This window comes from Anabrus simplex, chromosome 6 (genome assembly GCF_040414725.1).
Source record: "Anabrus simplex isolate iqAnaSimp1 chromosome 6, ASM4041472v1, whole genome shotgun sequence".
In the NCBI taxonomy this organism is placed as follows: domain Eukaryota; kingdom Metazoa; phylum Arthropoda; class Insecta; order Orthoptera; family Tettigoniidae; genus Anabrus; species Anabrus simplex.
The window spans coordinates 283,399,685-283,625,997 of NC_090270.1; the positions used below are offsets into that span (position 1 = coordinate 283,399,685).

Here is a 226,313-nt window from a genome sequence, read left to right on the forward strand (position 1 = left end):
ATCTGAACTGCTGGTAACCCTTCCCCTTGGCAAGAACTCTGTGGTTACGAAAGTAATTTCAAAGAATAATAATCTAATATTTCCCATTTTCACTGGTATGTTAAGGCCTAATTTATGTTATGAATAGTTCATTTTCTCTTTTGTGCTGGTCGACCACGATATATCATTAAACTTTTCCTTGGTATGTTAATTTTAACTTTTTAAATTTTCCTGTGTTGACGTTTTCCCTGGTAATATTTTAAACAATTTTATTTACTAAATAAAACCTATTTATTTCCTTTTCAAAGAAAATGTTGTTGTTTTAAATAGTTGGCAATTTGATACCAGGTACGTTTATGTTTTTCCACTGGTTTTAGTGAGACACCTTTCCATTACTTCAGGTAAGTTTCCTTCTAGTTTTATTTTGCTGATGCTGTTTGAGGGTGTCTGTTTACGCTTCCCGTTTTGCCTTTTGAAACTAGCTCATTTGTGTACCAGCTAGTTTGTTTCATTAATTTTACTGCCGTTATCGTAGTGGCTGTGTGTTGTCTATGTAACGGGACACAAGGAAGGAAAAAACACACGATTCAAAGATGAGGACAAATTATGCTGATTCCCCGGTGCAGATGCTATATTTTTCGGTTACCATACTGTGCGCATTTTTTACATGCCTTTTACTTGCACGGAAAGTGCCCAACACCCTTAAAACATCGTGGCTTATCGTAACTTTCCTATGACTAACTATCCTGTGACGAGGGGAGGAAGTGTCTTGCTTTCGTGTGCACTGCACCACAGTAAAATGACCTCCACCCTTGTACGATTTCCTGGTTGGCACTTCTCTCCTTTAAAACCAAAAGTCTGTTTGGGGTCGGCATTAAAAAAGAACACTCCAGTTTCATAGGCATTCAGAATATTGTTTGTGCGTATGAACTGATGAGTGATGCTTCTTTGTCAACTGTTGGTTTCGCCAATGTTTGCGGATTCTGGTTCTCCGCACAGTGCCTGTTACGTGATACTGTGGTATTCCTTAAAATGGTGAATGCAAAAGAATTACGATTTCACTCTAATTTAGCAAATATGAAGCACACTGTACACACCGAAGTGAGGAAAAGTGTGGATGTCCCGGAAAACGCGTTCTATCATGACGCGGATAAATTTTGTATTCAAATTATTCTGTAAAATACTAGTTTTTTAAAATAAAAAGGTAGTTTAAAGTTTAAAGTCTAAATTTCGGTAATGGGGCCAATGTTTTCCGAATTATCCGTATTTCAGATTAAACAGTTTAAATAAATGGCATGATTCTGGGAACGAGAGCTTCTTCGAATTAGGCAAGATTTTTAATTAACCGATTTTGAATTATTAAGGTTCTACCGTACATAGCATCGCAACATCTGAATTGTGAGCTGAAGGCCGAGGATCTCTACTGTCAAATAGGGCCCTCGTACTGTCCAACAAATTTTTGGCTTGCCCAATCCTGGATAAGTTTTCATTCTTGGGTCGCAATGCTCATTCAGTATACTCTGCTAACTCATCATTATTTGCAGACTCATCACATCTTCTTGCCATTTCACAAGCATGCTAAAGACAATTCATAAAGTATACACCTAGTTCAAGCATTACAGAATAACAAAGCATAGTGACAAGCTGTAGGCAATAATGGAACTTGTGTCCCTTCCTTGTCCTAAAATAAACAGTTTTGACTCCCATCAGCGATACCAATATACTGTAAATGTTCCGTTATAGGACATCATACATTTTCCAGGGAACTCATTCCTGGTTGCCAGCGTTTCGCCCCAGTGTGCAAAGCTGGGCTCATCAGTGGGTAAACAGCACACCTACCAAGATGCATGGTTAGTGCATACCGTGGAGGCCACTGCGAAGGCTAATTGGAGCCACTGGCAGTGCCAATGCACTATGAGAGAGACTGTCTCATTACCAAAAATTGATGCCAGCCTGGCCATCAGATGATATGGACGTTGATTCCCATAGGGAACCAGAAATATTTGTCCCGAATGAGTAAATTTATAATACCACTACAAATGGTCCATTATTTTCCAGCTAACTCATTCCTGATTGCCAGCATTTCTATATCAACTGATGGCCAGGCAAGTATCAATTTTTGGTAATGAGACGAAGTCTCTCATAGTGCATTGGCACTGCTGGTGGCTCCGATTAGCCTACACAGTGGCCTCCACGGTATGCACTAGCTAGGCGTCTTGGTGGGTGTGCTATTTAAAAACTGATGAGCCCAACTTAGCACACTGGGGCGAAACGCTGGCAACCAAGAATGAGTTAGCTGGAAAATCTATAATGCCCAATAACGGACCATTTATATTCGTATTATAAATTTACTCATTCGGAACAAATATTTCAGGTTCCATGGTTAGTGTGCTGGCCTTTGGTCACAGGGGTCCCAGGTTCGATTCCTGGCAGGGTCGGGAATTTTAACCGTCATTGGTTAATTTCTCTAGCAGGGGGCTGGGTGTATGTGTCGTCTTCATCATAACTTCATCACGACGCACAGGTCGCCTACGGGAGTCAAATCAAAAGACCTGCACTTGGCGAGCTGAACATGTCCTTGGACATTCCCAACACTAAAAGCCATATGCCATTTCATGTTCCCTATGGGAATCAACATCTATATTATTTGATGGCCAGGCAGGTATCAATTTTTAGTAATGAGACAAAGTCTCTCATAGTGCATTGGCACGGCCGGTGGCTCCAATTAGCCTACGCAGTGGCCTCCACGGTATGCACTAGGCATGCGTCTTGGTGGGTGTGCTATTTACCAACCGATGAGCCCAACTTTGCACACTGAGGCAAAACGCTGGCAACCAGGAATGAGTTAGCTGGAAAATTTATAATGTTTAATAACGGACCATTTATATTGGTATTATAAATTTACTCATTCGGGACAAATATTTCAGGTTCTCTATGGGAATCAACATCTATATCATTTGATGGCCAGGCAGATATGAGAAAGTGTCTCATAGTGCATTGGCACTGCCGGTGGTTCCAATTAGCCTACGCAGTGGCCTCCACGGTATGCACTGGGCATGCGTCTTGGTGGGTGTGCTATTTACCAACTGATGAGCCCAACTTTGCACACTGAGGCAAAACGCTGGCAACCAGGCATGAGTTAGCTGGAAAATTTATAATGTTCAATAACGGACCATTTATATTGGTATTATAAATTTACTCATTCGGGACAAATATTTCAGGTTCCCTATGGGAATCAACACCTATATCATCCCATCAATGAAACAATACATTGTATTATGCATTGCAACAAGAGTGCAATTGAGTTCCCGGCAACTTTAGCGTGGTCACATTCCTTGATATTGTAAGAGCTCAAAACGCTCAGTAGTGCATTTTGTGTCAAACTGACAAAATTAATTCAGCCTTTTTGACCATCCAGTATATTTCTGATTTGCTGTTAAATGGATGTATTAACAGAACATCAAAATTGGTATACAGTCTGCCTTAACGGCACCATTTCAGAAGGTTTACAACTTGGTAGCTCAGCTCGCACACTGCTGCTACTACTACTACTACAACAAATAGATTGCATGTCAGTGGAAATAAAATGTTTCCTTTTGTATACAAGCAAGGTCAACCCTTCTTTCAATCCTCCTGCAAACACTACATGGCCAGTATAATATATATTCAACAATTTCAGTTATTTTTCTGATGTTGCCTGCAATTCTCCAAATAAATCTTTGTTCATTCAGCTGTTCATATGAATACATAAGTATGTATCTGCAAGACAGAATGCACTACACATAAAGGCCAAAGAGAGATACTTCCTTTCTTGCTAGCAAATCGTGAGCCAGCCAGTTCTTTTCACGATTAAAAAAATGTCCATGAAAATTATTAGTAATGAAGAAACAGCAATATTCTAATACGTCTACTTCCTGGAATGACTAGGAAGGTGGTTATCAACTTCCAATCAATGAAAAGATTTAAAGAACAGAAACAAATAATTAGGAATGTTAGGAAAAGGGTTTATATAAAACATTTAATTCAAACTAAGTTCAACATTTAATTTATTTTTAAATAAGTACAACAAATTTTAAAACATTTTACCATGTACAAAACAATCATAAAAGAAATATGGTCACTGATCAAGATGTGCATATACTCGACGTAACTTTTCTCTCTTGTTTCTCTTGTTATGGTGGTCCTTCCATGGCTTACTAGAGCCTATACTTTGCATGGATCCGTTCACAGACGTACTTGCACTGAATAAAGAGATGCATGAATTAGAACGGGCACTTGGTTATGGCAGAGATTCTTTACAAGACAAAACAACTTTCAACCTACCTGCCAACAGACTGCACCTGAATATTTGCTGACACACCTTTGCTGTGGACACCCGGGGAAGATTTTTTGAAAAATGCTTGATCCAAATCTTCTCCTGTTATCCTATGGGACTAAAGAAAGAAGTATCCCATTAGTATAAGATTTAGAAAAAAGGGAATTGTGGAGAGTTTTTTTTCAAAACTCAACATTTGCAGCAAACATTTTTCAGGAAATGTGTTTTTTTAATTTTCACTTAGAAGCATATGCATGAAACATTTCAAGTTTTCGTCGATATTAGTTCGAATAGAGACAAACACGGTACCTGAATAGAGCTTGTAGAAACATAAGGTGGATGAGGTAAGATTAGAAGATAATTTTCTCAAATTTTTTCAAAAGTCGATATATGCAAATATTCTGGTAAAATGGGATTTTACATTAATACTCTAAATGAATGATATACTTTTGTTTATGGAATTATTTACTTATTTTTATTTTTGTTATTTTGTGAATAATATTTTTTGAATATTTATTGATTTTTGAGCTCCACTGACATACATTTTATTGGTATTGTAAGATTACAGAATATTATTAGATTCTAATACACTTAGCATCAAGCAATGTAACATAAAACAAAATAAGGTAATAACCTATATTATCAATCCTATTGTAATGAACACATCACACAGGTTAAATTAAAGTTAAGTCTTACAAAATAATACTTAATATTTAAAAAATAATTAAAATACATAGCCATCAGAAGGGTGTTACTTGTCTTCTAACACGACCCTGTAGAAATCCACAGCATCATCTGGTATTTCAAAAAACTTCAAGAGCTTGAACATCCTTCTTTTCTTTGCTCACCATATTTTTCTTTGGTAAAACAGAGGATTTTAGCAATGCTTCATGGCTGGATTTCATTTTCAGAACTTCAACTTCCACTGGGTATGCGAAGCAGGTATCCTGTACTGATACGGAGACTCTCTTATGTCTCTTATTACATGTGGTAACACGTTGACTATTCATTTCAAAGCAACTTAGTTCGTAGTACCTTCTGTGCACTCTCTTTTAGATCTTTGATTTCCCAGTCCCTGCTCAGAATTTTAAGGGCGCCATGCTTCTCTAAGATATCATAGTATTGTTTGGGAGACTGTATGTTCTCCTGTCTTCTGTAAGATTTCTCAATTCTACCGAACACTCTGCCTGGAGCCACGTAGCTGTGTCCCCTAATAGGGAAGAAATGTAGAATAATATTGAATAACGTGCTTTTTTCCAAGAAAGCAGTAAGTGTGGCCAAGATGACACTTTTTGTTTTGACTGCTACAAGAGTCTGAGAATAAATGTATCGTGGTAGGGCCATCTTTGTGTAGTTTCTTTTCTAGGTTAAAAATAAAGTCCAATAAAGCCGAAGCAATTTGGTTGCAACCGCTTCAGGATTCTGTTTCTAGCCAAGTATAGAAAATATGTCTTCCTTTGTCTGCTCCTTTGAGTGAATCAAGATGCAGAGATTGTATAACCACACTTGTCTAGCATAGAAAACCTCACTCACTGATAACTTTAGAATTGGTTGATTCTCTTCTCTTCAAAAAAGGAAGCCGGAAGAAATGTGGCAATTATAGAGGGATCACTTTATTGTCTCATGGTTTGAAAATATTTGAGAAAATACTTGAAAAAAGGCTGAGGAAAATAATAGAACCACAACTACAGGAAGAACAATATGGATTCAGGAAACACAGATCAACTACCGATCTCATATTTGCACTTAGAATTCTGTTAGAAAAGCATTGGGAGAAGGGCAAAGGCTTAACACTAGTGTTTTTGGATCTCGAAAAAGCATTTGATAGCGTTCCAAGGAAGACTATTTGGGAATGTTTAAGAAAGAAAAATGTACCCAAAGGGCTTATCCAGAAAGTTAAAATGCTTTGCAAAGACTGCTGCAGTTGCGTACAGATAGGAAACGGTAATTCTGATTGGTTCCAAACCACTAAAGGAGTGCAACAAGGCAGTACCCTTTCACCGTTACTTTTTATCACTGTCATGGATGAAGTCATGAGAGAAATTAAGCAGAAGAACAATATGGACATCAATGCATTTGCATATGATGTAGTAATTTGGGGAAATACAGAGAAGGAAGTCCAAGAGAGGCTGAACACCTGGAATGAACATTTGAAAGCACACGGATTAACAATAAATAAATCAAAAACTGTTACTATGTCTGTCAACAGGCAGAAGAAAGGAAAAATAATGCTGGAAGGTACACAGCTGGAAACAGTAGACCAATATAAATATCTTGGGTGCATCATTTCAAGTGATAACAGAATACAGCACGAGATTAACAACCGCATTCAAAAATCAGCTCAGTTTTACCATCAAGTTCGGAACCTCCTCTGGAACGAACAAGTTCCCTTAAGATCAAAGCAGACTCTATTCCAATCATACTTCACCCCCATAACATCATATGGCCTAGAAACCTACTCAACACCACAACAACCCAACAAGTGGATAGCAAACTACAAGCCACAGAAATGAAGTTCCTATGAACTATGGTACAGAAGACAAAAAGGGACAGGGTAAGGAATGAAAGAATAAGGGAGGAAGCTGGTGTGTACCCATCCCTGAAAGAAAAAGTGACAAGGGCCCGTTTGAAATAGTTTGGCCATGTCAAACGAACGGACAGTAGAAGGACAGCAAAACAATGGCTACATACAGTCGTGGACGGAAAACGACCGATAGGAAGACCTAGGAAGAGATGGCTGGACCAAGTGAAAGAGGACATAGGAACAAGAGGAGTCAGCTGGGATGTCGTCTTTAGGGAAGAGTGGTACATGGACAGACAGAAGTGGAGAGTGCTCGTAAACCACACCCGGGCAACTGGAGTGGAAAACTGATGGTGATGATTATGATGATGTTGCATGTCAAAACATATCTTGATGACACCTGGGTTTTCTTCTTTCATAATTTGATAAAACTGCTTTGCACGAAGTTTATGCAATCTATAACTTGTCCTCAGTTCATTCTTCTTCTCTAGGCAAGTTTCTGTCTATTTTCATCAGACTAATTTTATAAGTGGAGCATGTATCAGTGCGAGGAGTTCTGAATGACAGATTGAAACACTTATAGAATATATACTTGTATTTTGACAGCGAGCACAGTTTCAATCCAGAACTTACCCTTTCTTCACAGAATGTCTTCCACATCTTATTGACAGAGAAATGATGGCAAGAGACTTTCCTCTGCCATGATGGCTCTCTTTGCATTTATACCTTTTGCTGTGATTCTTAATGGCAACCGTTATGCACTAGTGTTCCTTGCCTGTTCTGTCACCACCTCGATTTTCCTTAAGTAACTTCCCAGTATGATGAAACCTACTAGCCAGATAAGATAATCTGTCCTTTGACATACCAGAAATTCCTTGAAAAGTTGCAGCACAGACAGGAAGTATTTCACCAGTTTTCTTCCTAATGCTGTACTTCACAGAAACAGTTATCTTCTTCCTTGCATTTTTAATGTTCACTACCCTGCGCTGAGGTGTGGAAATGTGGATATACTTCAATAGAAACTTGCCTTGATCGATCTTGTTTAAAGAAGTCACATGATGATGGAATTCTGTGATATCTTCATAGCAGAGTTTAGCATCTTTGAATTGTTTCATCCTTTTAGTTTCTGTACCTCCTCTGTGAACCATGTGACCTTGCCGCGGTGGGGAGGCTTGCGTGTCCCAATGATGCAGATAGCCGAGCCGCAGGTGCAACCATATCGGATGGGTATCTGTTGAGAGACCAGACTAACGAATGGTTCATCGAAAGGGGGGTAGCAGCCTTTCGGTAGTTGCAAGGGCGGCAGTCTAGACGATTGACTGATACGGCCTTGTAATAATACTCAACATGGCTTAGCTGTGTTGATACTGCTACACTGCTGAAAGCAACGGGAAACTACAGCCGTAACTACCTCCCGAGGACATACAGCTCTCTCTGTATGAATGATGTACTGATGATGGCTTCCTCCCGGGTAAAATATTCTGGAGGTAAACTAGTCCTCCATTCGGATCTCCGGGTGGGGACTACACGAGAGGGGGCGATCATCAGGAAGATGGATACTGACATTCTGCGAGTCGGAGCGTGGAATGTTAGAAGTATGAATCATTGTGGTAGGTTAGAGAATCTGAAAAGGGAGATGGATAGGCTAAAGTTAGATGTAGTTGGTATAAGTGAAGTACGTTGGCAGGAAGAACAAGATTTTTGGTCAGGCGACTACCGAATTATCAACACAAAATCAAACAGGGGAAATGCAGGAGTTGGTTTAATAATGAATAAGAAAACAGGGCAGCGGGTAAGCTACTACGACCAGCATAGTGAAAGAATTGTTGTCGTCAAGATAGACACCAAACCAATGCCCACCACAATAGTGCAGGTCTATATGCCTATTAGATCAGCGGATGATGAAAAAATCGAAAGACTATATGAGGAGATAGAGGATTTAATACAATATGTAAAAGGTGACGAGGATCTAATTGTGATGGGAGACTGGAATGCAGTGGTAGGACAAGGAAGAGAAGGTAGTACAGTAGGAGAATTTGGATTGAGACAAAGGAACGAAAGAGGAAGTCGGCTGATTGAATTCTGCACTGATCATAATTTAGTCCTTGCCAATACTTGGTTCAAACACCACAAACGGCGGCTGTATACGTGGACGAGACCTGGAGACACTGGAAGGTATCAAATAGACTTCATTATGATTAGGCAGAGATTCAGAAACCAGGTGTTGGATTGCAAAACTTTCCCAGGAGCAGACGTGGACTCTGACCACAACTTGTTGGTCATGAAATGCCATCTGAAGTTGAAGAAATTGAAGAAAGGAAAGAATGCAAAAAGATGGGATTTAGACAAGTTGAAAGAAAAGAGAGTGAGGGATTGTTTCAAGGAACATGTTGCACAAGGACTAAATGAAAAGGCTGAAGGAAACACTATAGAGGAGGAGTGGAGAGTCATGAAAAATGAAGTCAGTAGGGCTGCTGAAGAAATGTTAGGAAGGAAGAAAAGATCAACTAAGAATCAGTGGATAACTCAGGAGATACTAGACCTGATTGAAGAACGACGAAAATACAAGAATGCTAGAAATGAAGAGGGCAGAAAAGAATACAGGCGATTAAAGAATGAAGTGGATAGAAAGTGCAAGGTAGCTATGGAAGAATGGCTGAAGGAGAAGTGCAAGGATGTCGAAGGCTGTATGGTCCTGGGAAAGGTAGATGCTGCATACAGGAAAATCAAGGAAACCTTTGGAGAAGGGAAATCTAGGTGTATGAATATTAAGAGCTCAGATGGAAAGCCACTTCTAGGGAAAGAAGACAAAGCAGAAAGATGGCAGGAGCACATCCAACAGTTGTATCGAGGTTAAGATGTAGATAATTTGGTTCTGGAACATGAAGAGGTTGTTGAAGCTGATGAAATGGGAGACCCAATTTTGAGGTCAGAGTTTGACAGAGCTGTGAGTGACCTAAATAGGAACAAGGCACCTGGAATTGATGACATTCCCTCTGAATTACTGACTGCCTTAGGAGAAACCAGCATGGCAAGATTATTCCATTTAGAGTGTAAGATGTATGAAACAGGAGAAGTCCCATCCGATTTTCGGCAGAATGTTGTTATACCTATTCCCAAAAAAGCCGGTGCTGACAGGTGTGAAAACTACCGCACCATTAGTTTAGTATCTCATGCCTGCAAAATTTTAACACGTATTATTTACAGAAGAATGGAAAAACAAGTTGAAGCTGAGTTGGGTGAAGATCAATTTGGCTTCAGAAGAAACGTAGGAACACGTGAAGCAATCCTGACTTTACGTCTGATCTTAGAGGATCTAATCAAGAAGGACAAGCCCACGTATATGGCATTCGTAGATCTACAAAAGGCATTCGATAATATTGATTGGACCAAGCCATTTATGATTCTGAAGATGATAGGGATCAGATACCGAGAACAAAGAATTATCTACAGTCTGTATAAAAATCAGTGTGCAGTGATAAGAACCGAGGGCTTTGGAAAAGAAGCACCAATCCAGAAAGGCATGAGGCAAGTCTGCAGTTTGTCTCCTCTCGTTTTCAATGTTTACATAGAACAGGCAGTAAAGGAAATCAAAGAGAAATTTGGAAAGGGATTCACAGTCCAAGGAGAGGAAATCAAAACCTCGAGATTTGCCAATGATATTGTTATTTTATCTGAGACTGCAGAAGATCTCGAGAAGTTGCTGAATGGTATGGATGAAGTCTTGGGTAAGGAGTACAAGATGAAAATAAATAAGCCCAAAACAAAAGTAATGGAATGCAGTCAAACGAAGGCAGGTGATGTAGGAAATATTAGATTAGGAAGTCTTAAAGGAAGTAGATGAATATTGTTACTTGGGTAGTAAAATAACTAACGATGGCAGAAGTAAGGAGGACATAAAATGCAGACTAGCACAAGCAAGGAAGAGCTTTCTTAAGAAAAGAAATTTGCTCACTTCAAACATTGATATCGGAATCAGAAAGATGTTTTTGAAGACTTTCGTGTGGAGCGTGGCATTGTATGGAAGTGAAACATGGACGATAACTAGCTCAGAAAGAAAGAGAATAGAAGCTTTTGAAATGTGGTGTTGCAGAAGAATGCTGAAGGTGAGATGGATAGATCGAATCACGAATGAAGAGATACTGAATCGAATTGGTGAGAGGAGATCGATTTGGCTAAATTTGACGAGAAGAAGAGATAGAATGATAGGACACATCTTAAGACACCCAGGACTTGTTCAGTTGGTTTTAGAAGGAAGTGTAGGTGTCAAGAACGGTGGGGGTAGACCAAGGTATGAATATGACAAGCAGATTAGAGCAGATGTAGGATGCAATAGTTACGTAGAAATGAAAAGGTTAGCACAGGATAGGGTGGCATGGAGGGCTGCATAAAACCAGTCTATGGACTGATGACTCAAACAACAACAACAACAACAACTTGTGGGCAAGTCTGAGTCCATGAATGCACTTAATATTAGGTTCGCTTTTAGTTCTAGCCAGCTTTCGAGGTACTCTTCTTGTATCTAGACTTTCTTCCACCGACACATCCCTGAACCGGCACGCCAGTTTCAGAATCCTCAGATTCATTATTCACACTGTTGTAGAGTGAAATAGTTCCTCACACAGTAACTTGCTTAAAACTTCTCAAGGAGTGAGTTTCATTTTGTCGACGACAATGAGGGCTAATCGTGGGAACATGTGGCACGCAGTTCTAAGAATACATCATTTCAATAAAGGAGTCCAGCGTTCCATTGTTCCACAGAATAACACTTCCGATTATCCATGAGAATGCCACGTGATTAATAGTTAACTGCATTTATCGAGTTTTGCTTTAACTTTCCGAGAGCATATATCGACTTTTGCAAAAACCTAGCGATTTCAACCACTTCTACACACGGCAGATATCGAGTTATGCAAAGGATTATTGCACAGGATGGTGAACAAGGTCAAACTGATAACATTAGCATGCATGACTCAATTTTGAAATTTTTTGCATTTAAAGGAAATCATCCTGGTGGTGGTGCGAACAGCCAAGCTCATGGGGAGGAAGAAAATGATGTTGGTAAAATTATGCTTGAGGAAGTAGAAAGGATGGTAAATAAACTCCATTGTCATAAAGCAGTAGGGATAGATGAAATTAGAGCTGAAATGGTGAAGTATAGTGGGAAGGCAGGGATGAAATGGCTTCATAGAGTAGTAAAATTAGCATGGAGTGTTGGTAAGGTACTTTCAGATTGGACAAAAGCAGTAATTGCACCTATCTATAAGCAAGGGAACAGGAAGGATTGCAACAACTATCGAGGTATCTCATTGATTAGTATACCAGGCAAAATATTCACTGGCATCTTGGAAGGGAGGGTGCGATCAGTCGTTGAGAGGAAGTTGGATGAAACCCAGTGTGGTTTCAGACCACAGAGAGGCTGTCACGATCAGATTTTCAGTATGCGCCAGGTAATTGAAAAATGCTACGAGAGGAATAGGCAGTTGTGTTTGTATTTCGTAGGTCTAGAGAAAGCATATGACAGGGTACCGAGGGAAAAGATGTTCGCCATACTGGGGGACTATGGAATTAAAGGTAAATTATTAAAATCAATCAAAGGTATTTATGTTGACAATTGGGCTTCAGTGAGAATTGATGGTAGAATGAGCTCTTGGTTCAGGGTACTTACAGGGGTTAGACATGGCTGTAATATTTCACCTTTGCTGTTTGTAGTTTACATGGGTCATCTGCTGAAAGGTATAAAATGGCAGGGAGGGATTCAGTTAGGTGGAAATGTAGTGAGCAGTTTGGCCTATGCTGACGACTTGGTGTTAATGGCAGATTGTGCCGAAAGCCTGCAGTCTAATATCTTGGAACTTGAAAATAGGTGCAATGAGTATGGTATGAAAATTAGCCTCTCGAAGACCAAATTGATGTCAGTAGGTAAGAAATTCAACAGAACTAAATGTCAGATTGGTAATACAAAGCTAGAACAGGTCGATAATTTCAAGTATTTAGGTTGTGTGTTCTCCCAGGATGGTAATATAGCAAGTGAGATTGAATCAAGGTGTCGTAAAGCTAAAGAAGCGAGCTCGCAGTTGCGATCAACAGTATTCTGTAAGAAGGAAGTCAGCTCCCAGACGAAACTATCTTTACATTGGTCTGTTTTCAGACCAACTTTGCTTTACGGGAGCGAAAGCTGGGTGGACTCAGGATATCTTATTCATAAGTTAGAAGTAACAGACATGAAAGTAGCAAGAATGATTGCTGGTACAAACATGTGGGAACAATGGCAAGATGGTACTTGGAATGAGGAGATAAAGGCTAATTTAGGAACGAACTTGATGGATGAAGCTGTATGCATAAACCGGCTTCGGTGGTGGGGTCATGTGAGGCGAATGGAGGAGGATAGGTTACCTAGGAAAAATGGACTCTGTTATGGGGGGTAAGAGAAGTAGAGGTAGACCAAGACGACGATGGTTAGACTCCGTTTCTAACGATTTAAAGATAAGAGGTATAGAACTAAATGAGGCCACAACACTAGCTGCCAATTGAGGATTGTGGCGACGTTTAGTAAATTCATAGAGGCTTGCAGACTGAATGCTGAGAGGCACAACAGTCTATAATGATTATGTATGTATGTATGTATGTATGTATGTATGTATGTATGTATGTATGTATGTATGTATCGAGTTTTGGAATAACGCTCCTCAATTTTACAGCCTAGTCCAGGGATGGCAAACCCATGACGCCATGTAACTAGGTGACACGTGAACAATGCTTGTGTGGCACGCCACACAACATACTGACATATTTTAATAAATTTATAACATGTAATAAATAGGTCAAAAATCTAGTAACATAGCATATTTTAACATTATGCTTTAATAAACAAGTCACAATTCTATGGCCATATTTATTACAAATTTTATTAGGTTAAATCCTAAATGTATCTTATTCTTAAGATGCATTTGTTTTTCAAATAATTTTCACTGATGTTTGCAAAATAAAGTCATGAAACAAACCATCGAATGGATTTATATGTAGTGCGATCTTATATCTAAACGAAGTTAAATACGGGGGGGTTCATGATGATTCTGGTGGCACACTAGACAGTAAAAAGTAATAAACAAGACCTTAACTGGTATGCTAGCCAGAAAACGATTTGCCTTCCCTGCCTTGATCCATCTATACCATTCAATTTTTGCTGGTACCTAATACCTAATTTGCTGTTTAACCCACTCGCTGCCCCAGTCATTTTCATCAATTTTATACTTGTTTACAAGGTTAGATTGAAACTTTTAATATCTTACAGCTTGTAAAGAATATCTTTAAGTCTGATCTTGTTTGATTTTACAATACATTGAAAAACACAGACTCCAAAGCAGTCCACAGTAGCACACATACGCATGCACTGGCAACACACTGACAACTCCTGTTCAGACTCCAGTGGGACACTGGGGACTGAAGTACAACACTGACTCACTTTTCATGTGTAGCCTCCTTTTTATATCTTGGTGATAAAGGTACTGGAATATTTGGGATTCAGCTCAGAGACTGAACATTTTCTTTGCACCTTCTAGAAAGTACACAGGGAAACCAGCCCTCCAGGCTCCCCGGTCTGACTCACTAGTCCCTTCCAGGAAGTACCGAAGGGGGGTTACTACAGAGTGGGCATGTAAAATTATATATTAAGAAGTCTTGAATGGAACTGCCTTAATTTATTTACTAATTTTTTATTCCCTGTGTGTCTGAGACAATTTTCATGTATCAAGTTCTCACCATGACTGACTCTTCAATTCCATATTACATGTTGCTTAAATTCACAGCTAAATCTAGCACAGGGTAATCACCAAAAAGATAGATTATTTTGTTAGTGGTTTAATGTAGCATTAACACATGGAAGTTTTTTTTTTGCATTTGCAAAGATGGGCAAAGTATAAGATTGGGAAGGAAGCAGAAATGACTTTAGTTAAGGTACACCGAGTGAGTTGGCCGTGCGGTTAGGGTCATGTAGCTGTGACCTTGGATTTGGGAGATAGTGGGTATGTTTAATACTATAGTTTCTTTGATATTCAAAGATTTACATTTCTTTTTCACAATGTAGACTCATTGGTCTATTTTAAGGTCTGTGAAAGCATGGTTATCATCTATGCTAATCTATACTAATATATAAAGAGACTGTGGGTTTGTATGTATGTATGTATGTATGTATGTATGTATGTATGTATGTATGTAACAGGTAATCTCAGAAACTACAGGACTGATTCTGAAATTTCTTTCACCATTTAAAGGATCTTATTCTGGTGACTATAGGCTAGGTACCATCCCGGAATATTAAGGAGTTCTCGCAGGAACTGTGACTGAAGGATAAAATGGCAGAAATAATAAAATCTGACAGTTTGTATGTTTGCCCATATGAGTTTCTTTACGCAAGACTGATGGACCTGAAATTCGGCACGCTTCGGTTAGCATACAGGCTATTTATTAGTATTCTATCTTTTAAGTGGACCACATAGCAAAAGAAAATGTGAAGCAAGTCTAAGTAAAACATACATCTGGGACTCTTAAAATTGAATACGCCGCCTAAACAGTCACTCCTGTTGAACAGTAGAGCACAATAGGTGTACCTGAAATTGAATTTTCCAGAAAAAAGTTTATATGAATGATCTTTGTATCTCTAATAGTTTAAGAGAAAAACATGTGTTCCTGTGTTTTGGTGCATGTTCCTTAGTATCTTGATCTTGCTTTCTTTCATGTAAGGTCTACCCGACAGACTGTGCTCAAATTTGGGAAGCATATAGCTGGAACATTCGGTTGAGAATTGTTGAGGAATGTGAAAACAGGTTTGTGCCTTTAACCCAATGAGCAGTACTGCCATCTATTTATGGCACTCCTGCGTGTTGCCCACAGGAGTACTCAATGTTTGTGCCTGAACAGTACCGCCGTCTATTCACGTTTCATCTTGAATGTTTGAAACTGTTTCCCGATATCGTACTGGTGGGATTTTACAACAAGGTTGAGGGATGTTTGACATATTCAGATTTTGTATGTTCTGTGATGTTGTTCCGTTCCAGCATCTGTAGTTACATAACCTAACTTCTTACGCAATTGTGTTACAAATCACGACAAAACTCAGGAACTGTTTTTTATGGTTGTTTCCTGTGAGTGCATTGCATGACTATTCCTTGACAATACACATTTTTCTTTTCACTCATCTCTGGTTTCCGTAGAAACACACTCTGATAGTAAACAAATGGACGTGGTAATGTCAGGATCGAGTTGACGATGTGGGCTTGCTCTGGAAGATATAAGTAATATTTTGACTAACGAGGAGTCTGACAATGAAATTGATATTTATATATATATTTATGATGGTGAAAGTGATTGTATTGTGTCCGATGAGAGTGCAATTGGTAATTCCTTGGAAGACAAAATGGAAATTTAGGACGAAGTGCAGTGCTCCGCTGTTGCAAAGAAGGCTAAACTGTCAGCTGTTCAAACCGAAGGAAGAAAGTGGAGTTCTGTAGGCAGGTTTCTTCCTACGATTCCTGCTCATTTTGTTCCATCGAATTCAGGTGATAGAGATAATCTTCATTTGAACGATAATGACAATGATTCAAGACTTCAAGTGTCGATTTTCAAGGAAGTTGATCGTAATATGAATTTTATAGTGTCAGGAATGAAGAAGTACTACTTATTTGTTACGGAAAATATGGACGTAAAGGAAAAGTTGAAGTTACATAAGTGGCAAGGTATAACCATGGAGACTAATAATGTTTTCCTGGCAACTGTTCTGTTGAAGAAAAATAGGATGAAAGCCTAATGATCAACAAATAAATTAATCGAAACTCTGATGTTTGGTCAAGTGACCTCTAATACCAATATAAGTGGTCCGTTATTGGATATTATAAGTTTTCCAGCCAACTCATTCCTGGTTTTCAGCATTTCGCCCCCGTGTGCTAGGTTGGGCTCGTCAGTTGGTACCTAGCACACCTACCAAGACGCATGGCTAGTGCATACCGTGGAGGCCACTGCGTAGGCAGTGAGACAAAGTTTCTCATACTGCATTGGAACTGCCGGTGGCTTCAAGTAGCCTACGCAGTGGCCTCCACGGTATGCACTAGCCATGCGTCTTGGTAGGTGTGCTAGGTACCAATTGACGAGCCCAACCTAGCACACGGGGGCGAAACGCTGGCAACCAGGAATGAGTTAGCTGGAAAATTTATAATATCCAATAAAGGATCATTTATATTGGTATTATAAATTTACTCATTCGGGACAAATATTTCAGATTCCCCATGGGAATCAACATCTATATCAAAGTGACCTCTCTAGACAATTTCTCACCTCATTCTAAGACTACTTTACTTTTCTGTCAACAATCTACAACCCCCAGGTGACAGACTACAAAATTAGGCCCATAATAAACTATTTCAGAGAGAAATTCCGATCTATATTTATCCCTTCCAAAATAACTGTATTGATGAGAGGCTAGCTGCTTAGAAAAGTCGCCTAAAAAAGGAAACAGTACATTCCATCAAAGTGACACAGGTTTGGTATAAAGGTGTTTATAGTTTGCGACTGTGAAACTGGGTTTAGCCTTTATTTTATTGTTTATAATGGAAAGAATATGGAAATTGAACACGATGAAAACCTCGGAGTGTCTGGGTGGGTCCCATACCCTAAAGACATTTTGATAGATGAAACTGTTGTAAAGTAAAGTCAAGTCAGTGTGTTGTAAAGGATACAAACTTGATCACGTATAGAGTTTCTCAATTTTACTATTCCTTTCATTACTTTAGAAAAATATTTTCTATGCCACTGATTTCAATTAAATTGAAGTTATCAGTCAGGTACTGGAAATTATGTAACTTCATTAATAGAGAAAAGTTAGAATTAAAACAACTTAAAATTAAGAATTAAAAATTTTCAAGAAAAATTCACTCCTGGCAGCCTGTAAGCGTTACCAAAACCTCATCAAGAAAACTCGCTCCTGGCAGCCTGTAAGTGTTACCAAAAACTCACTGATCAAAAGATTAAAGGTGGTAGAGAGTGGTAAAGACCCATTACATTATAACACAGAAGTAAAGAGACTAAGGAGGTGCAGGTTGGAAAGAAATAGAGTTAGAAATGGCTGTGGAAGTAAGGAGAAATTGAGGGAACTTACTATGAAATTAAATCTAGCAAAGAAGTCAGCTAAGGATAACATGGCAGCAAGTATAATTGGCAGTTATACAAATTTTAGTGAAAAATGGTAGGGTATGTATAGGTACTTTAAGGCAGAAACAGGTTCCAACAAGGACATTCCAGAAATCATTAATGAACAAGGGGAGTGTGTATGAGAGGATCTTCAACAGGCAGAAGTATTCAGTCAGCAGTATGTAAAGATTGTTGTTAGAGGAATAATGTCCAGTTACAGGAGGTGACTAACAGTAAAGATTAAATTTACCTAAGATAACGACGACCTTTACAATAAGACACTGAAAACTAGAAAAGCGTCTGAAATTGATAAGATTTCTGGGGATATATTAAAGACTGGGTTCAGATATAGTACCTGAAGTACTTATATGATTATTGTTTGCATGAAGGAGCTATACCAAATGAATGGAAAGTTGCTATAGTAGCTCCTATGTATACAGGAAAGGGTGATACACATAAAGCTGAAAATTACAGCCCAGTAATGTAAGCTTTGGGAAAGAATTCTTTCTTGATTATATTAGACATGCTTGCAAAATTAATAACTGGTTCAACAAAAGGCAGTTCAGGTTTAGGAAAGGTTACTTTGCTGAAGCTCAACTTGTAGGATTCCAGCAACATATAGCAGATATCTTGCATTCAGGTCAGATGGACTGTATCGAGATTGACCTGCCTGCGGCATTTGATACGGTGGATCATGGAAGATTATTTGCAAGAATGAGTGCAATTGGACAAGACAAAAGAGTGACTGAATGGGTGGATATATTTCTAGAAAACAGAACTCAGAATTAGAGTACACAAAGCTTTTTCTGACCCTGTAATAATTAAGAGGGGAATTCCTCAAGGCAGTATTATTGGACCTTTATATTTTCTAATAATAATAATAATAATAATAATAATGTTATTGGCTTTACGTCCCACTAACTACTTTTATGATTTTCGGAGATGCTGAGGTGCCAGAATTCAGTCCTGCAGGAGTTCTTTAATGTGCCAGTAAATCTACCGACACGAGGCTGATGTATTTGAGCACCTTCAAATACCATCGGACTGAGCCAGGATTGAACCTGCGAAGTTGGGGTCAGAAGGCGAACGCCTCAACCGTTTGAGCCACTCAGCCTGGCTTTATGTTTTCTTATGTATTTAAATGATATGAGTAAAGAAGTGGAATCGGATATAAGGCTTTTGCGGATGATGATATTCTGTATAGTGTAATAAATACTGTAAGTTACAAGATTGTGAGCAACTGCAAAAATGACAATGTTGTGAGATGGACAGTAGGCAATGGTATGATAAACAGGTTATAAGTCAGGTTGTGAGTTTGATGATGATGATGATGATGCTTGTTTAGAGGGGCCTAACAACCAGGTCATCGGCCCCTATGGTATGAAATGAGACTAAATGCGATTACAATTTAAAAATAAAAAATTCATCCACTGATCAGAATTCAAAATGTGATGAGGAATGAACTGATGAATATGAATTTAAAACAATCAGTGGATAAGACATGCAATGCCTCACATTCCCAGACACAATATTACTGACCAAGGGACTGCTTCCAAAGCCCAATCCTGAATCGAGGATGCTTGTCTAAATGGGCCAATATCTTTGACAATGATCCGCATAATGGCACTTATCGCTAGTAAAGGAGAACCATGGTATTTCTCAACTTGCGGTACTAATAAAAGGTAGCGTAAACTCACGGTGTTCCAAACATTATGGTTCTACTCACAAATATTGTACCTCGTACAGGTAACGCAGACCTATGGTGTTTCTCACACAATGGCGCCACTCTTAGCCAACGCAAACCGATGAGGTTCCTCACCTAGGTGTACTAATCACGGGCGCCGGTATTCCCGTGGTGTTCCTCACATAGTGGGTGCTAATCACAGGCAACGCAGACCCACAGTGCCGCTCATATAGTGGTACAACTCACAGGCTACACCCAGACCCGTGGTGTTGCTCACATGGGTAAGACTCCCGGGTACTGGAAACCCACAGTCCACACGCACTGCTGCTATGAATCACAAACCTATTGTGTACCTAATATAGTGGTACTGCTCGCAAGTAAAGGCGACCCATGGTGTTCCCCGCGTGATGTTACTAATCAAAAGTAGTTTCATGGTTCTAAGATAATCATCCCTTGGTCGCCCCTTTTAGTCGCCTCTCACAACAGGCAGGGGATACCGTGGTTTTATTTTTCGTCTGCGTCCCCCACCCAAAGGTGGTAGAGAGAGAGAAAAAAGAAGAAAGAAGGGATCCATCACTTCGAAAAATGAAGTAATGGATGAAGAAAGGCAAGGGCCACGAAGGGCGTGAAAATGAGACTCCCTAGGCCTCGAATGCTCTAATAATGTCGGGGTCGGAACAGAACAAGAGTTGACCAAGGGAGGTCTGAAGGGATAGACGAAAGTGAGGAGCCTGGCACAAGTAAGTGGAAGTAATGCCAAGACTCAGCTACGGGCCCCGTGGTTGCCAATCTCCCCCCCCCCCCCACACACACACCTATCCGCAACCTGGGACGCGCCACGTGGGGTATCATTCCCTGCTACGCCAGCGTAGTAGGTTCGTGGGGTTGAGAGTTTCACAAGTAGGAATAGTCCTATCGGTTTTAATTACTGCATTGATGGGGTGATAATTCCTTACGGAAATTATTGTAAGTACCTAGGTGTTAATATAAGGAAAGATCTTCATAGGGGTAATCACACAAATGGGATTGTAAACAAAGGGTACACATCTCTTCTCATGGGTATGAGGGTGTTTAGGAGTTTTAGTAAGGATATAAAGGTGAAGGCATATAAGTCGCTGGTAAGATCCCAACTAGAGTATAGTTCCAGTGTATGGGACCCTCACCAGGGTTACTTGATTCGAGAACTGGAAAAAATCCAAAGGAAAGCAGCCTGATTTGTTCTGTGTGATTTGCGATTAAAAGAGTAGTGTTACAACAATGTTGCAAAGTTAGGGCTGGGAAGACTTGACAGAAAGGAGACGAGCTGCTCGACTAAGCGGTATATAATATAGTTGGTCCGTTATTGGACATTATAAATTTTCCAGCTAACTCATTCCTGGTTGCCAGCGTTTCACCCCAGTGTGTTAAGTTGGGCACATCAGTTGGTAAATAGCACACCTACCAAGACGCATGGCTAGTGCATACCGTGGAGGCCACTGCGCAGGCTACTTGGAGCCACTGGCAGTGCCAATGCACTATGAGAGACTTAGTCCCATTTTCAAAAACTGATGCCTGCCTGGCCATCAGATGATAAATATGTTGATTCCCATTATAAATTTACTCATTCGGAACAAATATTTCAGTTTACTCATTCGGAACAAATATTGCAGGTTCCCTATGGGAATCAACATATTTACCATAAGCGGTATGTTCCGAGCTGTCAGTGGAGAGATGGCGTGGAATGACATTAGCAAACGAATAACTGAGTGGTGTCTTTAAAAGTAGGAAAGATCACAATATGAAGATAAAGTTGTAATTCAAGAGGACAAATTGGGGCAAATATTCGTTTGAAAGAAGGGGAGTTAGGGATTCGAATATCTTACCAACGGAGATGTTCAATAAGTTTCCAATTCCTTTGCAATCATTGAAGGAAAGGCTAGGTAAACAACAGATAGGGAATCTGCCACCTGGGCGACTGCCCTAAATGCAGATCAGTAGTGATTGATTTGATCATTTGATTTTGATTACATACAGGCTACTTACCATTAGCCTGTACCGTAAAGGAGCCATGTAGAGAAATAAAATGTGAAGCAAGTCATAGAAAAATGTACAGGTGGAACCATTAAAAGTGAATACCCCGCCTAAATGGTTAGTTCTATTAACCCGTTCGGTGGGCGATGGGGCGAGATCCACGACAAGCCACTTGCTCGGTAGGGAACGTGGATGTATCTGCCGATTCTAATTATCTTTTTTCCTCAGTTGCCTGCCTGCAGAGATTTATTTCTTTTTCAGCAGTGTGTTCTGGACGAGTCTGCAATATAGTGAATTTTTTCGACTATGTTCTTCCAATACCAATTTGCCATCCACGAGTTGCGTCATAAAGAATGCAACTTATGTCCGGGCAAAGAACGACCTAGAGCCTAGTAATCTTTAGCTTATTGCCTCATCGTTTCTTGGATGCAATAATATTGCTGTAGAAAGGATTTCTGAAGACCTCTCTGCTGAGACATTAGAACTGTGACCTAATTTATTATCCTGTCTTGAGTTCCCCTTAACGACAGGAGTGTGTGTTTACTGTGATTTTACACACAGCACTTATTATCACTTCCATGTGTTTTGTAACACAGCCACAATTCGTGATTTCCTTCCAAACTGCAGAGACCAGGGTTCTATTTGATTCTTTTTCTTACATTTTTCCGCTAAAATATCTAAAAGGAATTACCAGCCCCCACCGTTAGATGATTTAGGGGCATGATAAATGAAATGTTGGAATTTAGTGGGGAGTATAGTGATCTTAGTGAAGTAAGTTCTGTCGAAGGGGAATTCGTAAATGACTGGAATTTACCTGGAACAAGTACTACAGGCTCGAATGCATAAGATTTGGGCCCAGCTGATGCGAATGAGCAGCAGTCGTGAAAGAGACAATATGTTTTCAATTCCAGTTCAAGTGGTGATCATGACAGTAACAGTAGAGAAGATAATACTGATAAGATTCCAACCAGTGCAACTTCATCAACTTAGACAGAAAATGGACTAAGAAGATCCTGCTTTGGTCCAAAATTCCACCATGGTGTAAAAGGAGTTTTTAGGAAAAACTAAACTGGGCAAAATATTTTAATTATTTTTTGATGATGAGATATGCCAGAACACACACTGCAAAAAAAAACAAAAAAAAACATGCAACATCCACAAAGACAAAGTCATTTTATTCACAAGCAATGTGACAGGTAGTTCATCACTGCAAGAGTATATAATTACAAATTCAGATCAAATGAAATGAAATGGCGTATGGCTTTTAGTGCCGGGAGATCCCAGGACGAGTTTGGCTCGCCAGGTGCAAGTCTTTTGATTTGACGCTTATAGGTGACCTGCGCGTCGTGATGAGGATGAAATTATGATGAAAACACACACACACACCCAGCTCCCGTGCCAGGGAAATTAACCAAGGATGGTTAAAATTCCCGACCCTGCCGGGAATCGAACCCGGGACCTCTGTGACCAAAGGCCAGCACGCTAACCATTCAGCCACGGAGCTGGACTTCAGACCAAATGAAACGCAAATCACAGCAAAGGTTGCCCGAACTCTCACATTAACAAACAGTGTACACCCCCTCCCCACCTCTGGTGACAATGCAGGTATGTATTTGCGCATGCAAACGATCATAAAGATGCCGAATGGCATCCTGCGATAGATTGTCCCAAGCATCCTGCACCTTTCAATGCAATTCAGCAAGGGTTCTTGACCCCATTACATAACAACGCGGGCAAGCCCCCACTACCTGGCTGTGACACATACCTTCCAGAATACTCACGAGACAGCCGCGGCTTACGTCAGCCAGAAAGGCTAGGATATAAAAGGCCAAGGTCAGGGCCACTCTAGTAGTGTAAATTTCTGCCTGGGAGACTGATTACCTTGGATCGAGTAGGGGTATTTCAGTCGCCTTGACAAAGAATCTGCAATGTACTCGGAACGTCGGCAAACCGTACGTGATGTACAGATAACACGGTTCAACCCGGAAATTAAATTAAATAATTCTTCACACCGTGGAAGCTTCACTTCTAAGAGCTTTATTGCAGTTTTATGTTCGGTATAACTGATTTGGCAGTTCCTATCACTTTCCCTCACACAGCCCATCTTGCAGTTCTTCAATTCCCAGGTTACAATGTATACTCGCAATTAAAAATTAGAGTCTTGTTTCATTAAATTGTTGTTATACAGATTTCTGCGTAGTGCAGTGGTGAGGTCAAACACTTCTTTTAATAATCCCATAACGTTAAACTAAATCATTCACCTAAAGAAAGTTTTTCATCACAATTATAGACTGGAAAGCAATCTAAAAAAGATCAAATTTTGGGAATAATACTTATTAGAACAAAATAGTATGGTGGCCCTATTGAAAAATTTATTTTACTTTGTCTTTCCACTCTGATAATACAAGGATGACCCTAATGTAAGCTTTTGCGGTTCTTGATCATACAGGAATGATGAAATAGGAAATCCTGCAGGAATCAAACATTCACATTTTTCACAAGAACAAGACCAAGATCCCCTAGTAGACAGTCATTGCACCGTCCTACAAAGGAGGCTTGCAGTGGTGTTTCAAGGGGGCACTATCCACCAAAGTCTAGGGAATGTGTAGTAACCCAACTGACAACCTCGCTGCCATACTGAGGCAAAAAGCTTGTAATTTCACTACTGAAAAGGCCTAGAGACTTGAATATTTTAAGTTTCACAATCAATGAAATTACATTGTTGATCCCTTCTGGGAAAACTTTTGAAAATATTAAATATTTTCTGTCAATGAATACTTGTTCGTTATAAAATTCTGAAAATAAAATCTGGGAAATTCTTTTTACTGCTTCTGTTTTAGCTTTGAAGATACTGTACATGGTCCAGTGCATTCTGTTTAAAACATGACATCAGCCAATCTTATAATGGATGCAGAGTAATAGCCAGTCCACATATTGGATTATGTTGTTTGTAACACTGAACTGCATACTTCAACTGGTCCCTGTTTTATCATGTCTGAGTTCTTTCCTGAAGTTGAATAACACCTGAGCTCCATTATTTTTTGTAAAAAGGGGTGGTTTATTCCTTACATGTAAAATCATCATCATGAGTCGTGTAACTCACTGCTGAACATCGTGACCCCATTTGACTTCACACAATATATTGATTAAGCGGCGCGAACTTTGACGATGTTCAGCTTCTCTTAAAACCTGCTGAAGAGTCAGACTGGTGATACGCAGAACTTTATCAATCCACCTGCTCGATGTCCTTCCTCACGGTCTTCTGCCGACAACTTTGCCTTCCATGATACACTTCTCCAGATTTTCACTATCCTGCCTTAAATATGCCTGAAGAATTGGACGATTCTCCTTATGACGCGAGAAAAGAAACGTTTGGAGATATTCAATTCTTGAATAATAGATGCATTAGTTCTTTTTTCTGTACCAGGTACACAGAGCATCCTTCTCCAACACCACATCTGAAAGGTTTCGATACAGTATAGGTCCCGCAAGAAGAACTTGCCGAAACTCAAACGTGCGCAGAGACCAATATCTGTTGGCAAAGTTTAAGCTCATTACGGGGCTCCTGTGTGTCGCCAGAATGCTGATTACCGGGCTCATTGTTACTTCAATCGCTCATTGAGAGGCACAGTATACAGCTCTTTATCAAGCGTGTATTGAAAAGAAGCAAGAAGCATGTGCGTGTATTATTAATATTTTATTTATATTTCGTAGCTGAAAGTGAACTACTTATAGTATGATAGTCAGTGTACGGAGCGATGCCCCCGTTTCATTCTAAATTAGGTAGTGCTAAAACTTTACACAATCAAACTAGAGAAGTTATTTATAATGTGTATAAATTCATGAAAAACGAAACACACCCCACTGGAAACTTATGTGCTATTCAAAAGAAAGTGGCTGAAGCAACAGGTGTGTCGGAAAGGTCCGTGCGGAATGTAATAAGAGACGCAAAGAAGATCGAAAGGGGTGAAGTGGATTCATTTTCAACGCCTGGAAAGACAAGACCGAAGTCTGTCAAGAAGTGTGAATTAGACGATTTTGAGAAATGAGCGCTCAGGCGTACGATTCACAATTTTCACAACACCGAATGCGAGAGACCAACGCTTGAAAAGATCCGTAAGAAAGTGGTTGAGGATATGCAGTTTAAAGGTTGTGTAAGAACACTAAGTAAGATAATTCGAGGCCTAGATTTTCGATGGAGGAAGACAGAAGACATGCATAGAATACTTATGGAGAAGCCTGACATAAGGCTCCTTCGTGTGCAGTACATACAAAGCATAAAGCAATACCGACAAGAGGGTGGGCCTATTGTTTACACTGATGAGACATTTGCATAGTTCGCACACCAAGTCAGGTGCTTGGAATGACAGTACTCTTCATGGACCGAAGTCACCTATCTCGAAAGGGCAACGATTAATAGTGGTACATCATAAGATTTATTCTGAAGCCTCCACCTTATCAATACATTTGTTTACATACTATCATTCACAGCACCGGTTTCGACCCTTCAAGAGTCACCCTCAGCTGACAATTAAAAATATAGTTCTTTAAAAACATCACAATGGGAAACATTATACAGTCGTGACAATTGTCCAGTTCAACGGACCATCTAAAACAAATGATACAATTAAAATAATAAAATAAGTCCTCTTTTCTCGGATTATAAAAGTATTACGTAGTATAAAAAGACATGTCATTTGCAAATGTTTTTGTTATTTTGATCAGCGTAAAAATTGGAACTTGCAATGTTGTGTATGCACTGATAGTAGTATTCTTGAAGTGTCCACTATTGCGTTAAAAACTTTCCAACAATTTCCAACAAATAACTAATGAAAAACTAACAAATATAGCCATCCAAAAACAGAACACATTAAATAGGAAGTTAAACGCATTGAAACAATCACATAGCCAGGATATGCAGAGTAATGCCCTCAATAGACACCATTTGACTAGACCTAACGATAGCAACCAACATACATTTCATCCACCAATGAAAAATCTAACAAATACGACATTCGATGAAACAGAATCCATTATACTGAGTAAGGGACCAAAACATAATTGGGGAAACAATTCAGTTTTCCAAAATATCACTACAATCATTACAGAAACTGAGAATGTCGTAAATAAAATACCTCATGAACAACGCGATGAAATTAGATACGAAATTAGTAAAAGATTACCACAGTATATTAACAAAATCAGTAAGGAGAAGAGCAACAAAGGTACCAAGAACAATATACAGATTAAAAAACTCAAAAACAAAATCAAACAGAACAATTTACTAATAACTAAAGCATATAAAAGCAACACAACTGTCATCATTGACAGAAACGAATACATAGCCAAAACCAAAATCTGTTTTCAAGATGAAACTTTCCAAATCAAAAAGAAAGACCCTACTAACAGCATCCAAAGAAACCTAAAAACATTACTAAAAACACCCATTTTCTTCTTATCGAACAAGAAACTGCAAAACTCATGACAATGAACCCAGGACTACCAACCACTAAAGCATACCCGAAAAGTGACAAAGACAACGTCCCAGTGAGGCCTATAATAAACTACAGACCGAGTCCAACTTACAAACTTGTTGTTGTTGCTATTTGCTTTACGTTGCACCGACACAGATATGTCTGATATAGATGTTGATTCCCATAGGGAATCTGAAATATTTGTTCCGAATGAGTAAATTTATAATGCCAATATAAATGGTCCATTATTGGACATTATAAATTTTCCAGCTAACTCATTCCTGTTTGCCAGCATATCGCCCCTGTGTGCAAGGCTGGGCTCATCAGTTGGTACCTAGCACACCTACCAAGACGCTGGCTAGTGCATACCGTGGAGGCAACTGTGTAGGCTAATTGTAGCCACCGGCAGTGCCAATGCACTATGAGAGACTTTGTCTCCTTATCAAAAATTGATGCTTGCTTGGCCATCAGATGATGTACATGTTGATTCCCATAGGGAATCTGAAATATTTGTTCTGAATGAGTAAATTTATAATACCAATATAAATGGTCCGTTATTGGACATTATAAATTTTCCAGCTAACTCATTATAAATTTACTCATTCGGAACAAATATTTCAGATTCCCTATGGGAATCAACATCTATATCATCTGATGGCCAAGCAAGCATCAATTTTTGATAAGGAGACAAAGTCTCTCATAGTGCATTGGCACTGCCGGTGGCTACAATTAGCCTACGCAGTTGCCTCCACGGTATAGTTCGTTAGGACGAGTTCGACAGCCGTAGTGGAAGGACGTGTTCCTCTCGCTCGCTCTCTCTCTCTCTCTCTCCTCGCCAGGCGCTCTGTACTTTCCCAGTAATAGTCAGGCAGCTGTACTTGTTAGTGCATCTTCAAAAGAGCATTTGTCAGAGCTGAGCACTTTTCAGCGCTCGCTATTTCTCTTTCAGGAGCTTTATTTTCAGGAGGACCAGGATGGAGAAGCCGACCCTACCAGTGAGACTGGTCGACCACGACTACGAGGCAGCCTTCGAGAAACTACAAGACGCGCTCTACACGATGGAAGCCCCCCCACTATGAACGCCCGGGGCTGGTGGTGTTCAACCGGTGGGGGGAGGACAACCACCAGGGGACGCTGAGAGTATTCGACCACCTCAACGCAATCGCGGAGTCCAACGGGGAGCCAATCCTGCAGATCATAGGCCATATGGTCCCTGCCTGGGCGATCATCATTCGCCCTAATGACGCAGCTAGCTTCAAGGTCTACGAGGAGCGCGCGTCCCAGGAGTTCCAGGTTGCACGGCTACCAGGACTCATGGAGCATCTGGACGTCTCAGGCTACCAGGAGGCAGCCATACAGACGGAGCCGAGGACCGAGGACCGAGTACGACGGTGGCGCTCCCGAGCGCCGCGTCCCCAGTTGGAAGGCTGTACTCTACGAAGTACACGCAGACCAACAAGGCCGCCAACCAGGATCGTCGACCACCTACTAAGGCGAAGTGGGCACAGACGCAGGCCTACCAGGAAGGGCCTGTTACCCGGGCGCAAGCCAGGAGCGCGCCCGTGATGGTGGACAGCAGCACAGCAGTGGAGAAGGACGCCCCCTGGCGTTCTGAGACTGCTGCCCAGGCCCAGCCTGCCTGCATGTCTGTCGAGCTACAGACCTCTATATGCGCCCCTCAGGACAGGGAACGCAGTCGAGTGTTAGCACCGACCGACGCCGCCGCCGCCGCCAACCAGGAGATGGAAGATGACGGCGACGCAGCGGAGCCACCAGCTACCCCGGGGTCACCAGGCCAGGAGGAGGGCCACCAGGACGAGGCCTCTTCCCCTGATTCACAATTAAGTATTTAATTTATTTTCCACCTAGTCGATACAATGATTGCTTAAGGCAATTTTTAATGGTCAAAAGTGGTACATGTTTCGTATATTATCAACATCTTCAGCCACATAACACTGTTTAGATGAAAAATATATAAAAATGACAAAGTAATGCTTTAGAGGAAGTGTCCTTAAAATTAACATAAGATTGACAAGATTAAAACAAACAAATAACTCAAGCTCTCGGCGGGCTTGGCCTCATTCTCCGGGATCGGAGACTGGGTACGAGGGACCCCAAGGAGGTGGTGCGGAGCGGCAGGCCCTAGTGGTACTCGACGCATGGCTCCGCAGCCGGCAAGGCCCGCGCTAGTCACGGCAGTGCCCAGACGGACTGATCCCCTGGCAGATGGAACGGCGAGACTATGGTTCATGGCTAGCTGGTGCATGATACCTCTTCTCAACTAACACTACCACTGGACCTTTCCCAGTCCACATCCTTGCATGAGCTATCACAAAATGTCAGGTTTTACATGTAGGCTCTTTCTGCCTATGTGGTTTTCCCTGACCCTTCAATACCACACCTCAACACTACCTTAACAATACAAACTCTTGCCGTGGTAGCGAGTCTAACTCGGAAACCGGCAGATACTCCTTGTATCACTTTCCCACTCTTCCCTGCTATCTCTTTCTTCTTAGAAATTAATAGCATGTCGGAGGCCATGTAGATTGAGTCGATGGTCACGGCGGGGGAGCCCCCCCCCCCCCCCCCGTAAGGAAAAAAAACAAAAACAAAACCTCCACGGTATGCCCTAGCCAGCGTCTTGGTAGGTGTGCTAGGTACCAACTGATGAGCCCAGCCTTGCACACGGGGGCGAAACGCTGGCAAACAGGAATGAGTTAGCTGGAAAATTTATAATGTCCAATAACGGACCATTTATATTGGTATTACAGATATGTCTTACGGCGACGATGGGATAGGAATGGTCTAGGATTTGGAAGTAAGCGGCCGTGACCTTAATTAAGGTAAAGCCCCGGCATTTGCCTGGTGTGAAAATGGGAAACCACGGAAAACCATCTTCAGGGCTGCCGACAGTGGGGCTTGAACCCACTATCTCCCGATTACTGGATACTAGCCGCAATTAAGCGACTGCAGCTATCGAGCTCGGTAACTTACAAACTGTCAATTTATCCAAACATTCCTCAAAAAACCACTACATATTTTTAGCTAAAAAAACAATACAAAATTCAATAGAATTCTGCAACACCACAAAAGAAATAAAAATAGAACAACACCATAGACTAGCATCATATGATATAATAAACATGTACCCTAACATACCCACGCAAAAACCACAAAAATAATAGAATCTAATCTCAAAAACCACATCAAACTCAGTACCCTAGAAATAGAAGAGTTCATTAAATTACTCCATTTTGCTATGAACAACAACTATTTTAAATTTGACACCATATATCACCAGCAAGATTTACCAATGGGAACCCCAACAGGTATATTAGCTGAAATCTATATAGAACACTAAGAAATCCAAAAAATAGACAATATTCTTTTCTGGTGTAGATTTGTGGATGATATATTTGTCATAATAGACAACAGATATACTAATGAAACCAAAATTTTACAACAATTAAATGCAACAGACCCGCATATAAAATTCACCATGGAAACAAAACAATTACACCATAAACTACTGAGACATATCTATAACTAGGCACGATAATCATTTATCATACAAAATATACAGAAAGCCCATACATATATCCAATACAATAAAAATCCACCCACCCCAACGCACACAAGAAAGCAGCATACTGTGATATATAGACCCTTTAATATACCACTAACAAAAGAAGAACTAAATAAAGAACTCAACTTTATCCATGAAATAGCCAGACAAAATTGATATAAAAAAGAAATGATCAAAATCATATACAAAATAAAAATCAATCCAAATCAATCAGAACTGAAAAAACCAAGAAAGATTATGTACTATTCACCTACAACACCCATATATATCCCATAACGAACATCTTCAAGAAACGAGGCCTAAAAATAGCCTATAAAACTACACACAGTAATATCACAATTCCAAATCTATTAACAATAAAAATCAATACAGCCACTCAGGAGTCTATCGCATGAGGTGCAATGACTGTGAAGCCAGTTACATTGGACGTACTGGGAGCAACTTCCAGATACGATACAATGAGCATATCAATGCAATAAAACAGTCATTTTTCAGCCATAGGACAACATATCGAAGATTACAAACATAAATTTAGAAAATATTGAGAATGACATACAAATTCTAAGTACTAACCCCAAGGAGCCCTTTACTCAATATAATGGAAGAATTTTATATAAACCTAGATCAATATGTCAACCCAAATTTTAATCTGAACGAAATCACAGAAAAAACCAAACATTCTTTTTGATGCAGTTGTCCCCCTCTTAAAAAATAATTACCTAAAAAGAGTTAAGAAGCAACACCCGATACACATAAAGGAACCGCCAAGAGATACCCCCACTCCAGTCTCACCCTCCCAGCAGCTGCTCCTTCTACCCCTTCAAACTTCCCCTCCGCAGCCACAAGCAGCAGCTCTAGACAAACACGCAACAGTACTCGACGTGCTGCTGAGTAATGCACAACAGTGTCAACATCTATTGTAAGTACAACGCACACTCTTTTACTTCTAACTTAAAACCTAGTAGACGCAACTTCTCACACACTTCGTTTCTACTTACAGATAAATACGGCCTACAACAAAAGGAAGAAGCCTTCACGCTACCTTTCAAAATTCAAGACTTCAAGTATTGTAAAACAAATTGACACTTGACAAAATTATACATCATCAAATTAAGAAGCACGTCACTAAAAACAAATTTTTATTCCTAAAAACGCATTTTACTATGAACTCAGCAATAGTATATATTATGAATCTTGTACATATATATTGACAATGCCTCGAACTGAACACTAGACAACCACCCAATTCCTCAAAAAGTGTGTCCAAGTCATTCCAAGACGCTCATACTACCAATAGAGGAACATGGTGAAATAAACAATATAGTTATCGCAAGAATAGATATCCAAATGTTTTAATCAATTAGCCATAAGTTTTTAACGCAATAGTGGACACTTCAAGAATACTACTATCAGTGCATACACAACATTGCAAGTTCCAATTTTTACGCTGATCAAAATAACAAAAACATTTGCAAATGACATGTCTTTTTATACTACGTAATACTTTTATAATCCAAGAAAAGAGGACTTATTTTATTATTTTAATTGTATCATTTGTTTTAGATGGTCTGTTGAATTGGACAATTGTCACGACTGTATATTATTTCCCATTGTGATGTTTTTTAAGAACTATATTTGTAATTGTCAGCTGAGGATGACCCTTGAAGGGTCGAAAAAAGTACTGTGAATGATAGTATGTAAACAAATGTATTGATAAGGTGGAGGCTTCAGAATAAATCTTATGTTGTAACTACAATCAATACAGAAATAAACTTATAAATTATGATAATAGTGGTACATGCCGGTTCAGATGCAGGTTTCGTTCCAAATGCTTTGATGCCGGTTCAGATGCAGGTTTCCTTCCAAATGCTTTGTTGGTTTTCAAATCCAACCAACCAACAGGGGATTATCACGAGATGAACTATAGAAACTACGAGAAATATCTGACAGAGAAATTAATTCCTAATTTGCCACCCATCTCTGTAGTCTTGATTGATAATGCCTCGTACCATAATGTCCAATGTGAACGTGCACCCACATCATTCATCCCAAAAAACAGTTATGCAGGATTGATGGACTGATGAACGTATTCCGTTTTCTACAGAGATATGAAATGAAATGGAAATGGCGTATGGCTTTTAGTGCCGGGAGATCCCAGGATGGGTTCGGCTCGCCAGGTGCAGGTCTTTTGATTTGACTCCCGTAGGAGACCTGCACGTCGTGACGAGGACGAAATGATGATGAGGACAACACATACACCCAGCCCCCATGCCAGGGAAATTAAACAATCATGGTTAAAATTCCCAATCCTGCCAGGAATTGAACCCGGGACCCCTGTGACCAAAGGCCACCACGCTAATCATTTAGCCATGGAGCCGGACTTCTACAGAGATGATAAAACCCCAAGTGTACGCTTTGATTAAATTCCATAAACCACGCTATCAGACATATCAAATTGACAGACTACTTGTTACATATGGGCATACGATTTTGCGTCTACCCAATCTGGTCACAGTTCAGCTGGCCAATCCGCCAATGCAGACGGTTCATTAAGAACTCCTGGCAGTAAGGTGATTTAGCAAAGTGAGGGGGACATGCAGTGCCACTGCTGAGCCCACCCGAACACTGCCGAAGTTCTGCGCAGCTTTCTTTGGCAAGCTCTTCTTGCAGGACCTATACTTATCTCTTGCTTTGAGGGTCCAGGTCTCTGAACCATACAATAGTATTTAAGTATAAAGGAAGACAGAGAACACAAGTGAATCAACTAGTGTAATTGTTGCAATGTTTGTTATTGCTCTGCTCTGCCATATTTTTGTGAGTTTGCACGACAACGCGCCCTTAGGTGATACGTCTCCTAATCTCTTTGTCAGAACTTCCGATATCACAGATGGTTGACCCACGGTATATAAAATCATTTACCACCTCCAGTTCCCTTGATCGACCTGTCACCTGGATACAGGTAAAATAGGATGTATATTTTAATTGTATTTTTATACAGATAAACAGACTTTGATTATGTAATTGATTGACCAGCTTGTTTTTGTGTGTTTTCTATTCTTCCCTCTTTCCACACTGACCTGTCATTGTTCTTCCTTTCACAGTCTCTGTCTTTCTATACACGGCTCAAACCAAGATAGTCATTATATCAAAACCTGAAAACAAACTTTTCTGAACTTCAAGGATGTTTAACTCCTCGAAGAATGAGGGAATTAGGTAAAGGTAGGGAATGGCGATATAAGCTGTGAAAATGAGTGGCAAGCAAATTTCCATGCATTGCAATGCTAAAATCAGTGGAGCCAGAACAGAACAAAAGTTAGTCAAGGGAGGCTGGATAGGAAAAGTGAAAGTGGGGAGTAAGAAGTGGAAGCAATGCCTAACACTAATTAGATGCTGTGGCTGCCACTTCAGATCTTGCTAGTTATGAGATCCAGAGAGAAATCACAACATTCATTCACTAGGTACAAGATATACACAGTTAAAAAAAATTAGGGGAACATGTTTTTGAACGTATACCATACTCCATGAAACAATACCTCAAATCCAGGCATATTACCAACTAAACCTGTTACAAGTGAAATATGTAATGCGAGTGGAATGTATTTTTTTTGAAGACGTTGTTTGTAAAATACGATATGTTTTATTTTTATTGACCTAACCTGTACTGTATAATGTTTAGTCAAAGTTCGCGATCGAAAATAAGGTTGTGATTGGCGAGTCTAGGTGGCGATAGGGAACACGTGCACGCTGATTGGCTGCCTCCAAGGCCAGTAATTCCTATATATAGTGAGCGAGGCAGTGTTCGAATTAATTCTGTATCCTGAATTCTGTCGGTCTTGGTTTATCGGTCTGCGAGAAGACTATCTGGTTGACGTCCCCCGGCTTCCGGGATGGCACTCTCCTCGGGTAAGCACTCGAGAATTCCGTTCCTGCTAAAATTTCGGTAATGTTCCGATTTGCTCTTCATACAGGAGTCTGCCCTAACCTCGCCTAGATTCACCAGATTAGTTACTTATGACGCCTTAGTTTTTCAGGTGGACTTACTTGTTCGTTTCCGAGGCATTCCTGTTTTGTTTCACTAAAATATGTATATTGTAGTTTAATATTATTTCCCTTGGGGTTTGCCTCTGGTAGTTCTGTATCACTTGAGGTACGCTAAATTTTGGATAACCTGTAAATTGCATTGTACTACTGCATTGGTAACTAGATGTATAGTTGATTTTAAATTTGAGTTTACACTGCTACGAAATAAGCTATGTATATCACTGAACTTATAGCTCGTAACTTGGAATGTATTTGTAAAATTATCTTGTAAATAATATTTTTAAAAACTAAGGATCACGGTGATTCATTTCAGAATCCGCTATCTAAGCCACGTCCATGCCTTTGGTAGGTTCCCAGCCCTTTCATCTTCCCGGTTTGTTGTTCATTAGTTGGCCCTACTGATATTTTGTACATGTTTTGTTGGAGATCCGAGTAATGCCAGCTACTGTTTTTTCCGAGTGTGTAGTGTTTTCTTATATTGTGTAGTTTGCTCTTACCTTCCCCTTTTAACTCTGTTTGTATCTTGTTTGGTGTTACCACTGTAGTAGAGGTAACATATGGCAGCAGAGGCAAGCGCTAGATTGCGGAAGAAGAAAAGTGAACCGTGATCATACCTAACCTAAAACTCCGTAAAAGTTGTGGTTCGTATACCGCTTCAAATCTTGTTTCTACCTGTCAGGATGGCTCGCGCTGTTCCTAATCCTTTCCATTTAAGAAAGGCAGAACTGGTTTACGAGTTAAAAATTCGCAAAATTAATTCGACAGGGAATGTCAGAGATGACACTAGCCTAATGAAGCAGTCCCTTGACTTACCTATAACCATACCTGAGTTAACTACAGACTAGTTGCGCGAGTCTTTGGCCGTGACTGAAGATAGGTTACCTGAATTTAACGCCATTCTTGTGTCCTTTAGAGCTTGTAAGCCCTCGCATGGCCAATTAGCGCGGGTTAAGGGGCAGTTATTACATTATTTGGACTGGATTAAGGATTTGTTGTCTATTGAACTCCCGGAAGTTGAGCGGCAGAAATGTCGGACCATATTAGAACAGTTTTCCAAAGTTTTCTACAGAATCAGTGGTTTGTTTGAAGGCAATAAGTTAAATAACACCGTTTCTCAAACTCAAGTGTCGATCCCATCTGGAATGAGCAACAGTGTTAATTGTAGCGAGGCATCTGTTGCTGCTCAAGTGTGCGATCTGACACCTGGTGCTGGTGTTAGGCCTATTCAGGAGTCTGAGGTGACTAATGCTGCCCTGGGATCTTCTGTTTCGTTGTCTGGACCTAGGACACCTGTAAGTCATTCTAACGATACATCTCCTTTGCTTGTTGGTAACCGTACAAGTTTTTCTACGATTCCTGCTAATTCCGTTGAAGCTCAGCGTTTACCTTCTATTTCTAATCAACCCAGTTCTGATTCAATGGTGCAAAACCACCCACCTGTCCTAGCGCCACTCGTATCGAGTTGCATAACCTCTACACAACCAGTTAATGCCCAAATGGTCTCTCAGATTAGTGAGAACCTTTCTCAAATTAGGTTGTCTGCACCCGTAACATTGCAGGATAACGTTAATCCTAACCTATCCTGTACTCCGTCCTTTTCACAAGGGCACCCGAATCAAAGGCACGAGGCCTTGCTAAACCCTCTGGACTATTCTAAGCCTTCCCAAGCACCCCCTACACCTGTCTTCCCCCAGATTTTCTCCAATCTGCCTCACCCGTTGACCACTGTGTTTAAAGGTATCTCGAAATTTTCAGGTAACTCCGTTGATGAAGTTATTTCCTTCCTTCGCTTTCTAACCGAGTTCAAGGATCAGACAATAGTGTATAATCTCAGTAACGATAATGTATTTCAAATTCTATACCCACATGTCTCTGGAGCTCTTTCTGAGCACATTGCCAGGGTCATTACTGAAAGATGGTCAGTAGATCAATTTCATGCCCATGTTCTTGAATACCGGTATTTCATTCCTGCTCATGCCTTGTCTGCATTAGTGCAAAAGCACTATTTTAGAGTACAACATTTTAATGAGTCACTATCTGAGTATGTTCAAGACATTAAGCTCCAAGCTAAGATTTTCCGGCTCCACTATTCAGAGGCTCAGATGGTTACCAACATAGTTGAAGGTCTCGCCCCGAACTATAGATCATATCTGGCTCTTTCACCCCGACCTGCAACATTCGCCCAGTTGGAAGCAATTACAGTGTCCGCTGAAGGCATTCGATATGCTGACCAGATACGCCTGGCATTAGCCCCACCTCATATAACCGTACCCCCTACTCAGGATTCTAAAACCACCCCGTCACCTGCTTCTGACGCGCGTAATCCCCGTTCATGTTTCAATTGTGGCTCCACAGCTCATCTCAGGCGGGATTGTCCCAAGGCCGGGACATTAGGCAATAGGAAACCTGCGATGGGTGGAGGCTCTTCTACCAATACTTCTTGCCGTAACTGTGGATCAACTAGGCATTTCTCTAGGCAGTGCCCACGCAACACTTCTGGCTCTGGACCCCAGGCCATAGTAGTGCTAGATGACTAACCGCCTGTTCTGATGACAAATCCCAAAGCATGGCTTCTCGTCTTGTCGATCATGACTGTACCTTGGTTGATTTACCTTATTCTGAGGCTAATGATTGCTCCCAGGCTGACTCTGGTCTTCATTTCTTACAATCTTGTAGGATTTCTGCCATACCTTCTTGTAAACTACCATATTTATGCATAGAGGTCAATAATGAACCTGTCTGTGCGTTGCTAGACTCTGGGAGTAGTGTCACCTTGATGAGTGAGGTTATATTATTGGTCGAGCAGGGCTCGACTTTCGGGGGGGGAGGGAGGAAGATGTTACAAGTGAAATATGTAATGCGAGTGGAATGTATTTTTTTTAAAGACATTGTTTGTAAAATACGATATGATGTTTTATTTTTATTGACCTAACCTGTACTGTATAACGTTGTAACATAGGCATTTGTAAATAGTAGAATTCTGTCTATAGTTCCTGGAAAGATCCAGAAAGTTACATAACTTTTGTACAGGGTGTGTTACTTTGTTGGTATGTGTTCTAGAAAGTGTGTTCTGTCTATTCTGGAAAAATACGACTTTCGTGATCATGCGTATTCTAGAATGTTAGTCAAAGTTCGCGATCGAAAATAAGGTTGTGATTGGCGAGTCTAGGTGGCGATAGGGAACACGCGCACGCTGATTGGCTGCCTCCAAGGCCAGTAATTCCTATATATAGTGAGCGAGGCAGTGATCGAATTAATTCTGTATCCTGAATTCTGTCGGTCTTGGTTTATCGGTCTGCGAGAAGACTATCTGGTTGACGTCCCCTGGCTTCCGGGATGGCTCTCTCCTCGAGTAAGCACTTTTGAATTCCGTTCCTGCTAAAATTTCGGTAATGTTCCGATTTGCTCTTCATACAGGAGTCTGCCCTAACCTCGCCTAGATTCACCAGATTAGTTACTTATGACGCCTTAGTTTTTCAGCTGGACTTACCTCAATCAATTAATCAATCAATACTGATCTGCATTTAGGGCAGTCGCCCAGGTGGCAGATTCCCTATCTGTTGCTTTCCTAGCCTTTTCCGAAATGATTTCAAAGAAAGAAGGCATTCCCGTTTTGTTTCACTAAAATATGTATATTGTAGTTTAATATTATTTCCCTTGGGGTTTGCCTCTGGTAGTTCTGTATCACTTGAGGTACACTAAATTTTGGATAACCTGTAAATTGCATTGTACTACTGCATAGGCAACTAGATGTATAGTTGATTTTAAATTTGAGTTTACACTGCTACGAAATAAGCTATGTATATCACTGAACTTATAGCTCGTAACTTGGAATGTATTTGTAAAATTATCTTGTAAATAATATTTTTTAAAACTAAGGATCACGGTGATTCATTTCAGAATCCGCTATCTAAGCCACGTCCATGCCTTTGGTAGGTTCCCAGCCCTTTCATTTTCCCGGTTTGTTGTTCATTAGTTGGCCCTACTGATATTTCGTACATGTTTTGTTGGAGATCTGAGTAATGCCAGCTACTGTTTTTTCCGAGTGTGTAGTGTTTTCTTATATTGTGTAGTTTGCTCTTACCTTCCCCTTTTAACTCTGTTTGTACCTTGTTTGGTGTTACCACTGTAGTAGAGGTAACAAAACCTTTATTCTTTACCGTTGAGGTATACAAAAGAACATCGATGAATTCGCGTTAATTTTCAGAACACAAAGGGAAATGTCCAAATAGGGGCAAAAAAGTGTTAACAGTCCTCCAGGGTGGATTTTTATCACAGCTGGAGAGCTTCAGTATGGTGTATGTCCTTCACGAGCATTTATCACAGCTTGGCACCTACATGGCATGCTCTGTACAAGTCGACGGAGGTCACGTTGCGGTATCAGGTCCCATTCTTCAATGAGAGCCTTTTCGAGGTCTTGGAGAGTCTGTGGTGGAACAGGACACCCACGAACACTTCTCTCAAGCCTATCCCACACATGCTCGATGGGATTAAGGTCAGGACTCACTACTGGCCATTCCATCTCTTGGATGTCCAGTTCTCGCAAGATAGCTCTGGTGATGCGCGCTACATGAGCCCTGGCATTGTCGTGCACGTCTACGAATTCAGGGCCAACACCGTATGCAGCAATCAACACATGCTGTAGCAGTATCTGCTCGATGTACCCGGCGGCGGTAAGATTAGCACGGACGACAACAAGATCCGTAGGCCATCAATACTGATGCTACCTCTCACCATCACAGAACCTTGTCCGAATTGGTAGCCTTCCGGACAACATTTGGCATGTACTGCTCACCATGACGTCTCCATACATGCTGACGTCCATCACACTGTGTCAGGGGAAATACGGACTCGTCTGTGAACAACACAGGCCTCCATTGGCGAAGGTGCCAGTTCGACATGGGTACGGACAAACAGAAGGCGAGCTGCACGATGTTGCCGCGTTAAATGGGGCACTCGAACAGGACGTCTGGGTCGTAAGAACACTTCTCTTAACCTGTTCCTTACTGTATGGTCAGACACCGTGACTCCAGTGACCCTCCTGAGGTCTTGTTGCAGTTCTCTGGCGTTGCTGAACGATGCCGCAACGCACAGATAAGATATCGGTCATCCTGTGGGGTTGTCGTGTGCACGACCTTGTCCAACCCTCCTTGTGAACTGGCCGTTTCACTGTAGAGATTCCACAAGCGTTGAATAACTGACTGAGAGAGACAGAGCCACAGCAACACGACGAATAGTGCATCCTTTCTGAATCACTTCAACCTCGTTAAGATGTCTCATGGGATGTGCTGGTTTATGTACAACATGATCAAATGGCCGCAGTAGTCTATGTACCTCACAACGGCACATGGAAGCACCGCTATTCACTTTGTTTTGAGGGGTCACCTGACAGTTTAATGAATGGCTACATCTACAGATATATTATAACTTCGATTTGACATACCCTGAGTAGCTAAGGTATCAAGGTATGCTGTAAGACGATTGGAACCCCATCTACCAAATTAACGTTCACATACCAGACGTTGCAAAACATGTTCCACTAATTTTTTAACTGTGTGTTTAAAAAAATGAACCTTACTTTCAATAATCGGCTGCCTCTCTCTGGTAAGTGTTTCTCAACTGGTTTTGAGCGTTCCGGAAATATGTGGAACTCTTCTTGATTATGTCCAGGTGGGGCATGACAGTACAGCAACTTGCCATTCACAAAGTCCTTGAGAACATAACGAGCAGAACGAGGATTATCTGGCTGACCATTCTGAGTCATGAATCCACGATTATCTGCAACCAAAACACCACAAATATGATTAGAATTTGCGTGAAAGTTACCTAAATTGCATTGAAGTAACTACGGTAATATCACATTGGATAGAAAATGAGATGAAATCACGAATGTTGTGACCTGTGTTTGAACATCAAGAAAGGATGGAGAAATTTGTGTTCTAAAATTTACTGTAATATATATTTTTTTAAGTATTTAAATCAGACATCAAGAGAGACATTATTATGAAGAAGTTTTGATCTTGGAAGAATGTAAAATTTTATTGGAAGTGGTGTTTGATGTTTAAACTAATTGTGTATTTTGGTAACATGATAAAACCGTGTGCAGTACCTATCTTTAGTGACAGGGTGTACAGGCACGTGGCATTTCTAGGAGGATTTTTCTTGTCATTTCCTGTCCTTTGCTGGTTTATCAGAAGGCTGTTTGAGCAACAGCCTTCTGATAGGTCAGAATAACGACGTCGCCTCTTGGTGAAATTTATGTCTGAATTGTAGCAAGCTTCCTCGATTGACGTTTTGCGTGTTTCTCAATTTCCAACCTTTCACTCCTTGGTGGGAGCAGGGCTCGTCTGCGTCTTTGGTTTTTCAACGGCCTAGTAGCCGAACTCACTTCGGGTGTCTTCCCGTCAGCGGGCTCCAGCCACCTCAGGGCAAGCATATTTTCTCCTCTCGAACTTTAAATTAACATGTAAATTACTTTTAGATCCGGAGTTTACCTTAGATCTTGGCTTTACCACCATTCTTGTAATGTGTTACCTCTACAGCTAGAGCATATCCTTATGATTTTGGAGGCAATTCCCTTTTTTTTAATTAATATATTTGGTTGTTTACATGTAAAACTAATTTTCCTCCGGGATTGCCTCCCGTAATTCCGTTCCAATTTAATGCACGCCTGTTGGAGCTATGCGTCTTTTACTGAAACGTTTTAAGAAAGACAGCAAATCCAAAGGCTTTCATATTAAATACGCCTTTAAAGAAAAGTAATGTAGAAATGTTTTAGTAAATGATGCGTCATTAGTGTACAATTGTGTTGACTTCTTGCCATTTGTGTGTAGGCTGATGATGACATGAACATGTCGAAACCGGTCCCATAACATATTAAATATGTTGCTACATTAATTCGTGCAACGATATTATTGTATTGAATAGGTGGAACATCTTTCTCTCTTTTTAGCATTGTAGAGTAAATTCCTGTAATGTTAAATTTGAGTTTTCTGAAATGCATGGATACGAACCTCGTTCATTTACGTTATTCTTTGTTACACCTTTATTGCCAATGTTACCTTTATTTTAATTAGCTGTTGTTCTGTTTTCATGTTAAGCCTTCTTTTAATTTGTCAGTAAATGTGGACTGAAGGGTAACCACGTTAACGTTTCCTTCTCTACAATGTCCATCGTCTTAGGTATCCCAGCCCACTTTCCCACATCCTTCACTAGTTGTCATGTTGGTAAACCTGTTTGTTTCATATCTAGCAAAGTGTGTTTCCGAATCTTGCGATGGTTATTGTACCGGGAAGTACACCTCAACGCCGCGCATTCAAATTCAGCGCCTAAACGAACTCCTCTATTGGAAAAACAATGTAAATGAAACTACACCAACTTAGAAATTTACTCAGTAGATGTCACCACAGAAATAAGATGTAATTTTGGTATTGTGAAGTTTCCTGAACTGACTGAATTTCTACTAGTTTTGTTTGCTATTCATCAAGAAGTTTGGACATTTTTCCACAGATGACACTACAAAAACCTATGATCGTGCACCCTGGTGTGAAGTGAAAGAACTTATGATTTGAAGAAGTTTGGTATTCATAAGTTTTTTTTACTGATTGATGTTCATTTATTTTTGGGTTGGCAATATTTTCTTTTCCTTTCCGCCAGTTTTGTATCTAGCCAATCTCTAATTTCTGTAATTAATTTTCTACCAATCACTGGCTTCTTGTTCTATCCTGAAGTGTAACTTTGAATTGGACCAATTAAATTGAGAGGGTGTGGCTGGTTTATTCCTGAATGATCTCGAACCTTCCCTAAGAGTTTATAAACTGCGGTTTTTCATATGCCTTGGCCATTTGATCATCATCTTACTAAGTGCGTATGTAAAAGCAGGAGGCGGGCAGCCTCTTTCATCGGTCAGCCGTACATCTACAAGGTAATGGCCACGTAACATCTTTCTTTCTTGCTAACTCCGCAGTTTAACCCGAGGGAAAGGTCTGAATCATTAACCTCCTTTCTAAAAAGGAAACTTTCTGCCAGCTAATGTAAAAACTTCATAAAATCTTGGATTGTAAATCGGGGATAGAGAGTGATGTACCCTCTCGAGCTCCCCTTCATCTTGGTTTGAGGCGACTACGTTTTGTAACTGTTTTTCTTCCTTTCCGTAATGCATTAATTTACCCTTATACGAGTCACCTCAGTAGTTTGCGAATAGCCCCTGTTTCATCGGCCTAGTGCCCTTTAGGTTTTAAGTGTTCACATCTAGGAGTGCAAGTATTCGCCTCCATTCATTTTGTGTTCGGGCCATTTATTTAACCGTTGTTCTTTTTCCATGAAGGCCCAGTAGGTTGGGTATTAAATACCCCCGTATAATCATTTTCCAATTGTAAGTTGTGCCTTGAGAGGTCAGAAATTGTAAGTTGATGTTGCCATGAGTAGGCTTGGAAAACTGAGAGCCTGTTTGCTCTTTTTCAAAGTTTTGTAAGATGAATGAATGCTTCTTGAAGGCTAGATGTTGTAATTTTGGGAGCAAGTGCTCTTTGAATTAGGGGATTTCTGCCCTTGTGTAAATTTGTATAAATTTGTGTTCTTTTATAAATTTGAGCTTGGAGCTCAGGAAAAGTGAAGCAAGGGCTTGAAGCCCAGGATTTGTTAAAATCACTAATCTTGTCTTTCCTAGACTTGTTTTATGATTGCTACTTGTACCTGTAATATTGTCATGAAAAAACTGTTACGTTTGAAGTTCTAAAAATATAACCTTCAGATTAAGTTTTTAATTCAATTCTTGACATTGTAGTTAGACCCATCCATACCGCACCTTCTTTAACCTCTTTCTGCTTCACGGGTACCCCGTAACAGTTATAACTTGTCTCGTCATTTTATATATTTCCCTTTATCAATATTATTGATCTAAATGTGTTTTAATTAATGTTGCCTGTTTTGGGGTGACAAATGTGGAGGAAAGAATGTTTGAAAATATGTCATCACGAACTAGGTGAAGTCAACAACAATGTACTTCAAATCTTATCAAAGTAAACGGAAAAGTATACCTGCTAGTAAAGGCACCCGATAAAAGCAAGAGAATTAACTGAAGTGTCTGAAAATGATTCAAGTAACATGTTAGCCTAAATACTGGGTTATTTTAATTATTTCCGAGACAATACTGTTCTTTAAATGTAGGTCCATGCCACCTTAATTTCTGCTTGATTATTTCATTCCGTTATCCTTTGTTATTTGGTTAGTGATAAGCTCAATACCCTCTAACTACTGGGTTACTGCTCATTATCTGTTTTAAATAATGTCAAAATATGTGGTGCATTTTCTTGGATTTTCCACTCACTCCATATGAATTTCTATCGTCAAACCTTTAATTTTCTAGTATTATGCACCATAAATATCAGACATCAACATAATTCATTTGTTGATAAACTTACCCATGATAGGTATTTGTATTTGTTCCTGTACTGATTTGTCTAAAGCTAACGAAAACTATTTAAAAAAGTATGTGCTGAAACAGTCTGAATAAATGATTTTCAATTATAAAAGTGTCTTGACAAGGTGGACCAATAGTTTTTAATAACTTTAATGCATTTGTATCATCCTTTTTATTGTTGATTGGGTCATTAATCCATACACTGGTCTGATGCAGCCTTCCATGCCACCCTAGCATATGCTAACCTTTTCATTTCTACGTAACTATATCCTCCTACATCTACTCTAATCTGTTTGTCATATTCATGCCTTGGTCTGCCTTTACCATTCTTTCCACCTACGCTTCCTCAATGAACAAGTCCTGGGTGCCTAAGTTGTGTCCGATCATTCTATCATCTCTTCTGATCAAATTTCACCAAATCGTTCTCTCACCAATTTGATTCAGTATCTCTTCATCTACGATTCGATATACCCATCTCACCTTCAGCATTCTTCTGTAACACCACACTTCGAGAAATATATATATCTATGGTATTTTATTGGATTTAGAGAAGTTGGTTCAATTCTCGTAATGTAACACGGGGCTAAGCGCGAGCGAGCACCAGCTGATTACTATGCCGTTCCGCTGCAGACGAGAGGGAACTGTGTCAGGCGGTGAAGGTCACCGTACGTCACAGGGTTTACGTCACATAGCGAGCTGGAGGCAAAGGGGAGCGAGATTCCAGGAAGATCTGCTCCGAATTTGGAATAACGAATCACGTCGCAGAATAGCTGATGACCAATGAGAATTAGTGAAGCAATTCAATAGTCAGAGAATCATTCTGAAAAGAAGACGAACAGTGTGGTTTTAGAAGAGAAGACTAACAGTGTGGTTTTAGCTGATTACGAGATAGTACTGCACGGCGATTATGGTATTCGAGTATGCTCATTTAATTTTCTGTTTAGACGGATCAGCCTAGTGCGATATATTATTGCCGCACATTTTCCTGGGTGGAAGTTTCCAAACCACAGACAGTCAGTACATGACATTACGTCAACTTGCTGCAGAAATTTATGGAATGTTCTATTTGGAATTCTGAGGGAATATTATGATTGAAATGGAATCTTCGAGAATAAACCTGGCCGAGGAACATCATTTCAACACTAATATAGTAGACTGTTCAAGATTCCGACAACTCAACGATGTGCTGTAAACTGATAAATGAGGTCAAGATTTGAAGCTTTCTGTAGGGTTGAACCATGGTGTACATCACTGCGCCAGTTAAGAACCGTAAGGCAAACTGTTAGTCTACAACGAGTGTGGATACGATTTTAATGATAAATTTTAGTTTCAGCAACATCAACGAAGGCGAGCCGTCATCATGGACCGACCAAGAAGGAAATCCTGGGAACTCTAAAACACCGCTGGAGTGATTCTACACTATTTGACTGCACAGGAATCCTGATGTGTTAAGCCGACGTGTGTGAGCCAGCACGATGAATTTGTTCACCTACAACCCGCCATAATCCGGAGGAGGAACTGACATCCACACCTATATTCAAGACGCCGGAGACTTACATCGGAATAATAAGTACTCGTCACATTTCCTTCTCTTTCAGTAGATTGCTAGTTGGATTGTATTCTTATAAAATGAAACGTAGATTAGTTAGAGATGCAGTATTTTAGTTGTTGTGATTGTAGAGTAGTCATTGATTCATTGATTTCATTTTGTGCATTTCTTGGAATATTGCTGTGTTGATCAAGTGATTGATAACCCCAGTTGTTAGTGAATTTCACAAGGTTACGTGTAATTCAAGGTCTTTGAAATGAATTACGGGGGAATGAAGGCTAATAATAATAATAATAATAATAATAATAATAATAATAATAATAATAATAATAATAATAATAATAATAAGGATGATGTGTGACTTTATAAAAAATCATGATACCGGATTATGTTAAAGCAACAATTAAATTGAAGTTTGATAAAGAAATGATTTGTGAAGTAAGTTGATCTTAGAAGGGAAGGTGATAGCTGTGGAGAGTAGGCAGCTCACCATGATGATGCGTTTAGGAGTAATAATCAGGGATATAATAATGAGTCTGAACAATTTAAACTTGTTTTTGAGAGTTAAATGTGAGCGACGATTGCGATGATAAATGTTTATGATGATATTAGACAACATGATGACCGCTAGGGTACATGTTATAAAATGTATATAGGAAAATATTTAATATTTATTTCCACCTATTCAATACAAGATGTTGGCATTTAAGTTAAAACATTTTTTTAAATGTGAGACATGTTTCGCCTCTTACTGTGAGGCATCTTCAACCACAATCAAAACCTTATTATTTTTGTCAGGCAACAGGTTAAAATTATCCTAAAATGTGTTTGATAACTGTACCGGGCGGTACACCTCTACACCGTTTATTTAAAAGTTGCGCCAGTTGAAACTCCTCTTCTGGAGGAAGGTTGAACTTTATCTACTCTATTAATTCTCTACTTTCTCAGAAGATGTCACCACGTGGAAAATTTTGAGTTTTTGAACTGTGTCACTTTTGATGTGTTTTTGTTTCGCTTGAAGTAAGAAGTGTGAACTTTCTCTTCTAGAGGACACTACTGAAGATCAACAATAGTGCACCCTAGTGCGGAGTCAAAGAACTATTTTGTTGGAGAAATTTTTATTTCAAAAGTTTGTGTTTTGTTAAATTTCTTTCTGTTATTGTTTAAGTTGGCTGTATACCCCTCTTTTTCCCCTTGTTTTAGATTTATCCAATCCCGAATTTCTTTTAGTAATTTCTGACCAATCTGGTGTATCTTCCCCCAACTTGTATCTGTTGCGGGGTCCTATCCAATAAAAACATTGTGGGCGGGTGTTTTCATTCCCCTAACGCCTAGAAACTTCCGCGAGAGTATATAAACTGCTGATTTTAGGGTCTCCGGGCCACTTCTGTTCCATCTTTCAGTGTATTAAGTACATAGCAGGAGGCGGGAAGCGCCTCTTTCTTCGGCAGCGGTCAACAATAAGGTAATGGCCGATTAATAAATTCTTTCTTTTCTTGCTCAGCAGTTTAACTTTCGGGGCGGGTTCTAAGCGTTCAACCATGTAACCTTTTCCTAAAATGTAAAAACAACTGGTATCTATTCTATTTTAAAACGACATATCGGGATAGAGAGTGCTTAACCCTCTCGAGCACCCACTCACATCGTCTTGAGGTGAACTTATTCTCTCAACCAATTCTTCCGTAATGTAATGTAAATTGCTATTAAGTCACCTCTGTAGTATGGGATTAGCCCTTGTAATAACGGCCTAGTGCCAAAGTAGGTTTTAAAATCAAAGTGTATTAGGAGTGCAAGTTCGCCTCCTCTCAAATTGTTTTAGAGGTCATTTAATTAACCTGCTTCTCATTTAATAGACCTCAGTAGATTGGGTATTTTACCCCTGTGTTTATGTCCGTTGAGGACAACTTGAAGGTGGAGTTTGGTGTGGCCTGGGAGAGGCTTAAATTAAAGAGCGTGTGGCTCTTTTGGAAACGGAGTGTTGTATGCCTCGAGGAGGCTTTACTGTGTAATTTGGAGCAAGTGCTCCAGGGTTTGATTGGGGTCTTCTGCCCCTTTGTTAAAATTTGTATATCGGAAAGTTGGGCTAGTTGCTCAAAAATTGTGAACTCAGGGCTCGAAGCCCAAACTCTGTAATCCCTGTAATTGTACATTTCAAATTGTGTTTCGGCTACTAAGTACCTGTTCCTTGTTATTACTTAATATTGAAAAGAAAATATAACCTTGTTAAATTTTACATTAATTTTGATTCCGTAGTTTGAGACCCATTCACGCCCGCACCTTCTTACACCTCTACCTACCACCAAAACACGGTAACAAGTGGTAGCAGAGCGTGGTTGAATGGGTCTCAATTTAGCCCCTTTTGACAGCTAGACATTGTTTTGATCCGAACTCTAACCATTTTCTCAGTTGCTGGAATTTTTGATTTTTTCCAAATTGTTCTGTCATCATGCCCGGCCCTCGCGATGTTCTCCTTCTTAACTATTTGCGCAAGGAGGAGTTGATCTATGAATTGACTATTAGAAATGTACAATCTGGAGGCACGGTTGCAGTAGACACTAACAAGCTTAGAGAGTCCCTTGATTTGCCCATTTCCATCCCCAATTTGGGAGAGAAAGAAATTGACGACTCTCTTTCCACGATCATGGAGAATATTACTGGGCTAGCTTCTGTAGTTAGTTTTTTTGATGAAAATGATCCGTCTCCTAATCAAATTAAGCGTGTGCAAGGCAGGCTATATCATTTTTCGAATAGGGTTAACGATCTGTTGTCTCTAAAACTGAATGACGTTCAGAGGAAGGAAGCTAGTACGCTCCTGGAAAATATTTCCGAGTTATCTAGTAAGGTCACTCAATTGTTAACTGGGGAAGTTCCTCCCAAATCTGATCAACCCACCATAGTGAATCCAGGTAGTGAGGAAGCGCCTCCCAAGGGAGAAGTTAATAGGATAACCGTTGCTGCTCAAATTATCCCTGCCCCATTGGACAACGAATCCGAACGTCGTGCATCATTGAGTAACATCCGTTCTGAATTGACTTCCTTGCCATTGAAACCTTTACCTACTATGTCACCCGGATTTAGTAGCTTGCCTCATCCATTGGCAATGTTGCTCAGAGGTATATCCAAGTTTTCTGTTAATACCACCAGTGACGTAATTTCATTTTTAAGATTTCTAGTGGAATTTCAGGATCATGCCCTTGTTTTTCTCTGTCTCCATGTCAAATCTTGCAAATTATCTATCCGTATGCTATTGGTATTCTCTCCGACAAAATAGTAAGAGCCATAGCTGAACAGTCATCCATCGAAGATTTTCATGCACATCTACTTGCTAATTTTATTCCTGCCCGCGCAAGGTCATCTCTGATTCAGAAATACTATTATCGAGTACAGAGGTTGGATGAAAACTTGGCTGATTTCATACAAGACATTAAGTTTTATACCAGGGTGTTTGCTCTTCACTTCCCTGAGGATCAAATTGTACAAGCTATTGTGGAAGGCATTTCACCATCTTATAGGTCATACTTGTGTTTTGCGGCGTGCCCGCAAACTTTCTCTGAACTTGAAGCGTTGGCCGTCTCAGCGGAAGGAGTTAGATACGCCGATTCTTTGCGTGTAGCGAAAGAACCCCCGCCTTCCTTTAGTAACACTCGGCCTCCACCTCGCCGACCAGTCACGCCCCGTAAATGTTATGCTTGCGGGTCGCCTGACCATCTTCGCAATAAATGTCCATTAGTCAAAAGTAGTAGGGCAAATAATGGAGCTGGTTCAGCACAAGGCTGTTTTAAATGTGGGGCCTTCTCACATATCGCCAAGAATTGCCCAAACTCAAATAGCACCCCCTCCTGCTCAACTTCTGGTGCAAATTCCACCTATGCCAATAATAAAAAGTGACTAGTGGCTTCGGCTGAGTCGACTAATCCATCTTCCCGAGACTCAGCCCCTAGTAAACAGATTGTAAATGCAGAGAACGATCAGCCTTCAAGTTCATCTTTTGAATGCCCTAAAGAATGTCTTAGGATTGCAGCGGATACCCCCGCACCTGTTCCTTTTCTTAAGATTGAGGTAAATAACGAGCCTATAACAGCTCTCTGTTTGTTCGATTATTGCGGCTGAATGGTATTCTAAATTGAAATCGGTTTGTAAACTTCCTGACTATGTCTCTTCTCCTGTTCAATACGTTTCGGCTAATTCATCTCCATTAGAAATTCTAGGTTCCTTACTGGTCAAAATTCGTGTTTTTAAGTTTACATGGAAAGTTAAATTGTTTGTGGCCAAGCAATAGTCTTGCCCCATTATATTGGGAGCTGACTTTATTTCTCTCACTGGTCTTGTGCTCGATCTGCAGTCTAGGTCGTGCACATTCAAATTTGCTTCTAGTTGTAAAATCCCACTATTAAAGTGTAATTCTGTGTCATGTTCTTCTATTTCGCCTACCCAGGATGAGATGTTGTTAGACCTTAGACATCTACCTGAGGAGCAGGCTGATAGTATTCGCAAACTGTGTCAGTCGTTTCCCGAGGTGTTCTCTGATACTCTTGGTGTTACTGACCTTATTGAATACAAAATTGAGGTTACGGATTCGATTCCTGTCCGTTTTCCACCGTATAGGCTATCTCCACCTAAAATGAAGGCTCTGAAGGAAATCATCGATCAGATGTTGAAGGACGGTATTATTAGGCCCTCTAAGTCAGCGTATTCTTCGCCTATTTTTCTAGTACCGAAACCCCAAGGAGGCTTCAGGCCTGTCATTGATTACAGGGCTCTCAATCGGAAGGTGGTGTTACAATCTGTGCCCCTTCCCGACCTTCATTCTTGTTTTTCATGGTTTCGTAAGGCCAAGTTCTTCACCATCTTGGACTTAAATCAGGCCTATAATCAAATTCCCCTTGCCGAAGAGTCTAAACACCTTACAGCGTTTGCCACGGACTGGAATTTATATGAATACAACCGCGTGCCTTTCGGGCTCCCTACGGGAGCAGCTGTGCTCACTAGGCTACTAGATAGGGTCTTCTCCGACATCAAATTCGAGTACTTATATCACTACTTAGATGATGTCGTAGTATTTTCAGAGACTTTTGAAGAACACCTAGATCATCTGCGAGAAGTTCTCGATCGCCTTCGTAAGGCTGGGTTAACTGTTAAGTTGTCCAAGGTTGCCTTCGCTAAGCCCTCTATGTCTTTCCTAGGGCATATTGTGTCACCCGATGGTGTAGCAGTTGATCATTCTAGAACACAGGCCATCCGTGATTTTAAACCTCCCAAGGACATTAAAGGTATCGCCAGGTTCATTGGTATGGTGAATTTCTTCAGAAAGTTCATTCCTAACTTTGCTAATAGAGCGGCGCCCTTAAACCTTCTTCGTAGGAAAGGCATCAAATTCGAGTGGGGACCTTCTCAACAAGCCGCTTTTGAAGACCTTAAATTAGCTCTTTGTAATGCCCCTGTACTTGCTATGCCTGATTTCTCGAAGAAATTCATCGTCCAAACCGACGCGTCGTCGTCAGCAGTAGCTGCAGTCCTTCTTCAAGAGACTGAACTAGGGAGGCGACCCATCGCCTATGCGTCTAGGACATTGTCGGCTCAAGAAGCCAAGTATTCCATCTATGAGCTCGAAGGTTTGGCAGTCTTATTTGCCTTAGAAAAGTTCCGTCTCTATCTGGAACACGTTAAATTCGACCTGGAGACAGATAATCAAGCCTTAAGCTGGGTCTTAGGTAGGCCGCGTCGTACTGGTCGTATAGCCCGCTGGGCTATTCGTATTTCCGCCTTCCAGTTTGATGTTAGACATATCAGAGGTACCGAAAATGTTGTTGCTGATGGACTCAGCCGTATGTTTCATAACAACGTAGAGACCCACGAACCGGTCGACAGTTCATCACCTTCCGAGTCCATACTATCTGGTGTTAATGCCATCTTAACAGATGCTCCCATGCTTTTTAGGGATATTGAGAAATACCAACGTGAAGATCCGACGCTGGCTCCGATAATGGAAACCCTTTCTTCTGGGGAACATGCTGTCCCTTATGTTCTGAGGAATGGTGTTCTATGTTGCCCTTCGAGGCATGATAAGTTGATGAAAGTTGTTGTTCCAGCAGTTCTTGTACCTATGATTTTCAAGTATTATCATGAGACCCCATTGGGGGGGCATCTTGGAATCTTTAAAACTCGTGAAAAGATTCGTGAAATGTTCATATGGAAAGGTATGGACGGTGAAATTCGGGAACTTGTAAAAGCTTGTAAATCTTGTTTGATCAGTAAACCCACCATGTCCACTAAAGTAGGCCTTTTGTCTTCTCATCAAGCGTCGCGCCCCATGGAACGCCTGTATATTGATTATGTAGGACCCTTCCCCCAGTCGAAGGGAAATGCCAACAAATTCATCTTTGTATGTGTAGATGGTTTTACCAGATTTTCTTGGTTATTTCCGACTAAGCTGGCTACCGCTCAGTCTACCATTACCTGCTTAAATTCTATTTTTGCTTCTTTTGGTCCGTGTCAATATATTGTATCTGATAATGCTAAGGCTTTTACATCTAATTTATTTCGTAAATTCTGTTTTGACTTGTCCATCTCTCATGTAACTACTTCTGCTTATTACCCTCAACCATCTCTGGCTGAACGGGTTAACCGTAATCTCAGGTCAGCACTTATTGCCTATCATCATGAAGATCATTCCAGGTGGGACACGTCCCTGCATTGGATAGCTTTTGCTTTGAATTCGGCGGTTCATGAATCTCACAAGTTTACTCCAGCTTCTTTGATGTTCAAGTTTGTTCCCAACTCGCCGCTCTCTAACCTCTGGTCTCTGAATGACATTCTACCCGAGACAATAGATCCGGATAATATTAAAGATCTTTGGAAGAAGGCTAAAGCCAATCTTAAAGTGTCTCATGAAAAGGTTAGGGAAAGGTATGATCGTGGACGGAGACCCACCCCTTTGAAGGTAGGTGACCAGGTTATGGTCAAGAATTTTGTTCCCGCGGGCAAGCTTGCCCCCCAGATTTCATGGGCCATGCATCATTCTCGATTTTCTTACTCCCGTTACATTGTTAGTAAGCAACCCAGCCACCGAGAGGATATTTAGGGTTCACCTGTCCCAGGTGAAACCGGTGTAAATTTAGTTTCAACTTGCTTCATATAATTTGAAAGGATATGAAGGTTATATTTTTTTTGAGTTCAACTCTTAAGGCATTCTGCTCCTTCTATTTTATTTTATATGCAAGCATTTCTTGTAAACCTCCCCCGATTGTTAAACTGCCATCCTGTCCTTGTCACGGCCATTACCACGCTCCCGTCTCCTGCTCCACCACACTCAGTGGCTGGCTTAGATGAAATGCTATGGATATCTGCACGCCGCTGGCCCCTCAATCTCTTTTCATGCCTGTGCCCTTAAAAGAAACATGATGGTCCAACACAATTCTGCCGCCTAGCTTAATGTTTCAGTGCCCCCACAGCCGCGCGGCGCCGTGCAGCAACTGGAGCCAAGGTCGGGCCCCCTCGGCCCCAGCGAGGACGACATGTGCACGGCGAGCCGGAGCTCTCCTCCCGGCCAAGGCTGATGTGCGGCGCACGACCTGCTACTTGCCCGCAGCCTGTATATGTTCACCGCGGGCGCGGCGTGCTTCTACACCTCTGCTCCCCTCATAGTGCGGGCGAGCGGTATCTCAGGGTACTTGAGGGGTCCGAGCGGCCTCCTTTGGACGCAAGCTGTAACGGCCGGTCTGGCCATCCAACTTAGCCTACATCAACTACATAGACATTCCTGTTCAACCTTAATACCGTCACTTGGGAATTCAACAGCAATATTTGGTGGACCGTGCAAAAAATTTTTCTTCACTTCTAAGTATTAAAAGTTTATCTTCAGAAATTCAAATTCTACAAACTTAAAGACTTTCATTCACCTGCAACAACAACATTTTGAAACTGAATTAAGAAATCTTGTAAATGCTTCTGCTATCTATCTTCGTATCAACATCATTACTTGGACTTTGTTTCAAACTGATTTCATGTGTCACCCCTGGAGGAACTTTTGGGGGGGGGAGGTCTGTACCGGGCGGTACACCTCTACACCGTTTATTTAAAAGTTGCGCCAGTTGAAACTCCTCTTCTGGAGGAAGGTTGAACTTTATCTACTCTATTAATTCTCTACTTTCTCAGAAGATGTCACCACGTGGAAAATTTTGAGTTTTTGAACTGTGTCACTTTTGATGTGTTTTTGTTTCGCTTGAAGTAAGAAGTGTGAACTTTCTCTTCTAGAGGACACTACTGAAGATCAACAATAGTGCACCCTAGTGCGGAGTCAAAGAACTATTTTGTTGGAGAAATTTTTATTTCAAAAGTTTGTGTTTTGTTAAATTTCTTTCTGTTATTGTTTAAGTTGGCTGTATACCCCTCTTTTTCCCCTTGTTTTAGATTTATCCAATCCCGAATTTCTTTTAGTAATTTCTGACCAATCTGGTGTATCTTCCCCCAACTTGTATCTGTTGCGGGGTCCTATCCAATAAAAACATTGTGGGCGGGTGTTTTCATTCCCCTAACGCCTAGAAACTTCCGCGAGAGTATATAAACTGCTGATTTTAGGGTCTCCGGGCCACTTCTGTTCCATCTTTCAGTGTATTAAGTACATAGCAGGAGGCGGGAAGCGCCTCTTTCTTCGGCAGCGGTCAACAATAAGGTAATGGCCGATTAATAAATTCTTTCTTTTCTTGCTCAGCAGTTTAACTTTCGGGGCGGGTTCTAAGCGTTCAACCATGTAACCTTTTCCTAAAATGTAAAAACAACTGGTATCTATTCTATTTTAAAACGACATATCGGGATAGAGAGTGCTTAACCCTCTCGAGCACCCACTCACATCGTCTTGAGGTGAACTTATTCTCTCAACCAATTCTTCCGTAATGTAATGTAAATTGCTATTAAGTCACCTCTGTAGTATGGGATTAGCCCTTGTAATAACGGCCTAGTGCCAAAGTAGGTTTTAAAATCAAAGTGTATTAGGAGTGCAAGTTCGCCTCCTCTCAAATTGTTTTAGAGGTCATTTAATTAACCTGCTTCTCATTTAATAGACCTCAGTAGATTGGGTATTTTACCCCTGTGTTTATGTCCGTTGAGGACAACTTGAAGGTGGAGTTTGGTGTGGCCTGGGAGAGGCTTAAATTAAAGAGCGTGTGGCTCTTTTGGAAACGGAGTGTTGTATGCCTCGAGGAGGCTTTACTGTGTAATTTGGAGCAAGTGCTCCAGGGTTTGATTGGGGTCTTCTGCCCCTTTGTTAAAATTTGTATATCGGAAAGTTGGGCTAGTTGCTCAAAAATTGTGAACTCAGGGCTCGAAGCCCAAACTCTGTAATCCCTGTAATTGTACATTTCAAATTGTGTTTCGGCTACTAAGTACCTGTTCCTTGTTATTACTTAATATTGAAAAGAAAATATAACCTTGTTAAATTTTACATTAATTTTGATTCCGTAGTTTGAGACCCATTCACGCCCGCACCTTCTTACACCTCTACCTACCACCAAAACACGGTAACAATAACGATTGTAGGTGAGATAAAAATTTTACAGTTATTGTAAAAATGTTCATGAATAACTAAAAATCTAATATAATGATAAACTCTTGTGTAATTCACTTGATGATTAGGACATCACTTGATGGTACAGTAGCAAGAAGATGACTTGAAGCCTTAGTCTATACCAGATATCCAACACATAGTGGAAAGCATATAAAAAATTACAGTGAAGATATACAATACATTCAAATGATATTTAAACAACTAGTAGATTCTTAGGTAGTACACTTGAAGATGAAGGCGTCATTATTATGAGTGACATTTGTGGCTTAAAGCCGCAGTCAATGTTTGAAGTATAAGAAAAATAGCATGCTAATATATAATGAATAAATATGAAACAAATTACATTGTTGAATATAAAATGTAAAGGAAAAACATTCCAGTTTTGCTGGGCAAATATTATTTAATGTTAGCGTATATTTGCCCGTGAGGTTTAATGGTGAACAGTTCATAGGTTGTATATAGATTTGAAAGTTTGTAGTTAGCTTAAATTTATTTTAAGACATCCAAGTAAGTTTGTAGAGATGATGATGAGCTGTTATTCTTTACGTTGGTATGATTTTGACGCAAAGTTTGAATGGCTGTTGTTTCTTCATCTGATGACAATATATTTTTTTCAAAATATTGATAGTGGAAATTTATATTGGAGATATTGTGGAAGTTTGATGGGGTTGTTGAATTATTGTTGAGATTGGTTGGTTCTGAAATGAAGAAAAAACTGTAGTTAATTTTAATGAGAATGAGAAGAAAAAACTTGGGAATGTTTTGTCAAAGTGTTGCTCGAGAGATGATGTTGGTGCTTACCTATGGCGTTGTTGGCCCGTTTGACTTGTTGTGTGAAGCGTTATCAGGATACTAGTGATCACTAACGTTTTTACTCCTTGTGTTGCATGTATGCCGCCTGGGCGGAGGGGGGTGGGTTGAAGGGGGCGGGGTTGTAGGCTTGTGATTGGCGAACGGGAGGGAGTTGTTTATATTGGGGGAAGCGGGGGGGGGGCATGGAGCATTTAATGGCTTAAGATTGGCACGTGGAGGGGAATTACGTAAGTTGGGAGGGGAAGGGGGTGTGTGATTTATTTGTTGACATGGAAGGAGTATTATTTATTGATACCGTTTTGAAAATATTAAAAAAATGTTTGTCCTGAAAGTTTAATTTATTGAATAATGTTACTATATGATCATATGAAGGGCTTCTATTGTCTATTGGATCATTAAAATTCTTATGAGTATTGAATTTTTGATCCAAAAATATGTATATATTTTCAAATTCGGTCATGAGTCTACCTTTTTTTAAGTCTTTTTAAAATTTGAAGGTCCTGTTCAATTGTGATAAAGTTGTGCCCAGTTTCTTTCATGTGATTGCTCATTGCAGAGTGTTTATTGTGTTTCTGAGCATTGAAATGCTCGGTGTACCTACTTATGAAGCTTCTACCTGTTTGTCCGATGTATGAGCTGAGGCACTCATTACATTTTAATCTATAGATACTGGAGCCTGAGTATTTATTATTTTCAGAATGTATTGTATTGTGGTTGAAGAACATTTTTTGGTTTGAATTTTGAGTTTTGAAAGATATTTTGATCTCTTGATTTTTTAAGGTATTGGTTATTTGATGTATGATTGGGTTGGTGTATGTAAAGGTTACGCACTTTGCTTTTTCATTTTTTATTGGGGAGAGGTTTGTGGATAGTTTCAATTTAACCTTATTAATTAGTTTGTCTACGAAGGAGGGGTTGTATCCATTAAAAGTGGCTATTTCTTTTATTGTATTTATTTCTTTTTTTAAATTGGTGGTTGAAAGGGGAATTTTTAGAGCTCTGTACACCATACTGTAAAATGAGGACTGTTTGTATGATTGTGGATGTAGGGAACTTTGTTTATTTTTTTTTGCTAGGGGCTTTACGTCGCACCGACACAGATAGGTCTTATGGCGACGATGGGATGGGAAAGGCCTAGGAGTTGGAAGGAAGCGGCCGTGGCCTTAATTAAGGTACAGCCCCAGCATTTGCCTGGTGTGAAAATGGGAAACCACGGAAAACCATTTTCAGGGCTGCCGATAGTGGGATTCGAACCTACTATCTCCCGGATGCAAGCTCACAGCCGTGCGCCTCTACGCGCACGGCCAACTCGCCCGGTGGAACTTTGTTTAACAGTTATAGGTGTGAATGAGGGTTTTTTGTAAATGTGAAAATCAAACTTAGTGGAAGTTCTTGTTATTGTGATGTCAAGAAAATTAATTGAGTTTTGGTTCTCGTCCTCTTTAGTGAATTTGATACCACAATTGAGCAGGACCTTCAAATTTTAAAAAACTAAAAAAAGGTAGACTCACGACCGAATTCGAAAATATATACATATTTTTGGATCAAAAATTCAATACTAATAAGAATTTAAATGATCCAGTAGACAATAGAAGTCCTCCATATGATCAAAGAGTAACATTATTCAATAACGTAAATTTTCAAGACAAATATTTTTTAATATTTTCAAAACGGTATGAATAAATACTCCTTCCACGTCAACAAATACATCACACCCCCTTCCCCTCCCAACTTACGTAATTCCCCTCCACGTGCCAATCTTAAGCCATTAAATGCTCCATGCCCCCCCTCCCCCAATAAACACAACTCCCTTCCGTTCGCCAATCACAAGCCTACAACCCCGCCCCCTTCAACCCACCCCCCTCCGCCCAGACGGCATACATACAACACAAGGAGTAAAAACGTTAGTGATCACTAGTATCCTGATAACGCTTCACACAACAATGTCAAATGGGCCAACAACGCCACAGGTAAGCACCAACATCATCTATCCAACAACACTTTGACAAAACATTCCCAAGGTTTTTCTTTTCATTCTCATTAAAATTAACTACAGTTTTTTCTTTATTTCAGAACCAACCAATCACAACAATAATTCAACAGCCCCATCAAACTTCCACAATATCTTCAATAATATAAAATTCCACTATCAATGGTTTGAAAAAAAAAAAAAAAAATTATCAGATGAAGAAAACAACAGCCATTCAACCTTCGCGTCAAAATCATACCAACGTAAAGAATAACAGCTCATCATCTCTACAAACTTACCTGGATGTCTTAAAATAAATTTCAGTTAACTACAAACTTCGTGTCAACACAATCTCGCCGATCAAATCTATATACAACCTATGAACTGATGACCATTAAACCTCACGGGCAAATATACGCTAACATTAAATAATATTTGCCCAGCAAAACTGAAATGTTTTTCCTTTACATTTTATATTCAACAATGTAATTTAATTAATATTTATCCATTATATATTAGCATGTTATTTTACTTATACTTCAAACATTGACTAAGGCTTTAAGCCATCAAATGTCACTCATAATAATGACACCTGCATCTTCAAGTGTACTACCTAAGAATCTACTAGTTGTTTAAATATCATTTGAATGTACTGTATATCTTCACTGTAATTTTTTATATGCTTTCCACTATGTGTTGGATATCTGGTATAGACTAAGGCTTCAAGTCATCTTTTTGGTACTGTACCATCAAATGATGTCCTAATCATCAAGTGAATTACACAAGAGTTTATCATTATACTAGATTTTTAGTTATTCATTAACATTTTTACAATAACTGTAAAATTTTTATCTCACCTACAATCGTTATCAAACACATTTTAGGATAATTTCAACCTGTTGCCTGACAAAAATAATAAGGTTTTGATTGTGGTTGAAGATGCCTCACAGCAAGAGGCGAAACATGTCTCACATTTAAAAAAATGTTTTAACTTAAATGCCAACATCTTGTATTCTATTGAATAGGTGGAAATAAATATTAAATATTTTCCTATATACATTTTTTGACACTTTCAATACGGACGAAAAATGAATTTCATCACTTGTAATAGGGTACATGTTAGTTGTAAGGATATTGTGATTTATGGTGATATGGTTAATTATTCAGGGAATAATAATAAACTTTTGCTCAACAACTTATATTGTGTAAAATAACAACTCAATAATTTGTTTTTTCCCTTTCCTGAGGTTATTAGTGCATTCTTCGATGTATCCCTAACTGATGGTGGTGGTGACTGTTTCTTCTATTTTTTTATTCATCCTATTTTGGTCATTCATCACAGGTCATGGTGATTCATTGCTATTATCTGCAAATAACGGAAGGGTCTTCAACCTAATTCTGAAGGGAGATATAATAATAATAATAATAATAATAATAATAATAATAATAATAATAATAATAATAATAATAATAATAATAATAATATTAATGATGATAACCTTTATACTATGATATAATGTGCTGATAAATAATTGGGGGAGATTGTGTAATTGTGTGACAGCTTATCCATGTGTTTCAACAAGTGTTAATTCTTTTAGTGATTTTTTATGTGGTTTATTGTCAAATGGAGTTTTACTTTACGCTGGCTGCGTGTTTCGCTATGTGATACTCTGCTATTTATCCACAGTGTATTAGTAAGTGAATAATCGTTTAAAATTGTCAATAAAAGAATGCAGTCGAACGTAATCTGTGAAGGAGGGGAAACTTGCCAAGGAATTTCCAAATTAAATGTTAAAAAATTTCTGAATTAAATGTTGAATGAATTTTCCAATGAAATTGTAAAGAATTTTCCATGTAATGTTGAAGGGATTTTCTTACGATAATGTTCAGAGATTTTCCAAGTATTTTGTAAGCGGATTTTCTGAGTGTTGTGAAAGAATTTTAGAAATAAAAATATTGCTGAATTCTCCAAAACAGGGTAAAGGAAATTTCTAGAAAGTTTAAAAAATGATTTTCCAAAAAAGACGTGGTAATTTAGTGAGAATTAATTGTTTTACCCAGAACTTATATGAAGGGGTAGCAAATTGGTAAAAATTCATCCCACAAGGGAATACTGTATAATTTAGTGATTTAATGTAGCACTATTAGTCATAATGACATTGTCGCTAACAATATGATTGGTCCAATTCCATAAATCGAGGATTTGACCTGAAGCATGATTTTGGATGGTGTTTAAATGAAGACAGGTTGAATCAAATGGAACCCATAAGCATGCTGTGTACATATATTCATGTTACAGATCGGAAGCAGTCAATTTGAGTTGTATTTGTGTAAATAGTTTCCTTTCCTTTCCTCATCTGCATTGTCCAGACTGTTGTTTATTTAATAAATGTTATTGTTAGTTTGTTCAAATTTTTTTTTTCATGCTGTGTCACCTATAGCCCTGCAAATAAAAATAATTCAGAAGGTCTGTCCCAAAACAGTAAAGTTGGCCCTCCGAACGTTCCACCCTTTGGGACTCTCGCTCCGCCGACTGAGCGACCCAGGAAAATGGGACAATATATATATATATATATATATACACACAGTAGAAGTCCGATATAGCGAGTACGGCCTATAACGAGAACTCCGTTATAGCGACGACTTTTTCTGTCCCTTCAAAATTCCTATATTAAACTGTGTATCGTCCTTCGGTTACAGCGAGAACCCTATCACTAATACCAATATAAATGGTCCGTTATTGGACATTATAAATTTTCCAGCTAACTCATCCTTGGTTGCCAGCCCTCGTGCGATTAAGCACACACAATTTTTCTGTTACTGTTATTTATGCACCCCAGCGATGATATTGCATGCGATCGATTACCTTCGGCATAGTTTCCTCGCTATGTGCACTAGCGATTTTTCTCGTCGACATTCGAAGGCGATGTCGGAGTTGATTAGTAATACCCGTCGACAGCTGTTCTGTAAAGAAAATTAGAAATAAAAGAGAACATATTTTCGTAATAAATGCGTAAATAACATGTCCGATAATGGTTATTAACTCGTTAAAAATTAAGGCTGACTAAAAGACCGCTTAATTTTGAGGCTAAACACTGCAATTAAGTAAGAATGAGATACACGTCGAGATATGGCAGAGTGCTTAATTGATTTCAGAAGTTAGTTTATAATTTTTCGCGTCTGGATATTATTACGGAAGAGCTGTCATGAAAATTTATAGCAAGTTGGTTATCATTTCTCTACTGGCGCTTGAAGTGTTTTCATCATACGTACAGTACGGTTAAGTTAGGATACGTGACGCTGTTTGAATAAGAAAACTGAAACGTTTGCAACAAAATGTGATCGATCATCTTCGGTACGGTATAGTTTTCTCACTTTGTGCATTTGCGAGCTCTCTCGCAGACATTCAAAGATGATGTTGGAGCTGATTAGTAGTACCTGTTGACTGCTGTTCTCTAAAGAAAATTTCAAATGAAAGAGGATAACACGTTTTCGTAATAAATGTGTAAATAACTTGATCGATAGCAGTTGTTAACTCATTAAAAATAAAGATTGAAGTAAACGATATCTTAATTTTAATGTTATATAGGGAAATTAAGCAAGAATGTGATACACCTCAAGATATGGCTGAGTACATCACTGGTTTCAGAGGATATTTCATATCTTCTCGTGTCTAGTTAAGGCTATGTACATGTAAATTTTTCGCGAGGAGGTTATTTCTCTACATGCGTTTCAAATATGTTTTCTTGATACATATATGGTTAGGTTAGGTGACTATTTGAAGAAGAAAGTTGAGGTGTTTGCCACAGAAATCTCTGGAGTGATACCGAATTTCTCCGAATCCAAGACTTTTTTCTCAGAATCTCATGCAAAAACTCAAGGGTTGTTGCATTCGCAGACTAACAGTAAGGTAATGGATACCACTGGCAACCACCGCGGTATGCAACGCTGCTTCTTTTCACACGCGCACAGAACTCGTTGACAATAAACGACTGCCTCTTTACTATACATCGCTAGCCGCGACAATCGGTTGTACAGTTCCTGCGCGTTTCTCAAATCTGCAGAATGGCATCAAATCATGCGACCCTTCGAATTCTTAGAAAAACCATGGCTACTCAGTGGCAGAGTTATAACGCGTCTATTGTAATTGACGCTTAGTAAAATTAAGTTTTATAGACAGCAGGAATATTTTCGTGATGGATAGTCGTATTGTAAAGATACGTGGAAAAGATATTGCCGGCAAATTTTCAACACAGGAACTTTACAACCGGTTGTCGCGGCTAGCGATGTATAGTAAAGAGGCGGTCGTTTATTGTCAACGAGTTCTGTGTGCGTGTGAAAAGAAGCAGCGTGGTTACCGCGGTAGTTGCCAGTGGTAATACCAATATAAATGGTCCGTTATTGGACATTATAAATTTTCCAGCCAACTCATTCCTGGTTGCCAGCGTTTCGCCCTCGTGTGCTAGGCTGGGCTCATCAGTTGGTACCTAGCACACCTACCAAGACGCATGGCTAGTGCATACCGTGGAGGCCACTGTCTAGGCCAATTGTAGCCACCGCCAGTGCCAATGCACTATGAGACACTGTCTCACTAAGACAGTGGCCTCCACGGTATGCACTAGCCATGCGTCTTGGTAGGTGTGCTAGGTACCAACTGATGAGCCCAGCCTAGCACACGAGGGCGAAACGCTGGCAACCAGGAATGAGTTGGCTGGAAAATTTATAATGTCCAATAACGGACCATTTATATTGGTATTATAAATTTACTCATTCGGAACAAATATTACAGATTCCCCATGGGAATCAACATCTGTATTATCTGATGGCCTAGCAGGCATCAATTTTTAGTAGTGAGACAGAGTGTCCCATAGTGCATTGGCACTGGCGGTGGCTACAATTGGCCTAGACAGTGGCCTCCACGGTATGCACTAGCCATGCGTCTTGGTAGGTGTGCTAGGTACCAACTGATGAGCCCAGCCTAGCACACGAGGGCGAAACGCTGGCAACCAGGAATGAGTTGGCTGGAAAATTTATAATGTCCAATAACGGACCATTTATATTGGTATTATAAATTTACTCATTCGGAACAAATATTACAGATTCCCCATGGGAATCAACATCTGTATTATCTGATGGCCTAGCAGGCATCAATTTTTAGTAGTGAGACAGAGTGTCTCATAGTGCATTGGCACTGGCGGTGGCTACAATTGGCCTAGACAGTGGCCTCTACGGTATGCACTAGCCATGCGTCTTGGTAGGTGTGCTAGGTACCAACTGATGAGCCCAGCCTAGCACACGAGGGCGAAACGCTGGCAACCAGGAATGAGTTGGCTGGAAAATTTATAATGTCCAATAACGGACCATTTATATTGGTATTATAAATTTACTCATTCGGAACAAATATTACAGATTCCCCATGGGAATCAACATCTGTATTAGTTGCCAGTGGTATCCATTAACTTACTGTTAGGCTGCAAATGCAACAACCCTTGAGTTTTCGCATGAGAATCTGATAAAGTCTTGGATTCGGAGAAATATCTAGTCGATATTATGATGCCAATTTTAAGCTAATGGTTATTAAACACTCGGAAATGTAGAATAATTGTACAGCCGCAAGAAAATACGGCATAGGCCTAACTAAAGCCAATATTTGGCATTAGCGTGAAGACAAAGAGCTAAAAAAATTCGTACTGTAAAAAATGTATTCAGTGGTCCACAACAAGGAAGCTCTAAAGAAGTCAGATGAAATTGTGAGGTATGCGCACGAAAAACGCAAGGGCGGAATGGCCATACCGTGGCACAATAAACTCATTCGTTGACTTTCAACGTTCACGATTAGGCCTATACATCGCTAGCCGCTGAATTTGGCCGAACCCGGCAAGCGAGACGTGCGTGTAGCGGTAGCCGGTTACATCTGACGCTGCGTAAAAGTAACAGTTTTATAGACAACAAGAATAATTTCCTGATGGATCGTTGTATTGTAGAGACGCATGGAATAGGTATTGCCGGAAAATTTTCAACGGGTTCTCTTCGGTATTATCATGCCGATGTTAAGCTAATGGTTCTTAAACCCGCGGAAATAAATAATTGTGCAGCCGCAAGAAAAAAAAAAAAAATACGGCATGAAAGTCAATGTTTGGCGTCTAAAAATGCATAGGCCTACTGTACAACAAGGCATTCATATGATTTTACAAAGTTCTTTTTGAGCCTGATTTAAATTTTTGAAGGAAAAAGTGGTGTTCATCTTGGATTTGGAGAAATACGGTGCTATATGTTTTCCAGAAAGAAATTAAACATACACTTTCACGTAGTATCAGATTATGAAAAATAACAAGTAAGCCATAGTGCGGATATCATCTGCGGAAACGCAAGTTTTGAACAAAATGATTGACATTTCATACCGATTTTAATGTGCATGGGAGATTTTCCGACTTTTATACAAAAATCAGATATAACGATAATCAGTTATAAAGAGTAAATGTTTCGCTGTTATGAATTATCGCTATAATGGACTTCTACTGCGCGCACACACACACACACACACACACACACACACACACACACACACACACACACACACACACACACACACACACACGTTTATTCATAAAGAATAAACACTTCCCCGAAAAGGAGTTAGCCCTTGAGGACAAAGTATACTATATACATTTATGACTATTTAAATGATTTCTGAGAATGGATAATGAGCCTTTCAAGGCTTTGAGAACCACAGTTTTTGTTAACGACTGATAGATTGAACCTCGATCAGAATTCTTCGAAGAACTAAGGAATTGTTCCTCTCGCACCCAATCATGTTATCCAGTCTGTATTCACGTCAATACAAGGGGATAGTTTGTTCGTAGATGCTTTTCTTTTCCTCGTGCACTTCACTGGGCTGATTAGCGTGCGATTCAAAGCGAACAGTAGGATCAATAATATATTCATTGGTGTTAATTTTGAAGGCTATCGTATCAATCCTACAGGTACTGCCATTCTCCGATAATCCATGGACATCTTTGTGAACTGTGTAACCAGCGTCTCACAAAGACTGAGCGACGGAGCTTCGTACGGCATGGTGTCTAGTAAGTTGCAGTGTTTCGCCGTATGGATAGTATCCCAGGACATGAGAAATGGTTTCTATCTTGTTGTGGCAACGCTGACAACAGTTATTATCCTGGGACCTGCCTGGCACAGCTCGAACGGCTGCGACGTTAACAGTCATCTTTAAAGCATCACGCCAGTCAGTGCAAGACAGGCCATCATGGTGTATTATCCAACTGTTCGCCAAAAGTTTTACTTTAAATAAGATAAACCTTTACCCTTTTGAGGAAGCTGACACCATTTTTGAAATTCCTGATCTATCATAATTGTCTTATTTTCTCGGAATCCAAAAGACCATTTTTGGAATTTAATAAGCTGACAAGGTTAAATGTGCAGGTTTTGTAGGCATTTGTTACTCTCCTCAGAGAGATTCCTACTTCCCAAAAATATAAGGGTTGCCATTTATTTGTAGGGTAACAAGGGCACTAATCTGTTACAGGACACCTTCCCACTGTGAGCGGAAAAGTCCTAGACCTTTGAACTTCCTGTGTGTTTATATCATACCATTAGGTGTGTCGGCACGAAGCTGGAGGATTTCTTTCAGTGTGCATTTTATGATTTTGTCACTGTCTTTCAGAAATTTCAGCGGAATACAATTTAGCGCAACTGTCTGTAATGGATAAATCAATGGTGGGCATATGAAAAAATTTACGACGAACTTTTGATCAGCCTGAAGGAGAGAAGATTACAGTGACTCCAATTTGAGACGTAGATCCTGTATTGTTCTGTGTGTGTCAAAGGTAATTCTGTTCCGAAAGTTCACTCCAGGATATCTGATGGGACTCATCTTGCGATATCGCTTTTATATCTCCACCGAAGACAGACATCAGGCCGTCAGCAAGCTGACCCTCAGATATGTTGATAGACATGGATTTAGACATATTGATGTTCAAGCCTATCTCTCTGGATCATCTTATTCCTGTTTCAGTTAGATCTAGTGCAGAAGCTTTGTCTTTACAAACAATAACAGTGTCATCGGCGAATCCCAGTACTGTGAGAGGCTTCAAGACCTTCTACAAGTGGAAACCCATATTCTCTACCTATAGATTCCTCTCAAAGTTCAGTCAGAATATGGTCCGTTGAGATGTTATAAAGTGTAGGTGACAATGGTGAACCTTGCAAAATGCACTCCTCAGTTTTATGCTCTTAGTTCTCGAGTAGTTGGCTTCAATTTGGGTTGTATTGCCCTCTTGAAGGGAGAGGATTAGCTCGACAAGTTTAGACGGAGCGGCAGAATTTTCTAGAGCTCTTCTCAGATGGTCATGGCCAATGCCTTTTGGATGTCGAGAAAGACTATGGTTGCATCAGTTTTCTCGATCTTTGCCTTCGCCAGAATCTACTGTAGCAATGAAGTATTAGTTATCGTGCTGGGTGAGCCAGTGAATCCCCTTTGTGGATCAATGGTAGTGTGTTGGTCTCCGGATCCCAAGATAGCGGGTTCAAACCCAGCAGAGGTAGTCGGATTTTTGAAGGGCGGAAAAAAGTCCATTTAACACTCCATGTCGTACGATGTCGGCATGTAAAAGATCTCCGGCGGCACATTTGGTGTTTACCCGACAAAATTCATTAAATCTCAGTCACAGTCGCCCAAGAGAGTTTCCGTTTACTCGGTCTGCCATCTAGTGGGCCTAGAGTAAAAACGGAATGTCGAAATTGACGAGCAGACAGCCAGATGGCGTCAAATTGAAATGTCTGCACACGATAGCTGAGGCCATACGATTATTATTATTATGATTATCATTGAATGACATGAATTCTCTCAACCGATGATCTAGAACTCGCTCAATAACCCTAGGTAAAACTGAACAGATGGAAATGGGCCTCCAATTTGATACAACATTCTCATTCCCTGACTTATAGATCAAGACAGTTCTTGCCTTTTGAAAACATGGAGGGACATGGGACGTTATTAACATTCTTGTTGCTGTTATAGCAATAATATCACACATGTAACATCTTTCACAACCCTCATCAACACATGATCTGGTCCTGGTGATGTATAAACAGCTATACCTTTCACTGCGAAAAAGGCCTCTTCCTTTGAGATGTTGAGTTGATAGGTGTCATCCAAAGCGATTCGTTCTGATGCGGACAATGCTTGAATAATCACTTCATATACAATTGTTACTAGTTGAATAGAGAGAAGAGAAATGTTTTCAATGTCATAAATAGGAATTATGCATTGTTTTCCATTATTTCCTAGTACAATGTGAACTGCTTTTCTTTTCCGATTGTAATATTGAAATTGTGATAACTGATAGACACACTTGTCTTGTTGCCTATCTCTTTTAGATTGTCTTTCAGGATTTGACGATTTTGCTTAATTTCTCTGAATGTGTTAAGTGGTTTATATTTTTCCTCAAGGCATAAAACTTTCTGGCAGGGTGTTTAGGTCCTGGGAGGACATCAATTGCTTTCGCAAGGTAGTCTGAGAAGTCATTTACCAAATTCGAAAACTTGGAATAATTAATATCCTGGAATAGCTGTTTCCAGTTTTCCATATCAGTCTTGAATGTGCCTAAGACCATGTCCTTTGACACGAATTTTATTCTTCGTTTGTTGATCGACAATAACTTGTCTCTGGACATCTGGATGTGCTTTGCTGATGTGTACGCCCAGACCCCTGGCACCTTAAAAATACTGTCCGCAGTGTTTGCATTTTATCTTGATAACTGGGTCGTTTTGTGCAAGATTCTCTAAACCTGCAGGTGTGAGGTTAGTATTTGAATTCTCAACCATAATTATTCCTTTATTAGGAATTGGAGCACTTTGTTCACTCTTGAGTAATGACCTAAAAAGGTCAAGGATGAACTGTCATTATAGGGATGTGTTATTCTGCGAATAGGTTAGTTACATTAACAAAGTCGGCACTGAAAAGTGTGGCTTCGTTCTTAAATCTTCAGACCCAAACAAAGTCAGGTTTGTGATGCCTATGGTCATTTTTCCATCTTTCATGGCTCTTTCCATTCTTTAATATCTTTATTCTTCGAACTGTCAGTCTCCTTCCTTTTTTTTCCCTCTGCTTAGTGTTAATACATGTCAAACATTTAAACAACAATTGACACAAACAGTTTTACAATTACCAACTGCCAGGTTATGGTGCGCAGTTTGTCTTTGCAGTCTTTTACAGAAGAAAGTGTGTTGTGACAAACACAGAATGCTGAATACTTGTGCTGAGTGGTTGATTTAAATTATTCTGAATCAGTATATCAGCCATAGTGGGAATTAATGTTTCTGGTTATCTTAAGTGATGAAAAAATCTACAGAGTTGATAGATCTGTTGGACTGATCCTGCTGTGTACAGTAAGCTTTGTTTACTTAGTTCAGACACTGAAGATATAACATCACTAATTGATAGGCATCAGCACTCAAATATGTTGTGTATTTTGGAACAGACATGAAGGTTCTTATGTAGCATAAAATACCATTTGTATAGCAACAACTTTCCATGCCCTAAAATAAATTTTATACAGAGGTCTTATTATAAATCACAAGTAGAAATATCTATGTCAGTATTTTGAAAGGTCAGACAACAGTTTAACAATGACTACAGGTGAATTTCTACTTCATTATTATTCACATCTTTGAGATTACCTAACAAGTGCTAATTAATACCAAGTAAGATATCTGTACCTACATCCATATGCATTCAGCAGTTCTTCTGACGTGGGTGGTCGTGATGAATCCTCTCCTTCTGCTGGAGTGGGTATCATGATACCATAAGCATCTTCAAGCACGTGTCTTGGAATCAGACTAGCTACTAGAGTGACCGGTGGCACGTGATCCCTCATCTGGTCAATAGGCAAAATTCCATTCACCACCATCTCTGCTTTGGTGAATACAAAGCTAGGCATCACCAAACCAGGGCAATCACACAAAAGCAGGTCTTTATCCAGATATAGCGTCTGTAAGGAATACAAAACTTTTAATACTGACCCATGAGGAAAAAATTAAGTTTTACCAAATACCTAATGAAATTAAAATTTCCAGGAAAAGGAAATTATTTCCTCGAATCTGTATAAGAATATCCTCTACAGCACTAACTTCACATAGAAATTTCAGGTCCACAGTTAAGTCCCAGACAAAGGTTATATTCACACTTTTCTCCTCAACTTGAAAGTAAATAATCTACATTGTGGCGTTACAATTAATAAATAAACTTGAAATCTGTCGGTGTACGTCTTCGCATCTGTATAATATATTTGGACTTTTCGTATGTGTTGTTGGGCCGTTTGCAAGGCCCATTTGACATTCCTAGGTTGGTAACATAGTGCCTTCAATTGCCTGAAGTGTACATTAACGTGACCTATCGGCGCGCTATGGAACCAGTAGTGAGTTTGAACGCTGTTAGACAGATAGCGCCTGACTCGACTTTCACACCTGTGCTCCGTGCGCTGGGCAGTCTGATTACGACCGCCGGCTTGCTTGACGGCATTTTTGAACTGACTGGTGTCAGACGGCTTGTAATGCCTACGTTATATTGCAGGATGCATTTACTTCCCACGGGAGTAGGATAAAACAGTGTGGTGAATCCCTTGCAAGGGATTAGTTGTACATATAAATATTTATTGTATTTTAATTTGATGTAAAGTATGTAGCAGTTAAGGTTGAGTTAATTTAGTCGTGTGACATGGTGTTGCTCGTTGCATGGTTCACTTACAAATTAGTTTGTGTTTGTGTTCGTCATTCATGTAAGTACTACTTCTTTTTATTTGTGGATATGTTTGCTAAATTTTGTGGGCGCCTTGTTGTGTGAACTACTTATTTTTGTGAGGCGTAGTTTAGGTCTGTTCTTTTCGCCATGTGCTCTTGTATATTGGAGCCGTTGTATGTGCACTGTTACGTCCGTTAAACCCAGTGTTTGTTTGGGTCTTTTCCATTTTATTTTTCATATTTATTATTTTATTTCTGCTTAATTTGGTGTGTTTCTTGTGACGTTCCCTTCATTCTTGTGTTTCATTTGAATTATTGCTGCCGTGCTTGTAAATTCTGCCGGTGTGCGACGTTATATTATATTATGACTTCTTGTTCTATATTTTTCTTCATTTGATTTTGGGTTCGTTTCTCCTCAGTAAGGGAACTTTTGAATGGTGCATCGAGCAACCTCCATTGACACTAATTTTCCCAAATAGTATATTATTATTATTATTATTATTACATATTTTGCCAGACAAGTATATTTTGGACAATTTGTGACAACATTTTGTTGTTATTCATTTTACGAGTAATGTTTCTGTAGTATGTAAGGACATTGATAATGGAAGGCTTATTACGTTCATCTTTCTTGCTTTGTTGGGTTCCCTTATCTCTTCTATCCATTGCTGTTGTCATTGTTGGTTACTGGTTCTTATCTCTGTCTGCTCGTTACGTAACCGTTGTATTATTATTATTATTATTATTATTATTATTATTATCTTATCGCATGGGAGTCTGCTTCTGTATTCCGTGGGGTTAGGCCCATTGTTATTGCTCTCCTACGAGTGTGTTTTTGAGTATGTGATTCCTAATTTTGGTATTACCTGACCGGTTCTCTCTTCAAGTGTCCGGCAGATGAACTATGTCTCCTCGTTTCCTTCTGTTGGTGGTTTTATTTTGGTGATGCTAAATTTTACTATGTTATTCAGTTCTTTTTTGGGGATTGCTATGTGACTGGTATTTTTGGCCAGTGATGCCCTTGTAATTTATTCGGGCGACGCGTTTTCCATTTTCTACTATGCGTTCTGTGTTCGAACCTTCCACTAATAATGATCCTTAGAAAATTAATTTATTTTAAATGTAGATATCGGGTAAAATGATATATTTAGGTTTATTTATGGAGCTCCTTTATTAATTAGGTCCCTTAGGTTCGTATTTCATTTTCTAAAATATTATGTTTTTGTTGATTTAGTACAATTTACCTAAATTATTTATTTATTTATTTAGTTATTCATATTAAGAGAGAGTATATTTATTGTTAAAAACCTCACCTTAGTATTTACAAATTATGTTTTTCTTTACCAAGCAAAAATTTACCAAACTTATTTTAATTCTTATTTACCAAGCACTAAATTTACATACATACATTATCATTATAGACTGTTATGCCTTTCAGCGTTCAGTCTGCAAGCCTCTGAGAATTTACTAAACGTCGCCACAATCCCTGATTTGCAACTAGTGTTGTGGCTTCATTTAGTTCTATACCTCTTATCTTTAAATCGTTAGAAACAGAGTCTAACCATCGTCGTCTGGGTCTCCCTCTACTTCTCTTACCCTCCATAACAGAGTCCATTATTCTCCTAAGTAACCTATCCTCCTCCATTCGCCTCACATGACCCCACCACCAAAGCCGGTTTATGCGTACAGCTTCATCCATCGAGTTCATTCCTAAATTTGCCTTTATCTCCTCATTCCGAGTTCCCTCCTGCCATTGTTCCCACCTGTTTGTACCAGCAATCATTCTTGCTACTTTCATGTCTGTTACTTCTAACTTATGAATAAGATATCCTGAGTCCACCCAGCTTTCGCTCCCATAAAGCAAAGTTGGTCTGAAAACAGACCGATGTAAAGATAGTTTTGTCTGGGAGCTGACTTCCTTCTTACAGAATACTGCTGATCGCAACTGTGAGCTCACTGCATCAGCTTTACTACACCTTGATTCAATCTCACTTACTATATTACCATCCTGGGAAAACACACAACCTAAATACTTGAAATTATCGACCTGTTCTAGCTTTGTATCACCAATCTGACATTCAGTTCTGTTGAATTTCTTAACTACTGACATCAATTTAGTCTTCGAGAGGCTAATTTTCATACCATACTCATTGCACCTATTTTCAAGTTCCAAGATATTAGACTGCAGGCTTTCGGCACAGTCTGCCATTAAGACCAAGTCGTCAGCATAGGCCAAACTGCTTACTACATTTCCACCTAACTGAATCCCTCCCTGCCATTTTATACCTTTCAGCAGATGATCCATGTAAACTACAAACAGCAAAGGTGAAAGATTACAGCCTTGTCTAACTCCTGTAAGTACCCTGAACCAAGAACTCATTCTACCATCAATTCTCACTGAAGCCCAATTGTCAACATAAATGCCTTTGATTGATTTTAATAATCTACCTTTAATTCCATAGTCCCGCAGTATAGCAAACATCTTTTCCCTCGGTACCCTGTCATATGCTTTCTCTAGATCTACGAAACATAAACAACTGCCTATTCCTCTCGTAGCATTTTTCAATTACCTGGCGCATACTGAAAATCTGATCCTGACAGCCTCTCTGTGGTCTGAAACCACACTGGTTTTCATCCAACTTCCTCTCAATGACTGATCGCACCCTCCCTTCCAAGATGCCTGTGAATACTTTGCCTGGTATACTAATCAATGAGATACCTCGATAGTTGTTGCAATCCTTCCTGTTCCCTTGCTTATAGATAGGTGCAATTACTGCTTTTGTCCAATCTGAAAGTACCTTACCAACACTCCATGCTAATTTTACTACTCTATGAAGCCATTTCATCCCTGCATTCCCACTATACTTCACCATTTCAGGTCTAATTTCATCTATTCCTGCTGCCTTATGACAATGGAGTTTATTTACTATCCTTTCCACTTCCTCAAGCATAATTTCACCAACATTTTCCTCCTCCCCATGAGCTTGACTGTTTGCAACACTACCATGATGATTTCCTTTTACATTGAGAAGATGTTCAAAATATTCCCTCCACCTCTCCAGTGATTCCCTGGGATCTGTTATGAGTTCACCTGAATTACTCAAAACACTGTTCATTTCCTTTTTCCCTCCCTTCCTAAGATTATTTATTACTGTCCAGAAAGGTTTCCTTGCTGCTTGACCAAGCCTTTCCAGGTTATTACCAAAATCTTCCCATGACTTCTTTTTGGATTCAACAACTATTTGTTTCGCTCTGTTTCTTTCATCTACGTACAAATCCCTGTCTGCCTCGGCCCTTGTTTGGAGCCATTTCTGATAAGCCTTCTTTTTACATTTACAGGCTGCTCTCACTTCATCATTTCACCAAGATGTTCGCCTTTTCCCATCTTTACACACAGTTGTTCCTAGGCATTCCCTTGCTGTTTCTACTACAGCATCACTGTATGCCACCCATTCACTTTATATATCCTGAACCTGCTTACTGTCTACTGTTCGAAACTTCTCACTAATCATATCCATGTACTTCTGTCTAATTCCCTCGTCCTGGAGATTTTCTACCCTTATTCGTTTGCAGACAGATTTCTTTCTCTACCCTAGGCCTAGGGATACTTAGTTCACTACAGATCAGATAATGGTCTGTATCATCGAAAAATCCCCGAAAAACTTGTACATTCCTAAAAGATTTCCTGAATTCAAAGTCTGTTAAGATATAGTCTATTATGGATCTGGTACCCCTAGCCTCCCATGTGTAGCGGTGAATAGCCTTATGCTTGAAGAATGTATTCGTAACAGCTAAACCCATACTAGCACAGAAGTCCAGCAAACGCTTCCCATTCCCATTAGCTTCCATATGTTCCCCACATTTACCAATCACCCTTTCGTATCCTTCAGTTCTATTCCCAACTCTCACATTGAAATCGCCCATTAGCACTATTCTATCCTTGCTGTTGACCCTGACCACGATGTCACTCAATGCTTCATAAAACTTGTCAACTTCATCCTCATCTGCACCCTCACATGGTGAATTCACGGACACAATTCTTGTCCTAATTCCTCCCACTGACAAATCTACCCACATCATTCGCTCACTTACATGCCTAACAGAAACTATGTTGCGTGCAATGGTATTCCTGATAAAGAGCCCTACCCCAGACTCTGCCCTTCCCTTTCTAACACCCGTCAAGTACACTTTATAATCTCCTATCTCTTCCTCATCTCCCCTTACCCGAATATCACTTACTCCTAGCACATCCAGATGCATCCTCTTTGCTGACTCAGCAAGTTCTACCTTCTTTCTTCCATAAGCCCCATTAATATTGATAGCTCCCCATCGAATTCCATTTCGTTCGCCAAATTGTTGCCAAGGAGTCCCTCACCTGTCAAATGGGAGTGGGACTCCATTACTCCCATAGGTCCGAGGCTTGCTTAAAGTGTTCTGAGCTCGGTAAATTCATGAAGCAGGATGCTGACCTACTTGCACATAGTCCAAGTGAGGATCTCTCCTCTAACGGGTTATGGACCACCGGTGAATTGTGTAGTCCTAGCCGCCTGAGCACAAGGAGGGCCACGACTCAGAATATGTCCGAGATGCCCACTCCCATTCCATAGCAACTGGTATCCCGACTCTCAGGAGCACTTACTAGGCCACTCAGCCGTTGCCCATGGTTCACGAACTAGGACGTGACTACAGTAACCCACAAACATGAACCATTAAATTTAACCCAAATTATTTTAAAAGGGTATTGTAGATATGACTTAGCCCTATGAATTTATTTTCATTCACTTGAAACTTAAGTTTTTTTTTGCTAGACAATGAATCCTTTTCATATAGTTATTTGGTACTAATGATGTAATAGTTTGTAGTGATGTTTGAGTTAATTATAGTATTGTTTTTTTTTTAAAGGGTATACGTGTTTTCTTGTAGATGCTTGTTCTGGTTCCCCTTGTTGATTCCACCCCTTTGTTTCCTTGGGAAATGGGTCCCTTTGTGTTATATATTCAGTATTCCACAATTGTTTTAATTTTTATTTTGGGTGTTTTGGTTGCATTTTAATTTTATTGCTTCCTTGTTGTGATACGCTTTCCCCATGGTGTCACTAGCCGGACACCATTTTATTATCACTTGTGGAAGGGGCGTGTCAACATATGTAAAATAACATATCCTGACTGACTGACAGATTCATCATCACCGAGGCAAAACTACTGGACATAAAGAAATGAAATTTTGAGAATATATTTATATTACAATGTAGGTGCTCGCTAAGGAAGGATTTTTGGATATTGCATCGCTAAGGGGGTGAAAAGGGGGGTGAATTTTTAAAATGAGTACCTATATCTCAAAAACTTAACGGCTTAAAGATGTGAAATGCCGGGCTGAGTGACTCAGACGTTGAGGTGCTGGCCTGCTGACCCCAACTTGGCAGGTTCGATCCTGACTCAGTCCGGTGGTATTTGAAAGTGCTCAAATACGCCAGCCTCGTGTTGGTAAATTTACTGGCAAATAAAGAACTCCCGCGGGACTAAATTCCGGCACCTCGGCGTCTCTGAAAGCCGTAAAGTAGTTAGTGGGACGTAAAGCACATATTATTATTATTATTATTATTATTATTATTATTATTATTATTTAAAGATGTGAAAACTGGTATTTAGAATCTCCTTTAAAAGTAGGGAAACACATATATATTTGTTTGCTGAAAACCCTCTTAAGAGTGGTGAAAAAAGGTGAAAAACTGATTAATACCTTTCATCAAGATATTTATACCTCAAAAACTGAATATGTTAGTCATGACAATTAGTATTTGGAATCTCATTCAAAAATAAACACACATTCTTTTGTTTTAAAAAAATCGAATTTTGGAGGGGTGGGATGAGTAAATGGATTGAAAAATGAGTTGAATTGTTTGACAATACTTATATCTCAAAAACAAAGGTGTTACTGGCAAGAAAACTGGTATTTGGAATCTCCTTTATCAAAAATAAAGTCACACACATTTTGTGGCAGGGGAGGGGGGGTAGGTGGATTCAACATAACAGGGTGTAAGAGGAGTTTCTCTTCATGAGGATACAAATAAGAACTGGGCTTAAAACAATATACCCCTAAGGGGGTGTAACTGGCACGTGAGGAATGGTGAGAAGAATATGCATTTATATACAACCATTTTTATTATGAAGTTAAAATTTCAAATGATATCCTAGGTGTTAAATAACAGAAGGTTTGAAACAAATTTAACCGCGGTTAAATGCAGGTTAAGATCTGAAAACAAATATATTAATTCCTTCCTCTGAATTGGTTTCACGTACGAAGACAAAATTCCAAACAGCGGTGTATATTTTAAATCCTAGGTGTGAAATAGGAAATATTTTTTAACATTCCACCCCCTAAAGTGTTAAATGAGGTTAGCTCCGTAAACAAAATTATTCAACCTTTCAAAATCATAAGACGTACAAAGTTGTAATTTTACGAGAAGGGTCTTTATATCCTAGGCATAAAATATCATATACTTCAAAATATTTCTCCCCTAAGGGGATTAGATAATGGTTGAAATCTCAAACAATATCCATTCTTCCGAAACTGTTTCAAACAAATTTTTTGTTTTATGAAGGGTGGTCTTCTACATCCTAGATGTTAATAAATATTTTAAAACATTCACCCCTTAAAAAGAATTCATTCCTCCATTACTGTTCAACGTACAAAATAAAAATTTCACACGTTGGTCGCTTTTATATCCTAGATGTTAAATAAGATAGGGTTTATAACATTCAAATTCTTCCGTATGAGGTTCAAATGAGTGTCAGATCAGAAAATAAATAATCAATACCCCAAAACAATTTGATGTACGGACTGAGGGCGTACTGTACAGGCTCAGCTGACAGTGGATTCTCCAAATCGTAAAAGTTAAAATACGTAATAACCTTCAGTTTAAAACAGTAACAAAGCACGGGTATCTTGAAAGTTTAATATATTTCTGTGTTAATGTCAATGGCTAAGTTCATTAGCCATTGACCTTTTGTTACAAAGATAGTCTTATAACAGCCAAGATCAGTGGCACTGAAGGTGTCTGAACACCACAATTCTAAGTTGTTGGCTTCTGGCACATACAAGGACTTGTGCAGAACAACATTCTGCCACCTCATCATCTATAAATCTGCTGAATTGTTGGGTTGCCCATAAAAAAATAATTTTTTTGTCATTCGATAATGACAAATACACCATAATTTAATATTTCTTTATAACTGAAAATCGTATATTATATTAGATACCTTCTTACATTTCCAGGCCCCCACAAGCACAGAAAGAACCATAAACAATAATTTTTTTTTTTGCTAGTTGCTTTACGTCGCACCGACACAGATAGGTCTTATGGCGACGATGGGATAGGAAAGGGCTAGGAATGGGAAGGAAGCAGCCGTGGCCTTAATTAAGGTACAGCCCCAGCATTTAGCTGGAGTGAAAATGGGAAACCACGGAAAACCATATTCAGGGCTGCCGACAGTGGGGTTCGAACCTACTATCTCCCGAATACTGGATACTGGCCGCACTTAAGCGACTGCAGCTAACGAGCTCGGTAACAATATATATACTTTTGTTTGAGTTTCATTTTTATTTTTCATTAAAGTTAAATGAAACCAGAGTATCTTCAAAATGGCTGTTAACTCATTGCGGACCGTGGACGGCGTAAGACGTTTAAGCTTGCTCCTATGCTGCGGGCCGTGGACGGCGTAAGATGTTTAATGTTCCGCGCAAAGCAATGCTGTTTATAATCGTCATCAATGCATTCTTACACCTTAGTCAGCGTTACTGGTTGTAGCAGGAAGTTGGTTACCTTTTTGAGATAACCCTCGCGTTGAATGGGCTCATGTTTATCTTGGTTGTTTTACCGGGAATATCTCAGCACTTCCTCGAGCGTCAAGACGGTATTTGAGATTACAATGCAGTGCGTCGTTCTTACCGAGTGTAGTATAACGGCTTATAAAAGAAAGTTTCTTACGGGAGATTAATTATTAGATTTGTTAACAATGATTATTCTGGTGATGAACTTATTCCTGAAATAGACTCGGTGAAAGTGAGAGTGACGAGGAAATTCCGATTCCCAAATCAGATAGGCCTATAGAGAAAAGTGAAGTGCCTGATATATATCATCCTAGTTATTGTCCACCCGTTCCGCCATTTACAGAGAATTCAGGTATAAACGTTCAAATAGAAAATAAGCAGGATATTTTGAGTTACGCGAGTATTTTCATGAATGACGAATTTTATCAGTATATGTGTGAGCAGACCAATCTATATGTGAGTCAAGCGATAAGTGCGGTGCCCCGGCCTTTCACAAAAAATTCGATCATGTAATCGTGGAAACCGATTAGTCCAAAATCCTGATATAAATATGTACTGGTCCGAACACCCTGTTTTTCATACTCCGATATTTTCTAATACAATGTTCCGAATACGCTTCATGTTCTTTCATTTCTTCACTTCGGTGACAGTAATTATTATGCCGAAAGTACAGATAGGCTGTATAAAATTAGACGTATTTTGGAACCTGTGACACCAGATATCAAACCATAAATATTTACTAGAGGTAAGCACAAAGTATCATATTTCTAACATTTATAGTTTTGGAGTAATTGTAAATTGTATTAAGTGATGCACGTCAAGAGGGCCGGGCATGAAAATGGCTGGTCCAGGCATTCAAGTGTACCGCTCAGAAGCAGGTACTGAACGTGTTAAGGTCCATGATAAACATTCTAGTATGGTTAACTCCCTGGATGAACGTAATTCCAATCTGTCTAATAAGTTTAATCAATTGTTGTCCACCGAGCTCGATAGCTGCAGTCGCTTAAGTGCGGCCAGTATCCAGTAATCGGGAGATAGTGGGTTCGAGCCTCACTGTCGGCAGCCCTGAAGATGGTTTTCCATGGTTTCCCATTTTCACACCAGGCAAATGCCGAGGCTGTACCTTAATTAAGGCCACGGCCGCTTCCTTCCACTTCCTAGGCCTCTCCTATCCCATCGTCTCCAAAAGACCTATCTGTGCCGGTGCGATGTAAAGCAAAAAAATTAAAAAATAAAAAAATAAAAAAATAGTCGTCCGGATCTGCGAATGGAAGGAGTGACTATCCTCCCCCATAAATATCCATACAGAACAAGACCCCAACAAGTCTTCTGAAAGTGGGGAACAGATTCAACCACAACAAGCTTCTGGCCCATACGAACAAATCGTAAACCCCATTAGTAATCCACAACATCTTTCTCTCTTTTTATCAGTAAACGGACTTTTGAACCTCCTCAAGCTCTGGTGCCCTCTCCGATCACATCACCAGGCTTTAGTAGTTTTTCCCCACCCATTAGCCATGTTGCTTAAGGGCATTTCGAATTCTACTAATGATGAGATAGCATTTCTAAGATTTCTTGTAGAATTTCAGGACCATGCCGTAGTGTTTGCCCTCCCGCATTAACACATGTTACAGATTATTTACCCCTACTCTGTTGGTGGCCTCTCAGATAAAATCGTCAAGGCCATCACAGAAAGAAGTTCAATCGAAACTTTTCATGCTCATCTATTAGCAAATTTTATCCCTGCAAGACCTTTGTCATTGCTAGTTCAAAAATAATACCGAGTCCAAAGGCTAGATGAAAATCTAGCAGATTTCATGTAAGACAAATTCTACACCAGAGTACAGTATTTGCCTTACATTATTCTGAAAGTCAAATAGTACAGACCTTTATTGAAGGGATTTCTCCATCGTACGGATCGTACTTATATTTAGCTTCCCGCCCACAAACATTTTCTGAACTACAGGCTATGTCCGTGACCGCAGGAGTGAGATATGCAGATACTCTGCGAGTCGCTAGGGAACCACTACCGTCTTCTAATAGTTCTCGGCCACCATCTCGCCAAACCTTCTCTCCCCACAAATGTTATGCGTGTCTATAGACTGAGCATCTTGGGAATAAGTATCCTCTTGTAAAAACTAATGGACTTAGGGATGGAGCAGGGTCGTCTCAAGGATGTTTCAAGTGTGGGTCGTTCTCACATATCGCTAATAGTACACGTTGTTCTACGTCTGGTTCTACCCCTGCTAACCAAAACAATAGAAAATGACTAGCGTGCCCAGCTGAGTCATAATGAACCGGTCACGCCACTTTTAGACTCAGGAAGTGTTAGCTCCATTATTTCTGAAGATTGCTATTCCAAAATTAAAAGTTTCTTGTAAATTTCCAGAATACTGTTTTTCTTCTGTTAAATGTGTTTCGGCAAATTCTTCCCCTCTAGAAATTTTAGGATTTATTCATGCTAAAATTCGTACTTCTAAATTTACATGGAAGTTTAAGATGTTTGTTGCCAAACATTTGTCATGTCCCGTGATATTAGGGGCAGATTTCATGTCATATTCTGGTCTTGTGCTAGATCTTCAAAGTAAATCCTGCACATTCAAATTTACGAGTAATTTCAATATACCCCTTTTAAAATGTAACACTGTGTCATCTTCTATGATTTCGCCTATCCAGAGTGAGATGTCGTTAGACCTTAGACATCTACCCGAGGATCAGGTTGATTGCATTCGGAAATTATGTCAGTCATTTCCCTGTGTTTTCGGAAACTCTTAGTGTCACTGATTTAACTGAATGCAAGATCGAGGTGACAAATTCGGTTCCTCCATACAGGTTGTCACCACCTAAAATGAAGGCCCTTAAGGAAATCATAGATCAAATGTTGAAAGATGGTATCACTCGACCTTCAAAGTCAGTGTATTCTTCACCCATTTTTCCGGTGCCGAAACCTCAAGGCGGCTTACAATTAGTACTCCTTCCTGACTTGCATTCATGTTTTTCTTGGTTTCATAAGGCTAAGTTCTTCACCATCCTATATCTTAACCAAGCATATAATCAGATACCTCTGGCAGAACAATCGAAACATCTGACTGCTTTCTCTACAGAATGGAACCTGTATGAATACAACCGCCTGCCTTTCGGGCTCCCCACTTGTGTGGCTGTTCGTAACAGGCTGCTAGATAGGGTCTTCTCCGATATTAAATTTGAATATCTATACCATTATCTAGATGATGATATTTTCTCCAAGACCTTTGACGAACGCTTAGTTCATCTAGAGGAAGCTCTAAATCACCTTCGTAAGACTGGATTGACAGTTAAGTTGTCAAAGGTATCATTTGCTAAACCACCTATGTCCTTCTTAGGACACATTGTGTCGCCTGAAGGAGTTTCAGTCGATCATTCCAGAACACATGCCATTCGTAATTTTAAGCCTCCCAAAGATGTTAAAGGGGTTCCTAGATTCATCGGAATGGTGAATTTCTCTTCTCCCCCAATTTTGCTAATACGGCGGAACCCCTAAACTTCCTCCGTAGGAAAGGTGTCAAGTTTGAATGGGGGCCATCGCAGCAAGCTGCGTTCGAGGATTTGAAGTTAGCTCACTGTAACACCCCAGTCTTGGCAATACCAGATTTCTCAAGGAAATTCATTGTACAGAGAGACGCCTTGTCATCTGTGGACGCTGCGGTTCTTCTTCAGGAATCAAAACTTTGGAGGCAGCCAATTGCTTATGTGTCTAGGACCTTATCTCAAGAAGCCAAATACTCTATATACAAGTTAGGACTGACTGTCGTATTTGTTATGGAAAAATTCAGTCTTTATTCTGAAAATATTAAGTTTGAATTAGAGACCAACAATCAGGCTCTGAGCTGGGTTTTGGCTAGGCCCCGTCGTACAGGGCGAATCGCCCGGTGGGCATTACAGCAATTCAATTTGATGTGCGACACATTCGGGGATCCGAGGATGTGGTCGCATATGGACTAAGCGGTATGTTTTCTGGTGAGGTTGATTCCATTGAGCTGGAGAAAAGTTCTATTTCCATACCTGCCTGTGTTAGTGCCATTTTGACTGATGCCCCTATGTTATTCCACGACAATGAAAAATATCCAGTGCTGGCTCCGATTATGGAAACCTTTTCTTCTGGGAAACATGTTGTCCCTTATATTTTGAGGAATGGGGATCTGTGTTGCCCTTCGAGGCACAACCAAAAGATGAAAGTTTTAGTGCCAGATGTTCTTGTGCCTATGATCTTCAAGTACTACCATGAGACCCCATTAGAAGGACATTTAGGCATCTTCAAAACTAGAGAAAAAATTAGAGAAATGTTCATGTGAAAGAGTATGGACAGCGAGATTAGGGAAATGGTCAAAGCATGTAAATCTTGTTTGATTAGCAAGCCCATGTTATCTACTAAGGTAGGGCTGACGTCATCTCACCCTATGGAGCGACTGTACATATAGTAATTGCCACGTAAGGAAATACCCCAGAAAGTAAATATCGCCGCCCGATGCTCTTCTTTTCTCTTTTTTGTAATGGCTGATCACTGCTGCCAACCTGCCTGGTTACATATTAAAATCACCAGACATAACCATAACAAGCTAACCTCAATGTAAACACCGATAATGAATGTTTCCCTACCCTAGTAAATGATAAAAGATGAAATAAATCAAGATAATTATGAATATCTCCTCAATGAGGAATTAAGGAAATAAACACACTTTCTCACTTAAATTATCTGTCTTTATTTTGATATACAGTAGGCGTACTATAACCACATTCTTGAAAAGAGGGGCGTGTTAAACGATGCAATTTATTTAATAAGTCTTTGCAGTGTGATTTTCGAAAATTCCAGACATCCAATGACTTCCCTTTCTTTTGCGCGAATATTTCCTCCTCTCTTCAATACCGGTAACCAGTAAGGAGAGAGATTATTGGGCATATTTTCAGCCTGCAGGCTGGTTATATCTTCAAGCTTATCAGGAAACATATAGGAATACTAATGTGCCAAGCTCCGTGAACAGAATTTAGGTCAGCTTTCAAGTTCACTGCGGATTTGAAAATAATAATGTTATAAGTTCTTCTGCCAAAATTTCGTCCCGCAAGAGTTATTTCATGTACCGGTAGATCTAGACATGAGACTGACGTATTTGAGCACTTTCATCATTTCACACAAACTATGTTATTAAATGCATTATCCGAACATGCCACAATCCTACTTACCTGGTATTAGCCAAATAGATTTACAATCCCACAGAAAAAGAAAATATGCTTTAAATATTCTCGCAAATGTATCACTAGTGACTTTAACGGCGATGCGGTGGCAACACGCACTTCACGCTAGAGCAGTGATTGAACGTTGCCAACGTGCCAGATTAACGGTAAATGTAAGACGTCGTATCGGCAAGTAGGGTCCCTAAACTGTATGGTTACCGACACTGAAAAAGACCCAACAGCAAGAAAAGTAAAACCATAAATCAATATCTTAATATTACAGGGGAGAAAGGGTAAGGTTGCACCCTTAGGGTACGTCCTTACACGGAGAGGACTATAGATTATGTTGGGCCTTTCGATCAATCTAACGGAAATGGGAATAAATTCATCCTTGCACGTGTAGATGGTTTCACACGCTTCTCATGGCTGTTTCCGACTAGGCTAGCCACCGCTCAGTCCACTATTCTTGTCTCATTTTTTTTGCATCTTTTGGACCTTGTCAGTAAATTGTTTCTGATAACACTAAGGCGTTCACCTCTAATTTACTTCATAAATTCTGTTTTGATCCATCCATCTCGCATATCATGACGTCAGCAATCTACCCACAGCCATCTCTAGCTGAGCGGGTGAATCGCAATCTTTGATCTACCCTGATCGCTTTCCACCATGAAGATCATTCTCGTTGGGACACTTCATTGCGCTGGTTATCATTTGCTTTTAACTCTGCCATTCACGAGTCACACAAGTTTTCGCCCACATCTCTGATGCTTAAGTTTGTTCCCAACACTCCTTTGTCCAATTTGTGGTCGATCAATGAGGTTTTTCCACAGACATCAGGGATCTGTGGAGAAAGGCCAAAAATAATCTTAAAACCTCTCATGAGAAAGTGAAAGAGATATAATCATGGACGGGGACCCACCAATTTAAAATTTGGAAACCAAGTCATGGTTAAAAATTTTGTTCCAGCAGACAAGCTTGCCCTCAGATTTTACGGACCTTGCATTATACTCGATTTTTTAAACTCTGGTCATCCTCTTGGTGAGCAACCCTGAAACAGAATTTTTCGTGTTAATCTGTCCGAAGTAAAACCTGTGTGAATTCAGTTGCTTTTCATTAAAGGCCACCAAGTGATGGCATTGTTGATTTAATTATATTTCTTTCCTTAGAGTCTTATAAGTTTTGGTCAAGCAAGTTTAAATAGGGGGGCCTTCTGCCCCTGTCGATGGTGAAAATTTGTAGGTATGTAAGTTATTTTCAAACTTTGTTGTAATAAATTTTATGAAAACCTTCCCTTCAATAATTTCTTTTCCTATCTGTCATTATCACCCCTGCCTCCAAAACCGAGCCAGATCTTCCGTCCACTCGTCCTACAAGCTGCCAACCTTAACAGCTACAGTCTATAAATAAGTTACCATCACCCAGAAATTCAATTGTTTACAGTGCCCTACTTTCACCAGAGGCCACGTCACAACACATGGCGAGGGATGTCGGCGCAGAGTATGGGCCCACCTCGTTCAGGGCATATCTCCTTAACGGCCAATAAATTTCCAATTTCTTTGCAATCATTTAAGAAAACGCTAGGAAAACAACATATAGGGAATCTGCCACATGGGCGACTGCCCTAAATGCAGATCAGTAGTGATTGAAACAGTTGAAACAGTCATCATTAGGAACAGCTTGGAAGCTGAACCCCAACCGCCCACTCCATCATTGGGCAGAACTATGCTACTTGGCCCTTGGTGGCCATAGCCTCAGCTGCTCCTCTCAAGGTACCGGGAGTAAGGTATCTGAGGGTACTTGGGGGGTACGGGCGACCCCATACTGATATCAGCGGTGGCGGCCGCTCTTGCCGCCAAACTTGGGCATAACCGAGCAAACTTCTACGACTTCACCAACTATATCAATATTTTCCTCAAAAAAACAATTGGAATAGACTCTCCTTCAAGAAATTTTCTAACTTTGATCTATAATTTCAAATATTCTTAGCTGCAAGATTTCAAATCTGTTCAGACTGTGGTAAAACCTTAGCAGGTGGAGGTCTGTACTGGGGGTACACCTTTCCGTCCAGTTGAACTGCGTGCCTTCTAGAAGGCCATCTGTGCTGTGAATACTAAACTATGTATCTGAAGATACTTGGACCTTTAATCTTTACGTCTCTACTATCGGCCTATGTGCACCCTCTGGCAAGAGGACAGACAATTTTTAAGGGAATTTTCAACTTCAAATATTGGTAAAGCTTAAGTGTTTGTAGATTGTTTCTTTTTGTGTGCTAAGGTTACCAGCACTTCTACGGCTTCCTCCTTCCTTTAGTTGTTAACTAATCAGGAATTTTTGTGTATATTTTTCTAGCCAATTAAAATTTGGGGCGTGTACAGGCATTCTGCCTAGCTCAAGAGAGTTCTGGAACTTTCCCCTCTGAGTTGCTATAAAAGCTGGGCGCTTTAGGGTCGTATTGTCATCTTCATTGCTCTGGTCTAGTGTGGGTGTACGGTGTAATGGGGGGCAGGGGCAGCCTTGCCGCCGTCATCGGAAGGTCCAACAACTCAACGTAATGGCAGATATCTCTTGACATATAATAGCTCCAGGCAGTTAACTTGAGGGGAAGTTCAAACTTCTTTCATTAATATAAAATTCTAAAGACTTACTTTAAATAAAATTTTTGGCAAGTCTAAGGTAAAAACTAAGAAAATGTTAGGTTTTGGTCTACCCAATTCATCATGGGTGGACCAAAACCTAACATTGTTTCTTAGTTTTAACTGTATCAATACAGATCTATATGACGAAGTTTGTAAATTGTAAGTCTAAGAACTCTGTTGAAATCCCTGCTGGGAAATACATAAATTTAGAGAATAAAGAGTGTTCACCCTCTATTCTCACTCAACTTGGTATGGTGTGACTAAGATTTTCAAAACCTTTAAATTCTTAACACTGTTTTGGAACTTAATATTTCGCATCTAGTCACCCCTCTGTAGTATAGGCTTAGCCTCTGCAATTTTGAGTCATAAGCCCATGTAGGATTTTAAGCGTCTTTCAAGAGGAGTGCAAGTGTTTTGCCTCCTAGCATTTTGTTCATGGCCGATCATCTTAAACATTTTATTTTGTACTTTAAGGGCATTTACAATGGGCACTCATTGCCCCTGCTTAAACTCTCATTTATAGACAAGTGTGTAACAGACTGCAGAGCAGAAAAGACAGTAAGCACAGTTTTTGAAGTGTAAATTTGGCAAGAAGCGTGTGCCTGAGAGGCTGGACTTTAGTAAAATTTTGGAGCTCAGTTTCCTAGAATGCAAATGTGTGGAGCAAATATGCTCTTGTAAAATAGTGTACCTTTCGAGCTACAATGCTAATTTCTTATTTTTTCCTAGAGGCTTTACACTGCACCGACACAGATAGGTCTTATGGCGACGAACGCTCATTTCTTGTAAACTACTGTGTATGATGACCTCCATTGTACCTGATTTTTGCCTAAGTCATTGTTAGTGTGGTAGCTGACAACCTCTTATTTAACTGTTATTTGTTGTCGTTGGTTCAGATGTTCTAACTACCAAATTAAAAAAAAAAAAAAAGAAAGAAATAAAATTTCAAAATTCAGTGTTTTACCTTATGCTCTGAATTTTTATCTGTCCACCCATTCACACCAGCACCTTCTTACACCTCCGTAAACCATGGTAATCCAGTATCAATAATAATGCAGATGGAGGAAATTATGCTCATCGGGTAGAAGAGTATACTATCTGCAAATGTATCCCAACACCCCTTAACAATAATAGTTGAAAAAACTGATTTGATGCCATAATGACTGCACTTCAAGGTGCAAAAGGAGAAAGTGCATTGTTTGCTATTTGTTAATAGAAAGTACCAGTATAATGAGTAGTTCATGAGAGTTAAGGGACTATGAACGTGGACTAATTATTGGATGCCACATCAGAAATACGTACCTATATTGGGGGCGGACCCTTCTCAAGTAGCCCAAGTCAATGTTTAGTAACGTGATACTGAAGTGGAAATGTGAAGGCACAACCACAACAAAACAATGGTGGAGTAAGGCATTTAATGGTACAGAGAGACAGTCTAGCATTCAAGAGGTTAGCGTATGGAAATTGTCAAATAAGGAGAAACAATCTCCCAGGATTTCAGCAGTGCAATTGTGTGTTTAATCTAGAGAAGCAGGGTTCCACTGTCAAGCATCTGCCCATATTTCGATGAAGATGTTTGTTGTTTAAATGGGCCTAACAGCTAGGTCATCGGCTCTAATGGTACATGGTGCAATGAAATTAAAACTTCAAAAGGTATCCACTGACTAGAAACTAAAAACGAATGATGATGTGCTACTAAACATACGTAACATAGACTCATGGTGTTTCTTGCACGGGCGCTGGTATTCCAATGGTGTTCCTCACTTAGTGGAACTAATCACAGGGCACGTATAGTCATGGTGTTGCTCACATAGTGCTAGTCATCATAGGCAATGTAGGTCCACAGCATGACGAATATAAGAACAAGTGTGAGGACTCCTCGAGTACAAGTGCACCCTGTAGGCAGCGCTAGGTTGCACAAGCTCCATAGTACTGATGAACTGGTCATAGGGAACGTATTACTCCGAGACTGGTAAGTATATACAATGTCTTTTAAAAAACGAGAGATTACAATTAAAAAAACCATGGCAGTGTACAATGGAAAAAAATCACACATGGAAATAAGAGCTACGGCCTTCTTCACGTGTTGCGGAAAGCACAGGTTAATGGAGTGTACATGTACAGATAAATAGCACGTAACTCCCAGCATATTAAAACGAACACCCATGAAATATTTAAAAGTAATACTCCACTTACCAACTCAATTTGTCAGTTACTGGACTTTTGAAAGCTTGTGTGAAGATTTTGCAGAGGTTTGAGGTTGAAAATCTCGCCGGATTTCCTTCGTTCTGAAGAAAAATCGGCACTTCAGATAATGATAAACAAGTCTCGGGATAATATCCATAACATGTTGAAGACAACAGCCAGGTCCTGAAGGGTCAACTTAAATTGTTTTTATGCAATCGATACAATCAAAACATATTTCGCTCCACATCAATTTTGAGTTCAGTTTGCCGTTCATTACTTTCTCGGCCTGGAAAAGAATGTCACAAACTTTTCAAAGGATGTGTTAAAAACACTTCATTGTTGCTTGAATCATAGTCTTATTTCGGTGAGAAATGAAAATTTACTTTGATTATTTTTACGTACAGATTGGGCACAGGTGAACACTTAATAAATTTAGAAAAGTGATTAACAATGTAACCAGCCAAATGGTACATAAAACACTTCTCAATCAAAGAGTTTTGAACTGTGCTATCAAATTCAAGTACAGAGCTTACCCAGTCTTCGAAATTTACTGCATCTTGAACCACAATTTTTTGCTTACGGGAAGTTTCCACCAATTGTTTCACTATCTTGTTATACATTTCCACATGTTAACTCAGTATCCTTCTGTGGGAATAGCTCTGGCCCATTCTTCAAATTGATTTCTATCCTACTGTGGTGAAAAAAGTTGCATATCAGATGCAAGGCTTTTCAGGCGTTTGCTCCTAACCAGCATTTCATCTTAGGTCTTAGGTCTTTTAAGTTTCCTATCTTCCATTCTCAGTTCAATACGGACAAAAATGAAATTCTTAGATTTAAATCTGACACTAGACTCGGAGTGCGATGTGTCAGACCCTACCCACTGACGCTGGGGTGTATGCAAGTGAACTTATCAGAAGCCCTTATAAGAGGCACAGTCTGATAACTGCATACGGGAGATAAATCTGCACAATGGAATTATTGCCCGCCTAGCAATTCCGAATGGAAAATTCTAAATTCCCATTGAGGGAATTATCTCCCATATGCAGTTATCAAATTGTGCCTCTTATAAGGGCTTCCGATAAGTTCACGTGCATACACCCCAGCATCAGTGGGTAGACTCTGATGAGTCTAGTGTCAGACTCAAGACGAAATGCTGGTTAATAGAGCAAACACCTGAAAAGCCTTACATCTGATATGTTTTAGACATGCTCTATTGGTGAAAAATATCTAATTCCCTCCACGGGAATTTAGAATTTTCCAAAAAGTTGCATGTCGTCAACTACTCTACCAAAGCCAAGCACAAAACAGTACGGCATTCTGAACTATTAAATTAACCAAGCCCCATAAGATACATGCTTAAAGTACACAACGCACAATGAACTGAGTTTAGGAACTGAAAGCAAAGAAAATTCAACTTATTCACTGAAATATCTCACACAGTAAAGTCTCCTGCAATTTTCTATACCCGGCTTGCTGGAACTACTACAGCACGTGTTGGATATAATCGCTTGCAGTCAGCATGCTAACCATTTAGTCCTGGAGCCGGACTCTTCTTCATTGACTGTGTGGCATAGCCGTTAAGTTACATATCCAAGATTCCAAAATCAAAGCCTGGAACAGTAAGTCAGCATTCAAGATTGCTGAAATGTGGCCTTGTCAGTGGCATTAATTATCTATACAATATGTGAGAAATTATTATACATTACGTGATACTCAAAATTATGATCGGACTATCCCTATGGCACTCTTTGCTGATTGAGGGAGTGGCTGCATGGTTTGGGTCATACAGCTGTCAGCTCACATTCGGGAGATAGTGGGTTTGAACCCAACTCTCAGCAGCCCTGAAGATGGTTTTACGTCGTTTCCCCATTTCCACACCCAGGCAAATACTGCGGCTATACCTTAACCAAGGCCACAGAGTTTTCCTTTCCACACCTAGCCCTTTCTCATCCCATCACTGCCGTAAGACCTATCTATGTCTGTGTGATATAAAACAAGTTTAACCCGTAGAGTGGGGCTCGCTTCAGGTGACGCGGCTGGAGCGAGCCCGATGGTGGGCGCGCGTCATGTGAAACGCGGAAAGTTTTTATTTTTTATCTCCGTTACGAAACAAGCGGTAGGTTTGAAACTTTCTCCATATGTTCCGAGAGGTGCTGCCATCTGACAGAATTTTTTTCACCTTCGTGTATCAAAGCAGTTTTCGTCTAGGAATCCCCTTATTATCTGCTACATAGCTGCGTAGCGCAAGAACAACCTATGTGGCGCTTGGCGAGAAGCTCAGTCGGTGTGCCGCAAGGAGCGTAGTATTTTGTGTCTCGGTGTGAATGTTTTCAGCTCTCATAAGCTGTTTTGTTGGTATACACATTTATCTTGTGATTTATTGTTTTAATTCTACATGTAGCGTTTCATATTTGTAATCAACATGTCCAAAAGAATTGTAGATCTTCCGAGTGATGATATACGGGATATTCTCAAGCTCAGTGAGGAAGATAGTTGCAGTGATTCTAGTTTAGATAGTAATGGTGAAACTATCCCGCTATTAGATGCTCCAAGCACGAGTGCTTCCGTCGGAGTAGGCCTGTTGCCTAGATGCCGTGGACAGGTGTCGAGTTCGAGCTCCGATGAGAGTAGCGAGTCAGAAAGTGAGAGCGATTTGCCTCCTATTCCGCCTAATGACTGGGATGTAAGGGGATGTAGGAGAGCCCGATTTCCAGCTACATATCAAAGTGGAATTCAGGGCGAACTTTTAAATAAAAAAGAACTGGACGAAATATGTGAGCATTTCATTGACAATGAACTGTGCAAACTTATTGCAGAGCAAACTAATCTGTACGCTCAGCAGTCAATACAAGCTAGTATAGGAACAGCTAAGATGAAAAGGAGAAGTAGGGAGAGGGATTGGGTTCCTACTAACAAGGAAGAAATAAAACTTTTATTTGGGATCTTTCTTCTTCAGGGTATAATTCAAAAGCCGAAGCTATCTCATTATTTTTCACGTAATAGATTGTTTGCTACTCCCATCTTTTACGAGACCATGTCCGAGAAACGTTTTTTCCTTCTACTGAAATTTTTACATTTCTCAGATAATGAGGCTTACGATCGGCAAGTATCCCCAAAACTCTACAAAGTGAAGCCAGTTCTAGACATTCTTGTACCAAAATTTAAAATGTCCTATTTACCAGATGATCGTCTATCAATTGACGAAAGTTTACTCCTTTGGAAAGGTCGCTTGGGGTGGAAAATGTACATTCCGAAGAAGAAAGCTCGTTTCGGGATGGAATCTTTTAAATTGTGTGAGGCTAAAACAGGATATGTGTGGAATATCCTGTGGTACACAGGCAAGGAAACTGAGCTAGTAAATGAGGTTTGTGGGGTAAATATTTCCCAGTATACTAAGCCCTCGAAAGTAGTGTTTGCTCTAACCGAACCTCTTCTAAATAAGGGATATCTCATAGCTCTAGACAATTATTACAGTAGCCCGGAACTCTTCGATCAGTTCAATGAGTTTCAGACAGACGCTGTCGGCACTGTAAAATCTAACAGGAAAAATCTTCCGAAGGACGTCATGGGGAAAAAGCTGAAAAAAGGGGAGGTGGCTTTTGCCTATAAAAACAAACTCATGGCCTTGAAGTGGAAAGACAAGAGAGAAGTCTGCATGCTGAGTAGTATTCATGACGCGGAAATGCGCACTGTTCTAAACAAGAAAGGAGAAACCAAAGAGAAGCCGGTCGTATGTATTGAGTACAATGACTCAATGGGAGGGGTGGACTTATCGGACCAATGTATCGTGCCATACAGTATGGCGAGAAAAAGAATGAAGAAATATTACCACAAGATTTTTAGACACCTACTGGATATAACAGTGTTCAATGCTTTTGTAATATACAAGAAACACGGCGGTAAATTCACTCAGCTGGAGTTTCGTATTCAAATTGTGCAGAAACTATTTCAAAAGTATGCGAACGCTACCCCTAACGCAGCCTTGCCAATTCGATCAGTGAGACCCGCACCCGTTGACTTGTCAACTCGATTCTCGGGAAGACATTTTCCAGATTTCAATCCAGCCTCGAAGTCAAGACTGCACGCAAATAAGAGATGCGTTGTTTGCGTGGCGAAAGGCCAGCGGCGGGACACTCAGTATTGTTGTGCAGTATGCAATGTCGCTTTGTGCCCCTCTCCTTGCTTCAGGCTATACCATACAGTTGAAGTATGAGCATTGCAAATATGCCAGCGAGTCCCAGGTTCCATACTCGGGGAATCTGAGAAGATCGTAGTCTACACTCGGTGACCGCTGTACATTCTGCGTGCCGGCAACTATCAGTGACCATCCTGAAATAGTTCTTTTCAATTTTCTCTCCAGTCATTTGTTATAGCTATTGAGTGTAAATAGTGTTGAACAGTGTAGTGTAATTTTGTGTAATGTGGTGACAAAATTGTGATGAATGAACTCATGGATTACTCGCTGCCCTCTTCAATGGCAAGTTATAGGCCTACGTGGTGAGTACATTTTTCTATTTTATTTCAGGAAAATGTGATATTTGAGTGAATGTGTCTGTATTATTTGGAGTATTTGATACTTTTTTATTTGTGTGTTACGTATTTCAACGTTGAATTAATGTAAGCAACACAAATAATACTCCGAATCGAAGTAAATATGAAATGGCACATGCAATTTTTGCACTGACACTGGATGGATTGAAAAATCGTTTCAATTGTAAATAATAGCGCAATTTACACCGCAACGTATAACTTTATGCTAATTTTAACATAATATAATATTTAAGCGGGTGTAGGTTGGCAAAAACTGTTTCTTTTTTAAAGAAAAAATTTACTGAAAATGATTCCCCACTATGCAGGAAGTCCTCGTTTATGACCTCCCCACTTAACGGGTTAAGAAAACACTCTTTGCAGAAGTGAACATTAAAATGGGTTGATAGGAGTTTTAACTGGGGTGGGGCAACATTTTACTATCTCCAAAAGAATGGCAGCCCAGTTTCCTGAAGAACTGTAACCCAGGCAATTTGTAGGTCTTTTGTTTGGAGCGTAATTAGCATTTTAATTCATCCCAAAGATGTTTTATAGTATTCAGGTCAGGGCTTTGGATTTGCTTGTTCATTTCCAGAACTTTACTAAATGTAAAGTTTTCCCACATGGCCTTGCTTTGCGACAGGGAGCATTATTTTACTGATACAGACAGTAGTAATTCTCAAACTGATCTACTGTGGATAGTACACCTAGTTACTGGTCAAACTGTTCCATGAAAAACTACCAAGATCCACTCTTGGCCGTAAGCATGCTTGGGCAAGTATCATTCTCCAGGCATTTGCCATATGCCTACTCCACTATTGGGTAACTACATGATATAGCTTGATTGATCTCTAAAAATGTCTAATTTCCAGTTGCCCACTGTCCAGCGGTGTTGCTCTTTACACCACTACGTAATACTGAGAGTTACAGGAGAACGGTTGATATACAGGCACCCCCTGTGGGCGGGGGACACAGATGAAGACTAAACCCCTGGTATCCCCTGCCTGTCGTAAGAGGCAACTAAAAGGGGCAATCAAGGGATGATATGAGAACTATGAGACCGCTTGTAATTAGTACCATTATGTGCGGAACATGATGAGTCAACATTACTTGCGACTAGTACCACCTTGCGAGGAAAATCGTGGGTCTACGTCATGTAGAAACAGCACCATTATGTGAGAAATACTACGGGTCTGGGTGTTGCTTGTGATAAGTGTCATCGTGTACATTCCACCAGTCACTTCACTGTGTTCAGAATGGGTCTGCATTACCTATGAGTAGTACCACTTTATGAGAAAAAACCATGGGTGTATGTTGCCTGTGATTAGTACCACTATGTGAGAAACACTACAGGTTTGGCTGGCACCCATTATTAGTACCACAATGTGAGGAAAACCATCAGTCGGCATTGCCTGAGAGTAGTGCAATTATGTGAGGAACACCACAGGTTTGTGTTGCCTGTGGGCGTTACCATAATGTGTGATACACTATGGGCCTGACGAATATAAGACCAAGTGTGAGGACTCTGCCATTATAGCAGGATAGATTGTGGTCCGCCACTGCAAGCGATTATATCAAACACATGCTCTAGTAATTCCAGCAAACCGGGTGTAGAAAAGTGTGGGAGATGTTACTGTAAGAGATTTTTCAGTGATACGTTCCATTCCTGGTTAGATCAAGGATTTTAACTTTCATTAGTTAATTACTTGGGGGACTGGTGCCATCTTCAACATTATAAAGGCCACAGGTAACCTACAGGCATCAGTTCAAAAGATGTAAACCAGGCCTCTTGGAGGCCATACATCATTCTTATTAATGAAGATGGAAAAAGTAAGTACAGTACTAAACTATTAGAAAATGAAACTGGGCGAAGTCCACACAACACAGATCGTTCTGCAGGTGTACCAGGCTATGAGAGAAATTAGGTAAATCCACTAACATAAGAGTTCAATTTCGCAAAAAAACTGTTGATTTTTGATATCTCGAAGTGCTTGCGGAGGCTGAAAACATTGGTTAATAGTTTTCAGCAACGTAAATCCTGAATGCTTATTGGGTATTCAATTTTAATGAGCTAATTTCCTATTTCCCGGAAGGTCTTCATATACTAGACCTAAGGATTATGGACCCATTAGTCTAACGTCTTTTCTCCTTAGGACTTTGGAAAGACTGGTGGATAGACATATCAGACATATTAAGAGACTGTCCCCTGCATCCTCATCAACATGCATACCAACCAGGGAAGTCCGTTGAGACGGCACTACACCAGCTTGTTTCTAGGCTGGAGAGCGCCTTGGTTCAGCAACTACTTGCTATGGTGGTATTCCTAGATATAGAAGTGCCTTTGATGGGAATATAGTTCACAATATGAAAGATATCGCAGATACAATGGGGCAGTATTTTGACAAGCTCCTAAATGGCCCTAAAGAGATCTCTGTTGAGGATGTAGGACAGAAAACAATACAGGAAGATATCCCAATTACATGGACAGAAGTAGAGCAAGCTCTCCATAGGATGAGAAGTGGTAAGTCAGGAGCTGATGAAATTACAGCTGACATGATTAAAGCTGCTGGTCTGCCAGGAATACAGTGGCTGTAAAGAGTTCTCAGAACAATATGGAAGGATAACGAAATACCTGAAGATTGGACAAAAGGGGTGATAGTTCCTATCTTTAAGAAAGGGAGTAGAAGGAAAAGTGAAAATTACAGAGGTATTACCCTCTTATCACACAGCCTTAAAATTATGGAGAAGATCATTGAAGCCAGAGTAAGGGATATACTAGAGCCTATCTTAGAAGACGAACAACATGGCTTGGGGAATGGAAGAAGCACAACAGATCTGATATTTGCTTTGAGGATGTTGGCAGAGAAACACTGGGAAAGAGGAGAAGACCTAATTATTGTGTTTATGGAACTTGAAAAGGCATATGATAATGTTCCTAGATCAACTATTTGGAAAAGTCTTAGAAAATTTGGTGTACCGGAGTACCTTATTAGGAAGATCCAAATGCTATATACTAATTGTAAAAGCTGTGTCAGAATTGGGGATGGTCACTCTGAATGGTTCAATACAACCAAAGGAGTACAATAAAGATCTTCAGGCTCTGGTGTTTGCAGACGATGTGGCAATATGGGATAAAACAGAAGGGAGTGCAAAATAATCAATGCATGGTGTATGAAGTTTGATGATTATGGAATGAAATTGAACCCATCAAAAACAGTAGCATTGAAAATCAGCAGACATAATACAGAATGCAACATAAAAATACAGGACCACCAAGTTGAAGTAGTACACCAATTCAGTTATTTAGAAAGTGTAATGGCTAGTAATAACAGAGCTGAGATAGAAATAACAGAGTAACCAAAGGCTCTAACTTTTACAGTATCGTTAGACACCTACTATGGGATGAGAAGGTCCCACAAAGAACAAAAATGACCCTGTACAAGTCATATTTCATTCCCATCCTTACACATTCTCTGGAAACCTGCACAATAACATCAAAGGATTGTAGTAGGATTCAAGCCTATGAAATGAAATTTCTTACAACTGCCCTCCAAAAGACCCGACTTGATCATGTGAAAAATGATTATATCCGATCTAACCTAGGTCTAAATGAATCGTTGGAGGAAAGATTTAAGGTCATCTAGACTTAAATGGTTTGGGCATGTTAAACGAATGAATAGCACAAGGTTACCATGTGCTTATTTGGAAAAGAGAATAATAGGTAGAAGACCAGCTGGAAGACCAAGAAGATGGATGGACCAACTGAGGGAAGACGTGGAGAAAGGAGGATGGAATTGGGAATCTGTCTTGGACAACGAAATGTTTTTGAATAGGCAACTTTGGAAGATGCTCGTTTTCAAACACCCTACCTCGCTCGCTGGAAGGGCAAACCGATGATGAGAAGGGGCCTCTAACTACACATCTTTGGGCTCCAAAGAACTTAGTCTAGAGAGAAGAGCAGTGAGCAGGATGCTCATAAAGTGGATTATGGCCTCACTGCAGGGCCGTCAAGTTCTGTTTACCCTCAACGCAGTAATGTTGAGAGCTAATACAGACAGGGGGTGTCCACAGGGAGGAGTATTATCACCAACATTATGGTGTCTGGTAGTGGATGAACTACTTACCAGGTTAAATTGGAGGAATTTATGCCCAAGGCTATGCAGATGACATTAGCCTGATGGCAGTAGGAAATTTCCCCAGTACAGTTTCAGAGCTCGTACAGAGTTCCCTACGTAGGGTGGAAAAATGGTGCCATGACACGGACTTGTCAGTTAATCCAGACAAGACAGAGCTCGTGGTATTTACCAGGAGGAGGAGGCTAGACGGACTATCAGAGCCATTCCTATTTTGGGAAAAAATTAGTTAAGACAACCTCAGTTAAGTACCTAGGGGTAATCCTTGAGGCAAGACTGAGTTGGAAGAAACATATAGACCATACGGAGGATAAGGCTTGCAAGATTGTGTGGGCCTGTCGCAGGGCCGTCGGAAATACTTGGGGCCTAGGACCTAGGGTGATCCTGAGCCATGCTAAAATGGCATGTTCATAAAAATTAAGTTTCCCATATTGCTAAGGGCTTGTATCGGCCTCACCTCGATTGAGTTAAGTGTTTCCACGATTGTAAAACAGAGGGAAGCTCCCTCGGTCATGAGCATGGAGATTATTCTTTCGGCGAGACTGTCGTTTTATCTCTTTGGAGCGAATCTTTGCATTGTTGTGTGCAGAATATAAACATGGATCCCATGGAGATTGGAGTGGCGTTTTTATGCCATAAATGGGTTTTTAATAGATTTAAACTTGACCCATACTACCATCATCCTTGTTATTTTGATTGTTGATATTACAGGTATGGTAATCCTTGTATTAATATTATTTCTATGGTTCTGTTTTGCCATTCGCCTCTTTTAATGATAGCTGATTGATACGCATCCTTCTGCTCTATAGCGAGAATGGGCTGTGTGTCTGTTGTTGACGTAATTGTGATATATTCATAGCTGGGTCTCTGATTGATTTTATTTACGTGCACTACATTGTAAAGTATTTTGCCATCGAATGAATGTACGCCCTGCGTGTCGATGCGGAGATCCATTCGTGTTGTATGAAGTGCGTAAGCTGATGGGATTATGCGTGACCAGTGGGACCCTATTATCCTACTGCTAATTGTCTGCGTCGTGCACGGTATCTCTGACATATGCGAGACCTTTGTTTGTGACCATGAGAGTCATACTATATGAGTTGGTGTTCAACTTATTAACTGGAGCGACTGCTCATATTGTTTGCCAATACCGGCAATGTCTGAATGATTGGGTGTGTGTTGGTGAGTGGAAGGAGAGAAAGGATGACGTATCGGTCAGCTCAATTTATATTTTTGACCGTTTTTGAGCCTCATGCTTGTTGCCGGTACGATGATATTTATTTTGCCTTGGTCTCCGTCATGGCCGTTTACTTGCCCACGAGGCCGCCATGTTTGTTTTCTTATATTCAGGCTATGTGCTTGCCTGCATTTCTCTTTGGGTTTGAATATTGTTTCTTTGGTCCAGAGATGTTTCTCTCTGTGCTATGTTGTGATCTTTCACATTTTATTTTACCTTCTCTGGGGTTTTTTCTCCTTGCTGTGTGGGAACCTTGATCTGTGGTAATTCGAAATCAAAATCTCTTTATTTGCAAATGAGGTGTCTACCTCGGTGGCAAATAGTACACTGAAATACATTATTGTCAAGCACTAAATATTAAGTTAACAAGAGAAGAAAATTTTCCTATAATACAATATTATACAATTTACGCTAACAATTTTTTCTTTTAAACACACAGCTCATCCTTAATAAATTTATATTGTTTACAAAATTCTACTTATAATATCTCCTGTACTACTTATATAGTCAACTGATATACAGTATGTGGAATTACTTCAAATGATACTGTACAACTGGTATAAGATTAAAATTTACATTGCATTTATTTACTTTTTTATTTTTCTTTACCCATTCTGGAACCTAAGTGGCATAACGACCTGCTGCGTTTTAACCAGAGCCCCTTTTGCCACCACTTTTCAGAGTTCCTGAAGGGCCTTCACAGCTACCGTAGCGGTCCCAGGGCCCTCGAAGTCCCCACTGTACTTCACCCCTACAGGCAGTCCCCTACTTTGGCTGTCCAACTCCTTAGACCAGGGGATGGAATTAATTTATTCACACACATTTTTTATTTATATTAACCTGCACTGGTCGAATGCCTTCTAACATTTCACTTATTTTCTCTGTTGCTGTTTATTCTCTTCTTGAATATCTGTACAGATTTTGGAAAAGGATCAAACACTACCCCTGGTAAACTGTTCCACTCCTTCACACCCTTCCCAATGAATGAAAATTTACCCCAATCGCTTCTGCTAAAATTCCTTCTAATTTTATATTTGTGGTCAGTCCTGCCGATATAATTATTTTCCAACTGAAGCCTCTCACGTATATATCCCCATGCTGCTTCTCCTGTATAGGCTCTATACAATCCTGTAAGTCTAGTTTTCTCCCTTCTCTTACTTAAAGTTTCCCACCCTAGTTCCTTTAATACTTCTGATACACTACTCTTTCGCCTGAAATCCCCTGTTACAAATCTTGCTGCTTTCCTCTGCACACTATCTATTTCTTTTATTAGGTATTCTTGGTGAGGATCCCAAACACTGTTTGCATATTCCAATAATGGACGAACCATACTTAGGTAACTTTTCTCTTTTAATTCTTTGTTGCATCCTTTAAGTACCCTCATTATGACATGTAACGATCTGTATGCTTTCCCAACAATGTCATCCACATGACCCTTCCAGTGCAAATTACTTTCAAATCTTACATCTAAGTATTTGCACTTGCCATCTTTTGGGATAACTACCACATCCAAAGTATATTCAAATTCAGTTTTAAAACTCCTGTTTGTAAATGTTTTAACAGTTGATTTGCCTCCATTAACTTCATATTATTCTCTTCAACCCATTGTTGGATACTCTCAAGGTCCCTTTGTAATTCTGAACAATCCTCAATGGTATTTATTTCCCTATAAACAATTATGTCATCTGCATACAATCTTATTTTTGATGTTATATTATTCCCTAAATCATTTACATATATTGCGCCGTTCCCGCGTCCAGGCATGGACACAAGAGATCCTGACTAGCTCTAAATTCAATTAATCCGGTGACTGAATTTTACGGGTGTGAGTTCCGTAATAGAAAAACATCCAGGTCGATTAATGGTAGTTTCTAACTAACGCAGAAAGACGTCTCTTACTCGTATCTAGTTAAATACCATACTCTTATTAGCTCTTAGAGAAATTGTCGTCGCTTGAAACTACTACAGTCTTACAACTAATTCTTATTCTAAGAACACAGAGAAAGAGTGTTTAGGTTTCACTATTCCGTATTTATTTTAAATATTAAGTCAAATATTCAAGAAAATTATCTCAAATTTTTACCAATGAAATAGTTCTTGAAATGAGTGACTCACTGTCAACCCTATAGTCTATATCCGTCAACAACATTTCAGAAAAATTACATCTTCCGAATTCATCCTAAATAAATGTCTTCTCGGATCATATTATTTCCTTTCATAAGCCCATTGATCTCCAAAATCATAAATTATTAGAATAAATTCTATGTAACATCTGGGAAACTTTTGAAAAAGCTATGTTTTCCTTCGTATAAAACTCACTTACAAAGTTGGGCGATAATAAAATAAATTAATGTGAATACAGATAATGGTATTTACATGTGCCATACTGGCAAGAAAATAAACATTAAAATCAAGTATACTAAGAATATAGGATGCATCCTCAAAGAAGAAAAATAAAAAATTGTATTAATTACTATTTACAGAATTTCTAGTGATACTCTCTTGAGAAAATAAAGAAACGCTAGTAGAATTGCCGAGTTAATGTTCAGTCAAGAAATGGAGTTCAAGTTGTCTGAATCAATTATTCTTGGGATAAGCATTAGATTCTGTTAGTTACCACCTATTCCTTACTCTATAAACTGTCACATTACTTAATTTTCACTGACTGTTTGTCTAGATGCAGGTTTAAAATTCTCAATAAAGGCTATCACAAAGCTCTTCTTCCCTTTGATTTGACAAGTACTCTTGTATGTTTTACATTTTAAACATTCACTTCCGCCTACTTAGTTGCCTCTTAGACGCTCATATTTCCTTGTGTCACACATCATAAGCTAAGCTACGTCCATTGTAAGTCGTAATCACCCTACAAGTAACGTTATCGCAAGATTTAATTTATGAACTTAAGGTAATATGACCTTAGCTTATTGATTATCAGACTACGTGCGTACATGGTTGCAAAAAAAAAAACGTCACCAAACATATCATATGTAGCTATTATAACACATACTATCAACGGAAAATCTACTTGGTCAGATGACACTATCTCCGACTAAAAAAAAAAAACAATAATTCTCCCTTGAAAATCTATGTCACCAGTGATCAGCCTATTAGGTTGAAATTTGTCCAGAAATAAAGTTATACACCGTGTGAGTTTTCAAGATCATCCTAAGTAAATCAGTGAAGGCTCAAATCTTATCTTGAGTACATATATGATTCTCTAGGTAATCCTAACATGGATAAAAAGAACATTGCACTACTCGTCTCGAGATCATATCCTAAGCTATGTACAATGCGTATGATCCAGAATTATTACATGGAATTGGCGAGAATTCTGTGACACTCTCCGAAACATCATTTGAAATGACTAGATCTCACTTCGCACAACTATGACTATTTCTCTCTCGAAGAAAACAATAAATACCACCATCATAAATCATAAATCATTAACATCCTTATATCATATCTATGACGCGTTAATTAATACTCATATTTCATATATAACAACTCTTTCACTTCATCATATGTAAATCACTACCTTAACTTGCACATCAACGTGCCGTGACATTCATAAAATGCCTACTTTACTTACTACTGTCATAGTGCCAAATTTAACATGAACTTGGAGTAGTCTACTGCCATATTCCTTCATAAAACACATCCTATATACGATCTCGAACTGATTGACATTGCTTAAATTAGGACACACAGGTATTAATGCCAACTTCACTCTTTACTCAACACTGGTAATAATAATAACTCTAGCCATCTCTCCTCACATATCACTGGAAAACATTACGATCGGAAAATCACTTGGTGACCACGCCTACAAGTGGAATTGACATACCATATGGATGAATACCTACTTCCAATCACATCAGCAAGACGTTTATCTACGCACTGTCTTCGCACAAAACAAACATCAACATGCAATAAAAGAAATAATATACTCTTACTTACGAAAACGACTTAGATAATGGACTTAGCTTTGCTCAAGATGGTCTCGATGTTTCCTCATCTCCGGTCATCTGAGATTAGGATCTCGTCATCTGGTTCCTCCACAAGTGGTCGGGTGCATCGTAGCTTCTCAACACTGATCACTGGTCATCCGGGACAGCTAACATCGTATCGCCTTGTCAGGATCCAAGCAGCATTGCCTTGCTTCCTTACAGACCCATGGTGAAGACTCGTACGTATGAAACAGAACAATAATAGAATATATGATTCATTGCTGACATCTTCCAATTAATATATCTCTTGCGTTGCTCAGATTGCATAGATTTCGTTAGGGTACAGTTGATCCAATAAACTAGTTCCAAATCGATTAAAACAGATGTTCTGTATATATTCCAATTTGAAAATAAATTTCTTTCCGCTATCTTTTTGTTGGCGTAAATGCACTCAACAACTGATCAGTAGGTGTCCTTCAACATTAAACAGTATCGGGAAAATTTTATTGAAGCCCTGCGCCACTTCGTGACGTAGTTCTACTGTAGTCTATTTATCTCTTTTTTTTTTTACGTATTTAATCTTCCGCGCAACGACTTAATCTTGATATCAGCTGATTGGCGTGTAGTCGCGAATTATCTTTCGTTTCCAACTTATAATCTTTAGCTCCGCTGGATAATCCCTTTCAATCTAGTCTTGAGTCTTCTTACAGCTTCGAGTTCAGATTATATAATAAGTGATGAGCACATTTTTCTTGAATAATGGTTTTAAATAATGTCCATTTGTCATTTTTTTCAGCGCCTTCTATACGCGGTTATTTCCGTAATCGACCGACGAAAGGACTTACATTTCGGCCCGTACTGACGTTAAATGCATTTTATTCGACATTTTGATCGCAGAGACTCCATCTTTGTTCCTACAGCTCTTATGAAGAACTGTGAAACGGCACAATATTAAGAAAAGTAATGGACCGATTATACTACCCTGTGCAATTCCCTTCCAAACTTTCTCTTCCTGCGATACGTTATTTCCTACTTTGACTTTCTGAACCCTTGAATTTAGAAATGTTTTTACCCAACGTTTAACCCTTATGTCCAATCCTATTCCCTCCAATTTCTTTAATAATATTCCATGTTCCACTCTATCGAAGGCTTTGTTAAGACGATGTGGAAGTTAAAAAGAGGCGTATGTAAAGAATTTTATTAATCTCGCGGAAAGAATGACCAAGTTGATCCATGTGGATTGTATTCACATTACCACATTATGTAGTGAGATTGCAATTGAGACGGTGAGCTCGTCGTATGAATAATTTAAGCTTGGTGTTTGAAAAGCTGTGCTCAGGCATTAATGTTGGGACTCCAATTGGATGAACTCTACACACGTACGTATCCTTCCTTTTAACTGCTCGCTTCATTTCTTGTTTCTTTTTTTTGAATTTTATTAAATCAATAAACCCTCATTTAAATTTAGTTTGAATTTTATTGCTAGTAGCCCTAGTCTCATTCCTGTTCTGCATTGAAATGAGGGTCATTTCCAGTTCAGAGCTGTGTCTTTGGCCTTTCCTAGTCGCGGTCCACGCCTCGAATCTCCCGATGTGTGTGTTTTAGGGTGACGTAGATTGTCGGTAAGGGAGGGTGTGCGGTTCAAAAGATAGCAGATGCGAGGTCGACTAAGATATCTCCTCTGAAAGAGGATCGGACGAGGTAGAACTGGAAATGGTGATTTATGTTGGATATATTAAGAGAGTCCTAATTCTCCCTAGATTCAGTCTTGTGAAGCCATTATGTTCTGACCTTAATCCTGTGTGTTTATAATTTATGTAGTATTCTTGTGACCATTTGCATGTGTGTGTCGTGTTTGTTACGCTGAAACTTTGCCTAGAATATGAAAAGTCAGAAAGCTTTAGACATGAGTAACGAAAGCAAAGGTTTTACCAGAGAAATCTCCAACCTTGAGAAAAGAGGGAAGGTATTGATTAGGTTAATGCATCACTCATGTCTGGTAGCGATAGTAGTAGATGCCCTGACGGTAGGAATGCTATTGCAAGTAGAAATTGTGCCCTCGACGAGAACCGTGTGAAGCCCATTTTCCCCAATTCTAGACCCGCTAGTGATCGTAACGCTAATGTTAACCCTGTTTTTGATGTCGTCAGGAAATGGAAGCTAAATTTTTCTGGAGAAGGGAACAGCTCCAGTGTCACTGAATTTCTTGAGCGGGTGGAAGATATCGCCGAATGTAGCTCACTACCCCTTGACCTTTTCGTTCCTGGCATCCCGGGGATGCTGGAAGGGCCAGCGTTAAAATGGTTCAGGCTGATCAAAGCAACATTCAGTCATGGGACGATTTTACTACTCGTATCAAACAGCGCTTTGGGTTGTCCAACATGGACTACTGTTTAAAACAAGAAATTTTCAGAAGCACCCAGAGAGTAGGGGAAGGAATTGATTACGCTACCGGTATTTTGACCTTGTTCAACCGTTTGTGTATCAAGGTGCCTGAATCTGAAATTTTCGACCAGTTTTATAGAAATCTAGTCCCTGATTATAAAGTATACATAAAAAGATCTCAGGTCGCGAGTTCGAGTCGACAGTCTGTCAGAATAAATTGTACCGTCCGCCTCTTACTCTCGACCGATTGTTCATTTCCCGACATTGCCTGTCGTACTCTCGTCAGATCGGTCTCTTTTGGTGCAACCCCTTCGCCGTCTCGCCCCTTTGGTAGTCCCGATCGCAGGTATAGGGTTGTATCTCCGCCTCGACGCTGTGTAAACCCCATTCAACCTTCTAACTCACCTATAGTAAGAGATACTGCAGCAAGAAAGTGCTGGAATTGAGGGAAACTAGGGCATGTTTCAAAGAACTGTTGGTCTAAGCCTCCTCTGAAATGCTCGAAGTGTGGTCTAGCTGTTGTCACTCAGCACGTGTGTCCTCGGTGCAATTCTCGGCAGGGAAACTAAATGCATGCTGGCGTGATGGCCCATCATTGGTGTTAATAAAAGGATCTGGGACCTTCCCTCGTCTACACCCTGGGCCAAGATTTATGTTGGATCGCGCGTCCTGTATGCCTTCTTAGACACCGGTTCCTGCGTTTCCTTCGTGAACCAATCCCTTGTGTCTTCTACGGATTTAAAATATCTCCAAGCCTGTGATAGCTTGGGAAAGTTCATGTCTGCTGATGGCCGTCAGGTATGTCCCGTCGGTCGAATCAAATGTCATTAAAATTCACAATCTTTCGTGGGATTGGGCATTTAATGTTGTTCCCGATCTATCTGTCCCGGTTATTTTAGGAACCAATTTTATTATGCTGGCTACTGGTCTATCTATTGATTTTATCACTTGTACCTTTGCCTTTCAATTCAAATCAGGCGTAAGTTACCCTTCTGAAGCCCGTAAAACGTGCTACCGTATGCGCCCTTTCGAAATCTCAACTTCCCAATGCCTCATGTGATTTGACTGACAACCAAAACTTGATGTTAAACAGTCTGTTGGAAGAATTTTCTGATGTTTTAACTGCTGATTTGGGTTGTGCTAAAAATTTCTCCTATTCCATCGAACTGAAAGGTGATACCCATGTTAGGTCACCTCCATTCGGTTGCTCGCCCCTATAACTGTCTGCTATGAGAGAATGTGTTTACGACCTCTTGGAAAAGAAGGTAATTAGTCCCTCCAAGTCTCCTTTCAGTAGTTCCGGCTTCCTTGTCCCCATAAAGGACAGTAGATTTAGGTTCATCATAGACTATCGGAAGGTCAATAAGAATATAGTCTTCGATAGTTTCCCCTTGCCCACCATTGAAAGTGCCTTTCAACATTTTCATGGTTCTAAATTCTTCACCGGTTTTGACTTTAATTCTGCATACTACCAAATTCCTTTGGACCCCAAAAGTCGCCCTTGCACTGCCTTCACGACTCCCTTTGGCCTGTTTGAATTTAATAAGGTACCGATGGGCATCTCTATTGGCGGACAAGCGCTCAGTGGCGTGATGGATTAGATCTTTGGAGATCTGAAATTTTCCTATGTCTTCAATTTTCTGGACGATCTCATTTTTTCACCAAGCTTTGATGATTCACTATAAATCTGAAAAAGGTGTCGCTTTGCTCTAAGCGCTTAAATTTCCTTGGTCATGTCTTATCCGATTCCGGAATCGCTGTGAACCCTGACAGGGTTAAATGTAATTTTATTTAAGGTTATAAACTTCATAATTGGTTCCATATTGAGTTGAGATTACACTTAAAGTAAATACAAAAACTTCTTTCCACCTTCTCAATACATATCAATCCTGCAATGTTTACAATAACAGTACAATATTATTAGGTACTAGTTTCGGTTCTGTTAAGAACCATCATCAGCCAAGCCAAGACAAGTGTAAATTATATTGCTGTAGTGAAATGAAATATGAAGTGATGGCCTAAAAATGGGGTGAAAATGATGTACATATAAATGAGAACCAGTATTATGCGACAAAATCATTTAAAAAGTGACAATAAAATCTTTAAAAAACTGTAGTATCAACTATTATCTCAAATAGAATAAACAGATCTAGTTGATGGAGTTACACTTTTAAACTGGTTGAATCACATATAAACAAAGTCCAGAGTTTCCATTAGGTTCTAGAAGATGTGGAAGATGCGCAATGTTGTTAAGTACAGGGCCTCAGATCTAGGCGGACTGCATTTTATTGTGCATTGTTGTAACTAATTTTTGTAATTATGTATATAATATGTATATTCCTAGTTTTTGTTAGATTTTAGGTCCTTTAGTATTTAGCAACGCACGCACTTTAGGTTTAAGGGTTTGAACCTTGCTTTAAAATGTGTCTCCTTGTCTGATCAACAAGAAAGGACACATTTTAAAAAGGGGGCAGTGAGATGATCAGCCATGCTAAAATGGCATGTTCATAAAAATGATGTTTCCCATATTGTAAAGGGCTTGTATCGGCCTCACCTCGATTTTCATGATTGTACCACAGAGGGCAGCTCCCTTTGTCATGAGCACGGAAGATCATTCTTTCAGCGAGACTGCTGTTTTATCTCTTTGGAACGAATCTTTGCATTGTTATGTGTGCGGAATATAAACATGGATCCCACGGAGATTGGAGTGGCGTTTTTATGCCATAAATGGGTTTTTAATAGATTTAAACTTGACCCATACTAACATCCTTCTTGTTATTTTGATTGTTGATATTACAGGTATGGTAATCCTTGTATTAATATTATTTCTACGGTTCTGTTTTGCCATTCGCCTCTTAATGATAGCCGATTGATACGCATCCTTCTGCTCTATAGCGAGAATGGGCTGTGCGTCTGTTGTTGTTGACGTGATTGTGATATGTTCATAGCTGGGTCTCTGATCGATTTTATTTACGTGCACTACATTGTAAAGTATTTTGCCATCGAATGAATGTACGCCCTGCGTGTCGATGCGGAGATCCATTCGTGTTGTACGAAGTGCGTAAGCTGATGGGATTATGCGTGACCAGTGGGTCCTTATTATCCTACTGCTAATTGTCTGCGTCGTGCACGGTATCTCTGACATATGCGAGACCTTTGTTTGTGACCATGAGAGTCATACTATACGAGTTGGTGTTCAACTTATTAACTGGAGCGACTGCTCATATTGTTTGCCAATACCGGCAATGTCTGAATGAGTGTGTGTGTTGGTGAGTGGAAGGAGAGAAAGGATGACGTATCGGTCAGCTCAATTTATATTTTTGACTGTTTTTGAACCTCATGCTTGTTGCCGGTACGATGATATTTATTTTGCCTTGGTCTCCGTCATGGCCGTTTGCTTGCCCACAAGGCCGCCATGTTTGTTTTCCTATATTCAGGCTATGTGCTTGCCTGCATTTCTCTTTGGGTTTGAATATTGTTTCTTTGGTCCAGAGATGTTTCTCTATGTGCTATGTTCTGATCTTTCACATTTTATTTTACCTTCTCTGGGGTTTTTTCTCCTTGCTGTGTGGGAACCTTGATCTGTGGTCATTGTTGAGACAATGTGGAAGTTAAAAAGAGGCGTATGTAAAGAACTTCATTAATCTCGCGGAAAGAATGACCGAGGTGATCCGTGTGGATTGTATTCACATTACCACATTATGTAGCGAGATTGCAATCGAGAAGGTGAGTCCGTCGTATGAATAATTTAAGCTTGGTATTTGAAAAGCTGTGCTCAGGCATTAATGTTGGGACTCCAATTGGATAAACTCTGCACATGTACGTACCCTTTCTTTTAATTGCTCGCTTCATTTCTTGTTTCTTTTTTTGAATTTTATTATATCAATAAACCCTCATTTAAATTTAGTTTGAATTTTGTTGCTAGTAGCCCTAGTCTCGTTCATGTTCTGCATTGAAATGAGGGTCGTTTCCCGTTCAGGGCTGTGTCTTTGGCTTTTCCTAGTCGCAGTCCACGCCTTGAATCTCCCGACGTGTGTTTTAGGGTGACGTAGATTGTCGGTAAGGGAGGGGAGTAAACCTGCAACCACCAAGTTAGTGTCCAAAGACTTGTGTGTCTAGGAATAACAGGGGCACTGGATACTACACCATTATGTGCAATGGAGGCCATCCTATGTCTTCCCGCCTTACATTTATATGTTAAGGAAATAGCGGGAAAGAGTGTTTACCGTCTTTGGTCACTCGGAGGATGGTCCTTCAAGAATCCGAATAGAGGTCATGTTTCTATTCTTACAAGGCTTCACCAGACCTGCCCTACGACAATGATGATCGGGGACCTAATGAAGCCTAGTTTTAATGTGAATTAAAAATTCACAGTGGTGATACCCACAAGGGAGGAGTGGGCCGCGGATGCTGGGGCCCGTCTTAGGTCTGTACATGATACACAGATGGCTCGCGAACAGAAACGGGCACAGACGCCGGGGTCTGGGGGCCTAAGACAAGGCTCTCCCTTCCCGTGGGTAAATATGCCACTGTTTTCCAGGCCGAAGTATATGCAATACTGGCCTGTGCTGTATATAAATGGAACATGCCTGGACATAGAAGATGCATCACCATTTGCAGTGATAGCCAGGCAGCGTTAAAAGCACTATGCGCAGTTAGAACATAAAAAATGGTATAGGAGTGCCAAAGGATATTAGATCAACTGTGTGAACTTAGCATTGTTACCCTATTTTGGGTCCCTGGGCACACAGCAATCAGTGGAAATGAAGAAGCTGACAAACTAGCGAAACAAGGCTCAAAATGTCCTTTCATAGGACCAGAGCTCTTGTTAGGAGTGTCACTCCGAAGTGTGAAACTGGTAATATGCCAGCGGATGAACCAGTCTGACTTAGACATTTGGAACAGGTTAACCATAGCAAGGCAGGAACGTGAAATTATCAAAGGGCCTAGCCGATGTTATAATAAGGTCCTGATAAATTTGAATAGGAACAGAATGCGAATGGTAGTTGGACTGTTGACAGGCCACAATACCTTACAGAGACACCTACACATCATGAAAATCAGTCAGGATCCGATGTGTAGAAAATGCGGTAGGAAGGAAGAGACCTCCGCGCATGTGTTGTGTCAGTGCGAGACTCTTGCAAGCACTAGACATCAATATCTTGGCTCACATTTTGTGAGCGTGGAAGACATCAGTAATGCCAACATCCAGACACTGGTATCCTTTATAGGAGCACTAGGGCTGGACTAGGCAAACCAGTTTAAGGGACACAAAGTGTCTTCACAGACCTATGTGTGGAGCCCTGCGAAGGCAGGGCTCACCCATTTCTTATCTATCTTCCTATTTCCCGACTCGCTCCCATTGTGGATACGCGTTGGCGAGTTGTCTTTCGGATTTGGTTCTCTTGGAGAGCAGACGTGATTTGGGATCACTCCCACTCACATTGGAATTGACAGCATTCCTTGGGTAAGCACTGGCTTCTTTTTGGTATCATGCCATGCCTTACCTTATTATAACTAACTTCATGTGCAGGTATTTACTCTGCTCAAGTCTACTGACCAAAGATTTTAATTAAAATTTTAAAATGGAGTAATTTGTTAATTACAGCCATTATTACTTTGAGCTGATGTAAACCATTTTCTGACAAGTTTTATAATCTCAAAAGTAAGTTTTCCCCCTGGCTTGCCCTTACTAAATGTTTTAATTATTAAATATATTTACTGTGAAGCTGTTTGCCTTCAAACTTTGTTTGCTTTAATGGTATTTAAGATGTAAACGTAATCATGTTGGTCATTTAAAAGCAGATATGGGACTAGCCCACTGATTAACCCAAGAAATGCAGAGCGTTTTTCCCTAAATGTCAGGCCATTTACTTATGCATTGCTAGGGGCATGATTTTTTCGCATTAATTTATGTTCGATTTCGCGAAAAGGAGACTATTTTTCGTGTCATTTTGCAAAATAGGGCTGACCCCATCGCTTTAATTTCGTGTTTATCAATTCCTAAAGTTACTCAAAAAAAAAAAAAAAGGTTAATTCGTGAGATTTGTAAATTATTTATGTGAATTATTTATGTGAAATATAGGTAAATAAAGAGAAACAATTTGATAATCATTCATTACTAATTTAATCTCGATTACAATAACATAGCCCTAATCAAGATTACATAACTAATTACCCTTTCACCCTATATGTCCATATCATTAAGGGATTTTATAGAATATTAATACGAAGCGATACTTCTGTCGAAATGAGAAATCCTTATTCTGTCTTGTTTCCCATCACACACATGATATTGGAATACAATTTCAAGATCGTTATTTTCCATGAATTTCGCTGCAGTTTTGCATTTATCGCAAAATAAATAAATTTCGCTTTATACTGACCTTGTCGTTTTAATTCGCAAAAACAAAATCACTAATTTCTTAACCAGAATCATATCATTCGTTAAGATATCTCAATATCGCTTCAAAATATTTTTTGTTGCGTTTATCGTTAATGCAAAAATCATGCCTCTATGCACTGCATATTTATTTTTTAAACAAATGTACACATCAGAAATTAGAGGTGAGTCTCAAATAATTGTTCTCCTTTTTAATTTATTTTCTGCATGTTTAATCATTCCTAATTCTGGCTATCATTTGCAGATTTTACTTCTTTGAGATCGTAAGTGAACTTAAACACAGCATATCATGACAAGATCATAATCATAAATTTTGTTATTAAATGTAATTTAATGTTATAATTATTCCTGCAACACTGTCTGTTATACAATGTTTAAGTTATCACATGATATGTTTAATTTTTATTGGGCTGAAGATGGCCACTAAGTGGCTGAAACCAGTCCCAAGACTGATTTAATATGTTTACTTGATATATTTTATTGAACAGGTGGACCTTGTCAATTTATTTCTTACAATTGCATTTCAATTTTCTTCATCACAATCATCATCATCCCTTCCCTTTTCCAGATTCTTTCTGAGTAGGATAGTGTACCAAAGCCCTCCACCTTATTCGATCTTTCCACCATTCCTCTCCTAGTACTTTATTGCTACTGACTCCTCTATTTGCAATACAGTCCACAACAGAGCTCCTCCATCTCATTCTAGGCCGTCCCCTAGGCCTCTTTCCAGTCTCTGTATCCATGAATGTTCTCTCCTGGCATTCTCATCATTTGCCCAAACCATTTTATCTTTGCTATATCAATTTCTTCTTGCAGTTTACACCCTCCCATGAATCTCCTTATTTCCTCATTTCGTACTCTATCTCATCTTGTCTTGTCTTTCCCTATATACTCCTCAAGAACCTCATTTTAGCTGCTTGTATCTTACTTTTGTTCCGCTTATTCAATGTCCAGGCTGCTGAAGCATCGGTCAGTATAGGTTTATAATAGGATGAGCATAAAACCTTCTTGCACTTCATTGGCACATCTTTGTTCCATACAATGTGTCTCACACACTAGGAGTGGCGATCCCATCGTAATAAAAGCCTATATGATAAGTGGACTGAAGCCTCGGAAAATAATTGCACTTCAATACGGAACAAAAATGAAATTTATAGCTTATAATTAAACTAAGATACTATGAGAACAGAAGAAGAGAAAAAGGGATTTATATATTTGGATCTCCATTGAGGAGACAGTTCTCTGACTATCTAAAGGGACCAACGGCTAAAGGCGGAAGAGCCCATTTAGCTGGGTGCTGGTTCCCAAGTTGAGAAACTGCCACTGAAATCCAGCAGGCATCTCGTTCTCCAGGGTAGCGGTGCCCTAACTGAAACCTGGCAGTTAGATGTTTGTAGTCTTCGGATGTGGCAAGCCTTCTGTAATACGGACGTACCACGCAAAATTTGACCGCTAGGCAGTGTAATGCTAATACACAGTATGTGCTTTCTGCTTCTCGATTGTTTTACACAAGACTTATATGGAATATTTCTAAATTTATGATAATCGAAACAAAACTGATACTTTAAATGTGTGAAAATGAAATTACCATATTCTGCTGATGTTTTGAAAGAGATGGGAAATAATATAGGTGCAATGACGATTGCGGATTTGAAAGCAGAGTTGAAGAAAAAGGGCGGAATATCCGGAAAGAAGCGAGTTGACTGAAAGGGAAGGACTAAAAGTAGCAACCTTTTCTTTTAGCGTTTTTAAGATTGAATTCTTTAAGTGCAAATACATGTGTGTAATATACAGAGTTCAAAAAATTAGGGGAACGTGTTTTTGAACGTATGCCACGCTACACAAAACAACACCTCATACCCAGGTATATTACGAACTAAACCTTTATTCTTTACCGTTGAAGTATACAAAATAACATCAATCGATTTGCGTTCATTTTCAGAACCCAAACAAATATCCAAATAGGGGTAAAAACAAAGTGATAATAGTTCTCCAGAGTGGATTTTAATCACAGTTGGAGAGCTTCAGTATGGTGTATGTCCTCCACGAGCATTTATCAAGCTTGGCACCTACGTGGCATGCTCAGTATAAGTAGATGGAGGTCACGTTGCAGTATCAGGTCCCATTCTTCAATGAGAGCCTGTTCGAAGTCTTTGAGAATCTATGGTGGAACAGGACGCCCACGAACACTTCTCTCAAGCCTATCCCACACATGCTTGATGAGATTAAGGTCAGGACTCACTACTGGCCATTCCATCTCCTGTATGTCCAGTTCACGCAAGACAGATCTGATAATGAGCGCTACATGAGCCCTAGCATTGTCGTGCATGGGTACGAATTCAGGGCCAACACCATATGCAGCAACCAACACATGCTGTAGCAGTATCTGCTCGATGTACCACGCAGCGGTAAGATTACCACGAACGACGACAAGATACGTACGGCCATCAATACTAATGCCACCCCACACACCACAGAACCTTGCCCGAATCAGTCCCCTTCCTGGACGTTTGGCATGTACTACTCACCACGGTGTCTCCATACACGTTGACATCCATCACGCTGTGTCGGGGAAATCTGGACTTGTCTGTGAACAACACAGGTCTCCATTGGCGAAGTTGCCAGTTGACGTGGGTACGCACTAAAAGAAGGCGAGCTGCGCAATGTTGCCGCATTAAACGGGGCACTCGAACAGGATATCTGGGTCATAAGGACACTTCTCTTAACCTGTTCGTTACTGTCTGGTCAGACAACGTGACTCCAGTGACCCTCCTGAGGTCTTGATGCAGTTCTCTGGCAGTTGCTGAATGAGTGTCATCCTGTGGGGTTGCCATGCGTCCATGACCTTGTCCAACCCTCCTTGGAAACTGGCCTGTATCACTGTAGTGATTCCACAAGCGTTGAATAACTGACGAAGAGACATTGAGATCCACAGCAACATGACGAAAAGTCCATCCTTCCCGGATCAAAGTGACGGCCCTTGCAACTTGAACCTCATTAAGATGTCTTGTGGGATGTGCTGGTTGACGTACAATATGCTCAAATGACCGCAGTAGTCTGTGTACCTCACGACACACGGGCGCACCGCTATTCACTTTGTTTTGTGGGGTCGCCTGACAGTTTAATGCATGGCTACGCCTACAGATGGAGTATAACTTTGATTTGACATACCCTGCATAGCTAAGGTCTCAAGGTATGCTGTACAACCATTGGAACCCCATCTACCAAATTAACATTCACATACCAGACGTTACAAAACATGTTCCCCTGATTTTTTTGAACTGTGTATATATTTTAGGTTACAGGTGTACATAAAGCACGATATTGGTACGACTGTAGTACGACAGGCTACACTGAGGACTACTGAATTGAATTTTCCTTCAGCACACGAGTTTCAAGACCTTGTTTCAGGTCAAAAGACATATGAATACCATATTTACGCGAATAATTCCCGCACACTAATTTTAGGAAAGCTCGTTTAAAAAAATGACAGACTAAAATTCCTTCCATAGAAAGAGTAATATAGGCATAAACAAACATTTAATATTACTCAGCGTAAATTTACGTATATAGCTCCTTTGCCTGAGATGATAAAAATACATTAACATTGCTATGAAATATACTTGCCATGAAAATTAGCAAGTAGGTCTACATGTGACATATGTTACATGTGAAGTATGTAGTGCGAGTGGTATGTCCTTTTTTGAAGACTTTATTGGTAAAATACAATATGATGTTTTATTTTATTGACCTAACCTGTACTGTATAATATTGTAACACAGGCATTTGTGAATAGTAGAATTCTGTTCTATAGTTCCTGGAAAGATCCAGAATGTGACATAACTTTTGTACAGGGTGTGTTACTTTGTAATGTATTCTAGAAAATATTTCTGACTGTTCTGGAAAAATACGACTTTCGCGATCATGCGTATTCGAGAATGTTAGTCAAAGTTCGCGATCGAAAGTAAGGTTGTGATTGGTGAGTCTAGGTGGCGATAGGGAACTTGTGCACGCTGATTGGCTGCCTCCAAGGCCGGAATTTCCTATATATAGTGAGCGAGGCAGTGTTCGAATTAATTCTGTATCCTGAATTCTGTCGGTCTTGGTCTATCTGTCTGCGAACAGCCTATCTGGTTGACGTCCCCCGGTTTTCGGGATGGCACTCTCCTCGGGTAAGCACTCGAGAATTCCGTTCCTGCTAAAAATTCCGTAATGTTACGATTTGCTTTTCATACAGGAGTCTGCCCTAACCTCGCCTAGATTCACCAAATTAGTTACTTATGACGCCTTAGTTTTTCAGCTGGACTTACCTGTTCATTTCCGAGGCATTCCCTTTTTGTTTCACTAAAATATGTATATTGTAGTTTAATAGTATTTCCCTTGGGGTTTGCCTCTGATAGTTCTGTATCACTTTAGGTACGCTAGATTTTGGATAACCTGTAAATTGCATTGTACTACTGCATTGGTAACTAGATGTATAGTTGATTTGAAATTTGAGTTTACACTGCTATGAAATAAGCTATGTATATCACTGAACTTATAGCTCGTAACTTGGAATGTATTTGTAAAATTATCTTTTAAATAATATTTTTAAAATCTAAGGATCACGGCCATTTATTTCGGAATCCGCTATCTAAGCCATGTCCATGCCTTTGGTAGGTTCCCAGCCCTTCCATCTTCCCGTTTTGTCGTTCACTAGTTGGCCCCACTGATAGTTACGTACTTGTTTTGTTGGAGATCCGCGTAATGCTAGCTACTGTTTTTCCGAGTGTGTAGTGTTTTCTTATATTGTGCATTGTACTCTTACCTTCCCTTTTTAACTCTGTTTGTGCCTTGTTTTGTGTTAGCAACATATTTCATTAATCTGAAATTGCAATAGGCTCAACTCACTGTAGATTGGAAGATTCGTTGTCTCTGGCATCACTAGAATTCTCTCCTAAATTACTTACAAATTCGTAACATTCCAGTCTAAAATACTTCTCACGTACGGTCTCTTTCTTGGATAATACCACGACCAGTGGTGGATAATTCTCTTCGTCTAATGTAAACACTTGAAACTGACACACGGCCGCATTCGGATGTTAAGTTTTGCGATAAGGTAAAACCTCGTTAATACAAAGTCTTTGGAACACAGAAATTGGACTTTGAATTACATGATTTCGAATTAACCGCAACTTATAATTAAGAAATGCCAACCCTCGCCACGTCACAAAATATTCTAATATCCATTACTACAAGCAATTAACATTGATTCACAGTTTAAAACTTTCAAATGCCATGAAAAAACTATTTCCAAAATGTATCCAACAAGGTGCATTTACAGTATTCAAATAATGCACTTGGATCATTCACTGGCAAACATAACCTCATGTAACGAATGAAAAAGTATTATTCAAAGGCGAGGAGAAATCCATGCTGGCTCTCCTGTGCAAGTGCTTTATTCATTGGATTACTGTACTGTGTGCATTTTAGATGCCTTGCACTTGCATAGAAAATATCCAATGCCCTTACAACATCATGGTTTATCAAACTTTACTATGGCGAGGGGAGGTAGGAAGTTTCTCGCTGCCTCTTCTTCGTATTTGATGGACTTCACTCGCATGTTATGTCCAGGAATGTACCCATGTCAGGGGCTCTCACAAGCACAATCCATAAAGGTGAACAAGTAGCACTCACAACGCCAAGTTGCGTTGTTTTTTTTTTTTTTTAATGGGACATGAATGCTTGTTCTAGCAAAATAAAAACTAGAGCTGCAATTGGTGATAACGCACTTGGTTTCACGTTTCTAAACCTCATACGTTCTGAAGTACATGGCTGTTAGCGGATGGCAATGGCGCCACCGTTTCTGACGTAATGCAATGCATGTACTTCTGTGCTCAGAGCAGGGGTTGCTTGTACTGGCCTGTAGCCTGCTGTAGACAAACCGATATCAGCTCTGCACGTTCTAGCTTCAGTGTACTAGTGTCTCCTGATATGGTCTGCTGTCATCCTGTACTGTAATTCAGGTACGTTTCGGATACCGCTTTCCATATCGATACATTAAGCCGTGTTTTTGTGTGGTGTGCAACGATTGCCGTCATCTAGTCGATATGCCGGCCTTCAGTAACGAAGAATACCTGGATATTATTTTAATTTACGGCAAATGTCGCAGAAATGCAACCGCAGCTGTGACATTGCACACTGAACGCTACCCACATTGACGGTGTCCTTCGCCTCGTACCATTGCCAACATCTGCACGAAACTCAGCGAAACAGGAAGCTGGGCTCCCACAAAGCGACAATGTACAAAGACAGCAACGCGACTGGCACGGGAAACTAAATTGCTGTTCTGACTGCTGTAGCGCACAATTCTCAGGCGAGTGTCCGACAGATTGCACGAGGTTCTGGAATAAGCCGCAGTAGTGTGAGCAGAATTTTGCAAAGGCATCGGTTTCATCCGTTCCATATCTCACTGCACCAGGAACTGAACGGGACGGACTTTGAATCCCGCATTGTATTATGTCGTTTTGCACTTCAGCAGTTGCAAGGTAATCCAGCATTCCTACTTAATACGTTGTTTAAATCATGGTCATGGTCATGTGAATCTGCGGAACATGCACTACTGGACCGAGCAAAATCCCCACTGAATTAGTCAAGATGCTCATCGACAGTGGAGTGTCAATGTTTGGTGCAGTATCATTGGTAACAGTATTTTAGGTCCCTATTTTTATCAGGGAACATTAAACGGATAGCGATATTCATCATCATTTCTGCAACACACTTTACCCCTCCTCATGGAGGATGTGGGATTGGAAACGCGTCTATCAATGTGGTTCCAGCACGATGGATGTCCCACACATTCTGCAAGAGTTTCCAGTGACGTGGATGCGACTTTTTCAAATGGGTGGATAGGACGGGAAAGTCCTGTGCGATGGCCACCTCGGTCCCCAGACTTGATGCCATTAGACTTCTTTCTCTGGGGCTCAGTGAAAGATAGAGTGTATCAAGAACCGCCAACGACAGTAGAGGATATGCAACATCGTATTACTGTGGCGTGTGCAGCAATATCTATAGAAACACTGCAATCCGTGCAACACTCTCTTGTTACCTGCTTGCAAAAGTGTATTGATGCAAACGGAGGGCACTTCGAACATCTGTTGAAGTGACACGGTTTCATCGGACAAGACGCTACTGGTGATTTGCGGGTGCATTTTCCATGCCAGATGTACTGCACAACAATGAAATTTCTGAGGGCTATAGGCCACTAGTAAATGTGTTTAGAAAAGCGGAACCAAGTGTTATCACTAGTTGTGGCTCTAGTTGTCATTTTGCTAGAATAAACTTACATGTTCCATTTAAAAAAGTGCAACTTGGAGTTAGAGGTGTTATTTGTTTGCCTTTGTGGATTGTGCGTGCCTTCTCATTGTGTGAGCCCGACATGGGTACGTTCCTGGCCAATTGGAATTTTCATATTTTGTTTCATTTTGGAGATATTTGGGGTCGCAAAGTTGAGTGGGACACCCTGTATAATAAAAGGGAAGTTTCATGAATAAATGAGTTTGGGACAAGTTTATACGCGGATTAATCCTGTAAGATATCTCTCTCTCGCTTCCATTTGCATTGTACTACAGTACAGTGATTCTCCTTGTATGATTTCCCACCATGGCACTTCAAGTTCTCTCGTAATGCCAACCCATCCCGCGTAACAAAGTATTTTAAGACCCATTAATGCATGCAATCACCTTGATTCACAGTTTAAAACTTTTAAATGCAATGGAAAAAACTATTTCCAAAATGTATCCAACAAGGTGCATTTATATTATTCAAATAAAGCACTTAGATAAATCAGTGGCAAATATGACTTTACGCAATGGGAGAAAAAACAAAACATGATTCAAGGACGAGGACAAATTATGCTGGCTCCCCTTCTCCTCGCAAATGCTTTATTTTTTTGGTTTACTATACTGTTTGCAGTTTGAGATGCCTTGTACTTGCACGGAAAGTGTCCGACACCCTTAAAACATCATGGCTTATCGAACTTTCCTATTACGAGGGGAAGAAGTCTTTTGCTTTAATCTGCATTGCAACACAGTACAGTACCTACCACAAGTCCGTTTGGGCTCTGCATTTAAAAAAATGCAGTTCCATCAGCATTGACAATATTGTTCGGTGCATACGAATTGATTATGATTATGAGCCACGCTTCTTCGCCAACTGTCGGCATCGCCAGTTTTCGCGGATTCTGCTTCTCCACACACTCCCTGCTACGTGATATTGTGGCATTCTTTAAAACGCTGAATACAAAAGAATTATGATTTCACTCGAACTTCAACTACGAAACACACTATAGACTAGCAAGTGAAAGTGCGGAAAGCTACTGCTGCACATTCCGGGGAATAATTTTGAATTTAAATTATCTGTAAAATACTATTCTTTTTTTAAAATGTAAAGGCAGTTTAGAATTAAAAGTCTGAATAGTTTTCCATTTAAATATGACATATGGGGACAGTTTTCTTCCTTCTGCAGTATAACAGTACTGTACACTCAACATAGAAAACTAGGCGAGTGAGGATCGCGTTGCCAATCTTGATGCAAATACAACCTGCACCCTAATTTCGTGCCTCAAATTTTTAAAAAAATATGCGGATATCATTTGCGTAAATACAGTATTTTAAATTTGGAATTGATTAATTATTTCGTGTTCAGGAAGTCTGGAATCGATGGTGCTCCAGTGTTGAATTATAGGTCACTCGGTGATTTAGGGTACACCACCGCACACGGTATTATGGCTTCCCTAATTCTAAATCTCCTTGCTCTTGGGATTATTTCCAAGGTACTGGTGCCACTCCATGAAAATATAAAACATACAGAGTTTTTCTTAAGTCTTTGTCTTTCACCCAAAATTATTGAATAATAATGAAAATGAAAATTTTCGTTCGACCAGGTCAGGATTGGAATGAATGAAGCCCCATCTAGTGGCGAGGATAGGCATTGTGCTGGCTGCCATAGCCTGTCAAACTCTTCTGGGGCAATAATAATAATGGCCAACAGATGAAATGAAACTGGAGCGTGTTAGTGGAATAAAAGATGACAGGGAAAACTGGAGTTCCCGCAGAAAAACCTACCCCGCCTCCGCTTTATCGAGCACAAATCTCACAGAGTGCAGGATTGAATCACGGAACCCAGCTGTGAGAGGCTAGCATGCTGCTACATAAGCTAAGGAAGCTCATTGAATAATAATGAAGAATGTTATTGATTTTACATCCCACTTACAACTTTTATGGTTTTCGGAGACGCCGAGGTGCCGGAAGTTTGTCCCACAGGAGTTTTTGTACCAACATTAGGCTGACATTTGAGCATCTTCATATACCACCGGACTGAGCCAGGATCAAACCTGTAAAGTTGGTCATAGAAGGCCAGCACTCTACCGTCCGAGTACTCAGCTCGGCTAAAATCACTGAAATAGGTCACATTAACTAATCAGAGTCCGGCTCCATGGCTAAATGGTTAACATGCTGGCCTTTGGTCACACGGGTCCCGGGTTCGATTCCCGGCACGGTCGAGAATTTTAACCATCATCGGTTAATTTCACTGGCATGGGGGCTGGGTGTACGTGTTGTCTTCATCATCATTTCATCCTCATCACGACGTGCAGGTCGGGTGTCAAATCAAAAGACCTGCACCTGGTGAGCCAAACCCGTCCTGGGATCTCCCGGCACTAAAAGCCATACGCCATTTCATTTCAACTAATCAGAAGGTCTAACTTATCGTAAAATTATCTCTTAATTAGAATTAATTATCTCAATCACTCGTTCAGTAATGACAAAATTTTCAACTACAAAATGCAGACATTGATATTAAGTCACAATTTTAGTTCCTAGGTCCTGTCTATGAAGCGCATGCAACTACTTTTTACAAAAGGGCTCCTCCTCAGGAAATTTATGGTATGAATAAGATTGACCTTCATTTTGGAGAACTGGAATAGTGCAATAGTCAGGCAAAAGAGTTGCCTTGTTTTCTTTTCTGCCATTGCGATATATTAAAAGTTTAACTTCATCAATTAACTAGCAACTTCCATTAAAAACATAGAGGAACAAAAGACGATCGACAAGCGTATACCAAGTACCACCGTTGATAAACTTAACCATAACAGGTATTTTATTTGATCCTGTTAATTTTCTATCATTAAAAGGTGTATTGGCAAGGTGGACTCAAAACTATAATAGTTTCTTTAATACCATGTACCACTCGTGAGACATCTATCGGTAGCGTTTCAGTACATCCCTATTATACTGTAGCATACATGATGCTTTAAAATGGATTATGGCCAGGTGCTAAGGAGTACCCCAGTGACGCACATTTCTTGTGTCTACAGGAAAGTGTTAGAATGAAGTGGTCAATGATCTGACCTAGGAGCTCCCTGGATAAAGGCGATGGAAGAAGATTATAGGTTTTAACACCCTTTTAATTGATATAGGTCTGGAAGCTGAAACCTAAAGACATGGAGTTATCACAACTAAATACACTCAAATGCCACTAAGCTCAGCTGGGATCTAACTTACTATCTTCGGAATAGAAAGATGACTACTAACCAAAAGCACCGATTGGTTAGGTAAGCAGATAGTTTAGCACATTTCACAGAGCACTACATGGCAGTAGAAAACTGTATAAGTATCCCATAATACACATAGGATTAAAACAATGTTTCATTGTGATAGCTACTGTGATGATCTAATTCAAGATTCTCCAACTAAAATCCTACTGAAAAATGTGGATATCTTAAAAGTATTTTCCATTATTTACCTAAAAATATTTTCCATTAAAGTATTTACCTGAAAGTGTTTTGTCTTGCCAGGTGTAGCAGACACCGAGACTTTCTTGTACGTGAGCAATGCGTTGATGGTAGAACTTTTACCAACATTTGGGTATCCAACCAAGCCAATGGTAGTAACACCAGCCGTAACCTTGGGACCGGTGTGTAGATTATGAAATAATTCGATCAACTCTTGGCGATTTAAAAGCTTACTAGAATTTTCTGTTTTTTTAAAATTAGGGTCTAATGATCTGTCCCCTTCAGGCTGGTATGTCCTCTCCATGTTGCAAACTGAACCGTCACTTCTCTCACTGACAACAAGATTGTCTATTCTTTTAGAGACATTCTCAACCAAACTGTCATTTTCTTTCAATTCAGATTCATTCACTGATGTCAAACATTCACTACCCTCGACTGTACTTTCTACCTCTTCCTCACCTTCCTCCTCTTCATCACACTCCTCCTCTTCATCCTCTTCCTTCTCTTCCATGGACTGAGTTGCAGAAAAGAAGGCAACCTGAACATTCAGGTCACTGAAATATTGTGCCCAGATATCGCGTTGTTTGGGTGTTAGGAAATCAGCCTTATTCAATAGAATTAAGTTCTTTTTGTGAGGACTCACTTCAGTAGTATAATGTTCTAAGTCCTGACAGCGAAATAATAATGGATTCCTAGCATCCACAATCTGAACCACCACATCACTGCAACAAAGAAGCAAATTCTTCAAGTCAACATTTTCAATTATTAAAATACAATAATAATGTTATCAGTTTTACATCCCACCAACAACTTTTAAAGTTTCTGGAGATGCAGAGGTGCCAGAATGTTGTCCCATGAGAGTTCTTTAACATGTTAGAAATCTACCAACACAGGGCTGACTTATTTGAGCACCTTCAAATAACACCAGACTGAGTCAGGATTGAACCAGAAAGCCAGTGCAGTAAACGTCTGAGCCACTCAGCCTGGCATTAAAATACATTTCTACTTCAAAGAACTCTTTACACTTTCAATGTCAGAATTGTAAAACTAACTTCAAAAGCCTCTTTGCATTTTCAATATCAGGATTGTAAACGTAACAAAGTTTTGTTTTCTAAGTCCATCCCTGGGAATATGTAAGCTCCAGATTGCTTCTACTATTCAACACTGGAGGGAGACGGACTTTGCATAAAACCTAATAAAACAAGAAGATCTTTACTAATCTCAGAGCAAAAAAAATTTGATACAGGGAAAGAGATGGAAGTGAAAGAAGATGATAATCATCCTACTGTTACCTGGGGTGAAATCTCTATATTAATATGTAGCAGTTGATTTTTGTAACCCTTCATCTGAAGGAATGGCTAAACCAATCACACTCAAACCTCTCTTCTGGACTATTGGCACAGTGTCTTCAAAAGAAGAAATTTGTGTTTCTATATATGACATGAGAGAAAGTCACATGAACACCTTAAATATTCTTTTCAATTTGTTTTACTGAAAGCTTTGATTGCATAATGTATCTACATAGTCTGTTACATTCAATGCAAGTCCCCACTGCTTACAAAGTGCACGATTCCTCTAGAAAAGACAAAAAATCCTTTGGTTGTCTATGGAGCCACTCATACACTGCCTTCATCCTTGGTGTTCATCCAAACAGAACATCTTTCCTCCTAATACCTTCTTGAGTGGCCCAAACATGCGGTAATCCCTATATGCGAGACTTGGTGTACATGGCAGTGTACAACACGCTCAAAATACAGGTCTTTGTTGGTTACAACTGTTGCACGGGCAGTATAGCACAATAACTGTTTTAAAATTTTATTGGTTTTACATCCGACTAACTACTTTTATGGTCTTTGGAGACGCCGAGGTGCCTGAATTTTGTCCCACAAGAGTACTTTTACGTGCCAGTAAATCTACAGACATGAGGCTGGCATATTTCAACACCTTCAAATACCACCGGACTGAGCCTGGATCGAACATGCCAACTTTGAGTCACAAGGCCAGTTTGCTACCGTCTGAGGTACTCAGCCTTGGACTGGTGTGACAAGCATTTATTACTATACTGAATCGTCATTCATCTGAATTTCAATAGGTTTCACACCTTCATTACACAAACACTGAATAACAGACTGCCGCTGTTCTCTTGTGCATGTCTGAGGTGGGGCCATTGTTACACTGACACTTCGATGGTGTTTGCCTGCCTGCACAGTGCTGCCAACTATAGAATAATAGTTTAAGCCTTTGTAATAGTAATGCCAATAGAAAGAACTGAACCATGACATTCAAATTTTTATTTTACACTTACGGTTTTCACTTGACTTGCCTTCATATTTTTAAAGGAGAAATTACCATGTTCATTGCTGACAAACTTATCAAGATTTGCAGTGCCTCTACACAAAATCACTTTGTGATTTGGAGAACTTCTCTCCATGCTCCACCCATTCAGTACCCATACAGGCGCAAGGTAGCACGGTCAGTCATTGCATGCTTCAAAGGGCATGCAACAAGTCAGCTAATTCTGGTAATTTTATGACTGTAAATGTCTGAATAATATCAACTGTAACTGATATATCAAAATGGTGAACTTATGTTTATATAATAAAAATACTTCGGGCTATTATTCCGTGGTCCACTCCTCTCATTCCTTCCAGACGTTTTGACTACTACTGCAGTAGTCATCTTCTGTGGCATCGTCTAGGTACTCTCTCCTGTATCCCGCTGGCGACTGCGGTGGTTGCTTGGGAGGCAGCTGCATTTGGACCACGGCATAACAGCCTGGAAATTTTTTATTATACTGACACCGGCTGTGAAAGCCTTCATACTTTGATAAATTATGTTTCCCTACTGGGAACTTAATTTTTTATTATGAAGGTCAAAGCAGGCAAATATATACAGCAGAAAGTATGGGATGTAGCCAGACAATGCTATAACAATAGCAAATACATCCGTTAAATGGTTAGAACAAGTGCGGTTTCCATTGTTGAGGAACTTTTATTGCTTTCTATGCCATAGTGAATGTGACGTCTCATCTTGCTAATTTTAATTTGACTGGCAACATTGTGACTGGTAACAAATTTAAATGATTGTTCAATATTTTTGGCTCTCTCATGGTGGCGAGCAACCAGCTCAGAGTTGTCATCTACACTGCTGATTCAGCGTGTGCAGTTGCATTTAGGATATCATAAGAAAGGCGTCTAAAAGAGATTATATCTGAACATGAAATTAGAAATCCTCCGGTTGTGTGAAGTTGGTGGAGTGGATAGCGAAAGATAGATAAGACAGAACGTACAGAATACCGTGCATTTAGGTTGAGAATGACAGAACTGTTGCTATTAATGTAATGCAAATAAGGTTTGTTAATTCAACTTGTCTTTAGAAAAATGGAAATTGTATGTAGAGTACCGGTTATATAACAGAGTCTGGTTTGTGTTTGTCCTGAAGCGTTTCGATGAAGTAATAATGACACGTAGATGGAGATAATGAGAATCATCGTGTAATGGTGTGCTAAACTTACACATGCCTTCAGCTTGTTTATTAAAACTGCAATCAAAAATCCCACGGAAAATTTAGTGCATATCTAACATTGCAAGAATCGTTATGCAATGTGATATGTTTCTTATAATACTTTTGAAGTACCTGCAGTAGTATTACGTGCAGCAAATTTATAAAAGCACTCAATTTGTAATGTGTTTTCAGTTTGATAAGATGCCACGATAATCTATAAAACAACAAAAACTGATCATAGCATTTTCAGATATTGTAAGTATTCTTTATTAAAAGTATTTTTTGTAATTTTATCAACTGTCTCTATAATCAGGATCTACTGTTACATGTAGTCACAGTAAAATCTTTCTTAGAATCACTAAACTTTGTTCATCATATCTCCGTTATTTCTGGGGTTGCTGGAGTCACTCAAGATCATTTTGGTTTTGGCAAGGGGTTCAAGGCTGGATCCCCTTGCTGAAGACATGCTATTTTTGAGATAAAAAAATGTACCTTCAATGGAAAATCCCAATCCCTTAACTTGGGCATAAAATGCAACGCAAATCACTCTGAATTAAGCAGAAACTGTCAAATGAGGAAAGAGAAGCCAAAATATGTCTAAACAGAAAGTTTCCAGTACTTTATCAACCCTATCCATTCTAGGTCTGTGCTAGGGCAAGTACCACATATGGTACATAATATTCATTCTTTCACAGTCCCTATGTTTTGAGATTAATTACTCTGTATTTCTGACAGTTTGTAACACCTGGACAATCCACTTTCTGTATGGTACTCTAATCTGCAATCACCCAGCCAATCATCTTCAGAACTCTCTACCTGTGGTACAGTAGTTGTCACCAAGGGGAAAGAAAAAAGCAAGCTTTTACTTTTATGTGACCGTTTATATCATGAGTATAGCCACGGGACATCCAGTTTTATATTTAATCTGAACCAGAAGGACGTGATTTTCATTTTGAACATCCCACATGCATTCGCTGGGATTCGAATTGCAGCTGCCTTGGTGAGAAGCCATCAACTATGCCACTCGGCTATCGTGCCCTTTATAGAAGAAGAAGAAAATAAAAAAATAAAATAAAAGGAGAATAGGAGGAGAATGATGACTACGCTCAAAGTAGTAACTGAGTGCACATTGAATTGTCAAGAGGCTGTAAGAAGTTTAAAGGAGCTGTAGGAATTTGTGCCACGACAGAATAATTCAGATATGATTGGTTTAATTTCTGAGGCTAAAGTTTTGGTATGAAGTCAGATAATCAAAAGAAAGATCAACACAATTGAGAGAATGTGAAGTACAGTAGTGTACCAGTGAAAAAAAGTTATCAATTTGATGTCTGAAGTGTTTTGAGTTATATAAGACTGATTGTATACTATTTTTCAGTACATCTTCATGAAGTAGAAACTGTATTTAGCAAACATTTTTCCCAGTCCCTTCTGTTGAAGACAGATTTTACCTTACATACAAATCAGTGCAGATACGTATCACCTCTACTGCACTCTTACTGCATGCATTGTGCACTGAAGAGGCTAGCAGCAGTGTCTTGTAATTACAGTATGTTAGTCAGGATTTTGAAGAGGCATGGTATTTGAACTGATGAATAGAGATGAGAATTATAAGCACGAATAGGTTAGAATGCAAATGTATTTGAACAAGGCGCAATTGTATGTTACCCGCATGATGGTTCTGCGGTGAGATTTGTATAAATATTATCGTTCTGAACTATCAGAACCCCCAAAATTTATGCATCTCCCCGACATATCTGTAGAGCGGCTAGATTTCACTTGCGCCTTGTTCAAATACGTTTGCATTCTAACCTATTCGTGCCTATAATTCCCATCTCTACCCCAGAGATTCTTAGCATTCCTCTGTGCAACCAGGACTTCCAAAGGCTTTCGGTTTCTTAATTGTATACTGCTCCAGAGTCCAAAACTAACATCGTTCAGTAAAGTTGGCCAAACATAAGTTTTCGTCAGGTGCTACTGGAATTTTAAATTGACAGCATCATTGCACAACAATGACTTTATTCTTCTGAAAGAATCAATCGCAAGTAATGTGACTGTGGAAGATTTCCTATCAATTTTTTACCTAGTCTTTTCTTAAATGATTCTGAAGGACGTTGAAATTCATCGAACATCTCCTATAGTAAATTACTTCAATCTGTAATCCCTCTTCCTGTAAAAGAATATTTGCCTCTATTTCCTCTTGAATTACTACTTTACCTTCATATTATGATCTTTACTAACTTTAAAACCTCTATTCAAACTTATTCATCTACTAATATTATTCCATGCCATCTCTTGACTGACAGCTCGGAACCTTCTGTTTATATATTAAGTTAAAACAAATCAAGTTTCAATACGGACAAAACATGAAATTTATTACATGTAACCTTCTGTTTAGTTGAGCAGCTAGTCTCCTTACTCCCAAGTCTTACTATACTACTAACTGATGTGTGTGCATGCACGCACAAACACATGCACACACAAATGCTGGGGTATATGCAGGTAAATTTATCAGAAGCCCATTAGTAGAGGTAAAATCTGATAACTGCATACAAAGTTTAACATACCCCATTCCGATAGTGTCAGGCCTAAGACTGGTTTTATAGAGCAAACACCTGCAAAACTTTCCATCTAATTTTTGGTATGTCCTATTGATGTGAAAAATCGAATTCCCTCATTGAGAACTCATGAGGTGGAAGACTGACAATGAAAGATCGAGGAGAGTCGCCACAAGATAAAGCATATTCAGTAGGCAGAAGTAGCAAAAGTGAAAGCTGAACTTGAAGAAATAAGAACGCAATATAAAACAAGATTGACAAGAAAACTCACCAGCTGACAAAAAATGTATCGCTATTTGCCAGAACCTGCAGAAAGAAGTTGCCCGGCTATACGATGATGTACCAGATGGGATCTATATGGTGCAGTGACTGTCTGCAGTACCAAATTCAATCAAGATCACCAAGGCCCCCTACGCTCAATGGGAAAGTGCCATGAGTACGTACCTGCAGCAATTTGAGGTAGCCTTTTCCGCTAACCAGTGGAGCGAAAGGGACAAAACTACAGCCCTCATCATATCTCTGAGAAGATACGCCCTTGATGTTCTAGAGGTGATACCAGAAGGTGCTCAAAGAAAAGAACACACAGCGTACTACCAGCCCAAATGGACAGCCAAATATGGAGATCGGCACCCCAACAGGTACACCAAGTACAGTTTCAGACCAGAACTCAGGAGGACAGAGACACCCCACGAGTTCGAGACAGATGTCACCCTCTTATCCACCAGGTCAATTCATCAGCATCAGATGACTTCTTCAAACAGCAGGGTAAACAGAATAGATGGACTACACAATTCAGATATCCAACAGGCCATTCGCCTTGCCACCACAAGACCCTTGGAGTTGCTCTCGACCAGGCATTGGCGTTTGAAAGTTGTGAACCAGGCACTGAGAGACTACGGACTCGGGTGAGTCACTTGGAAGTGAACAAAACTCCATGGCCACAGAAAGATAAATCCTTGACTATCTTCCCTGAAACCATAGGAAGGTTCTATAAAGCCAAGCAGAACCCAGCAAATGAGGCAATGTAATGACACTTGAGCCAACTGATATACACAAGGATCTGCCACCTGCTGGAACTGCAGTAGCAAGGACCACATAAGCTGCAACTGCGAAGATCATTGAGGATGAGAGCCTCCACCTAATGTCAGGATGGCCAAAAAACACACTGCTCAGGGAAACAGCCAATGGAAGCAGCCTGATGGTAGATGGAGTTGAAGGGGCTAGCACCGAGTATGTTGATCAACATTGGAGCAACGAGGACCATTATCAAGCCAGTGGTTGTGCAGTGTTGGATTTGGCCCTTGTAAGTAAATCTTAGTCTGGAAACAGCTGCTGGAGAGAAGACATCTATCCACAGTGAGACAGTATAGACAGTGAAGGAATTATACATGGGACAGAGAACAGTGAAAACTCATGTTCTTGATTCAGACATCATGGACAAAATCATTGGACTACCTCCTGAACAACCATAAAATTCTGCTCATGAGCTCCAATACGCTTCAGTATGGGGATGAGGAAATTGCTAAGCAACCACAGTGGGAAGATACTTCTTTATACAAAGTGTAGCTATGAAACGACCTGACTCTTCCAGCTTAGATCGAGGTGGATGCGGCTGTGGACAAGGACGGAAGTGCTGGTGGTTTGACGGCCATTGTGGAGCACCAGTATCAAAACAGTGAAAGAGATTACTAATCACCAAGACCCTGATCAACACTTAGCCTTATATTCAACCGACTCAAGTGAACAACTACAACATTGTCGTCCACCAAAGCACTACGCTCAGGGTCTGTTACATTAAAAACCCTTGAATCAGATCACCCATTCCAACCAGCCCTACAAGCAAGAACAGGGCAGTACATGCCAGAGGCCTTGTGGAAGGTGCATGAAGGAACCAGCAACAAATGTAGAATGCAATGAGAAAGCTAGAAGACCTCCCGCTGTAGTATCATATCTCCGTGGACAACAACGACTTCAACAGAACAAAACTCGTCCAAAATTGAATTGATGTGGATGACAGCCGATCAAGGTTCCATTCTGATGAGTTCCATTCACGTAGCAACACAAAGTAGACCAGATGCTCTAAGAAATGATGGTGCAGCAAGTAACAGAACCCTTGGAGCTCTGTGCTAGTGCTGGTAAAGGACAAGGACGGTTCTACTCGGTTCTGTGTTGACCACATTAGTGAATGAAATCATGACTATCCCAGACTGATGACCCTCTGGATACAATATCACAGCCGAAGCTATTCTCTAAGCTGGATCTGAAGAGTTGTTATTGGCAAGTGGAGATTCATCCTCAAGACCGACACAAAACTGTACTTTCGGTTGGACAGATTATAGGGCATTTCAATATCACGCCATTTGGATTGTGCAGCAACACCTTGGCAAATTTTGAGACATAGACTCTGCGCTGAGAGGAATGCATGGAAAGATGTGCTTGATCTCTTTGGATAACATCATTCTGGGAAGGTCCTTTGAGGAGCACCTCAAGAACTCTAGATTTTTGGGAAACAGAGCAGCCTGATTGAAGTTCAGCCCGAAGAAATGCGAGCTCTTTAAGAAGGAAGTACAGTACCTTAGCTACAATTAAGGATGGAGTTCAGGTCAATCGACAGAAAACCATGGTGATGAACTGGCCAGTAACCAAGAACAAGTCCCAGCTTTGAAATTTCCTGATTCTCTGCACCTACCGCCATCGATATGTGAGAGGATTTGCCAACATCACCAAACTGTTGCATCGCCTTATAGAGAACGACTAATTATTCATCTGGACGGAGGTATGCCAGAAAGGTTTCAACCACCTGAAGCACTCCCAGTGTACAGCACTGGTATTGGAATATTCCACAGCTGGAGTGAAATTTGTGCTCAACACAGACGTCAGCGAATTAGGTACCTTGAGCATCCTATCCCAAGTTAGACAACAAAGGTAGTGGCATACTTCAGTAAGGCCCACTCTAAACCAGAAAGAAGTTACTGCATGACCCGGAAAGACCTGCTAGCCATTGTGATGATCATCTAGCATTTCCACATACTGTACCTGTATCGCCAAGAATGCCTCATCAGGACTGACCCAGTATCACTCAGTGGTTTCTAAATTTCCAGAACCCAGAAGGACAACTCATGACAGCTGGAGAGACTGCAGCAGTACATCTGTGTGAGTGAACACTGCACGGGTCACCTACATTCCAATGCCATCACTTCATTCAAAGATGTCCAGAGGACTAAGTTCTGCCCTAGAAGGTGGGCGAACATGAAGTCCCCAGCCGAAGGACCACTATGGAGTTCGAGAGAAACTAGAATCGTGACACTTGGATGGAAGTGCAGAGGGATGATAAGGACATTGCACTTCTGGTCGAATATAAGAGTATCCGTGTTCCAAAGCCTCAATGGACACAGGTCAGTAACCTCAGCCTCAAGACTAAGTCGTATTGCACACAATGGTGACCACGGAAGAATTGCTAACATGTGTCCGGGAAAGCAGTGAAGGGAAGATGTCCCGGGAGCAAGTAGTTGTCCCACAAGGTACGGTGACGGAAATATTGAAGAAGTTCATGGTGGAGCTTTTGGAGGTCACTATGTGCCCAAAAAAATCCCTGGAGAAAGTTCAAAAGAGGTTGTACACAGTAGGATGTCAAGTGGATGTGTAAGATTTCTGTATGAAATGAAACTAGTTTGCAGCCAGCAAGGGACCAAGCCAGAGACAGAGGTGGAAGGTAAAGACTTACAATTCTCTACCAGCGACGTGGGAAACCGCCAGCCAGAAGTGGCTGGAGCTGTATGCACTCCCAAACCAGATGGCAACTACGGTGGAAGAAGCCCTAGGAATGATCTGCCAGCAGATAAAGCGTACCACTTAACCTATATTCCAAACCAGGATGTTACTTTTGAGTCAGTTGGCTTCGAGACCTGATGCCAAACGCTGGGTATCTGGAAAGCCAGACCACTCCTCTACATCCCCAATCAGATAGAATGGTGGAATGATTCAAAAAGACCATTGAGAATCACCTGCAAATATTCGTCAGCTAACATTAGAGGGGCTGGGAACATAATTTTCCCCTTTTCTCTTTGAATACTGGTCTGCACAATGCATGCTAGCAAGGATGCTGTTTGGAAGAGAACTGCACCTCCCAGTGGATTAGTGGTTGGCCAACCTGAAGATCATCCTGCCCTGACTGATCAGTACTACCTGGATGTAGCAAAGGAAATGGAAAAGTACAGCCTGCTTTCCAGAAGAGGTTGAGGATGGAAAGCAAACAATTAAAGGCACGATATGGCAAATGAGTGGGCTCTACAGGATATCATGAGAATGACCTAGTGTGGTTGTATAACCCTGCAAGGAAGGGAGGCTTGTCTCCCAAACTCCAGAAGGCACAAGTAGGCCTATACCATGATCTGAGAGAATAAATTATGTCACCCATCACAGACAATGGAGTCCAAGATGCAAGATGAAGGTGGTGCATCTGTATAGACAGGTGCCATACCGAGGAACAGCTTAAGAAGACAATTGATCAGGACGATTCGATTCTCAAATGGGGTAAGGTTACATAGTAATACGGCTGTCAGCTCTCTTGAAGACCCACTTTAGTAGGCCCTGGAACGGATGAGTGAGTCGAACTGAGGAATTACCGCCAGTCTGTGGCCGTGTGATAGCTTCTGGTTCTGTTATCCTGTTCATCTGGTGAATTTTATGGAAGGAGAAACTAGAAAATTTGTATTAAGGCCATATCCCTAAGATACTAGAAGTTCATAACCTAATATATAAAAGCAGGCTTGCATCAAAATCAGTGAGCAGTCAGATATGAGCTGTAGAGTTCAGCAAGTGGAGCCGTCCCAGTCACTCATGTGTTGTGATAGCAAATGGGCATGTATTCAAGAATGTCTGCATAGAGCTACTGTGTGAAGTGACTGGTGCATGCACAGCAAAGTGATAGGGTGGAGCCTGTCAGTCTAGATTACGGAGGGTGGTTTGGTTCCAGCCAGAGACAAGCTGTGAGGACAAGAGCCTTTTGTAAATAAATGAATGAATAAATAAATAAATAACCAGTAATTAGTGAAGTATTATAATTCATTAAACATCCGGGCAACTGGAATGGGACACTGATGATTATATAATTCATTGTTGAGTATATCGTAGGCCGGGTTAGACTGGGTTACCCTCGATTACATTACTTTGATAGCCTATTTTATTCATAATATACATTTGTTAAATGTTTTTATATGACAAGCAGATTAGAGCAGATGTAGGATGCAACAGTTATGTAGAAATTAAAAGGTTAGCACCAGGTAGGGTGCAGTGAAGAGCTACAGGAAACCAGTCTATGGACTGATGACTCAAACAATATCTTTGTCGATAAGCTTTTGTAGTTCTTTTGTTAAGAATGTGAGGAGCAGCATTTAGGGCAATTTGTAATGAATATCATTTGAACTCATTCTAAAAGTGCAGAAATAAGGTGGTGCTTCCAACACTGTTGTACGTACTGTATTTCTCCAAATCCAAGGAAACTTTTTTCTCAGAATCTCATGTGAAAAACCAAGGGTCATATTGTATTTGCGACCTAACAGTAATGAACACTACTGGCAACTACCACGGTAACCATGCTGCTTCTTTTCACCCCTGTGCACGCACATCCAAAATTTGTTTACAATTAACATTATGCATCGCTAACTACAGCAACTGCTTGTATAGTGCCGCTGTGTAACGTCACTGGATCTCGGGGAAAGAGACTGAAATTCTATTAGCCTCTACAAAAAGTTTCTCAAATCTGCAGAACGTCATCGAAACATCGCCTTCGAATTCTTAGAAACACCACGGCTACTCAATGGCTGAGTTATAACGTGTCTACTGTACCCGACGCTTAGTAAAATGAAGTTTTATAGACAGCGGGAATATTTTTGTGATGGATCGTCTTATTGTAAAGAAAGATAAATGAAACACGTATTGCCGGCAAATTTTCAATGGGTTCTTGTCGATATTATGATACCAATTTTAAGTTAAACACGTGGAAATAAAGAATAATCGTGCAACCACAAGAAAATACGGCACAGACCTAACTAAAGCCAATATTCGGCATTAACGTGAAGACAAAGATAGCTTCAAAATGTGCATAAAAAAAGGCAGAATGGCCATAGAATGGTGAAATAAACTCGTTCGTTAGGTCCACGCCTTTATTAGGCTTATACATTGCTAGCCGTTGAAGTCGGCCGAACTCTGAAACGAGACTTGTGTGTAGCAGCAGTCGGTTGTACCTGACACTGAGTGAAAGTAACAATTTTATAGACAACAGGAATATTTTTCTAATGGATCGTTGTAGACACACATGGAACAGACATTGCCGGCAAATTTTTAACGGGTTCTCTCTGATATTATGATGCTAATTTTAAGTTAATGGTTATTAAATAATTCTGCAGCCGCAAAAAAAAAAAAAAAGAGGCATAGTTGAAGTCAATGCTCGGCGTTGGCAAGAAGATAGCCTATACTATACAAGAAAGGCACTTTTTAGCTTGATTTAATTTTTTTGAATGAAAATGTTGGGGTCGTCTTGGATTCGGATTAATATGATACATATAGCGTAGAAATACACTTTGTCATTTCCAAGTATAGATAAATGCAGCCTTGAGTATTAGGTCTATGCTATGAACTCGCCCTGAAGTTCAGGGTGCCAAGAAATAATTTCTCGAAAAAGTATTGTTTAATATGTGTCTTATATTTTCTTTTGCTAAATGGGACGTCGATCAGAATTAAATTCCAGTTTTTAATATTTCTGAGGACTTGCTTAGCTGGGACCCTGAAAAGAATGAATAAGTAAGAAACATGTAAATTCATTTCTTTTAATTTATCTTTCTGTTTTCCTATGCTTTATTCATCTTCTATTTTATTTATTGTAAAATGTTTCTTTTATTCAGAATTATTTCTGGCAGTATTTGAATAAAGAAAAAAAAAGTTAAAGCAAAATGTTTAGTTTTATTTATCTGTAACAACCATGAAATATACTTTGATTAAATGAAGATAAATCTTATAGTCAAGTATAAGAAAACGGGAAACAAGAAATATGGCCTTTAAACTTTAAACTAGCTGATGTACCCGTGCTTCGCAACGGAATTCTACAATGTATACAGAATTGTAGGTTAGGTAGAGTACACGTTTTGAGCAAGACTGTATTAAATTGCATATCTCTTACCGTTACCCTACAAACCGACGGAGAAATCACCAAATGTCTTTTCTCATATGAAGACTGCGTTAGGGAATTTTCATTGTAATGGTAGGTCCGCTTGCCTACCATCATTAACAATCAGGTTGGGGAGTTTTCATTATAATGGCAGGCACTAACTCTCCATGTGCCTTTTTACATCCTCAGAAAGACTGTCTTAGTGGTTTTCCTAACTTAAATGAACATAGGTCATTACAATGACGTCAATACGAATGGCGCGAGTAAAAGCAATGATTTCACATGAAATACTCGATCAAATGAAAAACCACACATTTGCTCACTTTTAACGAACAGTACTACGCTGCCGATCTAACAGTCCAAAGTTCCAGAGCTGGAATGACCAGGCTGCAGACAGCCGTGATCCGTGAAAACTCAGACTCGGGGCGGGGTGTCGAATAGTGGAGAGTCCCAGGACAAAAAACTATGCCCTTTTATTAATCTGTTTCCTAGGAGTACTCGATGAGTCGGAAAATCTCAATTCACTACACTGGCGGCGGAAAAAACTATCTGACTTGGAGGCAAATTCCTCCAAGCCAGAGGAGAAACCCCCTCTTCACTGCCAATTTTGAATAAAATGAATGTAGAATTTCCTAAAAGTTAAGAGGAAGAAGTTCCTTTTAAGAAATGGCTCTTTTCAGGCTTGATGCCTAAATTGTAATTCTAGACCAGGTCATACTACTACTACTACTACTACTACTACTACTACTACTACTGAGCCTTTGCCTTAAGAGTGCACATTGCTCATCAAAACAGGGCGTCAGAGTAGGGATCGAACAGCTGGAATACTATGATGAACCAGTGAGTTACGTATCAGCAGAACGGTATCAGAAAATGTATGAACCAGAGGAATGACATGCTAAAGAAAAAAGTTTTCTAACTCCCCAGCTATTTCTCGCCAGTAATGTCAGGCTGTTATACTCTGTACGCAGCAGTAATCTCATCTATCCGAGTTGAGCAGCAGCATAAGACGCAAAGAACATCAACACAAACAATGGTCAATGTAATGTTACTGCTGATCAATGTTATGAGCTTTCAGTATTGTAGGCCTTCACATTTAGTTTTCTTCCGACTCTGAAATACCACTCTTATCATAGTCAGTATGGTAAAATTGAACACAACATAAATGATCGGAAATTGTATTCTCTATAACGTTTGTTATGTAGTACTTTTCGATACGACCAATAACATCCAATAACATAGGTATTTGAAAATTAAATTTTAGATATCTTCCCCTAAACTACAATTTTATACAGGGAGAGTAAAATTGTTTATAAACTTAGTCTGTAGTTTCTTATTCCCCCACTCTATATACCGACTTTCATTAAATTCTCTTAACCCATTTTCTCGTGGCTCGGTGTTGATATGGACTTGGCAACAAAAATACAAATTCACGAATATGTGTGTTATCAAAACCAGTACGGTAACAATGTATGAAATAAATGATCGGAAATTTAATTCTATATAACTTTAGTTCTGCCTGCTGTCATTTCTTGATGGATACAGTACTTTTGCATCCATCTCTTGGCACAGGCCAGAGTAAAGTGTAGCTTCCACCGAAGTCCCAGTCAACATTCATGGCTGTGACAATATGGAAGTTGCTGGGGTATGGGTAGTGCTGAGTAATGACATTCAGAGCATGACTAGTGCATCTGAGTGTTATGAAAGGTGCTGCTCATAGGGTCAGTCGTGCTGCAATAGTACTTTCTGACCCAGTGAGGAAAGCAATGGCAAACTACCTCACTCTTCATCTTGCCTAGTACGCCTCATTTTGGTGCTGCCATTGGTTTTTGGGGTTTCCTTATAATCGCATAACCTTTGGTGGTGCTATTTGAGGATCCAACCAGCCTCTGGGCTGATGACCTAACAGACAGACAACTTTAGTTATGTAGTATTTATCGATAGGACCACTAATAATATAAATATTTGAGAATTACATTTTAGGCCTTCCCCTAAACTACCATTTCACTCAGCGTGAGTAAAATTTTTTATAGCCTAGATTGTAGCGGGCCATATCCCGTCTTCACATACCGATTTTCATTAAATTCTCTTCAGCCGTTTTCTCATAATGCGTGTACATACATACATACAGACAGAAATTACGGAAAAGTAAAAAGAGCATTTCCTTGTTACTATGGACATGACTGATACAGAAATACCATTATTTTCAAATTCTGAGCAATGTACAGACAAAACTCTTATTTTATATACTGCATATACAGATGATGCATTTATTTCCATTAATAAGATAGCCAACTGCTAACTTGAGTTTTTTGTTTGTTTGTTTTGGTAAACTGATTATCCTACATGATATGCATACACCAGACAGCATTAATAAATACTCAAGGCAACACTGCTGACAAAAGGAAAGAGGAGACAAGGTATCAACAAAGAAGTTACATGTACTAATATGCAATATATATTATGTAATTACCTCCTTTCAACAACTCTCCACAGCTGCCTCCAAAACTCCAAATTTTTTTCATATGGAGTCAGTAAGAGTCCATCTACCTCCTGCAGCAGAGCCAAACGTCTCCGCCATTCAAGAAATTGGTCCCTTTCATCAGCTTGTAACTGTTCGGCTGTGGTGGTCTCATCCCATTTTGGCCTGTAAAAGTATAAAACCCACTAGCAACAAGCATTCAATCCTAAAAATAAAGGCATATGACACAGAAGAGGAAATTTAAGAGGACCCTCCCAAATACTGTAAAATACACATACATCAAAGACAGGAAGGCACAACAGAGGATAAAAACACAGCATAAACACAGTGGTAGGCTGTATACATTTATATAAAAAAATATGCACGGGAAGAGTCAAAGCCATGGCCGCAGGTCTTTTAGGCACAGAATATGTCATGTAGGTGTTGGCTGTGTGTTAAAAATACACGAATATGCAGAGTAAAGGTTTTTTTTTTTTTGCTTTACGTCGCACCGACACAGATAGGCCTTATGGCGACGATGGGACAGGAAAGGGGTAGGAGTGGGAAGGAAGCGGCCGCGGCCTTAATGAAGGTACAGCCCCAGCATTTGCCTGGTGAGAAAATGGGAAACCACGGAAAAACATTTTCAGGGCTGCCGACAGTGGGGTTCGAACCTACTATCTCCCGAATACTGGATACTGACCACACTTAAGCGACTGCAGCTATCGAGCTCGGTGAGTTAAGGTTTAGAGAGAATTGAGTGCAAAATCATACAATTTCCTATCTCTATCATCTTCAGTTTGATATCTTCTTGAGCGTTTTCGGATAAATCTAGCTCCATAGGCCAGATGGGAGCAGTAAACGTACTAGTTGCGACTCACGATGATCTGCCTTCTTGTATTATCAAGAAGCTCTCTTAGGCTCCTTTCACAAAATCCACTGCTTTCCACGCCACTCCACTCCACCGGAGGTGTAGAAAAAAGGCCCGTAGCATTCACACGAGACACTTCGTGAGGCGCAACCTACCTCCACTCTCGTCAACAGCAGGCTGCTGTCAACTGGCCTGAAGTGCCTTCCACTCTCGGTGACCGGAAGCTCGCTAAATCACATTAGCTCGTACAGATGGTCAACATTGTGTGCGCGCCGCAAATTCAAAGATTTTGTTTCAAAATGTCGGTTCCATTCATAGATGCTGAAAAGATAATAATAGAAATACAAAATCGTCCTTGTCTGTGGGATTTAAGAATGACAGACTATTCAGATAAAATTAAAAGCTTCAAATGTGGAATGAAGTTTCCCATGAAGTGATTCCAAATTTTGCCGAAATGGACGATTCCAGAGAAGGTGGTGGTGGTGATTATTGTTTTAAGAGAAAGTACAACTAGGCAACCGTACTCTATATAACACTAATCAGAGAGAAAATATGGAAGGGATCTGACACTTCAAATATGAAGGTATCGGCCAAAGAAAGGCAAGGGCCATGAAGGGCGTGAAAATGGAAGACTCCCTAGCCCTCACAAGCCTAATAGCGTCAGGGTCGGAAAAGAACAAGAGTTGGCCAAGGAAGGTCGGATAGGTTAGATGAAAGCGAAGAACCTGGTACAAGTAAGTGGAGGCAATGCCAGGACTCAGTTAAGGGCCCCATGGTTGCCAACCCACGCTCTAAAGTTCAGAGCCCCTGAGACCTCTTTTAGTCACATCTTACAACAGGCAAGGGATACCGTGGGTGTTTTTCTACCACCCCCACCCACAAGGGGACTCCTAAGAGAGAGAGAAGTTTATAACTACAGTAATATGCTGTAGGCTATATGTTACATGTAACTATTCATCCAACGTTACAATAACATAGGTCATTGAAAAAAATAATCAAGGTTTTCAGCAGTCTATTTCAAAAGAATTGCTTTCAATTAAATTATATAATATTTTCTTATTCGTGAGAACTACCAGTGTTTTATTTAGAGAAGTTAGGTGTAGGTACCAAGGCCATACTGGTAGCTCACTAAATCAGTCGTTCAGATGGTCAACATTGTGTGCGTCACAATTTCGAAGTTTTTGTCTCAAAATATAGGTGGAATACTTTTTCTCATGTTGGTGTCCTGACGCTGTAAACTTGCTTCAAGGACTGACAAAAATTCATCAAATTCCCACTCATACAAAAGTAATTAAAGAATATTTTCGGATCACTGGTACGTTCATCTAGAAGAACGATGATCTCCTTGTTCTAGGTGATATGAATTCAATGGATGGACCCAATGAACCTCAGTACTCTTCTTTCACCTCAACCTTCTTTTCATAAGAATATAAACCCCAACGATAGAGTTCACGTCCATGGTCCAGATTCAAACCGAGACGCAAAATATGTGGTGGGGACTAGAAAATGCCGGCAAGTTGACGGAAGTGGACAGCAATGATGAACAGAGTGTCTGAGAAGTGGAGTGGAGTGACATAGAAAGCAAGTGGACTGTGTGAAAGGAGCCTTACACTCAATGTCAAACATTTTGGGCTTGTTCAAATCTCACTGACTAATTCTTTCTACTTTTCAACTGTGAGGTCCACTCAGCCTACATGAGAATTGAGGAGCTATCTCATGAACAGCAGCCCTGATCTAGAAAGCCAGAATAATGGCCGAGAGGATTCATTGCGCTGACTACGCATCATCTTGTAATGTATAGGCCTTCCAACTGAGCAGTGGTCGTTTCATACGATAAGGCCTGTCAAAGCTGTAGTGACATAGAATTTGGTTTGTGTGTATCTGGGTGGAAATAGAGATTGGAAGATCAGTGTTACGAGTTATACAGGTACTGTTGTGCCCACATGGTACAGACAAATAACTTACCGTCTTGGTATTCCAATAGCTTCTTTGTTGTTCTTATGAGCTTCCTTTAATTTGGCCTTTTCTTCTTCTGACAGCAGACCAATTCCACTGTTGGGATTAACAAAAGTTATATTCAGCTTCTCAGCCTGGAAAAAATATGTATTTATTAGCCCTCTTCAGACAAGTTTTACCGAGTTTCCCAGCATTTCCTTGACAGCAAAAATTTAGGAATGGATTCCTCAAATAGAGAGAAGAAAAAAAAAGAAGGTTATGACAACATGGGTCTGGAAACTTACAGATTTATTGAAACTTTTGTACATTAACATCGTACGTCTGTAACGGCAGCTGAAACACTTTGAGCGTGAATCAGAGAAAATGTTCAACGTGATGACCTTCAGCTTGAATACAAGCCTCCGCTCGTCGTCGCATGGAGTTACGCACACGATAAAAATTGCCTGGTGTAGTGCATACTGCCTGACAAGTTGTCACAATGCGCTCACGTAAAGTTGCTTCATCAGGAACAGGAGCCGCATACATGAGAGACTTAACGTGTTCCCCACAGGTAAAAGTCCAGGGGGTTCAACTCAGGAGAGCGTGGTAGCCAAGCAATTGGTCCTCCTCTGCCTATCCAGCACTCGGAAAGATGGGTATTCAGATACCTGCGGGAAGCAGACTGAAATGTGCAGGAGCACCATCGTGCATGAAAACCTTTTGTCGATAGGATGCAAGTGGCATGTCTTCCAATTAATCAGGAAAATGCAGAAGGCAAGAAATTCATGTAGTTCTGTCCAGTAAGCCTATTCGTCAGAACGTAGGGTCCCAACAAGGAATCACCAACAATGCCTGCCCAGACGTTAATGGTAAACCTCTGTCGATGAGAATATTGGATTCTAATATTTCGTAATAATAAAAGATTGGATGACTGCATGAGGATTTGTATCACTCCACACGTGTTGAGTATGGAAATTCTGTATTCCATCCCTTGTGAATGACGCTTCATCTGTGAACAACACAGAAGCTGGGAACTTAGGTCTCGTGCTGCATTGTTGTAGGAACCACCAGCAGAACATTACTCTTGCAAGATAATCCACAGGAGACAAGGCTTGTACACACTGCAGATGATACGGATAAAACAGGTTTTCTCGTAGCAGTCTCCAGATCGTCATGTGGGGCCTATTCCTCTGCAAGCCTAACCTAGTGCTGATTCCAGAACTTCGATCCACAGTGTTGAGTACAGCTTCCTTCCCCTCAACGGTTGTACTGATTTATCCATCCCCCGGTTCGTGGTGGACGTGCGAAACTCCTGTGTTCACAGAAGCAGCGATGGATTCCTTCAAATGTCTTTAGGTCCGGCAGTCTGCACCTTGGGTATTGTTCCTGATACAAGCGACGTGCCTTCAATGCATTACCATCCGCCAAACCATACAAGTAATGCATGCTCGCAAGCTCTGCATTCGTGTAGATGAGAATTTCAGAGCGGCCTGCAAACCACAATTACTGTTAACCACAAAAACAGACACATTGCACCAAATCACATAAATGGCTAAGCCTACTTAATTTCACTTACTTACGTAAACAGACTGCAAACCACCATCACCAATCACAGATACCAGGCATGTTAAACATGCTGAAAACCACAGACATATTATCGGAAACAGCTAAGCTGAAAGATGATCGGATATTTTGTGCGAGAACTAAGGTATTTTAACACTTGCATCAGATTCATTCATAACATGATTACTTATCCAACAATTGCAGCTGGTGTGTCTAATATTTCTGCAGCAAACAGAACATGTAAATTATTACTAACATTAATTTGTGTCAAAAAGTCTGAATAAATCTGTAAGTATAAGTTTCTGGATCCATGTCGTCATAACCTTTTTTCTTCCCTATATGCAAGGAATCCATTCCTAAATGTTTGCCGTCGAGTTTTGGTACACACCCTGTATATATTAATATAAAAACAATCCAGTACATCATTATCCATTTTAATGGATAGGGCAGAAAACAAAGAAAAAAGAATGAACAAACATTATCCTATATTACTGGTTAGTGACAACCAATCATTAGGCTGGTTTCAGTATCCCGGTGTTGATACTCAAGACATGAAACAAGCTGTAGCTTGAAGCAATCCTGTAAACATGGTCGAGACATGTTTTACATTCATGTAAAGTTCAGCACTGAGAATTAAACATGGAAGCAGCTTTTTGTTCCTTGTATGTTAATGAATATAAGATATCTAACATTATTCAACCCAGAATACTAATATTATTTGCTAGTTGCCCAATACTAACATTATGTAAAATTGGAGTGCAAATCTATGTTAAAAAACAATAAGCAAAATTCACATTGTTGCCAGAAGTAATATATTATTTAACAATTACAAAGTATAGTTTGCATTATGTTGTTAGTAAAGAAAAATTCAGAACACCTAAGTGGATCAGCTTCTACATTCAACATAGGTCCTAGCTGGATATGAACTATGTTCTTTGAGTATTTTCCTGCTTTTGAATCAGTTGTTTTCCATATAGGTCCATTCTTACAGTCCAAAAGCTATTTTATTGGTTGAGGGGCTGAAGTTGAAATGTTTGAAGTAGTCACTTCTGTTATTCTCTTCAGTGTTCTCCCTAGGACCTTTTTAATGGGAGCACCACCCTGCTGTTTTTGCAGACTGCCGGGCTACATACGAGTCATTGGGCGCTCCAAATTAAAATGTAAATAATGTAAAACTGGTTTTTTAAACGACAAATCATCTTAATTGTAAGCTTAATTGCATCAATTACACCGGAGTTTAAATGTTAAGCTTGACTCTCACGTAGCGTCGGGCGCGAGCGGTGTCTGAAATCACATCCGATCACTTTATTCCGCACGACGTCACAAACCAGTATGGCGCTCCACAGCAAACGGGAGCTAAGCCACAGTGTTTCAGTATTAGTATATTTATTCTTCCATGAAATCAAATACATGTATACAAAGTACATTTTGATTCATTCATGATTATGAACGAGCAATGGAACACCAGAAGTTTAAAATACTCTGTTATGTCTTATTTGTGATAACACTAAAATATTTAGCTGCCTGATGTCATTGCTTAATGCCCTCTTTGGATGAGTAGTAGAGATGGTGGTCAGATTTTTGAAGGGCGGAACAAATTCCATCCAACATTCCATGTCGTACGAGGTTGGCATGTGAAAGATCTCTGGTAACACATTTGGTGTTTACTCAGCAAAATTCATTAAAACTTGATCTTAGAAGCCCAAGAGCGATTCTGCTTATTCTGCCATCTAATGGGCCTAGAGTAAAGCGGAACATTGAAACCGACCATCAAGTAGCCAGACAGCATCGAATTAAAATGTAGCTGAGGCCATATGATTATTATTATTATTATTATTATTATTATTATTATTATTATTATTATTGCCCTGAGGGGAATACATTGACATTTTATCATATTAATATTTTAAGTAGTATTCCCCGCCCAGCTACTCATTCTTGCCACCCAGCTGACAAACATTTCTAGGGAGAACACTGCTCTTAATAGTTCCCTTTTGCGATTTCCCTTTCAATGGCCCCTCAATTTCCTGAATTTCAACAGAAGCTCATACATCTGGATCACAGTTGAGATTATGTTCAGAACCATCGTTACTGGGTGAATAGTTTGGATAGTCATTGGAGAGCCTTAGTGCTCACATTCAGTTTCTAAACAGTTTTCTTCCCTGCTCTCATCTTCATCCAGCTCGTCAAGAATATGGCAAACTCCTCCTATTTCACCCTTCATTTCGCCATTGTGGCCAGGAAAGCCACATGCCTAATAACTAAAAAGCAACCATCCAGATTGAGCAACGTGTTGATTTTAACATGTTTGTATTCTAGGGTTAAGAGTCCCTATAAGTAAATTGTCAATGATAGACTTCCTAATTTCCTTGCAAATGAGTTGTTGGCAAATTATTTTTACAATTGAATATTAAAAATATTATTGGCCTTTCTTCTTCCGATAGGAGACCAATTCCACTGCTGGTTTAGCAAAACAAAATCAAAAATACAGCAAAATCCCTTATCAAATGAAATGTAGACATATTGTAGATAAAGATAATACACTCAAAAAATATATATTTATTGAACGAATCAACGACTTCCCGCAATTACGGGTTGCCACAATGGACAAAGTAAAGCATGTCAGGATAGAGAATGTTTTTATCACATAGAAATATAGCGGTGATACGGATTTTTTTAAATTAGGGAGGTCCGAACAGGTGAGTTTTCAGGATGTGTACAGATCCACGTATGGTGGTGGTAACTGTTCTTTCAATGCTGTTCATAGGCAGATCAAACTTCTTCCAGAATTCTACAAACAAGGCAGGTATTGTGCCACGAGCACCAATCATTAGGCCGATATCCTTAGAAATACTTACACTAAAATACATTTATGTGAATGATTCCTTATATTACAAGTAATAATTACACTTAAAAACAAGAAAGAAATTGGTATTATATACAGCAGAGTTTCACAGCCAGTCACACTTGAACAGTGAATATATTCTAAGTTCCACTTCAGATTCCAGTGCTGTTACAAGATGCATGCCCTTGATGGGCAGTAAAAGCGCTGAACTAGTGTGTTCAAAAAAGGAGTCATTTGTATCTGCTTCTCGTGGAACAGCGGTATAGCGCTCCCTTGATAATTTGAAGGTCATGAGTTTGAGCCTTGCTCAAGTTATTCTTTATTAATAATCTTGACCATGATGGTCGGGATTGGATCCGTATTGACTTAGTGACAATAAATATGTTAGAAGATAGTCCGCCTAGTCAATACTATTCATTTATTTACCTTTCACCTTAACATCTAGTACATGTTTCGAGAATATAATGCATTCTCTTCCTCAGCTAGTAGATTAAAATTCATTATACAATAAGACCTGACTAAAATACGGGGGCCCCCATTAAAATTCAAATCAATGAGTATGACAATGTGACATTTAAAAATTTTGGATAGTACAAACATAGAATTAAAATCCCATTTTGTCAAGTACAAATTAAAAACACAATATAGTCTAATTAATGTCTAATTAAATACAACGTCTTGTGATGATATGATATGTTTACAATCGAGTCGGAAGATAATAAAAGTCTAAACTACTTAGACGTAACATTAACTAGAGACAATAAAAACCTGAATTACCAAGTATTTAGAAAACCTACACACACAGATGTTGTTATTAGGAAAGACTCGAACCACCCAGGAGAACATAAGAAAGCGGCATTTTACAGCTTCATCAATAGAGCAGTAAGAATACCATTAAACAGAAATGATTTTAATAAAGAGATAAACATTATACAAGATATTGCCAAAAGAAACGGTTACCCCAAAAGCTATGTCAATAGGATAAAGAGTAAGGTCGTGAATAGACCTAACACCCTACTTGTAAATAAGGAAGAAAAAAAGAAATTCGCTACATTCACTTACATTAATAAACAATCATATAGTTTGGCTAAACTATTTAGAAAACACAATATCCATGTATCCTTTAGGACAGACAATAATAATAATAATTTATTGTTCAATTCGAATAGCATAAACACCAACAGTAGGTTCAGTAAAGAGTATACAAACTGTCGTGCCAAGATTGCGGAAAAAAATATGTCGGACAGTCAGGTAGAAGTGTGGTGGTACGGTATAAAGAGCATGTCAATGCACGAAAACATTCTAGATACTCTGCAATGTGTGAACACATGTATGAAAGCAACCATCATTTCACAAATATTGAACGTGATATGACTTTATTACATTCATTAAGCAAAGGCAAACAAATGAATGCCCTAGAGAAATTAGAAATATACAAATTGCAAAAATTTGATAATGAGAACAACCTAAATGAACACATTGCAGAAGACAATCAGTTGTTTAAATTGGTAACCCAATACCCTAGTAAGAGGCCAAATGATGTCAAGCGTGTAAGGGGGGAAGTATGACTGTAGTATCAGGGGCGGTTCCTTCCACCCCTCCTTCCATCCAAACGCAACCCAATGTAATACTGTAACCAGTTGCCAAACAACATCAGGTGCCTCAACATCTATCTAACACATGCATGCCACACGTAATATTTACATCATCACAGTGGTAAGGTTTAATATTTTTACCCCGTTGTATTCTCATTTGTTCATGTCGGAGCCTTTTGTTAATTTTCAATCCATTTCCTTTTTATAGACCATTTTAACCTATTTTCAACCTGGCTGCATAATACATCTATCAACCAAAGATAATGGCAGGACTCCAAGTTTTAACGCAACTTCATTTATTCTTGTACAAATCCAATTGAACTACGCAAGATAGTATTATAATTCCTAGGACACCGTAATTTCACATCATTATACGACACTGTGTCCAATATTTTAATTTTAATAGACATCATTTTAACACCCATTAACGGTGGATATCGGCAGGACTTCAAGTTCTAATGCAATTTTATTCATCCTTAACTCAACATTTTTGAAGTACGCAAGGCAACTTCAAGGACACTGTGAATTCATATCATCACAAGACGTTGTATTTAATTAGACATTAATTAGACTATATTGTGTTTTTAATTTGTACTTGACAAAATGGGATTTTAATTCTATGTTTGTACTATCCAAAATTTTTAAATGTCACATTGTCATACTCATTGATTTGAATTTTAATGGGGGCCCCCGTATTTTAGTCAGGTCTTATTGTATAATGAATTTTAATCTACTAGCTGAGGAAGAGAATGCATTATATTCTCGAAACATGTACTAGATGTTAAGGTGAAAGGTAAATAAATGAATAGTATTGACTAGGCGGACTATCTTCCAACATATTTATTGTCAAGTTATTCTTATCATGTTCTAGTTCTATAGCGAAATAAATAATATAAATGTTAGGTTTGGAACAATGCAGTTCCACAATATTAGTATCAGCTTTTTAAATATTATATTATACTATCCTATTATGAAATAAATTTATGCATGCACTTGTAGATAAGTAAATTGCTCTTTTAACCCATTCACCATTGGCAATTTAAATCTCCCAATGGTGCAAGCATGTTGCCCAACAGACCTTGTGATTTCACTCAGCGCAATTGGAAAAAATAAATATATTCAGACGTTTTTATGATATTTTCATGAGACAAACTACAGTGATTATGAATCTTTCCTCTACACTCTTAAAACGTTACAGACTTATTACGTCAATATCTGAGGTATATTTATAGTTTTATATGAAGTTTTTTTTTTAGGTTAGTTGCAAAAAATGCAAACAGTAGTTAAAAACAGTAGTTAAGTCTATACAGTCTACGTGGCCAGACATTTCCGCTTGTCATATGAAAGAAACCCATAGAGTTTAAAGTCAGCAATACCATTTCCTCATTCGCAGTAAGATATGCTGGCTAACACATCTGCTTATATTGTCATAAAGATACAGACTTATAAATAGCCCACAAGATTATACACATAATATGATTGAATACTTAGGTCGGATCACTATCTCTTGTACCTATGGCTGTAACAGTCAAGACGAGTCGAGCGGTTCAGGAAGTTTAGCGTTAGTGGTGCAGAAATTACGATGGCCTTTGTTGCAGATGTATTTGACAATAACAACAAAATTAAATTCTTTTCAAGGTCCACCTATTCAATACAATGACGTTTTATTGTGATTTAATCACATGTCAAATAGTCAAATGGTACCAGTTTCGGCATCTATGTGCCATCATCAGCCTTGGGTACAAATTAAAACAAGATATACATTCCTAAAACATCTAAAACACATTTTAACACATTATAAAATAACATACAATTAATGTGGTGATACATGAAATACGATAAAATTATGATACAATTGGTATGATATAAAATTCTTAAAATTCCGGCTGTTCGTTACATAATTCAGTCTGTGTGCATCCGGGTGAATTTTTACAGTTGTATGCTGTCTATGTGAATGACATTTGTTCCTTTAGATATTAGGTGGTTCCAGGGAAGTTTACTTTGATCATGTAAGATCGCGATGTATTTAGAGATGACTTCCCACTTCAATTTGAACCTGAAGAAGAAATTAGCTAAGTTAGATGTTGGAAGCAATGTATGGAAGTTACTGGAAACATTAGAATCGTTAAATGATGATTGACTCACCTTGAGCAGCATGTGAACGTGTTGTTACACAGACGGAGCCGGACGAAGTGTGTGAGCAACGGTAAAAGAGGCTAGGGGAAGGCGAGGGGAAGGAAGGAGGCGGAGCGCTTGCGGGGGAATGGAACTAAGGCGGGGCGGAAGGATGGGGTAGTGGGGGTAATTGACGGGAGTGTGTATTCCGGATTACTTGGAAAATCGAACTGTTTTTCGATAGTTTGGTATTTTTAAGCCAATCGATTAAAAGATCAAAAAGAATATTGGGTTTCTCGTAAATCTCATTTAAATTATAATTGGGGTTAAAATATTGGTCGCAGTTGATGTAACAACTTTCAATGATATTCATTGTGGGTCCCTTGTTTACTGTTTGAAGAACTTCCATATCTTGTTCAATGTCGGTAAATTTGTGATTAGTGTCGTGCATATGTACACCCATGGCGGAGAACTTATTGTGTCTCATCGCGTTGACGTGTTCCGAATATCTAATCATAAAATTGCGTCCTGTTTGACCTATGTAGGAGCTGCTGCATTCATTGCATTTTAGTCTATATATTCCAGATTTGGAGTAGATACTGGGGGTATTGATTGATGCAGAGTTGTGTAAAATTTCGGAAGTTCTATTGTTAGTTTTGAATAAAATTCTTACGTTATGTTTTCTGAAAAGGTTGGTGATTTTGTGGACGTCATTATTATAAGTGAAGGTGGTTGAAATATAAGTTTTTTCTTTTTCTTTTATGAGTTTAGTTTTAGGCCGGTACCTATATTTGTTTATTATTTGTTCTATAAACTGCCTGTTGTACCCATTGAACTTAGCAATTGCCCTTATGGTATTAAGTTCATTATTAAGATCTTTCTTTGCCATGGGTATGGCGAAAGCTCGATATACCATGCTATTGTATGCTGCACGTTTGTGCATTATGGGATGTATGGAATCTTTGTGTATAGTGTTAGCAGTTTGTGTAGGTTTCCTGTATATTTTGTAAGACAGGCCAGATGTATTTCTAATGATAGTTATATCTAGAAAATTGATTGCTTTATTGGTTTCTGATTCTAGTGTGAATTTAATGTATGGGTCAATATTATTCAAGTCTTGAAGAGTGGATTCCGCGTTCTTGATTGATTCATCCATAATGACGAATGTGTCGTCCACATATCTAGCCCACATGAGAATATTTGGAAAGTTGTTATTATTGATTTTTGTATGTTCTAAGTTATCTAAATAAATATTAGCCAAAATTCCTGATGAAGGTGATCCCATCGCCAGTCCATTCTGTTGATATATAATTTTGTCGAAAACAAAGAAATTATTATTGATGACCAGGTCTAGAAGCTGAATGAAATCTTGTATTTCTAGTTTGCTAAGAGAACTATATTTACTTAGATTATTTTCAATGATTTTTGGAAGTTTAGAAATTGGTATGCTCGGGTACATATTTTCTATGTCAAAGGAGTGGAGGGAGTGGTTAGGTTGTAGGTTTAATACCTTTAATTTCTCAATCAGTTCAGTAGTGTTTTTAATGGATTTGTTGGAGAGAAAGTGATAATTTTTTGTTAGAAAATTTTGAATGAATTGGGATGCTTTGTAGAGTGGACTGGGTCTGTAGTTGATAATGGGTCGGATAGGAAGGCAGATAAAGGTAAAGCTACTGTCTTAATGAATAAAACTGATTATGTATCCAAAACTAAAGAATTTTTCAACAACAACACAATTAAAATAATCAAGAAAGATCCTACCCAAAAAATCCAGAGGCAACTAAAGCAAACTTTAAAGAACTTAACATTTCTTTTTACAGACCATGAAAAATCTAAACTGATAACCATGAATCCAGGCCTTCCTACAGTTAAAGCCCTTCCGAAAATTCACAAACCTAATATTCCTATCCGACCCATTATCAACTACAGACCCAGTCCACTCTACAAAGCATCCCAATTCATTCAAAATTTTCTAACAAAAAATTATCACTTTCTCTCCAACAAATCCATTAAAAACACTACTGAACTGATTGAGAAATTAAAGGTATTAAACCTACAACCTAACCACTCCCTCCACTCCTTTGACATAGAAAATATGTACCCGAGCATACCAATTTCTAAACTTCCAAAAATCATTGAAAATAATCTAAGTAAATATAGTTCTCTTAGCAAACTAGAAATACAAGATTTCATTCAGCTTCTAGACCTGGTCATCAATAATAATTTCTTTGTTTTCGACAAAATTATATATCAACAGAATGGACTGGCGATGGGATCACCTTCATCAGGAATTTTGGCTAATATTTATTTAGATAACTTAGAACATACAAAAATCAATAATAACAACTTTCCAAATATTCTCATGTGGGCTAGATATGTGGACGACACATTCGTCATTATGGATGAATCAATCAAGAACGCGGAATCCACTCTTCAAGACTTGAATAATATTGACCCATACATTAAATTCACACTAGAATCAGAAACCAATAAAGCAATCAATTTTCTAGATATAACTATCATTAGAAATACATCTGGCCTGTCTTACAAAATATACAGGAAACCTACACAAACTGCTAACACTATACACAAAGATTCCATACATCCCATAATGCACAAACGTGCAGCATACAATAGCATGGTATATCGAGCTTTCGCCATACCCATGGCAAAGAAAGATCTTAATAATGAACTTAATACCATAAGGGCAATTGCTAAGTTCAATGGGTACAACAGGCAGTTTATAGAACAAATAATAAACAAATATAGGTACCGGCCTAAAACTAAACTCATAAAAGAAAAAGAAAAAACTTATATTTCAACCACCTTCACTTATAATAATGACGTCCACAAAATCACCAACCTTTTCAGAAAACATAACGTAAGAATTTTATTCAAAACTAACAATAGAACTTCCGAAATTTTACACAACTCTGCATCAATCAATACCCCCAGTATCTACTCCAAATCTGGAATATATAGACTAAAATGCAATGAATGCAGCAGCTCCTACATAGGTCAAACAGGACGCAATTTTATGATTAGATATTCGGAACACGTCAACGCGATGAGACACAATAAGTTCTCCGCCATGGGTGTACATATGCACGACACTAATCACAAATTTACCGACATTGAACAAGATATGGAAGTTCTTCAAACAGTAAACAAGGGACCCACAATGAATATCATTGAAAGTTGTTACATCAACTGCGACCAATATTTTAACCCCAATTATAATTTAAATGAGATTTACGAGAAACCCAATATTCTTTTTGATCTTTTAATCGATTGGCTTAAAAATACCAAACTATCGAAAAACAGTTCGATTTTCCAAGTAATCCGGAATACACACTCCCGTCAATTACCCCCACTACCCCATCCTTCCGCCCCGCCTTAGTTCCATTCCCCCGCAAGCGCTCCGCCTCCTTCCTTCCCCTCGCCTTCCCCTAGCCTCTTTTACCGTTGCTCACACACTTCGTCCGGCTCCGTCTGTGTAACAACACGTTCACATGCTGCTCAAGGTGAGTCAATCATCATTTAACGATTCTAATGTTTCCAGTAACTTCCATACATTGCTTCCAACATCTAACTTAGCTAATTTCTTCTTCAGGTTCAAATTGAAGTGGGAAGTCATCTCTAAATACATCGCGATCTTACATGATCAAAGTAAACTTCCCTGGAACCACCTAATATCTAAAGGAACAAATGTCATTCACATAGACAGCATACAACTGTAAAAATTCACCCGGATGCACACAGACTGAATTATGTAACGAACAGCCGGAATTTTAAGAATTTTATATCATACCAATTGTATCATAATTTTATCGTATTTCATGTATCACCACATTAATTGTATGTTATTTTATAATGTGTTAAAATGTGTTTTAGATGTTTTAGGAATGTATATCTTGTTTTAATTTGTACCCAAGGCTGATGATGGCACATAGATGCCGAAACTGGTACCATTTGACTATTTGACATGTGATTAAATCACAATAAAACGTCATTGTATTGAATAGGTGGACCTTGAAAAGAATTTAATTTTGTTGTAATCCCACTTCAATACGGAACCAATGAAATTCATAACTATAAGTATTTGACAATGAAAGCGACACTGATTTCAGTGATAGCGATTTAGAAAACAATACTGGAGAAGCTGTTCGTTCAAGTGGTGAAAGTAAGAGTTGAATATGTTCCTGTAGAATCGAAGGAAAGGTCAGACAATCAGAATATGAGGGTTGTAGATTTAGCAGATCAAGTGACAAATGCATATCCATGTATAAGAAAAACTGTGAGGTGGTAGAAGAAATTGTTCTTTGACATGTTGGACATTGCTATTTACAACAGCTTGGTCCGTATTGAATCAATTGTTTCCACCTATTCAATTCACTTCTTAATGTAGCACCTTATGTCACACCCAAGCCACACTGGATTAAAAAAAAAAAAAAAAAATCGACAGAGCCCTTACCCTTTGGACTAAGACATTTCATCTGCACGATTCCATCCACAGGCAAGAAAAAATACACTAGCCGGCGATGTGCGTTGTGTCAGAATGTAGGTGTTAGGAAAAATGTAAGAACATTGAGTGCTGCTTGCAGAAATGTTCCCTTGTGCTTCAACCCCTGTTTCAAGGTAAACCATATTAAACTCAACATGTAAAGGTAAGATTCAAATATATTTTATTAGTATTTCAAGCAAAGTACTTTTCCCAAAACATTCAGTAAAATAAAATGAGAGTTTGATCAAAATAATTTGAGACAAATCTATGTCCGTAACATACAGCAGGCATTTTCTGCTCGACAACAATTTATCGCCCATAACGGGTAAAATATATTCAGAGGTTGCAAATCTGAGCCTTGTTCAAGTTGCAATTTTTTGTTGTGTTATCACTCTTTAGTGATGTAAATAATATATATAAATTATATACAGGGTCTTTATTTATGCTTGGCAGGGACTTTTATCGCTCGAACTCGGCCGCCGATGACAGGCCGCTACCGGCCGCTGGCGTGCGCGGTTTCCGGCACTTCTGCAGTTGCTGAGAGCCGAAGCTCTGAAATAGTAGGGTGTTCAATGAAGCTACTGCATACTGTATGTCGTATTGTATAGTGTTTTATTGTGTGTATAGTGCTGTAATGTATGTGAAATATTCGTTACATGAACGTGTATATCTGCACAATACTTACATTAAGTGCAGAAAATTGTGCACTAGGACAAGACAAAAGTTTCGAGCAAAATTTCCAAGGAGACCCATTCCTATCAATCGGACAATAAAACAACTGGCCAAGAGATTCAAACCTACAGGTTCAGTAAACAATAAAAATAGACGTAAAGGACGTTATCTCCTTACTGAAACGTGTTTGGTACAAGGATCATAAGTAAAAATCTGTGGCCCCCTCGTAGCCCAGATTTAACGGCATGTAATTTTTATTTGTGGGGAACGTTAAAAAATGTAGTTTATGGGAACAACCCTCACACACTAGATGAACTTAAAGACAATAAGAGTTGCAATTGCAAGACAATAAGAGTTGCAATTGCATCCATCAGTGCTGAAGAATTTGGTAGAGTAACCGAAAACTTCATTAGAAGCCGAGCACATGGGGAACAATTTCAGCATAAACTGTAAACATGGTGAGTAAAATGCATGATAATGATTTTGAGCACCGTATTCTGCCGTACATACGCGCGGTAGCCAGCAACTGAACCATCACTGACAGCCAAGGTCGAGCGAGAAAGACCCTGTATAAATCTAGCAAGATGGGACTGTATCGATGCTAGCAACATCAAATGTGACCGAGGCAAAGAAACTATGCTGCATATGCTCCTGTGTCCATCTTCCTGTACTGAAGATGCACTTGATGTTGCTAGGTTCGGGTCGAGATTGGTGTGAAGTGCTTTGATTTTTATCCATGTTTGTCATGTAGTTTAGTATGCATAATTAAACTGTGTAAATGATATTTCTGATGAGATAATAATAATGTTCCAAAGGGCTTAAATATAGGAAACAGAGAGGTCTGTTGGAGCACATGATGTTGATTTTTTTCCGTTACTCTACTTGGTAGCTACTCCTGTCCTTCGAGTTAATGCTGTTACATCCCTTGAATCAGAGATGATCCAGTTCCTTGATAAGTCTACAAAACTGTTCTCAAGAGGCAAACTCCACATCAACGGGAAAAGAGAGTGGGAGGCCGAAGTCTGCGACTTACTGAGGTAAAAATATCAAGACGAGCAGTAATTAACAGACCCCAAGAAATCTGGAGTCTACATACATTTTGTGATGCCAGCCAGAGTGCCTATGCAGCAGCTGTTTCTATGCAAAGCTATACGAATACTAAGGAGTTTTTCAGTCCGTCTGAGCACGGCGAAGACAAGAGTCTCACCGCTAAAGGAAATTTTGATGCCATGATTAGAACTTCTAGCATATTGTATTGGTAGTCAACTAGCAGACTCTGTCAGAGAAAGGTTGTTCGAGTTTGGATATCTCCGACTTCTATTAGACTGACACTTCCATGCCATTGTATTGGATAAAGAGAGAGGCTTCTTGGGGTGTATTTGTTAACAATCGAGTAAAGGAGATTAGATCTCTAACAAGACAAGAAGACTGGAGATATGTTCCTGGTGAGCAGAATCCTGCTTATCTTCCATCTCAGGGTTGTTCTGTTGAGGCCCTTAAAAACCCCCAATGGCAGGTTCCTCATTGGTTGAAAATGGCAGAAGATGAATGACCAACATCAGATGTAAATGTAGATGATAACATGATCAAACAAGAGAGATTCCTCAATGGAAGATGGAGATACCTGGTACCTAAGAAGAGTCTCCAAGTTTTCTTAAATCGTTAAGACTCTTAAGATGGATACTGCACTTTGCTAGAAAATCACTGAGATGTGAAAGTTGTGGAATTGGTAATGTGTTTCAGAATTACTAGAGGTTGAGAGAAGACTCTTGGCATCTTGTTCAGACAGGAGTTTGGAAGAAACTGAAAGACTACGACTGAACTCTCTTTGTACTTTCATGTATCAAGATTGTATTCTGAGGTTGAAGACCAAAATTGTTCATAGAGAAGATGAAAATTTTAGATACCCTATTGTTCTACCTTCCAGTCATACAGTTGTGGAGATTCTGATCTGAGATTATCTCCATTACTTCCACACATGTGTACAAGTTTTACTTGGAAGATTGAGGGAAGAATACACTACGCAGGGTGATAACCAAACGTGTCAAATGTCAAAGATTTGAGTCCAACAAAATTTATGTGAATCCTGTGCTGTTACCAGAAAGATATAGTAAAAGATTTGCCAATCTTCAAGGTAAGCAGAGCTGATCTTGCTGGGCCATTGATTTTAAAAAGTGAAGAGAAGGCTTGGATTTTATTGTTCACTTGTGCTGTGCATTGGACTGAGCATTTTTATCTAGTGTTAAGCCTCTCCACAAAAGCATTTCTCCAGCGACTTAAGACATTTATTGCAAGGCGGGGAAGGCCTAAAGAGATATACAGTGACAACAGGAGGAACTTCACAGGAGTGGCGAAAACCTTTGACAATATAGACTGGCATAAGATAGAAGAGGAAACATCCACACGAAAATGCCAGAAGAAATTCATTCCCACACTGCTACTTGGTGGAGTAGATGGTGGGAGAAGATCATGGTAAACAACTTGAAGAGGACACTGGGGAGAGAGCCTCTCTCAAATATGAAGAGGTCTTGACCATCCTATGTAATGCAGTGACTGGTGAATTCTAGACTATTGATGTACCTGTCTGAGGATCCGAGCGACTTGGTGCCATTAAGGTACCTGCAGCATTTCCGTGATGATTACCCGAGTCTTTTGGTCCAGCCGGCAGTTAAAGAAAGAGGTCGAAGGATGATGAAGACTGGTGGCATTGTGTTGGTAGGTTCTTATCAGAAAAAAAAAGACTTGAACGGCCAATGGAAAAAGTAGCTGAGATGTTTCTTGGTAAAGATGTTAGCACCAGAGTGGTTTGTGTGCAAACTGCTGGGTGGGACATCAGACCCATCCAATGTTTGTATCAATTGGAGGTAACCTCACCACAAGATACCCCCCTAGCAAAAAATGACAAATGCCTCATCCCTATCAGTGGAAAATGATGGGAATGCTGAACAGGAGTGTGTAGTTTCTGCTATCAAGCATGGAGTGAAAACTATGAGTGGGTGTAGGGTGGAAATCCTTTCACATTATAGGACTTAAGTTCGAGAACAAGAGGTTCTTGTATGTGTTAAACTGTATTGATGTAGTGTTTTAAGATTATTTTGGTTTTATGTGGAAGAAAAACTAAAAGGTGTGAGATATGTCACATCTATAGACTAAATGGAAATCAGCCATCAGTTTGTGTTCCTTGTGTCAACACTTTGTTATTTGTAGAAAATGCATATGTATGAGAGTTTTGATTGTATTTTCATGTTTTTAAAGAGGCTGTTGAATAATGTAGATTGATGTTGGGAAGAATAACCATCCCTAGTACAATATTGAACTGTTTAACGGGTAGATTTTCAGATCCAATGAAATAGTTGGTTTTAGGACCTTGCAACATGGTTCTCGGTCCCATAGAGACTTATAGAATTTTGTTCTTTGCGTCATGAGGCACAAAATGAGATTTGTCAAGTCCCTGTGTGACAAATTAGATATTTTGCTTACATTACCCTATGTTAATGTGCCAAAACAGATGACAGCTGCATAACGTTTGCCACCTGAATGTCATGAGGATTGCTCTATCTGGAAATCCTGGAACAGACTGAGGACAGGAATGGGCAGATCCAAAGTCAATCTAGCAAAATGGGACTGTATCGATGCTAGCAACATCAAATGTGACTGAGGCGAAGAACAAACTATGCTGCATATGCTCCTGTGTCCATCTTCCTGCACTGAAAATGATCTTTTTCATGCAACACTGAATGCACTTGATGTTGCTAGGTTCTGGTCGAGATTGGTGTGAAGTGCTTTGATTTTCATCCATGTTTGTCATGTAGTTTAGTATGCATATTTAAACTGTGTAAATGATATTTCTGATATGATAATAATAATGTTCCAAAGGGCTTAAATGTAGGGAACAGAGAGCGCTGTTGGAGCACATGTGTTCGATTCTTTTTTTTACCCCCTTACTCTACTTGGTAGCTATTCCTGTCCTTCATGAAGTTAAAGGGTTCTTTCACCTCTGCACACACCACCAAGTCCCACAACAAGGACCTCTGGTAGATTTGACATGTCAGCATTATTACAGAAATTGTGGTTCAAGAATAGGTCTCTGACTATATAAGAATCCACAGACTGCAACAATAATGCACCCAGAAGATGATTTCTACATTCATCGAGTGTATCTACATTCACCCGTTTGAGACCTGTGTACAAACCAACCAAGGAGGACTATCTAATACAAGACATCAGAAATAGTATGTTCCTGCCATCCACGACTGCCATTCAAAAACCAGGAAACAAACTAAAACATGGAAAGGACATTTGGTGAGAGTTCTATGTTACTGATGCAATGACTATAAGGAATTGGACTCAGTCAAATTATAATCTGAGACATGTTTTTACCAGGTTTCATCATGCAATCTGCACCAACAAAAAATTTCATGAACCTTGTGAATTGTGTGTGTGTATGTGTGTGTGTGCGCGTGCGCATGTGTGTGTGAAATATGCAGCAAGATATGTGAATTATCACATGCCAAAAAAAAAAAAAAGATATCAAAGTCTTTGTGTAACTATGCAAAACATTACCAAAATCCTTTTATTAAATTTATTCTCTTTCTTGTTTGGTCAATAACTGCGATCAATAAATTCTTATATTATTCACCAAATGCCTACGACAATGGGTGGTATGAATGAAACCCGAGTTCTTACTCAAAGTATGTAGTGATTAGCACTTGGTGGGATATATTCGCAGCTCAAGTAGTATGTACTCCATCTGGTAAAAATAAGGTTCTCCTTTGATGTAGTAGATACTCAAGCGTACCGCCATGTGAATCATTTGAAACTGAGTAGGTACTCATGATGCGTACTATTATCAACATACATAATCTCAACTACAGAGTTTTGATTTCCATTCAGTCTACAAACACATCAAGTTGTATTTTTCTCGTAGCAATGGCAAATATTCTGCCAATCACATTCATATGCATTTTACGGGAATATTCTCCTCTGTTCTTAAGTCTCGAAGGCCCGGCGCTCTATAGAGTCAATTTAAACCAAATTACAGCAATGTGTTGTAGAAGGTGTGTGCATATATGATAACGAGAAATATAAATACTATGAAAATAAGATGTTAAAGCATGTAGCCTAAGGTACGATACAGTTTCGTAGCATTTCCATGTGGGCTACCTGTGTAATAAGTCTCAGAACAGAAAATCTAAGATTTTGAAATGAGGTTAAACCAAAATACAAGTCATGTGTGGGAAGACTGTAGAAACTAGCACGATGACTCAAATGATAAATAACATGAAAATGGTAGTGAAACAAATTTGTGGTGTTAACCATACCTGCATGTTAATACTTTCATTGCCTTTCTTGTTTGTAGGCTATAGGCCTACTACTCATCATACAATAATTTGTAGGCTGTTCTCCTTAAATCTCTGAAGGAAATGTCCCATGCTTCGAGATTAGGCCTAACTCAAACCAACTTACAAGCCATGTGTAGAGAGAATGAATAAATAATATTTATAGCTACTGTTTTACGTTGCAGTGACACAGACAGGTCTTACGGCGACAATAGGATAGAAAAGGCTAGAAATGGAAAGGAAGCAACTGTGGCCTTAATCAAGGTATAGCCCCAGCATTTATACTGACAGTTGGGTTCGGACCCCTATTTCCTGAATCCAGGTTGTTAACTACAAGACTAATGGAGTAGCGAAACTGCTTGATATATAAATACTGTTTTTAAAAAAATCTTATGTACAGGCCTATGTATGTTTCAAATGAAACATCTGTCCAGCATTCTGGGCAATATGGTGGTCCAAAAGAAAAATACATGCACTGCCTTTCTTGTTTGAGCCCACCACACTAACATGTAGGCCTAACATGACTGCCGTCAAGAGCAGCCATTGCTGCTGGATAATTATGGTATACTCTTCCAGTTGCTCTTATTTTGTACCAAGTTTTGCATCAGTTAGAGGAAATTTAATCCACATTGCAGCTTTAGTCAGAAGTACCATACATAACCTCAATATTTTAGACAGATATCTGAGGGGTATCAAGTCCCCCCATGTGTCATTGAAATATAGGGTGACCTACTAGTCTTAAATATGATTTTTTTGACTGAACTATATTCTAAATAGCACCTATTGTTTCCAGTTTCCCTGTTCCAAATAAATTCAATTTTGAAAAATTATATAGATTTTCAGATTCTTAGATTTCACAAGTTCATGTCACTTCTGGAAACCGTTCCATGAGTAACCACATTATTAATAAACTCAGCCATTTACATCATACTTTTAAGAACAATCAATCAGTAAATGCTCATACTCAAATTGGCAAATTTTATTCATACTAATTTGAGAATCTACTCTCAGACAGTTACAATTGTGATTTTATACTACACCACCTCCATGACAAAAGTATACGCTCAGATAGTAGTAACATTCTCAAGAATTGTTTCTTGCAAAGTGGGGTACATGCTCAGAAAAGTTTGGTATGTGATAAATATTCATGGTTATTGATACCACCCAATAATACCAATAATGAGCCCTGATGAACTCTAAAGAACAAGAATCGCACTACGTTATAAAATGACATTTCAACCTTAGACTGGTTGCAGTTCAATCGCAGTAAGTCAATAAACTGACACCTTAACCTTAAACTTAAACTGCGTGCAGTAGTTCAGCTTTCACTGAGAATTCTCGGACTTTCTAACAGAAGTGATGGTTGAGAAGCCAGTGTAAAAAAAGTATTTATTACCTGAAATTCAGTCCCTGCAAGTTCTGCTGTTGAAAGAAACTCTTGGAACGAACTTTCTTCTGTCACGGACTGCAAATTGAGACGGCCCCAGTCATAACCATCAGGCACTTCGGAAGTGTGCAGCTGCAACAGAAAATATTACACTACGAATTCATATGCACCCTATTTATATGAAAATGTGATCAATAAAAAATAAAACACTCACAAGAGAGGAGTCTTTCGCTCTTCTTCCCCTGTTAGAAGAACCGAATCTGTCTTTAATTAATGATCGACCAAGACTATTACCCGATTTAGTTTTTTTACCCATTGTAATTAGACAATATAATAGAAACACAATTACATCAATGGTTCAACATCTTCAAACACATGTAGCATGTCACGCAATGTGCAATATATTCGTAGAATATGCACAGTCTGATATATACAGTCGCACAGCTCTAATAAGAAGGATCACCCCTTTGACAGCTACAGCGACACTAGCACCTCCAGCGGCAAGATAGAGGCAACTTGCTAGCAGACAACAGGGAACGAATTAATATATTTAATGCAGCCAAATAGCCATAACAGAGAATATAGGTTACATTGATGGGTTACATATTTGTATAATCACTTATAGACATTGTTCTTCTTGTACAGAATTCAATGTGGTACTGTTCACATGTTTTTCCACATAGTTTGCACTCACAGTCTATACTTGGATCATGGAAGTGTTTTGATTTGCAGAGTAGGTGATGAAAACCGTGAACTGCTAATCTTGTAATGACATGTCTTAATTCAAAATTAGCTTTTGTCCACGAGCGATCTATCATTGCCCCTGTGCCATAGAAGTCTGGTTGGACTTCTTCTCTCTTCTCCGTCAGATTTGCTAGCAGTTTCTTTGATGCACCGGTGTTCGTTAGTGGCATACTTGTCCTGAGATCTTCTATGAGAAATGATTCCCTTGCGAGGAGATATACAAGTCTAGATCGTGTCGTTTTTGATACACCTATCACCTTCTTTATATAGTTCGCTTTCACCTTTTCCAAGGTTGATAAGTTCCTCGTTGTTAAATGTGTCCAGATAATTTCAATGCCATAAGTCATTATTGGGAGAATTTTTACTATGAATAGCAACATTGCTGTCTCCAGACTAAGTGATCCAATGTCTTTTATTTCATGCATTGCCATCATTGCTTGAGTTGCCTTTTCTGTGACATGTTTTGTAAAACAATATGCGCTCGATTGCAGGGTGATGCCTAAATATTTGAAGTCTGATACTATCTTTAATTTTTTTTTTTTTCCCGAATGAAGGTCTCTGCTGAGGCTGAGGTACTCTCCCTCCTTTCCTGAACACCATGGTGTCTGGTTTTGAGATGTTTATGAACAGCTTGTTTTCGGAGCACCAGTTTTGGACGTCATTTACAGTTTCCTGTAATTTTGTTATGTCTCTTGAGCCAATTACAATATCATCGGCATACGCGCAAGAAAATACTCCCTCTTTTGGGTAATTCTTAGGATATCTGCGGTTGCAACTCTAAACAGCAAAGGACTCAGTGGGTCACCCTGTAGGACCCCGTTTGATTGAGCTATTGGATCTGATAGAGTGAGGTTATCAGAAACTCGTACTTCGTTCCATTGCAGTATTGATGTGTTGAGATAGGTCCATATGTTGTTCGTGCCTATCATCTCCTTAAGCTTGTCTATCACTAGCTTCCTGTTTATCAGGTCAAAAGCTTTAGTAAAATCTATGAAGATGGTGTAATATTTTCCGTTGTCTTCTAAGGCATCCCAGATTTGGCTTAGCAGGAGTTCAATAGCGTTTAGGGTAGATCGTCCCTTCCTAAAACCAAATTGGTTCTCTGGCAGATGCTCATTTATTTCCTCATTTATTTTTCCTGTTATAATTTTGGTGAATATTTTGAAGGGGCAGTTTTCCAGTGCTATGCCTCTGTACTTATTGGGATCTCTTGGGTCTCCTTTGCCTTTATATAGAACTTTTACAATTGACTTTCTCCACTGGTCGGGAATGGAAGCAGTTTCTCTACATTTGTTATACAATTTTGTCCATATAGGGGCTGGCAGGTGTGCAGTGTCTTTTACATAACCATTATAGATCCCGTCCGGACCTGCGGCTTCCTTGTTTTTGGTGCTGTCTATAGCGGTTCTAGTTTCCTCTATGATCAGGGGTACCCAGTCTAATTGTATATGTGGAGTAGTGGTATGTAGATCTTTTCTGGGGTGCGCTGGACCTTCGATGTTGAGAATCTTACTAAAGTGTGATTCCCAGATTTCCATGTTTATGAAGTGCGTCTGTTGTTGTTTCTTTGGGTATAGGGCTATGAACGGATTTTTCTTGGCTTCCTCTGCTAGCTTCTTGCTCTCCGATTCTATGTAGGCGCGTTTCTTTTCTTTCAGTGTTCTTTTGTAGAGTTTCCTCTTCTCATTGTATATGTATATTAGACTTTGATTATTCAAGTTCTGCCTTAACTGTTGCAATTTATCTAGGGTCTCCCTCCTCAGCCTAGAGCACTCTCTATCAAACCATTTCTTTGTTCTTCTTGTGCCCCGCGGAATGGCGGCCTTTTGTAGGATTTCTTCTATTATTCCTGTTGCATCATCCAATCTTGAATTATCTATTAATGTCTCTAGATGTGTAGTTGAATCTAGCATATCTTTAATTTTCTCAACATCTATTTTCCTTGAAAGGGGGTGAATTGTCTTTTTCTGTAGTTTTTCCCACTCCCCTTGGATACGTATTTCAATTTGTAAGTGTTTCCTAATCACGGCTTGGTTTGTTGTCCATATTGTAGTCATACTGCCTGTTATTGGTCCTTTCGTAAGTGCAATATCTATTGTGTTCTTTCCATTATTTGAGATGTATGTAGGGATAGTGGGGTTGTTTAGCAGGATGAACCCTTCTTCTTCCAGTTTCTCGAGGACTAGTTTTGCTTTGTAATTCGGAATGTCCAGTCTGCAGTTAAGGTCACCTGCTATAATTATTGGTATATCTTGCTTGCTCTGAGTGATCATTTGGCCTAGCTCGTCCATTATGTCGATCGCTGTTATGTTCGGTTGGAAGTAAGCAGCTATAATTACGAGGCCGCCTATTTCCAGTAGTAGGGTATGGTTCTGCTGCCTTTTTGATAATATTGGGGTTAGGTGTGGTTTTATGAGGATAGTTATCCCCCCCAGAAGGTCTTCCTTTTTCTCCCTGTCTAGCTGTAAGATGAAAACCATAGAAGTCTGGGTGTTGCCAGTCGTCAGTGACGAATGTTTCTAATAAAATTGCTACATCGTACCCTAATAGAAAGTTTTCCGGGCTCATATTCATTGCACCTTTTAGCCCTTCTATATTCCACATCATGATTCTTAGACTTCTTGAAGCGTCTTTTAAGTTTTGGTTCCTTCTTTCAACTATTTTCTTTCCCGAATTATTCGAAGGAGCGCCCATTGTCTCGTATGGGGCGAAAGGATCGAAATTGAAAACGTTTGATAGTAATCCCTTTCGGCCAGAATTCCTCTTCGTATACCCTGTCCATTAGATCAAATGGAATCCCCACTTTGAAAGCTTTCGTGTCGTAATTGGTTATTATTTCTTCACACGAAACGTCGTCTTTGATTCCTCTGTTTTCTAGGTATTTCTTTATGACATCGGAGGTTGTGTGCGGGCTCAAACGCCCCATAAAGAGCCAAGCTTTCTTCTTTGTCGCTTGCAATTCTTCAACTCTTGGACCTGCGTTTATCATTGCGTATTGCTGTCTAGTTTGCTTTCTACTTGATTTGCTGGCAACTTGCTCCGGAAAATTGGCATATTCCAGATCTGGAGTTTTTACCTGCACCAACTCATATTCCTTTCTCGGCGGTGTTTCTGCTTGTGCTTCGTTAGGACGGCGGATTTGCATATTACTCCTTTGTCGAGGTGTTGGTCTAGGCTTCCATGTCATCTGAGTATTATACTTGTCTATCCCACTGTTGTCTGAGGTTTTGTGTACAAGACTATCTTCGTCCATTTTCTGCATTCTTCTTTTCCCACCATTCTTCCACGTGTTATCGCGATCGCCATTCCCTTTCTCTCCATTCGTCTTCATTTTGGCTGCTGTTACGAACGAGTTCATTATTATCTGTTCCGCTGGCGAGATGTCATTTATTTCTTTTGCACTATTCGCATTGTTGTGTCCATTGTCCTCCTGGCCGTTGTTGTTCGTATCCTCCATCTGGCCCATCTGGTGGCGCACCACTTTGTCCTCTGGCATGGTTTGTTGCATTGTCTCCTTCTCCGCTTCGTTGTGCCTTGTGACTGCAGTTGTGACTCTTCCATGGTTGATTTGGGTGTTGGTTCCACTTCCTTCCCTTCCCTTTCTTGTTACTTCTGGTTCCTTTGGTTCTTTTTGGCATAGGCGGTGGGCCCCCATCGTGTTTTCCAGCTCAGCCCTGAGGGCATTACTGATTCGCTTTTCTAGCTCGGTTTCCATTTACTGGGTCAAGTATTCCCTCAAATTGTCGAGTCTCTTTTGGAGATCTTCGATTAGGTTTATGCAGCCGTGTTCTTTTACCTGGGCAGCACGCTTACAGGCGGTGCAGAACCACATGAGTTTCCGGTTTCTCCTTTCCAGAATGTCATACTCTCCTCGTGTTAGGGTTGAGCAGTCTTTGTGTACGTGTGAGTTGCAGCGGTCGCATTCCACCGTAATTTCGTCAGTAGGGAACGAATTAACGACTACAGATTAAAATGGTCATCATTTCTGAACCATTCATGCAAACAATGTCCTGACAAGGTTATTGTAATCCTTATGAAATAGTGGAGGTGGCCAAATAATTTATTTCGATGAAGAGTTCGGGGATAATATCGAAATATTTATTTAATTGTAGGCAGTTATTTTTTTTACAGCGGACTGTAACATAAAATCGCTTCTAGAGGGCAACCGGTTGGAAATGGCCTATAAGCTACTATCGCGGACTTTCTTGTAGAGGTTTTTATGCTCTCCAATTCGTACGCTTACACTTGGGGTCTATCGTTGACGGTTCAGGCAGCGTAAGCCAAGAAAGCAAGTGACCGAGCAAGATTAAATGTAATTTCTCCTTTGCACGAAATTTCTTTCGAACAAAAGTTACACAGATTTCCCATCACAAAAATTGTCGAAGAAACCCCAAATTTCACTACTTTCCCGCGATCGCGGGTTGCTAGCCATTGTATTACAGTGAAGAGGTACACAAACTACTTTCGAAATACAAGAATTATACAAGGATTATTATTCCTGACAGAAATAAAATCGAAAAGAAAATTAATGAAAGATTCATCAATATATACCTTTATGGCAGAGGTAATCATATTCATTTTATTACGGATTTAATTTTAAGAGGAGAAAAGTGCAATGATATGATAAATAACGTTGGTAACTTCTGGTGTTTCCTGCCAGAGTACAGCTGGAAAAGGTATCACTTTGCAGATAAAGAACCTGTTGAGTGCAGCATGCGAATATGACGAGCCTAGATTAAATGTATTTCCTCACCGGGCGAGTTGGCCGTGCGCGTAGAGGCGCGCGGCTGTGAGCTTGCATCCGGGAGATAGCAGCCCTGAAGATGGTTTTCCGTGGTTTCCCATTTTCACACCAGGCAAATGCTGGGGCTGTACCTTAATTAAGGCCACGGCCGCTTCCTTCCAACTCCTAGGCCTTTCCTATCCCATCGTCGCCATAAGACCTATCTGTGTCGGTGCGACTTAAAGCCACTTGCAAAAAAAAATGCATTTCCTACGTTATATGAGACAGGTTTCTCTGTTTATCTTTTCCTTGTCCCTATCAACCATCATCTATATCACGGGTTATCAAACTTTTTTCTTTCGCGGCACACTGTTTCGTTATGCTGAATATAGCGGAACACCCTAACGTGCAAGTATCTATGCCTGCTTCAGAGGAATTTCGAACGCTACAGAGCAGTCCCGAAAGAATGAGAACCCTCGCGGAGGGTACAAGAATCACTGGAACGTTAGTAGAGAAATATGTCGATCACTCCCGAATCCTAGTGGGGCATATATAAACCAATCAACGCTCACCTGCAGTTAACCCAGCCTGCCAGCATGTCTGTCGAGCTGCAGACCTCGATGCCCCCCAGGGAACGCAGTCGAGTGTTAGCACCGATCCGACGCCACCACCGCCAGCCAGGACAAGGAAGAAGACGGCGACGCAGCGGAGCCATCCGCTACCCCGGGGTCGCCAGGCCGGGAGGAGGGCCACCAGGACGAGGCCTCTTCCCCTGCTGAGAAGAGATCCCCGGAAAGAAGCAGAAGACGCCGCCCACCAGGAGAGGGCCGACCAGCCGCAACCTAGGACTGCTCCCAGAACAGCAGTCTACCGAGGAGCAAATCAGGAGATGACCTAAGCGGGTAGCAGCAGGCAGGTGAGATTAAACGTCCCCCACCCCTCAGCAGCTCATGCAGTGTTTCCGCTGTCTGAGGTGGGGCCACCGGCAGCAGAGGTGTGGGCTCCAAGTGAAGTGCAACCATTGTGGGGGTGATCACCACTACACGGCATGCGGAACGCTTAAGGAGGCGCCGGTGTGCGCCAACTCCGCGGGGGGGGGCATCCGACCAACCATCGCAGTTGCCCTGTCTACCGGGCCATGGCGCGGGCAGAGAGGAAGGAGGCCCGGCGTCATGACCCACCCCCTTCCAGGAGGTCCCGCCTGTTCCTGCCTTTGTGGTTTTTCCCTGACCCTTCAATAATCACACCTTAACACTATCCAACCAACACAAACTCTTGCCGTGGTAGCGAGTCTAACTCGGAAACCGGCAGATACTCCATGTATCACTTTCCCACTCTTCCCTGCTCTCTCTTTCTTCTTAGAAATTAATAGCATGTCGGAGATGCCATGTAGATAGAGTCGATGGTCACAGCGGGGGAGAGTGCTACGGGGACGCCCGTAAAAAAAACATCAGCAGTTAAGAGGACGAGCTTGACTGTGCTAGCGAGAAGACGTACGTGCCTCTCGCTCCACTGTCCCTCTCATCGCCAGGCGATCTGTACTTCCTAAGTGCAAGCCAGACAACTGTACTTGTTGGTACACTTTCGAAAGAGCATTTGTCAGAGCCGAGCACTTCTCAGTGCTCGCTTTTTCTCTTTCAGAAGTTTCACTTTCAGGAGGACCAAGATGAAGAAGACGTCGGAGGCGTGGCATGCGTCGGACAACTGGGTAGCGGCGGACATCAGGACGACTACGGCGAACAACGAGACGGAATGGGACGCCTACATGGACGGGTGCGGCCCCCCTGACGGTTTCGTGTTCGGAGAGAGCTCCGCCACCCCGGTGGATCCGGCCCTCCTCATGTACTACAGGCCGGGGAAGGACGCAGCCACTGGGCGGGACATGGTCCTGCACATGATGCGCCACCCAGTGTCCAAGAGGGCAAGGATCTCCCCTACGCAGCACGTCGAGAACTTCCTCCCTGGAGGCTTAATCATCAGAAACCGCAGGCAGGAGAGCCTGGATAATATCGCGAGAGATCTCTCTCAGATATATCAGGTCATTTGGCTACCAGGCAGACGAAGCACCAGGGATGTTCGACGCCTACCAATGGAGGTTCCTTACCAGCACGGCCGCCACCCAGATCGGCAGGAAGGACCGATGGACGAGGAATAAGACGGTTAATACCGACTTAGTCCTCCCGTCCACGCCGGAAACCAGCGACGCCACCACGGAGGTGGAGCATGCCTTCCCCAATCGCCGCGCATTTGCGACCCAGGCTGAGCGGCTCGGCACTGCGAAGTGGACGCAGACTGCTCCTCCAAGGACCACCTCTGCGAGATGGACGCAGACCAAGGCCTACCAAGAAGGGCCTATCACCAGGGCGCAATCCAGGAAGGCGCCCCAGACGGCGGAGAGCAGCACGGCAGTAGAGGAGGACGTCACCTCGCGTTCGTATGCTGCTAACCAACCCAGCCTGCCAGTGTGTCTGTCGAGCTGCAGACATCGACGTGCGTCCCACAGGACAGGGAACTCAGGCAGGTGTCGGCACCGACCGACGCCACCGCCGCCAGCCAGGAGGAGGATGACGTCGTCTCCACGGAGGGTTCACCAGCAACCCTTGGGTCACCAGGTCGGGAAGAGGGCCATCAGGAAGAGGCCTCTTCCCCTGCCGAAAAGAGACCCCCAGCCCCGGGTAGAAGACGACGCCCCCGGACGAGGAAGAAGACGACGCTGGCTCAGCAGGAGAGAGCCGTTCAGCCGCAACCCAGGGCTACTCCCAGGATAGCGGTCTACCGAGGAACCAGTCAGGAGAGGACCTCAGGGGGAAGTGGCAGTCAGGTCAGACCGAAACGTCCCCCTCGGCAACTCTTGCAGTGTTTCCTCCGTTTGAGGTGCGGCCACCGGCAGGAAAGGTGTGGATTCCTAGTGAGGTGCAACCGTTGTGGGGTGATCAGCGCTATACGGCCTGCGCAGCACGTAAGCAAGCGCCGGTGTGCGCCAACTGCGCCAACTGCGCCGGGGGCCACCCGGCCTCCCATCGCAGTTGCCCTGTCTACCGGGCCATGGCGCGGGCAGTGAGGAAGGAGGCCCGGCGTCATGACTCATCCCCTTCCAGGAGGTTCCTGCCCCGGCGGGCTTGGCCTAGTTCTCCGGGATCAAACTCGGCCCATGGCTCCGCAACCGGCAAGGCCCGCGCTAGTCACGACAGTGCCCAGACGGACTGATCCCCTGGCAGATGGAACTGCGAGACGACGAATCATGGCTGGTGCGTGATTCCTCTTCTCAACTAACACAACCACTGGACCTTTCCAGCCCACATCCTTGTATGTGCTATCACAAGATGTCAGGTTTTACATGTAGGCTCTTTCTCTTTTCTGCCTATGTTCTTTTCCCTGACCCTTCAATACCACACTTCGACACCACCTTAACAACACAAACTCTTGCCGTGGTAGCGAGTCTAACTCTGAAACCGGCAGATACTCCTTGTATCAATTCCCACTCTTCCCTGCTTTCTTCTTTAGAAATAATAGCATGTCGGAGGCCATGTACATTGAGTCGATGGTCAAGTGCGGGGAGCGGGTTTTGCACCCCCCCCCCGAAAAAACTAGCAGTTAAGAGGACGAGCTTGACTGCCGTACCGGAAGGACGTGTTCCTCTCACTCGCTCTCTCTCTCTCTCTCTCTTTCCTCGCCAGGCCATCTGTACTTTCCCAGTACTAGTCAGACAACTGTACTTCTTGGTACACATTCGAAAGAGCCTTTGTCTGAGCTGAAGCACTTCTCATTGCCCACCTTCTTTTTCAGGAGCCTTATTTCAGGAGGACCAGAATGACCACCGCGAATAACGTAACATTCCCTAATGCTTGGCATTGGCGCGCGGAGTTATCTACAGTCGAGGCCTCTTCAGGCAAATGCCATAATGGATGGAAGACACCACAGAACCAAAGACATCGTCACCACAGACGGAGCCGGAGTAGGAAGCGTCGCAGACCGAGGTGAAGACGGAGCAATACAAGGACGGGTGCGACCCCCTAACGGCCTTTTCTCCTCCGAGACGAGGGCTACACGGATCCGGGGTACGAGGCCTGCTCGTCTACTACAGGCCGGGGCGCCCTGTTCATTCCGAGCGGAGCCTAGAACTGGACAAAGTGCGGCACCCTCTCTAGGGAGGCAAGAGGCTCCCCACGAACATATCCTGGAGAGCTTTCTCCCAAGAGGCCTCATTAGCAAACATCACGACCAGAAGCGGATACGCGACGTGGAAAAGGAGCTCTCTACTCTGTTTCAGGTCGTCCGACTACCAGAGAGGGACGGCGTGCCCGGGCCGAACGCCAGCGCCCTCAGGAAGAGGGCCGAGATGGAGACCAGGGAGGCCATCGCCCAGACGCCGACGAGGCTAAGGCATAGGGCGGTTAACACTGACCTAATCCAAGCCACCCAGCGGGAGACCAGCGACGCCACCACGGAGGTGGAGCATGCCACCCTCTGGCGCCGCGACTGGGCGACCCAGGCCGACCGGCTCGGCACTGCGAAGTGGGCGCAGACCACTCCTCCATGGACCACCTACTCGAAGTGGACTCAGAACATGGCTTACCAAGAAGGGCCTATCACCCAGGCATAATTCAGGAAAGCGCTCTAGACGGCAGCACGGCAGTAGAGGAGGACGCCTCCTGGCGTTCAGAGGTTGCCGTCCAGGCCCTGCCTGCCAGCGAGTGTGTCGAGGTGCAGACATCGATTAGCGCCCCACAGGATATGGAACGCGGTCGGTTGTCAACACAGACCGACGCCAATGCCACCAGCAGGGACGAGGGACCCGCCGTCACCACAGTGCAATCAGCACCAACCGGGTCAACAGCCAGGGATGGGGGCCACCAGGACGAGGCCTCTTCCCCTGCAGAGAAGGGACCCCCATCCGCGGAAGAAGGTGCCGCCCACGGACCAGAAGAAAGAAGAGGACGCCTGCCCACCAGAAGAGGGCCGCCCGGCCGTAACATAGCGATGCTCCCAGAACAGCAGTCGACCGAGGAGCCAACCAGGATAGGACCTCAGCCGGAAGCGTTAAATCAGGTGAGACCGAAACGTCCGCCTCAGCAGCTCTTGCAGTGTTTCCGCTGCTTACGGTGGGGCCACCGGCAGGAGAGGTGTGGACTCTTAGTGAGGTGCAACCCTTGTGGGAGTGATCAACACTATATTGCCTGCACAACACTTAAAGAGGCGCCGGTGTGCGTCAACTGTGCGGGGGCCACCCGGCCTCTCATCGCAGTTGCCCTGTGTACCGGGCCATGGTGAGGGCAGGGACGGAGGAGGCCCAACGTCAGGCCCCACCCCCATCCAGGAGGCCTCCGCCCAGGCGGGCTTGGCCTCATTCTCCGGGATCGGAGACTGGGTACGAGGGACCCCAAGGTGGTGGCGCTGTGCGGCGGGCCCTAATGGTACTTGACGCATGGCTCGGCAACCGGCAAGGCCCGCGCTAGTCACAGCAGTGCCCAGAAGGACTGACCCCTGAACAACTGGACTGGCGAGGAATAGGCTTATGACTTGTCCATGATACCTGTTCCCAACTAACGCAATCACCTGGACCTCTCCAAAACCACATCCTTGCGTGTGCTATTTACAAAACGTCAGGTTTTACATGTGGGTACCTTTCTATTTCCATCTATGTGGTTTTTTCCTGACCCTTACTACCCGATTACACCGCTATTGATACCCACCACCACATCTGGCCTGGTAACATGCTGAACATGGGGACAGGCACATACTCCAGTAGTATCACTTCCCAATCTTCCCTGCTATCTCTTTTCTTCTTAGAAATTAATAGCATGTCGGAGGCCATGTACATTGAGTCGATGGTCACGCGGGGGGAGCGATCTTCGGCCCCCCGGAAAAAGCATATTTTTAAATGTATTATACAACTTAGTGCAATTGATTGTTGAATAAGTCGCAATATTTGGTGTTATTATAAAACTGGAAGAAATGTACAGATATTGTGTTGTAATATGGACAAATACAATAGAGACTTTACGCGACACTTCCGGATTTAGCCTTGTAAAAATGGGAGACAAGTCGCAAGTGGCGCTCCTAGTGGCGTGACCTGAAAATTCATGCTAAATTCAAATATAAATGGAAATATATATACGGAAATGGATAAATAAATTACACCTAGAAAGAATGTGTTGCTAAAATATTAACTTCAAAGTTGCTAAAGCAATTCTGGATACATGAATGAAGAATTATTTAACAGGTTATTATTTAAAGACTGAAATTAGACATATAATCAAGATGTGAAATGGACTGCTGTGAAAGGGCTTGATATTTCATTTATGCATTACCTTTTTAGCTTTAGCATACTTGTCTGAACTTTCACGGCTAGATTAGTCTTTTTTCTCATTTAAAAGGATTGTACATCACATTAGGACACTTGTCAATAAAAAAATCGGCACATTCCTTACACACATGATTCGATGAATTATCATTTAAGAGCTGGAAAATTTTCCTTTTAACTTGAAGCCTACTAACAGAAAGAAAATCTATAAATTTGGCCGCAAAACATTCCAAATTTCACTATAAGCAATACTTGCCATCTCATTAGGGTAAAGCAAATTTCCCTCATCAGTGCTTGACAGTGCATTACGGCATTCCAAATGGGGTAACTTGGAACACAACCAGCCACACATATATCGATATGCATTTCCCTGAATTAAATCAAAACCCACAGTTCACACCTACAACAACACATCGGTATTGAAGATTAATGCAGCACTAATACAATAAAATAAGCTTAATATATATTAAACCAGTCAAAATGAGGGGTTGCGCAAGTCAGATGTTTAGGAAGTGGGCCTTCTATAAAAATATCTTCGTAATTGGGAGAATATATATGCAAACACAGTACTTACTTACATTTTCTTGTCACGAGGGAAACGAAAGGAAGACCGCGAATCCTTCTGCACTTCATAGTAATTGCAGCCAAACGCAGCACATATCTTTCCACTCATATTGACAGGAGATGTAAAGGAATGACACACGCTACTATTTACCTTTGTCAACTTAATGCAAACGCATAAATAACCCCAAAACTTCACAAACAAATACACGTGCTCTTATGACAGAATCAGTAACTCTCAGGTCACTCAGCTAGACAGAGCTCTAATTGCTGTCACTCGATATCTCGCAGTGTCGCGTAATGTCTCTACTGTATTTGATATGGAGAAGTTTTTAATGAAACGCCAACGACAAAACAGCATTGAAGACCATCAGAATGAAAACAGAAGAAGTGAATCACCCGGATCAAGTGTCAATGAGAAGCTACTCCGCAGCAGAGTAGTTCATCGTCCGGTGCTATGCGCAGGTTACAGGATTCTTATTTAAGCTTCGGATTTACATTTACTGAATTGGAAATTGTGAATATCCTGAGTCTGTTGTATGTGGCGAAAAATTAAGAAATGAACGTATGGATCCAAGCAAACTAAAGAGATACTTAAAAACGAAACACATTTATTGTAAAATAAATAAACAGATTATTTCAGTCGTTCAGTCGTTTACTCTCTCCTAAAATTAAAGAAGGCAAGGCAATGAATAGAGCAAATACACCTTCAGAAAAATTGCTAATAGGGAACTACAAAGTAGCAATAATAATTGCCAGGAATATGCAGTCACATTCAGCAGCAGAAACTTTGATTCTTTTTTTGCTATTTATTTATTTATTAATGTCTTTCTGTACATGGCGGGGCTCAGGCTATGAAGCCTGCTATTATGCCAAACCATATAATTATGCACCTGCATAAACATAATATACTGAACATTATAACTACTTAAAAATAAGTTAATTATAATTTAAAGTTAATGTGAAATGTAATTTGTATGAAATGTAAAGCATCATAAAAATCATTTTAACATTTTAAAATTAATTTATAATATTTACTATTATTAAAGCTATATCTCGAAAAATATAAACTATGCTGTTTCTAACCATACATTGACATTTTATTCATTTAACTTAATAATCTATAATTTAAGGGTACTTCTAAGAGTAAATCAATCTGAGTGTAGGTAAAATTTCCAGCACATACTTCTGAATAGCTTTAGGTTGCTTATGTCTCTAATTTCAGCCGGGAGAGAATTCCAGGAACGTATGGTCCCCGGTACAAATGACTTGTTATACGTACTACTGTGATGAGTGGGGATGGACAGCAGGGTTTGTACTGATGACCTTGAGGGTGTTCTGCCTGAGGGAGAGAGCTAGTTGAAATCTATTCTCAGATAATGTGGTTTACCTGTTCGCAGTGTTTTGTGAAGAAGAGAAACAGCATGGTATTTACGTCTATCACATTATCTTAACCAGGACAGCTGATGGAGGAATGGGCTGATGTGGGAATTGTGCGGAACATTTAGAATGAATCGAATGCAGGCATTATGCGCCCGTTGAAGTTTAGAACCAAGTGAACAACTTATGTTACTATAGACTACATCACCATAATCAAATATTGGTAGTATTAGTCCTTGAATGAGCAGTTTCCTGGTTTTGACAGGTAGAAAATCTCTCAGTTTGTATAGTGAGTGTAATGAACCGAATACACGTTGACAAATTTTTGTTACGTGCTCTGACCAACTTAAATACTTATCAAAAATTATTCCAAGGTTCTTAACGGAGTCTTTCAGTGCTATAGGTGTTTCATTGATCTTGACAACCGGTACGTTGATGCTTTCTAACTTGGCATGCGCTTTTCTAGATCCTATTATGATGGCTTGCGATTTTAATGGGTTTACTTTCAGGCAGTGGCTACTAGTCCATTCGTTAATGTTAAATAAGTCTTCGTTTAATTTCATGGTTGCTTCTTGTACCGGTATGTCATTCAGCTTGGTATGAATAAACAATTGGATATCGTCAGCGTATAAGTGATATTTACAGTTCGTCAGTTGTTCTGATAGGTCATTCATGTATAGGGAGAACAGAAGTGGTGATAACACCCCACCCTGTGCTAACCCCATCTCAGTATTTCGCCACCTAGACACATTTTCTCCCACTGACACACATTGTTTACGTCCACTGAGATAGGAACGTACCCAGCATAATACATTATTAGAAAATTTCATCATTTCTAAATTTAGCTAGTAAAATGTCTTTATCTACGCAATCAAATGCCTTTGTAAGGTCGAGAAGAATAAGAATTGTCATTTGTCCGTTATCCATTGCTAGCTGAATGTCAATAGTTACTTTTACTAATGCTGTGCTGGTACTGTAGTTCGATATAAACCCTGATTGATATCTGTCGAGTAAGTTATGATGTAAGAGATAGGCTGTCATTTGTTTATGTACTAGTTTCTCCAGTACTTTTCCTAGTACAGGGAGAATACTAATAGGGCGGTAATCGTCAAGTGTTGTGGGGGTACTGTTTTTCTGCAAGGGTCGGATGATGGCATTTTTCCGGTTCCCAGGAAAGATTCCCGTCATAAGAGAGGTGTTAATAATATGCGTTATTGTAGGAAGAATGATGTCTAGAATTCTTCTTAAAAGGGACAGGTTTATTCCATCGTGCCCAGTAGACTTTGATTTTATGTCATTAAGGGCGCTCTTTACACCACCTGGAGTCACGTGAGAGAAGTAGAATGTTTCACCACCATGCTTTCCCTTTGCAAATATTCTGTCAATAGTGGCTCTGTTGGTATTTCCGTTCGTCTGGACGTTTCTTGAGCTAAAATACTCATTCAGATCATCCAAAGGTACATTACAGTTACTGTCCTTTGTCTTTGTTTTACTTAGACCCATATCTCGGAGAGTCTTCCATGTAACAGCAGAGTCATGTGTATTTAAAATTTCGTACGAGTAGCGTATTTTAGGGTTTCTTATCATCTGCGTGGTTTTATTTCGAAGTTTTTTTTTTATAATTCTCAAAATTTTCCTGCGCTGGATGTTTCACATAGTAGCTATAGGCTGAGTCCCTATCTTTCATTTTATCACGAATTTCTTGATTGAGCCACGGGTTAGAGGGTCGCTTTACTCGAGCAGTATGTAATGGGGCATGTCTGTCGTATAAAGTTAAGAGAAGTTCGTTAAAATGAGATACTTTGTCGTCAATGTCCTTTATATACTGAATTGTGTGCCATGGTGTGCTCAGAGCGTCCTCAATGAGAGCTTCGTCGTTCAAATTTTTGAAATCCCTATATTTGATTATCTTAGGCCTGAATTTGGACATTTTAAAGAGTATGCAGCGTAAATCATGTCATGGCGGGAAAGGCCTGGCACAGGCATCTCTCCATGTGTCAATATACGGTCATTATTGTTTGCAATGATTAGATTGAGGAGTGTGTGCGAGGTTGCAACATGGTGTGTGGGTTGCAAGGGCAGAATTGTCATATTAATTGATTCAAACATGCATGTTAATCGCCTAGTCTCAGTGGTTCCATTTTTCAGGTCATTGTTGAAGTCTCCCATTAAAATCATATGTTCATACCTGAATATTAAATAATGTAGTGCTCCTTCTAAATCTGTGATGTTTCCAGTCTTCGGTGGGCGGTACACTACACCGAGTAAACACTTCGTACCACGAATTTCAATTTCTACAAACAAGAACTCCGCTCTGTGAGAGTATTCACTTGGCGATTTAAATATTACCTTGTATTTCAAATCATCGCGTATAAATATTCCGACTCCGCCTCCAGGCTTTCCCTCTCTGCCGTTCCTAATTAAAGTGTATCCACTCATTTTAACCAGCGCTGAAGGTATAGATTGACGCAGCCATGACTCTGAAATCATTATAGCATGCAGATTACAGGTTGAAAATATTTCGGAGAATTCTGAGAAATGTGGGACAATGCTCTGTGTATTGACATGTGCTATTTGTAGAGAAGTAGGGTAGGGCGCAAGAATGTCTTTGAGACGGTTAGCGGTATTCTGCGAGGGGGCTGGCACGACGGGGTAATGACCTGCCTGGGACAGTGGTGAAAGGAGGCTGAAATTGGAGACATTTGTTTCCTGGTTGCTAAATGTTGCCAACTTGAAAGTTAAATGAAGACAACTGATAGTAAGAAGTACCAACTACAACTATAAGAATATCACCTAATCAAAACTACAACTATGTGGAAAATTAACTTAAGTGAACTAAAATAACTATGGCGGTCCTTATATTACACAGAGTCTGCTCGTGACTAGCGAATACTGTTCAAATCTGAACGATTAGTTATGGCTATTTTACGATTCCCTTGTTTTACGTATATGATCCCATCTCTAGACCATACGTTCTGGACGGTAAATTTTGCGACAGCGTCCTGAAGAAGTCGGAGTCTTGCTGGAGTTAAGTCCTCGCGGATGGTTTTATTCGTGCCCTTAAGTTTCTTTTTGTTCGTGAACATAGCGTTCCTCTTACGGTATGACACAAACTTGACGATTATAGGTCGCGGACGCCCATTCTGGTTTTTCCCAACCCTGTGAGACCTATCAATGTCATCCACAGAAAGACTGACCCCGATTTCTTTCGCAATGTCAAGAACTAAATTGTCAGTGTTCTCGTCCGCAGTTTCCGGTATACCGAACACACGTAGGCACTGCCTTCTCTGATACTGTTCTAAACAGTCAGTTTTATCCTGCAGTTCAGTTTTTAAATCACTGATTGTTTTGTCCCGCTCCTCTAGAGCCCTCCTAAATTCTTCAATTACACTCGTATTAAAATTGATAGTTTCTTTTAATTGGTCAACAACTGACTTTGTAACCTGGTCCTGGATAAGGTTGGCAAACGTGCCAAGTGTCTCCTTGCTGCTCAGCGCTTCCTGTACGGCCTGCTTAACTATGGCTTCCATTGGCACTTGCTTCACCTTGCGTGGCATTATTAATTTATTGGATTTCTTGCCTTTTACTTTCACCAATCACTTCACTAACACTCACTCAGAACCACTGCACTGGTAGAGATAATGTTATACACTCTGAGCTGCCACACTACGAATATTCACCTGCTAAATCCACGTTCGCCACGAACCTCGTATTCTGCGTCTATGCACTGACACAGGTCTTATGGCGACGATGGGATAGGAAAGGCCTAGGAGTTGGAAGGAAGCGGCCGTGGCCTTAATTAAGGTACAGCCCCAGCATTTGCCTGGTGTGAAAATGGGAAACCACGGAAAACCATTTTCAGGGCTGCCGATTGTGGGATTCGAACCTACTATCTCCCGAATGCAAGCTCACAGGAAACTTTGATTTTACCTGCTTGTTAAGAAATAGTTAAATCCATGTTAGGAGAGGCTGCCGAGAGGGAGATACCCAAAGAACCTTTGTCAAACGATGCGGATGCTGATATTGATGTCAGTTGATATTAAAAACAACTACCGGTAGTGGGAAAATTACATGTTGGTAAAATATTTGCACTTCCACCGTACGAATCAATAGACATAAAAAATCAATTAATAAGCTATATACGATTTTTAAACGAAGACTCGTTTAGTGAACAGTTCCTATCCTGCAAACAATTACCTCTGACGTCAGCAGGATCAGACATACGTGATTCTACGACAGGGAAATTTGTAAAAAAAAAAATGGATTCAGTTGAAACTTTTACGGAGTTATCCATGGAATGCAGAGGTGAAAGAAGGTTCGAGCTGGAATGGGTCTAACTACAAGTCCGAATGATGAATTAAAATTTCAATAAAGGTTATATTTTCAATAGACAACAAGATTTAACAAATTTTTACTAGGTGAAATAACAACGAAAAATCAGGTACAATTATAACTTTACAAACGAAAGCACAAGTAAAGGGATCTTTACAATTTCTGGGCTTCGAGCCCCAAGTTTATAATTCCTGAGCCCTCAGCTCACAACCACAAATTACCAAAGGGCAGAAAACCCCTCATTACATGGAGTACTTGCTCCCACTTAGTAATGTCAAGCCTCCTAGAGGCACCTTTCAAAACACTATAAAGAGCTGACCCGCTCTCAATCTTTCAAGGCTATTAAAGGCAATACAGTGCTTTACAATCACTTGCCATCGAGGCGCAACTTACAAGAATTAAACAGGGGTATCTCGTACCCAGCCTACAGTGTCTTAAAAGAAAAATCATAGGTTAAATAAATGGCCCAAAATATCAATATGAATGGAGGTGGAGGTGTAGCTTGCGCTCCTACATGAAACCTTATAAAACCTAAGAGGCACTAGGTCGCTGACACAGGGGCTATTCCCAAATTAGGCAGGTGACTCGTATAAGAAAATTTGAATACATTAAGAGTAGAAAATCGGTTATGAAAACGTAGTCACCTAAACTCGAAATGAAGGGGTGCTCGAGAGGGTAAAGCACTCTCTATCCCCGATTTATAGTTAAAGTAATAAGAAACCTTTACATAAGCGGGCACTAAGTCACATTTTTAGAAAGGTAGGTTACATTGAAGAGGTTTCTGACCTTCCCCGAGGGCTAAACTGGTGAGCTAGCAAGAAATAAAGATGGTAAAAGGCCATTACCTTGTAGAAGAGCTGCTGGCGGATGAAAGAGGCGCTTCCCGCCTCCTGCTATACTTCCATACACTAAGCTAGATGTTGTACGAGTGGCGGAGAGCCAGTAAAATCAGCAGTTTTTATACTCTCGGGGAAGATTCGAGACCTTTCATGAATGATTAAGACACACCCACAGTCGTTTATTGGGTAGCTTACAATTACACATCAACATTGGGGAAGAAAGACGCCATTGGCTGAAAATTAATGGCAGAAATTTTCGATTGGCTAATTTCAAAACTGGCGCAAAGAAAGATTCATATTGCCAACCCACAAAAGAAAAAACAACATTTAGTAAAGAACAAACTTATAAATACAAAATATCTTCAAGAAATGTTCCTTGACTTCGCACCGGGGTGCATGATCATAGTTTTTGGTAGAGACATCTGTGAGAGAATGTCCACACTTCTTGATAATTAGTAAACAAAAACAATTCGAAATTAACACAGTGACATCTTCTGATATACGGTTGAATTAATTCAGTTTAAAGTTCAGAGTTTCAGGTGTAGAGGAGTACTTTAAGGCGGAAAATTCAAATGTGCGGCGTATAGGGGTACCAACCGGTACAGAAACAATTGATTTTCAGTGTGCACTGACGGAGCCCCAGCGATGGCTGGTGGAATGAGAGGTTTTACTTCAGGGTTGAGGCAAGATTTTCCGCCCACTGGATCCACACATTGCTTTTAAATCGAGAAGCAATTGTGTCAAAAACCATATCATTAATTGTAAGTAACATAATGAGCTCAGTTATTGAAATGGTTAATTACTTTAAATGTAGAGCTCTAAAATATAGACTTCTCGAAGTCATGTATCAGGACGTAGGAGCTGTTCATGAATCTCTGTCCTTCACGCCGAAATTTGCTGGTTGTCCAAAGGAAGTGTACTTTCCAGATTTTATGAACGTAGAAATGAGTTATTACAAATATTTGCCACGGAAAAACTTGAGTTTAATGACCTCATTAGCGACGAAACTTGGTGTTCGAAAATTGCATACTTAGCTGATATTTTTAGACATTTGAATACTATCAGTACCAATATGCAAGGAAAGAAAGAGCATATTCTTAAATCATCTGACAAGCTGAATGGTTTCTTAAGAAGAATTCAACTGTGGGAGTCAAAATTTGAAAAAGTGATCTTGAAATGTTTCCTCTCACAGCTGATACCGACATCTGTTTCCAGTCTGATTTAAGAACATCTTTCTGTGTTGGGGAACAAACTGCAAGAATATTTACCTTCCCTCAACGTGAACGAATGTGACTGGGTTCGCGATCACTTTGCCGTTACTGCTGAAGGCACAAAAATTTACCGTTAGAAGAGGCAAAATAATCAGCAGAATTTCAATCCGATTGAATATTGAAGTGGAAATTTAGAGAAGAAACACTACTTCAGTTTTGGATTTCAGTGAAAAGATAGTTCTCACTGTTATCAGAACACGCTATAGCTATATTAATACAGTTTTCAACAACATATATGTGCGAACAATGATTATCGACATTGACCTGCATTAAAATTAAGAAACGCAAGCGACTTCTTTCTGCAGACCAATAATTAGGGGTGTGCTTGTTTGCGATTCCTCCACGCGACGAATAAGTGCGCAGAAGTAGAGAAGCCCACATTTCCCACAAAACTGCCAAGGACCAAGGGGAATGTTTTCATTTCCCTTCCCGAAGGGAAGGGGCGGGCCACCTAGAAGGTTACGCCTTCTTCTGGCCAGGGGATTTGGCGGGGTTTGGAGATTTGTTGGAGTTGAAAAAGGAAAATATACGGTGTTGTATTTATTGGGGATGTTAGGGGATTTGGCCTCTTGGCTAAGGCAGTGCTGTTCTCTGGTGCTTTATTAATGAGAAGTACATACATGGGTTTGCGTATGCAAGATACAAAATGTTTTAGAAGATACATAGTGTTTTATGGAAAGTACATAGTGTTCTTTATAACCATGTTACACACTGAGGGGTTTCGCTGGGTTGTGATAGGAGATGGAGTGCTAGGATGTGGTACAAGGATGAAAAGTTTGCTAGGGAGGTAAGCAGGAGGTTTAGGAAGTTATGCGGAGGAGGGGGTGCTGGGCGGTTACTAGGTGGGTGTGGTGGGAGGTTTCTTGGTGGGGGTGGTAGATAATTGTTGGGTGGCGGTTGTGGTAGGTGGGAGTGTGGACTTGGTGGTAGAATAGAGGGTGCTGACCGGGAGCGTGTGCAGTGACGGGGTAAGTTAGGTCGATTGGGGGTTTGGGGAGGGGAGCGGGAAGGTTCAATCCGGTGGTGGCGTCCGTTGAGATGTACCCCGTGGTTTAGTACTCGCTGGATGTCTTCGGGTGTAGGCAAGTGCAGTCGTACTAGATACGTTGGACCGTCGTCGTTGCGTATTCAGAAGGCGCCCAGCACCGGCAGTCCTGCCGGCTGGAGCGCTTGGCTGTGAGTGTTAGGCTTGGTTCTACGCCACAGGCGACACAGCTGTATGTGTTGTTCTGGCTGGGTGGTGGTGGTAATGGCGTTGTTCTTGGTTCTTCTTGCTAGTCCTGGGCGGGGGGAGATGGGGTATGTCATCAGAGGAGAGGGCTGGGTTGTTACAGTGATGGTAGTAGGAGCGTAGGATGTGGCTTGAAGGTAGGTAGTAGTAGTGGTGGTGGAAGTTGTGGTGGTGGTTAGGGAGGTGGAGGGAGGGGGCGGCTGTTGCTGTTCTAACGTTATTTTGGCAAGCCTCTTCGCTGAGGTCTCCTCTATTGGGTACTGCAGTCCTCGAAAATAGGGACCATTTTCCAAAGCCTTGCCAAAGTCTTCCAGTGATGGGTAGAATAGGATGATTTCCCTTCTGGGTACGCCGTTTGCTCTTGTTCTGATGGCGGAGTAAACGTCGGTCTGGCGGAGTTCCGTAATTACGTCTTCTACCGGGATCGCTGGGTCAATATCACCGAGAGAAATTGTATACATTGTAGGGGAGGCCGACTTCCTCTTGGTGTAAGGCCTATTTGCTTTTTTACGTCGGCTGGGTGCGTAGTTAAAGTTGTGGCGCTACCCGGGCGAAAAAAATTTGTGGGTGTTTTCTGGGGTCACAATCCACTTTCGGAGTTTGTAGAGGTGGTGACAAAACTGCAACAATAGTATAATATTATTGACAAAGCATCTTAATTTTTGAATTCTTGCTGCATGCAGGCTTATGCCGTTCTGTAATATTAGTAAATAGTGTTACAAAAATATTGAATACACAAACAATTTTTCCGCGGCACAGACCGACAATTTCACGACACACTAGTGTGTTGAGGCACACCCTTTTTGAACACCTGATCTAAATGCTGTAAGCAGGTAAGCCATTTGGTCCATAATTGCATAGCTCTGCCATTTGTTTGTAATATTATTAAGTATTATAAAACTTTATTGAGTGAGTGAGACACTGTGAACGAAGTCGCTGCTGAACGACATACTCAGCAGCTTAATCAGGCTTGATTGCTTAATGAACTACTTCGTGAACGAAATACTTCATTTGAACGTTTAACAGTAAAGAGTGTGAATGAGTGAAGTAGTTCATAGGAATTAACTGGTTCGACTCACATTACTCTGAGATCACATGCCACATAGTTTTATTAGAAATAAGCGACGACTGCTGGTGCTGCCCCGCTCTAAGTAGTGTCCATTAGAGATGGGGAATCTGATATTTTGAAGAACCGATTCATTTGAATCGATCCACCAAATTGATTCGTTCACTTGATTCGTTCGTTCCATTACTACATGATGGAGAGCCGAAGGCCAAACCAAGACCGACTACAATATATCAGACCTTAATGTTACTATCGATTGGGAGGAAAATGGTGACTTCGTGGGCGAGCTTTTGAGACATGTTGTTGGTTCATATCTGTGTTTACATTCTGTTAAAGAGCGTTACTTTGATCGAGTTATTGAAGTATAAAGTATATGTTTGGTAAAATAGTAATCTATAACGGTTTATCAGTATGGTGTTTTGTTAGAAGTTTATTTGATGGTATTTTTAATGTATAATAGTGTTTATATTGCCGTGCTGTAAAATAGCACAAAATGGGTCGTTCCTGCTGCGTTCGTGGTTGTAGATTTAATTATGCCCTTGCTGAAGCTTTTAAATTCCCTGAAGATAGATCTCTACAGGAGAAATGGATAAGGAATATTCACCCGGAAAATTTGGAAGTCAAAGACCAAATTATCGTAGGCTATGTGTGTAACCTAAATTTGTGGTTAGGGAAGATCTCTTTCCAACCGATAATGGTGAGCCTATTCGTTTTTGTTTTCTTATTCAGTCGGAGTAATTTCATGTAAGTTGACGATAAGTATTACTTTCTATGTAGAATATAAGTGTGTGAGTGTATTTATATGGGTCAGTGGTCACTAAGATCTGTAATTATACGCAGTCATGTGAGAATATGTTTGTTTTGATCGTGTTGTGAACCGGATTTAAATCGAACTATGGCAATGCCTCTCTTACATCTATTCTTAAGTTCGATAAGGAATGAAACATTAAGAGAGAAGTGGATCAGGAACATACATCGTGAATATTTCTACAAAACAGTAGTGTGCATATGTCATCTGACAGTAAGTCTGAGATTAGGGAAAACTATTTTTCTAATTCTAAATGGTGGACCTATTCGTATTCTTCTACAAAAAAAAAAATCATTTAGATAGTGATAATTGATATGGTGTCTATGTGCTTCAAAGTATCGTGTGATTTAGATGCAATTGTATTTTGAAAGAATCTCTGCTTGCCTGCAGGAACATTTGGCTAGATCTTGGTGTATAACAAAACTTATACTGTGACAGATGGAGCAATCTGTACACTGTTACACAGAAGAAATAGTGACTTGCAGGGATGGTGGTGGTGGTGATTATTGTTTTAAGAGGAAGTACAACTAGGCAACCATCCTCTATATAACACTAATCACAGAGAAAGAATGGAGGGGGTCCGACACTTCGAAAAATGAAGGTATCGGCCGAAGGAAGACAAGGGGGCACGAAGGGCATGAAAACGAAAGACTCCCTAGGAATCCATACGTAATACCGTTGAGGTCTGAAAAGAACAAGTGTTGACCAAGGGAGGTCGGATAGGATAGATGAAGGTGAGGAGCCTTGCACAAGTGGAAGCAATGCCAGGACTCAGCTGAGGGCCCCGTGGTCACCAACCCACGCTACAAAGTTCAGAGCCCTGGGGCCCCTTTTAGTCGCCTCTTACAACAGACAGGGGATACCGTGGGTGTTATTCTACCGCCCCCACCCACAGTGGGGACTTGCAGGGATTAGCTTTGTTTGTAACTCAAGGGTTTTATTGTACCAATACCTTCCGATTCATGCTGTGGATATCTGCTATCAAGCAGTCTACACCAAATTGTAGCTCGTCCATGTAGGTTAAAGACATCATTGTTTAAGAGTCAATAGAGTTGTTTTACACATGTTCTTCAATGGGGAAAATCCTATTATATCTTTAGTGTTTGAACGCTTCATTTCTAAGTTTACCATCATTGTTGGAAATGCTACTATATCATATGTCAACATACGATTTAAGAGTTTCCAGTAAGGAAGGCTTAACATCACCGGGGCTGTTCATTGAGCTGGCGTAATCATTTCGGGTGTACTTCATTTTCATCGAGTGCTGAACATTAGAAATTGTCCACCACTTCGAAACTAAGGCAACACGTTATGTTTCATAGTTCTTATGAGAGTGAATAAATTGAGGAATTTCGAACCTTAAATTATTTTTAAACATTCCAAATGATGTTATAAATATCATTTTAACAGTTTTATAATGTATTTTCCACATATCCAGCGAAGTGTAATCTAAGAGAAAACGTTATTTGACTAAGTGAAGTTTCGAAATAATCAGCTTGTTGTTTTCTTTTGCTGTGGGGTTGTCCATCTATTCTAGCACAATATGTGTGATTCTAGATATTTATATGTGATGAGTACCTACTTGTTCGCGAAGCGTTTTCATCGGTGCAACAGTGATTTTCCCTATGATGTTACATTTATCATGTTAAATTACCTACCACCGTTTGCAAAATATGTACGTGATCTTTTCGTAATTTCTGGCTGATTGAACCAGATATTGTGTAGCTCTTTCAGTGGTATCAACACAATAATTTAATGTGACGCCGGGCTGAGTGGCTCAGACGGTTGAAGCTCTGGCCTTCTGACCCCAACTTGGCGGGTTTGATTCCGGCTCAGTTCGGTAGTATTTGAAGGTGCTCAAATACGTCAGCCTCGTGTCAGTAAATTTACTGGCAGGTAAAACAACTCCCGCGGTACTAAATTCCGACATCTCCGAAAATCGTGAGTTGGTTTATCGTCGAAATGAAGTTATTGCGTGCTACCCTAACCTTCATCAGTCGGCAGTTACTGCGCCCACGACGTCCACCATCTTGGTTTTGATATTACGGTCTGATATATTGTAGTCGGTCTTGGCCAAACTATGGACTCAGATGAACCATTACGTTATGTTATTTATAACTGCTACTGCTTTACAAGTATACATGTTACGTGAAGTGAAATGTTGTAGGTTATCGCTGGCATTTTAACTAGAGTAATATCCTTTTTAGAGGTTACTGTCGAAAAATGCTACACCACTGTCCAACTAATCCTTTCCAAACTTAAGAAGTTACAATTCGAAATGTTACAATCGAATTTGAAATTTATAGTAGATATGATCATTTTTGTGACAATTCCAAAGTGAATATTGACAGGAGCTCACCATAAGTTCTTTACTTTTAATTCTTTTTTACTGAAGAAATATTTTTAAAATAGACTATATGAAACCAATTGTAAACGTGATCACCTGACTAATCAACCGTGACAAAGCAAGTACTACGTTACGGTTTTCTGAACTACGATTGTTCTTAGCATAATTCATTACGATTTTCATTATGTTTGCAAGCTAGAGGCCTACTCACTTTGATAGCAACTTTAGGTAGGTCACTCTCTCTCTGTAGTAGGCAGTCAAATAATATAAAAACAAATCTGTGCCCACTTGTAAGACTATGGATGTATTGTTATCCTCAAATGGATCATTGTCAAATTGGCAAGATTAACGGTTCACAAACAGCAAATACCGGAAGACTATGCCGGACTAAGCGGCTCAGACGGTAGAGGCGCTAGCCTTCTGACCCCAACTTGGGAGGTTCGATCCTGTTTAGTCCGGTGGAATTTGAAGGTGATCAAATACATCAGCTTCGTGTCGGTAGATTTACTGGCTCATAAAGGAACTCCTGCGGGACAAAATTCCGGCACCTCGGCGTCTCCGAAAACCGGAAAGGTAGTTTGTGGGATGTAAAGCCAATAACATAATAATAATAATAATAATAATAATAATAATAATAATAATAATAATAATAATAATAATAATAATAATAATAATAATAATATAATATATAATAATATATAATAATATAATAATATATTATATATATATTATTATTATTATTATTATTATTATTATTATTATTATTATTATTATTATTGATACAGGGTTACCCATGGACTGCAGAGGTGAAAGAAGGTGCGGGCTGGAATGGGTCTAACTACAAGGCCGAAAGATGAATTAAAATTTCAATAAAGGTTATATTTTCAAAAATAGGAAAACTTAACAAATTTCACATAGAATTTCAACAAATAACAACAACTCAACAACTATCCCCTAATCAGGTACAAGGATAAATTTTACAAATAAGAGCATGAGAGCACAGTTTTTGGGATCCTTACATGTTCTGGGCTTCGTGCCCCAATTTTACAATCCTTGAACTACTAGCCCAACTTTACCAAGGCACACCTTTTTTCAAGGGGCAGAAAACCCCTTCATAAAAGGAGCATTAGCTCCAAAAAACATATCAGGCCTCCTAGAGGCACTTTTACCAAGTCAGAAAGAGCTGACCCGCTCTCAATTTTATCAAGCCTATTGAAGGCAATACCATACCTTACCATAAATTGCCATCGAGGCACAACATACAAGAATTACACAGGGGTATCTCGTACCCAGCCTACAGGGCCTTCATAGAAAAATAATAGGTTAAATTAAATGGCCCTAATGCAAAAAGGAATTGAGGCGTGAATTAGCACTCCCCAATACACATTTTAAAACCTAAGAGGCACTAGGCCGATGACACAGGGACTATTCCCAAACTAGGGAGGTGACTCGTATAAGAAAAATTTAAACACATTAAGGAAGAGTAGAAAATCGGTTACGAAAAATTAGTCACCTCAAATCAAAATTAAGGGGAGCTCGAGAGGGAAAAGCACTCTCTACCCCGAATCACAGTTAAAGATACATGAAGTTTTACAAAGACTGAAAAAATTTACATGTTTCAAGAGATAGGTTATATATTAAAGGTTTCGGACCTTCCCCGAGGATTAAACTGCTGAGCTAGCAAGAAAATAAAAATGTTAAACGGCCATTACCTTTTGTAGAGCTGCTGCCCGAAGGAAGAGGCGCTACCCGCCCCCTGCTACACTTCCGAACACTAGGCTAAATGTTGTTCGAGTGGCGAGGAGCCGTGAAAATCAGCAGTTTTTATACACTCGGGGAAGATTCGAGACCTTTCATGAAATTGAAGAAGAAAGACATGATTGGTCAAAAATTAATTAATTAATTAAAGAAATTCGGTAATGGCTAAGTTCAAAACTGGCGGAAAGAAAGATTAATATTGCCAACTCACAAAGGGAAGAACAAAATTTAGTAAAGACAAAAAACTTCTGAATACAAAATTTCTTCAAGAAAGTTCATTCACTTCGCACCAGGCTGCGTGATCCCAGTTTTACAGTAGAGACATTTATGAGAGAATGTCCACACTTCTTGATCAATAGAAAACAAAATACATTGAATTCCACACAGTCCTGACAATTTCCGGTAGTGACATTTTCTGAAAAAACTTATAAGTTGATACAGTTGTTAAAGTTCAGAGTTTCTCCTGTAGAGGAGTACTTTACGGCGGAAAATTCAAATGTGCGGCGTAGAGGTGTACCAACCGGTACAATCTTTATTATTATTATTATTATTATTATTATTATTATTATTATTATTATTATTATTATTATTATTATTATTATTATTATTAAATAGTGTATTACCAACTATATGATAATGCGTTATCGAATTAAAGCATCTGACTGTCTTTAAAAAATACAATCTTCTATACGTCGCACCGACGTAGATAGGTCTTATGGCGAAAATGGGTTAGGAAAGTGCTTGGAGCAAGAAGAATGCAGGTCTGTCGACAGTGCAGTTAAAACTCACTATCTCCCGAGTGCAAGCTGACAGGTTTTTGAACCAGACCACGCAGTCACTTGTTCGGTGACTTGTCTTTTCTTAGTACGGTTGCCCCTTAATATACCGTATATATCTTATACTTTAGTTACTCGATCAAAATAATACTTTTAACATCGGGGATATACTAAAGACAACGGGTTGGGATATAATACCATATCTGAAGTACTTATTTGATTATTGTTTGCTTGAAGGAGCTACACCAAATGAATGGAGAGTTGCTATAGTAACCCCTGCGTATAAAGGAAAGGGTGATAGACATAAAGCTGAAAATTACAGGACAGTAAATGTGACATGTATTGCATGTAAGGTTTGGGAATGCATTCTTCCTGATTATATTACAAATGTTTGCGAAATTAATAACTGGTTCGATAGAAGGTAATTCGGTTTTAGGAAAGGTTATTCCACTGAAGTTCAACTTGTAGGATTCCAGCAATATATAGCAGATATTTTGGATTCAGGAGGTTCAATGGACTGTATCGTGATTGGCCTGTCTAAAGCATTTGAGAGGGTGGATCATGGGAGACTACTGGCATAAATGAGTGCAATTGGACTAGACAAACGAGTGATTGAATGGGTTGCTATATTTCTAGAAAATAGATCTCAAAGAATTAGAGTTGGCGAAGCTTTATCTGAGCCTATAATAATTAAGAGGGGAATTTCTCAAGGCAGTATTATTGCACCTTTATGTTTTCTTATATATGCAGGTGTTAGGTTTATACGTGCAGATATTTAGCGAGTCGGTAAAGAAAAATACATCTCAAAACATTTGCTATGTACATTTCAACTTGTCCTATTAGTTTCCCCATAAATGAACCATAAATTTCTGGGCCTAATGTGTTTTGAACGGCCGTAGTAGGAAACGCCGGTTATGTCATACTGTCCTCGTGAGTAGAGTACAGTAGCAGAGTAGAGAGGTTGTTGAACCTGTTTCTTATCGCAGGCCAACACATGTTGTTGTGCACTTCCCCTAAAGGCTTGGCAAGTAGGAGAGGTTGACTCACGAGCCAGGCCACTTGTTGTACTCGAAAACCGGTCTAGGATATTCTGTGTGAAATGTACACAGAATCCTTACCGTGACGTCGAAGATCCGTACCAGCACAAAATACATGCGAATCAAGTGTTGTTTAGTTTTGTGTCATTTATGATGATGATGATGATGATGCTTGTTGTTTTAAGGGGCCTAACATCGAAGGTCATCGGCCCCTGTGTGATTTATAAGACGTCAATGGCATTACTCAGTGATCCAAGCTGACAAAATGAAAGGAAATAGTTATTAAGTAAATAAAAAATGGGCTCAACATTTCTGTGGTGTTATTGCGACAATCAACGATTAATTTCTGACAATAGACAATGCGATTTGCGATTTGTCTGTTCTTATTCGTTAAACTTTTCTGGTCGACGGTGGAGACTGAAAGAAAAAGCTGTAAGTATTCAATCCAACGAGCTAGAATAACATAGAGAGGCGGAAGCGCTGCCTGGGTGAACCTAATAGAACGAACGTCCGCCATGTTTCCTGTGGTCACACAAGCAAGGCGGCATGGCCTTTAAATGACGAAAAGTGTAGAAAATGCGCATTTTAGAATCGCTGGGGGAGAATTAAAGACCGTTGCCGGAAGCTTGAAGCATTAAAGCGAATACCGCCACTTCATGATATTGCGGCACGAGGCCAACGTCACGATCAGTTGATTGTAGGGTAGTTCGAAATCATCGCACAGTGACATATGAATAGGCCTCGAAATCGGAACAAGAGCGTTACCCTGCTTCGCTGTTCGGTTAACCGTAAATTAGAATAAAAACGATGGACATAAATATTTATGACAGAAAACCTTAAAATCATAGTGACCTACAATAGGTTACAACCTCATTCTGTTCATATTTTTAAAATTATTGCATCCTCATGAGTACTGTGTTCCTTTCCTAATCTGTTTACCCTCCCGGGTTGGTTTTTCCCACGGACTCAGCGACGGATCCCACCTCTACCACCTCAAGGACAGTGTTCTGGAGCGTGAGATTTTGGGTCGGGGGATACAACTGTGAGGGAGGGCTGCACCTGCTATGCTGAACAGGGGCCTTGTGGGGGGGGAGAAGGAAGCGGCCGTGGCCTTAAGTTAGGTACCATCCCGGCATTTGCCTGGAGGAGAAGTGGGAAACCACGGAAAAACACTTCGAGGATGGCTGAGGTTGGAGTCGAACCCACTTCTAATCAGTTGACCTCCCCTGGCTGATAGAATCCCATTACAGCCCTCGTGCCCCTTTTCAAATTTCGTGGCGGAACTGGGAATCGAACCCGGGCTTCCAGGGGTGGCAGCTGCTCACGCTAATCAGTACACCACAGAGGCGGCCCATGAATACTTTACCACAATAATCGTTTAGTGTAATTATTTATTATAATATAGGGGGGATATCATGTTTCTCCCATTACCATATCATACTGGGATTACTAGCTGAAAGGTAAGCTTGAAAGTTGTCCATTATGAAGTGTGGCAACATACATCTACAATAAAGGCTGTATACATTTCAAAAATAGCAATAAAATGCTGTATTTACCATACTTGGTGTACGTTTGAACGAAATAAGTGATTTTTTGTGGTTACGTTTTCTTGGTGGTGGGCGCTCCATTTCCTTTATTTGTAAATGTGAATGAAAATTAAATAGGGCTGGAAATGTACAGAGCATAAGCAACTGAATTGAGTGGGATACCATTTATCTCTTTTCGCCCTTACAACGCATTGTTCGGTTAATTCCTTGTTCTTTAAACGAAATCTGAAACAAAATTCGACAAATAATTACCGTGGCTATCCGTACTTTTGCTAAGTAAACAATGAAATGGATTTAATTACAAACATAAATTACAAAAATGAATCTCGGCTATAATTCAGTAATACTTACTTAAAGTACGATATATCCCTGGTTTTATTACTCCGATTAGTACAACCATTCGCTGAGCTTACGGCTGGCATACTTGAAAGCGAGAAGCTATGTTTTCACTTCTTAAAACTTAGGGAATTAAATTGGCATGCACGATCTCCCTGTCACCTCAACATACGCCCTCGCGCCAATTCGCTTTGTTTTGACAACCGTTAACATGGCTGCCCCTTATCAACTTGCTTCAAGCAGGGAGCGCTGATGTCAGGTATACAGCCCCTCTATGTTATTCTAGCTCGTTGATTCAATCAAATTGTTATTAATGAGACAAATTTCAAAAACCGTAGTTGCATCCATGCGTGAACACTGCTCAAAGGAAAAAGAGCTATTGTGGAATTGCCGCCGGGCATTTCTAATAGAAGGCTCATTCTTCTTATTCCTAATCTGTTTACCCACCAGGGTTGGTTTTCCCTCGGACTCAGCGAGCGATACCACCTCTACCACCTCAAGAGCAGTGTCCTGGAGCGTGAGACATTGGGTCGGGGGATACAACTGGGGAGAATGACCAGTACATCGCCCAGGCGGCCTCATCTGCTATGCTGAACAGGGGCCTTGCGGGGTGATGGGGAGATTGGAAGGGATAGACAAGGAAGAAGGAAGGAAGCGACCGTGGCCGTAAGTTAGGTACCATCCCGGCATTTGCCTGGAGAAGTGGGAAACTACGGGAAACCACTTTGAGGATGGCTAAGGTGGGAATCGGACCACTTCTACTCATTTAACCTCCCGAGGCTTAGCGGACCTCGTTCCAGCCATCGTACCACTTTTCAAATTCCGTGGCAGATCTGAGGATCGATCTCGGGCCTGCGGGGGTTGGCAGCTAATCACACTAACCACTATACCACAGAGGCGGACATAAGGCTAATTACTGGACAGTAAGTGCCGATAGGTAAAATGATGACAGTAATGGACCCGTTTAATTAAAACTTCTGTAATAATAATAATGTTACTACTACTACTACTACTACTACTACTACTACCGGGCGAGTTGGTCGTGCGCGTAGAGGCGCGCGGCTGTGAGCTTGCATCCGGGAGATAGTAGGTTCGAATCCCACTATCGGCAGCCCTGAAAATGGTTTTCCGTGGTTCCCATTTTCACACCAGGCAAATGCTGGGGCAGTACCTTAATTAAGGCCACGGCCGCTTCCTTCCAACTCCTAGGCCTTTCCTATCCCATCGTCGCCATAAGACCTATCTGTGTCGGTGCGACGTAAAAGCCCCTAGCAAAAAAACTACTACTACTACTATTACTACTACTACTGCTAATAATAATAATAATGCCTTTACGTTCCACTAATTAATTTTCACGTTTTTCGGTGACGCTCGAGTGCCAGGATTTTGTACTGCAGTATTTTTTATAATGCAGGTAAATCTACAGACACGAGACGGGCGTATTTGAGGACCTTCAAATACCACCGAACTGAGCCGCCATCGAACCTGCCAAGGTGGGATCAGATTACCAGCGCTCTATCGTCCGAGCTACTGAGACTGGCATTATAGTTTTGAGAAAGTTGGTCGTGCGGGTGGGGGCGAGCAGGTGTGAGCATGAATTCTGGTGATAGTGGGTTCGAACTCCACTGTCGGCAGCCGGGAATATGTTTTTCAGTAGTTTCCCATTTTCATATCAGGGAAATGCTGGGACTGTACTTTTATTCAGGCCTCGAACTCTTCCTCCCCACTTGTATCCCTTTTCTCTCCCATCGTCGCCGTAAGACCTATTTGTGCCGGTGCGACGTAAAAAATTTGTAATTACATGTTTCGGTAATTTCAGAGACATGTCTGCAATTATAATATTAATAATAATTCGGGAAAAGTTCACTATTTTCTATAGTGTTTTCTGATAGATTACGAGCTACAAAGTTTGAGTGGGGCGATTCACTTTTATTTTCATAATACAGTAGTTAGTAATAAAAGACTAACCCAGTCATTATAATAATATTGCTAGTGGCTTTTCGACGGATGGTAGCTGACAGCCGCTCGCTCCTAAACGCACGGCGAACTCGCCCAATAATAATAATAATAATAATAATAATAATAATAATAATAATAATAATAATAATAATAATAATAATAATAATAATAATAATAATAATAATAATAATTGGACCGGGCGAGTTGGCCGTGCGCGTAGAGGCGCGCGGCTGTGAGCTTGCATCCGGGAGATAGTAGGTTCAAATCCCACTATCGGCAGCCCTGAATATGGTTTTCCGTGGTTTCCCATTTTCACACCAGGCAAATGCTAGGGCTGTACCTTAATTAAGGCCACGGCCGCTTCCTTCCAACTCCTAGGCCTTTCCTATCCCATCGTCGCCATAAGACCTTTCTGTGTCGGTGCGACGTAAAGCCCATAGCAAAATAATAATAATAATAATAATAATAATAATAATAATAATAATAATAATAATAATAATAATAATAATAATGGAGACGCGCGGTGTCGGAATTTTGCCCACAGCTATTCCTTAACGTGCCTGTAAATCTGCCGATCAGAAGCGGTCTTATTTGAGCACCTTCAAATACCAGCGGACTGAGCCAGGATCGACCCTGCAAAGTTCATGAAACCAGTGCTTGAACCGTCTGAACCACACAGCCTGGCGACGTTTTTTGATACGTTTAGTAGGAACTGCAAAAGCAGCAGTAAGCCAGAATGCTTTAATTTACCATCAAATATATTATTTTCGTTTGGAAGCACGAGTGGAATGTACGTTTAATTTATTTATGTTTATAACATGCCCCTTATTGGTATGAAGCAAAACGTTCGATGTGCTTTGCAAATTCCGATACTACTCACTTGGAAATCCTATCCCATGCATTCTTTCGTTGACGTAAGAAAATTTATTTACGTACACGTCAACGAAGGCTGTTTCTGCATACGGCGAGTTGGGCTCACAATAATCCATGACATTGAAATCACACTGTGGGAGAATATTCCATGTAAGCAGTTCGACAAGAGCACTAGACCTGTCACGTGCCGGTTCGGTTGTCTGCTGTTCCTAGCGACGAGCATGTCGTTGGACGTGTTCCCCACACCCTACATGAAACCGGACTAGAGGTATGAGCTGTCTGTCTGACCTTGACCTGAATAACAGTTGTCAGAGATGCGAATTATTGTCCGTTCTAGTACGCGAGTTACTTCGTAGTAGTAGCATCAGTAGTATTAGTAGTATTTGAATAATGCCACTGTATGAATACCACGAATATAATGATATGCTGCTAATGTATCGTGTGGCAGAACAGAACACGGGTCGCCCTCCATGAATCTATCGCGAAAGGCTTCCCAACAGACGGGTGCCGAATCCAGCAACGATACTTGCTGTACTGCAGCGTATTCGCGAGGTAGGTTGTGTTACATCACGCTTTGAAAGGCGAAGGCTGATCGGCCACGTGTAATCCTAGATGCGGAGAAGACATCCTGACAATAGGAAACGATGATCCCGGGAGCCGTACGCGTGCCCTTGGTGTACGAATTTGGACCATACGTACGACACTGCATGAAGAGCGAGTGCATCCTGACCAAATTCAAGGGGTGCAGTGTCTCTCACAGCTGATTACCATTTTTTTTACGAGTTAATGTATCTCGCCGCGGCACAGATAGATCTTACGGCGACGACGGGACAGGAATGGGCTAGGATCGTGAAGAAGCAACCGTGGCCTTAATTAAGGTACTACCCCATCATTTTCCTGGTGTGAATATGGCAAACAACAGAAAACCATCTTTAGGGCTACCGACAGAGAGGTTCGTACCCACTATATCCCACCGTTCGGCTGTGGAACATCCCGATTCCATCACCGGTTCTGAATTAATACCTGGATGGGTGTAGTACGAGGTAGGTTACGTGGACTAATCATCTCTTTATTGATGTTACCTTGCTCCTGTAGATACAGTACGTTACTGGAACTTTCAGAGGACGTGTCGCTTCGACTACGCAGATCTACGTGGATTGTACACGGTAAAAAGCAATCTCCGTACAGGCCATGAAGTCCCTTGGATGGGTGGAAGGTAAAGGCTTTCACCATTCGTAACCGTGGCACGTGATGTGGTAGAGTGGTTAGCTCTACACCTGGCTGCCTTTGCCCCAGGAATTAACCTGGTACTCATTTTTGGTGTAGGCTGAGTAAACCTCAGGGCCATACGCACCTCTGAGTGTGGAATTCTGGGTCCTTAAATTTTACGACTTCCTGACAGGGATTCGAACCCACGTTCTTCCGGGCGAACCGAGCACGCCTTTACCGCCTCGGCCAGACAGCCCCTGGGTTTTACACGATGGTGCAGTCATTTCCTCAACGGTGGACGGGACGATGTGGAACTATCAATTTGCCAGCCAGATCTCCAGACCTTATTCCAATGGAATTTCTTGTCTGGGGGAACATGAAACACAAAGTATATCGAACTGAAGTAACCACTTCGGATGACTTCCGTGAACGTATTGTTTAAGCAGCAGAGGATATTCTGAACAACCCTGGTGTCTTGGGTCGAATGCGTCGTAACTGGATTCCGTGAAGTGAAGCCTGCAGAGAAGCCCACGGTGATCACTTTGAACAATTGCTACGAGTTTTACTGTAGTATGTCAGATGTTACGCCATTTCCGCAACGTAATGGCTTGGGAGTACAGTACAGAATCGATATAGCATTTTGAGTCTCGATAGTTCGATATTCTCATTAATCCGAGCATAGAAATTGATGTACCGGTGACAGAAATTATAAATCGAGAGTTTCAGTGCGCGAGTGCCTTGTACGTGGCGAAAGCTCAACACAACACACGGAAGGCGTGCTTGTTAAAACGCTAGACATTGACCTTGAACGCAGTTAGGCATTTCCTCAATTCTACCCTGCACGTGGTTTGGGTTCTTTACGTGTGTTCGAGGAATTTATATTTTGTTTCTTATTCACTACGAGTTAATACCGAAGACACTTGCGTTTTTAAGGGCCGTTGACCTTAAAACAGCAATCATCATCATCATCATGAACATCATCATCATTATCACGTATAAATATTCAATCAAACGATTGTTTTATATTCATCACCACTGAAATGGAACCTATAAGTTAACATTTAACTTAAGAATGTTGCCGGGAGTGTTTTGTTAATTTACAAAATAAAGTTTAAAATTTCTTTTGGTGTAAGGCAATCTGTATGTTTTTGTTTTCTAAACTGTTGTAATGTAATGTTTAACATAGGTACATTTTTCTGTACACATTCGTTTTCGTGTACGTTCGTAAATCCGTGCTTTTCTATTCGAGATAGTCTTGTTACCGTCCACCTGGATTTACGGAGCCCCTACTGTATATTAGTTCATTATTTTCTACCACAGAGTGTTAGGAATGCGACTGTAGTTCCTACTACCACGCCACTGTTATTTCTGTGTCATTAATGTGCGCCTTGTTCGGCTCTGTCTTGTGGACTACGTGGCTCTCGTTACTTCTTCTTCCTCTTCTTCGGCTCCACGGTTAAATGGTTAGCGTGCTGGCCTTTGGTCACAGGGGTCCCGGGTTCGATTCCCGGCAGGGTCGGGAATTTTAACCATCATTGGTTAGCTTTCCTGGCACGGAGGCTGTTATCTTCATCATCATTTCATCCTTATCACGACGCTCAGGTCGCCTACGATAGTCAAATCGAAAGACCTGAAACTGGTGAGCCGAACACTCCCTGGAATCTCCCGGCACTAAATTCCATACGCCATTTCTCTTTCTCCTCTTCTTCTACTGCAGCCATATATCTTAACAGGTATACTGGATTCTACTGACGTCATCTGTACACGCAGTAGCGTAATCTGCTGCGATTTGTTATTAGCACCATCATAGTAAAATGTAGGATGTAGTTGTGGCGGAATCTTCTTAGATACGTTCGACATCTGTGAACTGTGTATAATTTGATAACTCATCTGTACTCATGAAAGCGACCGTCGGCCTGGCGTTCAGGTTAATAGCTACATGTCTCTAACGTGTAACCTTGCTTAGTTTCTTAGAATTGTTGATGTGTATGTTTGATGTTGATACACAATAGGAGATTACAACTGACTCATCCCCACGAGCTTGACCTGGTTCTCGTCTTACGCATAGTAATCAGCAGTTAACTACTGTAACCGGTGTTTCCTTACGTGACGTACACTTTATTTTGTTTTCTCTTAAACCAGGCATATTTTACTATTTTCTTCCACGTATTTCAGCTTTTAAAACCTGATAATAATAATAACGTTAAGTGCTTTACGTCCCACTAACTACTTCTATGGTTTTCTGAGACACTGAGGTGCCGAATTTAGTCCCGCAGGAGTTCTTTTTATGTACCAGCAAATCTACCGACACGAGGATGGCGTACTTTATTTGAGTAACTTCAAATACCACCGGACTGGGCCAGGTTCGAACCTGTGAAATTGTAGTCAAAAGGCCGGCACCTCAACAATCTGAGTCACTCAGCCCGGAAGGAGGCACGAAATGTGAGTACCTACGTTTAATTTATTTAGATGTATAACATGTCCATTATTCCTTTGAAACTAAACGTTCGATGTGTTTTGATAATTCAATTCCGATGCTACACATTTGGATATTCTATTCCATGACCGCTTTCGTTGGCGTAAGGAACTGCCATCTTTCTTCTACCTTTACGCAATGCACAATGGGGATTGTACAGTATTTCACGTCCCGGCGAGCCTATCCCAACCAATAATTATACCACACACTCGTACAGGTCCCGCACCGATACAGGTTTTTAGGTTATTTCCATACACACTAGACAATGGGGCTGATGACCACAGATATTCCAATACCCTAAAGGACGTAACAGCAAATGAACCAGTATTCACGCTGAGAATTCGATACATCTCCAGGTTCCGAAACCGATGACCAGGGTTGTCTGGAGCCCCTAAGACGTAAACTAAATACTAACAACAACAAATCCAGTCTGGCGAGAATGTAACGTAACATGGCATACACTACTGTTATCGCAGCTGTTATCGTAGTTCAATGCTCTTAAACATAAAACCAGTTTGACAAATATGTTACGTAATATCTCGTGCATTGCATATGTAGCGTTCAGCTGTTACAGTAGTACATTTGCTCGTAAACATAAACAGAAACCACGGATGGCGCGTAACTCGCCTGTTATCAAAGGGACGCTATTCATTCACAAGAACAAGGCATACTACCTATTCTAAAAACATTGTATGTTTTTGCTCTCGAAAATAATTTCCGAGGATTACTAAAAGTTTGATATATATAGTGGTTCGTCACATCGTTCTCTCTTGCTAGAAGAAATATCTGCAGATATACCTCTAACACCTGTATAAATCATATGAGTAAATGAGTGGTATCGGAGGTAAGGCTTTTTGCGGATGATGTTAGTCTGTATAGATTAATAAATAAGTTGCATGGTTGTGAGCAACTGCAAAATGATCTCGATAATGTTGTGAGGTGGACGGCAGGCAATGTTATGATTACAAACGGGGTTAAAAGTCAAGCTGTGTGTTTTACAAATGGGAAAAGTCCTCTCAATTTTAATTACTGCGCTGATGCGGTGAAATATCCTTCCGGATATCATTGTAAGTATCTAGGTGTTAATATAAGGAAATATCTGCATTGGGTGATCACATAAATGGGATTGTAAATAAAGGGCACAGGTCTTTTCATGTGGTTATGAGGGTGTTTACGGTTTGTAGTAAGGATATAAAGGAAAGGGCATATAAGTCTCTGGTAAGACCCCAACTATGTGTATGGGACCCTCACCAGGATTCATGAACTGGAAAGAAACAAAGAAATGCAGCTCAATTTATCCTGGGTGATTTCCGACAAAAGAGTAGCGTTACAAAAATGTTGCAAAGTTTGGGTTTGGAAGAATTGGGAGAAAGAAGACGAGCTGCTCGACTAAGTGGTATGTTCCGAGCTGTGATCGGGCAAATGGCGTGGAATGACGTTAGTAGACACATTATGAAAATAAAGTTGGAATGCAAGAGGACAAATCTGGTAAATATTCATTTATAGGGAGGGGAGATTGGGATAAGCCGGCCCCGTGGTGTAGGGGTAGCGTACCTGCCTCTTACCCGGAGGCCCCGGGTTCGATTCCCGGCCAGGTCAGGGATTTTTACCTGGACCTGAGGGCTGGTTCGAGGTCCACTCAGCCTACGTGATTAGAATTGAGGAGCTATCTGACGGTGAGATGGCGGCCCCGGTCTAGAAAGCCAAGAATAACGGCCGAGAGGAATCGTCGTGCTGACTACACGACACCTCGTAATCTGCAGGCCTTCGGGCTGAGCAGCGGTCGCTTGGTAGGCCAAGGCCCTTCAAGGGCTGTAGTGCCATGGGGTTTGGTTTGGTTTGGTTTGGAGATTGGGATTCGAATAACTCACAAATGGGAATGTTCAATAAATTTCCAATTTCTTTGAAATAATTTATGTAAAGGCTAGGAAAACAACAGATACGGAATATGTCATCTGGGCGACGGCCCTGAATGCATATCAGTATTGACTGATTGAGCCTCATATCTCAAATGTTCGCCCACGCAAGCGCCATTTTTCTCCCAATTGATAGTAGTATTAAGGTCAAATATATATTGTAGTCGGTCTTGATACAACACAGCATGATGTGAACAAATCCAAGGAGAACAATTTTAGCACTGCCCATCGGTGAAAATGGGAACAGGGTGATGTTGATTTTACTCGTAGATACCATGAATAAGTCGAAATCACAGACATACAGATTTGGACTGGCAATGAGCAGCAGGATTCTCAAGCCGGAAGCTGGCGGCCACCGCAATCTTACGTCACTACAGTACCCCGATGCATTAATGTAAAATAGTAGCCAAAACGGGAATATTGGACAGGAGATAGTAATGTAACTCAAAGCACATCGAAATAATAACAATAACATTGATTAATTGGACCCGCCCTGTCCTTTATTTTAGTGTAAAAATAGAAAGACTGGTATATCAATTTACCAATGCTTAAGAATAACTAACCTGTTTTAGGCCGATCTTTGGTCAAATCTGTTTCCATTCAGTAGAATATGGGCCCTTCCAGGACAATCCCAGCATTCACCGGCATGCCGATTTATAACACATAATTTTTTCCTATTGTCCTCAATAAGCCCACGAAAAAATATAAAATAACATTATTTTTATTATTTTTTCTTTTTGTCCCAAACGCGCCCCAACGAAAAAATTGTGTAAATACCTAAAGTGGTGAAAAAAATGTTTAAATACCTATTATTTGATGGTTATGAATTTCATGTTTTTGGTCCGTATTGAACTGAGAATAATATATAATAATAATAATAACGTAAACGTTTCCACCTTTTCAATACTACAATATATTCACAAAATTACAAATTATACGGTACTAGTTTCGACCCATCTAGGGGTCATCATCAGCCGTATTGGAGCAAAGATCATTTGTGGCGAAATCCTAAGATCTTTGCTCCAATACGGCTGATGATGACCCCTAGATGGGTCGAAAGTAGTACCGTATAATTTGTAATTTTGTGAATATATTGTAGTATTGAAAAGGTGGAAACGTTTACGTTATTATTATTATTACTTATATACCTATTATTTGTCCTAAGTGTGACCCTCGAAAAATATAAAATAACAATCATTTAAGACTATTATTATTATTATTATTATTATTTTTATTATTATTATTATTATTATTATTATTATTATTATTATTATTATTATTATTATTATTATTATTCCGATTTGTCTTGAAAAAATAAATAAAATATCACCAATTGAAAGACAAACATATTAACATTATTATTATTTTCGTATTTGTCCTTAAACTCCCTACAAATGAAAATATAAAAATATAAAAGAAAGACTTAGAATTAATTATTCTCCTTCTCGCGTTTTCTAAGAAACTTAACTAAGGATGAAATACATACAGCAATCCACTCTAGAATGCTTTTTAGTTTGTTATTCATTTATATAGCTTAAAATTTTTCTGTAATTAGTCTATGCTGAGCATCGAAGATTAGATTCTTCTTCCCATACATGATTACATAAATTGATGTTTTATCTGATATAGGTGCATTAAATGCTGCACACAACTTCATACTTGTTTCTGTAGCAGTTATAACATTTCTACGTTTACTCATGTTAATAACATAAACAGGATATGATTTAATATACTGACGAGGACTAATACCAACATCTGTACTTAATTGAGTTATTCTCTTGTGCGTCGTAAGCTTTTAAGAATTTTCCTGGAGGGTCAAGATTCCAAGATTCTTCTTGAAATATTTCATCTCGAGCATTTTTTACGTATATGTTCTGAAGCTGTACGTGGTCAAAGAGACGAATCTAGCAACTGATTTCCTTTTCTGTTTGTCTGGAATAATACAAAAATAAATAAAGGTTGATCAAACTCCATAGACTGATAGTAATTGGTAATATCTATCTCAAAGTTCCTTTTACCAACAATATCTGAAAATTCATGTGCTTGTAGGTCAAAAAATGAGATGAGAATTTTTGGATTTTTATATACTTGTTCTCGGCACTCAACTTCATAATTTGGTTCATATTTGACAACAAGAGTGCGTATCTCTAAATGTGTAATAGTTACTTTTCATTCCTCAGGCCGAGTTCCAGCGATATCACCTCCTGATTCATCTTTACTGAACCATCAATATACCACATCTCCTGCGTTTGGGCTCCAAGTGAAACTAATTGCATAATTGCATTCCCACTCAATATTTTGATAATCTTTGAAGAATCCACCTAACTTTTCTAACGGATACAGTACTTCGACTGATTTTGGTTGCAACTTTCCATTGTTGACAATGTTAGATTCAAGCCTAACTTCCTCACATAACCTCTTGAGTCCAGAAGTGTACATATGTACACCTTCAATTTTTATTTTATTTCGACACATTGAGGTTAGATTTTTATGTTTGTGCCGTGTGCCACACGTATGTTTACCTTATTAGTTCCAAATAAAACCACTAGGATCACTATATTCCGGTTCAGCTGTGAGCCAGACCACATGGAATTTTACATTTGACCAATATGGCTGCTAGAGAGCACAGCAAGAGAAGTAAGTGCCGGTAAAAATTATATTTAACGGCATATAAATGAAATAACTATTGGAATACGTTCCGTTATATTTAATAATTGAAAAGACATAGTATTTAATGTGTTGAAGTTAATATTTTGGTATGCTTTTATCCGGTAAAAATGAGGTGTACATTTGTACACCTCAGGACCCTACAATAATATTCTCCTTCTTTGAGGTTATGATTTTTTCCTATGTTTTCTGCATCATTAACCAGTGTTTTACATTTACAGGCATCCTTACTACAGATGCTTTAGTAGATTTACTGAATAACAGTGATGCCGAACTGTCGGACACAGATGATGAGTTATTTGAGACAGCAATTATAGAAAACTCATCCACAGACTCTGAATCAGAAAATGGAGATGTGCATTTAACAGCTGCTACTACACCACTGCAAGTAAACACCCGTTTGATGAAGTGGAAAACTACAAGGTATGTTCAAAATATTCTATATTGAAGGAACTCTTCCCATTATGTAAAGCATGCGCATCTACTTGTAAATACAAAATGAGTGTAGGCCTAATTTACGTTTCATAAATGGATGTTAATTCACACTAGTTTGGAATGCTTTTCAGAATGGAGAAAAAGGGGCCTGAATTTGAAGACGAACTGGAGGTCCATGAAAATGGTCCTAAAGGAGTACAAGAGGCCTTTCATGAATATCTGCCAACTGCTTTTTGGGAATTGTTGGCTGAGCAAACAAACCTGTATTCAGTGCAAAAACGTGACTTGCGTTCTGTTCAGACCACAGCTGTAGAATTACTACAGTTTACAGGGATTCAGATTTTGATGGGTACTCTGAAGCTACCACAGGGAAAACTATACTGGAGCAGGGAATTAAAAGTGCCTTTAATTTCAGAAAGTATGCCTCGAGATAGGAATTTTGAACTCAGGAATTACCTGCATTTCACAGACAACCTAGCTGAGCATGACCTGTCTGATAAACTGTGGAAAATTAGGCCAATGATAAATATTGTTAGGGATAAGTGTCTGACGTTACAAAGGCCTGCACATCTGTCGATTGATGAACAGATGATACCCTTTTCAGGAAGGTGTAGTTTTCGCCAGTTTGTCCCCTCAAAACCTAACCCACTTGGACTTAAAAATTTTGTCTTGGCAGCTAGAGATGGATTAGTATTAGACTTTTGTATATATCAGGGGAGAGGAACTGTTTGTGAAAATGACATGAAAAAGCTTGGTTTGGGTGGCAGCATTGTGAAACTGTTAAGTGTGACAGTGCCAAAGGATGGACATCATGTCATTTACACTGACCGTTTCTTTACCAGTATGAAGTGTGCAGAGTTCCTGATGAGTAATGGCATTCATCAAACAGGAACTGTCTTGAAAAACAGAATTGGGCCTGTGGTTAGTAAGCTGAAAGGTGACAAACAGTTGCAAAGAGGGGAGTGGGATGAGAAAGTTAGGGAAGATGGAAAAGTTTGTGTTCTGAAATGGAAAGACAACAAATGTGTTAAATTTTTGTCAACTTGTGTTGGAAGTGAGCCACAGGCCACATGCATGCGGTGGTCCAAACAGAAAAAAAAGAAAATTGAGGTACCACAGCCAGCAGTAACAAGGAGTTATAATCCAAACAGACTGTTGACATACTATAGATGTACTGTACGAACAAAAAGATGGACAGTACGAGTCTTCAACCATTTTGTAGACCTTGCCCTTGTCAACGGCTGGTTAATGTACAGAAGGGCCTGCTGGAAATCAGATATCCCTAAGAGAGCCTCCTACAATACCGTCTCCATGCAGCTAATGCCCTTATTAGATCTGAACCAATTTCACAGTCAGTCAGACACTCACCGAGAGGACTGCACACTGTTGGCATTGAGGATGATGCACAAAGGGAACAGGAAGAACAACACCCAGCCTCTAAATACCGTAAAGTGATATCAAAGCCTATTCCGGAGGTCAGATTTGACATGTACGGGCATTTTCCCAAGTATTCAAATGAAAGCTTTCCATCCAAGTGTAGGTTCCCAGGATGCAAGTCCAAATCAAGAATCATGCGTGTAAAATGCAATATGTACTTGTGTGTCCTCAGGAACAACTGTTTCATGAAATACGATGTAAAGTAATGATTGAGCATGTAATTACAATGTAATATGTACAGTATTCTTGCATTTTTCAAGTATTTTTAGAGTTATAGCTAGGTTTGGACACTGACGTCATGATTATTGAGGAACATCTTGCTTATTATTACATAAAGTTTTCAAGTCAGATTTATACCTTCTGTTTTAGTTTAAGGCATTTATGTAATTTTGTGATTTAATCTGGGTGTAAATGTACCATACTTTTCAACATTAATAAGGTATATGTATAATTTTGTTAAATATTTTTATGTAATAAAAACCTCCTCCTCTGCGAACCATGTGACCTTGCCGCGGTGGGGAGGCTTGCGTGTCCCAATGATGCAGATAGCCGAGCCGCAGGTGCAACCATATCGGATGGGTATCTGTTGAGAGACCAGACTAACGAATGGTTCATCGAAAGGGGGGTAGCAGCTTTTCGGTAGTTGCAAGGGCGGCAGTCTAGATGATTGACTGATACGGCCTTGTAATAATACTCAACATGGCTTAGCTGTGTTGATACTGCTACACGGCTGAAAGCAACGGGAAACTACAGCCGTAACCACCTCCCGAGGACATGCAGCTCTCTCTGTATGAATGATGGACTGATGATGGCTTCCTCCCGGGTAAAATATTCCGGAGGTAAACTAGTCCCCCATTCGGATCTCCGGGTGGGGACTACACGAGAGGGGGCGATCATCAGGAAGATGGATACTGACATTCTGCGAGTCGGAGCGTGGAATGTTAGAAGTTTGAATCGTTGTGGTAGGTTAGAGAATCTGAAAAGGGAGATGGATAGGCTAAAGTTAGATGTAGTTGGTATAAGTGAAGTGCGTTGGCAGGAAGAACAGGATTTTTGGTCTGGCGACTACCGAATTATCAACACGAAATCAAACAGGGGTAATGCAGGAGTTGGTTTAATAATGAATAAGAAAATAGGGCAGTGGATAAGCTGCTACGACCAGCATAGTGAAAGAATTATTGTCGCCAAGATAGACACCAAACCAATGCCCACCACAATAGTGCAGGTCTATATGCCTACTAGTTCAGCGGGTGATGAAGAAATTAAAAGAATATATGAGGAGATAGAAGATTTAATACAATATGTCAAAGGTGACGAGAATCTAATTGTGATGGGAGACTGGAATGCAGTGGTAGGCCAAGGAAGAGAAGGTAGCACAGTAGGAGAATTTGGATTGGGACAAAGGAACGAAAGAGGAAGTCGGCTGGTTGAATTCTGCACTGACCATAATTTAGTCCTCGCCAATACATGGTTCAAACACCACAAACGGCGGCTGTATACGTGGACGAGACCTGGAGACACTGGAAGGTATCAAATAGACTTCATTATGATTAGGCAGAGATTCAGAAACCAGGTGTTGGATTGCAAAACTTTCCCAGGAGCAGACGTGCACTCTGACCACAACTTGTTGGTCATGAAATGCCGTCTGAAGTTGAAGAAATTGAAGAAAGGAAAGAATGCAAAAAGATGGGATCTAGACAAATTGAAAGAAAAGAGTGTGATGGATTGTTTCAAGGAACATGTTGACAAGGACTAAATGAAAAGGCCGAAGGAAACACAGTAGAGGAAGAGTGGAGATTCATGACAAATGAAGTCAGTAGGGCTGCTGAAGAAATGTTAGGAAGGAAGAAAAGATCAACTAAGAATCAGTGGATAACTCAGGAGATACTAGACCTGATTGATGAAAGACGAAAATACAAGAATGCTAGAAATGAAGAGGGCAGAAAAGAATACAGGCGATTAAAGAATGAAGTGGATAGAAAGTGCAAGGTAGCTAAGGAAGAATGGCTGAAGGAGAAGTGCAAGGATGTCGAAGGCTGTATGGTCCTGGGAAAGGTAGATGCTGCATACAGGAAAATCAAGGAAACCTTTGGAGAAAGGAAATCTAGGTGCATGAATATTAAGAGCTCAGATGGAAAGCCACTTCTAGGGAAAGAAGACAAAGCAGAAAGATGGCAGGAGCATATCCAACAGTTGTATCAAGGTAACGATGTAGATAATTTGGTTCTGGAACATGAAGAGGCTGTTGAAGCTGATGAAATGGGAGACCCAATTTTGAGGTCAGAGTTTGACAGAGCTGTGAGTGACCTAAATAGGAACAAGGCACCTGGAATTGATGATATTCCCTCTGAATTACTGACTGCCTTAGGAGAAACCAGCATGGTAAGGTTATTTCATTTAGTGTGCAGGATGTATGAGACAGGAGAAGTCCCATCCGATTTTCGGCAGAATGTTGTTATACCTATTCCCAAGAAAGCCGGTGCTGACAGGTGTGAAAACTACCGCACTATTAGTTTAGTATCTCATGCCTGCAACATTTTAACACGTATTATTTACAGAAGAATGGAAAAACAAGTTGAAGCTGAGTTGGGGGAAGATCAATTTGGCTTCAGAAGAAATGTAGGAACACGTGAAGCAATCCTGACTTTACGTCTGATCTTAGAGGATCGAATCAAGAAGGACAAGCCCACGTACATGGCATTCGTAGATCTTGAAAAGGCATTCGATAATGTTGATTGGACCAGGCTATTTATGATTCTGAAGATGATAGGGATCAGATACCGTGAACGAAGAATTATCTACAACCTGTATAAAAATCAGTCTGCAGTGATGAGAATCGAGGGCTTTGAAAAAGAAGCAGTATTCCAGAAAGGAGTGAGGCAAGGCTGCAGTTTGTCTCCTCTCCTTTTCAATGTTTACATAGAACAGGCAGTAAAGGAAATCAGAGAGAAATTTGGAAAGGGAATCACAGTCCAAGGAGAGGAAATCAAAACCTTGAGATTTGCCGATGATATTGTTATTTTATCTGAGACTGCAGAAGATCTCGAGAAGTTGCTGAATGGTATGGATGAAGTCTTAGGTAAGGAGTACAAGATGAAAATAAATAAGTCCAAAACAAAAGTAATGGAGTGCAGTCGAACGAAGGCAGGTGATGTAGGAAATATTAGATTAGGAAACGAAGTCTTAAAGGAAGTAGATGAATACTGTTACTTGGGTAGTAAAATAACCAACGATGGCAGAAGTAAGGAGGACATAAAATGCAGACTAGCACAAGCAAGGAAGAGCTTTCTTAAGAAAAGAAATTTGCTCATTTCAAACATTGATATCGGAATTAGAAAGATGTTTTTGAAGACTTTTGTGTGGAGCGTGGCATTGTATGGAAGTGAAACATGGACGATAACTAGCTCAGAAAGAAAGAGAATAGAAGCTTTTGAAATGTGGTGTTACAGAAGAATGCTGAAGGTGAGATGGATAGATCGAATCACGAATGAAGAGATACTGAATCGAATTGGTGAGAGGAGATCGATTTGGCTAAATTTGACGAGAAGAAGAGATAGAATGATAGGACACATCTTAAGACACCCAGGACTTGTTCAGTTGGTTTTTGAAGGAAGTGTAGGTGGCAAGAACGGTAGTGGTAGACCAAGGTATGAATATGACAAACAGATTAGAGCAGATGTAGGATGCAATAGTTACGTAGAAATGAAAAGGTTAGCACAGGATAGGGTGGCATGGAGAGCTGCATCAAACCAGTCTATGGACTGATGACTCAAACAACAACAACAACAACAATAAAAACCTGAGGTGTACATATGTGCACCATCAATTTCGGACACCCTATCAGTAGAATATTTTTTCTGGAATTTTTCTCTTAACATCTCTGATTCCTTATTATCCACTCTAGTGAATATCACTGTCAAAATCCAAATTTTTGTCTCCTGGGACTGAAGAGGTTAAAGATGAAAGGAGTTGATGGAATACAGAGGCAACGATACCTGGATTCTCTGTTCTAGAAATAACATTGTTACCTTTTTTAACAGTTACTGCAGAGAACAAGAATTCTGAAAAATTATCTATGAGTCTCACGTTCGATCTTCCTTCGTAATGTGTAAAGTCTGTGCCATTAACATGAGTAACATTTAAATTCATGAATAGTTGGAATTTATCTTTTACCCATCCATCACCAACCTTGACTTCTATTTCAGTGTCTTTGTTTGGAACCATGATATTGTTTTTAGTTCTTTCATTCACTGGGAATGAATGCCACTGATAGCTTTCGATTTTCTCCATTTATATAAAAGAAAATATCGTGTCTTTGCTTTAGCGTCTAAGGCTATTTATGAAATCTAAAATTTCACTCGGATTACTATGTCCTTCCGAAAACAGTTTCAAAACCAATAGACACAAGTGACCACAGATATGAGTCGTGTAGTTTCAAAAACCCCTATCTCCAAAAAAATCAATTTTTCAGGAAGGGCAAAAAACTGCCATGACTGCATTTTACACTCCTTTTTAACATTTTCTTTACTTTTACTTTAATTAGCTCATATTGAACAAAATACACAAAATGTATGCAGTTTCATCTCTACATTTTTGTACTAGGGCAATATTTATCTTGAACATAGGGGGTTTTGAAAGTCACAGGTGGACATGGCGGGGTTTGAAAGTAAACATGGATATTGCAAACATACTCTTAGTGTCTAATGCTCAAAGATACTATGTTTACTTCACTTACTAACATCTGTGTAGCACAATGAGATGGAAAACGAATTGAAAACATGAAATACAGTATAAAATGTTTAAATGTTCATTGAGAATATGGAATGTTTTTGTCTCTGAAGAATAAAAACATAATCATATTATTGCAATCTAATAAAACAAGGATACGGAATCATCTCTTGGTTCACAGTATTCTTCTTCTTCTTCTTCTTGCTCTTCTGTCATACTGCAACGATGTTCAGCCTGTCGTGTTTCCAGCGAAACATAAAACTGGAGATCTGCAAGCTCCCTCCATCTAGCCCCATAATGTTTCTCAACCAATCTGCACACATCCTTCACTTTTGCATTGTTTAATGGAACATTGCCTTTTTCGATTAACTGTGGAACCAGTCCAGAAAAGGTTTTGCCTCTCTTTAACACACTCTTTGGCTGGCCAAATGTACAACGGTAAGCAACTTCCCCTTGTACCAATATATTGCTTTTCTTCCGTTTTAGAAAAATTCTTTTCGCAGGACTGAACTGAAAATGCCACGAGCCGACAGGTTTCAACACATCTCGAACAGCAGTCTTCCAGTCAAATATTGGTACTTCACAACCAGGCTGGAGAAGCTTCCCATGTTCACTGAAAATATTGTTGTATACCTCTGGCTTAAGGATAACTTCTCTTTTTCGAACAACTTTCTCTATACGTGCAAACACCCTGTCGGGTGGTAAAAACGAATGACCAACTACAGGAAAGTAAATTTCAACTTCTTTCACAGTCACTGGTGCATATAGAAGCCACTTACTAACCATACCCACAAGAATACTGTTTTTATTTTGTCCACCGCATCCGTCTGCAAATAGGCGTACAGTTTTTTTTTGTGACAGATCAATGCTGTTAAGAGCATGAAACAAACAACTTGCAATTTCATTAGCACCTCTACGAAAGTCAGCTTCATTCCATGAATAGATCATCACATTTTCGTGCGTCAGTGACGTCTTAGAGCTTCCAAACACTACAGTGAAGTTGTACACATTTATTTGCCTGCTGAAGTAAGCACTTTGGTCATTTAGCTTGGGCAATAGCATGTTCTTCTGACAATCAAAGGAAACAGACTGAATAGACTCATCTTCTTCTCTTAAATACTCGTAGAATGCACTGTATTTTAACTTGTGGACTCGTTTCTTGGTCTGCAGGGCAACTTTTGCATGTTCTGATGTGCAATTTTTTAGTTCCTCGTCTAGTTGTGAGCAAGTTGAGCAAACATCAGTCTTCGGACTTCCGAAACCAATATTATAGTTACGATTCAAGATATTCCTAAAGAAGGCGTGCTTTGCCTGCAATTCAGGTTCAACAGTGGTATTGTATTGTCTCCACATTTCTTTGATATTTAGTTCACATGGCAGGTACATACGTGCCGCTGACTTGGTACGGCAGTAGTGCGGCTCTTTAGCACGAAACGATTCAATAAATTTACAGATGGCCTCACGTTTTGGTTTACTGGCATAGCTTCTTCTGTCTCCCCCTCTTCTCTCCACAGGCATTCCCCCAGATTCAAAATGACGCTTTAGTACCCCTTGAATTCTGTCCTTCTTCAATAGGAGAGCTCCCATAAATGCTTCTCGGCAAACTGGTACCATCGTTCCATCCCGTTTCCGAATAGTGTACTTGAATGTGTGAGCTTTTCCGGATCTGATATTGTTACCCGGCCTGCGTCTCGTCACTGGTATGCAAGAAACATGCTTAATAATGAAACTATCCTGCTGCAGTTTTGATGCTGTAGAGTAGAATACCGAATGAAACTTCTTCACATCCAACAAAGAAATATCTCCGCACTGGTAGGCCTTGGATTTGTGGCCGCACATTGGTGTGACAGGAGGTCCAGCCGACGAGTACCTGTGTAATAAACACCCTTTTCACTTACGAGAATGTGTATGTTTACTAAAATATCATAGGTATTTACGCATGGCCTGCATCGAAAAAGAAAGGGAAGTTTGCTTCTCAATGTGACCATAGAAGGTAATATCAGAAGCTGCACAAAGCCACAATGGTACGGGCTTTCGGGAATCGAACGTGCACTGGCCGAGATTCGAACTGCGGCCATTTTGTGAGAGGAGAACGACCGATCCGGCACAACACCGCGCGCCGACTTCATGCAGCAATACATGTTTTCTAAAGCTTATTCTAAAAGTGCAATTTCTGATACAGTTCTACAATTATGCTCACAAGAGAGGAACGTAATAACATAATGTTACTATAAGAAAACATACCTTGATATTTTTGCTTCCTTGCATTTCCACTGCTGTTCGTTACGTAATTTCTTTCTACCCTTGCCAGGGCTACACTTCTCAATACATTTATGAGGTGAATCCATTAGTAATAGACAATACACGACACTGTGTCAACACAAATGCTTCCTCACTGTCGCGCCAAGAGCTCCTCGCGCCCCTAACACATGGTTACGTATTGCCTTCCTATTGGCCGGCGGAGATGGCGGGTTATGTTATCTATCGCCGAGCGCAAGGCGTTGGAGATGGCGGAATATGAAAATAACCCCGTACTTTGACATTGAATTTCGAACTGTTAGAGCGGGATTTGATGCGTACTAATAGTATACAGCGGTGGACATGCCCACAGCAAAATCAAATCAATCTTTATCTCCATTTTCGTGAAAATTGGAGATAGGGGGTTTTGAAACTACACGATTCATATATTCGTCATAGTTTTGTATTCTTTCAGCATTAAAGAATAAATTTTCGGGTTTAAGATAATCAACCAATTCTTTCGGAACATTACCACCGTAGGAATCGAATACAAATTTTTCATCACCTTTCTTGTAGTAGCAAAACCAGTGCGTACCCACATGATCAGAAGAATCTAGATTTACAATCCCTCATTCTATTTTTTTATTAGGGTTTGTTGGTAGTTCATCAATCATAAATACACCTCTAAAATTTTTAATCTTTAATTTTTTAACTAATTTCTCTATGTCAAAATTACTCAGTGCCTGTGGGTATTGTTTGATCAATGAATTTAATGTACCATCATCTATTTCTCTAAAAAATCCCTCGACCAGATTTCTTTTTAGTGCCTCAATATTTTTTTCTAAACCGTACTTGACTAAAAGTGATCCGAGAATTGTTGGTAAACCAGAACCTTTTTTCTCTACAGCTAGATTATGTCTCTTTTGTTCTTCTAGTTCAGCGTCATTCTTTTGTTTATTGTGTACAGAACTTTTTATTGCTGCCACACCTCCAGCTAATGCACCAAGATCACACAGACCAGCAAATATAAGTGTTAAAATTCCTCCTTCATGTTTTGATAGACCTGAACCCTCTTTCTGTTTTATTAAATGTTCGTACATTTTTTCAGTACAGGTATAGTAAATGTTAAGAGTAAATTACCACCTTTATTTGATTTTGTTTTCTCGTCTTCTGTGTAGCGGTCAAATAATCATGGATGCTATTGAGTTCTTATACCTTATCTTTTGGAAATTTGATAGAAACAGATTTAGGTTTGGGTTTACCATTTGGACAAGTTGTACAGTTAATACTAATTTTACTCATTTATATAGATAAAATATATTACAATCCTAATCCGTTCTCATCAACTTCTATACGCATACCTAATTTTATTTTAGAGTATATTATTCCTCTAACAGCTGCAGCAACCAATCGTTCTTTCATATCAGCATCTTTACTATACATTCTCTCTTTTGCTACTTGTGGTAATTCTTTATCAGCTACATGTCTATGTTCTAAATCTTTATAATCTCTGCATGCTATATCGTGAGATTTACAAACTTCATCGAGAGGGTTTATTCCTTTATCACCTCTTGCTAATCGTTCTTCTAACTCCGTGTAAGGGCCGCAATAATTAAATCCAGGTATATGCATTTCTGGAAGAGGTAAATTATTTAAAGCCCAATTTAAAATTCATTTTCCATGTTTTTCAGATTTCCAAAAAGTATGAGGAAGATTACTCAAGAACCGAATAAGATAAGGAATACCTTTAGGATGATTCGCAATGAAGTCATTAAACTTAGTCGTTAACATTTGTGTGATTCCAAACTTCTCATTTAAAAAATTATTATTACCAGCACTCTCTTCACCGTGAATGACAGCAAGTCTATCAATCAAATCTCGAACATCATTCATCCAAACATATTCTACAGGCTTTTCTGTGTATTTTTTCACAAACCCTGTACCAGTTTTTACAGGGGACATTGCAGATTTTGGAGGAGTAGTTCAAGATGCTGATCTTGATATTTTTCCTATTCCTCTCTTTACCTTAATGACTTTCCATAGATCACTAAAAATATCAGTCCATTTTTCTCCTCTTGATGATCGTACTTTTCCTGTATCTGGATTATAATCCTCGAAAATCAAATTCGTGTGTTCAGCTATCTCTTTGTAGTTATTTAAATCGTCTTCCGTATACTCTTTGTTGGATATCTCCTTCCTTGTTAGAAGTGTTAGAAGACCTTTTGTCCCTGTATATTTTTTACCTGTTTTCCGAACGATAAAATCATCGTAATCGAATGTAACTTTCGAATCACCAATATATCTCTCTTTTCCTTCAGGTCTAAATCCAAATATAAAATCGTCAGAATCGTTAATGGCTTCTAGTAATTTAGGCCCTAGGTTTATGAGGCTAGGCCTATCTTTTAACATACGTTTTCTAGCAATCCTATTCTTTTCTTTCTCTTCAGCTTGCTTCAAGGGTGGTTCTAAATTTCTCCTTGCTGGAAAAGAGATTGATTCATCGTCACTTAGGAATAACTTTCTCTCAAACGATGTTTCTTCAGGTGTTGGTGGTATCGGAAATAAATAACTAAAGTCATCGTGTTTGTACGGTACTAATCTTTTTTCAACCTGTTTTCTTCTATAGCTTTTACAACACTATCTTCTAATGCCTCTAATTTATTAGTAACCATACTAATGGCATCTATAACAGGTTGATCTTCTTTCTTGTATTTTTCATATTCTGTAATTGGTTGTCTCTTCCAAGTTTTGAAACCTTCTTTCAATTCTTCTGCTTTTCTAATATTTAATTTTGCTTGTTTGACAGCTTCAGATTCCTTCGAGTCTTTCGAAGTCTCTTGTTCTCTCTGTTTGGTTGTCTTCTTTTTCTTTGGCTTAGCCGTCATAGACTCGTAATGTGCTAACATTTATATAACGAAAAAAACAGTGTGTTTGTCTGTTGTGTCTGTTTACAGGAATGTTTTAATTTTATTTCTGTACGTTCCATCATGTGTCTTGCGTGTCAAATCTATAGTTAAAAATCCGAAAGAATCTTGATTCCAACAATTACTACACATGTTTTTAAATTTATCGAATTTCATATCTCCGCCTACTTTTTCGTGGTAAATGTGATTTAAGTTAGTGTCATCTTGTCTGAATATATTTTAAAAGTTCAAGTTATCTCTAACCAATTGTTTAGGAATTCTAGATTAAGTTTGAGCTAAATAAAAACAATCAATATTCTTGTGTCTTCCTCTAGTAAAGTATTCCCTAACAATATCTTCATTTTCTAGAATAAAGTCATCAAATAGAACTATACAACAATCTTCACACTCGTCCAAAGGTATAGCATCTTCATTATTATCTATACACGTAGCTATCGAAAGACCATTTTTATCTTCAATTTTCTTACATCTATTGATGAGATCCTGATACTTTGATTGATCTAAGCTCTTTGAATAAACGTACAAGTGGTTGATTTTCTTCCAATTAAGCCATCCTGGAGCTAAGATGTAATTATCTATCATAGGGTGTAGGTGTAGTTTTTCCAGATCCACTCGAACCAACGATAGCACAACGAATAGAATTCGGTAAAAGCTCTCCATGTTTAGCTTTATCTCCTTTCCTGCTAATCGTATTTTTGGATCCCAATCGATCTTCATTTATTTACCTATAATAAATAAGTAGATTATTAAAGTTGAGCGGAGAGTCATCTAGCCTAGAAAAGAGACTAACAGTACCATCGAGTAATGAGTTTAGAAAAGTTAGGCTCGCTGGATATTATTCTAGATTTTTGACCCCAAATGTAACTTCAAAAAACAATAAACTACATTATGAAAAAGTTGTTCCTGGTTCATCGGATGATGGAACACATGTAATATCTATGATGATTATTCCTCCAGGACAATATACATTAGAGAGTTTAGAAAAAACTATTCAGAGTCAACCACCTTTCAATGCTACCAGTATAAGTATTGAAGCAAATAAACAGCTGAATAGAGTTGAAATTAAAAGTGATTTTAAATTGTACTTTGATAAAGGAGAGAGCATCGGTTCAGTGTTAGGATTTAATGATCAAATCGTATATCCAAAAACAAAAACTCTTGCGCTTGACTTACCAAAAATAATACCCTTCGAAATGATCAAAGTTCACTTTAATTTAGCCGACGGAATGTTTGAAAAAGATGGGAATCACTATCACCGAGAAACAAACGTAATTGCTTGTTTTATGCCAGATGTTGAATTTGGAGGAGCAATCATCTACGAACCACAATACCCTCTATTTGTTCCGATTTACGACAGAATTCAAAATATACATCTCGAGATTACAGATGAAAATGATGACTTGATTGACTTTAATGGTGGTACGACTACCATAATATTAGAGTTACAATAAGGTTGAGAATTTTTTACACTATAAATGAAACATATTTGGTGCCTGAAGTGTAAGAAAGAAACAAACACAGTTGATTCTCAACGAGTGAAAACAGTAAATGGAAGAGAGAGAATATCAGGTATATGTTCGGTAAGTGGTGCAAAGAAAAGTCAATTTGTAAAAAAATTGATCGGTGAGGGAATACGAGAAGACATTATCGATGAAGTACACAAACTAGCTAGAAGAAATTATCCTACTAGAAAAACTATCACATACGGTATCGATGATCTATGGCAAGCTGATCTTGTAGAAATGGGTTCTGGTATCTTGAAAGGAATTTCAAAAATCATTAAAGGCAATAAATATTTACTGGCGGTCATTGATGTGTTTTCTAAGTTCGCATGGGCTATACCACTTAAAGATAAATCAGGTAAATGTGTTAGAGATGCACTAGACCATATATTTAAAACATCAAATAGATCTCCAAAAATATACAGACAGATAAATGTAAAGAGTTTTACAACAAGGATGTACAAGATCTCATGAAGAAATTCAACATCAATCACTACTCTACATTTTCAATTTTCAAAGCAGCTGTTTTTGAGAGATTCAATAGAACACTGAAAGAAAAAATGTGGAAGCAGTTTTCACTACAAGGAAATTATAAATTATAAATTATAAATCCAAAATTTGTACATGACTATAATAACACATTTCATCGCACTATTAAAATGAAACCAGTAGATGTTAGTCCAAAGAACCGAGAAGATTTATATAATAATTTATTTGATTCTGAGACTACTATACATGGAAAACCAAAATTTAAAATAGGTGATTACGTACGTGTAAGCAAAATAAAAGGGCTATTTGAAAAAGGATATACTGGTAACTGGTCCACAGAAATATTTAAAATTGACAAAGTTTTTGCAACGAATCCTATCTACTATTTTCTTAAAGACTATAGAGGAGAAGAGATTAAGGGCACATTTTATGAACAATAACTGCAGAAAACAAAACATCCTGATCACTACTTGGTTGAAAAGTTTCTAAGAAAGAAAGGTGATCAAGTCTATGTCAAGTGGCTCGGGTTCGATAACTCACACAGCAGTTGGATACCGAAAGATTGTGTTATAGGGCCTTAAATTTTGGATATAATAAATGGATATATTCGGAAATAAAATTAAAGAATACGATAGTATTATAATAAAGGAAGAATTGGAGAATGATTATGAAAAGATAGATATAGATGATAAAATTAAAGATTTTTACCTAAAAAGAATTTTGATGACGGATCCAAAAAAATATTAGCATTAATAAATAATACTAATGATAAAATTAAAGATTTTTACCTAAAAAGAAATTTGACGATGAATCCAAAAATACTGGAATTAATAAATAATACTAGTGATAATTTTGAGAAAGAATCCAAGAAATTATTGGAATTAATAAATAATACTAATGATAATGAAGACAGTAAAATTAAAGATTTGTTACCTAAAGAAAATTTTGAGAAAGAATCCAAAAAATATTAGAATTAATAAATAATACAAGTGATAATTTTGAGAAAAAACCCAAAAAAATATCAATGTTAATAAACACTATTGAAGATAATGTTTACAAAAAAGAAAGATGTAGATAACAATATTAAAGATTTGATATCTAAAGATAAAATTAAAGCTTTTATATCTAAAGACAAATTTGATGAAGAATAAAATCTGGTATAGTAAGGGTTATTTTGGATTCAGGAAAAAATATTAAGAAATATTGGCGATGGTGTTGAAGATAGTGATGCAGTAAATTTGAAACAATTTAATACAGCATTAGAAAAATTCACCAGTTCAAAAGATATATCTAAAGATGAGTTTAAAAATTATTATACAAAAGAAGAAATTGAAACAGTATTTCGAGACTAATCTACAAAATCAGAAATTGCTCCCTTAACAAATGATATACATAATCTGACACGGAATGTAAATAAAATAAACAGGAAAGTTTTTGATAAAATTGAAATAGAAAATAAATTTTCAAGTGAATTCGATACTGAAATAACGTACGTATTTTGCTATGAGCTGTATATTAGAAAAATAGTTGTTTTAATTTTTGATATTGAAATACTCGTTCCAGAGATACATTCTGGAAACGATATCAATAAAGTTTTTTCTGTGTATATACAAAATAATCCGATGGAAGAAACGATCACTCATTTAAATTTAAGTAAACCATTTAAGGTTAATATTTATAACAAAATAATATTTAAAATTAGTGAAGGTCTTAAGATCTTACCTGCTCAAGTGAAAATAATTATGTTTGGTGAAATAACACTTGATGAGGATTCTATCGAAACCGAAATCGATTCTGATGAAGGTGTTTTTTAATAAATGAATAATTATTAATATTTTTTATTTTCAAGTGGCTTGGGTTCGATAATTCATACAACAATTGGGTACCAAACGATAGTGTTATAGGGCCATAAATGTTTATGTAATTTTTATGTAATAAATGAACAGACTAATCTTACTTTCAACCTTTATATCACTGGTATGCGGTATTACATTATCAATCCAAAATCAGACCTTATGTACTATAAATTATTTACATGAATTTTGTTTAAATCAAATTTCAGAAGTAAATTTAACAACTTACCAACAAACTCTAAAATTATTCCAAGAGTACTACAATCTCGAAGTTACTGGAAAATTAGACCAAGCAACATTAGAATTAATCAATACTCCAAGATGTGGTGTTCCAGACGATGAAATATATTTCAGTACAAAAAAATCAAATGGAACAATAAAAATATAAAATGGCATTGTGCTTTTGCTAGTCAACAAGTGTTAGAAATAACGGAAGCTGCTTTTAAAGCGTAGCAACAATATGCTGATCTGGAGTTTGAAAATGATATAAAGAATCCTGATATTATTATTTCTAACAAACGAGGATATCCACATAGAAATAAAAAAATGGTGGACAATGTTCTGCTAGATTAGATGGAAAAGGAGGAACACTAGCTCACGCATTTTATCCAAATAGTTTAAATTCACCTATTGAAATTCATATTGATCAAGACGAAGATTGGTACTTGAACATCGATGACAATACACCACAAGGGAAAACAAATCTATATTCTGTTTTACTACATGAAATCGGTCATGCTCTAGGAATATCGCATTCGAGGAACGCAGAGTCCATCATGTATGCTTTTTATAAAAATCAAATAGAACTACACCAAGAGGATGTTCTTGCTATTCAAAGTTTATATGTAAAAGCTATTAACCGTAATAATGAACCTAAAAGCAAGCCAGCCCCTGAATTACCAAATACAGAGCCTAAACTATGTGATTTGAACGCAAACACATTTTTAATTGTCAATCAACTAATGTATATATTTTATGAAAATTGGTTCTGGATTCTAGATCTCGATAATTCGGTAACTGTAGAAAATACACATCCTCAACTCATTACTGATTGGTTGACATTCCTGCATCAAAATTTCAAAAACATCACTGCTGTTTATCAAAGACCATCCAGTGAAATTGACATGATTATCAACAATGATATGTACATGGTGAACTACCCGAGCTTAATGTTAGTAAATGATTATCCAAAATCTATGTCTATTTGGAATATTAGATCAAATACAAGAATACATTCGGTACTGAATACATACTCAGGGCATACTTATATTTTCTACAATGATATATTTTTTACAGAAATAGATGATTGTACCTTTAAGCCTAAACGTCACGGAATAATTTCGAAAAGTTTTCCTGGTTTACCTCTAGCTATAGATTCAGCGTTTCGATGCATAAATGGTATGCTGTATTTTTTTAAAGACAAGAACATGTATGAGTACAATGAGTTTACAAATTCATTAATAAAAGCAGGAACATTCGATATCGAACTCTTTGGTATATATTGTCCGAAGAAGTCTTCTACCTTTGTAGAGATAGTAAATGATTTAAAGAATATTATAGTTCGGTTAGAAAATAAAAATTGAAAAAACATAATTATTCAGTAGATTTTATTTTAGAGATTTTTTACTGATGTTTTTTCCTATAATAAATGGATCCTGTTTCTACGGTTATTTGTCCCTTGTGTAAACAAGAGAAAGAAATGAATAAACAGATCAAAATAACTAAACAGAAAAATTTACCATCGAAGTGTGGATGCTTTGAATGTGTAAAGAAGAAACAAAGATTATAGAGAGGAACATTCTGAACATCTTAAGGAACTCGAACGTAACTGGAAGCAAAAAACAATTACCTGTTCAATATGCAATGAAGACATTAAAAATGGTAGCAGATATAATCACAAATGTGGTCAACCAACAAAAGAAAAACGATGTTTAAACTGTACCAGCGAGCATAGGTGTAGAGATTGTGCAAAGGTTTATTATGATAAATATCGCCCGAAATTAACAGAGAAAGTTGAATGCATTTGTGGTAAGATTCTCTCCAAATGTAGTATTAGAAGCCATCTAAAACTACTTTATCATGAGAAAATTACCGCTTTAATTATGCTGAATATTCTTTTATTTTTCATTTTCATTTTTTATTTTTTATTTTTCCTATATAAATAGAAAGGGCGTAGTCTCTTTCACAAGAAAATATTATTCATAATTTTTTTCCTATATAAATGAACAACTTGAGAAATCTGTCAGTGAGAGATTTAAGAGAACTAGCTAGAACAAGCGGTCTTAGAAATTATTCTCAATTAAGAAAAGCTGATCTAATTCAAAGATTTCAAAATCCCCCAGAGGTACCACCAATTAACAATAATAACTTGAACAGTCTAAATGTAACAGAGTTGGGAGCATTAGCAAGAGAAAATCGTATTAGGAATTATTCTTCATTAAGGCTGATCTGATTCAAAGACTTCAAAATCTCATACAAGGAGAAGAATCTGTAAGCAATCCATTCCTTGAGATTAGTAATGATATCTTTGAAAATCCAAGACCTCCGAGACAAAAGCGTGTTCCAAATATAAATTACTTTTATTGGTTCGATCATGATTTATTTAGTAATAGTAGAGAGAGACCACAAAAATTAAAATATATATTTCGCTTCAGCAATAAACTGTTTAAGAAAGAAAGAGATGAAAAGAAAGAGAATAAGAGAGAAAGAACATATATTTTTAACATTGTAGAATCAAATCCAAGGTTTAACGAAAAGTATAAATCTTACCAAATTAATTACCGTTTTGAATTCAATAACAACGCTAATACCACTACAGATGTTAACGTAATTGAAGACACACTAACCAGAATGCTAAATTTGGTTGCAAAGAGGACTAAACTACGGAGAGACGATATGGTGTGTATTGTGGCTAATAATCTATCTTTTAATAGTCCCATCTCTACAGGGCTTTACAAATTTCAGAGCTACAAGTAATCAGTTCACTCATTTTCCGAAAGAATAGCACAGATTTTAACTTCAAACGAAACTCTAGACTTTGCTGAAACTGGTTTTAGCATTCGAGTTATTTCCATGCCTCGAGGTGCTGCTGGTGGAAAGAAAATTATAAATTTAAGTCAAGATGTTAGAACAAAAATATGTGTAACTCAGATCACAAATACTGATAATTTATGTTGTCCGAGAGCTGTTATTGTGGCTTTAACCAATCACACAAAAATAAGAACACAAAAATAATTCTTTTTTTTTTGCTAGGGGCTTTACGTCGCACCGACGTCTTATGGCGACGAGAAAAATAATTCTTGATCGTGAATTTAGTGATGAAATGAAATGGCGTATGGCTTTTAGTGCCGGGAGTGTCCGAGGACAAGTTCGGCTCGCCAGATGCAGGTCTTTTCATTTGATACCCGTAGGTAACCTGCGCGTCGTGATGAGGATGAAATGATGATGAAGACGACACATAAACCCAGTCCCCGTGCCAGGTAAATTAACCAATTAAGGTTAAAATTCCCGACCCTTCCGGGAATCGAACCCGGGACCCTGTGGCCAAAGGCCAGCACGCTAACCATTTAGCCATGGAGCCGGACAATTAAGTGATAATGAAGTAACATATATTAGAAAAGGAAGAAAACTACAATATCAACTTGCTGCAGAATTGTGTAACAGATTGGGTGAATTTAATGAAGAAGTGTTTGCGTTGGCTGATATAAAAAATACAGAAGAGTTATTAAATATTCAAATCAAGGTTGTATGCGCAGAAAATTTTAACTCGTTTATTTACAGCGGCAGGGATAGTGAGACAAAAATATATCTTTATAAAAATAAAATTCACTTCGATGTAATCAACAGTATGCAGGCCTTCTTGGGTTCTTCTTACTTCTGTCACAAATGTAAAGAGCCATACAATAATAAAAATAAACATACGTGTAAAGGAGAAGAGGTAAAAACCAAATGTATATTGTGTTCTGGAGATGAACATGAAACGGAAGAGGATAAAAGATATTGTCGCCAATGTAATAGATATTGTTACAATCAAGAGTGTTTAGATAATCATCAAGAAGTGTGTGACACGGTTTTGAAATATACAGGATGTAATAAAATTATCTTCAGAAATCAAGAACAAGAACATAAATGCGGATTCGAATGGTGTAGAAACTGTAAAGAACAGGTAGAGATTAGAATCACAAATGTTACATGCAGAGAAGAAAACAGCGGGGTGGAATATGTACTAGATTAATTGAAGAAGAAGAGGGTAAACCTGTGATGGCAAGAGGATGTCCTAATTGCAGTAAAGATGGCACGACTTTAACGAATGCTTTCGATAAGACAAAATTTATAGAGCGTGTTCCATATTAGTATTTCGAGTGCTCTGAATGTCACAAAATTTCAAAATGTGATAATATCTCTGAATTCAAGTATTGTAAGGACAAAAAGACAGATATTTAAAACCTAAGAAAGATTGTGACTATACCGAAAAGTATATGTGGTTTGATTACGAGGCTCAGCAAGAAACAGGTATTCATATACCTAATTTAATAATAGTTCACAATTTCAGTGGTGATACAGTTTACCGATTCAAAACAAATGAAGAATTTTGTAAGTGGTTGATTTCTAAACAACATAAGGGTTATACATGTATAGCTCATTATGCTAAGGCCTACGAGTCACAGTTTATTTCGAAATATTGCGTTGAAATTACAATCACACCTTACACTGTTCTACACTGGAACGAAACTTATGCTTCTTAAGATTGAGAGTATCAGACTAAAAATTATTGACAGTAGTAATTTTGTACAAGTTGCTCTGAGTGCTTTTCCAAAAACATTTGGCTTGAAAGAACTGAAAAAAGGATACTTCCCACACTTGTTTTATACTCAAGAAAATGAAAATTATATAGGTTCTATTCCAGATACAAAATATTACTGCATCGATACAATGAAGCCAAAAGACAGAGAAATGTTTTTGAAATGGCATAAGGAAAGAGTTGAAGAGAATTACGTATTCAACATGAAAAAAGAAATTAACGAATATCGTAATTCACATGTTGATATTCTGCAAAGAGGCTGTCTAGTATTACGGAAACAATTTTTAGAAATTGTAAATATTGATCCTTTTTGTTACCTCACCATAGCTGGAGTTTGTATGGCTATATATAGTTCAAAATATCTACAAGAAAACACAATAGCTGTACTAGATAAAGAACAAAATGAAAGATACCGTAAAGAATCTATTTCGTGGTTATCAAGTCATTACAAGAAAAATATTCAGCATGCTTTGAATGGTGGAGAAGTTAGAATTGCAGGCGCAAAAGTTGACGGTTTTGACAGAGAAAATAATGCAGTTTATCATTTCCACGGATGCTTGTGGAATGGTTGTCGAAGATGTTTTAAATCTGAAAGTATTAACAACAAAAATCAGGAAACTATGAGTGATTTGTATCAAAAAACATTAGAGCGAAGTAAAAAATACGAGATGCTTGATACAACCTAATTGAGATTTGGGAATGCGAAAGGAAAAATTCTCAAACGTATAAAGTGATGAAAAAGAACAAAAAACTGACTGAAATTATTGATCCTCTTAATCCAAGTGATGCTTTCTTTGGAGGAAGAACGAATGCCACAAAACTAAGAGTTACAGTTGATGAAGTTCATGAAAAAATAGAATACATAGATGTTTGCAGTCTGTATCCAACTGTTCAGTATTATGATTACTACCCTGTTGGGCATCCAATAAAAATATATAAACCAGATTACTGTGATCATACTTGGTACGGATTAATAAAATGCAGAGTTACAGCACCAGGAAAATCACCCTGTTCTTCCTGCAAAAATAAAAATTGACAAGAATGAAAAATTATTATTTCCTCTATGTTACAAGTGTGTAGAGGAACAAATACATAGTTGTAACCCTACCGAAATAGAACGAAGTTTTATAGGCACATGGACAACAGATGAAGTCAACAAGGCTATAGAAAAGGGATATAAAATACTAAACATATATGAAGTCTGGCATTTTGAAAACAAGAGCAACACATTATTTAGAGGGTATGTGAAAGATTTTATGAAAATCAAACTGGAAACAAGTCCTTGGAAAGATGATTTCGAAAGCATGGAACACTATATACAGGCTGTTAAGGAAAAATTAGATATTAATCGAGAATTAGACAATATTGGAGAAAATCCAGGAAAACGTAATGTTTAAAAAACATGCTTAAATTCTTTATCGGGTAAGTTTGTTCAGAGACAAAATATGAGTAAAACTGAATACGTAACTACGCTAGATAAGTTCTATGAAATTCTTCTAGACGACATGTTAGAGAAAATAGATGTGAATTTTCTCAATGACGATATGGTTCAAATGAAGTACAACTTTAAAGATTATTATATAGAAAATAATACAGCAATAAACGTCTTTATTGCTGCTTTTACTACTTCAAACGCAAGACTACGCCTATATCACATGCTTGAAAAATTGGGGGATGCTGTGATATATTTCGATACGGATTCAATAGTGTATAAAAATAATGGTTTAAATACTATAGAAACAGGTTGTATGTTAGGTGAATAGACAAATGAACTGGGAAAAGGTATTTGCGGCGTTGAGTGGGCTTCAACAGGTCCTAAGAGTTATTATTTAAAAAAGAATGATAGTTCCGCTATTAGGAAAATTAAGGGTTTCACTCTAAATTGGAGAAATTTTCAACGTTTGAATGGTGAAGCTATGGTAAAAATTATTGAAAGCGAAGTAAGGGAAATATACCATTACACTACAATCAAATATCCAGAGACGCTATAACTAAAATTTAGTAAATAAGGACGTAACCAAGCAATTTTCATTTGCGTACGATAAAAGAGCAGTTCTTCCTAATTATGATACCGTTCCATATGGTTATTAACACATAGAATAGCATAGACCAGATGTACTCTTATAAATATACAGGGTGAAGCGTAATTTGCGCACTCGGGCGTCGCAGCGCGACTCCTCACATGCCAGCAATAAAAAAATGTATCTTACAAAATTTCGTCTTGCGAGTATATCCGGTAGAAAACGGACGTTAAAGAGTAGCAATCTGACAACACTGTAACCATATGTAGGGTAACTACCGCTCTCAGCACGTCCGCTTCGTGCTGTACTGTTGGTGCAGTGGGTAGAGTTTTTGGTTGGCATGCAGGAGGTCGATGGTTCGATCCTGGGTTGCGGCGCATTTTTTATTTGCTAATTTCCATCTGACATTACCTACTGTGATACAGTAAGACACCGTTTCTCAGGTCCCATGTATCCTACATTTACAACATAATAATACATTGAGATACGTACTAAACAGCATACGGTTACCAGACGCACACGCAATGTTGAAAGGCAGAATTATTGGGACCATGGTGATAACACATACAAATTGTAACCGAGTTTGGACATTATTCGCAGAGCACGTTGCTAGGCCTACTGGTAACGTAAGGCCCTAACGAAATGTAATGGACCTGAACGAGGCAAGAATAATAGTTGTATGGGGTCCGCCTCTGTGGTGTAGTGGTTAGCGTGATTAGCTGCCACCCCCGGAGGCTCTGCCACGAAATTTGAAAAGTGGTACGAGGGCTGGAACGGGGTCCACTCAGCCTCGGGAGGTCAACTGAGTAGAGGTGGGTTCGATTCCCACCTCAGCCATCCTGGAAGTGGTTTTCCGTGGTTTCCCACTTCTCCTCCAGGCGAATGCCGGGATGGTACCTAACTTAAGGCCACGGCCGCTTCCTTCCCTCTTCCTTGCCTATCCCTTCCAATCTTCCCATCCCTCCACAAGGCCCCTGTTCAGCATAGCAGGTGAGGCCGCCTGGGCGAGGTACTGGTCCCCAGTTGTATCCCCCGACCAAGAGTCTGAAGCTCCAGGACACTGCCCCTGAGGCGGTAGAGGTGGGATCCCTCGCTATGTCCGAGGGAAAAACCGAACCTGGTGGGTAAACAGATGATGATGATGATACAAAGAAAACAGGTTTCACATCTAGTAGATGAAGTGGTGCGAATAAATTCACGCTCACGACGTGGAAATGGCGCCTTTCAAAGCTGACCAATGAAAACGATTGTTCGTCCATTTCTAGGATCGTAGGATGTATGTGCAAATGGTTTCTAGAGGACCCACTGCAATCGCTGTTGACGATACCATACCACCTGGACTACATTTACGAAATAAAAACATACGCCTCAACCCAGGATCGACCACTCGACCTCCTGCATGCTAACCCAAAACTCTGTCCATTGCACCAACTGTACAATACGCGTAATGTCTGCTGACAAAGGTTGTTACCATATATGTGGTTACAGTGTTGCCAGATTGCTAATCTTCAACGTCGTTTTTCTGCCGGATATACTCGCAAGATGAAATTTTGTAAGAGACATTTTTTTATTGCTGGCATGTGAGGAGTTGCGCTGCGACGCCCGAGTGCGCGGATTACGCTTCACCCTGTATATAGGCAAAACATACACACAGACTTGTGGGTATTTACTACCACGACAGTGGTCTTTCATTCACACATACTTGTAGGCGTTTATATCCATGCCAGAAGTCTGTACATTCAGGCTTGCGAGTGTTTACCACTACGTCAGAGTCTTTAAAAACACAGGCTTGCGGACTTATACAGTCACGCCAGAGGCCTTTATTCATACAGCAAAACACCTAACTTAGGAGAAACCCGGGTTAGGGTACTTTGGAAGTCCGACGTTGGTATTGTAATTACCCTTCGCTGTGCCCTTTTACCCGGGTTTTTTCATTCGCTCCTTTCTCCTTCTTTCACTCCTTTCCTTTCGCCCGGAGATTCTGTAACGATTCCAACCATCTACGGTTGTTACACCTATCTGATAACGACATACAGTACGCAACGGGCGAAGTTCGTTTGAGAGGCCTCTCGTTCCATCATCTCTCATCTC

At 39.8% G+C, this 226,313-nt stretch overlaps 1 protein-coding gene across 1 annotated transcript; it reads right to left on the reverse strand.

Annotated features, from left to right (window-relative positions):
* Positions 1–4,008: 4,008 nt before the first annotated feature.
* Ns3 (nucleostemin 3) lies at positions 4,009–160,060 on the reverse strand. Its single transcript, XM_067150452.2, has 9 exons — positions 159,849–160,060; positions 159,644–159,766; positions 139,645–139,769; positions 136,821–136,994; positions 121,164–121,845; positions 68,844–69,111; positions 40,370–40,569; positions 4,303–4,412; positions 4,009–4,220 (listed from the first exon to the last, which is right to left on the reverse strand). Exons 1-9 carry the CDS (start codon positions 159,948–159,950, stop codon positions 4,097–4,099), a joined length of 1,908 nt encoding a protein of 635 aa, XP_067006553.2. The 5' UTR covers positions 159,951–160,060; the 3' UTR covers positions 4,009–4,096.
* Positions 160,061–226,313: the final 66,253 nt, after the last annotated feature.

Coding starts and splice junctions, on each gene's coding strand:
- Ns3 (XM_067150452.2), bottom strand. CDS start 159,950: ATGGGTAAAAAAACTAAATCGGGTAATAGTCTTGGTCGATCATTAATT. Junction 4,413..40,369: donor GAGGCAGCCGATTATTGAAA/GTAAGGTTCATT, acceptor TTCTTTCTTTAG/TCCCATAGGATAACAGGAGA. Junction 4,221..4,302: donor CAGGTGCAGTCTGTTGGCAG/GTAGGTTGAAAG, acceptor CTCTTTATTCAG/TGCAAGTACGTCTGTGAACG.